This window comes from Prionailurus viverrinus, chromosome E3 (assembly GCF_022837055.1).
Source record: "Prionailurus viverrinus isolate Anna chromosome E3, UM_Priviv_1.0, whole genome shotgun sequence".
Classification (NCBI taxonomy): domain Eukaryota; kingdom Metazoa; phylum Chordata; class Mammalia; order Carnivora; family Felidae; genus Prionailurus; species Prionailurus viverrinus.
In genome coordinates, this window is record NC_062576.1 from 19,699,400 (window position 1) to 19,925,901 (window position 226,502).

The 226,502-nt window shown below is 53.7% G+C and overlaps 1 protein-coding gene across 2 annotated transcripts; it reads left to right on the forward strand.

Moving 5' to 3' along the window:
* The first annotated feature begins 18,934 nt into the window (after positions 1-18,934).
* On the forward strand, positions 18,935-226,228 carry GSG1L (GSG1 like). 2 transcript variants are annotated; one of them, XM_047839288.1, is made up of 7 exons: positions 18,935-19,286; positions 90,325-90,372; positions 149,245-149,397; positions 188,329-188,440; positions 199,346-199,513; positions 213,831-213,883; positions 225,793-225,976. In XM_047839288.1, exons 1-7 carry the CDS (start codon positions 18,935-18,937, stop codon positions 225,888-225,890), a joined length of 984 nt encoding a protein of 327 aa, XP_047695244.1. In that variant the 3' UTR covers positions 225,891-225,976. The 2 variants fall into 2 exon arrangements, with proteins under 2 accessions (XP_047695244.1, XP_047695243.1); XM_047839287.1 differs by lacking the exon at positions 213,831-213,883 and having other exon boundaries at positions 225,793-226,228.
* Positions 226,229-226,502: the final 274 nt, after the last annotated feature.

The following is a 226,502-nucleotide window of genomic DNA, read 5'->3' on the forward strand; positions in this document are numbered from 1 at the left end:
GTAGATTTGTCAAGACTCCCCGTCAAAACTGCCTTGTCTCAAAAGGTCTCCCCTTCATCCCTCCTCTTGCCAGGGTGACTTCAGAGGGGTGCAGCTTATGTGCCTGGGGGGTTGCGGGAAAGGCTTCCAGCCCTCGTGTTGGACTTTAGACCCTCGAACCAGAGGGCCACTAGTAGATGGGCATGGCCTGAAGATCTAAAGGGGACTCAGTCCCATATCCGAGGCTCAGTGCCTCTGTAGGCCACATTCCCAGCCTGTAACACCTGGCTTTCACCAGTCCCCAGAAGGACGTGGTAGGCGAAATACGAATGGAAGCTATCACTGGCACTTGAGGCCTCTGTGCTGTTTGGTGCCACGGGTCAAGGCAGGGGGCGGGGGGCGGGGGGAGCGGCTACCGGCTCACAGATGCCCGCGGCCCCTCCAGGTGGCCTGTCCCTCCAGCCCCTCCTTCCGTCTGTCTGCCCTCTCCCCCCTCCAGGCCTGAATTTCAGCCTCCCAGGGGGCCAAGTTCAGGGGCCAGTCTTGGACAGCTTTGTGGCCGTCCGCTCACGCTGGGGAGAGCCGAGGGAATCCACCTCCGTAAGGAAAGGTGCTCCTTGGCCATTGACAAATGGTCTCGCGCCTTTCGGTGCTAACCCGTGGGACTTGATCAGGACAGCCGGCTGCTCAGGGAATCCTTCTTCAGGCTTGGAGCTCTAGCACGAGGGGTCCTACCGCCTGCCCCTAACGTCTTGATGTCCTTTACCACCCACCCTCTGCTCTGGGAAGTGGCTTGACTTGCTCCCAAATTGGAATCCTACGTAGGCATATCTGGTGAAAGCAGTTGGGCTTGAGAATTGGGCTCCTAACAGGAGAATTTTCCCCGGACACAAAGCCTACTTGAAAGATGGTGGGTAGCTGCAAGGTGACCCACGCCCACTAGATGGCCACACAAGTATTTCTAGATCTTCTGCGGCCCTCAGGCCTCCCACAGCTAGACCCACCCCACAGACCTGCCCCTCGGTGAGGGCGGCCAGCGAGGCGGCAGGCCTGGGCCTCCTGGGGGACCCCACCCTCTGTCCTCTCTCTTCCAGGCATGACCCCTCAGGAGGCAACCAGAGAGGTGGGTGTCTGAGAGTTTGGTGGGTGTCAGGAACCTGTCTGTCCTTCTCGAGGAGGCGAGAGTCAGACTCGGGCAGAGCCGGGTTCAAGTTCAGATGCTACACCTTACTAACTGCAGGGTCAGACCCTAAAGGTTGGAAAACAGGGTAGTGCCAGCACCCCACCCCTAAGAAATTCAAAATGAAAAAAGTTCTAAGTCCAATTAGACCCCTCAGTAAAACTTGGGGGGGGGGGGGAGGAGAAAAACAAACAACAAGAACAATAGTAAGTCATAGGATTAGATTTACGATTTCAAAGCGACGCTACACTCGCAGGTAGGCTGACTTCTCTCTCTTGGGCTTCTGAGCACACATCAGTCAGTCCGGCTGTGTGACCTTGGCCGAATCACTTAGGCTCTCTGGTGCCCGGCCCGCGTCTATAAAGTAGAGTGGGTATGAGTTCCTCCCAGGGATGTTGAAGGACCACGGGAGATGATAGCTGTAGAGTATTCAGCTCCGAACCTGGGACGTAGTAGTTGCTCAATAAACAGCGGTCTTTGGTGCTGTTGGGATGTGCTCCCCATAGCGCTGAAGCCTGGTGTCGGCTGGTCAGCAGCAGTCCGGGATGGATGGGGGGGGGAGGGGGGCTGCTCAGCTGATGTCTCATCTGGAAAGGATGGAGACATGAGTCAGGGGTCAGGAGAGGAGACCGTCCCAAGCTGGAGATCGATGGTGGGCCCCGAGTCCTGCAATGGGCCTCCCACCTTCACGGCCCCTACTCCTACCCGCCTCCCCTCCTCCCCCAGAAGAGCGGCTACTGTGCTGGCGGCAGGTTTGTGGGTGAGCACTGGGCTCCACCGCCAGGGGCGGAGTAAGAAAGGAGGTGAACAGAAAGGCGGTGGCCGTTGCTTGACGAACAGTGAGAATCTGCCATGCCCCAGGCTCTGCTCTAGGCCCAGGGGCCTCCACGGTAAGTAAGACAGGCCTGGTCCTGCCCTTCCGTGGCTGGCATCCCAGTGAAGGAGACAGAAGACCCGAGAACAACTGGGGAACTACGTGTGGAGGGAGATGGTGTTGGTGATGGGGTAGATACACCCACAGGGGCTTGGGGGGGCCTCTCTGAGGAGGCGACAAAAGGAGAGTTCTTCAGGCAGGAGGAATGGCTGTGCAAAGGCCCTGAGGCAGGAATCCGCAAGGCCTGATAGGAAACAGAAGGAAGGCCGGTGTGGCTACAGTTTAGAGGGCGAGGGGGAGTATTAGGGGCTATTATTGATTTTATTATTTCGATTTGAATTCTCAACAGTAACAGAAAGTCAGCAAGACGGGGCTCCCCAGCCCCCCAGCGCTGCCCAGGCGGGAGCTGATGTCTTGCCACAGCTCCTTGCTTGCCAGGGGCCTCCGCCCTTCCTCTCTCAGCAGCCCTCGTTGAGACCCCCGGGCCCCCACGTCAAACCTGGGCAGCCTGAAAGCAGCTGAGACCCTCGGGCCCCAGACAGGGAGTAGGGAACAGGGAGGTGGCTCGGAGAGTGCCAGTGCTGGCTGGCCTGGTGGCTCAGCCTGGATCACACAGAAGAGGTCCGCCCACGGGAGGGCCCAGTGTGAACACTGTTTTCTATGATAAGGAACCTTGAAAGTCAAGGCAAGACACGATGGGCCCGGCCCGCTCCTGAACTCCTCCAAAGCCACCCACTGTTATTCTGTAATCTGGGCGAGGTTTCTTTCTGTTAAACCCAGTTCTGTTTTAAGACGCACCCCCCCCCCCCCCCCAGAAGGGCTGTGAGGACGTGGGGGCTCCCGGTCTGGAAGTAACTCTTGGGCTCACCGCCCTGCTGCCCATGAGCTAAGTGACCTCCTACAAGTCACTTAGGGGGAAAGGAAGTCAATCATAAGTTTCCCAGTTAGGGAACTGTGTGGCAATGCACTGACATCGTCCCCATGAGACACAGGTACGTGGAAAATATTACAGTAGAAATTAGTCCCGCTTGGCATGAGGGGAAGGACCTGGGGACACGGTAGCCGCTTCACTGCCGGTTCCCGAGATTATAATCCTCTCCCCGCCTTGCTCTGTCCCCTCCAGCCACACGGGGACCCCTGGCTGCTCCTCACGTGTGCCAACCTCCTTCCTCTTTGGGTCTCTGCACCTGCTGGCCCCTCCCCCCACATCTGTGCATCTCACTCCCCCGGGTCTCTGTTCAAGGGGGGTGTTAACACCAACCTCCTTCCTGCTGTCTGTTCTCCTCAGCCCTTACAGTTTCCTATTATTCTTCCTATTATTATTATTACTCCTATTATTATTCTACTTAAAAATTTTTTTTTATGTTCATATATTTTTGAGAAAGAGCGCACTAGGGGGGGAGCGACTGTGTGTGGGGTGGGGGGCAGGACACAGAATCTGAAGCAGGTCCAGGCTCTGAGCTGTCAGCATAGAGCCTGACGCGGGGCTCGAACCCACGGACCGGGAGGTCACGCCCTGAGGCCAAGTCATACACCTAACCGACTGAGCCACCCAGGTGCCCCCTCTCCTACTTATTCTTATTTTTGAGGGAGAAGCATTGTCATTAGCCTCCTTTCAAAGGAATAGAAGCTTCTAGAAAGCAAGCAACGGCTTGTAGTGGGTTGAATGGTGCCCCTCTACTCCACGCCAAAGGTATGTCCAACAGCCCAGAAACTGTGAATGCGACCTTATTTGGAAAGAAAAGGTCTCTGCTGATAGAATTTAACTAAGGATCTTGAGATGACACCGTCCTGGATTGTCCAGCGGGCCCTGATTCCAGTGACAAGTGTCCTTATAAGACACCCACAGAGGAGAAGGCGGAAGCAGAGATCGGAGGCACGTAGCCACCAGGAGCGTTGCAGCCCCCGGAAGCTGAAAGACGCAGGGAAGAATCCTCCCCCAGGGAGCCTCCGGAGGGAGCGCGGCCTCGCCAACCCCCGGATCTCAGACCTCCGGCCTCCGAAACCGTAAGAAAGCACCTATTGTTGCAAGGCGCCCAGTTGGTGGTAGTGGTTAGGGCAGTCCCAGGACACGGAACACCGCTGCGTGGCCAATATCCAGAGCAGGGCCCGGGATGCAGCCGAGCAGAGAACAGCGAGACCTCTCTGGAAAGGGCCAGAGAGCAAACATTTTGAGGCTCTGCGGGCCACACGTCTCTGTCGCGACAGCCCAACTCTGCCGACGGAGCAGGAAGGCAGCCACAGACAATACGAAAACCGAAGGGCCGTTTTCCAATGAAACTGTACTTCTGGACGCCGAAATCTGAATTTCAGATACTTTTCCTGTGTCACAAAACAGTCTTACTTTGATTTCTCCCCCCCCCCTCCCGCCCCCCCAACTATTTAAAAATGTAAAAACCGTTCTGAGCTGGTGGGCCGAACACAAACAGGTAGTGTGGGTGGGATTTGGTGTGTGGGCCACAGTTTGCTGCTTCCTGTGCAGATGCTCAATGAGTATTTGCTGAAGGACTAGAGAAACATCAGAGGAGGAGGCTGGGTGGTCCAGTCAAGCTGTAGCCCAGACGCCGTGATGCAGCCACGGGCGCCCTGAACTCCCTGAGAATTCAAACGGATTTGGATTCCCTGCAGACTGGCTGGGAAAGTCGTTCCCGGGCCCTCAGTGCTGGTCCGTGCCGTGCCCTGAGGGCCAAAGCAACGGAAGAGGCCGGTGGCCGCAGGCACTCCCTACACAGATCGGATGGGGAGCTGTGGATTTAGGAGAGCGGATCCTGGGGTGACCATCTGGGTCCAGTTCTGAGGACAGTGGAGGTGAAACTCTAACCCGGGGGTGGTGAGGTCCGGTCGGTCCGTGGCTGTTGGGATTAGGCCAGGAATGTAAATGAGCCAAGGAGGCCTGGCGTGAGACAACTGGGGGTGGCGGGGAGTGTGGCAAAGTGGAGAGACCATCTCCTGTCTTCCGGCAATGCCTCAGCTCCAGCTAATTCTGCCAGCCGGGAGTGCAGGCCCAGCACTGGCCGAGTTTTAGACTGCTCCCGAGAAGGCGGAGAACCCAGTTGTTTGCACGAAATCTCCTGATTTAACAACCTTGGCTCGAAACAAAAATCTTGGGGCACTTGGGTGGCTCAGTCGGTTGAGCGTCCAACTCTTGATGTTGGCTCAGGTCATGATCTCACGGTTCGTGGGATCGAGCCCCGCGTCAGGCTCTGAACTGAGTGCAGAGCCTGCTTGGGAGTCTCTCTCTCCCTCTCTCTCTGCCCCTCCCCTGCTTGCACTCTCTCTCTCTCTCTTAAATAAATAAACTTAAAAAAAAAGTATCTTGGCTCAAATGAAAAAAACACATGCCAGGAACTTTCCAGACGTTGAATGGATATTGTTACACCCATCTGACGATGGTGGGAGGGGCTTCGTTGCCTGACCAGCAGCACACGGCCGTGAGACGGCCAGTCTGCTTGTCGGTGCATTTCCAGTTTTCCCAGTGAGGGTTCCCTGGGCCCCACCCACTGGGTGGAAGGCGAGGGGCTCAGGGGGTGTCTCTCCAGCTGGGACAGCTGGGTCCCCGTCACCTCCAGAGGGGGCCAGAAGGTGAGGTTCAGCTTTCTGAAGGGACAAGGCCACATGTGAATCTCCTCGGTTGATGGACAAGTGGCTGGGCCCCGCCCCCCCCCCCCAATAGCCAATGGAAGCAGCTGTCCCTCACGTTTGCCAAGGAGGCAGCCCTCTGTCAAAGAAGTCTTGGGAAAATGGAATGCCCCCCTGTGCCTGTATCTTAGGGGCCCGGGAAAGCACGCCTGCGCTGTCTCATTTCACAATCCCATCAGACGCGCGGCACCTGCTCTGGTGGAGAAGGATTTGCTCTTAACGAGGCTGCCCAGAATTGCCTTGTTTTCTTGGCGGTGACAAACTACATCCTTTAATAAAAGTTTCATGACTCAATTTAGCGAGGGAGACACGTAATCCCAGCCCCGCCTGCCCTGATCTCGGAGATTATCCCCGGTGCTGGTCTCTGGAACATTCCCGTGTTGGACACCAACACTGTCCCCAGGGCTATGGCTCGCCGAGCTTGTCGCGGCATCTGTGGCAGAGGGAATTACCCACTTTTGCACCTGCCCTAATCACTGGGGGGCCGGAGTCTGCAGACCTACTGGCTCTTTGCAACGTGCCCCGCCCATCCGGGGGTGGGGTCTATTTGCCCTCCCCTGAGTTCTGGCCGGGGTGTTTTGACCAATAGAATGCAGGGAAATGCCTCACGTGAGTGCCTAGGCCAGAACCCCAGAAGTCTTGCCGCTTTCACTGTCCCCCACCTCGGGGGGCTCCCGAGGAGGAGAGCTGAGACCTCCCCACCTCCCCAGCCAGCACAGTGCCAACTGAAAACCGCAGCCCATGCATGATGCCGGGAGAGACAGACTCCAGCCCATAGAATCATGAGAAATAATCTCTGCTTTACACCACGGAGTTTTGCAAGTTTGTTAAATGGCATTGGACGACAGCTTGTAGCCACCTCTTAGCTTCAGCCGTGACGTTTGGGTGGGGACTGACCGGGATCAATGGACGCCGTAGATCCAGGGGGTGCATCTTGACCGGCTTAGGCCGATAGGCGCATCCCATTCTCCCCGTCTATGGTGAGGGGTGGGGAGCCATGTGCTGGGGCTTCCTAGAGAGAGAAATCTCCTCACTGCCTGAGCAAGAGCTGACGTGGTGGGAAAATGTGAGGTCGGGAATCAAGGCAGCCATTCTGGCACCGAGGGCAGAAGGATGAAGCTAATGCCGTGGGAGATAAACCAGAAGGCAGAAGAGGACCCAAGTCCTTGGCATCTTTGAGCTGCTCCCTCAAGCCACACCTGAAGCAAGACCTCCCTCTGGGCTTTTCAATTGTATGAGCCAATGGGTGCCTTTTTGAATCGTTTAAGTCAGCGCTAAATGACACACTTCCCTCCTATATGTGGTTCAAGAACACCCAGGGGGTACTTACAGATTTTCATTTCTTTTCTTTTTTTTTGAATTTTTTAAACGTTTATTTATTATTGAGAGACAGAGAGAGAGCATGAGCATGGGGCGAGGGTGGGGGGGTGGCGCAGAGAGAGGAGGAGACACAGAATCCGAAGCCGGCTCCAGGCTCCGAGTTGTCAGCACAGAGCCCGACGCGGGGCTCGAACCCACAGACCACGAGACCATGACCTGAGCCAAACTTGGACACTCAACCAACTGAGCCACCCAGGCGCCCCGATTTTATTTTCTTTTAAGACGTTGGGGCACGTAGAGACAAAGCATTATGTTAAGGGCTGTGCATTAGAGCATTGCTTCCATTGAAAAACTAGAAATAACCTAATTGTTGAACAACAGGAGGTTGTTGGAGTCAATGGCGGGACATCCACACAGTGAAACACTCTGCATCCAGCAGAGGACAGTCGGGGCCTCAGATCTGAATTGAAGTCTTGACGGTGTGTGTGTGTGACCTAGTGTGTGTGAGCCTAGTGTGACCCTAGGCTAGTTATGTAACTCTTCTGAGCCTCAATCCCTTCTTTTGTTAAAATTGGTACAGTAATAATGCCTACCGATAGGATTTTTGTGCAAATTAAACGAGCTATGCGAAGCGCTCAATATAGTGCCTGGAATACTCCGAAATGTGTAATTAATCGTTATTATTATTGACGACATCTAATGACATTGAGCAGTGGTTGTGATATGGTTCCAAATGCAAAAAGCTTGGTACAAAATTGAACACGCCGTGCCGTGTTAAGATTTTAGAAAATGTGCATAAAATTTTGCATGAAAACACCAAATTACCCACTCAAGCGAATATCAAATAATTGCAAAATTATAGGCAACGTAGACATTCTTTACGCTTTTTTTTTTTGTATCCTCTGAGGTTTCTGCAACACAGTGTCTTTATAATCAGAAGAAAAAGCTACTAAAAAGGAAGAAAGGAAGGAAAGGAGGGAGGGAGGGAGGGAAGAAGAAAGGAAGGAATGGATAACGAAAAAGAAAATAGCTCTCAAATGGGAAAAACGATTGCAAGAAGATAAAGGACATCGTCTGTAGACTGGTGTTGGATCCTGACCAGGTGGCCCACAGCCTCCAAGATGGCGCCTAACGATCCCCTCCTTCTGTTCACATCTCTGAGTAGTCTTCTCTATCTCGTGCTGGTTGGTATCAACCTCTGCAAGCGCCTTGAATATTATGGAAATTGACAGTGTGTGACATCCAAGGCTTTGTCCCAAAAGACATTGCAACTTTCACCTCACTTCTTCGAAGGTCACTCACTCTAAGGAAGCCAGCTGCCATCTTGGGGGCATTCAAGCTGCCCTATAGACAGGTCAGCATAGCGGGGGTCTGTGGCTTTCTGCCAACAGCCAGCACGAACTGGTGGGGCAGCCACCTTGGAAGTCGAGCCCTCAGAGACTCTAGCCCTGGCTGACATCTTGACAGCAACCCCCGAGGACCTCCCCACTAAGCCAATCCCAGATTCCCGACTCAGAGATACTGTGAGCTAATGAAAGCTTCTTGCTGTTTGGGGGTAATTTGTTACACAGCAACTGGTGACTGGTACACCAAGAGACAGGAGCCCATGTCTATTAGACCCTTGCGTTGTTCTGGGACAAATAGTCTTATGCTGAATCCTTATTCTTATGCACAAGCATTCTCATCCTGGGCCCCTCAACAAACTCTCATGTAGTGTCTGTGACGAGTCAGTGTGGTTGGACGCATTACCCGTGTTACTCAGGTGGTCCTCACCATAACTCTGTGACGCAGAAGCCATTATTATTCTCACTTCACAGATGAAGAAACGGAGACGCCGAAACACTACACGGCCAAGGTGGCATAGCGATTGGTGGCAGAACCGGGATTCAAACTCACATGGTCTGGCGCCGGGGTCTACACTTCTGCCCATCACGCCATGTTGGAGGAGACCCCGAGGCCCAGCAGTGAGCGCAGCCGCTGTCCTTGTGAGTGCCCATTCGTTCTTGCCCCTTGCCCATTGCAAAGGAACGTTTTTATGAAGACATGTTATATGAGCATCTCTGGGACGTGTGTTGGCCCTTTCTACTCTCCACATTCTTTTTCCCTTCTGTCGATTCCGTATACTTCGGTTGTGGAGAAGGTCGGTGAGTTCTAACAGGGAGATGTGTCCAGTGGACCTCTTCCCATATCCCTGGTGACCCAGACTTGCTGCGCCGGGTGCCTGGGGCCAGCGGTATTTCCCATCTGTGTCTTTCCTCGTGCACAGGTCATCGGGAGAGGGGTTGGGGCTGGAAATGTGAGAGAAATCACGAGAACACAAATTGCCACCGTATCGGTTAGCTTTTGCTCCCAAAATGCTACATAACAAATGACCCCCTAAGCCCATGCCTTAATAGTTGTGAGTACTGTGGGCCGGTTGGCTGACTGATCTAGGCCGGAGTCAGGGAGGGAGCTCCGTTGGTCTTGGCTGGGCTCGGGCACTCATCTGGAAGTCAGCTGGGGGGCCGTCAGTCAAGGTTCTCCTCCTGGGGCTGGCGGCCTAGCTCAGGTGTGTTTTTGTCATGGCAATGACAGAGGGCCAGTGGGAACATGAGAGGTACCTTGATGGCTCTCCTGGGAACCGGCCCGTCAATATTTATGCCTTCTAGAATCCGCAGAGCAAGTCACATGGCCGAATCCCAAGTCAAGGGGCAGGGAGGTAGGCCCGCAGTGGAGGGACACTCCAGAGTGACGAAAGGCATGGCCGATGGACAAATACCGGAGCCAGAGCAAGCAGCCCGGGAAGAAAGGCCACTAGAGTTTCCCAGCTCCACTGTACTTCTGCAAAGCGACCAAGAAGGCAGGCTCCGCCTTCTCCCAGGGCCAAGGACCCTCTTTCCCGCAGCCTGGCTACCAGGTACACGAAGTCACAACCGCTTAGTCGCCCCTCTCCTCCATTATGGCCCTTTTAGACCAGTGGTTCCAACATTCCTGTCTGTGAAGACCTATCCCGGTCCCCTTGATTTCCAGCCCCAATCCACCCTCTCGTGTGCCCGTCCTTGGTTCACTGTGCAAACCCCAGCCGAGCCCCTTTGCAGCCCAGCATGCCCTGGACGGCCGGTCAGGGCTACATTTTCTCTCACTAACATCCTTAACCCTAGTGGGGGGTTCCCTTGTTTCCTCCATGTGTCACTGACTTCACCCCTTTCAGTGAAACCCTCTTTTTAAAAAAAAAAATATATTTTTGAGACAGAGAGTATTCATGAGAGTATTCATGAGAGTATTCATGAGTGGGGAGAGGTAGAGGAAGAGGGAGAAAGAGAGAATCTTTTTTTTTTTTTTAATGTTTATTTGTTTTGGAGACAGAGCGTGTGCGGGGGAGGGGCAGAGAGCGAGGGAGACACAGAATCCGAAACAGGTTCCAGGCTCTCAGCTGTCAGCACAGAGCCCGACGCGGGGCTTGAACCCACGAACCGCGAGATCATGACCTGAGCCGAAGTCGGACGCCCAACCGACTGAGCCACCCAGGCGCCCCCAGTGAAACCCTCTTTTAATTCAATACATTTCTGGTCAAAATCTTCCAACCCACAGAATGGAGTTGACCCCTCACAGGTTCCCGGGGACTCCCTTTCCAGGGCAAGGCATCCTGGGCCACTGGAAGTTGGAGTCACACACTCGGGGTTGAACCTTAGCTCTGACGAAAAGATGTCTCTTGCTTATAAACCTGAGCAAGACAAGGCAGCACAGACAGCGTAGGCAAATGAGCTGTGCACACCCTTTTCCAGCAAGTTCTGTGCCCCTCACCTGCCATCAGAGTGTGGGGCTCGAGCATCCCTTACAGTCTGTGCCGAAACCACAGGCCTGGACTTCAGTTTTCTAGAAGCTCATATGGTCTCCTGCATGGTGGGGGAAAGAAGCCCTGGTCCCCAAGGTCAGCGGTCCCCATGTTCTCACACTGGGGGCTCCCTCTTATCCCCCCCCCCCACACCAACAGTCTCCCTTTTGACAGTTATCATCCATCACGGCCACAACAGCAAAGTCCTAAGAACGCTTTCGGGTTGACCTCTCCCAGTTCTGCCACTTCTGTGCCTCAGTTTCCTCATCTGTCAGAGGATGAGAACTGCCCCTACTTCAGAGAGTTGCTTGTGGGTGTAATGCGTTAGCACACAGGAGCCTGCTGTCATGCCTCCTGGCGCAGAATCAGTATTTTCTATTGTTATATTTATCACCTATATTATTACTGCTAACAGCGAGACCTTGACCCAGAAGACTTCTCTGTGATCCTTTGTTACGAGACGGGGGTGGGGGGGTGGGGGGGTGGGGGGGGGTGGCGGGGAGCGACCCCGACGATGGCATTCAGCAGCTGCTGAGCCTTGAATGTGAATCTCCTGTTTTTCCTTTGTGAAAAAGACAAGCGCCCAAGTTCGCTGACCTCTTCTGGGGTGACACATGACTGTCAGCTCTTTGTCTCCCCCCCCCCCAAAAACAATGTGCCTAATCTACTCCTTCAAGAGGAAGGTGAGTTTTAAACAATGCCTGAGACTGATTGCTTTTCTGAGAAGAACTCAGGTGTTGGGAAGAGAGCATTCTGAAAGCAGATGCTTGAAAATGGTTCCATTGTTCCGAGCTTTTGTTGCCCCAAAGCGATGAAAGTGGGTTTTCTTTAAGGACTCTTGGAGTCTGCACACTTTAGGGACAGGAAATTCCAACCGAGTCCAAAATCTTTCAAAAGAAAACTTTTAGGGGCGCCTGGGTGGCTCAGTCGGTTGAGCATCCAGCTCTTGATTGAATCAGGTCATGATCTCAGGGTCATGGAATCGAGCCCTGTGTCAGGCTCTGTGCTGACCGTGGAGCCTTAAGATTCTCTCCCTCTCTCTCTCTTCCTCTGCCCCTCTCCCCTGCTTGTGCTCTCTGTCTCTAAAATAAAGAAAAAAAAAAAAAAGGAAAGAAAAAAGAAAAAAAAAACTTCTAGGGAGACTTGAATCTATTTGCTAAAAACACACAAATACCAATCTGCCTGGAAAGCTTTGTATACCTCAAAATTCCAGCATTGCTCTCAGCTTTAGCAGCCACTCAAATCAAGTATGGAAAGAACCCTACATAAAACCGGACCCTTGGGGGAGTCTGGGGGGCTCAGTGGGTTAAGGGTCTGACTCTTGATTTCTGCTCAGGTCATGATCTCCGAGCCCTGAGTTGTGCTCTGCGCCGATCGCTCCGAGCCTCTTTGGGATCCTCTCTCTCCTTCTCTCTCTCTCTCTGCGTCTCCCCTGCTCGTGCTCTCTCTCTTAAAAGAAATAAACTTAAAAAAAAAAATCTGACCCTTGACTGACAGCAGTGTTAGCCCTCAAAAACAAACAGAACACAGGCAGTTGCATTGCAAGTAGCAAAAAAATAAATACATAAATACATAAATAAAAAATAAAAATAAACAAAAACGTTAAGAATGTTTAAATGAAAGCCAAAAGGCGTGTTAGGCTGTTCATTAATAAAATAGAGACATTTGAAAGTAGTGTTTCGTCTTTAGGCCCTTAAAATTTTTCTAGCTTTTATACATACGTGCGTTTACTGTTCACGATGTCTTTGTGCATCGCGATGGAGTTTACAAATGTTGATACTCAGTTCCAGGCTCCTGCTCCTAATCGCTTGTGGTGTCCCAGGTCCTCCTCCTCAGGACCCTCCCCTCCTCCCGTGTTTGCTTCTTTGGTGGGTGGGTGGGTGCGTGGGTGGCGAGGCTCCCTCCCCGGTGCGGGAAAGCAAGGTCAGCTGTCCTGCTCTCGGCCCCTAGGGGGCAGCAGAGGGAAGCAAACAACAGCTTCGAAAGGTCCAACTCAAACGGAAAGAAAACACACACACACACAAAACACGCAAGAAGGGACTGGTCCAGGAGACACCTTAAAAACGCCTGTTTTCTCCCCAGTCTTCCTGTTGTCCCTCCTCAGGACCGGCGTAAAACAAACCAGCTGCAGACTTTGGGGCTGGAGGAAAACTCCCACTGAGTGAGGAGCACCAGGAGGAGAGTCGGTGAGCCAACGAGGAAGGGCTCATCTGGGGCGGTGGGGCTGCTGCTTGACTCACCTGCGGACGACAGGGGGACAAGCCGCGGATTCCGACCCCTGCCCTGCTCCGTCCGGAGCTTCAGGTTCTCCCAGCCAATCTAGTAAGAATTCCAGAAGGGTTCACTGATACCCTTTTGGCCAAAGTGCCGGACGTGCAGTTGGTGCCCGATAAACGTTCACAGGCTCTGACTCGAGTGACTCCTTTATCACGATTCCTGAATGCTCCGGTCCGCTGAGACCTTCCCTGGCCTGGCCGAGCCGAGGCTGATTTGCTAGTCGCCACATCCCTGTGGTTTCTGAGAACACTTTTGAGCAGATGTGCTTTCTTTCGGCCGCGTTCTCTGCAAACGCAGCTGGGTACCAAGTTGAGGGTTCCTTCTCATGGCCCCGAGCAGGCTTCAGTGTGTGGCGTGAACCTGAGGCATCTCAAGACGCCTCACCTCCCACGACCCCCTCCCCCCACCCCCAATCCTTTGCCAGCCCCCCCGAGGAACCTTCAGACACACGGCGCTGGACACATCGTGCACCTGCTCCACAGCCATCGCTGGATCCCCAGTGCTCAGCACGTGCTGATGGTCCCTTCCCCCACCCCGTTTACAGAGGAGAAAACAGAGGCTCTGAGAGACAGGTGTGGCCCAGATTTGGCAGAGACAGAATTAAAATTCAGACCTTGCACCCTCAATCTGGAACATCGGACTCTCTCCGGCTCCAATTCCCCTCCTTAGCGAGGCCCCTGCTTGCTCCCTCTCCCTTCCGTCCTGTTTCCTTTTCTCTGCATTTACCACCTATCATCGTCTCTTTCTCAAGAACAGAAGCCCCATGAAGTCATGGACCTGGTCGGTCCTGTTCACCGAACGCCTGGCACAGAGCAGGGACCCAGCAAATTCTTCCTGAACAGTTGCTGGGAGAGCTAAGACGGTTTCCAAGACCATGTCGATCTGATAAGGAAGTGGGTTCCTTTCGCCTCTGGAGAACCCACCCCCGGGGACTTCTTTGCACGGAGCTCCGGGGTCCCTTCGTCCCCTCGGAACACTCGCCCTGAGCGGCAAGCAGCCACTAAGCACCCCAGCACCGAGGGTCAGGCGTTCCTGGAAACTCTGGAGTGGTGTCTTTCCCAGGGGAAGAAAGGGGGTATTATGCTTAGATACCTCGAGAATGAATGTTTAAAAAACCCCACCGATAATTGTTAATTGACTAATCCCTTGCTATAATTAGGAGGGCCCAGAGGCCAGGGATGCTCTGGTTTCCCAAGCTCTATTTTGAAGGTTTAGGAACCAGGAAGTGACTTAGGAGGCCCAGAAGCTGACACATGTCTTTGTATCAGCCGACCCCAAGGAAAAGTGGGGTGCAAAATGCAAGTAGGTCTTGTCCCTGCCATGCATATTTCTACTTCCTGAAAAGCAGTAAGTTCGTTACGAATAGCAACGTTTTTTTTTTGCGGTTCAGCGTATTGAACATAAAAAAGTACCAGCTGGACAAGTCGATGAGCTTTCATAAGCCAAACATAACCTGTGCGGGCAGCCCCGGAGGGTGACCCCAGCGTGGCTCCTCCCAGCCACCATGCCACCTCCCAAGGATAACCATCATCCTGACTTTTAGCACCATGGATCGGTTTTATCAAAAATGATTCGGGCCTTGATTCCGGGTTCTCGGATTCCAATGCCACCCCTCCCTCCCACCCCCGTCCCCCCGAGGCAAGACAGGTGTCCCTGAGGATGTAAGGGCCCCAGAGGGATTGTGCCCACCCCCCCCCCCCCGTGGCCCCCTCCCCCCCCCGTGGCCCCCTGTACAGGGACTTTTGCCAGTGGTTACCAGGCAAAGATGCAGACCCAGTGTCGTTCGATCTCGCAAGAGCAGCTGGAAGTCTATCTCGATTTGTATACGAAATCTCATGATTATTAAATGTTGGTAACTCATGAAAATTGAACACACCGTGGAGGCAAGTCCACGCAGGCCGAACAAAACAGACTTATGGGCCAGACTGGCCCGCAGGCCGTCAGTGGGGGGTCACCTTGAGGGGCCTCCAGGCCTGTCAGGGAGACAGGTGCAGACACAGGCCTCGCAGCTGGGAGGAAGGCTGGGCCGGGCCAGGGAAGGCTCTGCGGGGAGTGATGTTTCCACCGCACTTTGAAGGACACCCCAGAAGAGGAGAGCAAGGGCATCCAGCAGAGGGAGGAGGGCAGGCAGACGTCTAGAGTCTGGTCTGACTGGCCTGCTGGGAACTGCAAAGTGGTTTGGGGCAGTGGGAGGAGTGAGCGGGCAAAGGGGCTGGAGCCTGGAAGGCTCTGGGAGACCTGGGAGGACCTGGGACAGCCTTTAGACTTTGTCCTGGGGCAGGCAGTGGGGGGAGGGGGTTACTCAGAGGAGGATAAGCAGAGAGGCTGGGCTGGATGGCTGCGGCGGGGGCAGGCTGGGGGACAGCAGGGAAACAGGAGGCCTTGACCTACAGCGGTGGCCCAAGAGAGGGCCACCAGGGCCTTGGGCCCACATTTGCGGCCTCCTAAACAAATCCCACCTGCACTCGCCCCGACATAGACTCTCCTTGACCAAAGCAGAGTCAGGCCCCTCTGAGCCTGATTCCTAACCAGGCCCTGACCTTGGGCTCTGTCCTTGGCCTGGTTAGTCCCCTTTTAGCAAGGATCCCACCGGGTCTGCTGAGCAAGAATCCCTCCCCCTTGGAACCCAAATTCCTCATCCCCACCCTGGACACCTTCTCCCCTTGACCTCCACCTGCTCCTCGGGCCACACATCCCCTCTTTTCCTGACTGTGCTCAGAGCTGAACCCCCCCTGTCTCCCCTTAGGCCAGCCCCCCCTTGCTGTGGCCCCTTGAATAAAGAAAGCATGCCTTACCCTCTTTAACAAGGGTCAGGACTGAATTTTCTTTAACACCTGGCCACAGCCAAGGGGATTTCAACTGTCAATGGCTCTTTGAAAACACCCATCCTCTCCAAGGGGCGGCCTGATGACTTTCCATTTGTTTCTGGAAGGCTGTGCAGGCACACGAGGTGGCATTACCTCTACCTATTGTTGTTACCTGCACCTCAAACATAAGGCCCGGGGTGGAATCATCCAGAATTTCTAATCTTCCCCGTGTGGCCCCAGATCTGCCTGTCCCAAGCTGTCTCAGCAAATGGCAGCTTTGCCTTTCACGCCCTGTGGTTGATCCTTGAACACATCTTGCTGGGTCTGCGTTGAAAATTGACCCTGAACCTCCTTGCCACCACCCTGGGCTGAGCCACTGGCGTTACCTTGGCCTGGATTTACTCACTAGCCCCTAGGCGGTCTCTAGGTTTCCACCCTTCTTAACCTAGCAGCCAGAGAGGTCCTGTTATATCCTAAGTCAGATCACATCTCCCTTCTGCTCAGAGCGGCTTGAGGCTTCCGCCCTACTTGGGGTAAATGCCATCGTCCTCGTAAGGGTCTGTCTAGACCATGATCTCTCACCCTCTCCCCATCACCTCTGCAACCTTGTTTTCTGCTGTTCTCCACTCCCCCCTCCTCACCGCCCCCCCCCCAAATCGGCTCGGACCATACTGCTCTCTGAGTTATCACCCTACCTCAGGGCCTTTGCACTGGTGGCTCCCTCTTCCTATAACCTCCTTTCCTGGGATATCCCCATGGCTTGCTCCCACCCTCCTTCAAGTCTTTGCTCCAATGTCACCTTCCCTGTGGGGTCTCCTTGAAACCCCGATTTAAAAAATCACAACCTGCTACCCTCACTTCTAGCCCCCTCCCTGCTTTATTTGTCCCCTTGGCTTTTAACACTTTGCGTGCCCTACATCCATAGGTATTAATGTTCACGTTCTCTTCTCTCCCTGGTTCTGAACATCCAGTGGGTGCTCAAGGAGTGGACGAGTGTCTTAGATGGAGACTTCAAATCCCTCTGGGCTTCCTCTGGGTATTTCTGAAAACAGTGTGGTCCCTGAGACATATTTCAGTTGGCATCTGCCGGCTCTGAATGCCCGGGACAGAGTTTCCAGCCTGTAGGTCACCGAGTCCCGGCCACACGCACGCCAACCACTGTCACAAGCCTCTCTCGGAGGCACTGATTTTCAAATGCGTACAGATACTCCTGTGATGAATATTGCATGCCTATTTAAAAGGGACACTGAAGTCCTTGCAACTTTTTGGCCATGATGTATTTTCTCCGTCAACCAATACCCTCAACTCCATCAGTATTGCACGGGGATCCTCTTTGTCAAAAACAGTTGGAAATGCCTCGAAAAGGGATCTCATGAACAAGATCCCTGGAGACCCCTGGCCATCGTTCATAGGAGTTCCTCCTGCCGGGGACATCGCCCACACTTACTGTCACCGGCCCCCGGGGGCAGAGTAGCAGCGGCTGACAGGGAGCACAGGTTCACCTACCAGAGAAAGGCAATTCACAATCTGTTAACCTTGAATTCTGCAAGCCCTGCCACAACAGTTCTCAGCTTGGGCAGAATTCAAAGGAGCTCTTGCAATCAACATGCAATTAATTGATGTACACCCTGGGCATCTGGGCCCCATGCACTGCTGGTGTGAAGAAAGTTCAGGTCATCTTAGAGCAGAGGCGGGGACAGGTGTGCTCACTGTCGGGCAATCCCACTGCACAGGAGATCCCGAAAAGGTTTGTGCCAATGTGGCCCACAGGTCTTGGTTCAGATGTTAATCGCAGTGGCTAGCATTTACTGAGCACCTACTACGTGCCAAATGCTTTTTTTTTTTTTTTTTTTTGCATCATCTCATTACAAGAGCCCCAGAGAGGTGCGACGACTTGTTCAAAGCCCACGGCTGGTCGAGCCCGGGTGCTGCCCGGCCCCACGGTCGGTATTCTTGATCATTCTGCCCCGACCCCAACCGTCAAGTTTCTGGGTTGGCGGCCTCTGCAGGGCATCCTTACCTAGCAACTGCAACAACCTCGTGTCTAGACCACCTTGGGTCATGCTGCTCAGGATCTCAGGCGGGGATGGCCGGCAGGAGGAAGCCTCACTTGTCATTCACGACACTTCTTTGCCACCGTGCTTGTCCTTCCGTGCCATAATAGAGAGCCCAGGTGACTCTAGCTTCATCCTGCCAGAGAAGCGCTTCCTGTTGGCTTACACAGTCTAAGGCCCCCTGGGCGGCCCCCAGGGAAAGCACAAGCCCCAAAGACTCTCCCACCCAGCATTCCTGGTGGGACGCCCCTTCGGATGGGTCCTGGGACTCGAGGTCCGAGCCTGAAGCTCCCTGAAGCCTGAAGCTTTGGGAAGCGCAGAAAACTTGGCAGCTCTGACCCTTCGGGGCTCCTTCCTGGGGCTCCCTCCTGCCGGTCCTTGTCCCTCTTGCCGAACCCGGCACGCTCTACCCTTGCCTCCCCAGGGCAGGGCCTCTCCGGGTCTTGAAGAGGATGCCCCCTCCTGGCCGGTTTTGCTGCCCCACGTCCCTCGCGAGGAGCCTCCTTCTCCGAGAGCGCGTTGCCTGGCGTTCTCCTTGCTTCCCAGCCCCTCCAATCGGGTGCCGGGCTCCTTGGGGGCGTCCCTTCTCTCCGGGTCCCCCGCCCGCGCCCGGCTTGGGGCGCCCCCTCTCCCTGCTTAGGGCGGGCGCCGGAACAGTGTCGCCGGCCGCCTGCAGGTGTCTCCCCACGGAGGGGCGCGCGTCCCTGCGCCGTGGCCGCTGCCAGGCTCCAGCGGCTCCTCGCCGAGGTGCACTCGCGCTCCGGGCTCCGGGCGCGCCGGAGCCGCTCGGCCGCTGCCGCCCGCCCCCCGCGCCCCCCGCGCTCCCCGCGCCGCGCCCTCACCCCGGGGCGGGGGAGGGCATGGGCCCGCGCGGCGTCCTCCGCCGCCGATCCAAGGCGCCCGAGCCCCGGGGCGCGGCGGGCAGCGGCCGCTGACGCGGGGCGCCGGCTGCCAACTTCGCGCGCGGAGCTCCCCGGCGGCGCGGGCGGCATGAAGACGAGCCGCCGCGGCCGAGCGCTCCTGGCCGTGGCCCTGAACCTGCTGGCGCTGCTCTTCGCTACCACCGCCTTCCTCACCACGCACTGGTGCCAGGGCACGCAGCGGGTCCCCAAGCCCGGCTGCGGCCAGGGCGGGCGCGCCAACTGCCCCAACTCGGGCGCCAACGCCACGGCCAACGGCACCGCCGCCCCCGCCGCCGCCGCCGCCGCCGCCGCCGCCGCCGCGGGGAACGGCCCCCCTGGCGGCGCGCTCTACAGCTGGGAGACTGGCGACGACCGCTTCCTCTTCAGGAATTTCCACACCGGCATCTGGTACTCGTGCGAGGAGGAGCTCGGCGGGCTCGGTGAGTGAGCGGCGGCGCCGGCGGCTCGGCTCCCGGCCCCCCTCCCGGGGCTTGCGCGGCCCCCCGCGGCCCGAGCCCCAGCCCCGCGCGCTCCCTCCCCGCGGCCGGGCGAGGGGCCCCGCGCTCGGCAGGGCTCGGCTGCACGCCCGGGGGGCGGGGAGCGCGCGGGGGCGGGCCCGGGGGGCGGGTGGGGGGGGGCGTCCGGGACGCGCCGCCGACCCCGGGGCTCCCCGCGCGGCCGCTGCCCTTTCCGAGCGCGCCGGGCGCCTTTGGGGACGTCGCCGCGCCCTGGGGAGGCGCGTCTCCCGGGCACCTAGCGCGGTGGCCGGTCGGCGGGGCGCGCGTTCCCCTGACAGAAGTCGTCTCCGGGCGCGCCCCCTCCCCCGCCTTCGTTCGCGGGGCACCGGCCGCCCCCTCCCGGCCCGGCCCGCCGCGGGGAGGGCGCACCGACTGCTGCCGTGAGCCCCCCACTCCCCGCGGATGCCCGGAGCCGGGAGCCGACGGGGTCGTTCTCCCAGACGGGGCTCGGGAAGCACGAGAGTCGGGGGGTGGGGAGGGGGGACGGGAGGAGCCCGGTGGGTTCCCGGCGGGGAGCCCCCTTGGTGTTCTGGCCCCCCTGCCCCCGCCCGGGAGAGGATGCGACGGGAGGGGGGCGAGGCGGCGGGAAAGCGGGACGGCTCCGATCAGAACTGGGGGGGTGGAGGGGGTGACTTTTCAGAAGGCAGATCAAAGTGCTCCCTTTGCCCCGCACCGCACCTCTTCCCGGGTCCGCCCGGGGCAGCCAGGTCGGAGGGAGTGCCCCTGAGACCCGCCGTGCGGCTGTGTGTGTGTGTGTGTGTGGGGGGGGGGTGTTTGGCCACACCAGCGGGTACCTCCCAGACCATGTTGCTCTAAGTCCGGGCATGGGGACCGTCTGGAGTGACTTGACCTCTTTCCCCAAGGTGAAAAGTGTGTGCATGCACAGCCCTTCCGTGCGGACGGTGTATGTGTGCGCTCAGATGTAGATGGGGTGGGCGACGGCGGAGTTTGCCCCAATCAGCCATTGGCCTGACTGGTTGTCTTAAAGGACAGAGAGAAGGTGTCAAATCAGCCCGAAGAGGCTGCTCCCTCCGCCTGGAATCCCCTTCCCCAGTCTCCCCTGCTGGCTGTTTCCCAGTTCTGGGGGGGATTTCCTGCCCCTTCCCAGGCAGGGTCTTGTGGGCGGAGGCCTCCCCACCTGGAGGCAGGGTCTTCCTGACTGCCTCTCATCACCACCTTTATCTCCTTCGTCGCGCTTGGCACAACCTGAAAACGTCCAGAGCCTGCCTCTGGTCACTAGCTGCCCGTCCCCTGTCTCCACAGGATGTCACTGTGAGGGCAGGGCCTGGGCTGCCTGGTTCACCGTCATCCCCAGCTTCTGGGCGGTGTCCCGGTGCATAGTAGGCCATCAATATGTCTCTGTGGGGTTAACATTGGATGAGACCCTGGAAGGGTAAACCAGAGGTTTCCTGGGGGTGCCGCCTGCTCTGCCCTGCCTCCGGGGGTGCCCCGCTGAACTTTTCTGTGACCACCTGCGTGGACCTAGCCGTTCGCCAGACGCTCGCTGTTTGTTCTGCTTTCCGACAGTCCGACCCGGACCTCTTCCACGGAGGCCTCCTAATGCCTCGTCCTGGGGAACATCTGCGCCTTTTGGGGTGAACTCCGCTTGTCACCTCGGCCTGCCACCAAGTTTCTCCTTTGTGCAGAAACACAGCCTCCTTGTGCCTTCTCTGTGCACGTACTTAAAGATACCACACTGTGTCTCTGGAGTTGTCCGGCCCCCGCCTCCGCGGGGTGTCCTGGCCCTCGGTGGCCAGCTGAGCCTCTTCCTTGAGGTCTCCCCTGGCCTCTCCCTGAAGGTCACAGCCCCGCCGCTTGTAGTTACTTCCCTGTGTCTTTCATCCAGGGCTTGACACAGGATGGTTAAGCCCGAGCAGCTTTAAAAATTATTAGTTGAACAACATTTAAAGTCGTGTTAGCTTGCATTTATCGAGCCCCTCAAGTACACCGGGCACTGTGGAAGCTTCTCACCTGCCGGATCTTGTTGACTCCTTGCCAGCACCTTTTAGGGGGCCCACTTTTCAGATGAGGAATTGGGGGTTTGGAGAGGTTTTTTTTTTTTTTTGCCCAGGCGCCCCAGCTGGCTAGGGGGTCTGGATGGCCTTCTCTGAGGCAGAAAGAGATCAGGGCGAAGTGATAAGGGAAGAGAATGATACAGTTGGGGAGTCCGAGACAGGCATCATTTGAGGGGGGGGGGGCACTCAGCCTAAGACCTTCATCCCCAGTCCTCTGTTTATAAACACATGGGTGGTTCGTTTGTTGGGTCAACAAAACAAACCCACAGTTTTCTCTTTTCTCTTGATCGCTGTTGGCTAGAGATCTCCCCTCCCAGAAAATCACCATTTTCCTCCCCGAGAGCTCAGAAAATAGTTATCAGCCTGTCAGCGCCGCCGGTGAGAAATTTGGGAGGTCTGAGCCCGCTTGGATGGTTTCCCTGGCTGATCCCACCGTGCCCAAATCCCGCCTCTCCACCTCTGTGGTCTTGAAAGGATGTCAGGAAGTACCTGGCCTCGAACTTTTGTTGCTATGACAACCTTTCTTCTGCGTTCGGTGACCATTTTTTAATTTGCTTTTTGCTCGAAGAGGAAGAAAGCGTCCAAAAGCCCCCCCAACAAAATCCTGCCCCCCTCTCCCCCCCCCACCCCCGAGGCATCGCCTTGAGGACTGTCTTCCTTCCCTCCTGCCCCAAACTATGGGGAAGGCCTTCTTTCCTTCCCAGCATTTTTACGTTTCCCCCAGTGAAAACACCGACCACAAAACCCTGACCTCTCCATGAGAGGCAGCTGCGAACTGCTCCTTCGTCTCCAACGCCTGTTGGGTCATTTCTTTCTGTGCCCAGAAAAGCCTCTCCCCACTCTGGGCAGCCACAGGGAAATCTAATAAGCCCTTTTACCCACATGAAAAAAAAAAAAATCCACCGCGTTCACAAAGAAGACTGCAGCCTGTCCTAAACAGACACAATTTCACCAGACTGGGCACAAAGAAAGCTTTTCTCCGTCCAAGAAGGAGCATCGACCTCCTTCAACAAACAGAAAGGGAGCGTGGCCTTGACACAGAATTACCCCGAGCCCTTCACGCCAATTGGTTTTCTCCTCTGGAATCGATGCTCAGAAGGGCTGGGTGGTTGCCGTTGGAGGCGTTCTGGGGGGTGGGGGCAGCGGAGTAAAGGCCTGGAAAAGCAACAGTGACTAGGGGAAGGGAGATGGGCTGGCGGGGGTGTGGTTGTGCCAGCAGGGAGAGGACAGGTGAGGCTGGACTTCGTCAGGCCCGTGCTTGAACCTGAGGAAGTAGGTGACTCAGAAGACCAATGGGGCGGCTGGCCAGGATGCCTGGAGGGAGGTGGGCCTGAGGCAGCCGGACAGAGGGAGGGACAGGAGGAGGATGCTGTTGTTCGCCTCTAGACCCACTCTGTCCCCTGGGATGGGTGGACAAATGCCCATTCTCTTTTGTGAAAGATGGAAGTTTCTCGAGTTTCCCGTTGGCAGTGTGGTTTGGGCAAGAGCCTCAGTTTGCTGCCCTGCAGACTGGGGATCCGGGCAGGTAGCGCTTCTTGGAGGCGGGGGTGTTCGGTGAAATAGCGCGGAGGAGGTGCTGTGTGAGTGCCCCTTGCCACCTCCGAGTGCCGTCACCCCGTCTGAGCCCCCGCGTCTCTCCCGTGGACTTCTGCAGCCGTCGCCCTGCGTCCCCCGTTGACCCCCCTCGGCCCTCAGTCTGCTCTCCCCCCAGCCCCAGAGTAACCGCCAGATCCTCACCCACCTTCGTGCGGCCCCCTCCGGCGGTGCCACTCTCAGAGTCAAAGCCACGTCCTCCCGTGGCCCCTCCCCGGCCGTGCTACTTCTCTGGGTTCTTCCCCTGCTCCCCACCCCCAATCGTGGTCACACCCGCCCTCAAAACCAGGCACACTCAGACCCTTTGCGCTGGTCCTTCCCTCTGCCTGAAATGCTTGTCCCCTAGATGGCCGCAAGACTAGTTCTGGAAACTTCTTCAAGTCAGTGCTGAGCTCGCTCTGAGCCCCCGGTGCAAAATCGATCTCCCCCACCCGTTTCCTGCTTGAGTTTTCCTCTAGCCCTCGCCACCGACTCCTCCTCAGTGGTGCCCACCAGCTCCGAGAAGTTGGCGGTTGAGTTTCTCTGCATCGTTCACCGCGGGTCCCTTAGTGCTCAGAACACTGGCAGGTGCTCAGCAAACATTTGTGGGGTGAATGGTGGCGGTTGTTAACGGCTGCTGCTCTTTCTTCGGCTCTAGGTGTCTTCTTACCCTGCAGTGAGTCAGGGGACCAACCGGGGACCCCTTCCCTTTCACTGAGGTGCCCACGACACGCAGCGCCCCCCGCCCCAGTGCGTGTGGGGTGAGGCCATTCTTACTCAGGAGGAGAAAGCCCTTAGCTGACCTTCTATGCCTTTCTTGCTTCCCCTTGTCTACAGAAACCCCAGCCCTTCTGCCTGCTCCCTTCAATTATGTCGCTGCCTCCTTCACGAGCATGAGCACAGATATGATGCCCCCCAAGAGCGGGCTTCTAGTGCTGGGAGTGCGTTGGAGTAACAGGTGGGTGGGCTTTGTGTTAGGACCGTCTGGTGGGCGAAGATACGGACTTTGAAAGGTCCCATAGACCAGTGTCATTTCCTTGCATTTCCATAACAGCTTGATGACAGCCTAGTGCCAGGCTTACACCTATTTTCTGGGGCACACAGAGATGAGGTGACTTGCTCAAGGTCACGCAGCTACCAGGTGGCAGAGCTGGGATGTGCACCCAGCCAGAAGGTTCTAGAACCTGGCTCTCGCCCAGAAAGCATTGCCTGGGGAGTCATAAGCCCCAGGTTTGAGTCCAGACCCCGAGGTCACTCCAGTGCCTAGTGACCTTGGATAAGTCACACTCCCTCACTCTCTGGGCTTTTCTTCCCTCATGCGTGAGATGACGGGTTTTTTGTGTGTTTTTGTTTTCTTCTTGTTTGGTCTGGCTGGTAACGTCCATCAAGGGCAACAGAACACCTCTTGATGACAGGCTTCGGGGACAGACGGTCCGGGCTCCAGCCCCCCAACCATGACTCGCCTGCTACGTGGCCTTGGTTAGGGGTTCGCCTTCGTTGGGCCTCAGTTTCCTTGGCTGGGACACAGGGATTATAACAGCTGCCTCACTCTAGCCCTGCTGGAGTTGCAGCCGATAACGCGGGCCCAGCAAGCACTCCATAACCACGCTGGCTGTGATCGACCCCGTGGCAGAGGCTGCCGACCCATGGCCCGCGGGTCCCATCTGAACTGTCCATCTGTTTTGTTTGGCCCTGCAGTGTTTACAGTCTCTGAATGAGTTGCCAACGTTTGAAAATTGAGACGCTTCACAGAAACATCTGGATTTATGGCTTTCCTCAAAAGCCTGGCATGTCTGTGAACACCGGGCCCGAGGGTCCTACGGCAGTGGGAGCTGCCCCTTCTGGCAGGGGGGGCCGCGGGCCACCCCCCACCCCATCCACCTCCTCCCCGGGGACACGACTCGCCACCTTCCAGGGCTCAGGCCCCAGGCCTGGGGTTCCTCCTCGGAGCCTCGGTTCTCACATCCCCGTCTCGTCTGCTAGCGGGTCCTGCTGGCTCTTCATTCAGAATCCAGCCCTTGCTGACCAGGACCTGTGGCCCGTGCCCTGGCTCCCCTCCCCTGGACTAGGCCAGTAGCCCCTCCCCGGGCTCTCTGCTTCTGCTCCCTCGACCCCCTGCTTTCCACCCAGGAGTGAAGCCACAGGTCAGATCACCTCCCCACTCTGGGCAGGGCCCTCCTGTGCAGTGGGTCTCACTCAGATTCAGGGCCAACGACTTCCAGGGCCTGAGGCTGGCCGTGATGTACCCACATCGCCTCTCTGACTCCACCCTCTTTCTCCTCTGCCTCACCGCAACAGCCCCTTTGCTGGCCCTTGAACAGGCCAACACCCTCCTGCCCCAGGGCCTTTGTACTTGCTGTTCCTGCCACCTGCGGACTCTTTCTCCCAGATGTCCGCAGGGCTCCCTCCCTTCTCAGGTGGGTCTGCGCCCAAATGGCCTCTTTCCCACGAGGCCTTCCCTGACCACGCCCTCTCAATCTGCGACCTCCCCGCCCCCTGCTCTTTCCTCCCACCTGATTCCCCCTCATTGCTGTAATGCATTTACGCGCTACATAGCACACTCACTTATCTTCTTTCTTATCTCTCTCCCCTGTCACATGCCAGCGCCACGGAGGCAGGACTTGGTCCGTTTCACAGAACGCCACATTCTGGGACCAAGACGAACCGGTCCTTAGTAAGGGATCAATGACTATGTGCTGAATGCATTTGGGATTCTAGGAACTTCTCTGAGCTCCTGTGTGCAGCGAGGGGCCCAGTGCCCTGTACCTGTCGTTCCCACGGACTTGTCAGACACTCTTTCTTCGCCACCCCCTCTTCTGTTCTGCTCCTGGGAAACAGTGCTCCGTGGGGCCCCGTGAGGAGCCGGAGGGGCTCAGTGTGGTCATGGCCCCTGTTTGAATTCCAGGGCACCAGGTTCAGAACCATCTTTCGGGGATGCTACGACCTCGGGCCTCTGTGTTGCCCTCAGGACCCTGGCGGTTAAGCTCTTCTGGTATCAGGTGACCGAAACTGACGCAAGCCCGGTGTGAAAAAGGCGGGTTTCGTAGGGACTGCTGCCCCCTGCAGTGTCCGGGCGGAGATGCAACCACCAGGCCTGGCAGGTCAGGGCCAGGGCCACCAGGCTCCTGGAGGCTGGAGTTGATGGGTCCTCCCACGGGCAAAAATCCCGCAGGGGCCAGCCCAGAAACCCAAGAGTGCCATAGAGGAAGTGGCGGGGGGGGGAGGGGGGCTGTGGGGAGCTGGGGGCATCTCCCTCGGCTACAGGGGCAGCTGCTGAGCCCCAGACGACCATTCTCGTTGCAGGGTGGGGGCCCGCGTGGGGCCCCGTTGTCCATTTTGTCAAAACTCCCGGTTTTTATAGGAGATCTCTGGATTGTTAAAATTTGGGAACCGATTCAAGTAAAAAGAAGAGGCCTGCGCTGCGGGCCCCAAAGCAACCCCTTCTGAGGGGGCGAGTAAACTCTCCTCTCACCAGTCAGCGATTTCTAGATCAGAGCTCTGCCAGTGACATGATTCGATTCCATGCCTGTTCGTTCTCGGTCCTGAGGATCTGACCGGATGGCGTGGTGCAGGTGGCCGAGGCTGGTCCAGTCTGCTGTGTGCTGGGAGGGGAGTGTAGGAAACACAGCCAGTCCTGTGGGGCAGGGGAACCAGAACTTGGGGCCAGGGGAACGGATGGGGCTTGGGCAGACATTCCAAGGGGAGTGAACTCTGTTGGCCAGGAATCCTCGAGTCACTGCAAGCAAGAGAAACTCGTTTGAAATGGTCTTAAGCGAAACAAGGGAACTATGGTCTCTCTTTTTCTTAGATACTGAATTTTTTTTTTTTTAAATCTCTACACCAGACATGGGGCTCAAACTCACAACCCTGAGATCAAGAGTCACATGCTCTACCAACTGAACCAGCCAGGCGCCCCTGTGATCCCTCTTAATAGAAAGTCTCGTGGGGCGCCTGGGTGGCTCAGTCGGTTGAACGTCCGACTTCGGCTCAGGTCATGATCTCATGGTCCGTGAGTTCCAGCCCCGCGTCGGGCTCTGTGCTGATGACTCAGAGCCTGGAGCCTGTTTCAGATTCTGTGTCTCCCTCTCTCTCTGACCCTCCCTCGTTCATGCTCTGTCTCTCTCTGTCTCAAAAATAAATAAACGTTAAAAGAAAAAAAAATAAATAGAAAGTCTCGTAAGAAGAGCTCAGGTCTGTAGCGTGGCTGGGTCAAGCAGGGTTGTTGAGAATTTGTGTCTTTCCAGCACTCGGCTCCGCCCTCCTCTGGGTTAGCTTCATTCTCAGGCTGACTCTCCTGAAAGCTTTGAGTTTACTTAACCTCTTGTCCTTCCAGGAACTCCTGTGGAAAAGTCCCTCCCGAACAGAACTCCCAGAACTGGTTCTCAGAGGACCAACTGGGTTATGTCCCCACCCCAGAACCAATCAGAGTGGCCCAAGGGGTTGGACTGTGTGGGTTGGCCAGGCCTTGGTCCCTCCACTCTCACCCTTAGTCACGTGGTCACACCCCTGGGGCGGGAGAGGAGGACAGCTTTGCTTAAACCACGTGCTCTGAGAGTGAGAGAGGTGTGTAGCTGTTAGCTCTTGCTACGTAACGCTGCGTAACAACAACGGCCACACCTCAGCCACATACAGCTGCAGGCACTTGGCTCAGCTCGAGTCTGCAGCTCAGCGATTTCGGCTGGGCTGGGCTCACTGCTGCGCGGTGGTTTGGCTGTGGGCTCGGATGATGGGGGCCACTGGGCCTCTCATCCTTCACCAGGCTCGCTGGGGCGCGTTCTCGCGGTCACGTCCGAGACGTGAAAGCTGGAGCCAGCCACGCCGTGGGAGTGCCTTTCAAGCCTCTGCACACATCGCTTGTGCTTGCTTACGTCCCGTTGGCCAAAGCCGGTCACCAGGCTGAGCCCGGAGTCGGTGTGTGTGGGGCGCTGCTGAGTCGTGATGGCCAAGGGCACGGACACGCGGAAGGGTGATGCGTTGGGGCCATGAAAGCGATCAATGTTTCACAGACGTTCCTCAGACTCAGGGGGGCTGGCCCTAGGGAAAGGGACGGTGGATGCCAGTCAGGTGAGAACAGAGATGCCCCTCCTCACACGCTTATGCAGCAGGGGTACATCTGGGAACCCAGAGAGTCTGTGGCCGTGCCCTTCATGGCTGGCCTCATTCTTTTAGCCAAGACGCTGTAGCTGTGCTTGAGTTCAGAGGTCCTTCTCCTTCCTTTCTTTTAACGTTTATTTATTTTTGAGCAGGGGGAGGGGCAGAGAGAGCGAGACAGAAGATCCCAAACAGGCTCCGGGCTGACAGCACAGAGCCCGATGCGGGGCTCGAACTCACAAACTGTGAGATCGTGACCTGAGCTGAAATTGAGAGTCAGGTGCTCAACGGATTGAGCCACCCACGTGCCCTGAGTTCAGAGGTTCTTAAATGTTTGGGGCTCTGGGGCTCCAGAAACCACGTGACTGCATCCCAGAGAGAGGCATCCCCTAAACACACCCCTTGGTCCGTCCCCGGAGACCCGTCCCTCTGATTCACCTGGTGTCCCCCAACTTTGCTATGCCCCAGTTTCTTCTAGGGAACCTGTTAAAATGCAGGTGCCCAGGGTCTCGCCCTTGGACTTTTTGCTTCGTGGGTCCGGGAACCTGTACTTCTAACCAGCTCCCCAGGGGTTTTGGAAGCACGGCGGGCGTGGGCACCTGTGTTCCGAGTCAGTCCTGTCATTTAGCATCTGGGGCTGAGGCAGGCCTGGCGCTGGCTTCTGCAGAGTGTGGGGCGGGGCCGGCCCCCAGCTCTCTTATCTTCCGGGACCACCTTCCCCTCACCCTGCTCCGGCCGGCCGGCCCCCTGCATTTCTGGCCGCTCCAAGCTGATTTCCCACCTCAGGGCGTTCGCTCTTGCCAGTCCCTCACCTGGAAGTCTCTTCCTCTGTATCTCTAGGTCTCTGCTCTGCCCGCAGGCCTTCATCAAGCCCCGGCCCTGGCTGCTGTCTCGTCCCGAGGCTTCTCCTCTTCATCGCTGAGATGACCTTTTCGTTTATTTCTGTGCGTCTCTGCGATGTGTGTGTCTCATCCTAAAGTGAGCACCTTGGAGCAGACCAGAGACCGTGCTCAGCTCCCCACTGCGGTGTCCCAGGAGCAGATCGCAGTCGTCCTGAGGACGTGCCCAAATCCCTTTGGGTCGGAGAGCTGACACCCAGTGTCTCACCGCCCCGGGGAATGTGTGCGCTGCCTTGGAAGCGCTCAAACCAAAACGGATCACTGAGGGCTGCCGGGAGGGCCAGGCTGTGTGTGAGTCAGGGGGAGCGGAGGCGGCCAGACCGCCCTCTCCGCCCGTGGGGAGCGCCCATGGCTCCCCAGGCCTGTCCTGTGGTTTGGGTGGCGACGCTGGTGGAGACAGTGGTTTAGAACGCGGCAAGCAGGGGTTTTTCCTCTTCCGAGTTTTCAGAGGAAGCATGGTCCTCAGTTTCTGCTTCTGAAAAGTGGGGCTAATGATGGTACCAAGCTCTGGGATTGGTTCTTTCCAGGGATTCCTGGTTGATATTGACTCGGTATCTCTGACCCCAAACAGTCCCTCAGCTCCAAAAACAGGGGAGATGAACTGTAGAATTGGATGGCGATGCTGGCGACGTGTGGAAGGTGGCCTGGCCCCAAGCTGCCCAGACTGTTTGGATAAGTTGGTTATAGGATGTAGGGCCTGCCCCCTTCCCTGCTGGTGGGGTCCGGAGGGCCGCATCTGCGCTCCAGCCTCAGGGAGCAGAGCTGGGGGGGACGGCCCGTGGCTGTGGGGGCCTTGTCCTGTGTCCCAGCCTTCCAGGGAGTGGGTCCACGGTGACACTGGACCGGGATGGCGACAGGAAGGTAGAGTGGGGTGGAGAGAGGCAGAGCGAGGCAAAGGGACACAGAGGGAGAGAGACACGGACCCGGGGACATGCACAGATGCACACGCAGACACAGACACGCGTGCACAAACACGTGCACGTGACAAGGGGGGAGCGGGCCTGAGGAGCTGCAGGGGAGAGGCCGAGGGGAGCCTGAGACAGCCCGGGGAGGCAGGAAGGGGCCCATATGGCCTTTTCTCTGCTCTTTTCCCGGAGCCCCGGAATGTGCGGCTCTGCCTGGGGCGGCCCTTCCAGGCCTTCCGCCCTTGGCCCTGGGCGCGTGGGGAAGGCAAGGCAGCCGGCCAGACCCTCACCCACTCTCCCTCCTTCCCCCGCCCGTGTCCTATTGGTGGCAGTGGGCAGCTTGGTGTTGGGGGGCTTCAGCTCATCCCGGCTCCCCGGGCCTCTCCAAACTGTCCCGTTATTTTTATCAGTCGTTCACAGTCTAGGAAACTCAGGATGTGGGAGGCGGCTTCTCAGCAAGCCAGCTGGATCTGTGCCCTGTCGCCTGTGGGACACACTTGTGGATCCTGCACTCCCCTCTGTCCGTGTCCATTTGTCCTTCCTTCTCCCCGGGGCCTCTCTCCACCCTGCGCTCTCTGCCGGGGGGTCCAGTTCTGGAAAAGGGGAGGGAGAGGCTTAACTCCCTGCTCCTGTCTGTCCCCTGCCCCCCCCCCCCAGCTGCCAGACTTGTCCCCCCCCCCCCCCCGCACCCCCCTCCTTGCCTCATGAGAGCTCTTCTGGGTGGTTCTGGAAGAAGCACAGAGGTAGAGAGACCCTCCCCAGAGCACAGTTGGGAGGGGTGGACACAAGTCTCGCCGTCACCCCTCGGCAGATGCTTCCACTTGGAGGTTTGAAGGGAACGAACAAACCCCAAACCAACCACTTGCTTTCCTGCCCTCACCAGCAGGGGGCGGGCTGGGTCATGCTGCCATAACCACCTGCAAATCTGGGAAGGTTCAAACAACCTGGGGGGGCGGGGCGGGCTGTGTGTTTCTCGCTGTCCTCATCGGGGACCAGATAAAAGAGGCTCCACCTCCAGGCTGCCATGGCTGCTGAGGCCAGAGAGGGGGATGGGTTTCTGCCTCGAAATGGCACCTGCCATTTGGTCAAAGCAAATCCCATGGTCGCATCTAACATCCTCAGGGGGCTGGAGGACTGCAGTCTTATCATGGGCCTAGGAAGCGGGGAGCCAGGAAGATTGGTGGCCGCAGGAATGGCTACTGCACCCTCACCCTGCCCTTCTCAGCCCCATGTCAACAAATGACCGCACACACACACACACACACACACGTTCAATCGATCGGCAAATCCTATTGGCTTCTTTTAAAAACACATCCAGAGTCCAGCCATTTCTTGCCCTCTCTCTGCCACCATGACTGAGCCAACACCATCCCTCGCCTGGATGACTCCAGAACCCCCCTCACTGGTCTTCCGGCCTCTCCTTGTCCCCCATAGTCTGCCGAGGGGGCCTGTGCACCTTGGATGACGTCCTTCCAATGGCCTCATCTCACTTGGGTAAAGCCAAAGGGCTCCTAGCAGTTGCAGAACCTGACATGAGTTGTTCCTATTGTCCTGCTACATTCCCGCTCGCTTCCTCTTTCGGGCTTTGGCACAAACACTCCCCAGGCAAGCCTCTCTGCCTCAGGGCCTTTGCACTTACAGTTTTCTCAGTCTGAGCACTCTTTCCCAGATCCCCACTCCCTCGCTTTAATAAAATGCCCCCTTTTGTGTGATCACCCCCACTGTGACCCCCACTCCCAGAACCCCCTCTTCTACCACTCAGCTTAATTTGTTTTTCATAACACTTCTCCCGGCTGACACTCACTGACGTCAAATGCCCCGGTGACGTGCGGCCCCGGCTCTGAGAATCACGAGCTACCTCGCCTCTGTTTTATGGACAAGGACACTCAGTCTCTGCAGGGAAAGGACCTCCTTGACACCACGGCCCACCACTTGCAGAGCTGGCACCGGGACCCAGGCTTTTCCCCTTGGCCCTGGCTTCCAGGTGCTGGTCCTCGATTATCCCTTAAAGATCCGCAGACCTGGACCTTCCGTGTCATGACCTCTGCTCCATTTGTCAGAAGGACGGTTATTTAAAAATAGCCCTTCCCCAGCCCCCCAGAAGCCACATTTCCTGGGATGGGTAGGAAGTGAACAGTTGGCATTAGTCTGAAGGAAGCCTCATGCTTTCACTGACTTTTGTGAGCACCTAGTACATGCTACGTTTTGTCTATCATTGCAGGGGTGATAGCAGGTAACAAGATAGAGGCAGCTTTTAATCTCCTGGAGATCACATTCTAGGGCAGAAAGACCGACAAGAGGTTGTGTATACATTTGTGCATTGTACTGAGGATTACTGAGCCCCTACTAAGGCCACTGTCTTCGCAAAACAAAGGCCTTGTCTTCACAGAGCTGACATCCGAAGCGGGATAGACCATAAGAATGGGTTTATTGGTGATCCCGGCTCATGTGGCCCCAGATTGAGGCCAGAATGACCCTGGGACTCAGAAAACAACTGGATTCCCTGTGGGAGTGAAGGCTGATGGGAGCGAAGGCTGATGGGAGCAAAGGCTGATGGGTTTGAAGGTTGATGGGAGCGAAGGCTGATGGGAGCGAAGGCTGATGGGTGCAAAGGCTGATGGGTGCGAAGGCTGATGGGTGCAAAGGCTGATGGGAGCGAAGGCTGACTTGCTTTTTCCATTTGTGTTCTTGCTTGTGCAAGCCAGACACACCTCTGTGACTTTTCAAACCTGCTTTTAATTTTCCCTCTAAAGGTGGTGGAGTAGAATTTTGAGACCCATGGTCATCTTTCCATACGTGAACCCTCCACAGCCATGTTGTTCTGGACCTTGAAGTATTTTCTGGGATAGTTCTCCCCGTCTTCAAAGATTTATTCTCCTTTGTAAGATGAGATTATTTGGAAGGATTTTCTGGAAGGTTTCTTGTCTTCTTTGGTCTTCATTCATTTATTATTCATTCACTTGTTCATTCAACCCATTTACTGAGGTCTTCCTCTGCTAGGCACCAGGAATACTTGGCGAATGTGGTGAATAAGGTCCTTGCTCACAAGGAGCTCACATCCCAGTGGAGAGAGAGAAAATAGATCAGTTAATAAAATAATAATAGATAATCCAGTAATTCCGTATAGACATAAGTGCTATGAAATAGAATCGTGCGGTGGCACTTGAAGGTGGTGTTTTTTTCTTTTATTTTTTAAGTAGGCTCTACTTCCAATGCCCGTGACCGTGAGATCAAGACCTGAGCTGAGATCAAGAGTTGGACTCTCAACTGAATGAGCCACCCAGACACCCCAAGGGTGGAGTTTCTGATGGGGTGTCATGGAAGCTTCTATTTGAAGTGAGACCTGGATGACCAGAGGGAGGGAGCATTCTGGGGGCGAGTAGCATTCTGGGCAGAATTAGTCTGTCCTTAGTAATGGGTCACCTCAGTTTTCTTTTCTTTTTATTTATTTATTTAAAAAATTTTTAAGTTTTATTTATTTGAGAAAGAGAGAGAGAGCACACAAGAGAGCACACAAACGGGGGAGGGACAGAGACAAGGAGAGACAGAATCCTAAGCAGACTTCTTGCTGTCAACCCAGAGCCCAATTTGGAGCTTGAATTCATGAACCGTGAGATCATGATCTGAGCCGAGACCAAGAGTCTGATGCTTAACTCACTATGCCACTGATGCACCCCTCTTTTTAAAAAACGTTTACTTATTTTTGAGAGAGAGAGAGAGAGAGTGCGCACAAGTGAGTGGGGAGGGGCAGAGAGAGAGAGGGGGACAGAGGATCCAAAGCGGGCTGTGAGCTGACAGCAGAAAGTCTGATGTGGGGCTTGAACTCAGGAACCATGAGATCATGATCTGAGCTGAAGTCGGATGCTTAACTGACTAAACCACCCAGGCTCCCCTCACCTCAGTTTTCTACTTACCAAGTTAATTTTCTGTGAGTTGCATTTTCTTGGAAAATTATTTATCAAGAGTTTTGAACTTACTTGCATAACTTAGCACAGTATTTCTTTATGATTAAAAGGAAAAGCCTTCCTTTAATTAATTTTCTTTTTGTACTCCTAATCCTGTGTATTTGTGTTTCCTCCCCTTCTCTTAGTTTTCTTGCTGGAGTCTGCTGATTATGATAGGGGCCCTGGTGGAAACTGCTTTTCAGACCCTCCAGAAAATGCAGCCTGGCTTGAAATCTTTACAGGGGATCTGTGCTAAGATGTCACGCGGGAAGCCCTGATAATTTGTTCCCCCTTTTTTCAGCCCAGGTCTTGCTAGGCTGTTTCATGGTCCCTCCCTTCCTCCCCCCCTCCCTGCCCATGGTTAAGAATCCATTCTCCTATATTTATCAATACTGTTTAAGTTTTCAAATATGGTCTGTTTTCCTTTGGCTTAGGTTTTTGAGGTTTGTTAGCATTTTCAAGTATTTGAGTTGAAAACTTTGTCTCCATAGTTAAAACAAAAAATGGATGCCTTTAACGCTATGAGTTTGCCTCTGAGCCTCACTTTGGCCCTATCTTCTGAATTTTGAAATGCAGTGCTTTCTTTGAAATGATTTTCTAAAAATTCTGAAGTTACAATTTTGTCTCTAACAGTTCTGAAACTTCAGAATAATCCAAGTATAATCCAAGAATAGTTTAGTACAGCATTAAAAGGTTCCCAGTGCTTTGACTTACTTGCTTAAATTTTTGGCATCAATTTCTAGTTTTACTGAATGATAGAGGAAGTGGCCTGTGAAATTTCTGCTTCATATTTAAAAAATTCTTCTTTGGTAAATGTTTTGGTAAATATCCCTGAAAAAAAAACAGGGACGTTTCCTGTGTGTAGGATAAAGCAGCTTTATAGATAGTGTTATTCAAGGACTGTCTTGTTTATTTCTCTTGGCTCTCTTGCTCTGTCAAAAGTTGGATAAAGTAGGTCGAAGTCTTTCCCTTCCATAGAATTCTTTCCATTTTGACTTGTGTTTTGGATAGTTTTTGTTTTTATAAAGTTTGATTCTCTGTTATTCATCACAAAACAATTCGTGACAGTTATATTTTCATTGTGAGATTGTGGATTTTATCTTTTGTCAAGATAAAATGACTATTTTCCCCTAGTGAATGCTTTTTGCTTTGGATTCTAGGTTTTCATATTTTAATATTGCTATCTCAGCTTTGTTTTGTTTGTGTCCTCTTGATGTGTCTCTTTCCAGCCTTTTCATTTTAACCTCCCATGTCTTTCTGTTAGGTGCGTATCTGACAAGAGCAATATGGTTAGATTCTGTCTTCTGGACAACTGGAGCATCTTAACTGAATAACATTTATAAACACATTTGATCTCATTTCTCTTTTTTTGTTGAATGCTTCCAATTTTTTAGACCTTTTTCTTCATCTTTTCCTATATGGGTTAGGTTTTGTTTCTTTTTTCTTTACTAATGATTTAAAAATATATGCATGCTACTGTTAATTCCATTCTTAATACTTGGACTCCTATTTCTCTGATAATGATGCAGAGTGATATAACATATAGTGCCTTTTTTCGAAATCTGCTTTTCACTTGTATTTGTAACAACAATTGCAGTGTGGTCCTTTGCTGACCTGGTTTCAGTGCTAATTACAAGTCCCTTTAGTTTACTTTTCCCTCTGTTTTTGTTCATATGTTGGGTGGATTTGAATGCGAGGTATGACAGCCACCAATGGTGTGCTGGGTCCTATGGTAGATGCTGGGATATAATCTAGGTAGGTTCCCGCCCTCATGGAACTTCTAGTTGTGTATGTGTGTGCATGTCCATGTGCCCTCATATATGAGTGTGTGTGAATAATACACAAGTAAGCAAACCCAACCCCTCAGAGGAGGGACGTCTAGTTGAGACTTCAAGAATGAGAAGAAGTTAACCATGGGCAGATGGAGGACATGGCACGTGCAGAGCCTCTGTGTAGTGACAGAGCTTGGTGAGCGGGTAGAAGGAAGACAGATGTGGCTGGAGTATAGTGAGCCAGGAAAGTGATGTGGGAAAAGTGGGAGAGGCAGCAGAGACAAGGGCAGAGCTTTGTAGGTGTGGAGGGGTGGTCCTTAATGCACATGATCTACTTCTTAGCTCTTAAAGAAAACAAGAAAAAACAAACATTAAGAATAGCTTTCCAGGGGCGCCTGGGTGGCGCAGTCGGTTAAGTGTCCGACTTCAGCCAGGTCACGATCTCGCGGTCCGGGAGTTCGAGCCCCGCGTCGGGCTCTGGGCTGATGGCTCAGAGCCTGGAGCCTGTTTCCGGTTCTGTGTCTCCCTCTCTCTCTGCCCCTCCCCGTTCATGCTCTGTCTCTCTCTGTCCCAAAAATAAATAAAAACGTTTAAAAAAAAAAAAGAATAGCTTTCCTTGGCCTTTGGATATGGATGATACTATGGCTGGGTATAGAATCCACAGGTTTAAATCTTTTCCCTCAGCATCCTGTGGGCATCACTCTATGTTTTCTGGCATCTAGTGTTGAGGAAGAGATGCCTAAAGTCAGCCTAATTTTTCCTTTGTAGGCAACACTTTCCTCCCTGAATTCTTGTATGATTTTTTCTTCATTTATCCACAATATAGAGAATTTCATCACAGAATTTATAAATGTTGATTTTTTTTTAATTTGCTGGGTAGGTGTTGTGATCAGCTTAAGGAGGCTTGATTTGTATTATTTTTTTCAATTATTTCTACTATTCCATTTGTTCTAAGCTTTGTTTCAAGAAGGCCACTTTTTTATGAGATTGGTTTCTGTTCTCTGACCTCTATGTCTATTATTTTCTCTCTCTCGTAATTTTAATGTTCTCTTTGTCTCATTCTTTTGGAATTTACCCTGCTTGGTGTTCCCTGAGATGCCTGGACCCGTGGTTTGGTGTCTGACATTAATTTGGGAAATTCTCAGTCATTATTGTTTCAGACATTATTGTTTCCTCTCTCCCTTTTTCCCCTCTTTCCATCACACATATGTTATACCTTTTATAGTTGTCCCATTATCCTTGGATGTTCTGTACTATCTTTTTTCCTTTCTTCTTTTTCCTTTTTTTTTTCTTTTTTTTGCTTTTCAGTTTTGGAGGTTTCTGTTGAAATATCCTCAAGCTTAGAGATTCTCTCCTTAGCCATGTCCAGTCTGTTCATTAGCTTATCAAAGGCCTTCCTGGGTGCCTGGGTGGCTCAGTCAGTTAAAAGTCTCACTCTAGATTTCAGCTCAGGTCATGATCCCAGGGTCATGAGATTGAGCCCCATGTCAAGCTCTGTGCTGAGCATGGAGCCTGCTTGGGATTCTCTCTCTCTGTCCCTCTGTCTCCCAGCCTTGTGCTCTCTGTCTCTCTGTCCTTCTCTCTCTCTCTTTCTCTCTCTCTCTCTCCCTCTCTCTCTCTCAAAATAAAAAAAAAACAGGCATTTCTGGGGCATATGGGTGGTTCAGTACGTTAAGCATCCAACTTCAGTTTAGGTCATGATCTCACAGTTCATGGGTTTGAACCCCATGTTGAGCTCGGTGCTGACACTGTGGAGCCTGCTATAAATAACTTTAAAAAAGGGCATTCCTTATTTCTGTCACAGTGTTTTTGATCTCTGGTGTCTTTTTTTGCTTCTTTGTTAGTTTTTCCACTTATATTGCCATCTATTTTTACATGCTTTCTACTTTATCCATTAAAGCCCTTAACATGTTAATCATAGTTGTTTTCAGTTCTTGGTCTTATAGTCACAACAGCCTTGCCATTTCTGAGTCTGGTTCTGATGCTTGCTATGTCTCTTCAAATTATGGTGGGTTTTTTTTTTTTTTGTTTTTTGTTTTTTTTTTTTTTGCCTTGAAGTATGCCTTGTAATTGTTTTCTTAATAGTTGGACATGATGTATTGGGTCAAGGGAACTGCTGTAAACAGGCTTTTAGTGGTGGTGAGCTGGGGGCGGGAGGAAGACAAGTGTTCTATTGTCCTGTGATTAGGTGTCAGTCTTTTAGTCAGCCTGTGCTCTGGGTTGTGACTGCACATACACTTCTCAGTCCCCTTGTCTGTTAGGTGGAACAGGATAGCTAGAGCAGGCTGGGGTTGGGTATTTGTCTTCCTCCTGGTCAGTTAGGCTCCGATAATACCCCAGCATTAGGGATTGGGATTTGGTTAACTGGTTTTTCTGGAGGGCAAGCCTTGTTAGGAAGAACAGCATGCTCTGGTTTATTTCAAAATAGTTCCTTTCCCACTCCCCCTGCTGGAAGCACGAGAGGATTTTTATCTGATATTCATTGTGAGGACCCGGTAGAGCTTCTGGAGGTAAAACCCACAAAAGTATGGGGGCCCTGATGACCGGATTCCCCTGGAGTTGTCCTCTCTCAGACTTGTCCACACTGAACCTCCAGCAACTCATCAGTTACAGTCCCGGAGTCACTACCCTGGGGGGTTCCCATAGCGGTCTCTGTTCCGGTAGGCTGTAATTCTATCTGGCTGTCTCTCCAGTTTTGGAGGCAGTAGTTTGCCCTGTGACCTCATTTCTCTTAGGGAACAAGAAGAGTTGTTGGTTTCTCAGATTTTGACTTCTCGTTAGGACAGATCGGTGACTTCCAGGCTTCTTACATGCTGGGCCAGAGTCTGGAAGTCCTGTTCTGTATCATTCTTTTGCATTCCAAAATAGTTTAGAAAGTTTGTTGTCCAGGTTCTGGTATCTCTGAATGTTCATGAGAGAGGCCTCCACACCCCAAATCCTTCATACTTTTCTACTCTAGTGATCAAGGTGAGACTGTGCTAGACCAGCTCTGAGGGTGCCTTGCTTTCCGTCCCCTGTGCCCCAGCCTGATTCTGCTTGAAGGGTGCGAAATGTGCCTCCACCAAGGCAAGAGAAGGCTTGATGACCTAATTTCAGTTCCAGCTCAGAGGAGCAGAGACACAAAAGAAAGAAAAATTTCTGCCTCTCAAGTTGAATCTTGTTATGTCCCTGAGTCGTGTTGAAACGTCTTCTCTTTGGCAGAGGTTTAAGTGTCTTAAGCTTGGTGTTACTAACACTCTGCCCCTGCCAGTTCAGTTTTCTGCAGGGTTGGGTCTGCCCTTCACTGATTCTGATGGGTATTTCACCCCTGCCTTTGTATCTATGGTACCTTATAGTCCTTCCTGTCCTCATATGGCTCCCATTTCACACGGACTGCCCTCCTGGCAGCTCTCCTCAGTGAAATCTGTTGTCTTACCCTCCAGTTTCCTGAGCCTTGGCTATAGAGATTTCTTAGGGACACAAATGAGTGTTTTCATGAATTACCCGTGCTTCCTTTAATGAGTGCATTTCAAAGAGGTGCTTCTCTGTTCTATTTTGAGTGTATCATTCCTCTTTTCAGGTTGTAGAATTGTCCTCCAGTGCCCTATGTGTGATTATTTTCCACGTGTTTCCTCATTTTGGGGTATGGAACTGTCTCTCCAGGCCTAGTATTTTCTCATAAGTAGGGTGGGTTTTCTTTGATCTTTTTCGCTTACACCTGGCTGCTGTTAGGTTCCTCCTCACCTATCTTAAGGTCTTAATTGATCCTGATGGCTGGCATTTAGATCACTAAGCCAATATCTGTTTTTGGGGGATTTTTATTTTTATTTATTATTTTTTAAGTTTATTTATTTTTGAAGGAGAGAGAGTGCACATGAGCAGGGGAGGGTCAGAGAGAGACGGAGAGAGAGAATCCCAAGCAAGCTCCATGCTGTCAGTGCAGAGACCAATGTGGGGCTCGAACTCACAGACTGCAAGATTGTAACCCAAGTGGAAATCAAGAGCTCTAGATGCTTAACTGATTGAACCATTCAGGCGCCCCTGGGTTTTTTGGGGGGATTTTTAAAATATTTTGTGACTCTGCTAGCTAGAAGTCAGACTCCTTTGCTCACCTCCTGATGTTTTGAATATGGAGAAGAGGAATTACTTTTCTTAACAGAAACGGTTGATATAAAACTTCACTTCCCAAGGTGCCCCCTTCCTTCGTTTCTCTCCATCTTTGCCCAGTTTTCTTTGAAACTCAAGGTGTAGTGCACTGTTGCCCTTTCTACTCAGGCTCTCAGCCATGGGCCCTCACTGGGAATTACAGACGCTGGATGGATGGAAGCTGGAGGTGAAAGGTCCTGGTCTCCATGGAAAGTGGCTCATGTGCTACAGAGGGTAGGCCCTGCCTCTACCAGACCCAGCCACGTCACAGATTTAGGACAGTGGAATCCTTCAGTCTCCTTTCTTGGCTGCAAAGATACATTGATTCATGGACATTCCTTCTTGGTCCAGCAGAGATCATTGCCAATAGGCCCCATTTCTAGCTCCTCTTGTAACATTTCCCTGCTTTGTGTGTCTTTTTGAGGTTTTGACTGGAAGACGGATAAGAGGGGACAAATCACACATCCCCGGTCTGCCACCAGTCTTAACCTAGAAACCCCCCATTTTTTGATGGGTATAGGTCTTGATAGAGAGGAGGGGAAAGTGTGGTAGACATCTCCACTGGATTTAGAATCAAGAACATATAAGTTGGTACCATGACCCATTTATTCACTCATTCCCTCATTCATCACCTGACAATGTACTAAGCTCTGGATTTATGTTAATGTTTTATCAGGTCCTTTATCTTGATAGGTTCTAGAAATAAAAGATGGCTGCCTTTGGGTCCTTGTCCTGGGAGGAATTCCAGCACCAGCTCTGTGTGATCTTGACTAAATGACTCACCCTAGTAGTGCCTCATTTTGCCCATCAGTAAAACAACCACAACAGCCCAAATGTCTGAAGGGACGTTGTAAGCTTGAGAGGCTGCAACATACAGGTGAGGTCTCTTCCACGTGCTCGGCCCTGGGGTCCACAAGCACGTTTGCTATGTCTGGATGAAGCACTTGGAATGTAGAGAGAGGGTCTGGGGTGAGGACACTGGTGGGAAAAGAGAGTTTTGTTCGTTCTTCACGGGTTCCAGGAGATGCTGGGCGGGCCAGTCTGGGCAGGGGCCCTGAGTGCCCAGAGGGCCAGAGCTCAGCGGAGCGAAGGTTCTCGGTTCTGGGTGCTGGGAGACATCATCATCTCCTGGGTCCCACCCGACTGAAGGGATTCTCCTTTTTCTTTGCTGGAAAAGTATCCTTGAAATTTCACTCATTCACTCATCAGAAAGTTTTTTGAGTGCGTACTATATGCCAAGTGCTTTTTGTTTTGTTTTGGGGGCTATTTCTTGGTAATGAGGATTTAGTGATGAAAAAGACAAGGTCTCTACGCTTATCAACTTTTAATACTTTTTTAGGGGGGAGGGTAGTAAGGCAAAAAATAAATAAGATGGTTTCAGAGAGTGAGAAACTCAATGAAAGAAAGGTCAGGGGAGGGAGGCCTCTCTGGGCAGCTGATGTTTTCCCTGAGACTCATGTGTCAGAAAGGAGTCTCCCAGTGAAGATCTGGAAAGCTGTCAGGCAGAGGGAGCAAGTGCACAGTCCCTAAGTGGGCGCGGGGGTCGAGGAAGAGGTGAGTAGGTGATTGTGGAGTGATCGACACAAGATGGTAGGTTGAGCTGGAAGGGGTGGGCGTAGGGGAGGGTGATGCGCTTGGGACTTGTTTTGCAGGAATAAGCGACAGAACTTGATGAGGAGGCCAGCAAAGGAGGGAGAGGAGTCAGGGGTGACCCCTGAGGTTCTGACCCGAGAGACTGGTGGGTGGTGCCATTTGCTGAGAAACCGGGGAGGAGCAGGTTCAAAGGAGAAAATCAGGAATTTCGTTTTGGGGCATATTAAGGGATAGATACTTATGTTGACATCTGACCTGCTGAGGACCAAGGACAGAAGTCCAAGCTAGTGTGTGTGTGTGTGTGTGTGTGTGTGTGTGTGTTCTGCTGAGAGTTTCTCAAAGTTGGCACTGTTGACATTTTAGATTGGATCTTTCTTTGCTGGGGGGGGGGGGCTGTCCTGTGCCTTAAATGTAAGGCATTTAGAAGCCTCCCTGCCATTAGCACCCACCTGAGTGGGTCAAAATAACCATGAAAATGTTTCCAAGCATTGTCAAATGCCCTCTGGGGGACAAAATCGCTCCTGGCTGAGAACCAACATGAAATCTTCACAGGGATGCTTACGGTTGTCATAGGAAGAAATGGAACACACACAGCACCACCCCTTCCCTTCCTCACATCCTGGGGCCGACATCCTTAACGGATCATATTACTTTTTCCTACGAATCTGAGACACCACATCAGGATCCTTCTTAACGCAATTGACCAATAGTCATCCTCAGTGACTGAGATTGGTAATAAGAGGAAATCCACTTAATCTCCCTGTTCTAGGGTTAAAAAAAAAAAAAAAGAAACCAGAATGCTCTCTGTGGCCCACACACCGACTTACACTGAACCCTCGACAGCCGTCCTTTTCCATCTGTGCCTCAGTGTCCCTGCATGTCAGCTGAAAGCGAAGCTAACCGCTTTCTATGGATCTGACAGAGCCTTAAGTGGGAGGATCAATGAGATAATCTTGGTAACTCAATTTGAGTTTTTGGAGGCGGGCAGAATATTACAGAAATGCACAGCTGAATCATTATCTCATGGGGTGCTGTGAAGGTGAACCTGTAAATAATTAGAAAACATTTAGCTCTTCTAAAGTGCCAGGTTTAATAACGGGAAGAACGAAAAGGAAAGGCTCTCAGAGGTGGGCAGGCAGGTTGGAAGGCCTGGGAACAGGCTGTCAGGCTATATTGCTGGGAGGACGGAGTGGTGCTCAAGGCTACGGTAATCTGTGCGTGATGTTTTGTCCAGGTTCTGCGTAACCATGGACACAGACTCCCCCCCGCCCCTCCTCCTTCTTTCCGTGGAGCTGATGCCACACTCCTGCACTGTGTATACACCATCCATGCCTGGCCCCCTTCCCTCTACCGCGACTCCTTCTGGCTTGGGCAGAAGCGAGGAGTCAGAGGAGGATCTAGACGGGGACAGCGTCTTGGAATCTGAATGCCAGCATTGTGGCTTCAAACCCTGCCTCTGCCCCTTCTGGAGCGTGTGATCATGGATAAATCGCTCAGCTTCTAGGAGCCTCCGTCTCCTAATCTGTAAAATGAAGATAAAGTACTTGCCTCCCCTCCCCCAGGGTTATGGGGGAGGGGTGAGGGTCAGACTCCCATCTCAAGGGCAGAAGCGCTCTGTGGGCTCTAAAAGACTCTAGAATGTGGCCGCACTTGCTGTATTGCTAATACGGACCTCAGGAGCCCAGAATGACCGTAATCAAAATCCTTGATTAAAAGCCAACAAAGCCAAACCTGCGGCTCGCAGTGTCCTCTCACCCTGGGTCCATGTGTGGCCTCGCTGTATTTTATTTATGTGTTTAATAAGAGCCCTCGAGAAGTGAGACCATGACTCTAGCAGCCCTGCAGTGTGGGGCCGCGCTGAGTGCCAGATTGGGAAGCTTGCCCGGATGCTTCTCTCGGTTCTGGTCTTGCTGGTTGTGTAACCACAAGTTACTGACCTTCTCTGTGCCGCGGCTCCTCGTCTGTAAGCTGGGATAAAAATGGTACTCACCTCAGTTGTTGTTAGAAGATTAAATGCATTGGTATCAGTACAGCTTTGTAGGACCAGGTCTGGCAACTGAACCTTTGTTACGTCAGTCAAGTTTATCAAGCCTGACACTTGATATCCAGTTGCTGAAGAGCCGGTCCCAAAGCTGAGGGCAGGATGGGGGCAAGTGGACAGGTTGTAAGTGCGGGTGGCTGGGGGTCCAGGTCAGACGGCAGGGTTAGAGGTGGTGGTGAGGACCTGTCCTTGGTGCTGATGTGGAGACATTTAATCCATGACCTGCAAGACGGAAGGTGGGGGGGGGGGCGGCGGGAGGGACTCAGATCAAACGTGTGACTGTCAGGCAGTTGGGAGAGGTTTCAGGGTCCAGAGCGATGGAGAGAGGTTGGAGGTGGCTGCATCCCACCAGGGGAAACGTTAGATGGAGAAATGTAACGTGTGGCACTCGGGTCCAAAGAGCGGACAAACAGGGTGTAGCTGGTAAGACTGAATAAGGCTTTGGTTAACTGACTTTGATGTGAGAACGGGGCCTCGGCACGTAATAAGGATGTACATGAGTTTTTATATTATTATTGTTATTGATGCGGCTGCTACTGTTGTTTCTTTTATTTTGTGCCAACAGCGAAAAAGAGGTTCCCAAACCGGAATGTGGCCTTGGGTCCCATCAATAGAAACATTGTATACAGCACGAGGGAGGTGTGGCGCCTCTCTTCCTTGCCACCGTAGAGGCACATCCGAGGCATTTGGTTTCAGCTGTGGGTGGCCCCGGTGAAGAGGGACGTTAATGAACTGCTGTGGGTTTTCCGAAGAGGAAGCAGGCGGGTGACGCTCACGGGGAAAAGGAGGCTGTGTCTCATTCACCCGTTACTGGCTTGCAATTCTAGGAGTTAAGGAACAGAGGAATTCGGCCCTCATGGAGTGTATACTCTTCTAGAACGTATAAGCCAGGCGCATGGCTCTCCTACACGCTGGGAGATGCCGTTAACAATGTAGGGGTTTCCGCTGTTGGGGAGAAGCATTTTAAGCCAAGGGAAGAAGGGAAGGCGGAGTGGTCTGGGGCATCTGGGAGTTGTTCTGAAATGTTTCAAGGGCGTCTGTGGGGGGAAAAGGGTCTGACTTGTCTTATGAGACCCAGTGTCACCATCGGAAGAAGACAGTGCTGGGAGGTCTAACAGAAGGACTGGGCTGCTGGGCGACTGCCTTAGTGGGGTCCCCAGGAGCCAACTCTGAGATGAGGGCTCGAGGCTTTGTGCGTGGCAGTGTACTTGGGAGGGGATTCTGGAAGTTCTGGTGGAGAAGGGGGACCATGAGACAGGGTAGGGGGTGTGGGCGACGCTCACACCTGTTCTTGGCGGCTCACCTGCAGACTACGGGAGATGCCCCTGTGACGTGAGGAGTCAGGCAACTGCCCACCATCTGCCATGGGCCACGGCTCGTGCCACTAACTTGTCCCCACCCTGGGTGCCGGCTGAACCCGTGCTGGGGCCAAAGCGCTGGGAGGCCTCCAGAACCCTGGTGCGTTTTCCCCGAGGGAGTGTGGCCTGGCAGCGGTGAGGCGGCCCGGAGAACCAGAACGGCCCTCGTCCCAGCTTTCCGCTGTGAGACTTCAGACAGGTCACTTTCCCTCGGGTGGAGGGAGCTCAGATTTCCCATCTGTAAGATGAGGGTTGGATGAGGAAATCTCTAATTCTAGAGCTGACATTTTCTGTCTCGGGAAAAGCTTGAATAAGACATTAAAGCAATTTATTATTTGAGCTGCCATTAAAGTACAAAGGCCCTGGGTGGAAATTGGGGCTATTACCATGGTGTGGCAAAGTGCTTCCTAATATTTTATGAATGAATCGTGGCCCCATTAAAGCCCCTTGTGAGGGAACGCACGTGTGCTCTGAGACCAGCCCGCGAAGGGTGAGGGGGTGACAAGATGATAAGTCATTACTGTCACTGGGATGTGCCCCCGAAAAGCTAGCAGTTGGGGGGGGGGAGGGTCCCATGAGAAGGAGCCTCACCTATTTTATTTCATTTAAAAGGCACCATAAAACACCGTTTAATATACATATTCTTTAAAAACGATAGCTGTAATTCGCACGTACAGAGTTGGAGAGAGAATTCACCTGGGTTCTAGGCACTCCCACGTCAAGGTTGGGGAAACTGGTCGTTCAGAGCGGAGATGTTACCGATGTTTTTCAGTCGTGGTCTCCCTGGAGAGCAGGCGTGGAGAGCCCCGGACCTGCTGTCTTCGACAGTTTTCCTCTTCCCACTAGGCTGTTTCCCCTCCTTAATATACTCCGTTATCGGCTGCTTTTCCATTAATTATTGTCGTCAACATTTCTCCACATTCCTGCAGTCCTAATAATGATCATGATTAAGGGCGTCCTACGACTCCATCCTGTTCACAAAGCACTCTTTTCTGAGTCATTCCTGTGTTGCTGGGTATTTGATTTGATATCATTTAGATTTTTTGAATAATAGTATATGCACAGGATTTGAAATTCAAAAGCATAAAGCGATGCGCAGTATAAAGTCTCCCTGTTCCCAGCCACCCACTTCCTCTCCCAGGGGCAACCACTGGTAACATTTTTCCAGTATTCATCTCTAACCCTTTTTTATAAATGGTGTCACAGCCTGCCCACTGTTCTGCCTGTGGGTGTGTGGGGGAGCGGATCTCCTTTAGATGGGGGGGGGGGGTTATGGAGGCAAAGAGGACCTCTCTGAGGAGGTGACATTCAAGCGGAAACCTAGAGGATGCTACGAATGGAAGAGGCGAAACCAGAAGAGGCAGCAAGTGCAAAGGCCCTGGGGTCGGAGTTTTTGGCAAGTTTGAAGACATCTAGGGAAGATGATGGGGCTATTGCAGAATAAGAGAGGTCAAATTTCTTGGGAGGAACATGGTCATGCAGAGCCTTGTTGACCCTGGCGGAACATTTCGACTTCGTTCTAAATACACTGGGATGCCTTTGAGGGTGTTTATGCAGGATAGGGTTTATGCAGGATAGGATAGCATTTAACAAAAGAGCATTCTGACTCATGCACGGAGAATACTGAATACAGGCGGAAATAGGAGGGGTGACAGGTGGTGATCCAGGCGAGAGACCTTGGGGCTTGGCTTTTGGGGGGAGACGAGAGAACTGGACGGATTCAGGATGCAGTTTGAAGATAGAGCCAACAGAATCTGCTGGCCAGTTGGATGTGGAGTCAGGGAAGAGGGGCACTGCGGACCACGAGGTTTCCGTCCTGAACCAATGAATGTGTTTCTTACTGTCATGGGGGAGGCTGAAGTGGAAACAGGTGGGGGTTTTGTTGTTGTTGTTGTTGTGTTTTGTTTATTTTTGTGATTATTTAGTGGGGAGAGAGGGATCTGGAGTTCAGTCCTGGCCGGGTTAAGTTTGTGATGTCTGTGTGACAGCCCACAGGCAATGTCAAGTTCGGGGCCGGGGTGGCGGGGGGGGGGGGGGGCGGGAGATGTCGGGGAGGGGAGAGGGAAAACAGGCCCCAGGGATCAGAGTGTGATCTAGGCCAGAGACACCGACTGAGAAGCCATTCCCGGGGAGGGCTGAATCTCTGGGCATCATCACTCATTTTTGTAGTTTATTTTGTAATTTTCTAAATCTCCATGGCCTGTAGTGAACTTGAAGACATTGTGTGGCTGCTTGTGGTTGCATTCTGGGGGCTTGCTTACTTGTTTCAGTGGCTTTACCTCATCTGGGGTGAGAACCAAAGTCAGCCAGGGACCGAACCTAAGAGGAAAAAAAGCCTTTCTGGTTTTCCCGCATTTGTGCATCTCCAGCCATGTCTACCTTGAAAGCCAGGGGTGCTCGCTGGAGAGGAACCTTCCAGTAAAGAGCGGGAGCTGACGCTCCTCCCGTGTGTCTCCCGAATACTCAGGGGATGCGGCTCCCCACTGATCTTACTAGAATGAATTCTAGTTGCTTTTTCAACGTAAGTCCTGATTTTCTCTACTTCCAGATTATTTTCCTTTCTGATGGGGTTCTCATTCCCATCCGCGCCCCCGAAGCCCCAGGACGCATTTCCTGCCCCCACCCCCCGCTCCCCTCCTCGACATCGAGGCATTGGAATCGGGACATGCACCTCCTCAGAGTGGCTGCGTTTTGGAAATCGACACGGCGTTCACCTTCCGTCAGACTCGGTGCTCTGTACATCCAGAAAGTGAATCTCGTATTTCTGTTAACATTTACATAAGGTAGCATTAACTAATTCGTTGGGCAGCTATTTACGGAGCACCGTCCACACGCGAGAAGGTAGGTGGCTTCAGGCTCCGCTAGATCCAGGTGCTTGCAGGATGTCGACAGGATTCGGCGTCTCTCTTCCTCTCCGCCTCCCTCTGTCTCTCCTTCTGTTTCTGTGTTTCCCCCCCCCCCCCCAGACTTCTGCTTCCTTGGCTGGCTTCACGCTGTGGAAGCCCTCTTCCTGTAGTAGCCCTTAACAGCTTCACGTCTATACCCCCTGGTTGGGCATCGGTAAGCCTCCCAGGGAGGGGCTCGTTAGCCAGGCGTGGGTCGCACGCCCTCCCTAAGCCTGCCATTGTGAGGGGTGTGGCTCTAAGTGTCTTCCGCTCCCTTCTGGAACTGGGGGTGGGGTCAGCTCCACCAGAATCTCACGGACCCAGAGGGGCTGTTCCCGGAGGGAAGCCAGGATGCTGCTCCCACAGTTGGGGGGCACCGACACCAGGCAGGCAGAACAGGCGAGCACCTGGCCACCTCGTTCGTCAAAGAGCTCCTTCACGTCTCTGTGCCTTGTATGCGCACTTCCCTTCCGAAGCGGCCCCCACCTGGTCCTCCTGGAAAATTCCTTCCTCCTCCTTCCTTCAAGGTTGTATGAAGCTCCCTCTGTCTGTGACCCGGCATGCTTCGCCACACCCTGTTCTGTCTCCACAGCTCACAGAGAAGTGTGAAGTCATTGTTCCTCCCACACTGTGTCACCGGGGAAGGCACTGTGTGCACGGGGCCAAGTCCCCGGGATTTGGACTGTGTGCTTGGCAAGCCACCCTGAGACTTCTGGTGGTCTCCTCTGTGTCCTTCAAGCCCTAATGCACAGTTGATGCTGCTTCCTTGATAAAGTGTCCTTGGCCCCTGTAGACGCGGTTAGTCACAGCTCTGTGGCTCCCGCTAGCGAGGTGGAAAGAGGGGCTGCAGGTTACACCATGCGAGGTTACTCCCTCCTATGGGATGGAGAAATGACCACTCTGTCCCCACCTCTGGCTCAAGGAGGCCCCTAGAGGGGCACCTGGGTGGCTCAGTCAGTTGAGCATCCGACGTCGGCTCAGGTCATGATCTCGCGGTTCACGAGTTCGAGCCCCGCGTCGGGCTCTGTGCTGACGGCTCGGAGCCTGGAGCCTGCTTCGGATTCTGTGTGTGTGTGTCTCTCTCTCTGCCTCTCCCCTGCTCACATTCTGTCTCTCTCTCCCTTTCCAATAAAACATTAAAAAAAAAAATTAAAACCAGGAGTTCCCTAGAGACCCAGGCAAACTTTGAGACAACCCATCATAAGGAGGCGTGCCGGGGGGATGGAAACTGAAAATTCCTACGGCAGTGAGCCCGGGCGTTCTCATGCCCAACCATTCTTGAAAATCTATCTGAGATAAATCAGTGCCCCTTGGGGCTGTGCTGTGTTGAATGGCACGATGGATGCCTTCTCAGGATCTTTCACCGTGACTAGCCTCACCGGCAGCCTCCGAAGACAAGCCTTCCTCAGGTGGTTCTGGGCACGTGGCCAGTATAAGAGATCGGGGAGGACGCACAGAGGGCTCACGCCACAAGCTGTCTTAAAACTGTACTTGTGTTTGAACTTTGCCCCCCCGCAACCCACATTTTCTGTAGAATTCTCTCTGAGGATGGCACAACCAATTAGACACGTACACGCTATCCTGGTGGCTTGAGAGTTTTGGATAGTTGGGATCCGGTACCAGACTAAAGTTCTGGTCCAGTCAAGAATTGCATCCCAAAGTGCATTTGGATTTTATCGCCCGTCCATCCTCCTCCATTTATCCATCCCTCACCCATCAATCCTTTATCCTTCCATCCATCCACTCATCCATCCACACAGCCAGTTATCCACTTATGTGTCCTCCATAATCCACCCGTGTAACAAATATTTGTTGATGCCTCTGCTGTGCCAGGCACACTGCCTTTGGCAGGAGACTGCCCAGAGGGATAAGAAGATCCCTGCCCTGGAAGAGAAAAACACCGCGAAAGAGAGAGGTACAAAAGCAACGATAATTTAAAAAGAGACAGGTGACCCCCTCCCACCTCAGTGTCAGCCATTTGCTTTATGCTAATGATGCCCGTTTGCATATAATATACTTATACTCCGGTAATGAAAATGGCAACAGTTCACATTTTTCCACTTCCTTATGCAGTGTTTTCTCATGCGTGGCTTCATTTGTGACTTAGGGCCATCCTTTGAGGGGTAGGCATTGTTATCTCTATTTCTCAGCTGAGGAAACTGAGGCCCAGAGAGGGCAGGGAACTGCCAAAGACCCTCGCTGCCGTGGGCGTGGGGGAGAAAGTACTCGGATCTGGTCTTTGGCTCCTGATCGCAGGCTGTGTGGCAAGGCCTCCTGCGGCTTTGCTCACCTCGGGCTGAGAATCTGTCCATCAGCTGCTGCAGGCTATGTGACATCTGCTGGTGTCACAGAAGGCGGCTGCCCCCCCAGTGCCCTGCCATCCATCACCCTCTGTAATTTACCTGGGCCGGGAATGAGAGCCTGCCTGACCGCCGGTCACCTCGGCAGGCTCCAAGAGCTCCCGAAGCTGATGCCTCCCCTCCCTAACCACTGCCTTCCTGGCCACAGGGAGCCACAGCACCTCTAGAGAGAGGGAATTACTGCGTCTGCCTGGGTGGGTAAAATGGAGGTTAAGCGTAGGGCCTGTTAGGTCCCTTCTAGATAGTATGAGCCCGAGGCTGGCTCTCTCTTTGTGCATATTCTAGAGAGGCATTAAAGACATATCAGCACCGAGCTGAGACTTTCTTCTTGGTATTAATAGGACAGGAGAAGCATTAAAAAAGGGAATAATTTTCTTTCTCTGAGAGCTAAAAGCTTGGGCTTTGAAGCAAAACTACCCAGGATTTAAATTCTCGGGCATGCACTGAGGGCTAACTCTTATTAACGTTACTCTTATCAGCACCACAGACAGAGTTGAAAAGCCACAAACAGAATAATGTGGTGGTAAAGGGTTTACACTCCGGAATCATGGAGGCCCGTGTTCCAATCCCGGCTTTGTCACCTGTTACCTTTGCCACTTTGCCAGTGACTTACCCTCGGCGAGCCCCAGTTTGCTCACCTGCTGGATCAGGATGGAAATAAGAAAAAAACAAAAAAAAAACAAAAAAAAAAAACAAAACCAAAGTCAACACTAGGGGGCGTTTGCCGCGTGCCTGGCACCTCTGTACTGTAATGACTCACTTGGCCTTCATCGCCCTTTGAGATAGGGACTGCCACCGTCTCCGTTGGACAGATAAGGAAACCGAGGCAGCAAGCAGGGTAGCACCTTGCCCGAATCCCTACAACCAGTCGTTGGTGAAGGCGGGATTTGAGCCCAAGGCTGTCTGACTCCCCAGGTCCTCACGGGCTCAGCTGGAAAGATGAACAAAACGACACGCGTCCGTCAGCCGAGTGCCTGGCGCGCACTAGGACAGAAGCAGTAAAGGTGGAACTGCCGCTGACGGCATTAGTTGCGACACTTTCCGGTCCTGATGATGGAAATCCTACCAGCTTACGCCAAGAAAATGAATTGAGCTGCACTTACGAACAACAGAGCACAGATACAGGGGCCCGAGAATGTCACAAACGGCTCTTTCGTGTCGCACGTAGACGGTCCCTCTGTTAGTTCCGTCCAGCATGTTAGCCGCCGGCTGTATAGGCTAGTGGGTTGAAATGCACATGGATTAAAATCGAACAGAATTTAAATTAAACCTCACATAAAGCGTAACTCCCTCGGCCCAGGCACATTTCTCATGTGGGCAGCGCAGAGAGTTCCATCGTTGCTTCCGTGCTGGGCTGCGCTGTTCTCTGCGGAAATCAGCGAGCTGCCTGGAAGCCTTGCGCTGCGCCCTACCTGCTTGGCAAGTCTAGGCGTGAGAGAGCTTTTTCCCTGGTAGCGGTGGCCGAAGATTCTCAGGGAGGGTTCTCATTGGTCTGTTTATATCACATGGCGATTCCTGAACCAATCACCATGGCCCAGGGGGTTGTGAATGGAGCCCTCTGATTGGCTGGCCTAAACCATGGTGGGGACGATTAAACCAGCTCAAACCACCTGGGGCATGTGTCTGGAATGGAGGAGAGGGGAAGGCAGAGAGTGAAAACTAACGTCCTGTGGTAGATGGTATTATTCGTTCAGGGTTGTTCATTTCCTCCGCCGTTGCCACGTGTCTCTGAGGCTGTGTGTACTTCCCCACCGCCCCTGACGCTGGTTTTGGTCACGTGACTTGCTTCGACCATTGAAATCTGAGCGGATGTGAGGGATGCCGTATCCAGGCCCTTCGAGCCTCTTGTCTCCCTTCAGCTGCTGCCTCTGCCCCGAGAACCCAGGGCCCCCGAGAGTGGCTCTCTCTTCCGTCTGGTCCCAGAGAGAGAAGGCACATGGAACCCAGGGCAGCCAGACCAGCGGAGCCCAGCGGAGCCCGCTTGAGCCGGGGCCCATCTGCCGTCCTCGCGGAACGGGAACTAAGTGTTTGGTATTGGAAGCTGCTGAGATTTTAGGCCTGCCTGTCGCTGCAGCAAAAGCTGCCTCGTACATACCTGATCCACCTCCCCCCCCCCCCCCGTCCCATCCTGCTTCCTGCTTCCTGCTTCCTGCACTTGGGCTTCTGCCAAAGGCACACGGTGGTGTGTGTCAGATCCCAGGCAGAATCGAACTCCGGCGCAGAGCAAATGGGCCGGGGCAATCGGGGCTTCCCTTCTGATTTCTCCTCGGCTACCATTCATCAGCCGGAAACATTTCCCGAGCTCCTGCAACGTGCCAGGTGCCGGAACCGCGAGATCCCGCCGGACCCGTCCCTGCCGTCCGGGTGCTCCCAGCGGAAGAGGAGAGTGGCGGGCCGGCAGGACCAGGGCTCTGGCTGACCCGGGCCAAGACAACTGGGGGCTTGGTTTGTGCTGAACCGGGCTGGCCTTGGACCCCGAGCACCGTGTTTGTCTTATTCGTTTCTTTCAACATGCCCGTGGGATCGAAACGCGGTCCTACAGTGCAGGCCATCCAGCGAGACTGAGGGCCCTCGAGAGTCTTTTTTTGTGCCAGGAACATTCCCCCCTGAGCTCATTATCCTCCACGCAGCGCCTGCCATGGCATTTCTCTGCCTTGGCTGTGGGTCACATTTTATTCCTTTTGCAGTCCCCGGGGCCATCAGAGTGACAGGCGCGTCACGCCGACTGTCAGCCTTCTCCTGTCCTAACACACTGTTCTCTGACTTCAGACCTTGCTGGTCCTCATTATAAAAGCAAGGCTGGGGATGGGGGTCCCGGCTCTTTCATAGGTTCCTGTGTAAAGGCGCGGCTTTCTTCTCGCTCATTTATCCATGAATTTCTCAGGCCTTGAGAGCCAGTTATGTCCAGTTGCAAGGGGTGGGGGTGACAAGGGTGGTGAAGATACGGTTCAGCCTGGGATGGGGGGTATGGAGGCCTGGGGAGCCAGGGAGGGTTTCCTGGAGAAGGGGGCACTTGAGCCGGGCCCGGGAGGATGGGTGAGTTGAGCACGCGGAGAGCATTGGAGGCAGAAGGAACGTGGGGGTGACCCTCTGGAGGTGGGGCTCCTGCCTGTCTCATGCCCACCCTTCCTCAAGCGTTCTGTATGGGGAGTGTCAAACTCTGTCATCTCCTTCCCTGTTGATGTGGCTCTCCATGCCACCGGCACAAGGCAGCTCCTGGATGGGGACGGGACACAGAGCCACCTGGTTCATCTTGTTCTTACTAGAGCGCCTGCCTGTCCCCCGTGGGCTGCCGCGGGGCCGCAACTCGTTCTGCGCAGGCCTGCAAGGTTCGCTGTCAGGACCCCGTGCGGGGCCTTCTCCTGGTTCTGGAGAGGAGTTGTGTCACCGCCGCGGTCAGAACGGCGTGGGGCCCCCAGGTGGGAAATCAGGCTGCTATGATCATAACATTCCTGTTTATCAAGCACCTACTACGTGCCCAGCGCTTTCAGGGCTGCTGCAGCACCCAAAGGCTTTGTTAACTTTGGGAAAGCCTCCTACTCTGAGCATGGAGGATGGCTTCCACTGCAGTCCCACTTAGCCTCAGGTAAGTGTCCTTGTTTGTGCACAGCCTGAACAACTGTGCTTGGCAGCCCTGGGCCCCGTCTAGTCAATATCTCATTTAATCCTCGTAACAGTGCTAGGAGGCAAATACGTTCTGCTTTCACTGCTATTTGACGGTCAAGGAAACTGAGTCTTTGAGAGCCTCAGGAGCTTGCTTCAGGGCACCTAGCCGGCAAGTGTGGGAACCGCTTCAACTCCGGCATCTCTGACTACAGCCCCTGCCGTCTCTTTGCTACACGTCACCATCTCCTGCCGCCAGCCTCCCAGGCCTCTCTTCTGATGGGCTCTTAGATGATTTTCCAATAATTCTCTCCTGCTGTTCTGGGGCCTGTTATCATTCATTATTGCGTTTTGTAGCTTCATACATTGTTTTATTTTTCACTCCCAGTGGCTCATTGCTTGGGAGCAGCCGAGAACCTGGTGTGCCCTTGCTCTAAATGCATCGTGTCAGATGCAAGTTTATCTCATTTACTATCCGAGCCGGTGGCAGTACCTTGTCGATTCCATTTCGAGCTCATTTCCTCTCTGATGATTTCCATGCAGGTAGTGGTGTATCTTCCAGCCCCTGGGCCAGGCTCCACACGCAACTCCTCTGGCTGTGACCCTGGGGACATCAAGTTGCCCTCGGCCCTCAGCAGGAAGCACCTGTGGCATACCCAGGCGCACCTGTTGTGTTTTTGTTTTTGTTTGTTTGTTTGTTTGTTTGTTTAAGTCGAGGAGCCTGACTTGGGTCTTGAACTCACAACCCTGAGATCAAGACCTGAGCTGAGATCAAGGGTTGGACGCTCAACCGACTGAGCCACCCAGGCACCCAACACCTGTTCTTTAAGGAGGGAAACGCTATGTCTCGGGGAGGGCTTGGGTTTGGAGACAAAAGATCTGAATTCAAGTCCCCCCTCGCTGCGACTTCCTTGCTGTGTGGTCCCTGGCAAATCATTTAAGGTCCTGAACTTCTTTTTCTTCATCCATGAAACGGAGGCACCATTTTCCTTTCCCAAGGTGGCCACAACATTGAACGCTCCGATGATATCATGAGTTGGTAAGGACGTAGGAATGTGGGGACGTTCACGTAATGCTGGCGGGGTCGCCCCTCGATGCTGGCGCGACCACAACGGACAGCAATTTGGCGACGTTTGTCAAAACTCTAAATGTTCAGGGGCGCCTGGGCGGCTCAGTCAGTTGAGTGTCCAGCTCCTGATTTCAGCTCAGGTCTCGATCCAGGGTTGTGGGATCAAGCCCCAAGTCGGGCTCTGCGTTGAGTGTGGAGCCTGCTTAAGATTCCCTCTCTCTCTCTCTCTCTCTCTGTCTCTCTCTCCCTCTGCTGCTCTCCCCCACTCATGCTCTCTTTCTCTCTCTCTCTCTCTCTCTCAAAAATAATAAAAAAATTAAAATGGTGAATTATGCTTACAGAAAGGTTCACAAAAGGAAGACGCCCTGTTTAATGGCTGATACAAAGCCAACCTCAAGTGATCGCTTCTGAGGCCAAGATAGAAACTTGCCACCATCCAGAAACTCCCCTGATGCCTCTGCTGTGCCCCCCCCCCCCCAACTTTTACCCTGAGAAGCAGCCACTTCCTGGCACTTATAGTGGTCACTGCCTTGATTCGCTTAATACTTTGGCCACTGAGCCCCATCCCTGAACACTATGGTATGATTTTGCCTGTGTCTTGTATTTACATTCAAGAAGTCACACAGCGTATTCTGTTGTGACCGGTGTCCTGCTCAGCAGTATTTTGTGAGATTTACCCCTGTAGTTGCTCTGCTGTGGAGTGGTTTTTTTTTTGGGGGGGGGGGGCGGAGAGGATACAATCATGAATGTGAATGGCTGGGAAGAAAGGTCTAGAAAGGGACCCACCATATTGATGATAGCAGTTTGGGACAGGGGTCTGGATGTAGGGATAGAAGTGTTCTCAGGAGATTTAGGGATCTTATCTGTGATTTGGATTTTTTTTTTTAGAGAGAGAGCGTGGATGCGTAGGGGAGGGGGAGAGGAAGAAAGGGAGAGAATCCCAAGCAGGCTCTGCACTGTCGGCGTGGAGCCTGAGGTGGGCGTCGATCCCACACCCTGGAATCATGACCTGAGCGGAAATGAAGAGTCAGACGCTCAACCAACTGAGCCACCCAGGTGCCCCTACGACTTGGATTTTTCTGAAAGACGAACGTATGGATGCCATTGTGGGCGAATTACATGGGAAACAAAAGAAGAAAACAGAGGGCAAACACGTGTTTGTCGGAGTTGTGGGAGACAGGGAAATGAGTTCATGTAGGTAAAATCTGGAGCACGAAGTAGGCGTTCGGGGAAGGGGAAATGGATACAGGCAAACGCAAACTGAGTTTCTCCCAGGAGCGGCCAGAGGGACCGCATGGTGGTGTGGTTAGATGCATGGGCTCCAGAACAGGTACCCTGGGTCCAAGTCCTGGTTCTGCTACCTGCCAGATGTGACATCAGGCAAATGATGTAACTTCTGTCCCTCTCCCTGAGTTTTACCACCTTATTCGTTATCAGTTGCTACCTTCCAAATCACCCCAAACTTAGTGGCTTGACCAACAAAAATCATTGATCGCCTGTCACGGATTTCTATGGGTGGGGAATTCGGGGAGCAGTTTGGGGGGCGGTTCCGCGTTGGGGGTCTCTCGCGAGGCTGCAGTAGATGCGGGCGGGGACTGGAGAGGCAACCTCCGCGGTGGCTCAGTCGCACGACTGCCCAGTTGGAGCTGGCCAGAGGGTCCCTTGCCACAGGCACCCGCCGCGGGGCTGCTCCGGAGTCCTGAGCACACGGCGGCTGGCTTCCCCCAGAGCCGGGCGTCCAGACGACCAACCCAGAGGCCAGTGCCTTTTGTAATCTGGCCTTGGAAGTCCCACACTGTCACTGCTGTGGCATTGAATCGGTCACACAGATCGTCCCTGCCGCAGTGTGAGGGTTACGAGGGCATGAAGAGCAGAAAACGGGGCTCCCTGGGAGTCGCGTAGGGGCTGGCTCCCCCATCCCACCTGAAATAGGGATACAAGCACCCACCTGCTGGGGCTCCCGTGAGGTTGAGTCGCCCGACGCGTCACCTCCACGAATTGTCGTGGGTTTCATTTGACTTCCCAGTGTTGCAATTGTAAGTCAGTTCTCAGGGTTCCTGGAATGACACGCCGCGTAGCAGTTACAAATAGCTGCACTTTGGAGTAACCGCCAGAGCCGCTTCTGAGCCGCTGCGCGAAGACAGCACCCCACGTAGTGCGTTTGCATGTCGGCTCTGTTGCGAGGACCGGGTCACCAACGCCCAGCAGACGGCAGGGCTGATTTTCATCTCTTTGGGAACAGACACTGAGGCTTTGACTTCAATCACTCTCCACATCAGTGGCCCAGAACGAACGAAGCCGTTAATGTCACAGTAGACTCGTTACTGTCTCCAAAGAACGGGAAACCTGACCATCTTTGGGGTTTTACTTCAAGGATCCCAAACTCAAGCGCCTACAAGGCCAGACAGGTAACCCAGATCGGGGAAGCGGCCGAGGGGAAGAGGACCCAGGTGAGCGTGTTGCCAAAGGGCAGCCATCCTTGGCCTCAGTGTTGGAGACATGGTAGAGAGTGGTGGGGACTGCGGCGAACAAGCCGACAGATGCCCCGCCTCCAGGGCCGCTGCCGCCTGGGTTTCTGCCCCTTTCAGCGCGTAGCTGCCACCACAGCGAAACTTCGGGTCCTCTGTGCGCAAGTGTTCCAGTTGACGGGCAACCCGTGCGGAGAGCGGCCAGCGGCCCCCTCTGATGAACTTCTCTCTTTTCCGTAGGCCGCTAGCCCCGGCGCCCCCTCATCCACCAGCGTTCAGCCTGGCCGCGTCATAGCCGTGGGGAGGAGTTACTGACTTCCTCCGTCTGATGGCAGCCGTTGATCGACAAAGTGAGGCTGATCACTCTCTGCCAGGTCATGATCAAAGGCGACTGAGAGCATCCTCTAAGCCTCTCATGGAGGAAACAGACCCACGGCAGCAGTCCACTGGGGGGCCGGGGGCTGTGTGATGGTATGCGCTCCAGTTGCCATGTGAGGTGGGACCTGGGTTGTTTGACAGATCTGAGGGCGTCAATAGTGGGACAGATGTACTTAGCTTGCCCAGAGGTGGGGTGGGTTAGGATAGGCACCGTGGCTTCCTGCTCAACGGACGTTTCCTCTCCCTCCTTGTCATCCATCTTGTCCGTCTGACCAGGAGGCTGGAGAAGGCAGATGTTTTCCCAACCTTCCTCGTGGCCAGCAGTGGCTCTATGATCTAGTGTTGGCCAGTAAGATGTAAATGTGACTCTGCTGGGGGCTCTTTTGGGAAATAGTTTCCCTTTGATGAAAGGAGGCGGGTGTATGGGTAAAGTCTTTCTCACCATCCTGGATGCTTCCCTACTTCCTACGTGTGGGAGTGGTTGGGTGAAGATGTGATGTATGGAGCTGTAGCAGCCATTTTGTAGGAGACTTTCAGAGAATGGTATCAGTGAGCCATTAGTTTGACCCTTAGCCCCCTACTTCCGGCCTTCTTGTTAAGAGAGACAGTTGAAGGACTTTATTATTTAAGCCACTGCTAGTTGATTTGTGTCAGCCAAAAGCCGCATTTTCAATGTTACAGGGAGTGTTTGACCATGTCATCTGAGGGTATGAAGAATTGAGTGTCCCTCAAACATTCACAGGACTCGCATTTTCTCTGTCCTACTCCTAGGCCATTTTTAATTTTTTTTTAATGTTTATTTGTTTTTGAGAGAGAGAGAGAGAGAGACAGGGTGCGAGCGGGGGAGGGGCACAGAGAGAGGGAGACACAGACTCCGAAGCAGGCTCCAGGCCCCGAGCTGTCGGCACAGAGCCCGACGTGGGGCTCGAACCCACGAACTGCAAGACCACGACCTGAACCGAAGCTGGATGCTTGAGCGACTGAGCCACCCGGACGCCCCATTTTTTCTCTTTTTTTATGTCTCTAAATTAAAAAAGAAATCAAATTGCCAAATACATCACCTGTGCAAAAGAGCGTGTAAAAGATACACGCACCCCAAACAACACCATGTTAACTTTCGCCTGTCCTTGAATGGTATACAAACGGAAGCCGACTTGTATCTCTTGGCTCTCTTGTCCTACCTTGTTGTACGTCGATCTTGGGTTCCATGCGTGCTCAGCGTGCAGCGCGGGTCCCGTCATTCTCGTGGCCGTATGGGTTCAGCTCGCAGGGGGTGTGTTTATTCTGTGCTCGGTGACGTTCCGGAGGCTTGCCGTCTTTCGCCCTTGCCAGCCAGGCTGCATTTTTGTCCGTGTCTCAGGGTACACGTGTTCAAGAGTCGCTCAGGGGCATATGCCTTTGAGTGGGGATGCTGGCTCATAGGAATGCACCTGCTATCCCCGTTGGACGATGCCAAGCGGTTTTCCAAAGGGGCCGCGCCAGTTTATACTCCTGGCAGCAGGTGCTGGGCGCTCCCGTTGCTTGCGTCCCTCACCGACGCTTGGTCCTGGGCGCGTTCCGTTCTGAATGGCGCTGTGGCCAAGCAGAGCTGACCTCCGAGCTCTGAAGATGCCTGGCCCCGATTTGCCATTAAGTATCAGCATTTATACGTCCTTAAGCGATCACCCCCAAATTGTTTTGGGGGGGCGGTCCTGCAACGAGGCTTGACTAGTGGCCTTTCTCTCTGGGTGCTACTGATCTCGGAGTTTCCGATAAGGGGACAAACCGATTTGACTTTCTCGGTTATCAGAACCGCACCTGATTCGGTTTGCCCACATGTCAGCGGGAGTTCTTGTTCAAGATCAGCGTCTGATTTCTCTCCCTGGGTTCTCGCTCTCTGTGTTTTGAATAATCGACTGTAAAGGTGGAGGCAAGTTGCAGGATTCTTAGGCATGCCCGCTGCAGGGAGACGGGGACACTGGGGACACCACGGGGAGGCGGGAAGTTTTGACAGGAGGTGAGAGAGCCTCTCCTGGGTCTAATTACTGGCACGGACAGGTCCCCTAACCTCTGAGCCTCAATGTCCCCTTCTATGAAAACGGGGGTGATAACACTGGGTCGTCGTGGGAGAGAGGGTGCACACAGCACCATTTAGCACAAAGCCAGCATGCAGCAGGTGGTCAGTAAATGTCAGCAGCCACCGTCGGTAGAGTTCTCATCCGTGGAGCGGGCTGCGGTGGGGTTGAGAGACGTCCCAGGCGTCACTGCTGTCATGCCATAAGCGTGCCCCTATGACTCATGATTGTGTGTCACTTCTGCATTGGTCCCTGGCCCCAGAGCCCCTGAATCCACACTCTGAGGATGAGCAGGTGCACCGAGGCCTCCCCCCGAGGGTCTCGTCCTGGCGGGGCAGGGTCCAGGCAAGAACAGAGACTCACATTTCTAATTTGCTTTGCTTTAGAAACACAGAAACATCTAATCACAATGTAGTAGGTATTTGTTGTCAAAAGATAAAGTAGCCAATGAAGTAAGACAATAGGTGAGAATTAAGAAAATTCCTCCCCTTCCTTTGTTCTTTGGGTCCACTCTTCAGTTGAGTCGCATTTTCCCTGTTGTTTTCTCCCCCTATACAGCCACATACTTACGTAGGGCAGCGGAAGCCTGGGGGCATGACTCTGACCTTGCTGTCTTTCCCTGACGGCAGAACTCAGGCATTTCCCCAAGTCTGGAATACGGATTAGGTTCTCGTTCGTTTTCTGCCTCATTGTCTGGAATAGCTGTTTAGTAATCCCCCAGGGGGTACACGTTTATTTGTAAATATTTATAAATACAGACTTCTGTAAGGCTTAGTGCAAACGCTAGCCTCCTCCGAGAAGTCTTCCTTGATTCGTGGCGCACCTTCCTTCAGGCCCACGCGGCACCAGCATACTGGTAATGCGTGGTAAGGCAATCATTGAGTCAGAGGGCGGTGGACTTTGAACAGAATCCTTACTCCTTTGGCCGTGTTCACTGTGTGCCAAGCCCTGTGCGGGGCCCCGGAGACCTCAGACATTATTATCATTATCCTTTGGGGTTCCCGGAAAAGGAAATTCTCTCGCTGCCTCAGGGCCATTGCACATACCATCCTTCTCCCTGCGGCTCTCTCCTCCTCACTTGCCTACCCAGCCCCTACTTTGGGCTTCTTCACAAATGTCACCTGCTCGGGGAAACTTTCTCTGGCCCCTCTTCCAGACTGGGTTGGGATCCTTCCCATCATGCACACATGGTACTGTTCCCTGGTCCCCTGATCACAGCTGTGTTGAGGTAACTTATGGTGGGATGCGATTTTATTTCAAGCCAGCCCGTGCCACGAGTGAGTCAGCCTCGCGGCGATCAGTATATTTTTGTGTGCTCAGCACCCAGCGCCTGGCACCATAGCCATCCTGTCTCCACCTGTTAAATGTTTAGTCGGTATTATTGCCAGTCCACAGATGAGGAAATTGAGGCCCAGAGAGGTTGAGCGACTGGCGTAACATCACACAGCTGGCGAATTTGGGCACCCAGGTTTCTAGCCTCTCTAGAGCCCTCGCTTTCAGAGCGAACTACGATGAGAAGGCCACATGACGTGGGCTATAATAGGGTATTCATCTAAGGGGTGGTGGGAGGGCAGAGGAGGGCATGACTGACTCAGCCTGGGGGAGTGGATGGCTGCCTGGAGGGGGGCCATGACCTTGAAGACTTAGGAGCTGTGGGTAGTTTGGAGCAGCCCTAGTGACAGTCTAGGAGTGTGGGAGGTGGGACCAAATGCTGGGCTCGTTGCGAACGCCCCGCTTTGGGCTCTCAGGGTGTCTGGGCTCAGCTGAAGCTGTTGGGAACTCTGAGAATTTCCTAGGCAGGGGGGTGACATGATCCAGTAGGTTCCGTTTAGAACATCCCCTTAGGTCAGGGCTGCCCGCTGGAGCTTGCCGGCGTGGGTTGGCTCGGCTCCCCGAGTGACCTGCAGTGGAATTTGTGGCCAAGTCTATTCGTTAGGATTCTGGCCACGGAGCCAAACGCCCAAACTGACAGTGGGTTAAACAAGATGGAAGCTTTTTATTTTCTCTCCCCCATAAAAGTCCCAATTGGTTAGGTACCTCCGCTCCATGTCGGGGACCCAGGATTCTTCTAGATAGTTCCTCTGCCGGTTCCCCAAGACACTGCTCTTGTCCACATGGTCTGAAATGGGCCACGGCCATGGCCGGCTTCCAGCCACCAGGTGGGGTGGCTTTTGGGGGTCACGTAGGACCCTCTCCATTCAAACTGGAAAGATTAAGAGAGTTGGGGTTCGGGTTCTTGGATGATAGGAAGGCTTTGGCAGTCGTGCACGGCCCCACAGGTAGAGCTGAGTAGCACTTATCTTTACACCTCCACCCAGCCCCCCAGCTCCACCCCAACCCCGCAGGCCTGGGGGTTCACAGCCCCTGCTTCCGTAGGGTGCCCGCAGGTGCTGAACCAGGGGTCCCCGCTCAGGGGGGCGGCTGGGCAGGAGCCAGCGCTGGCTTTGCAAACACCCTCCCAGGTCTGTGCCTTCTTTCCTGATGAATGTGGTTCCAGCTGGTCCCTCCACCTTCCAAACCCTTAGATTCTCCAGGAGGCCCTCCTGGAAATGACCTTGAACCTCCTCCCCAAATGGCCCTTTGGGTCTGGGGGCTGGGCTGTCATTCGCCGTCCCGGGTGCCCCTCTCGCTGGAGGTCCCCACACGGGCAAGCGCCCGGCTCAGCAGAGCCCCCTCCTCGGCCCACGGAGGCCCCGGCACCTGCTTTGCTGGCCCCAAAAGGGCAGCGGGAGCCATTCTGCCTGCGAGGCTCTCGAGACTTCCTGTGGAGGGCGACTGTGGAGGGAATTTGTGGTCAGGGCCCTGTGGAAACTCTAGATGCATTCTAGAGTGCATTCTCCCCAGCCCTGCCGGGGATCGGCCGCCTAGGTGTGATTTCCTGGGTAGGCAGAATTGACGCTGTCCTTATCCGTTATTGCTGACACCGGGCCTCCAGAGCTGACGCTCCGTGGGGTGGGGGTGGGGGGGGTGAATGGCTCTCCTCTCGGGGCATATGTGGAAGAATGTGCTGGAGAGCAGGGAGGCTAGTTTCCCAGCGGGTGCGGGCTTCGGGGTACTGAGGTCCCCGTGGGCAGGAAACCGCATCGGAAGCTGGCACCTCAAAGTCAAACAGGACTTCACAGTGTGCTTAAAGGGCTCTCCCATACGAGTCCAAGTCTGGTCTAATTTGTTCTTCCTGAGCACCGGCTGGCAGGTGCGGCCTCCGTGCCTCCTGAGGAGCGGGCTCGTCTGGCACGGTTCCCCGCAGAGCGCGTGGTCTCCGGGGTACCGGCCCCCTTCTATCTGCAGGTTTCCGAGGCCTCCTGAGCTCTTTGGGGTTGGGGTGTCTCACAGCTGGCTGTCCTCCTGAAGGGGGTTCGCCCCCAGATGAGATGTTGCTCCGTCTTTGGTTTCCATGCTGACCGACCCTCTCAAAGAGGCTCAGGGCATGTGCTGATTTTCCTGAAGGTCTGTGGGAGGCTTTGTCACACAGTGAGGAACTTCTGGCATCCAGCTGGCCCGTCCTTTTCCACCTGGGTCTTCCAGGGAGCGCCCCATGCCACCCTTCTGTCGCCCAGAGGCCCCCCTTTTTCCCTGAGGCCTTCCGTGCTGGAGCCAAGGTGCAATCTCGTGTGTGCAAGCACTTGTCGAAATATTTGTCTCAGCGAAGTCATTTCTGTCCCCTCGGAGGAGTTCTGGTGCCAGCAGCTAGGACAAGATGGGTCCCTCACCTGGCTATGCAGCTCACAGCTGTGGAGTGGGCCCCAGGAAGTCATCACCCCCATTTTATGGATGAGAAAGGGACACAGAGAGGTGCAGTGACTCAACGCCCAGCTGGGTGAAGTGCATGCTGGGACTCAGTTCTGGGGCCACTGACTCCGAATCCAGGTCCTGAAATGACCATCAACGTTGGGGTTTGAAACAACATAATCCTCTTCCAGTTCTGGGGGTCAGAAGTCTAAAACCAAGGTATCTGGGGTGCCTGGGTGGCTCAGTCGGTTAAGCCTCCAACTTCGGCTCAGGTCATGATCTTGCGGTCCGTGGGTTCGAGCCCCACGTCGGGCTCTGTGCTGACAGCTCGGAGCCTGGAGCCTGCTTTGGATTCTGTGTCTCCCTCTCTCTCTCTGCCCTCCCCCCACTCGTTCTCTCTCTCTCTCTCTCTCTCTCTCTCTCAAAAATAAATATTAAACAAATTAAAAAGAAATTTAAAACCAAGGCACCTGTAGGACTGTGTTCCTTCCGTAGGCTTCAAGGGAGGATCGGTCTCCTTGCCTTTTCCAGCTTCTAGAGACTTCCCGAATTCCTCAGCCCATGGCCCTTCCTCCTTCTTCAGAACACATCATGCCAGCCTCTAGTTCTGTTGTCACATCTTTTTTCTGACTCTGAGGCCTCGGTCTCCCTTTTATAAGGACCTTTGTGATTACCTTGGACCGACCCAGATAATCCAGGATAATCTTCTCAAGATCCTTAGTGACGTCGGCAAAGTCCTTTTTGCCACGTAGGGCAACATATTCCTAGAGTCAGAGGATTAGGACATGAACACCCTTGGGTCCATTATACAGCTCGCCATAGGCAGGGGCCACTCTGGAGGGGTGGAGGGTCTGTGGTATGGGGGCCCAGAGACTCTCTTAGCTCCTTGGGGGCCCGCAGGTGTCTCCCAGTCTGGGCACAGATACACCTTTTGCTCTAGACCTTCAGGTGTTGTGTCAGCACCAAAGGCCAGTGTGCTGGGGGTCCTCCAGGTGGGCAGAGGTACTTTTCTGTGGTTGCCAGAATTGCTCCCTGGCCTAGGGGACACCCATGTCATTCTGGCTTCCAGCCAGAGGGCTTGGTCAACCAGATCACTTATTCCCATTTGATGGGTGTTTTCAGAAAGTGTTAGTTCCCTATTTGCTGCTGCAACAAAATTGCTATAGATGTCGTGACTTCATCGCACAGATTTATTAGCTCACAGTTCTGGGGGCTCAAAGTGCCATACACTCTCCCCCACCTACAATTCAAGGTGGTTGGCAGGCTGTGTTTGTTTCTGGATGCTCTAGGGGGAAAATCTGTTTCTGCTTCTTCTTGTCGTTGGCGGAATTCCATTCCTTGAGGTTGTAGGAGCGAGTCCCCGTTTTCTTGCTGGCTGGGAACCAATGGCTGCCCTCAGCTTCCGGAGGTCGCCATGGTCTGTGGCTCACGACCCCTTCCTCCGTCTTCAGGGCCAGCAAAGGCCGTTGAGTTCTATTCACATTGCACCTGCCTCTGACCAGAGCCAGGAAAGCTTCTCTGCTTTCCAGGACTCCTGTGATTACGTTGGGTCCACGTGGATAATCCCAGATAATCTCGCCATTGGAATTGCAACCTTAATTATCCCTTCTGTCGTGGAAAGGAACATATTTACACGTTCTGAGGATGAAGGTGTGGACATCTTTGGTGGCCCTTAGTCTGCCTACCACACCAGGTAATGATAATAAGGATTGGAATGTAACTAACAATTATTGCGTATTTACTACACGACACGCTTTATGTTCAGTAACTCACCGAATCCTCAGAATGATCCTTTATTGTTATGCCCATTTTATATCAGAGGAAACCGAGGCACGGACAGGTTAAGGAGTGGTAAGGGTTGAATTATGCCTCCCCGGAATTCATATGTTGACGTCTTGACCTCAGACTGTGACTTTGTTTGGGGACAGGGCCTTTAGAGAGGTAATTAAGTTAAATGAGGTCATTAGGGTGGCCCTCCCTCCAATATGACTGGTGTCCTTATGAAAAGGGGAACTTTGGTGACACGCATGCATACAGGGAGGACGCCGTGGGAACGTGGAGACAGCCATGTGAGAGCCTGGAGAAGGGCCTGGGACAGATTCTCCCTCACAGCCCTCAGAAGGGACCCAGCTTGCTGACACGTTGATCTTGGACCTCCAGCCTCCGGAACTGTGAGACCATCGATTGTTGTCCTTTAAGCCACCCACCCAGTGGTAGCAAACTGATACGAGTTGATTTATATTAGTTGTGGCGCCTGGCTTCGAATCCAGGCGGTTCTCCCTCTTGGACTGACTGCCCCTCGCGTTCATTGCTACCTCTCTCTCTCTCTCTCTCTTTGGTTCCTTTGCCTCTGCCTTACTCTGTCCTGATCTCGCTCTTGTCTTCTGTCTTTTTCTCATTCGTTGTCGCTGCCCCCCCCTCCCCCCCCCACCCGCCCCGGGTCTCCTCATTGCTTAATCCTGCTGAATCTGTTTCTCTCTGCCTCCCTCCTTCGCTTGTTGCCCTGCAGATGGAGAGGGGACCCCTCCCCGGCTCCAGCCCCCCAGCTCCCCCCAGCTCCGTCCAGCCACTGCTCCTCCCAGAGCACTCCTCTGTAATCGCACCGCTGATGGATGGAGGCCCGAGTCCCAACATGCCGGCCCCTGCTCTGCTGGGATGGCACTCCCCTGGCTGGGTGCAGAGCCTTCCCAGTCTGAGAGAGGAGGCCGGTGAGCCGCAAGAGGAACCAAGCCCGGCCCCCTCTTCTCTGCTCCCCCTGTGGGCTCTCTTCCTTCCTCTCCACCTTGCTGTGCACACAGGAGCCTCCGACTGAGTGGCCGTCAGCCCAGCAGCGCCGCCAGGCCCTGGCGTGGGACACCGGCCACGGGCACCAGCCACGGTTCCAGCAATCACCCTGACCTTGACGCACGGACTCTTGCTTGTCTGCTCCCGGCTCCTGGTTTTGGGGTCTGCAGAGCAGTCCTCCTGCCCGCCTCACCCCAGGCTCCCATGTTTAGGATCCGGCCTGTCCCCTCTGTTGCCCCGGCATCTGGGGTCCCCTGTTGCTCTGAATGGGAGGCTCCTCACTTCCCTAAGCTCCAGGAGCACTGGTGGCCTCCTGTGGAGTTGGGCTGGGGACTGAGATGGAGACGGGGACAGAGGAAGTCGAGGAAGGTGTCTGCCCAGCCCAGACCTCCTTCACTGAGTGTTTCCCCACCAACAGTGGTGGCATGGCGGCCATGATTTCCCGGGTGGCCTTGTCCTTCCCTGGCTGTGCTGATTGGCCTCTCGGGCTGGGCACCTGACCTGAGCTGGGCCAATCAGCTTCTGTGTCCTGGGAATTTGGAGAATTGAAAGACGGGTCAGGCTCCGTAGGGCTGGACGCAGGGCAAGGGCTGAAGTGACTGCCTCTATTCAGAAGAGCCGAGAGGGGCCCAGAAGAAAGACTTTGGAGCTGGGACAACCAGAGAGAGAGGCCATCCTGGCTGCGATGGCTCCCCAGTCCCAGCAGTACCTGCATCTGGGTTCAGTGAGACACCCTTATATCCTTCCACGTTAACAAGCTTCCACGCCTTGCCTTGTGAGTGGGTTCTGCCCTTTGCAACCACACAGCCTCCAGATAGAGCTTTTAAAAATGCAAATCAGGTCACAGCGCTCTTGTGCTTGGCTCCCTCCAGTGACTTCCCAGAGCCCCAGCCTAGCTCCTCGGGTCTGCCCCAGCCCAAGGCCTGCGTGACCCAGCCCTGCCCTCTCCTCCAGGGTCCCCTCCTTCTGTTCACCCAGCACCCACGTACCCCCGGGCCTTCCCGCCTCTTTGCTGCTCCCCCGGTGCTCCAAGTATATCCCTGCCCCGGGGCCTTTGCACTTGATACGCTTCTCCCTGGGATGCTCTCCCCCTGGATCCTTACATGGCTGGCTTGTCTTCATCAGGCCGTAGCTGGAATGTTCTCTCACTACAGAGAAGGCCTCGGTCACCTTGTCGGAGATGCCTCCCCGCCCCCGTCCCTCCACCCCAGCTCCCTGTTTTGTTTCATTCAGAGTGCATGTGGCCACCTGGTATTTACCTGTTTGTTTACTTGTTTACAGCCTGTCTCCTCTGCTGGAACTTCCTGTCTTGTTCGCACTGAATTTTCAGTGCTTCGAACCGTGCCCGACACACGCTTAATGAAGATTTGTTGATTGAATGCAACAAAAGCGGTCCGCGGGCTGAGAGACTCCGTGGGGCTTGGCCGGGGTTGCTGGGAGAGGGGTAAAGGACCCACCTCTTTCTCCTCGTGCAGGATCCTGGCTGCTCTGGCCCAGCAGGTGACAGCTCTAAAGGTCTCCCAGCTGTGGGTGGAGCGCGGGTGGCCGGGCTACCTGGAGGTGGTGAGTGCCGTGGGGGTGGCTCGGATCCTCCGGTCCCCTCCAGTCCCCTTCTGGACTGACATGCACTCCGCCCACTGGATCAGTGTTCTTCCTCTTGGGGACCCTGGGGATGATTTCTCTCTCTCTCTTTCTCTCCCTCTCTCTCTGCCCCTCCCCTGGTTTTGCTTGCTGTCTCTCTGTCTCTCTCTCTGTCAAAAATAAATAAACATAAAAAATGTTTACATTGTAATAAAAAAACAATTTCCCCTCACCCCCTAGAAAACAATCCCTGTTTTCCCTAGAGTCCTTTAGTAAAGTGACCATGGTTCAGATTCCCCAAGATCGGGGGCTTTGGCCTGGGGAAGGGTCTCATGTCTGGGAGCGAGCCCCTTCTGGGATAAGCTGGCACGTGAGGGTGAGTTGCCTTCTGCCTCTCTCTCTGCTTTGTTCTTAAAAATCCATTGTATGTATTAGATACGTCATCGCATGATGATCCTGTGACCTATTTCATGCTGTAAAGAGACCACCCTGCCATCAGGCAGCGCAGACATCACAGGCTGGTGGGAAAGCCCCAAGGATGAAGGTCTGGACTAGCATCATAGGCCCCCCTTCCTTCTGGAAAAGATGACTGCCAACTCCAAATTACCTGGGCGAATGGGGAAGAGGCGGGATGAGCAGCCGGGTCCAGAGCCCCCCCTCACCTCCCTGCCAGGTAGAAACAGCTAACCGGCAGCCGGTTTTGGTGGATGGGAGCTCAGCGAACTTTCTTTTCCTTCCTGGCCTGTGGCTGGAGGTACCGATGAGCAGTGCCACGGGGGCGGAGGGGGGAGCCAGAAGCCCGAGTAATCCACTCCTTGAAGAATCAGCCCTGAATAATTGAGAGTTGACAGAGCATTGCACTTGTCCAGCCTAGAGAAGCCGACTCTGGGAGACAAGGAACAGGCAGATGAGAACGAGAGGGTCTGGAGAGAGGACGCGAGATCGGAGATTGAGGCAAAGCAACTTGGGGGTGGGGGGAAATGGTTTTTTATTACAATGTAAACATTGTTTATGTTTATTTTTATGTTTATTTTTAACACAGAGAGAGAGAGAGAGAGAGCAAGCAAAACCAGGGGAGGGGCAGAGAGAGAGGAAGAGAGAGAGAGAGAGAGAGAGAGAGAGAAAATCCCAAGCAGGCTCCGTGCTGACAGCGCGGAGCCGGCACGGGACTCGATCTCACGAACCCATGAGATCATGACCTGAGCCGAAATCAAGAGTCAGATGCTTGACCAACTGAGCCCCCCAGGCGCCCCCTTTTATTACAATTTTAAACTGCAAGGGCAAAGGGCTAACGCTGTGGGGGCAGGTGGCAGGGAGGAGGAGAGGAGAAACATACACAGGAAGGAGCGATATTTCTTTCTAGACAGTAAACGACTGCCAAATAACCCCCAGAAACAATGCTCCAAAGGCGTCTGTGGGAAGCTGAGAGCTGCTCGTCCTCAAAGAGTTATTGGTTTTGTTCAAGCTTCATCTGAGTCTCGCTTAAAAAAAAAAAAAAGATTTTGTTCCCCTCTTGCGACGGTCTGCAGGGGAAAATCGAGCACATAACAGCTGCCTTGTGTCATTTAGACGCTTCTGAATAAACTGACGTTGGCCGGGGTGGGCGCCTAGATGGGGACACACGACCCAGGCGACTCCCAGTGATCTCTGCGTGGATTACCCACGGTGGGGGTTGTCCAGAAGGGATGTCCCCCCCCCCCCCCCCCCCCCCGGTCTGGTCCTTCCTGCCACTCAGCGACGTCCCAGGCCGCGCCCTCTGGGGTGGCCTGACTTTCGAGCACACAGGATGTGCTCATATGCACCAAGAGGGGTTGCACGCAGTCTGCGCAGGCAGACGGACCCGGGGGGGGGGGGGGGTTGTTGCACAGGCCTCACCGGTTTCCTATATACAGCGTGTAAGCCTGGCGCAACCTCTCCGTCCCTCCGGACCTCTGGTGCTTCCGCAATAAAACGAGGAAGGAAACAAACAGGGCAGCGATCAATTCGCTTATCAATACCCGGGAGTGCCCCGCATGTCCCAGCCTCCTTTGCTGTTGGATTGGCCACGTGACTTGTGTGGCCGATGGGTGTGAGCGGGGGTGGCGGATGTCCTCTGGCTGGCTGAGGTGGGTAAGCGTACGTCGTGCCCTCTCTGGAACTTTCCATCCCCTGTTTGTGGTGTGGCTGCACACGGAAGGAGCCTGGGTCCCTGAGTCGCTGCGTGGATGGGAGGCACGCCGGAGACACAGCTGCAAAATACAACTTTGGGATTTTGAGGCGTTTGCGCCGGTGGCCGGTGTTAACCACCCAAACGAAGACAGTAGTCGTTGAGAAAAATTAAACAGGGAGGCAGAGCCTGTAAGGAGCTTAGCAAAGTGCCTAGCACTTTTCGATAAATATTAAGCGTGCATACGAATTTATTTACAAAGCAAATCTTTATTGAGCTTTTGCCATGTGGACTCGTCGTAACAACCGCAGACACACAAAATTGTATTTCGGATTAGCACGGTGAAATCGCAAGGACTCGGTCGGTCACTCGTTCCTTCAGTGTGTGTGTGTGTGTGTGTGTGTGTGAGCCGAAGGGTGGGATGTGTGGTGAATGTCACTGAATCTCTTAGGTCGCGCGCAGGCTGCTGCATGATGCACATGAAGGCAAATAATTCGAACGCCAAGGGCCTCTTTCAGAGTGCCAGCCGCGTCCCCAGTTCTGCTTGGGGGAATCAGGGAGGGCTTCACGGAGGAGAGGACTTTGGCGTTCAGCCTTGAAGGTTGGCGCAAGAATCAGGTGAGAAGGCGCGTTTCAGGCAGAGGGACAGGTACATCATCACGAGGTCTTGTGTCTAATGAGAGTGTCCTGGGGGCTGCAGTCCAGCCGGAACGATGCCCCCTCCCCGCCAAAGGTCCACGTCATGATCCCTGTAACCTGTCAATATGCTACCTGAAATGCTGAAAGGGACTTTCGGCAGCTGTGATTCAATTAAGGATTTTGCGTTGGGGAGATTATCCTGGATTTTCCAGATGAGCCCACGCTGATCACGTGAACCCTTAAAAGCAGAGAAGCTTTCTCAGTTGTAGTTGGAGGAGGTATGTCTGTCAGAGAGGAGAGTTGCAATGGGGCCGACTTTGCAGATGCTGGAAGGGAAGGCAGGAGTCAAGGACTGCGCGCCTCCGGAGAAGCTCGAAAAGGCGAGGAAACAGAGCCTTCCCTACGGCCTCTGCAAAGGAACACAGCCCTCCCAGCGCTTGACTGTAGCCCGGTGGGACCCGTGTTGGAATTCTGACATACAGAATTGAAAGCAAGATTTTTGTATTGTTCAAGCCATTTCGTTTGTGGTAATTTGTTACAGCAGCAATGGGCAATGAATACTGTGATGGAGAAGGTCAAGTTGCCCACACCGGACAGAAGGCGGGGCGGGGGGAGTTGCTCCTATTTGTTCTGTATGCGCGCTGGGTCTCCAGCTTCTGTGGGGTTCCCCGCTTTCTCACGTAATATTGATGTTCTTTCGGGACTGCTGCTAGTTAATGTGAACTCTCTGTGCTAATTTTCTGAGAAAGAAAGAGCCGCCTTGTTTGTCTTCGTGAGTGTTGAGTTTTCCATAAACGGAATGTATGGTTCTTGTTTAATTAATGGACGCTTAGGTTATCGCTAGCCCTTTGTTCTTCAAAGAATGCTGCGGCAAGTTCTCTTGACCTTGTGTGATTTTGCACGCATGTGAGTAGGTCTGTAAGAGGAGTTCCAAGAAGTGAAATTGTTGGGTCACAGAGAATATGCGCCTTTGGGAGTTCTGCATTTTTAATAAATGTCTGAGGGCACGACGCTTGTGGCAAGAACTGAAATTAGCATGGAGGTTGCTGAACGGAATTCAGATCTGGGCTCCGTAAACATCCCCGTGGCTGACGGTGGGGAGGCAGGGAGGCCAGGGGAGAGACTGAGGCACTGGACCTCAAGAGAGATGTGCATGTGAGTGTGTGTGTGTGTGTGTGTGTGTGAGAGAGAGAGAGAGAGAGCGCGAGAAGGAGGGGGGAAAGGAGGAGAAAGGGAATGTTTAGGACTGGCCTGGCATGATGTAAGTTGATTTTATTATTCATTTATTTTTTATCTGCTTGGGAAGCTCCTAGGACCTGAGAGCCTCCTTCTCAATGACCCTGAGCCAGAGAGCCACGTGGGGCCGGGGTCCCTGGGACTAGTAAGGCCTGAATCCGAATCTCTCTTCCACCAGCTCACTTTGATCCTGGGCAGATAATGACCTTTGTGATGTGGGGGTGGGGTGGGTGGCAGGGAGGAATAAAGAGATGTGTCCCTGCAGCCTTTAAATGAGGTGTTTCCAGTGTTAGGCTGATTCTGAGAAAGGAAGAGAGAGCCTTCTGGCCTTTGTCGTGCCTCTGGCCTTCTGATTTCTTTTTTAATGTGTATCTACTTTTGAGAGAGACAGACAGAGCATGAGCAGGGCAGGGGCAGAGAGAGGGAGACACAGAATCCAAAGCAGGCTCCAGGCTCCGAGCCGTCAGCACAGGGCCCGACGCGGGGCTCGAACTCACGAACCGCGAGATCATGACCTGAGCTGAAGTCGGACGCTTAACCGACTGAGCCACCCAGGCGCCCCTGACGCTCGTCTGACTTGTACATTTATGTCAGGGTGTTACAGCCACTGTAACACCTCCGACTGTTTTCTTTTGGTTGTATGTTTCCACAGGTTTCTTACTCACTTTGATGTTTTTACTATGAATTCTCCATTCTTGAGTTAGTTTTGACTCTTCCCTGGGTGAGCTGGTTTCAATGTCATCCAGCTTGTTTGAGAACGGCTCACCGATACTCTACTCTCCAAGTATTTCATGGCTGAGAATGTCGGGCAGCTCCCTTGTCGTTTATCCTCCTGAAGCCTGAACGCTGCGCCTGTGTTTCTTCCATTCCTCCTGAGGATGGGTCGAGTGCCAGCTCTTCTTGGACGGCCTGGTGGCCCCTTGAGCGTGGGGACACTGTTGGAGGATGAGAGAGTGCCATCATTTGCAATGAGGAACTTTGGGCAGCTGAGCCGAAGGTTATCCCTCTTCCTTCCCGTGTTTGTGATATTTGTTACTCTAAAAATATCCATGGCTGCTGTGTACAGTTACGCAGGCTGTGCACTGTATGACTCCAGGGAGTGTTATGCGTATAAACCACGGTGTGAATGGTGCTCCCAGTGTTGTTCAGGGTGGTGGCCCTGCAGGCTCTTGGCGTGGAAGCGCAGGATTCTTTTATGCCAATGTTTCCCGCATTTTAGCTTTTCTCATATGACCTTTGTGAATTTGTTCTTAGCCACCTACCCTTGTTCCACTATGATTTTTTTTTTCTTTTCCTCTGTATTGGCTCACATCTTCCTTACATAAATGAATTCAAATGGGAAACTTTATATGACAATTGGAAATAGAAAACCAGCACAACTTGCCAAAAAAGGAAGAAATATATATACGTGCACGTGCATAAAACAACGCAATGCTATCAGATTTTAGCTGGATGCTTTTGCCTTCTCTCTCTCTCTTTTTTAAAGTTTATTTATTTATTTTTGAGAGAGACAGCATGAGTGTGAGGGAGGGAGGGGCAGAGAGAGAGGGAGAGAGAATCCCAAGCAGGATCCAAGCTGTCAGCACAGAGCCCGACCTGGGGCTTGAACCCACGAACTGTGAGCCCATGACCTGAACCAAAATCAGGAGTTGGATGCTTAACTGACTGAGCCACCCAGGAACCCTACCTTCTCTCTCTTTAAAATGGAAGATCGGTGTGGAGCCTGGTGGCTCCGTCGGTTAAGCGTCCGACTTTGGCTCGGGTCATGATCTCATGAATGTGAGTTCGAGCCCCGCGTCGGGCTCTGTGCCGACCGCTCGGAGCCTGGAGCCCGCTTCGGATTCTGTGTCTCCCTCTCGCTCTGCCCCTCCCCCTCTTGCGTTGTGTCTCTGTCCCAAAAATAAACAAATATCAAAACACTTTTTTTAATAAATAAAAACTAAAATGGAAGATGAGCAAGTATTAGAACAATGTTAAGGACAAGCCAGCAAAAAAAAAAAAAACAAAAAACAAAAAACAAAAAAAACCCCAAAAACTGAAACTTCCTCCTGGGAGCAACCAAAGGGTTGGAAGGGAATTGGGAAGGGAAATTGTTCTCCACGATGTGATTCAGTGGCGTTTAGCGCACATCCCCCCATCACGAGTCACTCATGGGACCTGTGAAGACACACCGGCCCCGTCTGATACACCACCCACTCCAAGCTGCTTAAAGATCGTGGCACCATCTCCACAGGGGGGGGGGGTCCAAGCGTTTCTTATATTCTTTTCACCACTGGGAAGTTTAGTGCTACCTTGGAGGGGCCTTTTCTTCCTTTCTTTTTTAATGTTTAATTATTATTGAGAGACAGAGAGGGACACAGCATGAGCAGGGGAGGGGCAGAGAGCGCGAGGGAGACACAGAATCGGAAGCAGGCTCCGGGCTCCGAGCTGTCGGCACAGAGCCCGCCGCGGGGCTCGAACTCCCGGACCGCGAGATCGTGACCCGAGCCGAAGTCGGACGCTTAACGGACTGAGCCACCCAGGCGCCCCACGGAGGGGCCTTTTCTATGGCTGGACTCTTCTTGGGTTGTATCGGACAGACGCCCGCTCCTTGGGCTCAAGTGGGTTTAGTGCCGCTCCCTGGAGTGGATCCTTCTTGTAAGTTCTATCTCTCCAACGTGATTAAAAGTGGGGCCTCTATAGGATCGTTACGGCCCCCTGGGTGGAATCCTGGATCCACCACCACGTATTATCTTTGTGCCTTGGAAGGGGTCAGGTACGTAACCTCGCTGGGCCTCAGTTTCTTCATCTGATAAATGGGAACAAAACCAGTAGCTCCTTTGTGTGGTTTCGCGAAGTAGGTAAGGAAGTGTGCCTCTGGAGACTGACGGCAGGGCGTGGCACAGAGGAAGTGCTCAGTGAGTGTTTGCTTTTGTTATTTTCTGTCACCGGGCGCTGTGGGCTTCTCTGTCCTCCCTTACCTTCTGGATGGGAAGGCGGAGGACTCGGGTTCCAGCTTCGGCTCAGTATCCGACTCGTGACAGAACTCAGGCAACGCGTGAGCCCTCCCCTGGGCCTCTGTTTCTGCATCTGGAAACCGGGGGGCAGTGGGCTCCACCTTCTTATGCCCCCTCCTCCATCTCTGGCTGAATTTGGGTAATTCTGTGCGGAGGGCAGAGAGGGAACCCCAGGTCGAGACGACCGTGGGCCGTGATCGCCGTGTCAGCCGCCGTGTGCTTTTATTTATTTATTTATTTATTTATTAAAAAAAATTTTTTTTTTCAACGTTTTTATTTATTTTTGGGACAGAGAGAGACAGAGCATGAACGGGGGAGGGGCAGAGAGAGAGGGAGACACAGAATCGGAAACAGGCTCCAGGCTCTGAGCCATCAGCCCAGAGCCTGACGTGGGGCTCGAACTCACGGACCGCGAGATCGTGACCTGGCTGAAGTCGGACGCTTAACCGACTGTGCCACCCAGGCGCCCCGCCGTGTGCTTTTAAATGTCTCTTTCAGAACGTGATTTTGTCCTGTCAAAACAGGACAGCTCATGGATTCCTGGTGGTAAAAAAAAAAAGGGGGGGGCGGTAATAACACCGAGGTATTAGGAAAGGCAGATTTGCTTTAACCAAATCCGACAGATGGGAAGCCATAAAAAAATCACGATCTCCTTAATTTATCAAGCTCCCTTGAAAGATGATGATGATAATTGTGAATTGTGAACACTTAACGGAGTGCTTGCCGTGCGCCAGTGTCTCACACGTGTGGTCCCGTCGGGTCCCCAACTATGTGGCAGGCAACCGGTAGCCGCTGTAACAAACGCGGAGGTGCCCGTGGGTCAGCATAGTAGCAATTTCGTGTGTGCTCATGTAACATTTCAGTACCAGGGGTTCCCGTGGATGGCGGCTCTCCTCCACCCAGTGATCGGGGGACCAGGAAATCTTCCTATTGTGGCTCCAAGCTCCCCAGGATCTTGGAGCCTTTCATATCGGGGTGGCAGAGGAGAGAGAAGACACATCCGCTTTTTTTATTTTGTATTCTCAGGTTAGTTCGCATCCCGTGTCGTCTTTGGCTCCGGGAGTAGAATTCAGTGCCCATCACCCACTTCCCCCACCCCCGTCAACCCTCAGTTTGTTCTCTGTGTTTAAGAAGTCTCTTGTGGTTTGCCTCCCTCTCTGTTTTTATCTCATTTTTTCCTTCCCTTCCTCTATGATCATCTGCTAGGTTTCTCAGATTCCACAGATGCGCGAAATCGTGTGACTATCTGTCTTTCTCTGGCGAATTTCGCTTAGCATAATACGCTCTAGCTCCCCCCGTGTTGTGGCAAAGGGCAAGATTTCATTCTTTTTGATTGCCGAGTAATACTCCATTGCATATACAAACCACATCTTCTTAACCCATTCATCAGTTGATGGACATTTGGGCTCTTTCCATACTTTGGCCGTTGTCGATAGTGCTGCTGTGAACATTGGGGTGCATGTGCCCCTTTGAATCAGCATTTCTGTATCCCTTGGATAAATTCCTAGCAGTGCTATTGCTGGGTCATAGGGTAGGTCTATTTTTAATTTTCTGAGGAACCTCCACACTGCTTTCCAGAGCGGCTGCACCAGTTTGCATTCCCACCAACAGTGCAGGAGGGTTCCCGTTTCTCCACATCCTCGCCAGCATCTGTTGTTCCCGGAGTTGTTAATTTTAGCCACTCTGACCGGTGTGAGGTGGTGTCTCAGTGTGGTTTTGATTTGTAATTTCCCTGATGATGAGCGAGGTTGAGCATCTTTTCGTGTGTCTGTTGGCCATCTGGATATCTTCTTTGGAGAAGTGTCTATTCATGTCTTCTGCCTATTTCTTCACTGGATTCTTTGTGTTTCGGGTGTGGGGCTTGGGAAGTTCTCTATAGATTTTGGATACTAACCCTTTATCCGATAGGCCATTTGCAACTATCTTCTCCCCTTCTGTCAGTTGCCTTTTAGTTTCATTGATTGTTTCCTTTGCTGAAGGCACACCCACTTTTTAAAAAAATTTTTTTAATGTTTATTCAGTTTTTTGAGAGACAGAGGCAGAGCGTGAGTGGGGGAGGGGCAGAGAGAGAAGGAGACACAGAATCCGCAGCAGGCTCTGGGCTCCGAGCCGTTGGCACACAGCCGGACGCGGGTTCTCGAACTCACGAGCCTCGAGATCATGACCTGAACTGAAGCCGGCAGCTTCACCGACCGAGCCACCCGGGCGCCCCAGGCACAGCCACTTGTTAAAGCCCTCTCCAGGAAGGGCCACAGGCCTCTCACACTTTACAGGCAGAACCAGTCACAAGGCCCCACCAGAATGCAGGGGGTGCTGGGAAGTATTGTGCCTGGCTGGGCGGCCGCTTCCCAGCAGTCACCCCACCTTACGGAAGGAGGAGCACAACTTTTAGTGGATAAGCTAGCTGCTGCTGTCACACCTTGTGTGGTCGCGGTGACAATCATACCCATTTTTCGGATGAGGAAACCAAGACCCAGGGAGTCTGGGTTGGGTCACGGATCCTTCATCTCAGGGTTCTGTGAACGCAGAGCTCTGACACGTAGCCACTGCCGTAGTCGTTGCAGATAAGCATTGAGGTTTTCTGGCCGTAGAACTCCATAGAACAATTTTTTTTCCCCCCTACGGTTTGCCCACGGTGCCTGAAATGCCCGAGCAAGGCTCACGTCTGGAGGCCGCGGTAAAGAGGTCATGGTGCCAGGCGGGATTTTAGCCTCCGGTATTTTATCCACTTGGAGGAGTGATTATCCCCAGAAAGTTGACCCACGGTTTGGACTCCCGCCAGAAATCAAGGCACGGTACCATCTGTAAGAGATAAATAAATCAAAATATCATCAGCAGATAAGTGCGCACCATCTGCTGCCCTGTCAGTTGAACTGGCAGAGGCCTCTGGAGAATTCCAAGGAAGCGCTTGCCAAGACTCCGCTGCCACAGCCCCGAGAGCGAGAGAGAAGCTTCGCGCAGGATCTGCCGGCATTTTTCTTTATCCTCTGATTCCGGAGCTGAATTCCTTGGATCCAGCCAGCGAAGGTGTGTGAACTTTTGCCCTTGCCCAACGGTGAAAATGATTTCTCATCGGCCGCGGTTGCCGGGACCAGCTCTTCTCAGCCCTCCTCGCCAGCGGAAGGCACCGACCGTAGAGGAAACTGCGCACGCGTCTCCAAGAGGCCGGGCTCCACGGAGTCTGGGTCTCAGAACCAAACTCAGCACCAGCCACGTTTGGGTCCTGTTGGCTGGGCACCCGGGGACGCGCTCACTTCCTGGTGGCCGCTGATTTCTCCTACCGCGCGTGGGGTCCTCTTTGGAGGGCCTCTGGGAACCTCCCGTGCGGAAGGGTGGAGTTTTCTAGAAGCTGCTTTTTCGGCTAAGAGGTGGTCAGGGCGCCTGGGTGGCGCAGTCGGTTGAGCGTCCGACTTCAGCCAGGTCACGAGCTCGCGGTCCGTGAGTTCGAGCCCCGCGTCGGGCTCTGGGCTGATGGCTCGGAGCCTGGAGCCTGTTTCCGATTCTGTGTCTCTCTCTCTCTCCCCCTCCCCCTCCCCCTCCCCCGTCCATGCTCTGTCTCTCTCTGTCCCCAAATAAATAAAAAACGTTGAAAAAAAAAAAAAAAGAGGTGGTCGTGGCCAAATGGGGAGGCTCTGCCGAGCCGCCTCAGTTTGAATCCTGGCTCCACCGCTGGCTGTGTGAACTTAGACGAGATACTCAGGCTTCCCGGGCCTCAGTTTCTTCATCAGCGAAACAGGGATGGTAGTTTGTACAGAACTCTGGGCCTGGCCCAGAGCCCGTGCACGGTTTATGTCAGCAGATACTTGCTGGCCGGCTTTGGGAGGCCAGTGTGACTGCCCCTCTCTCGCCGGTCCCTCACCATGTCACCCAGGCTGATGCCTCTCCCTACCCCGCGCTCCACAGAAACCTCAGCACACCATCTGGTGGGGTATGGAATTAAGTCACGATCCTCAGACCCAGGAACCGGGGACCCAGCCAAGGACGCTGGTCTCCCCAAACGCCCATCTCACTTGCTGCCCGTTTTCCGCTGCCTGCCGGACCTGGACTCCCGCGTGTTCGTGCCAAGGGCAGCTTGGCCGACCCTCAGTGCCCCACGTACCTTCTGCCAGCCTCGGGCACCTGCTTCTGGCCGCGTCCCTGGATTCCGCCTGTGCCCTGCCAGCTTTCCTCCACCTGCTCAGGGTGAGGTTGCACCATCACAGCCCCCCTGCTCCTGGCTCGGGAAGGCTTCCCGGGTCTCCTTGGGAAGAAGCGCAGTGTGTCTCCGACCGGCGATCCAGGGAGGGAATCAAAACTCAAAAATAGCTCTCATTTACAGAGCCAAGCACAGGCCAGGCGTTTCGTGCACTCTCCTGTTTGGTTTTGCTTTTTGTTTTTGCAAGCCCAGAAGGCAGCTGCCTGATGGCTTCCATCCGGCACGTGAGGAAGTTTAAGTCGCTCTCTGCGGTCACACGGCTAAGGAGAGGCAGAGGAGGGATTTGAACTCATGTCTCCCGAGCCCAGATACCTCCACTGGCCTGAAGAGCACCCCTTTGCAAGGAGGGAGGCCTGCAATCCGCGATGAATAACAGTGGGGGTGTGGATGGCCGCACACGAAGCTGGTCTTTCCCTGTTACCTCGTTTGGCCCTCAGACAACCCCGTGAGGTGGGAACGATCATCCTTTACCGGCAACCCCCCCCCCCAAAAAATAAATAAATAAAATCTATCATTCCCCCGCAGACCCACAGCAGGCAGATGGCAGGGCTGGGATTTGAACTCAGGTCTGTGTGAAGTCAGAGCCCAGGCTTTTTCGCCCTGCCGGCCTCCACCGTCACACGCCAGCTTCTCTCCCAAGTAGACGGGACCCGGAGGAGGGACCTCGGGTTGGATTCCTGGCAGCAGGTGCGAGTCGTGAGCCAGAGCGGAGGCAGCTGTGACCTGGCCGGTTGCGTCCGGGGTGGATTCCTGGAAGCATCGTTTCTGCTGGGGACGTGTGCCAGGTGCTCTGGTTGGTGTGAGAGCGACGTGCCCGCTGGCCTGTCTTTAGCTCAGCCGGGTCTCTGCAGGCACTGGGTCAGCGGCAGTCAGCAGTGAGGGCAGGTCAGGGCCTCTTGGGTTTTACGTCTCGTTCCCACGCTGCAGAAAGCCACCAGCCCCACAAGGTGATGTCACAGAGTCTAGGAAGGAACGACCTTTCCTGTGTCTTTTCTGAGCAAGGGAGCAAACCCTTCAAAAAGCCATTTAGACACAACTTCTGGGATTTGTTTCAAGATAACCCCGTGCGGGGGCCGGGGGGGGGGGCGGTGGGGCGCTGCCACAGGCATAGAGAGACAAGACTGGCCGTGGAGTGACAGTTTCCAAGCTGCCGGGGGGCCATGGAGCTCCTTGCGCTAATCTCTCTGCTTTTGTAAAAGTTGGGACTTTCCCCCATAACGAAATAGTTAAAAAGGACATTTCAGAGACACTGTTGATTTGCCTGAGCGCGAAAATCTCGTCTGGCTGTGGAATGTTCTGTTCTGGACAAGTCCGTCCCTTGCGTGGTGGAAAGAGCTTTGGAAAGACACACACCTGAGCCCCGATCTTGATTCTGACGCTTCCTGGCTGTGTAACCGTGGGTAGGTTGCTTTTCTTCATCTGTAAAGTGGGGGTGGGTACTGACCTCGTCCAGTTGTGATGCGTGGCAAGTTCTTAGCGTGGTGCTTACTCTGGGCTCTCCTGGATCTTGGGCAACATGACGCGCCCTAGCTTCCACCTGCTGGTGGGGAGATCTGCCATTTACAGCCCCAGAAGGGACCGAACCAGAGGGGGCCCCTGCTGTGCCCGGGGTAGAGTGAGACGATATAACGGGAGACACTGTGATCAAATGCTGGAAATTCAGAGCAGGGAGACATGTCCTTGGGATGGGGCAGGTGGTCGGTGGGCAAGGCAGGCTTCTTGGCTGGGGTGTAGGGTGGGCATTGAGCTGGATCCCCAAGGCTGGGGGATGGCTCAGACATGGAGAAATGGAAGGAGACAAGATGTTGAGACGGAGAGGTGGGAAAAGGGAAGGATGTAAATCGGAGCCCTAGGGCACAAAGCAGCAGAAGAGGAGGACAGGGGACAGGAAGTGTGACAAGGTCACGTCCAAGTGACCCTCAGGTGTCCACGCCTCCTGCATCATGGTGCGTGTGACGCTGGGTATGGCTGCGCAACGGGGCCTCTTCCCTCGATAGTGAAGACGCCTCCTTTCTGTTTGCCTCTTCCGTCTTCGCTTGGCCCCGAGACACTCCAGCGCTCAGTTTCCGGTCTCACCTTTGCCCACCTGTAGGATTCTGCGGACTGGAATCCCCCACTTGGGGTAATTCTTGCTAAAGGCAGCTTACGAAGTGCTTTTCATTTATTCGTGTATCCACAGTCGTATCTGGAGCACCTGTTACTGTCCCGGGCTTTGGGGACACAGCCCGTGAGTGAGACGTGGTCACAGGAGCTTCGGATTGTTGCAGAGCGTTGTCTGAGCGTTATTCAGAAGAGCTAGGGAATGCCCTTCTTTGGTGCAGGGATTTTGAATGGCTGATGTATACGCTTTAGTATGAGAACAGGAGACCCACAAGGGTGGGGGTTTATCTGTCGGTTCACTGCTGTGCCCCCAGTGCCTAGGACAGTGCCTGGCACGTAGGCGCCCAGTAATTGTTGGTTGAATACAATTGCGTGAATACAGAGCACTGCTATTGGGAATCCAAGAGAAGAATGTTTTTAGGGCTCAAAACTAATTCAGACACCTCCCTAAATCACTGCTTGATGTGATTTGGATTCCTAAGATTCAGAGAGAGAGAGAGAGAGAGAGAGAGAGAGAGAGAGTTAAGGAAGGGGGAGATGGAGAGAGTATTTTGCATTAATGCATTCTTTCAAGGCTTGGAGCCTCCAGCCTGGTCCAGAATATGGTCAAGCCCACCGTCCACATGTATCTGCACCTGAGGAGCACCCACAGCAGAAAAGTCCATCATACATCCCGTAGAGAACACAGACAGTAAACAAATGCATCCACAAGATCATTTCAGATAGTGATTGTGGTGATCGTAGACGTCTGTCCTCTGACTCCTCTGTGCCGGGGGAGACTGGCCTGTGCGGACGGAATGGCCGGGACCCCCGCGCCCTCTGGGTTCTCCGTGGTTCTGGCCAGTGGGAGGTGCCGGTAGGAAATCCGAGGGTAGAAGGAAAGAAAGGTTGGGGTATGTCCCCCTCTCTCCTGCCTCGCTCTCTCCCTGTTGAAGTTTTGACTGTGGCTTTGCTCCTCTAAAGCGTGGCTCTCAGAACGCAGCTCCCAGGGGGCACCTGGCTGGCTCAGATGGTTGGGCGTCCGACTTTGGCTCAGGTCATGATCTCACAGTTCGTGAGTTCGAGCCCCGCGTCGGGCTCTGTGCTGACAGCTCGGGGCCTGGAGCCTGCTTCCGATTCTGTGTCTCCCTCTCTCTCTGCCCCTCCCCTGCTCACGCTCTCTCTCCCTCTTAAAAATAAATAAACGTTAAAATACATTTTAACAAAAAAAAAAAAAAAAAAAAAAACAACCGCGGTTCCTAGACCAGCAGCATCAGCAGCGCCTGGGAACTTGTTAGAAATGCAGATTCTCGGGCCCCTGCCCAGATGTTTGCTTCAGGGTGGCTGGGCTCCTAGTGCCAACTCCTCCTGGGCGGCTTCCTCTTCCGCAAGCTCCTTTTCCTTGCCTGCCCCTCTGAGCGGGGAAGTGAGGGCTCTCCCCAGTTCTAGCCCCTCACCCCATCCGCATTTCTGCGAACAGTCCCTTCCCTCAGCTGTCTTCAGTGAGCCTTCCAGGGAGCCGTCTGTTTCCTGCCAGAGCCCCGACTTGGTCCAGATGGCCAGGAGGTCACTTCTGACGGGGCACACCTTCTCCAGGTTACCCACCGGCTTGCCTCAGTCACTGCCAGCCGTGGAGATCTCATGAGTTGGCCACCCCTGCGCTGGGGCTGGGTACCAAGTCTCACCTGTTGGCCACCTGCCTCAGGGCAAGGTGTAGCGATGAGGACACCACACAGGATGTTCCCTCTGGAGGCTGTGGTGGGTATGAACACACGTTCTTGCTTCGTACAAGCAGGGACTCTCCCATGACTGTCTTTCACTAGCCTAACGGGACTGAGCTTTTCCAGGGAGAGATTCAGACCCCACATAAACTGAGACTCCCCGCCAGCCCCTGGGGCATGGGAAGTTTTCAGAACTTTTGGGAGAAACTTCTAGTTTCTTCCTGCCCCTCTTCTCCCCACGGCCGATGGTTTCCTGGCCCCATGGGGGCTGTGGGATCCTCACTGGGGTGCAGATTTGGGTTAATCCTGTGACCCCGGACCTTGATTGATGTTCAGCTCTCCCAGATTGGTTTCCTGGAAGGTCCTGACATCTCCTTGGGGGGCCATGGACGTTCTTCAGCACGTGGGTGCCCCCAATACTTTCCCCCTGCACAAATTCCTCCTTTCTGTCCCCTCTGTGAACTGGGGCAGCATTACCCTCCAGGTGGGCCTGTGGGAGCACAGTGGGTCTTCAGGGAACTCTCCTTCCTGGGGAGGAGAAACTCTCTTTCACCTTCTCGATTCTTAGTAGCTCACCGTGCACCAAAGGGAATAGAATGGGAGGCAGTCGTTGGAGAAAGGGCTCTTCAAGGAGCCAGGATGAGGCAGTTACCAGACAATGCCCATGAACTTGGGGGAAACAACGGACAATGCAGGGCCACACCCCGGACACGGAGTCATAGGGGAACCTGTACAGCCCTGCGGCTGCCGCTTGGCAGTGTGGACTCCTGCCCACTGAACCACCTGGTGGGTGGCACCAACCCTTTCGGATCCACCCTGTTACAGGCACTATAGTCACAGTAGCTTTGGCGGTTTCCACTCTTTATTAGTCAGGAAACCGAGGCAGCAGAAGGTTGATGTTGAGTCACACAGTAAGCAAGTGATGGAGGCAGGCTGAACCCAGGCTGGTCTGGCTCTCGAGCCCCTGCTCTGAGCCCCACTCCTCGCCTCTGCCCGCCACAATGGTGTCTGTGCATCCGTCTGGTCTCCTCTCCGTTAGACTGCAGAGGCCATGCCCCATGTGAGCTACGTGATGATGAAGGTCATGATGACAGCCACCGTTTCCTAAGCACCCACTCTGTTCTAGGCATCATGTCTGACCTCTGTGCCCTTGTCAAGTCTTTACAACAGCCTTATAGGCGCTGCACCCATTAGACAGTCAAGGAAATCAAGGCCCAGAAAGACTGGGGACTCGTGTGGCGGGAAACCTCAGGGCCAGGATGTGAGCCCAGCTCTGCTGATTCCAGAACCCAGACTCTTGGCCATTCTGCTATCCTGCCCTATCCCAAGCTGTTGCTCGAAGGAGCATCCGTTGCGATAGCACGGGCCGTCACTAAGATGGCTGACTATGGTTCTTCTAATGTTGAGAATAGATTTTGTTTTAATTGGAGTGTAAGTTTCAGCCGAGCTACATGTTGGAATCACCCAGGGAACTTTTAAAACCCCACTGAAGTTTAGGTCGCACACTGGTCAATTAAACCAGGGTCTCCGTGAGTGGGACTTGGGCTTCCCAGGGCTGAGAACCACTTAAATTGGATTACCTCTAGGATCCTTCCCAGCTTTCTTGTTCCACAGTTCACAGAAGATACACTGCCATCAGGTGGCAGTAACATGCCACAGCTCCGTGATCTAATTGACAAGCCTCAGTCTGAAGAGATGAAGTGTACTTATCTTTAGTTTTATACCCCAATTAAATCCCTTAGTTAAACGTATCAACTTACTGATAATTGGCAAAGATGTGTTAAAAGCTACTTCTAACAGCTTTAAGGCGATATGGTACAGTTTGATATCTTTCTCACAAATGGTTGGCTAATTTTTATCATGGAGACCAAGGGTTTGGAGAAAAAACTTCCTTCCGTGTTTGGATTTCAGTTATTAGACTTGTTGACCATTGAAAGATCCAGTCTTCCTTATGTCATTACTATGATTTTTCCTTAACCTTCAGCATTGCCCTGCACAGGCAGTGTGGGCCAAGTTTGGCCATCTCTGCTCAAACATCTTCTGTTCAGTATTGTCCACGTAAGCAGAAATGGAAGTGTGAGAGCCATTGTATTTGGCCTCTGGTGGATTTTCCTGGTCTGCACTCGGGTATGTTCTCAGGGGATTCCTTTCAGGATCTGATGGCTCTGCACAGTGGGAATGGCTAGCGGCAGTAGGGAATTCTGACAGACTGAGTTGGACTAGAGAGCTAGAAAGACTTGAGGGCATGGAGTTTGGAGTCTACCTGGTCCTGAGCAAATCACTGGTGTGGTCCTGAGCAAATCACTGAAAACCCAGAGCCTTGGTTTGCTTGGGGCACTCTCAGGGTCACATCATTGCAGGTTATTCCAACAAGCTTTGTCTCAGCTTGACAAAGATTATGAAAAACCTACAGCAAACACCATGCTTACTGGGACAAGAGTGAATGCTTTCCCCCTAAGATCAGGAACAAGACAAGGACGTTTGCTTCTGCCACTTCTTTTCAACATTACGCTGGAGGTTTTAGCCAGAGCAGTTAGGCAAGAAAAAGAAATAAAAGACATTGAGATTGGAAAAGACGAAGTCAAACTATTTGTATTTGTGGATGGCATGATCTTGTATAGAGTAAATCCTAAGAATCCACTAAAAACCATTAGAATTTATAAACATATTCGGCAAGATTGCAAGGTACAAGGTCGATACACAGAAATTAATCTTATTTTTATATGCTAGAAGGGAACAATCTGAAAGTGAAATTAAGAAAACAATTCCGTGTACAATAGCACCAAAAAGAATAAAATTCTTAGGAATAAATCTAACAAAAGAAGTGCAAAACTTATGTGCAACAAACTACAGCACATTATGGAAAGAAATGAAAGGAGATCTAAATAAATGGAAAGGCATCCCATTTTCATGGACTGGAAGACTTAATATTATTACGGTGGCAATATTCCCCAAACTGATCTACAGATTCAGTGCAACCCATGTTAAAGTTTCAACTGGCTCTTTTCTCAGAAATTGACAAGGTGATTCTAAAATTCACATGGAAGTGCAAGAGGTTCAGAATAGCCAAAATCATCTTAAAAATGAAAAGCAAAGTTGGAGGGCTCACTCCATTTCAAAACTTACTAGAAAGCTACAGTAACCAAAAACAGTGCGGTACCGGGAAGAAGGGTAGGCATATAGATCGATGGAATAGAATTGAGAGAACAAAATAAACCCTTCCATTCATAGCCAGTTAATTTTTGACAAGAGTATCGAGACAGTCCAATGGGGAAAGAATAGCCTTTCAAACGGGGCCGGGACAATAGGACGTCCACATAGAAAAGAATGGAGTCAGACACCTTTGTATACCGTACGCATAAGTCAATGTCCAATAGATGACCTCAAGGTAATGGTTAAAGGGATACAACTCTTGGAAGAGAGAAGAAGAGTAAACCTTCATGGTGTTGGGCTAGGCAAAGCCTTCTGAGCTATGACACAAAAGCACAAGCAACAAAAGATATATTGGACTTCATCAACATCAAAAGGCACCGTCGAGAAAGTAGAAAGATTGTTTGCTGAGTGGGACCAAATGTTTGCAGTCAGATATCTGACGAGGTACTTGTATGTGGAATATATAAAGAACTCTTACAACTCAATAAAATGACAAAATAATCCAGTTGAAATGGGCAAAGGATCTGAATAAACATTTCTCCGAAGATGAAATGAAAATGGCCAATAGGCACGTGGAAAGATGCTCAACATCACTAGTTCTTAGGGACGTGCAAATCAAAACCACAAGGAGATACTACTTTCCACCTGCAAGGATGCCTATAATAATAATAATAATAATAATAAAAATGACACAATAACAAGTGTTGACGAAGATGTGGAGAAATTGGAACATTGCTCGTACATTGCTAGTAGGACTGTAAAATGTTGCTCCTCCTTTGGAAAACAGTCTAGTGGTTCCCCAAAAGGTTAAACATAGAGTTACCAGGATTTCCACCCCTACGTATATACCTAAGAGAAACGAAAACTTGCCCACACAAAATCTTGTCCATCAATGTTCATCCATAGCCAAAAAGCGGACACAAACCCAAAGCCCGATAACCAATGAGTGGATAAATACGATGTGTTGTAGCCACACCGTGGAATATTATTCAACCACAAAAAAGGAACAAAGTAGCGATACACGCTACAGCGTGGATGAACTTTGAAGACATCACGCGTTGAAAACAGTGAAGGAAGCCAGATACAAAAGGCCACATATTGTATGATTCCATTTATGTGAAATGTCCAGAAGAGGCAAATCTGTAGAGAAGGAAAATACATCAGTGGTTGCCCCGTGCCGGGAGGATTGGGGGAAAGAGGGATTGCTTGGTAATAGGTAATGGCGTTTTTGGGGGGGGTGATGAATATGTCCTAAAGTTGATTCCGTGGTGATGGTCACACAATCTTGCGAATATAGTAGGAATACACTAAAAACCTTTATTTTTTATTTATTAAATTTTTAAAAATGTTTATTTACTTTTGAGAGAGGGAGACAGAGGCATGAGCAGGGGAGGGGCAGAGAGAGAGGGAGACACAGAATCCGAAGCAGGCTTCAGGCTCCGAGCTTTCAGCATAGAGCCCGACATGGGGCTCGAACTCACGAGCCATGAGATCATGACCTGAGCTGAAGTCGGAGGTTTAACCGACTGAGCCACCCAGGCGCCCCTAAAAACCTTTAAACTGTTACTTTAAACTGGTGAACTGGGGTGCCTGGGTGGCTCAGTCGGTTAAGCAGCCAACTCTTGGTTTTGGCTCAGGTCACCATCTGGCGGCCCATGAGTTCGAGCCCCGCATCGGGCTCTGTGCTCACATTACAGAGCCTGCTTGGGATTCTCTCTCTCTCTCTCTCTCTTTCTCTCTCTCTCTCTCCCTACTCGCATGCCCTCACTCTCTCTCTCTCAAAAAAAAAAAAAAAATCAGAAGAGAAAGATAAACTTCTAGGTGACGAAAAATTTTAACATTTAATGTTAATGTATTTGTCTTTAACCGATGCAATTGCAAAAATACAATTTTTTAATTTCTTTATGTAGGAAGGAGCCCAACAGGCCAAAATGCCTAGGACCCACAAGGTCTGAACGTGGCCCTGGGTGGCATCAGTGTGCATTTGACCACTAAAGGCTTCTCTCTCCAGATTTTGAGAAAACCATAGAACATTAAAGAAAGCGTGAAACAATTCATTCAGATCTGTCCGTTCTGGCTTGCCACTGTTCTCTCTCTCTTTTTTTTTTTTTACCCTCACTTGCAGTTGTTGGCTGTCAACAAACATCTCTTTCCATGGGTTCTAATCTTGGTACCTCTGGCTCGCTATGTGGCCCCGGTTGTTCTCTCTGTGGCCCCGAGTCTTAGTGTCTTCATCTGTGAAGGGAAGCGGGGCCCCAGAGCCTGAGGGAGGAAACAGGCAGGACAGAACCACAAGAGTGCCGTCCAGCCACCTGTGGCCTCATGAATCTTTGGAAGGGGTGACGTCAATAAGACAGGAATCCACTCCTTAGCTTGGCACTCAAGACCCTTTGTGATCTGGCCCCCGCCTTCCTTCTCAGCCTCACGTGCCAGCACACCCTTTATTTATATGGAGCTGGGAGGACGTTCAGGATCCCACAGGGGCTTCCAGGGACCTTCTTAGAGAAGAATTCATAAGCATCAAGCAGACACATGAGTTGAGAACGCCGGAAGCTTCCAGATCTTTTTTGCCCTCCAACCCACGTTCGTTCCATTTGGACACAAAAATCTGTATCCTTAAAATCTGTATCCAGTAAAATCCTTAAACCAGGGGTTACAAGCAGACCCTAAAGGTCAGCCAATCCAGTGCCCCCGGGGCCGGCTGGGTGGCCTCAGTGAGGCAGGGACGGGCAGGGACTGTGGCCGACTCCAAGGCTCGTCTGCTGTCTGAAGGGGGCCGCATCCAGCCCGTGTGATTGTGGCTGTGTGCCCTGGGGGCCCAGCACGGCCAGGGTTTCTGAGTCTTCATCTGGGCTCGCAAGGCAACATTTTCCCTATGCTGGGATCCTGTGTGGGCCGCACAAAATGTGTCTGTGGGTGGGGGTCCAGCCTGCGCCACCTTTGTGACCAAGAAGCTGGAGGCTGGGCCGTGTGTCCTCAGTGGTCAGCACAGTGCCCTGCATCGAGGAGGCCCCGGAAGAGACTGAAAATTTGCGGTTTCTTATAGGCATAAGGTTTGGGTGTAAGGCTCTCGCTCATTTGTTCATCCGTTGGTTTGTTCATCCATTCATATATTCCTTCAGCAAATATTTAGTTTATAATGTGCTCACTATGTACCAGACGCTGTTTTAGGTGATAGGGGCCTATCAGGAAGAGAGATGGGCAGACGACAGGGGAGGGAACCTCTGGAATATTGAATAGATTAGCTAGGAAAGGCCTCCCTGAGCAGGTAACATGTGGGGAAAGTGGTAAAAAAGAGGAAAAGTAAACCATTCAGCTCTCTGAGGGAAAAATGCTCCACGTAGAAGTGGCAGCCTGTGCAAAGGCCCTGAGGTGGGGAGGGGGGGGTTCCCGGCACATTTCAAGATCAGCAAGGAGGCCGATGTGGCTGGAGTGGGGTGAGTGAGGGGGAAGCTCGTAGGAGACGAGGTCGGGGAGGTGATGGGGGGACAGATCGCACAGGGCCTGGTTGGCCGCACTGAGGACTTGGGTTCTGACCCTGAGTGAATTGGGAAACACGGGAGGCTTCTGAACGAAGGGACATGATCCGTCTGTGTGAATAAGGGCAGAAACAGAGAGACCCAAGCAAGGGCTGTTGCCACAGCCCAAAGGCTGTGGGCGATGGTGGCTGGAGCAGCGGAGGGGGTGAGAAGTGGTCGGATTCTAGATATACCTCCAAGCCAGAGCCACAGACCAGATGTGGAGATGTGAGAGCAAGAGAGAAGTCAAGGTTGACGCTGCGGTTTTGGCCCGAGCACGTGGGAGGCCGGGGTTGCCGTTTCCTGAGCGAGGGGCGGGGGTGCACGAGGATGTGGGGCGCACCCTCATGGCGCTGACGACTTGTGGGCCATCCGTCCAAGAGTCACATGCAAGAGGTAGAACTGTCGGGTGACCGGATGTCCCACAGGGGAAGGCCAAGGTGCCGTGAGAGCTTAGAACAGGGAAAGCGTGTCCCCGGCCGGGGGGACGGCACGTGTGGAGGCCTCGTGGTGGAGGGAGCCTGAGGAGTGTCGGGGGCCGAGTTCAGGGGTCCCCATGAAGGAACTTGGGCTTCATTCTTCAGGAAGTCATCAGAGGGTTTTGAGCGGGAGAGAGACGGGCGGGGGGGGAGAGTGTGTGGGTGTGGGTGTGTGTATGTGTGTGTGAGATGTGATCAGAACTGTGTGGCTCCAAAGCATCCCTCTGGCAACAGCAGTGTGGAGCCCCAGGGAGCCCCGTGAGGGGTTGCCCTCATCCTGGTGGGTCTGGATGGGGTTGAGGCCATGGAGGGGGACTGAGGGCTCGGAGCAGGTGCCAGCGACTGGGCTGGATGGGTTGGATCAGGAGGTGAGAGCGGAGGCGGCCTCCCCGGGGCTGTTCAGCTGAGTTGGCAGCAAACATTCCTTGGGGACACTGACTTTCCGGGAATAAAGGTTAGAGACGCTCGGGTGCCACGCCCACTTGGCGACAGGGCTCAGGGAAGGGGAGAGGCGAAAGCCTGAAGCCCTCGCTGCCTCTCACATTCTGAAAACCCTTCTTTTCTTTTCGAAGGTGAAACATGTCGCAGCTTCATTGACCTGGCCCCAGCATCGGAGAAAGGTAAGTGTGGCCCCCGCTCAGGTCTCAGGTGTGTGAGCCAAGCGCCCTGCAGAGACGCTTCCTGCCCAGGTGGCTTTCCAAAGCCCCATGAGAGCTTTTCTTGCCGCGCTCATGGGCGATGGCTCCCCAGGGGAGCCTGAATCCTGCAGCTCTGAGTTTCTTAAGCTGTTGGGACGGGGACAGAAGCAGGTGGGGGATCATCCTGTCCCCACCCCCCGCCACCGCCGCACCACTCCCCTCCGCAAGCGGGGTGGCCCTGAGAGTCATTACGCTTCCATCCTTCCAGGGCACAGCAGGACTTCGGGAGGTAGGAAGGGTGTGCAGAAGTTGGGGTCAGGCTAGACCAGTGTTGGGGGCACTGCCTTGAGGGCAGGATGTGACCTCGGGGGCAGGAAGCCAGATGCCCTGTGTCTGTCATCTCAACAGGCGTGGGGAGGCCCCAGTCACTGTGCAGAGATGACTCCCTGGTGTGTGGGGCCCACGAACAGAGATTCTGCCCCCCGGTGATGCTCCGGTAGGATGGTCAGGGGCCGGCCATCCTGTGGGGTGAGCACAGCAGTCAGGATTAAGTTTAGCCACAGGAACGGTGATCCACAGTAGCTGGCTTTAAAAGACAAATGTGCCTTGCTTTTATAAAAGTTTGGAAGTAGGCAATCCAGGGAGGCTCTGCCCCACGAAGCTCTCAGGATCCGGAACCTTGCTGCCCCTCTCCATCATCTCTGTGCCTTTGTCCTCATGGTCTCAGATGGCGGCTGGTGCTCCAGCGGTCACACCTGCCTTCTGGGAAGCCACTTAGAAGGGCGCAAAGGAGGAAGGGCAAAGCTTGCTGTCAATTCCAAGGTTTCTAGAAGCTGCCCGCAGCACCTGCTCATGTGTCCTTGGCCAGAACATGATCCCAGGGCCAGACTCAGCTGCAAAGGAAGCTGGGAAATGAGATCGCTATCCCGGCAACCATGTGCTCAGCGAAGTCAGGGGTTTCGTTATTATGGAAGAGCAGGAGAATGGATGCTGGAGGGTTCGCTGCCGAAGGGACGTAGGGGTGCGGCCGCCTCCCCGCCTGCCCACCCCTGCCCAAGGAGGTCGGCTGCCAGGAGAGGAGAGGTGTGCAGGTGTCTTCAGACAGCCTAGAGATGAGGAGAGGGCTCTGGTTCTGGGAGTCAGGGTGGGGAAACTGAGGCAGAAGTCCAGTGCTAGAAACTGTCCCAACAAGGGGGATCTCGGTGTGCCTGTCTGGGGCTTGTGGCCACTCGTGCCTCTGGCCACTTGTGGCCACGGTGTGCCTCGTGCCGGGGCTGGTGGCCCTGCAGCATCCGGAGGTTCGGGGACTGGAGGGTCCGTCTCTGACCCATCCCTGCTGATGGCAGAGAGGGAGTGGGTGAGGGGGACCTATGTCACGGAGGCTGCTAATGTTCCTGTCTCACAGACACTGTCCCCTTGAAGACCTTCAACCAAGTGGCAGCTCATGAGACAGGGACCCTCAGGCCCAGGAAGAGGCCCAGACGCCCCCGCCGAGCAGCCTTTTGGCAGGGGGCACTTCCTCCTCCGTTTCTTCCTTGGCTTTCCCAGCGACTGTGCCCTATGTGGCCGCTACTCGTGGCCACCCCTGAAGTTCTGAGCTGAGCAACCGGGCCCCAGCTTCTAAACCGAGTTCAGGAGGGGCACCTGGGTGGTTCAGCCGGTTAAGCCTCCAATTCTTGGTTTCGGCTCAGGTCATACTCTCTCGATTGGAGGGATCGAACCCCACGTCGGGCTCTGCGCTGACACCATGGACCCTGTCATGCTGTCTCTCTTTCTCCCTCTCTCTCTGCCCCCCTCCCCGCTTGTGCTCTCCCTCTCTTTCAAAGTAAGTAAACTTAACCAAGAAAAGTTGAAACTGAGGTCCAGAAGCGCCAGGAATACTACTGGGTAATACGGGGCGGACGTTCACCGAGCGGTTCCTCCGCACCAGGTGCTTCCCAGGCGTTAACCAAGAAGCCTCCCCCCAACCTTGGGGGGCGCTGACAGACTCGCCCCACTTGACGGGTGAGGAATCGGAGCCTTAGAGGCATGAAGCCGCCTACGTCTCGCATCTCGCGTGGGGCAGAGCCCACGCTTCGGGCCCCCCTGGGCTGTGGCATCTTGCGAGCCCGGCCCTGGGGGCGACCCTCGAGACCGCCCAGCCAGTGATCCCCCCGAGGCCTGGGAGCTCCTGGCTCAACTGTGCTCCGCATCTGGCTTCCGGGAAGCGCGGCCCGTGTGCGCGCACGTAAGCGTGCGTGTGCGTGTCGGGTTGAGGGCGAGTGTACACGTGTGCGATCAGGTGGTCCCGTGAGTATTGCACACGTGTGTCTCCTGTGTGGACACACACGCGCGCCGGTGGCTGAGCGTGTGAGTGTGAAAGGGCATGAGCTTGTGTGTCCAAGTGTGTGTGCACGCGTGGGCACGTGTGGAGTGCATATACGCTTGTGTCCATGTGAGCATGTGCATATGTGTGTCTAAGCGTGAGCATGCGTGAGTGTGCACGCATGAGCATGTGTGGAGCGCATACACATGTGTGTCCATGTGAGCATGTGCATATGCGTGTCCAAGTGTGAACATACACATGTGTGCACGTGTCAGCATGTGAGTATATACATGTGTGTGTGAACACATATACATATGTGTCCAAGTGGGAACATGCACGGATGTGTGTGTGCACGTGTGAGTGTCCATGTGAGCATGTGCATATGTGTCTAAGCGTGAGCATGCGTGTGTGCACGTGTGAACATGTGTGAAGTGTGTACACCTGCGTGTCCATATAAGCATGTGCATATGTGTGTGGAAGTGTGAACATGCATGTGTGTGCACGTGTGAACGTGTGTGGGAGCATGCACGGATGTGTGTGTGCACGTGTGAGTGTCCATGTGAGCATGTACATATGTGTGTCTAAGCGTGAGCATGCATGAGTGTGTGCCCGTGTAAGCATGTGTGGAGTGTGTACACATACGTGTCCATGGAAGCATGTGCATATGTGTGTCCAAGTGTGAACGTGCATGTGTGTGCATGTGTGAGCATGTGTGAGTACACACATGTGTGTGTAAACACACACATGTGTCCAGGTGGGAGCATGCACGGGTGTGTGTGTGTGCACGTGTGAGTGTCCATGTGAGCATGTGCATATGTGTGTCCAATTGTGAGCATGCATGGGTGTGTATGTATGTGCACGCGTGAGCATGTGTGGAGTGTGTACACATGTGTGTCCATGTGAGCATGTGCATGTGTGTCCAAGTGTGAACATGCACGGGTGTGTGTGCACGGGTGAGCGTGCGGAGTGTGTGTCCATGTGAGAATATGCATATATGTACTCGAGTGTGAGCATGCACAAGTGTGGGTGTGCACGTGTGAGCATGTGTGAGTACATACATATATGTGTGTCCATGTGAGCATGTGCATATACGTGTCCAAGTGGGAGCATGCACGGGTGTGTGTGTCCACGTGTGAGTGTGTGTGGAGTGCATACACATGTGTGTGTCCAGGTGAGCACGTGTGTCCAAGTGTGAACATGCGTGCGTGTGTGTGCGCATGCGTGAGCGGCCATGTGACCATGTGCATACGTGTGTCCCAAGTGTGAGCATGCACGTGTGTGCATGTGTGCATGTGTGTGGAGTGCGTACACGTGTGAGCGTCCATGTGAGCGTGTGCATACGTGTGACCCAAGTGCCAGCGCACACGGGGGTGTGTGCACGTGTGAGCACGTGTGGAGGGTGTGTGTCCACGTGTGAGCACGCACGTGCATGCGTGTGCCTGTGTGAGCATTGTGGAGCGGGTACGCGTGCGTGCGTGTCCGTGTCCAGCGGTGGGCGGGTCGTTCACGCCTCCTCCTGGAAGCAGTCGACCTTTGTTCCTGCTTCTTTTACGAGGACCGAGGGCCCCGGGGAGATTGTGTCTTTGTGTTTTCACGGCCTCGTGATTTTCCCTTCAGGGCTTGGCGGCCACGTCAAGGACCTTCTGGCGGCGCATATAAAAATGTTTATAAGGAGGCTGAGTGGGCTGGCTTTGCCGCCAAGCTGCAGAACGATTTTCGCGCCCTCCCGGCCTCTCAGGCGTGTCAGCTGTCCCCTCAGATCGGCGGGGTTTGTCGCGCAGCTGCTGTGGCCTCTCCCCGAGCCCCCCCCCCCCGCCCCCGGCCTGCCCCCCCCCCCCCCCCCCGAGGCCTGCGGGAACGTGACGCTCACGGGTCCGTCCCTGTGCCCGCCTCCCACGGTGACTGTCCGTGTCACGGATGAGATCCCCGAGCTGCGGAGACGGAGCGCTGGGTCGGGGCCACGCGGGGAGTCCGGGGCGGGTGTTGGAGCCCGGGTGTGTTCTCGCCCCAAAGCGCACGCGTCTCCTGGCTCCTCGTCCCCGCGCCGCCCCCTCTGGGACTTCCCTTCTGGTCTGCCGGATACGGTAATGACCGCGACGCTCACCCGGACTGGCTTTCACCGCCACGTGCCAGGCAGTGTTCTGAGAACGTTACACGCAGGGACTCGTTCTAGTCCTCATGGAGGCATAGAGAGAGAATCGACTCGCCCAAGGTCATACAGCTAGGACGCTGGGTTTGAACCTGAGCCCTTTGGCTCTTAAATACGCCAGGCCTTCCAAGACTCTGCGAGCGAGTGAGTGAATGTGTGTGTGTGTGTGTGTGTGTGTGGTCAAGGCTCGGTGTGTGTATGCGTGAGCAGGTACTGCTGTGAGAGCGTGTGCACGGGTGTCTCACGGGTGTGCTTTCATGCTGGTGGGTGAGCGCATGTGAGGATGGGGGTATGTAAATGTGTGCACAGGTGAGACTGTGCACGTGCGTAGAGCCATGGGGTGTGTTCGTGTGTGAGCATGCATGGATGTGTGTGCACGTGTGTGTGTGTGTGCGCAGATGTGTGTGCATGTGCACAGACGCATGGGTGTGTGTGCACGTGTGCATGTGCGTAGATGCACGGTGTGTGGGCATGTGTGAGCGTGCATGGATGTGCGTAGCTGCACAGCATGTGTTTATGTGTGAGCGTGCATGGATGTGTGTGCACACGTGTGTGCAGGTGCATAGATGCATGGTGTGTGAGCGTGCATGGATGCGTGTGCACATGTGCATCGATGCATGGATGTTGTGTGCACGTGTGCATAGATGCACAGTGTGTGTCCATGTGTGAATGTGCACGCATGCGTGAATATGTGTGTATATGCGCAGGGATGCATACATGTTTGCATGCATGTGTGAACGTGGGTGTGTACTGGGTAATACTCCTCGCTCCTCCTGCACCAAGACCTCTGAGCCAAGTTCAGGGTGTCCTCAGAGTAGGTCTCCCCTTCTTTTCTTGACCTCCTTCCGCCTGGCAAACCATAGTCACACTTTCCAGGCCCTTCACGAATGGCACCCCCTCTTTGCCATTTTCTCCAGTACCCTCTGGTCCCTTGCTTCCCGACCCTGTCCCCTGGAAAATTATTTGTCTGTCATCAGTATTTTTAGCATGACGTGCATTTTTCTCAGTTTGTGCCTGACCATTTTAGTTTTGTGCTTCACATGGGAAATATCTTTTTGTTTTATACTAGCCTAAGCCACATCCATTTTTCATCTGGATTCCTGCCACAGTCTCTTAACTGCTTACCTCCTTCCATGTTTGCCCCCTGATTCACTTGTGCCAGAATGATTTTTTTTTAAACTTTTTTTTTTTCAACGTTTATTTATTTTTGGGACAGAGAGAGACAGAGCATGAACGGGGGAGGGGCAGAGAGAGAGGGAGACACAGAATCGGAAACAGGCTCCAGGCTCCGAGCCATCAGCCCAGAGCCCGACGCGGGGCTCGAACTCACGGACCGCGAGATCGTGACCTGGCTGAAGTCAGACGCTTAACCGACTGCGCCACCCAGGCGCCCCCAGAATGATTTTTTTAACGCGTAAGTCAGCTCATGCAAATCCCTGTTTAAAACCCGCCCTTGGCTTCTGTCACACTCAGAGAAAAAGCACACGTTCTCATCACAGCCTGTAAGGTGTGTGGGGTCTGGCCCCGTACCTCTGGAGCTCGTCTCCTGCGCTCTCCCCTCCCCTGCCGTCACCACACTCCAGCACCCCCGGATCCTTACTGTTCCTTGAGTCAGTGTGTGCCTCAGGACCTTTGCACTTGTCATTCCCTGCTCCCAGAACCCTGTTCGCTCAGCTCTCTGCACAGCTGGTAACTCCTCGTCATTCAGGGTTCGGTTTGAATGTCCCAGCTTCAGGGAAGCCTTTGCATCACTTATTACTGCCTGCAGTGTATTCAGTGCTCACCTGATTAACACGGTCAGCCCTGCGAGGGCAGGGATTTTGTCTCCTTTGTGACTCATTGTGTCCCCACTGCCCAGGAGGGAAGCCTGGCGCTGACAGGTACTTCACAACACCTGTTGAATGAATGAAAAATCAGCATTGATTTTAACAGTATATACTCTTGGTATGAAAATTATAATAATTCTTTTTTTAAAAAGTTTCAAGGTTTATTTATTTTTATGTTTATCTTTGAGAAAGAGAGAGAGGAAGAGAGAGACAGAGAGAGAGGGAGAGAGAGCAGGGGAGGGACAGAGAGAGAGGGAGACACAGAATCCAAAGCAGGTTCCAGGCTCCAAGGTATCAGCACAGAGCTGGACGTGGGGCTCGAACTCAGAAACCATGAAATCATGCCACATCCACCATCGTGCTGGGTAGCAAGCCACCCTGGAGCGCAGGGGCATTCGGCATTTACTTTTTGCTCCCGTGGTTGGGGGTTATCTTGGTTCCGGGATGTGGTCTGGGCTCACGTCTGTTCCACGTGTGTTCCTTCTGGGGGCCGGGTAGAGGGGACAGAAACGCAAGGTGCCTAACCGCACAAAAACATTTCGAGTTTTGCTGGCATCGTATCTGCCAACATCCCATTGGCTAAAGCAAGTCACACGGCCACTGCCAACATCAGCGAGGCAAGAAATACACTACCCACGTGGGGACCTCCGGGCCTGACCCCAGCCTCGGGGATGGTTGTGTTGGAATTGGCTCAGCCGGATTTCTGGGCGTGTGTGTGTGTGTGTGTGTGTGTGAGACTCATTGATTTGCAGGTCAAAGCCTCCCCCGGTCGTTGTCACCCCAAAGCGACCTATGTATTTCTCCAAAAGGGACCCACATGTTCGGGTGGGTTTCCTTGCCGGGTGCCAACTGAACAGCCTCTGCCTGCCAGTCATTTGCACACATGCCCTTCCATGTGACAAACATTTCCTGAGCACCCACTATGTGGCAAGCTCTAGGCTAAGCTCTGGCGGTGTAGACACGAATGAGGCAAAAAAGTCTCTGCCCTATGGGTGGGGAGAGGGCTAAAAATGGTTAGCAGACTTCGGGGAGGGGCTTGGACAGAGGCTGAAGAATCCACCCTCCACTGGAAAAGGCAGGCGGAATGATGTTCTGAGAGTCCGGGAAGATGTTGGGGTTCTCCTCCCTTTAGCTTATTAACGGTATTCCCCGGTAAGGATTGGTCCCAAGTCACCTGTCACGGGGTCATGTGGGGAATGCCCCCGGTTCCTACACCCCAGTTGGCAGCTGTCCCTCACAGGTCGATGGGCTGTCACTGCAAATGAATGAAGGAACACACGGAGCCTCCCGTGACCCATAGTGGCCGTCAAGCCTGCACCCTTCAGCTCCTATCTGCTCTTCCTCGGTCCCCATCAGCACACACAGTGGAGCACAATTCGGCAAGGGGAGTGGACAGTCTACACCGTGGGTTTGCGCAGAAGAAGCCAGAGTCGAGAGAATACCTCCTACGACGATGCCACTTAGGTAAAACTGGAAAACGGGCACGATGAGTCTAGACTGTGGGAAGTCAGGACAGCGGTTGCCCTCGACGCCTGAATGGGGGACGTGCGGAGGGCCCCGGCGGCTGGCGATGTTCCGATTCTCGGTCTGAGTGCTAGTTACATGGATGTGTTTGGTTTACGAGAAGTCATCAAGCCGTGTCGTTGCGATAGATGCGCTTTTTCCGTCTGTATGTGATGCTTCAAGAAAACGTCAGTTTCCCACACTGAATTCTAAATTATCCTTCCGAAGTGAAAAATCCCACCGTATCAGGGTTCTGCTTGAACCCTTTCCCTGGCTCCCAAACTTAAATATCCCAGGATGTTTCAACATGGGGTCCATGGCCCTTTGTGGTCTGGTCTGCCTTTCTTACTCCACTTCCTACCGTCTCTGACATGGACCCTGGGCTCCAGCCCTGTCTTTCCACTTGCATCCATTGCCCTCAAGCTCTCCGCCATCTGTCAGGCCTCTGTGCCTTTGCATATGCTGTTCCCTCCGTTTGGTCTGTGGACCTCGGAAAACTTCTATTTATCCTTCAAAACCTAGCTTAGACATGACGTTTCCTGCCAAGCCACCTCTGAACCCAGAGATACCCACGGTGACTGGTCCCAAGAACACCCGTCATTCTGCATTGAGATCATCTCCATCAGACTGGACACTCCCAGAGGACAGGCACTGGGTCTTGTCCTTCTGATGGCCCCCATGCCCCAGCCAGAAGGGGTTGGCACACAGCGAGAGTTTAGCACATGTTTGTCGAACGAAGGAAGGTAGGGAGGTCCATGTTACAGACCCTGGGTGACCCGTTTGGGTTCGGAAACTTGGATCCTGACTCAAGAGTCTGTGGTCTCCCCTGACCCCCCTGGGCTGAGCTGCCCAGTCGTCCCTGCTCGCGTTTCCCAGCGAGCTGGGATTTCTGGCAGCCACCAGCCGGCAGTTTTTTGGTGAAACATTCTCCAAGGCTTGTAGGTTTCATTTGTTTCATATTTCAGGGACGTGTAACAATGTGGTGGCTCCACGGCCACAATCCTGAGTCTTGCCTGAGTCATTTCTCCCTTCAGTTTCTATAATAGTCTCTTGTTGGTTCCCCGAACCTCTCTGTTCTGCGTCTGAAATCGATTTACAATTCTGCTGCTCACTTAATTTATTTAGTGCATTTCATTGATTTATGTCATAGAACTGAAACGTGCATAGATCAGAACACGCTGGGCAGGGAAGGAAGGGGACAAACCAACAGTCACAGCTGCCCGGGATCTGACATCGGAGCTTCGCGCAGGTCAGCCTGCTGGCTGCAGCCCCAGCACGCCGGGTGGCCGGCGCATCCCGGGCCTGTGCGTTAATCCCGGGTGATCTTTTCGCTCTGTCTGCCTAGGGAGCTCTCTGTCAACCGTCACGAGCCAGCCCAAAGGTCCCGCCTCTGCAGAGTCCTCCCCTGCCCCCAGAGTGCCTCAATTACTTCTGCTCCCAGCTTCCAAATTCCCGGGTACCTATCTGTGGCCCCGGGGCCTGGCAAAAGGAGAGGTCGGATGCTTTCATCCCATGACGCGGAGACTTCGGGACACAAAGAGACAGGGGACCAGCCCCGATGGTTGACACGTCCATTGTTCCCTCTCACCTGCCATTCCCAGACAATATTGAGATCATTCTTGCAGCCCTTTGGCTGAGGTGGGGACTCATCAATCATCTGAATGGCCCTGGTCATCTGTGGAGCCAGCAGAGCCCTGGAATCCTAAAGGGAGAGATTCTCTCCTGGCCGTTCTCGATAAACTCGTAACACAGGCCGCCTCACTGGGTGCCGTTCTCGGAGGCAGGGCAGGCCGCAGCCTTGTGTTCGGGGACGGGCCACATTGACCTTGTCCCCCTTGCCGCAGGCCGGTGGTCGGTATCCTCCGGTGCCAGGCTGTGTGCCAGGATCCCGGGCAGTGGGGGGGGTCACCCGCAGCCCCTGCTGTTGCGGAGCCTTCTAGTGGGGGACCGACGAGGAGGAGACTCACATCTGCGGACCCGGGGGCCCAGAGGGCTGTGGAAGGGGCTCATGACAGTCTGGGTAGGCCGTGTGGGAGGGGTGCCAAGCAGGGAGGGTCCCGAAGGACGAACGACTGGTGCATAAGGGGCCCCAGGGGCTGTCATTCCTGGAACAAGAGTCCCATGAGGCAGATGCACAATGCACGGTTACTGGAGGGATGAAAGGAAGAAGGAAGGTGGAGCCCAGAGAGGTTAAATGCCTTGCTCGAGGTCACACAGCACATTTAGGTTAGAGTCAGGCTCACCCCCCACCCCCCCAGGCTTCTGAGGTCTTTTCAGCAGCAGCAGCCTGCCCACCCTGCCACCCCACCCACCCATTCTCATCCATCCCGTCCCTCCCACCACCCGCCGGTGTCATTTTCTCCAGCCCCACAAATGGTCCTCTCGCCTCCCTCGTTCTCAAGTGGCGGATCTGTCACTTTCTGTCCTGAAATTCTGGATTCCTCTAATTACGCGCTCTTATTAAAGGTGATTACATCCCGACGGCTGGTGGAGGACTGCTTCTGGAGATCACAACATCGAGTAATTGCTTTCTTGCTCTTATTCCAATTATTCAAGATTATCTTTCTAGGTAATTGGGTGTCTGGGTAGTCTTGCCTGCTCACTCTCTCGGAGAGCGTCGTATTAACCCCAAACGGTGACCAGCTTTCGTGTTTCGTAATTGGAAACAGTTTCTCCATGGTGAGAAGACCCTCTTAAGTGTAAACAGTGGTAATTTAAATTTCTAAATGGCTCCGTGTCTTATCATACTTTGGTGTGAGAAATTAGCCTGGACGCTTCAATCCAGCCTTTTGCCTGTCTGAGCAGAGGTTTTCAGCAGGGGGGCGGGGGGCGGGAAAGGGGATAGGGGATAGGGTTTGCTGAGCTGCACGGGACCTGCAGAATTTGAAGGATGCTGGCTCCTTTCCAGAACCCAGAAAAGTCTTTCCATGGGCTGGTTCTTCCTGGACCCCTCCTCGGAATGGAATTTGCAACAAGGCCCTTCGATTTAGCCCGGGTCTTGCGTCCGCAAAGCGTTTTTTCACTTTAGACCCACAATGATTCCTTCAAGTGAGGTTAGACATACAGCTACAAATCAGGTTCACCACGTTCAGTTGTGCAGGTTACTCACTGTGCGAGTCTAGGAGTCACGGTTCGTACCGGAGTCTACGCGAATGGCGTGGAGTTGGGCAGTACACATCCCGCACGGTTGTACGTAGGGGCCAGGGATACATAGGCCAGGTTAAAGGAAAACATTGAACATACAATTTATACCTACACCTCAACACTGACCCACTCTGCCTAGTATGAGCTGGGGATTTGTGACTCTGTTTTGTCGTGTTTCCTTATTTTCATCGGTATTACTTCATTGGTATAATTTAGGCACAGTGAATTGCATAGGTTTAAAAAAAATTTTTTTTTAACATTTATTTATTTTTGAGATAGAGACAGAGCATGAACGGGGGAGGGGCAGAGAGAGAGGGAGACACAGAATCTGAAACAGGCTCCAGGCTCTGAGCCGTCAGCACAGAGCCCGACGCGGGGCTCGAACTCACAGACCGCGAGATCATGACCTGAGCCGAAGTCGGACGCTTAACCGACCGAGCCACCCAGGCACCCCGAATTGCATAGGTTTTAAATGTACAGTTCAGTGAGTTTCAGGAAGTGCACACACGCATGTAGCTCATACCCCTGTCCAGATAAAGACCCATGGCCGTGGGGCGCCTGGATGGCTCAGTTGAGTGAGCGTCAGACTCCTGGTTTCAGCTCAGGTCATGATCTCACGGTTTGTGAGTTCGAGCCCAGCTTCGGGCTCCGTGCTAACAGCGTGGAGCCTGCTTGGGATTCTCTCTCCCTCTCTCTATGCCGTTCCCCTGTTTGCTCTCTACCTCTCTCTCTCAACAATAAATAAATAAATGAACATTAAAAAAAAAAAAAACATGGCCAGCTTCATGGGCATGCGACCCATATAGTCACATAAGGTCCCACGCATAGAAGGGCTTTACATTTGGTTTAATGCTCTACGGTCACTGTCTTGAAATTCTTAATAAGTTTTCTAACAACGGGTGCAGCATTTTCATTTTTCCCTGCCTTCCAATTTGGGCTGTGTACTTCCCCCCCCCCCAAAAAAAATTATTATTCACTATTTGTTTTTACACCGATTCATTTAGAAAGCCTACTTTTTAAAGCTTCGTCCCGAGTAATGGTATCTGTCAACTCACAGTTTAGTGTGAGTGTTTATTCTTTCCAAGATGCTTCAGAGTAAATAATAATAATACCCCCTCGCCCATTTTTTTCCGTTTGGCCAACATGCCAGACCCAGAGGCGCCCCCAGCAGCTTGATGTGGTGTGGGTTGCTGGTACACCGAGTCATGGGTGGGGAAACTGAGGCCCAGAGAGATTAAGTCATCTTACCCAAGACCATATGGGTCGGCAGGGCGGGGTGGGAGCCCGGGCCCGCGGGCCGCAGTCCTTGAATGGCACTGTTCCACTTACTGCCTCAAGATGAGGTATTAAGATAGAAAAGAGGAGCGCCTGGGTGTCTCAGCTGGTTGAGTCCAACTCTTGATTTCGGCTCGCGTCGTGAGCTCACGGTTTGTGAGTTCGAGCCCCACGCCTGGCTGTGCGCTGACTGCGTAGACCCTGCCTGGGATTCTCTCTCTCCCCCCTCTCTGCCCCTCCCTTGCTTGTGCTCTCCCCCTCCCCCCACAATAAATAAATAAACATTAACAAACAAAATAGAAAAGGATCTTAAAACGAGTCGGGACTGGGAAGGACTGAGGTCTTAATGAAAGAGAAGGACAAGTTACGTGTTGGCCAGACGGGGGCCGGGGAGGAAGAAAGAGCCATCACACCGCGTGGGAACGTCACTCGTGATTCCCCCAGGGCGCTCGCACCACATGCACCCTCCTCTGCGTCTTTGTTGTGGCACTTCCTGTCCCAAGAAGGGAGCCCAAGCCTCAACGCACACACCGTCCAGGTCGGAAGGGCCCCGGGAGTTGATCTCACCTGCTCCATTTTGCAGATGAGGAAACTGAGGCCCCAAGGGAAAAGCTCTCCGTGGCTGCCATGGACTGAGTACAGTGAGCGTACCAACTGAGTACTCTTGAGAAATGGGGCCAGCCCTGGCGACGCAGTGAGCACGTATTGAGCGCCTGCTGCATACCGGTCCCTTCCAGGCATGTCGTACCGTTTGATCCTCTCATCGGCCCGCAAAGTAGGTATTCTTACTATCCCCCCCCCCCCCCTTTCGGGATAGAAAGCTGAGGCTCCGACAGGTTAAGAAACTCGCTTCTGGTCCCGGTGCTGGCAGAGCTGGGATTTAAACACAGAGCTCCCGAGGGCAGTGCTCATGCAGAGCGTGGGCCCTGGATTCAAATCCTGACTCTGCCTCACTGGCTGGGGGCCTCGGGCATGCCACTCAGCCTCTTGGTGGCTCACTTTCTTCATCCCCAAAATGGGGATAATAGCATCTCCTTTGGGGGATCCTTCTGAGCATCAAATGGAATCATCTGTGCCAGGGGTTGGTTGGCTTGGGGTCTGGCCCGGTCAACGCAGCTTGAATGTTCTGTGGTGTTTTTCCCCAGCTCCCCAGCTCAGCTCAGTCAGCAAGAAAGCTAACTCGGAAAGTAACTCAATTTGCATGAATTTCTACTCGACTAACCTTTCTCGAAAAAAATCCCAGGATCCCATGACTGCTACACACTTCCCCACCCCTTGTTTCGTTTAATTCTTTCGACAGCTCTCTGGAGTAGGTGCTGTGATTTCTGGTTTTACACCCAAGGAAACAGACTCAGAGAAGTTGCGCTACTTGCCCGGGGTCACACAGCAAAGCGATGCATCCCTCAGTCCCGTGCTGCTGCTGCCACGCCTCACAGGTCTTTCTGCTCTGCCTGGGGCCTCCCGGCCCCTCTTCTGCCTCTGAGGCCCAGAAAAGTCTTTGGTTGGCTTTGCTGTGTGTTCTGAGCCGGCCAGGCGGCCCCACCGGCTCACAGCTGTCGGGGACTGTGTGGAGCGGAGGGAGGGAGCAGCCGAGGGGCCCCACGGCTGCGCCTGTTCCCGGCACCCTCTGCTCCTCACACATCCCATCTGCTGGCTTCTCCAGCCTCATCATTTGCAGCCATCTGCCGGGCTCCCCGGAGGCCCCGCAAAGGCCTGGGATGCAACGCAGAAACCCCCGAATGTGCTGCCTTTTGCCTGCCTGGGGAGCAGAGGGGTTCAAGCCCCCTGAAACCCTCCCCACGCCTCGAAGCCACTAGGAACTACAAACCCAAGAGAGAAGCCGTCTCAACAGGAAGGTTCTAGAAGGCTGAAGCCTCTGCCCCGATTAGCTGCCCGGGAACTGACTCCCACAGCCCTGGTGTGGATTCCCCGGGGCCAGCCCGACTCTTACAGGCTTTGTTTCCTTTAGGCTTTTGCCTGAAATCTCATGTTGCGTTTAAAAAGCCTGGCGTCTCTTGGCTGGGATGCCCTGGCCCCTGCTTGTCCGCAGTCTCTCCGGCCTCTTGGGCTTCGGATTTTCAGCACGCGTTTTGCCAGAAGCTGATGGAGGCGTGACGTGGGGGGCGGTGATGGGGTGCCTCTGCAGACGGGAGGACGCACAGGTGGCTTCTCCAAAGCCGGTGTCTGGTTGGACTCGGCACTTGTGCCCCTTTGCCTGGCCCATCTCCGGTGGCGAGGACACAGGGTGTCGATTGGATTCATTAACTTTCAATTTTTTTTTTTTTCCCGTAACAGCTTTGTTGAGATATGAGTACTTACCATGCAATTCGCCCACTTAAACGCGTACAGCTCAGTGGTTTTCAGTACATTCAGGAACGTGCAACCATTGCCACTGTCAATTTTAGAATATTTCCATCACCCCGAGGACAAACCTTGTTTCTTTAAGCCTTCTTCCCCGCCCCCCCCCCCCCCCCCCCCCGCTCAATCCTCCAGACCCCACAGACCTAGACAACCCGTGGGCTGCTTTCTGTAGATTTGCCAATTCTGGACACATATGAATGGAATTGTGTCACGTGAGGACTTTTGTGTCTGGCTTTTCTCACGTAATATGTTTTCAAGGTCGTACACATCGTGGCAGGTGTCGGTCCTTCATTTCTCTTCGTTGCCAAATAATATTTCATTGTATGGATATACTATCTTTTATCTTTTATTTATTTCTTGAGACTTAAAAAATGTTTTAAATGTTTATTTGTTTAGGGGCGCCTGGGTGGCGCAGTCGGTTAAACGTCCGACTTCAGCCAGGTCACGATCTCGCGGTCCGGGAGTTCGAGCCCCGCGTCGGGCTCTGGGCTGATGGCTCAGAGCCTGGAGCCTGTTTCCGATTCTGTGTCTCCCTCTCTCTCTGCCCCTCCCCCGTTCAAGCTCTGTCTCTCTCTGTCCCCAAAATAAATAAACGTTGAAAAAAAAAATTTAAAAAAAAAAAAAAAAAAAAAAAAAATGTTTATTTGTTTATTTCTGGGAGAGAGAGAGAGAGAGAGAGCGCACAGGGGTGAAGAAGAAAGAAAGGAGAGAGAGAATCCCAAGCAGGCTCCATGCTGAACGTGGAGCCTGAGAAGCGGGGCTCGATCTCATGACCGTGAGATCGTGACCCGAGCCAAAGTCAAGAGCTGGACGCTTGACTGACTGAGCCACCCAGGCGCCCCTATTTATTGGAACTTTTTAAAATTGAGAAAGATAGCACAGTTCAGAAACATACCTAAAATACAAACATGTAGCTTAGTAATCTATTGTCCAGCGAAAACTTTATTCCCACTGAGGTCGAGACAGAGATTGTCGCTGGCACCCTGCCCCCCTGGCAATGTGTTTCTTCACAAGTGGGGTCAACTCCTGAGCCCAGAGGAGAGTAATCACTGCCTGGCTTAAGGGCACCGCAGGGGGCAGCAAAGCATGGCTCACCACCTGTTTGTGTAAATAAAGTTTTATTGAAACGCAGCCACACCCATTGTCTTATGTGGGTAGAGCTTTTGCGCTGTAATGGCAGAATTAAGTGGTTGAGAGAGAGACCACATGGCCTCTGGTTCACAGTGCCCTCACGTGGTGGAAGGGGTTAGGGAGCTTTCTGGGGGATTATAAGGCATTAACTCCATTCATGAGGGCTCCACCCTCATGACCTAATCTCCTTCCAAAGGCCCCGCCTCTAGGTACCATCACGCCGGGAGGTAGGAAGCCAACATATTTCCGGGGACACGAACCTTTGGTCTATAGCAATCATATAGCGACCTGTGTTTTGTGCATTTTCATTGCTATGTAATGTTCCACGTTATGACTAAACCTTCTTCTGTTTGTTCATTCTCTCTCTTTTTTTTTTTTTTTTAATTTTTTTTTTTTTTTCAACGTTTATTTATTTTTGGGACAGAGAGAGACAGAGCATGAACGGGGGAGGGGCAGAGAGAGAGGGAGACACAGAATTGGAAACAGGCTCCAGGCTCTGAGCCATCAGCCCAGAGCCTGACGCGGGGCTCGAACTCACGGACCGCGAGATCGTGACCTGGCTGAAGTTGGACGCTTAACCGACTGCGCCACCCAGGCGCCCCTCTTTTTTTTTTTTTTTTTTACTTCTTTCCTTTTTTATTTTTTGTAGTATTTATTTATTTTTGAGAGAGAGACAGGGTGCAAGCAGGGGAGGGGCAGAGAGAGAGAGGGAGACCCAGAACCCGAAGCAGGCTCCAGGCTCGGAGCTGTAGGCACAGAGCCCGACGCGGGGCTCGAACCCATGAACTGTGAGATCATGACCTGAGCCCAAGTCAGGTGCTTAACCGACTGAGCCACCCACACGCCCCTGTTCATTCTACTCTTAGTGGATTCTCTTAGTGGGCTCTTTTCTGTTTTTATTATGAATAACGCTGCTGGTTCGTCACATGTGATCCTGAGACCAGGGGCTTGTTAGACATGGAAGCTCTCAGGCCCCATCCAGAACTCCTGAGCGAGAAACTCTGGGTCTGGGGCCAGCAGTCTCTGTCTGACAAGCCCTCTGACGAACCACTCCTGTTTGAGAATCACCGCTCTGGTGTTTACCTCGACGAGGGCTTGCTTGGTCAACTTGGCGTATCCACAGTTTTACAAGGCAAGGCCTTCCCCATGTCCAAAGTGGGTTGGGTGTACCAGTTTCCACGCCCACTAACGGGGTATGAGAATTCTCACTGCTCTCTCCTTGACAATATTTAGCTTTATCAGATATTAAACATTTTCCAACCTGATGGATGAGGAATGGTATCTGACTGTGGTTTTCAATTTGCACTTCCGTGATTACTAACGGGGTTGAGTATCTTCTCATGTTTATGGCTATTTGGATTTTCTCTTGTGGTGCCTGTTCACGTCTCCCGCCTATGTTTCCATTAGATTGTCTTTTTCTTATTGGTTTATATAAGTTTAAAATTTTTTTTACATGTTTTAATCTTTTGTGGCTTACAGGTATTTCAAACTCCTTTTCTCCTTTGGCGGCTTACCTTTTCACAGATGTCTTCTGAGGAACAGAAGCTCTGAATTTTTTTTTTTTTATTGCGGTAGAATATACGTAACGTGAAATTTACCATTTTAACCATTTTTAAGCGTGTAACTCAGTGGCATTAAGCACATTCATGTTGTTGTACGACCATCGCCACTGCCCATCTCTAGAGAGCTTTTACATCTTCCCCAACTGAAACTCTGTACCCGTTAACCACTAACCCCCTGATTCCCTCAACCCTCTGACCCCTGGCAACCACCGTCCCACCTTCTGTCTTTAAGAACTTGGCGACTCTAGGGGTGCCTGGGTGGTGCAGTTGGCTTGGTGTCCAACTCTGGATTTTGGCTCAGGTCGTGGTCTCGAGGTTGTGAGATTTTGCCCTGCGTTGGGCTCTGTGCTGGGCATGGAGATTCTCTCTCCCTCTCCCTCTGCCCCTCCCTTGTGCTCTCTCCCTCACGCACACACACATACACACAAAACAACAACGACAACATCAACAACAAGAATTTGGCTGCTTCAGGCACCTCATATAAGTGGGATCATGTGATATTTCTTGCTCTCTTGTGTCTGTCTGATTTCACTTTTCATGACGTCTTCGAGGTTCCTTCATACGGTAGCATGGGTCGGGGGCAAATGTTTTGCTGTGGACTGGCATATATATCACCACTTGTTTACCCATTTGTTGATGGACATTTGGGTTGTTTCTGCCTTTTGGCTCTGGTGAATAATACTGGTGTGAACACTGGGGTAGGAATATCAATCCAAGCCCCTGCTCGGCTCTGTTGGATGGATACTCGACAGTGGAGTTGTTGGGTCAGACGATAACTGTGTGTTTGCTCGTAGAGCCACCATTCTGTCCATAGCAACGGCACCATTTTACACGTACAGTGCACAAGGGCTCCAATTTCTCTGCATCTTCACCAGCGTTCGTCATTTTCTGTTTTGATAATAGCCATCCTAATGCGTGCGATAGGGTATCTCACTGTGGTTTTGATTTGCATGTCCCTGGTGACGGGTGATGCTGGGCGTCTGTTCCTGTGTTTTTGGCCATTCGGATATCTTTCTCTGGAGAAACGTCGAGTCCTTTGCCTGTTTTTGAGTTGTGTTGTTAGTTTTTCGGTTGTTGAGTTCTTGGAGTTCCTTATATTCTGGGTATCGTTCTTGATCAGATTTATAATATGCGAGTATTTTCTCCCATTTCGTGGGTTGCTTTTTTGCTCTGTTGATGGTGTGCAAAAGCTTTTAATTTTGAGGAAGTCCAATTTATTTGTTTTGTCTTTCCTCTCCTCTCCCCTCCCCTCCTCTCCTCTCCTCTCCTCTCCTCTCTCTCTTTTTCTTTCTTTCTTTCTTGAAAGAGAGAAAGAGAGAGTGCACACAGGGAGTGGCAGAGGGAGAGGGAGAGAGAGAATCTTAAGCAGGCTTCACGCCCAGCGTGGAGATTGACAGAGGGCTATATCTCATGATTGTGAAGTGTGTGCTAAGAGTCGGATGCTTAACTGATTGAGCCACCCAGGAGCCCTTATTTGTTGTTGTTGTTGTTGTTGTTGTTGTTGTTGTCTGTGCTTTTGGTGTCGTATCCATGCTAAGAGCATGAGCACACCCAGAACTTATTCATCCATTCATCCACTTACTTATATACCTATCCACCTGTCTATCCACTCATCCATCCCCCTATCCATCCATACATATATGCAACCATCTGTCTCTCTACCCATCCATTCACCTATCAATCCTTACATATGTCCATCCATCCATCATCCATCCATCCATCCATCCATCCATCCATCCATTCATCTATGACCTATCTCCCATCCAAGTACTAACCAGGCCCCACCCTGCTTAGCTTCTGAGATCAGACGAGATCAGGTGTGTTCAGGGTGATGGCTGTAGACTGTCTATGTACTTATCTATCCATTTACCTATCCATTCATCATCCATCCATCCATCCATCCATCCAGTAAATACTTGTTGATCTTCTACCTTGTATCAGATACTGGGGATATATATGTTGATCTGTGCAGATTCTACTCGGTCCTTGTTGACCTCAAAATTTCAGTAGCTCTGCTGATCTCTAGCTGCACACACACTAGTTCTGCCCTCATGAACAACACTCCAGTGCTGTTCTATATCCATTTGTCTGGAGACCTTTTGCATTCATTTGCCCCTGCACGGTGCTGGGCGTACCATAACTCAAGTCTTGTTACTGTCCTTGTCTCTCCTTGGAAGATCAAGTGGTTCTTCTTTCTGCTTTGAGGTTTCCTAAAGTCTGCTACTCTCTCCCTTATGGGATGGCTTGTGCGCGCGTATGTGTGTTGCGGGAGGGTGCAGGGGCCCGCTTCAGTGATCCACTCCAGCATCTTTGTTTAGTAACCCTAGCTCCCATAAGAAAGACACCCCCCAAATCTCAGGGGCTTTCCACCATAAAAGTGGATTTTCTGCTCACATGGATTCCAATGTGGGTGTTCTGGTGGCAGGCGCCCTTCCAAATGTTCACCCAGAGATCCAGGCTCCTTCCTTCGCAGGTCTCTGGAGTGTTCTCTGTTGAGCCAGTGGCTGGGGCGAGAGGGTGAAGGATGATGGGGGAGGTCCCTAAGGGCCAGACTTAGAAGCGGCTCACTTCATCCCCACCCACATTCCTTTGGCCCAAACTCAGTCTTAAGGCTGCAGGCAACTACAATGGATGTAGGGAAATGTAGTTTAACCGTAGGATGTGGGGGAGAGGGGAGGTGGCCCAGACTTTCCTCCATCCTCCTAAATACATCATTTACAGTACAAACTGCGACGTGTGAACTTAAAAGTGCAGACTTGTGCAGCTCGGCAGCCTTGTCCTTGAGGCCCGAGAGCCGGTCTTGCTTTTTCCCACAGCTCCCGCCTTCCCCTGCAGCAGTGAATACAGGTGGCCAAGGACAGGGGTTTCAGGAGGGCCGTGGGAAACCTCAGCGAAGGTCTCAACATGTTCTCCTGCCCCAGTTCACTCAAGAATCTGGCTGACTGGCTGCCGCCTTTTAGTTTGCAGATTCTAGTTTCTTGCTCTTTTTGAAATTGGAATGTCATCCTTGCTTTCAGGGACTTGATTCCTCTCTGGTCCCCCAGGCTTCCCCACTGCACATCCACAAAGGGCCCGCGGATCCCCCACGGAGGGTCCTAGCAGGGTTCCGGCTTGCAGATGCTTCCTTGCCAGAGAAGTCAGGAACAAAGCAGAATCGGGAGAGTTCTGCTCGCTTGCTGTCGGGATTTGACATCCGTACCTTGGGCTCCGAGCTGCCCATTCCTCCCTGCCTTGTTATTCTTGTACTGAACAGGACCGTGGAGCCCTCTGTGGCTCTGGCCAGCGGTTGTTGCGGAGGGCTCTGGCCCAGCCGGACAAGATCTCCCTTCCCCACTGGGGCGCCTGCGCCCATCCCTGCCAAGGCTCTCTGGAAGCCTTTGGGAGGCAGAGCGTTCTGGGAAGTCAATGGGTGTCCTGCGTGGCCCTCCGCCCCCTCGGGAGACCATCTCCCTTGTCAACCGTTTAGGCAATCATTTACATCTAGATCATTCTCCTAGTGGGACATACCAGGGCAGTGATGCAGACAGCACTTCCTAAATCCTTGGTACAACTTTTGGATTGGGGACTGGTGGGGGTTTTCGAGAAGAAGAAAGATTGGCTACAAGGACCGAAAGCCTGCTCAGACTAGCGGATCTAGCAAGGTTTTTTTTTTTTTAATGTTTATTCATTTTTGAGACAGAGAGAGACAGAGCATGAATGGGGGAAGGTCAGAGAGAGAGGGAGACACAGAATCCAAAGCAGGAGCTCCAGGCTCTGAGCTGTCAGCACAGAGCCCGACGCGGGGCTCGAACCCACGGACCGCGAGATCATGACCTGAGCCGAAGTCGGATGCCCAACCGACTGAGCCACCCGGGCGCCCCTAGCAAGGGGTTTTGAGAGGACCACCCCGCAGCATCCAGAGAGGAAGTATTAGAAGACCAGAACTTTGGGGCGTGAGAAGGGGGCTGGCCAGGGTCTGACTCTATCCCTTAGCACAACTGCTTCTCACTTTTCTTGTGGCGACCCCTACCCGATGTCCGTGGCCCCGTGGTAGTGTGCCAACCTTCCAGCACTTAATTAAGTCTCTGGGCCCCACTTCAAAAACTCAAGGAGAGAGAATCTGATTGGTCCAGTTTCCGAGCTGGAAACAGCTCACATCCCATGGGCTCAGGCAGGGGGCGGGTCACACAGGACAGTGGTCAGTTTCATCAGGAAGCTGTGCCCCGAGGGGGGGCAGTGATTGGCAGGGCTCCTGTGGCTGGGGGATGGGGTGTGATCCGATCTGAGCTCTGAAAGCTGATTCACAGCTGTCCCCAGACAGAGGGGGAAGCAGTGGTCACCGAAACTCAGGGAGCTCGTGGAGGGCCTGACGGGCATGCCCTCTGCATACCTGTGTCTGCAGGGTGGCTGGGAGCCCGGCGCCGCGTGAGTGCGCAGCGGAGAGTTTGACAACGTCCATGTTTCACAGCCTCCAGGGGGAAGGAGCCTGAAGTCAGAACCTGTTTTTTAGAAGCAATTTGGCACCCGGAATAAAAACCCAAGCAGAGCCCGGGTGCTGACTCTGAACCCTTCCTTCCCCCATCACGGGGTGAGGAGCCGGGGAAGTGGGGCTTTTCCCATCAGCCACCCTGGCTGCCCCTTCGTGGTCGGGGAGGGGGGTCGAAATTGGGAGTGGGGTCTCTTCCTGAGCCCCATTTCCATTAACCCTTTGCATGATGGGCTCCTTCTCAGCCCCAGGCCCCATCTCAGCGCCATCCCTGGACAAGCCTTCCCTTAACGGCACTAATACAGACCCCTCCTAGGGGCTCCTGGGGGGCTCAGTCGGTTAAACGTCGGACTCTTGGTTTCAGCCCAGGTCGTGATCTCGCAGTTCACGCGTTCGAGCCTCGCATCGGGAGCCTGCTGGGGATGCTCTCTTTCGCTGTCTCTCTGCCCCTCCCCTGCTGTCACTCTCTCTCTCAAAAAAGTAAACTTCCAAAAAAAAAAAAAAAAAACCCCGATAAAATCTTAAAAAAAAAAAAAAAAGACTCCTCTCTAGCCGTCCTGTCTTACCGCTTCCACAGATCCCTGGGACAACCTTGTTGTATGTGTGCACTTTTGTTTTTTTTGTCTTGTGTTCACAAGACACTGGGGTTCCGGGAGGGCACGGTCTCACCTGCCTCATTCAGCGCTCCCCCAGTGGGTGCTCTGAGCATAGACCATCTCCTCTGATTCTCCCAACAGCCCGCTGAAGTAGGGGCTCTTCTTGCCCTCTTTACACACACGGGAAAACCGAGGCTCAGAGAAGCTGAGTATCTTACTCAGCACTCGCCCGGCCACCAAGTGACGGAGTCGGGATTTGGCCCAGGGCTGACCGGACTGCACGCCGGGGTTCCGTGGTGGGGCCCCTGCTGTTCGCTCCGGGTTTGCTCCGCTTCGGGTTTCTTTGGAAATGAAACTCGTAGCTCACCTGTTGAGCCCTCCTTCCCTTCCCGCACCTCGGTGGCATCCCTCCCTGGAGGTTCATCCAGAATCCAGTGAGCTGGAGGGTAGCGGGAGAAGGTGGGGGGCTCTCACTTGGCCGCGGTGAGCCTTCCCCTCGGCTGTCTCATTATTTCCCGTGGAGTTCTCATCAGTGTCTCTCTCGGATTAAAGTTGACAAATAAACTGGCTGAGACGGTGAGGAGGATTTAATTTAGTTCACTCCACATCCTTTATTCTCTTGTACTCACGCCAGCGGAGGGAGCGGGGTGGGCCGGGTTCAAGATAGGGGCTCCTCGTCCAGCAGATCTGGCATTGAGTGCCGGGACCTCGGACCTGTTTCTGAGCCTGTGAGATAAAGGTGACGAAGACCGCCCCCCCCCCCCACGCCACCCCAGGCATTTGAGGTTTACATCCTGGCAGGATAATGTGAAACTGCCTTCCAGAAGGGGGTTCTGGTTCCTGAGAATTCACAGAAGCTTTCAGATTCTCCACCTTAAGTCATCGGTTTAGCAAGTATGTATGGAGCACGAACCGGGGACTCTTTCAGGTCTCTGTCCCCACGGACTTGTGTTAGGCGAGGCAGGAACTCAGGGGACAAGAGTGAGCTGGAATTCCTCTTAGTTCAAGTCGGTGATCACCAGGTGTCCGCGCAGGTGTGCAGGCGCCCGGCCGATCTATTCATTTCTCTTTATCCCCCTCCCCTTCCCCTCTCTTCCCTACTAGCAATTCTGCTTAACGTAGTTATGTTTGTAGGTGTTCTTACAAAGGTGTCGCTTTTGTCTATCTTAAATCGAGGTCACGATTATGTCCATTACTTTTAGCTATTTCTGCGGTAAGGCTCTGTAACAAATCACGCCAAAACTCAGTGGCTTTCAAAAACAGGGACTGTCCTTTCTTCAAATGTTTATTTATTTATTTTGTGTGTGTGAGAGAGAGCACGCAAGCATGAGTAGGGGAGAGGAAGCGCGAAAGGGAGAGAGAGAGAGAGAGAGAGAGAGAGAGAATCCCAAGCGGGCTCTGCACTGTGAGCACAGAGCCGGACACGGGGCTCAGTCCCACGAACCGTGAGATCGGGAGCTGAGCCAAAACCAAGACCCGGACGCTCAACCGACTGAGCCACCCCAGGCGTCCCAAGGACTATCGTTGCTTGCGGGTCTGTGAGTTGAGTGGGGTCACTGCTGTGGGCAGTGGGCTGACTGGGCTTGCTTCCAGACTTGGGTTCAGGTCCCGCCCCGTGTCTCCTGTCTTTCTGGAATCAGCATCTTCCCTGGGGGAAGCGCAAGAGATGGGAGGGAAATCTGTGATGCCCCGTAAGCCTCAGCTGAGGAACGTTGCACAGCCACGTCTGCCCGTCTCCCAGTGGACGAAGCAAGGCACGTGGCCAGGCCCCAGGTCGGTATGGTGGGGGAGCGCATTCTGCCCCGCGAGTCAGGGGGCTGAATATTTGCTGAGAACAGTGATGCGGTCGATCCCACTGTGTGCTATGGGTCTCTTTTCCGAAGTGCCCGTTAGGCACCTCGTGTTTCCATTTCCACGCGGCTGCGTGCGCCCCGAACCCAACACCTGCCCGACGCTCCGTGCCGAGCGTCTCCTCCCTGTGCTGCTTGATGTCCTGTCCCAGAGATGGACGCCCAGCTTGTTCTCTGCTCCCTGTCACCGCGGATGTGGCTGCAGGGAGCGTCCTCAGGCCCGCGCTCCTGAGGACGCGTGTGCGAACGTCCTTGGAGCGTGAGCCCGGGAGCAGGACTGCGGGGCTGTAGGGCAGGGTCTGTTTATTTGCAACATTAACGCCAGCCTGTTCCCCCCACAGCTCGTGCTTGCCTGTCTGGGGAGTAGAAAGCACAGAGGGACGCCTCCTTGCCTCCTTCCTTTGCAGTTCTCGGATCAGTGGTGCCTCTGAGTGTTTCTACCCGTGTGCCTCAGGCTCGGATTTCCGCTTCTGGAAACTGCTTCTTCCTGTCCTCTGCACTGTGTGCCTTCCACCAGGAGAGAGGCCAGGGGGGCTGGGAAGGGGGCTGGGCTGGAGGCGGCTAGAGACCCCCCACCTGGACACAGGGGGTTTGAGGTCAGAGCAGGGCATCCACGTGGCTGAGTCCTCAGGGGCCACAGGCGAGACGTGGTGCTGGAAAGAAGTCCAGGCTCGTCCGCTTTGTCCTGGCCTTGATTATTCAGCCTTCTGCCACAGCTCTGAGTGGGGAACTTGACCTTTGCTTGGCCCTGTGAAGAACCCAAATGAAGGAGCAGATGTCAGATTGTTTGCTGGATTACGAGTGACCCGGGAGACACTGACGAGACCCCCCCCCCCAAGCCCTCCTTCCTCAAACCGTTACGGAAATCGAGAAAAGGGCGGTTCTGAACCACCCCAGCTGAGGACCTACTATGTGCTAGCAGCCTCCTACACGTTGAATTCTCAGGGATAACGATATCACTCCGGGGATGAGAATTTGACCTACCTCGCAGGGGGCTTGTGGGAATCGAATCCATCCACCCTGTCGACAAACATTGACTGAGCACCTACTACGGGCCGGGCACGTGTTGCCTGAGTGGCTCATCCGTTAAGCGTCCAACTCTTGATTTCGGCTCAGGTCATTATCTCATGGTTTGTGAGATCGAGCCCCTAGTTGGGCTCTGCTTTGCGGAGCCTGCTTGGGATTATCTCTCTCCTCTCTCGCTCACTGTCTCTGCCCCTCCCTCTCCCTTCTTCTCTTTCTCTCTCTCTCTCTTAAAAGAAATAACAACAACAAAACACCCAAAGGAGGTAAGGCGGCCAACCATGTGGGGTCAGTGAGGTGTTCTAGAAAAGCTATCGGAGCAGCCTCAACAGTGGCTGGGCGGCGTGGAAAACCACTAGGGCTTATCCACGGGGATGTGGAGGCCCAGAGGGGTCACGCGACCCGCCCAAAGTCACAGGAGCAGGCTGGGACTAAGATGAGGGGTTGAGTGGACAAAGTTTAGGAGACCCTCGGTCTCAGAGGTGTGCAAGTCCTGGTCCTGGCTAAGAGGTGCAGCTGGGCTCAGACCCAGGTCTCTGACACACTCAGAGTGAGGCACACATAGGGTGCCAGCTATGCAGGGGCTTGGCTACCGCTTTCTCGCAGAGGGTCTTTTCTCGGGGGTAATCTGGACTGTAGGAAACCCATCAGAGCAGGAAAAGAGAGGGTGGTGGAAGAGAGAAGGAAGCTGGGACCCTGCCCACCCACTCTTCATTCAGTGCTGGGTCACCGCACCCAGCTTGTCAGGGGGCAGATGTACCAATAACCACGGCAATAGTCAAGACTTTTAAAAACCACACACAACAGAACTATAACTCAGTCAGGCTGAAAGGAAAAGGAGAAGGTATGGGTCCAAGTGACCGAAAATCCACCTTCAGGCACGGATGGATCCAGGATTCAGACTACATCGATTTCTTGTCAGCTGTCGGCTTTCATCCATTGTGGCTTCATTCTGGAGCTGATTCTTTCCAGAAGGTAGCAAAATGGCTGCTGGTGCATCCACGTGCAGCAATCCCAGAAGGAAGAGAGCTTTTTTCCCTCGGCAGCACCCACAAAAGCCTCAGGCTGATTCTCCCTGGGATGGTTTTGGCTACTTGTCCTTTCTGAATTGATCACAGTCATTGGGAAAATGCAAGCCTCTAATTGGCCAGGCCTGGCTCATGTGGCCATCCCTGGGGCTGGGGGCGAGATCTTTCCAACCACAAGACTGAGGCCGGCGGAGAAGGGTGGTTCTCTAAGGAAAACCCGGGCAGCTGTTACCAGAAGGGAGGATGGTCCGTGTCATTCCACCCCCCACGCTATGATTTCCACCCTCCAACACCAGCAAGGAGACATTTACCCACTAGCGAAGTGGCCCTTGAGTCTGGCTGTACCTCAGAAGCACCCTGGGGTAATTAAAAATGTTTTTTAGTGTTTATTTATTTTTGAGAGAGTCAGAGACAGAATGTAAGCGGGGGAGGGGCAGAGAGAGAGGGAGACACAATCTGAAGCAGGCTCCAGGCTCCGAGCTGTCAGCACAGAGCCCGACGCGGGGCTCGAACTCACAAACCGCGAGATCATGACCTGAGCCAAAGTCGGATGCTCAACAAACTGAGCCACCCAGGTGCCCCCACCCCGGGGCAATTTAAAGAAATACAGGTGCCTTGTGCCCTACCTTGACAGATGCAGGTGCAATAGGTCTGAGGTAAGGCCACCCCCCTCACTATTATGTTATGTTATATATATTATATTATATTATATTATATTATATTATATTATTTCATTCCATTCCATCTCATTATTTGAACGTAGGCTTCATGCCCAATGGGGGGCTTGAACTCACAACCCTGAGATCAAGAGTCACATGTTCCACTGACTGAGCCAACCAGGTGCCCCCACACCATTATTTTTTAAAGGCTCCTCCTGCAGTCAGGGCGGAGAAGCAAGGTTCCGGGTCCCCAGTCCTTAATTCGCTGCATGTATTACCATTTTCTTATAAGGAAAGATTAAGAGGGGGCAGACGAATCCATAACTGGACTCTAAGCCCTTAGCCGGTCTCTGGCTTATATTAAACTGAGGTTTGAACTGGCCTTCAGGTCTCCTGGGACGGGGACCAGGATGGCCTTCAGCAGACAGTGGCTTCTGATGGGCATCAAAGCCGCTGAGGTCAAACTCCCGCCACCTGGGCCGTGAACTGCTCCGAGGGCCCCCTGACCCAGCCCGCCCCTGAGCCTCGGCCACCAGCCCTGTGTCAGCAGGAAGCGTGTGGTCAGCTGAACGGAATCCAATTAGCTGCCTCTCCTTGGGGTGAGGTGGACCCTAAACAACCCGAGCCCTGGTCTTTGTTTAGTTTTCTCTCTACTCACAAGGATTTCGTTGTCCTTAGAACTGGGCCCGGGAGCGAAGAGCCGGGGAAGGACCAAGGGACACATAATGAGGGTCTCCTCAGGGGAAGCATCTTCACAGGTGTATTTGCTACCATATCTTGAGGACTTGGGCAGCATTGGGTCGGGAGAAAGTTCTAGAGTCACATGGACTGAGGGCGGCAATCCACGGTCTGGGACTCGCTTCTCTTTGTGATGTTGATCCTGACCTCTTGAGCCTCAGTTTCCCTGCCTGTCAAATGTGGCTAATAGGAATTCCTACCTGATAGGGCTTTTGTGGGTGAAACAGGGCAGCGTAGTGAAGGCTGTGGGCCTGGCGCGTGCGGGCTGTGACGATCATCGTCACCTGCTGAATAAGTACTCGCCGAGACCTGCGGGAGGTACTCGGGGACACTCTCTGCCCTCATGAGCTTATGGTCTAGTGAAAGAGACAAACATGAATAAAATGAAGCTAGGAATGATTTGTGCATCGAGGAAATTGTGATAAAGCACGGATTCTCCGGTGTGGCCGCACACTGGATTCACCTGGGGGACATCTAAGAGATACGGATGCCCCACCCTGCCACTTAGAGATTCTGATCCACCGGTCCTAGGCTGGGGTTGGGGCATCAGTGTTCTTAAACTCTCCCTAGGTGTGTGGCCAAGGTCGAGAATCACTGACCAAATAAAAGGATGTTTGACAAGCTGTTTACAACAAAGGAAACTTGCCTAAACTGACGTCGGGGAGGGTGTCCTGGGGGAGGTGAGAACTGAGGGACAGATATGAGCCTACTAAGATAGGGCTCGGTGGGGGCGATGCTGAAAAAGAGAGTTCCGGTTAGGGAACAGCAAGTGCAAAGGCCCTGTGGTTTGAAGGAGGATGGCACCGAGGAGGGGGCCTGAGGAAAAGCTAGTGTGGCTGGAGCACAGAGGGGATGAGTGTGGAGCCAGGGGAGGGGCCAGACTGCACAGGCCTTTGACATCTTTCCTCCATCCGATCAGTAAGGGAAGCCATTGAAGGACTCTGGCGGGAGGTGACGAGGTCAGGGGCGCACTTTCAAAAGCTCCCTCTAGTTGTTGTGTGGAGGGTGGATGGGAAGGGGATCCGTCTGGGCACGGGAGACCCCGGAGGAGGCTACGGCAGTCACGTGGGTGAGCAGAGACAGAGGGTTGGATGAGGGGGTAGCTCAGTGTAGAGATCAAGGGCTTGGGGTTGGCCTCAGTCTCTGACCATGTTCTCTTCACTCTTCGGAGCCTCGGTTTCCCCATCTGAAAAGCCAGGGTAGTAGCAATAGCCACCTCCCAGGGTCGTCGTGATCATTAAAGGGGAGATAATGAACTGCCTACATCCCAGTAGGCACCTGATTGATGTCAACCTTTCCGGCTACTTCTACTTAGGCAGCTCCCTCTTACTCTTCAGTCCCTGCCCCAGATGTCACGTCTTCCAGCTCATTCTTTCTCCGCTGGGATTCCTTGTCAAAGCATTTTATCAACTGTGTGGCACTCGTCTGTGTCCCCCGCTGGGCTAACCGGGAGCGCTGCGAAGGCGGAGACCGGAACCGCTTTGATCAGGGCTCCCTTTCTAGCCCAGTGCCTGGCACACAGCGGTACTTAATAAATGTGTTCACGAATGCACACATTTCTTGGGCTGAGTACAGACTGCTTGCGGTCAGGGGCTTTGGAGCACTTAGTGATGGCTTCCCACACTTACGATCTAATGTCTGATGCCTCTTCTAGGAGCAGGTGGAGCAGTTGCAACAGTAAGTCTTTGTCTTTCCTTTTCTCTGTTGCATAGTCGTGAAGGCTGTTTTGTTGAAATCCAACGAAGAGCCCCACTTCAATTAACGTACAAAAACTTTCACGGAGCGTGCCTCTCAAACGTACACAACGCGCACGGTTTATTCGGCAAGGTTTTCTCTCCCCCTCTGACGTTGGCATAAATACATTATGGCTTGGACCTCCCGGGCTGCCCTCTGCTGTCACCGTTCAAGGACTCATGCGTGCTGCAGGTGGGACCGTGTGTTTGGTTGATCCTTCGTCTTCGCTTCTTTGCCAGCTTGGTTAATGATGCCATCATTCATCTTGTCACCCCCTGCCCCCTGGCCCTAGCATAAAGGCACCGCTGGTTCCGTGGATTTCGCCTCCCTGGATGGGTGGATTCTCTCACTTCCTTCCCACGAACGCAGTCCTGGGTGAGCCTGTGGTATTCCCCTTGGGCAAAGGTGGCTGGCTCCTAACTGGTCTCTTTTTGCCCACCTCTCCCCTGCTATGCATCCTGTATCCACACCCAGTCTTCCCCAAATCTGAGCTTTTCTGTGTCTCTTTTCTCTGAAAGCTTTAGTGGCTTCCCATGGCTCCACATTTCTGAGCCCAGCCTCCTTCAGCCAGCATTTAAACATTTCCCCCCAGTTCTGCCTCAGCATAGCCATACATTCCACCCTCCTCCCATTCCCACCGCCCAACACCCCAACTTCCCAGGGGCACTCATTCTTCCTGGAAGATGCCCCTCAGCTGACCGCCCCTCCGACTCTCCTCAAACCGGAACTGCGGGCTGAAATGCTGGCCCCTCCCACTGTTGACATTTACACATCCTTCAACACCCAGATCAAATGCCATCTCCTTTACGAATTTCAGTCTCTTTACTCAGACTTAATTGCTCCTCCGAGTTGGAAGGAAGTGAAATGTCCAGACGAGGAATAAGAGAGACACGGTTGGCTGTTCCCCCGATGTCTGTGCACCCTGCCCAACTCCTTTCAAGAAGAATTTGCTTTGGCTCCGCTATCCACATGTATCCATTCTTGGGGAATGTGGCCCGTGTCCCCAGCCCAGGAGTGAATCTTGATCACTCAACGAGGTCTAAATCAACAAGGTTATCTTGTCCCCTTGACAGTGATTGGCTTAGAAGTAGGTGTGTGACCCAGTTTTGCTGGGAGACCGTGGAAAACTTTTCTCACTCTTAGAAGAGATAATTCAGTTTGGATTGCTGACAACATATTATGACTGTCAAGGTCAAAATTAGGACAACCCATCATCTGTCATTGTCAGGACGGCAGAACACAAATGTGGGAAGGACTTTGCGATGATATTGTTGAGCCGCTAAATTAACCAACCCCAGAGATGCTTTCCTTCCAAGGTTTCCTTCATGTGAGATAAGAAAATCTCTTATCGTTCAAGGCAGTCGAGTCAGGGTGTGTTGTTACTTGCAGCCTAAAGCACCCAGGCAGATACAAGGACAATAGCAAAGTCAATGCAGGCCTGTCTGCTCGCGAGGATGTTATACAGCCATTAAGAGAGAAACTCTAAGTTGTGTAGCTGCATGAAACAACGTTATGACATTATTTATGCAAATCACTCAAGACACAGAACGGTGGGTCCAGCATGATATAGAAATGTATGCAAATGAGAAAAGATCAGAGGAAAGTAGTTTTTAAAAATGGTGATGGCCGTGTTAGGGTAGTAAACCTGTTCCTTTCTTCCTTCACTTCTTGCAACCTTTCGTACTATGTACATACTCACCCATACATATACATAATAGTGAATTTACTGTACATAGTATGTGGTATGCTATGATGGTACGTAATATTTACCACATGGCTCAATAAATCTATATAGTATATGCTAAACATAGAGCACTATATACAATGACATATATTCATATAGTTATATATATACATTATGTATATTTATATACGCATTTATATATATCTGTGTATATGTAATTTTGCTCTTACTGATTTAAGCACTTTGTAAATATAAATATTACATTTATAAGTATTAAATATTAAGTACCTCCTACCTATGAAACTGAATTAACCCTCACAAACTCTCTGAGGACGATACTGTTGTCACTCCCCTTTTCCTTTGAGGAGACTGAGGCCCAAAGAGGCTGGGTAACTTGTGCAAGGGCACAGATCTGGTGTGTGGGGAGACAAGACTGGAACACGGGCAGCTGGGCTTTTAATCACCATGGCGCCCTACCTCTGAGTGTCCATAAAAACTGGTTCCCATAATACTAGGTAGTTTTGCTAGTAATCCCAGGGCATGGGCTTGACAGAGTGTGTCAGGGATATGGGAGTGGGAGGTGGTCCTCACCTTGGGAGGGGGTATGGAGCCTCTTGAGAGTGCAGAGACAGAGGCAGTCGTTGAGCAAGTGTGGCCCAGATGGCTGTGGTGTTCTGAGTGCCACACACAGGCTGGATCCTGGCCCCGGGCAGCAGAGCGAAGCTTTATGATCGTGTCCAGCCCGTATCCCAGCAGCAGGGTTTAACCAGCCAGTAAATACTGGTTCAATTTGTCAAATCTGTACATGCAAATGGTATGCTTAAATGGTGACGTGTTAAAGCAGTTGTGGAGGCTAAGGGGGGGGGGGTGAGGAGGTTCATGAACATTAGCATAGGATACCTCTATCTGTCTGTGACTGGGGAAATGGCTGGTGTGTGGGAGAGTACTACCGATCCTTGGATTCAAATCCTGGGGCAAATGGTACTGGGGAGCTGTCCATCAGGCAGCGCAGAAGGCTTGGGTCACGAGAGGAAGCAGAATGTGGAGTGAACACAGGGAAAGGAGTTGGGGAGGGAATCGCAGGGACTGGGAATCCGGGTCAGCGTCTGCATCAGTGAATCCCATCTTCCCCTGGGGGTGACTAGTCATATCGACCAGGGGCCAATCTATTGTAATCAAGTGGGGAAACTTACTAGGTTCAGTAATAAATATATAAGACGTATTTGGTTATAAGTATGCGAAGGAGAAAGCATAATTATATGGCCATGCATATTTGAAAATATATTGTAGTTATGGGTTTTTTTGAGAAAGATCAATGGAATCAGACAAATATCTTGTGCAGTAAGATGCTTGGAGACACAGGCATGATAAAGAGAGGGAAACTGCAGTTTTGACATTCTTGTGGCCACTAGAGAGATGGAGGAACCAGACTAGGGCAGAGGAGAGAGAAATAAGTCATTTTCAGGCAGGAGGGATGGGTGATGGATAAAGGAGATGTGTATGGGCATGGTCACAGCAAGGGTAAATAAATGAAATGTTGATGAATTTGTTTATTGTGTTCTGTTCCTCAGCACAGCTGCATAGCGGACACAGTGGACTGGGGGAAGGGTGGCAGGTACTCTCCTGGTGGTCTTGGGGGGGGGGGGTTGACTTGACTTATCAGAAATTGTGACATCTTGCTGCCTCGGTCTCCTTCCCTGTCTCTCACTGCTGCCGAAGAGGGTGGGCGACACAGACAATCAAGGCAGAATCTTCATCTCAGGAGGGTGCTACCGTCTAAGACACGTCACCAAAACAAGAATTTGGAAAAGAAACCAAGACAGAGATCTGGTTATACAGAGGCGGTTTCCCAGCTATCAATCCCGTACCCCAGCTGGACAGGAAGTCCATCTATATGAACTGGGGCACAATTGAGAAAGCCTTTGAAGGATGAGTAGGAGTTTTGGAGGAAAGATGTGGGGAAAGGAGACCCAGGCAGTGAGAATGTGCCTTGTTTGTCTTATTTGGGGGCGTGCTGGGGAATTCGTGTAGCTGGGGTTCATGGTGGTTGTGTTGTAGGAGATAAGGCTGGGAAAGTTAGTGGGGGCAAGAGTTGAAAAAGAATGTGCCAGATGAAAGGCTATGGTCTTCAAACAGTGCTAAGAGTGATGCTCAAATCCTTTAACAGCCAACAGGCCAATGGGAAGAATGGGCGCTGGCCATGGTGCTGGAGCAAGTCTTGGAAGGGGGACCTAAGGTCTCGGAGAGATGGGCAGGAGCCATGTGTGTATGTGCGGGGGGGCACCTGGGTGGGGAGAGGTGGGGCTCAAGATAGCAACTATTTACCGGCATGAACTGATATGAAAGCATTTCAATATCTGAACCATCAGAATGACTGTACTGGTGCATATTTGCTGCGTATCAGGCCTGAGTTGAGAGCAGGGGAGTGTTACAATTGGATTTATGCTTTGAAGAGTGGTTGTAGTCACAGCAAATGTTTGTTTACCAGGTGGATTGATGGGTCATAGAATTTTGGAATGGCTAGGGATCTGGGCTGATTTCTTTCCATCTGACAGAATGTAAAAGTCCTTTTCAGTCCTTCCTGGCCAGAAATCACCTGTTTCCATCTGGCTCTTCCTTTCCCTGTGACTGAACATATCCCCAGCTCCCCACATTGTCTGCTCTTGGCCACTGCAGCCCAAGCTGCCTCTGTCCCTGGCTGGTTGTCTCTACTCAGCCCTGTCTGGACACGCCTGCTGTGCTTTGCTCTTTCCTCCCCTCACCAGCAGGAGCATTGGCAGTCTTCTGGGATTTAATTACAGGTTCCCCGAGGGCCTTTCAGCCCATCACAGGGCTCCTGCAGGCTGCTGGGAGGGGGACAGTAGCGTGCGGTGATGAACAGCAGCTTCCCTGCATGGTGGCTGTACCCAGTGGCCGGCCCACGCTCCTTGGGCTGCTCTGCATTTTCCTGAGCAAAACATGTCTCATTCCCGTTTTGCAAGATCAGATAGCAAACGGGGAAAACACTTAGAGCAGGAGAGATGATAAAAGAGAGGGCCGTGCTGCCAGGGTGGAGGACAGAAAGCACAGCGGTTCCCCTGAAGGTGGTGCCTGCTTCCAACAACTCCCGGAGCCTCTTTACATTTGTTAAATAATGACTCAGTAATTCTGCTCACTTTAATTAAGCCGGCCTGGTGTGCTGACAGCTCAGGTCCAGGTGGGGATCTTTTTGGCCTTAGGCAGCCATGCTAAGAGTCCAAGAAAGTCCATAGACTAGGGTCAGCAAATACACAGCACGCATACCCCCTGTTCCCTTACTTCTCTGCCCAGGGCAGACATTGTTAATCGATCATGACACCACTAAGCCTGAATGTTATAGGAGCCTGGATATGAGGGTTGGCTATTCAGGGCTGAGCGGTAGCTTCAAATAAGACAATGAGAGATTTTTTTTTTTCCCTTGTCTTCTTGAAGGACCTCAAGTATGCCTCAGAGGAGGACATTATAACAGTGTTGTAGGAGGTTTCTTCCCCGCCCCACCCCCGCCCCGTCAAGATTCCTCAATATTTCCCCAATTCAGCTCCCTCTGAAATGTCATTTGGCACGGGGTAGGAGGGACCTTCATCAAGAGAGGCGGGAGAAACCCACTCACCTGTGTACCCTTTGTTCTTGTTCCTAGGGAATAAATAAGCATCCAAACATCCTGTCTCTCGTTTTCTTCCTTCAGGGTGAAAACCAAATGATATGAACTCTATATTATCGACTAGGGTGGAATGTGGAGCCTGCTCCTCCTTCCTTTACCACTCTGCTGTAATTTCTCCCTGGGCACCCACCTCTCCATCACTCTCAATCTGTGGTCAGGAAGAGGCTGACTCTCCTCTCCAGGGGATGGGCATGGGGTCCAGGCCTGGCCAGAGTTTTCCATCTTTTTGGCCATCATGACGGACCCTAGATTCTAGTAGGCTAATGAGACTCGGCTCTGGGGTTTTGCTGTACCTACTGAGAAAGTGGGGCTCTCCAACTGGGCTTGCAGGCTAAGCGGGAGGGGCATTAGCCTGGAGCTGCCAGTGAAAGTCTTTGTGGGCAGCTGGGGGAGATCTTGCCCCACCCTGAGGCGGGACTGAATTTGGCATGTTTTGAGGAACAGAAAGACCAAATGGCTAGGCAGGGAGGGTGAGGGGAGGGTGGCAGGAGATGAAGTGGGAGAAGAAGGCGGGGGACTATGGAAAAGTCCTGAAGACTATGGAAAGCCCTGAAGGCCATAGTAGGGAATTTACAGTCGATTCTAACAGCAGTGAGAAGCCATTACCACTTTGGGCATCCCCACGCCCTCGAACTTTCTTTGCTTCTGACATCTCTCTCCATACGAGGTATCTTGGATATTACCAGGTTTGATTAAGAGTTGGGAGATTCGGGACATCCTCCAGCTCTGCTCATAACTTGCTCAGTGAAAGGGGCCGGCCGCACCCCCTCTCTGGGCCTGTTCCCACTCTGGTTCATGATGGGATCGGACTAGTTCAAGGATAACAAGGCGATTTCATCCTTCGTCCCTTTTCTCTTCACCGGGCAGTGCCTGCCCGGACAGCTGTGAGGAGAAGGATTGTGTGCATCACCCACGGTCTGTGGGAGAGTGCCGTGATCGATTAGCAATGTCTGCCATGGGTAAAGAAAAGGAAGCGGTGATTCATTCACATCCAGACTGCCCGCTCCTGGAGATGTCTCCCCTAGCATTTTATGGGACTTTGTGTCAGATGTATCAGCCTGGAGCGCCAGCCGGGAACACAAATGTCTGGCAGTTAGGGAGCTTACGCTGGGCTTCCCACTTTACAAAGAGTTTTTATGGCCATTTTCTCATTGATCCTAACAATCCATTGTGTTTGCCTGCTACCCAGCTTCCCTTCTCCTGGTAACCATCTCCAGGTTTTTTCCTTGGGCGCCAATCCCTTCTATGCTCAAGCCATGTGTTTTGGAGCTGAGGACAGAGCATGAGACCTGGGCTTTTGCCACCAAAGCCCTCCAGCCATGGCAACAGGTCGAGAGATGCATCCATGACTGTACGTAGGTTAGGGGATATAACGAAATGTTTGCTGCAGCCCCTGGAAGGAGACTGTGCCCTGTGGATTTGAAGGTGGTGGGACACGGGCTGCTTCCTATGGCCTCGAGTGCTGATTCTGTACATGTCCTCTCAACTTGACATTCAGTGATGTCACGCTGGGAGCTCAAAATCAGCCACAGTGGGAGCATTTGCTACAAATCAAGGGCTCTCCCGTCCCCCAAGAAACAGGCTGCCAGCATGCCCCTGGCCTGGAGCTGCCAGCGGCTTTCCTGCCATTGCATGGAGCCTGAGACCTGAGCCACAGAGTGGAAGGTGGAACCAAAAGATAGAGGACCAAGCCCTGAGTCCAGCTGGACCTGAAGCTGGACCTGCCTTTACACCTTTCGGCCAATAAAATTATTCTTCTGTTTAAGCCTATTTGGGTTGTATTTTCTGTCCCTTACACCTAAAAGACGACTGATATAAATTTTACATTCAATATGCAACAAACAGATGGTTTTATACTCATTACTTCAAACTTGAATGGCTCTCCGCTGCCTTGGGAGGAACGTTCAAATTCTCACCTGGCACCCCAGATTTCCCGCAGACTGGCCCCACTTTCTTTCTCTGGCCTCAGATGAAGGCGTCCTGTGCTCTAGGTTAATTGGACTTTTAAATCGCTTTCGACAGACTCTTCTCCCAACCCTCCTCTGTGCCTTTGTCCATTCTGTTCCCTCAGCCGCTCTGCTATGCCTGTCACTATCTGAAAAGATCTTATTTACCTCCTCACGTGTTCATTTTCAATCTCCCCAAGGGAGCAGACTCTCCGTTTCGTTCATAGCTCTATCCCCGGTACCTCCAACACTGCCCGGCGTTGGTGCTCAATCACGTTCGTGGAATAAATGAGGGCTGCTTGGGTCCATGAGCCCGGGAAGCCACGTTGACTCTCCACTGTCATTTGTTTGCTCACTACCCTGTCCTGGATGCCCAGTCTTTATTTATGGCCCCACAAGGCCTCCCGCTGTTCATGGATTTCTTTGCCTTCAAATATTTCTTTCATATCTGAAACAGAAGGCTGGAAGGGCCCCCTAAATCACCAGACTTCCCAGGTAGCACGCCACATGTACAGACCCTGCCTTAACCCCCCTCCTTCCTACTTTTGAAACCAGTTGTGTGTGTGCGTGCATGCGCGTGCATGAGTGTGCATACCTCCTCTCGGATAGAAATGGCTTCTCCGTCCTCACCAGTGGTAGCTCCGTCACTCCAGCTTGGCCTTGCCTTATCTCCAATCAATACCTGTGTTGTAGCGGCTTAGTTCTGCCTGCAATCAGGAGCCATTTGCTTCTTGCTTGGTTGCAGGCAGGTTCTCCTCAAAGCCCATTTGAGATCACAGCCCTTTGATTATCACACCAATGATACGGGAGCAGCAATCACAGAGCTGCAAAGTCGAGCCGAAAGGGTGCCGCCTGCCACTTGGCTGGGCTCCTTCCAGATGCTTGGTTTGTTTTTTTTTTTTCTCTTAGATGTGGGTACAGGGCGATCTTCCAAATACCGAGCGGCTGGCAGGATGCAGGACTGACCAATCAGCCCGGTTGTATCCTTCCCCACCCCACCCCCATTTATATATTATTACTTTAAGTTTCTTCAATGTTTATGTAATTTTGAGAGAGTGACAGAGACAGAGAGCGAGCAGTGGAGGGGCAAAGAGAGAGGGGAGACACAGAATCCGAAGCGGGCTCCCGGTTCCCGGCCATCAGCACAGAGCCCGAGGCGGGGCTGGAACTCACAAACTGCGAGATCGTGACCTGAGCCAAAGTTGGACGCTTAACAGACTGAGCCACCCGGGCACCCCTACCTATTATTATTTGAAATAATAATAGAGGCGCCACCCATAGCCGGGCTCGTTTGTGTGAGATGCTTTAAAAACACCAGATAAGGAGACAGGCTCAGCAAGTTTGTCATTTTACCATTCTTTGTGAACATCGCACTTAAGAGCCACAGAAGATTGCATCCATTGATGTGCAAAGTTCACCTAATGATTCTCCTGCTTCCAGGCCGTTTATATTGTTTCCAGTCTCTTTGCTGGTATAAATAATGCAGCTGTGACAGTCTCTGTGTCATTAAAATGCCTTGAAGAACTCATTTTGGATGACTATATAATATTTCATATTGTCAACAAAAATGTGTGTACAAGGATACTAATCACATCATTACTTATAATAGCAAAAATTGAATGTAATTAAGCCACACAGGAAAATGTTCCTGAGATGATATTAAGTGAACGCAGCAGGGTACAAAATCGCATAATCAGTGTGCTTCTGATTATGGAGGGGGGGAAAGGTACGGACACATGGGGAAAAAAAAAGCTGGAGGGAAATAACCCTAAATTTTACCAGTGGTTATTGCTGGGTGATGACTTTATATGGAAAAATTCTATTTTTTTCATGTTTTTATATATATACATATATATGTGTGTGTGTGTGTGTGTGTGTGTGTGTGTGTGTGTATTTTAAATTTATTTACTTATTTGTTTTGAGAGAGGGAAAGTGAGAGTGGGGTAGGGGTAGTGGCAGAGGGAGAGAGAGAGAGAGAGAGAGAGAGAGAGAGAGAGAGAATCCCGAGCAGGCTCCATGCTATCGGTGCGGAGAGAGATGTGGGGCTCAATTTCATGAACCACAAGATCACGATCTGAGCCTAAATCAAGAGTCGGACGCTTAACCCGCTGAACCACCCAGGCGCCTCTGTAGTTTTTAAATTCTTCGCAATAAGCACGTTCACTTTAAATTTTTAAAAATCAGTTTAAAAGTTTGTTTTAAATAACTAAGTTCGGTCTGAGCCAAATGGCTCCTTGCTCTAACCGAAGGTGTGGCAAATTTTTAAGAAAGAGGGCCAGACAGCCAGTATCTGATAGTGTATATTGACTTTGCAGGCCATATGGTCTCGGTGCAATTACTCAACTCTGCCCCTGTAGCGCGAAAGCAGCCACAGACAATTCATAAGCAAATGGATGTGGCTGTGTTTCAATAAAACTTTATTTACAAAAACAAGCAGTGGGCCAGATTTGGCCTATGGGCCATAGTTTGCCGATCTCTGCTCTACCCAACCTTTATTATCGTTTTCCTTTTAGAAAATGACTTTATTAAATATTACAGTAGATGCATTCCAATATCTGACCCATTTCTTTGCCCTTCTGCATAATAGTCCGTGGTGTGAATCTACCCTAATTTATTTATCCGTTGTCCTGTGGATAGTCCTTTGGTTGTTTCCAGGTTGTTGTTTGTTTGTTTTTTCCGTTCTGTTCTGCCAGGGTGCAGAAACGTGCACGAATAACGTTGTCTTTAATGTGCACAAGTAACATTGGGATTGTTGGGTCATAGGACCTGAACAGCTTCAACTACACTAGGTAAAGCTAATTGTTCTCTAAGCTGGTTGTATCGGCCCGTATTCCCTCCACCATGGGATGAGAGTCGTTCCATATTGTCACCAACGCTTGCTACCTTCGTACCCTAATAATTTTTCATCTTAATATTGTTATTGAGTGTATTACCTTACACCCCAAAGCTTTGGGAAGTCAGAAGATATGACAACCAGACCTTTAGGCTTAATGCCAGCTGTCTTACCCTGAGTGGGCCTGGGCCACGGGCAAGCTGGGAGCTTGGGAGCGGGGATGGTGGCAGTCGGACCCTGGTAGGATTCGTGGGACCCGGCCAAGCCTCAGCCTGACCCCCCCACAGCAGGTAGTCGGTGGTCTTATAGCTTGAATTCAAAGCTGACAAGGTAATCATTTGTTTCTTTGATAAATATGGAATGTCTCCCGTGTTCTAGGCAGGGGTCAAGATGCTAGGGGACAGTGGTACATAAAAGGAACAGAAATCACTGTCTTCATGGAGCTTACACTCCTGCCGAGCGAAACAAACATCCAAAAAAACCAAAATGATAAAGCGTTATTAGGCAGTGGGAAGTGTGGAGAAAAGTAGGGAGGGGCGGGGGGGGGGGTGTAGGCGGGCGTTCGCACGTCAGATGGAGTGGCCAGAACGGGCCTCACTGGGAAGGTGACATTTGAGCAAAGATCTGAAGGTGGTGGGAACAAGCCGTGAGGGCGTCTGGGGGAAGAATGTTCTAAGCAGCAGGATCAGCAGGTGCAAAGGCTCTGAGGCAGGATGTTCAAAGAACAGCCAAGCAGCAAAGAGACCAGTGTGCCTGGAGCAAAGAGAATGGGGGGAGGAGTGAGAGGAGACGGGGCTAGACAGGAAGGGGGCCACACTGTGCCTGCCATGCAAACGGCACCCTTGATTCTTGCTTCGGGCTGCCAGGAAACTCAGAGGTGATGGGGGTGGCAGGGTCTGGCAGTTGTATGGAAAGAGAGCGTCAGGGCCCCAGCACTTGCCTGGGGCTCCAGGCAGAGAACCGGAGTATTTGGGGAGACAGAGGCAGGCTTCCGCTGTGTAAAGCAGGTCGACAGGGTGTGTGTGCCCATACCGTATGCGTCTGAGAATGAGCATGGAGAAGCCAAGCTCCTGGGGAGGGTGGCTAGGTGTCCTACTGATCCAGCTGGGTGGCTCAGGTGTCTAGGCAGGGGCTGAGAGTTGCTGACCTAGGCTGGCCTCTGCTGGGGTGATTGGGGCTCGGCCCTGCTCTGTGGGTCCTTCGTCCGCCAGCAGGCTAGCCCGGGCACGACCTCGTGGTGACGAAAGAAGCACAAGCCGGGGGAACCCCCAGCCGTGCGATGTGCTTGCTTAGCACTCTGCTGGCCGCAGCAGGTCACACGGCTGAGCCCAAAGTGCATGCAGAGGGCACGGGCGCAAGGAGGGGTGAGGAATCGGGTCCCCGTCTGCAGTCTGGCACCCAGGGAGTTTAGGGGGCGGGTGCTGAAGGGCTGCAGCGTGGCCATGCTGCGGATGAGGTCATGGGGGATGATCTGGGGAGGACACAGAGGCCATCGGGAAGAAGGGAGGAGGAAGGAAGCCGTTCCGAGCACAAACAAGGACACAGGCCTGGACCAAGGCAACAGGCGTGGGGACAGGAGAGATTGATTATGCCACATCTGTCCCCTAAAAACCCAGGAGTCAGGCCGAGGCCCTTGGTCTGTTACACAGATGTCGCACATGGCCCCCGGGATATAATTGGCCTTGGCCTCTGCAGAAAGGTTAATTGCCCGGATCACAGAGTCTGAGGCTCCCAGGACTGACAGAAAACCTCCCCAATGAAGGACCCGGAGCAGTGAGCTTCTGTCCCCTCTGGTCACTTGAGCAGGCTGTGGGCGGCAGTGATGGGGCAGAGAGGCCCGAGGCCCCGCCCAGGGAGCTCAGAGCCCCGGAGAGACACTAACTATCAGCAAACATTCCGGGGGAGCTGTGACAGACAGCCTTACGGGGACGGTGGAGGCTAAAGGCTGTTTTGGCTGCAGAAACAGAAAACTCATTCCGACGGGCCTGAGCCCGAGGAGGAATTTGCTGGCTCTGGTAACTCAGCGGTCAGGGGTGGATTCGGTCATCCACAGCTGGAGCCCGTGCTCTCAGCGCGCAGCTTCTGACTCTCAGCGGGGCCTTCCGGCGTCGGCCTCATTCTCAGGTGCCCTACGGCATTGCCACGAGATGCTCCCGACGGCTCCTGGGTCCATCCTCCCCTGTTTAGCAACCACCGCTGGCAAGGGGTCACCTCATTCCCAGGTGTTTAAGCAAAGTCCCGGGACTGGCTCCGATTGGCCCGGCTCGAGTCCCACGCCCATCCCTGAACCAATCACTGTGGCCTGGGTCACAGCCCAGCTGGAACAGGGAAGAGAGGGTCTGCCCTGCCCCACTAGGAAGGGCTGAGAAAGGGGCGCAGGGGTCCCTGGAAGGAAAGGCAGGTTCTATTCCCAGAAAGGATGCTGGGCCGGCTCAGGGCACAGGAGAAGGAGGGGTGGTGGAGGCCGGGTGTCTGTACCTACCACGGTCCCAGGAGTCATGTCGAGGAGGGAAGGGCCCTTAGGAACTGTTGTCTGACTGCCTATTTCACAGACAAGGAGACTGAGCCAAGGATACGGTCATTTCAAAGTGGGGAAGCCGCTGGGAAGAGAAACAAGATGGCAGGATGGGGAGGGTCTGGGGAGAAGCAGGTTGTATTGGTGGATAGATTGGGGCCTTTCTGGATCCCGTCTGGAGTTGACATTTGAGACCCGAATGGAAAAAGAGCGGCAGTCATGTGAAGGCAAGAAGAAAGAACCTTCCAGAGGGAGCAACTGAGTGCAGAGGGCCTGACGCGGAAGGACACTCGGTCTCTCGGGGACCCAGGCTGATGGACACACGGACGTCTCAACATAGGCGAGGGCTGAGAGCCGGAGAGCTCCCCTGCCAGGTGTTTCTATGCGTTTTCTCGAAAGTGATGCGTATTTCCGCCCAGAGCCGGGTGACCAGTCACCCTGTCCTTCCCATCTGCATGGGGCGGGGGGGGGGGGGGGGGGCTGGAAACAGGGGGAATGGCATGGCTATTGAGTGAGAGGTAAATGTTCCTACGGGGCAAACCCACCACCCTTCACCACCTTCTACCGTCTGAAAAATCCTTGCTCAATATCCCAGTTCGACGCGCCATCTCAAGGATGTTTCAATCTCAATATCATTGCTAATGAGGCTGAATCCAATGCCTCCATATGATTTTCACTGGGTCCGTTTCTTCTTTTGTGAATTATCTGGAAACCTAACCTCTTGGGCCTCCTTAGGAAAGTTTTTTTTTTTTTTTTTTCCTCCTTAACCTGAGACGGGAGGTATTTGGGAGCTCTGATCTCAAAGGCCCATCCAGCTTGCATATTCTCCTGGATTCTCTGATCTTTAAAAATATCAAAGGAAATGCCATTTATATTGGCAAAAGCTTTGTGGGCGCCTCCCGGATGAGAGCATAAACCCCTGAAGTTGGTGAGTCTAGATATTTTTAGACTCTTCTGCTGGCGTGATAAAACAAAGCTCCTTTCTGGCCAAGGTGGTGGGGGGGGGGAGGGGAGTGGCAAGAGAAAAGATGTTGTCTGGCTCCCGCGTAATAAAATAGGGATTCTGAGTGCAAGGGAGACTCAGGCAAAAATCATGCATTAGTTTCCTCCCCCCCCAGCAAGATGAATATCCTGCTCAGAAAGAAGTCTAGTCTCTGTGCTACAATAGCCCTGCGTGCACCCTCGGGGTTAAGCCCTAAAAGGTTGCTGCCCACAACGTTTTTTTTTTTTTTTCTCCTTATTCTGTCCATGCCTTGTAGATGCTGACGTGAACTTGTACAGCATTTTCCAATTTGTGGGTCCAGCCTGGTGCACAGTGGGAGTTACATGTCTGTCGCTAAGAAGTCCTGGGTGGGAGCCCCCCCGTGTCGCAGAAGCTGTGTGACCTCTTTCAGTTCTGGCGTCCTCCCTGGGATGAATTTTTACCATCTGAAAAACGAAGCGGGGTGAACTCAATTATGATTGGGTGTCTGGGTTCTGTGAAGGGCTGGGCACAGGTGTCCTAGGGCCCTGGCACTGCTCAGCTGTGTTTAGTTGACTCATATGATGCTTTTTCTAAATTAAAAAAAATATATTTTTTAAGTTTATTTTAGAGAGAGAGAGAGAGAGAGTGGGGGGGAGAGAAGGAGAGGGAGAGAGAGGGAGAGAGAGAGAGAGAGAGAGAGAGAGAGAGAATCCCAAGCAGCCTCCACACTCAGTGTGGAGCCCAATGCGGGGCTCGATCCCATGATCCCGGGATCATGACCTGAGAGTCATGATCGTGAGTCGGATGCTCAACTGACTAAGCCACCCAGGCGCCCCTGATGTTTGAAAGTGTCAGAATGCATCACTGATGATTCAAAATGTGGAGATTTCACACAAAAATCAGGATTTCTGGCCTCTCTTGAAAAGTTGCAAGATCTAGCAACCCTGGGCACATGCTTCCACCGGTTGGGAGCTGCCGTTTGGCTCCAGCCTCTTCCTTTATCCTGGGGATAAAGGGGTTGGTCCAGGTCGCTGCACTTGTCATCAGGTCTGGTCGTCTTCCTGACATGGAAGCAGAGTGTCAGTTCCCATTTATTATTGGGACTGTGCCTTTACTTAGGGGAGGAAAAATAAGAGATTTCTCATTCCCATGTTTCTCGCAAAGGTGGGAAAAGCATGTGCAAAGGCCCTGAGGTGGGAATGAGTTTTGTATGTTTGTGGAGGGAAAAGGCTGGACAGGTGGGTGGGGACTTGAGTGTGATGGGAAACCACTGGAGCACTGAAGGGCTTAAAGGAAGGAGATTTGATTTACATTCTAGAAAGATCATTTTGGCTGCCGAATGGTGATAAATGCCAGGGAAAAAATTAAAAGGGAAGGGAACTCGGGAGTACGGGGGAGAGGTGTTGGCAATTTGACATAGGGAGGTCAAGGAGGACATCATTAAGAAACAACATTTGAGGGGCGCCTGGGTGGCTCAGTCAGTTAAGCGTCCGACTTCAGCTCAGGTCATGATCTCATGGTTCGTGAGTTCAAGCCCTTCAGCGGGCTCTGTGCTAACAGCTCAGAGCCTGGAGCCCATTTTGGATTCTGTGTCTCCCTCTCTCTGTCTCTCAAAAATGAATAAAAGTAAAAAAAAAAATTAAAAAAAAAAAAAAAGAAACAACATTTGAGCAAAACTTAGAGGAGGGGAGGGAGATCTAGGGGAAGAGCGTTTTAGGCAGGGGGGAATGGCTGCTGCAAAGGCCCTGAGGCAAGAGTGTGCCTGGAGCATTTAAAAACACCAAGGAGGCCGATATGACTAGAAGGAAGTGAGCAAGGGGCAGGAGGGTAGGCGATGAGGCCGGGAGGTGTGGGGGACTTAAAGGCATTGCACGGGTGGCTGCTGACCCCAACAGGCGGGTGAAGGCTGAGCCAGCTGGCACGCCTACTCGGAATGGTTTCATGGAGGCCCCAGAGGGTCTCTGTCTTGGCTGGGGCCCTCCTGAGGGCTGGACGTCCAAACATGGGAGTGTGGGGAGGAGGGTGGGTGCAGCATTCTGTGTGCTGAGCCCCAGATCCCTGGCTTGCTCTGCAAGAATTGATCCCCCGGCCAATTCCAGCTTTGAGGCCACTGTCCCTCCACAGCCCCCGGGAGGGAGTCTCGGCAGCTGAAGCCCCCAGCCAGCCACTGAAGTCAGATTCCCCTTGGCATCGGCCTCTGAAGAATCTGTCTCCCTCTCCACACATGTCATAAGAAGGGCCCGAATCTCCAAAGCCTGTGGACTTTTCTCCTCCCCCTCCTCATTCCCCTTGACCTTTGGGTGGTATTCACAACAGCGACTCCTCCTTTTGGGATTACTTTCTCCCCTTAACTTTGCTGCTGAAGTAGTCTGGCCACTTCTTCGTCCTCTTTGCTTGTGTCATTTCTTCTCTTCTTCTTCTCTTTTTTAATGTTTCTTTATTTTTGAAACAGAGACAGAGCACACACGGGGGAGGGGCAGAGAGAGAGGGAGACACAGAGTCCGAAGCGGGCTCCGGGCCCCGAGCTGTCCGCACGGAGCCCCACGCGGGGCTTGAACTCAGGAACCGCGAGATCATGACCCGAGCCGAAGTCGGCCGCTTAACCAGCTGAGCCACCCAGGCACCACTGTCATTTCTTTATTCGTTGGCTTAACAAATACTTACTGGGTGCCTCCTGCTCTCAGAGACAGCACTGAACGTGCCAGACGAAATCTCTGCCCGCAGCGGGCTCTCATTACGGAGGGGGGAGCAGACCACACATAAGTAAACTGACAGATAACACCATTTCAAATAATGAAAAGTAAAAGAGGAAAGGGTAGAAAGTGGTGTGTGTGTTGGTGGTGGCTACTTTAGATGGAGCGGTCAGTGACATCTGAGCTGGGAAGCAGTCAGCCAAGCAATGCTGGGGGAATGAGCATTCTGGACAGAGGGCACAGCAAGTGCAAAGGCCCTGAGGTGGCTGGAGTCTGGTGGGTAAGGAGACCTCAAAGGGTGTGCAGTGGCTTGATAACCTGGTAGGGCCTTGAAAGCCAGGCAGGAAGTTGGCATTTATTTAAAGTGCAGTGGGGAATCTCCAGAAGGTTACAACAAGGGAGAGACTTATTCTGCACAGTACTGAAGTCCTAGCCACAGCAATCAGACAAGAAAAAGAAAGAAAATAAAAGGCATCCGAATTGGGAAGGGAGAAGTAAAACTTTCACCATCTGCGGACGGCGTGATACTCTATATAGAGAACCCTGAAGACTCCACCAAGAGACTACTAGAACTGATAAATAAATTCAGTACAGTTGCAGGACAGAAAATCAGCATACAGAAATCTGTTGCATTTCTATACATTAATAATAAAGTAGCAGAAAGAGACCTTAAGGAAACAATCCCATTTATAATTGCCCCGAAAAGGATAAAATACCTAGGAAAAAACTTAACCAAGGAGGTGAGAGAGCTGTACTCTGAAAACAATAAGATGAAAGAAATTGAAGATGGCCCAAACGAACGCGAAGATATTCCATGATCGTGATTGGAAGAACCAATACTGTTAAAATGTCCATACTGCCCGGAGCAATCTACAGATTTCACGCAATCCCTATCAAAATACCAACAGCATTTTTCACAGCACTAGAACAAAGAATCCCCAAATTTGGATGGAACCACAAAAGACCCCGAGTGGCCAAAGCAACCTTGAGGAAGAGGAACAAAGCCGGAGGTATCACGCGCCCAGATTTCAAGAAATATTAATGGCGTTTACATTTTTGAAAGATCCCTTTTTCTCCGAATATGGCTCAGGCAGCAGAGCGACCCGGAGCCCCTTGTTCAACGGGTGGATCCCAGCCTCTGCCCTCATCTGCGGCATCAGCTACTGGGGGGGTGGGGGGCAGGGGGGGCAGCCTGGGAATGTGCATTTTAACCAGCACGTAACAGATTTGAGAACCACTGCTTCGGGTTCAGGGTCTTCACGTGGAAATTAACCAAGGGGTCAGCAGACAGAACTCAAGGGGCCGCAAGAGTTCGGGTGGCAAAATACTACATCTCTCCTCTCCCAGCCTCTAACTGGCAGTCTGCGTTTCCCTCCTAGCCACACCTGGGGCTTTGTCGCCAGCTGGAGTCACAGAATTTTCACAGCACATTACAGGGCGTGTAGGGATCTTGAAAAGACCCCTTTCTCCTCGCTGCTTCGAAGTCGTGGGAGTTATTAGATCTTGTTATTTCATGCATTAATAAAGAGGCGTGTAGCTTAATATCCTACATCTGACTTTTTAAAAACTTGCCCTGATAACTCCGTCTCCAAATAATTAGCTTGCTTTGCAATTCTGTGTGTGTTTGTTTTATGCATTTAAAAATGTTATTCAGAGAAAGAGTCCTTGGGTTTTGTCAGATGCCACAGGGGTCCGCGGCCCAGAAAAGGTACAGAACGCCTGCAGAGAGCTGGGGGGGTGGGGTGGGGGCCCAGGCAGAGCCGGATGCCTCTCCTGACTCCCTTTGCCAATGCCGAGGGACCTTGGGCAAATTGCTTTCCTCCTCTGTGCCTCCGTGTCCTTACCTGGAAGATAGCACCTATCTCGAATGCTCATTGGAAGGAACCAGCCAGGCCACCCAGGGGCACCAGCCCGTGCCCTTTCTTCCACTGGCGCGTAGGACTTTGAGGCCAGCTGGGCTTGTTGAGCAGGGAGTGGGGAGCCAGGCTGGCTGAGCTCTGACTCCCAGCTCCATCACCTGGGCTGGGCAATTAACCTCTGTGTGCCTCGGTTTCCCCTCCATAACTTGGAGGTAATAATGGCACCTAGGTCATGAGGTGTTGCGGGGATGAGATGAGTTTCTATGTGCCACGGCGCTTGGCATTGTCTGGGGGATGTATAAGATGGTCATTATTGGCCGTGTCTCACCCCTCAGGTTACGTTTGGGGTTCCCGGAGGGCCGGATCCGAGTCCTGCTCTCCTCTGCATCCCCCATAGTACCTGACACAGAGTCTGGGTTTAGGAAATGTGTCTGCTGCAGTGAGTGCTACTTTTCACGTGAGTTAAGGGAGAAGGGACACTTATTCTAGAGGTCAGGATCATGGAGGGCAAGTCGGATGCCCCCACGGCCATAGTGGACCCCGGATTCAGTAAGGGGGCCGCAGGGAGGCAAGGACAAAGGGCTAGAGCACACGTCATCTTGGGGTCCTGGGCAAATAATGAATCCAGATAATCCAGTCGATAGTATCTCCCCACCACCCGCTCAGCCTGGCTTTGTCAGGCTTGAGCCAGATGAGTTTTTTCCGCTGCTTTCCAAGCCTCAGTGTTCTCATCTGTTGAATGGGGACAGCTAGCGTGCGTTGGGGCCCGCCATGAGCTAAGCCTTGGTTATGCCTCTTTCCATGCCCCGTTTGATTCTCACAACCGCTCTCTGAGGCCACTGGGGAGACTGCGGCTCAGAGAGGTGACGTAACTTGCCCAAGGTCACACAGCAAGTCAGCAGCACAGCTGGGGCTTGCCTGGGCGGTCTGGCTCCCAGGCCATGCCTTAAGCCCTGGGCACACCACCACCCCACAGCAGAGAAGTGTTTCTCTTCTTTCCTCCCCTCCGCAGGGACCAGCCCCACTTTATGTCCACAGAGGTGTTCTTTTTTTTTTTTTTTAATGTTTTTATTTATTTTTGAGACAGAGCACGAGCATGAGCAGGGGAGGGGCAGAGAGAGAGGGAGACACAGAATCCGAAGCAGGCTCCAGGCTCTGAGCTGTCAGCACAGAGCCCGACATGGGACTCGAACTCGCGAGCCATGAGATCATGACCTGAGCCGAAGTCGGACGCTTAACCGACTGAGCCACCCAGGCGCCCCGGTGTTCCCATTTTTAAATGGTGGCATCTAATTCAAAATTAAAAAAAATACCTCGTATACCAAGAGAGGAAGAGACACACAGAGGCAGACAGAGAGAGAGAAAACAACAACAACCCCCCCCCCCCAAAAAAACAACAAAATCTCAGAAACTTGTTTTTAGGCCAGTCTGCAACTTCTGACTTAACCTGTTCCACTTCCTTTGCCTGCACAGCAGCCCCGTTTGGGGAGAAGGGGAGGCCCAGAGAGTTGAGAGCGTTTGCCCAAGATGACGGGGGGCCAGCGGGGGGCTGGGGGCCAGACCCCAACCTCAGCCTTCCAAGCTTTACCCACGACATTCCCCCTACCAGCCTCCTCCCCAGGCCCCAGCCCATGTGGGTCGGACCTTATTTTCAAGGCCGGCTCCTGGACTCTAAAGAGAAAGAAAACTCATTGCAGTCTGATGCTGAAGGCCAAGGTCAGCATGACACATCTCAAATGCTCAGTGACCGTCCCTGGATTCCAACAGAGCAGTTTCTAAAGGGCATGTCTGCCAGAGTCATTTTTAAATTGACGGGGACTAGAGCCTTGCAGAACTCTGGGGGCAACAAGGCATTGTCAGAAACCCTTCCAGTGATAATTTGTCCACTTGTGAGCTCGGAGGAGAAGGGCTCATTTCTCTGGGCCCAGCTTGTCAGCCTGATACACCCACACTTACTGAGGACCTACGGGGTACCAGAAACCAGACCAGGAGGCTTTGCAGCCATGGTCTCATTTAACTTGTCCAGAAAACGTGTTACGATTGGTCGTAGCATTGATTCCATTTTTTAGCCAAAGAGACTGAAGCTCAGGGAGGTTAGATAAACGCCCAAGCTCAAATCCAGGCTTTTTGGACCCTCAAGTCCAGGCTCCTTCCCCCCCCCCCCCCCCCCCGCCCCCAGCAAGGCATCTACCTGGAAGTGGTGGAGAGATTGCCTTCTTTGCAGAGGTCTGTCTGGGGGCCACAGCAGAGGCTGGGGTGGTCAGGGAAGGCTTCTCGGAGGAGGTGACCTTATATGAAGAAAGAAGGTGTATTAGTTTCTCATCGCTGTTGTGTGACAAATTAGCACAAACCTAATGACTGGAGGTCAGAATTCCAAATGAACCTTAGGGAGGCCCAAATCAATCCAGGCTAATGTCCCCATCTCAAGATCATAATCACATCTGCAAAGTCCCTTCTGTCCGTGTAAGATAACATAGTCACAGGTTGGGGAAATTCGGATGGGGGTATCTTTGCAGGCCATTATTCAGCTGACCCCAGGAGAGGACAACACTTTGAGGGCCGGGCCCGTGCCTGAGGCACGGGAGGGCGTGGAATGTTCAGCAGGCAGCCGGGCTGAGGGGTTAGAGGTGGGAGGGGCTGATTAGGACCCACGCGTCAAGGGCACTGAATTCCGCGTTGGCGCATTTGAACTTCATCTTTTTTTTTTTTTTTTTGAACTTCGTCTTCTAGAGCAGTGCTTTCCTCACACGTGGACGGCTGCGGATCTGGTGAAAATGCACACGCCTTGAGTCAGTAGGTCTGGGTGGGGTCTGAGAATCCTCGTTTATCACAGGCTCCCAGGGGCTGCAGGGGCTGATGCAGAAAACAGTCCCCCCCCCCCCCCCAGGCTCCGTGTTTCCAGAGCATCACCCCGGTTGGCATTTGAATGGCATTCTCTTCCCAAACTCTGTGTTACCCAACATTTTTGCACATCTTCTGAGAGCGGCCGCTGAGGATGGTCACCCTGACCTCCGGTCCAAACCTGAAAGGTTCTGTCTGACTCATCGAAGGAAGATTCCCAGTGTCGTGACTTTGGCAACTCACTAGCCTTCTCAGGCCTTCGTGGAAAGGATGTGGGCTGGGGCGGACAAGATGACTCTCGGGAACAGCTCTCAGATCTGTGCTCTTGAGTCCCGTGTAACAATGTGGGCATATTTTTAGAGCTGGATTGTCTCTCCTTTTAATCTAACTCTTTGAAAATTGGCACCTTCATGTGTGGGGTGGCGTGGCATTTGCTGGAACTTCCCCTGTCCCTGAGCAAGGGGACAGCTGAGGCTTTGCTGGATAGTTCACTCCTACATGGAGATATATCAGCGAGGACCGTGCAGGGTCTTAAAATGTTGCTTCGCTGCAGAGCGTCAGGGACGGAAATGGCTTTAGACATCGTTGCACGGGGGGCTGTAAACTCAAAGGCTCAAGAGAGCTAGACGGGAGCCAAGGGTGATGGGCACTGCGGAGGGTCTGTGCTGACTCAGAAGTACGTGTCCTGTTTGAGGGGGAGCAGCCCCAGCTCAGCCCCGCAGCCCTTGTATGAGGATGCGGGTCCGGCACGGCTGTATGCACCCGTCTTGCAAGCGAATCCAGAAACCTGGATGAAATTTTATGTGAAGGCTCCTATTTTTAAATGTTGATAATGAATTCAGATATTTTTAAAATACTGTGTGGGCCAAACAAGACATTTTTGTGGGCTGGATTCGGCCTGTTGGCAGCTTGTTGGAGCATCCACTTGTTTCACCGGGAGGGAAACTGAGGCCCGCAGAGGCACCTTCGGAAGGCCCCACGGCGCCGGCTGGAACTCAGGGCTGCTGACACGCGGTGCAGTCACCTTCCTGTGGTCTTTTGCGGCCGCTCTTCTTCGGGGAAGCCCCTTTCCATGCCCCTCCCCCAAACCTCATTCCCTGCACCTCTCAGAGGGTCACCCTGCTTCCCAGTCTCACAGCAGCAAGCAGCCTGGCAGGTGGAAGCCCCCCACCGCCTGCCACCACCACCACCGCTGCCCCCAATCTGCCCTCAACCTGCTTTGTGACATGGGCATGTCCTAAGTCCTCACCGGGCTAACTTCTCATCTGCAGATGGAGGGCTCAGCGACCCCTGGAGTCTGTCCCGAGGCCTCTGGCCCTCTCCTCCCAGCCCCTGAGCATCCCCGAGCCTGAGCGTATTGACATTTCGCAAACAGCAGCTGTCATGAAGCCGTTTGCAGCCTCAGAGGTCCTGGCCTGCGTCATTTACACGATTTCACGTGCTGGGTCTCAGGGGGCGTGTCGCCAAGCCCAGAGCCAGCAGCCACTGCGCCATACCTTATTGATTTGACATATTAGACTGATGGATTTGGGCAGGGTGGGGGGTGGGGGGAATGTTTTCTCTTGAAATGCCGTGGTGCCTTGGGATTTCATCTGATTTTGCAACAATTCCCCTCTGCTCCCCAGAAGGGTTTTATTTGTCCAGTGACTGAAATGTGCCGGTTCTAGGCTGCCTACTCCTTGGTCACATCCTACGGGACTAACAATGACGATGACAATAATAGTAACAGCTCATGCTTATATAACACCTGCTGTGCGCCAGGCACTGCCCTAAGCACTTTGCTCATCAATTTACTCGCTTTGTCCTCACGTTGCCTGCAAACTGGGTGCTATATCTATCCCCGATTTTCCGACGAGAAAACCGGTTCAGTGGGAGCACGTCACTTGCCCCAGCGTCCCAGGCAGTGCCTGGCAGAGCCGGGGATCAACCCAGGGGGCCCAGCCCGGGGCCGTGATCTTCACACTTGTTGCCCCGCCCCCACTTATAATTATTCTAATCGCCCATAATTATACTTAGCGGGAAGCGACGGTAACACTCAGCTCTTTTGAATACTTCCCAAGTGTCAGGCTTGCGCGATTTATAGATAGTGTCTCACTTCATGCTCAGGACAAGCCTGTCATGCCCATTTCTCAAGTGAGGAAACCGAGGGACAGAGTCGGATGAGGCCTCTGGCCAAGGCTGTAGATGCAAGACACGGTTCCCACCCGTGATTTCCCACTCAGCCAGACGGGCCCTGGAAACTATCTTGGCAAGGGAGGGACTGGGGCGAAAGGGAATTTGTTCTTGCAAACCCATCAATTCCATCAATGGAGGGTCAGGGTTGATGTTATGAAGCTGTTTTTTAAAAAGGCAGAAAGTGCAGCTAACGGGATTAGCTGTCACCCCACAGGCCCTGTACCTGATGAGAAGCCATTTCATTTCTTCTGCCCCGGGAGGTCACCGGTTCTCAGCTGCAAATCGAGCCTTGCGTGCCAAGTTTCAGAGACCCGACACAATCATCTGTGTGATTACTGAGGCTTTCCGGGCGTCACCCAGGCAAGACCCCACCGTCCCGGCCAGAGGCTGCCCGCCCACTGTCCTTTCTGACTTCCTTTAGTCACACGCGTGTGCCTCCATAACACGAATCGTGACGAGCACCGATTGCCAGCCAGGCCCTGTGTGGCGGTCCCAATGTTTTGTCATTCGGGTTCTACCTTCTCTCTATCTCTGTGTGCCAGACGCCAACATCTGCCGGCTGGCACGGGCTCCGTCTTTTTCTGAAGTCGACTCGCTTTCTTGTACAAACATTCGGAAGGGAACTTTGGATCAGTGGTGCTTGTGCTTGAGGGTGCGTCAGCGTCACCTGGAGAGCTCGTTACAACATACATGGCTCTGGAGGCCCAAGGGTTAGCATCCCGTGTTCCTGTGTGCCTGCTACAGGTTGGGGGTCACACGGAGAATGCTGGCTTAGATCGCTGCTCTAATTGGACCCCTTGCCGTAAAACGCGATGTGTAAGGGAGGGCCCCTGCAGGAGTCAGAATCCCCCAGATAGTTCAAACGAAGGCGCTTTAATGAAAAAGTCCGCATAGAGGCACGGGAAGGGCTAAGAGCATCTGAGGCCCCCAAAAGCTGGCAACAGAGGGGAGCTGTTAGCACCAGCCTTGGCGGGGGGAGGAGAAAGGGTGGGAACAGTGTGAAAGCCGCAGATGCTTGGATCCCACAAACTTGGGAGCCTCTGCCAGAGAAGGGGCTCCAGACAGGGAGCAGGGCAGAGAGAAAACAATCAGACCTTCCTCCTCCCACCCTCTGATCTCTAGCTGGTCCTCCTCATTGCTCAGCCAGAGGGCTGGGGAGTCTGGGGGGTGCAGTCCCAAGGAGTCAGGCCCCTGAGGCCCAGAGCCGGGCACAGAAGGGCGGAGAGCAGTGGCTGGGGGAGGGCGGGAGAGGAGCGGGGCTGAAGGAAATTGTCAAAATGTCCTTCAAGTCTGCCTGGGACCTGCTGAAGATTCTGTGAGCCCTCTCCCAGTTTTAAATAATTAACAAGTGGTAGAAAGGTGTTAAGGACACATTAGCACCAAACAGAGGCTCTTTTGATCGTGGTGATAGGATTTATAAAAATAACAGAGAAGTGAGTAGCTTTTTCACTTTTTGACTCAGACAATTCAGTGTTGTGGTTAGTGTAACGCCACCTCTCCCTTGGGGGGGAAACACAGACGGGGAGATGGCACCCCCCAGGGTTAACTCACTTGGGGTACTTAGCAGCTCACATCAGGCGTCCGTTGGGGGGTTGCAGCTGGGGGAGGACGGAGATGTCAACCCCCTAGTCCAGCAGGCGGGTGACGGGTGGAGGGTGGGCAGGCACTGGAGCAGAGCGGTCCGCGTGCTGGCAGGTGGCAATGTGCACAGAAGTGTTGGGGCAGGGGCCGCTGGGCTCCCATGGTGTTTGTCGCCTTCACGGCTCTCTGCCCTGCCTCTCCCCTTGAGTATTCATGTTCCCGTGGATCAACCTCCCCCCCTTTTCTCTCTTGCTCCACATACTTTGCACGAGCATGTCAACCGCTCTCGGGCTACTGTCTCTTTGGCAATCAGAGTAGACATTTATTGCGTACCCGTGATTTGCCAAGGTCCGCACCCCTCCGCCTGAGCTCCAGCTACCCCCTGGGCATCCCGTTGGAGGTCCTGCAGTGGATGTGGAAGCTCATTGCCTGCCTGCCTTAGCGTTACCTCATTCTCCGTGAAAAGCATCACATCTGCTCAGCTGCCCAGGCGGGACACGTGGCCCCACCATGGTCAGAGCCCACAGAGCCCGTGCGTCAGGAGTTATCAGGTTTTCCACTTGTCCTCACCCCCAATGTTGCCATGGCAGACCCCCCCCCCCATCCTTCTAGAGAGGGCCTCCTGACAGGTGTCCTTTCCTTGCTAAGACCCGTAGGTCCCCACTTGCCTCAGCAGCATGGGCCAAGCCCACCTTCCACGGCCTGGCTTCTGGTATCCTCAAGACCTGTCTGCTCTTCCTTGAGACCTCCTTCCCCCGACATCTGGTGGCCAGCTGGCCTCCGGATCGCTGAGGACTGAAATCCACTCTCTCCCCCATCCCACTCAGTGGCCACCCCCTTGCAGGAACTCTGGCTCAGGAATTGTTTGGGATGCTGGAGAGCACGTAGATAAGAGCCATGGCCAGGGAACTCCGTGCCCTCAGACCCAGACGGGCCCCTCTGACCAGCCCAAGAGCGGGGAATGATATGATTTCAAGGTGGCTACTCTAGCCTGCCAGCTTACAGCCATGATGAATCCTGGAGTCAGAGAGGCCTGGGTTTGAACCCAGACTGTACCACTATCTGGCTGTGTAGACTAGTTGCTGAGTCCCTCCGAACCTAAGTTTACTCCTCTGTAAAAGATGAGAATTTTCCGAGAATTTTCTGTTTGTTTGCTTCATTCACTAAACAGTATATATTGGATGTCCCTAGGACATTCCCAGTGGAGGGAACAATCTTATAAAGGCTGAGATGTGGGAAGGACGTGTTTGACAGGTTTGGAGAACAGAAAAGGTGAAGATCAGGCCTCTTTGTTGTAAGTGGTAGAAATTCCACCTCAAACCAGCTTAGGCAAAGACAAGGAATTCATTGGTTCATGTGATTGAAAGAACACATGATGGGATGCTTCAGGCACGGCTGGATCCAGGGGCTCAAACAGTATCAGGCTCAAACTACCTCGCCAGGTTTTAGGAGGATGGGGGAAAGAACACATGTGAATGCTAGTGTCTGAGATCAGATTTCCTAGAAGCAGACACCGAGGTGAGGATTCACGTTCAAGGCATTTATAAAGGAAATGCCCCGGGGGAGAGTGGTAGGGAAACTGGGGTGAGGCAGGGCAGGGAAATCAATCTGGAGAGAGTAAGAAGCCTAAGTAACCCTAGCCAGGCATTGGGGATGCTAGTGCCTGGTTCTCCATGGTTAAACTTACTTATTTTCTAAGCATCTCAGCCCCTGACGCCAACCTTACCTCTCAGCCTATCTGACAGAGCAGAGCTGGGTACTGTTGGGAAGGGAGGCGGGGGTAGGGGGTGGAGTGGGGTGGAAGCCTGGCCTGGGGCCCACGAGGGCAAAGATGAGAGCAACCCCCCCCCACCCCCCCCCCCCGGGACAGTAGGGGTGCTTCGGGAGAGGCACTGAGTCAGTAAGCAGCACGGTGGTGAGGGGCGGCCTCCTCAAGCCACCAGGCCAACAGCAGCTGGAGGTGAAGGCTGCTGGGAGGGAGGCCAGGCCTCCGCGGGAGCTGCCGCCCTCCTGGCGAGGCTCAGCTCGCCCCACATCTCCTGCCTTCCTCCCTGCTGCCTCGGTGGGCCTCGGGCCAGAGAAGGGCCTCGGAGACTATGCGTGTGCCAAGCCAGGGGGTGTTTTAACAACATCCAGGCTGCCAGGAGCACATCATTCTCTTACAGAAATCCAAGGGATTGCCCAGGAGATGTGATATTTTTGTAGCCAAAGGAAAAAAGGGGGGGGGGGAGAAAAAAAGAATTTCTCCACAGCTCTCAAAGCCCGTTGTGCTAGGAATGATAGTGGGTGTTTCAGAATCTGGATTCTTTGTCAGGGAGCAGATAAGGACCGAGAATTTTCTGTTTGTTTGCTTCATTCACCAAATAGTACATATTGGATGTCCCTAGGACATTCCCAGTGGAAGGAACAATCTTATAAAGGCTGAGATGTAGGAAGGACATGTTTGACAGGTTTGGAGAACAGAAAAGGTGAAGATCAGGCCTCTCTGTTGTAAGTGATAGAAATTCCACCTCAAACTAGCTTAGGCAAAGACAAGGAATTCATTGGTTCATGTGATTGAAAGAACACATGATGGGACGCTTCAGGCACGGCTGGATCCAGGGGCTCAAACAACGTCATAGGACACAATCTTCCTCTATCTCAGCTTTGCCTTCCTTGGCATTGTCTCTGCTCTCAGGAAAGCCCTTGCCACTTGGTGACTCAGTCAGTTTCATCCTTCCACTCCCCCCAGGCTCAAACCCAGTAGAAAGGAATTTTCTCCACCAATAGGTCCGGCAAAAGTCCAGCGGCTGACTCTCATTGAACTGACTTGGGTCATATGTCCATCTCTGACTGGCCAGGCTTTGTCCATAGTCCCTTCTGTAAAGGGGGGGCCTCGCTCACTGATTAGTGCGGTTTGGAAGGTAAGTCATGTGAGGTGTTACATTTTCCACTGGCCACCCTTTTCCTCAGAAATGATATCTGCTCCCACAATTGTATTTCTCCCTCTTGACTCTGTCTCCTGCCTCGACCTCCCTCAGGCACTCCTGGGCTCCATTTCCAGGGGATCATGGCGGGGACATGTTCCGCCCATACAACAATGATACTATCGCACAGATTGAGCCTTCACTAGATGCTAACCACAAGGTCTTTTCATTGCTGTGCAAATGCATCCTCACGGCATGACAGTAGTATGAAGTAGGTGTTATTTTTATCTTTGTTGTATAGGTAAAGAAACTGAGGCATAGAGAGGTTCACTCCTGAACCAATGACTAGAGTCATAGGGGTTATGAAGCTCTGGCTGGCTACACAGGAGTCATGTGCCCAATCATGGAGCCAGCTGCAATTGAATTGCACAGACTGGGAGAAGAAAGGGACTCCCCAGGGAAAGGATTGTAGTCAGAAGGGAGGGATAAAGTGGGAAAAACAGAGAATGCCCCCTAAACTAGGGGGCAAATGATGGCAACCGAATTTTGGAAAAAACTGGGGGGGAGAGGGAGCTGTGGTGGCTCAGGGAATGTAAACATTTGAACAGCCAAACCACTGAAAGGATAGAGGGGCAGCCGGCGTTCAGGAAGAGCTGGAACCAGGCACTCACGCTGTCATCAGGCTCAGGTTCTCAGGGCGCCTGGCTGGCCCAATTGGAAGAGCTTGCAACCCCCCCCCCCCCCCCCCCCGATGAGTTCAAGCCCCACCTTGATCTTTTTTTTTTTTTAAACAAGTAAGATGACTGGGGCATCTGGGTGGCTCAGTCAATCGAGCCACCGATTTGGGCTCAGGTCAGGATCTCATGGTTCTTGGGTTTGAGCCCCACGCGGGGCTCTGTGCTGACAGCTCAGAGCCGGGAGCCTGCTTCACATTCTGTGTCTCCCCCTCTCTCTCTCTCTGCCCCTGCCCTGTTCGGCTTTGTCTCGCTCTCAAAAGTAAATAAACATTAAAAATAAATAAGATTACTTAAATAAATCAACTTAAAAAAAAAAGGCTCACACCCCGATTTGAACCCCTCGCTGTCTACTTCGGTGCTCCCGAGCGCGCGGATTGCTACAGAGCAGGACTTTGATTGGCCAAATCTAGGCCACGTGATCAAACCCGACCAATCGGCTCTGCCCAGGAAGACCGGGCCGCTTTAGGACACCGCGGGTTCCGGGGAGAGTCGCGAGGTTGAAGCTGTGACCACGGGAGTAGCAGTTTCTAGAAAAAAAAGTGGAGTAGGGTACAGGGCCGATAGAAATGTAGGGGTGCGCTCCTAGCTGCGGGTGACAGAGAACTTGGCCCCCGAAAGCTTCGACGGTGGGGAAGCCCTCGGGGCTGGTGATTGGCCCAGTGGTGTCACCACTGCTCAGCAACTACAGCGGCAGCTTCATCTTAAGGCGGGTACCCTCCTGGCCATCAGGTGGCTCCCTGGCGCAGCCATCTACCAGGTGCGAAGAGAAAGTGTGACCGGGACGCAGGTTCCTCCCTCCCGTCTGAACGGGCCCACAGAGGGGTCGCACGCCACTGCCCTCCAGTGAGCGTCACCGGGGTGGGGGAGGGGGCGGGCGCTGGCCTCCACCAACTTAGGTTTGGGCACCTGCGCCAGGCCTGGTGCGGAGGACGGGAGGCCGTGATCAGCTGTGTCACGGGGACCCACCCTGGAACCGCGGCCCTTGCTCCAACAGTTCGGACCCCCGCCGCGGGGCGTGGTGTGGAAGGTACACGGGGCAGGGTCACCCTGCGGCGTCCCTCATCTCACAGCCGGTCTGCCTCTGTCGTGCAGGGGTCCTGTGGCTGTCGGTGGTGTCCGAGGTGCTGTACATCCTCCTGCTGGTGGTCGGCTTCAGCCTCATGTGTCTCGAGCTCTTCCACTCCAGCAATGTCATCGACGGGCTCAAGCTCAACGCCTTCGCAGCTGTCTTCACGGTGCTGTCCGGTAAGGCGGAGGGCCTCTGGCGGTGGGGCCTAGCCCTGGACCTCCGGCAGAGCGGAACGTGGGTGCTGGAGCCGCCCCCGGGCCGAGTCCTGGCTGTTCCCACCGGGTGACCTTGCGCCCATCACTCCGCTGCTCTGAGCCTCCGCGTTCCGGTTTTAAAAGGGGATTTGCGCGCTCGCGTGCTCATTCAGTGGTTGTTGAATATCGTGTGCCAGGTACCGTGCTAACAATAAGGGCTGGGGCTTTCCTAACGGAGGGACCGTTCCAGAGCCCGTGGAGTTTAACAGGTGTGGGCGAGAGAGGTGGGTTAGCCTGACGTGTATTCAAGGGATGACCACCCCACGCCCTCGTGGCGGAGTGTATTTGGGGGACAGGGCACAGGGAGGTGGTGTATTGGCATCAGTGGATGATGGTGTCTTCCACAGAGACATAAAGGGGGGGCCCGTTTTGGGGTGGCCCGCACGTCACTCATCTGCTTTGGCTTATTTGCCTTTGAGACACACGTGTGGAAGCTGGAGGGGAGCAAACACATCTAGAAGCTCAGCTACTAGTGTGGGGTGGGCAGAGGCGGTGCGTAAAGGCCGCAGAGCCAGGGGTTTTGGGGGCTGTAGGGGGAACAGGACGGTCAGGACATTATGACTCAGGGAGCCAGAGACAGAAGACTCCAAGAAAAGGCCATTGGATTAGGTGGCCAGGAGCCCAGAGTTGGTTCAGCAGATCCAGGTCACGAGGGGTTAAGCAGGGAATATGCCAGAGAGGAGTCGAAGGAGCCTCCAAACCATAACTTCAGGCAGCCTGACAGATAGAGTGGTGGCTTGGCTGTGCGAGACATCTGTTCCTAAAAAGCCAAGTGTAAATTGAATTTCTATAAATCTAATCCTATTCTTCATGCGTTGGAAGAAGCCTCTATTTAATGAAACCGAAACGAGGCGCCTTTTGGTAAGGGACATAATCTCCCCCTAACTGAAGTATGTGTGTACAACAGAGGGGTCCCTCAAAGATCGAGAGCTGCATCCAAGAGATTACAGCACGCTCCGCAGATGAAAACACGCGTGACTTGGCGTTCTCAGGATGTGGAAATCTGACCATCATAGCAAAAGAAAGAAAAGAGAAATAGAGTGATCGTCATCGCCAAGGGTCGGTTTTGGTTCCCAGCTCTTGGGCCGCGGACGATTCTGGACCTGTGTGTCCTGTTTGGGGGTGGAGTGGGGATGGGCGGGGTGGGGCATGAGACTTGGAAAAAAACCGAAGAGTTTGCTTGACGGACAGCTTGGGGAAGACAGTGCAGATAGAGGGAACAGCATGGACAAGGGTGGCATATTCTGGAAACCTTGAGTAGTTCAGAATGACAGGAAGGCAGGGTAGGGAGAGCACAGTTGACAGATGAAATCGGACAGCTGGGTGAGGGTCTTGGTGCTTTGCAGTGATCCTTAGATGTTACCATGTAGCTGACCGCGCTGAGAATCCAGAGCAGAGGGGGATAACATTTGCATTATGTCAGGTTTGCATTTCGGGGGTGAGGGTTCGGGCTGCGGCGTGGACAGAGCAGAGCAAGGGTGGAGGTGAGGAGGCCGGCCCGGAGGTGAGAAAAGATGAGGCCCCACCCGGGTGCGGGGGCAGTGGGAACGCGGGACGCGGGCACACACACCCTCCATCTAGGAGGCGAAGTCAGGAGAGCCGGGTGGGCCCGGAAGACAGAGAACCCAGGTCAGCTGCCTGGTTTGGAATCCACACAGTCCGGGGGGTCCATGAGCCTGGTGGGGAAGAAGTTCCATCTGTAGTTGTCTAACTTGTAACGGACACTTAGGCTGTCCCTCAAATGTGAGTGGAGGCAACAGAACCCTGTAGGGGGCAGTAGCTATGACATAGTCACCAATAATCACCTATGTTTTTCCTATCGCGCTGTCGTTGGGGCAGATACCCTGAAATGCTTTCATTCAAAAGGGTGATAATGCCAGAGCTTCTGCTGCATCTCGTTAACCTCGCGCGCTAACGAAGAAGCACATATATTCCCATGCCACGAACTCGTTTGAACGTTTCGCTTAACTACGTTTCCATATAAGGGGTTTGCTTTATAATCCCGCGTATTTTATTTTGTGTATCCGGAGACGCTATTCTCAGGAGGGACCTAGAGGTCCAGATGGCCAGAGCCCCTGATCTTGTGTCCCGTGGCCGGCATCTGGGCAGGGACGGGATGGGCCCGGACCCCCAAGATGGGGAAGGTGGGAAAAGCAGGTGGTGGGGGCGGTGGCTCCGACCTGAGCAGGTGGAGTGTGATGTGCTGTGGGGTGTCCAGTCTCCTCTCTCTTGTTAGTGGCTTCACCTTTTCTTTCCTCTCCCCACTGCAAGCATCGAAGAGTCCCCTTATCCCGGGCACCCAGCCCTCCCCCTCAACCTGCTCATTCCGGTCACAGAACAAAAGCGGGTGGGCGGCCCAAGGCAACCATCCCCAAGTCTTCAAGCAGACCTCTCTTGGGGTAGGAGGTGGGGGCTCCTTCCCCTGCCTCAAAGGGCTCATCAAAGCTCTCACCCCTCAAAAAGCCTGCCCCCAGAGGCCCACTGCTGAAGAAAATAAGATTGTCTTCAGTAATTTCAGACACATAAACAATACAGGGCTCAGGGAGGTTAATTGACTTGCCCAGGGTCACACAGCTGGTCAGTTACGGAGCCAGGATTAAACCCAGCTCCTGCTGGCTTCAAAGCCCCGTGCTCTTTTCATAGGATCCGAGCTGCAGGGGTGACCGGGCTGGAGGGAGAAGACTTTTAAGTCTTCGGAAAACAGTAACTAAGAAGCATGTGTGAGCCAGCTGACGTCATGAGACAGAAGTAGCGAGTGGTGGAGAGAAAGGATTTTGTATTCACGCCTGGGAGAAGATAAGTTGGGGGGCGGGGGGCAACAGGACACCAAGAGAGGGCTGCGTGGCCCTGGAGCCCCTGGCCTTTCCGGAGCCCCCTGAGAACAGGGTAAGGGGTGGGGAGGGGCCCGGAGGAGGGGGGTGGCCTTCGGGTTGGCTCTGATGGGAGGGAAAGGAATGTGCAAGCCCCGTGACCAAGTCCTCTGATGCTGCCAGCCCAGCTTATGCCGAGGGGTCTTCAGCCCAAGGTCAACACCTTCTATGGTAGACCGGAAAGCAGAATTGGGGCAGCCCCTACTGTACCTAATTATTATGATCAGTTATTATAATGAACCAAGTGATTATGATTAAATGGTATTAGCCAGTGCTGGCGAGGTGCCACCGTGCACTGGCGCGGGGTTCAGCCTGTCCACACGTGTTAGCATCTTTACCCCTCACGGTGCCCTTGCAGGGGAGGGTCTGACCCTGCATGTGTTCCGCAGATGGGAATGCCGACTTGCCTGCAGTCACGTAGCTGCTAGGCTGTTGCCCCCCAGCCGAGCCTGCCCTATAAAGTGCTTTGAGTAGGGCTTAGCACCTGGGACTCTTGTCGTTATGATTAGCCCCCACTGTTTTCCAATAAGCTGAGGGGCAGATCATGGCCCCAGGGACCAGCCCCGCCACAGCCACAGGGAGGCCCAGGGGTTCATGCTCTTCAGCGAAGGGAGGAGCTGGTGACAGGTTCCGGCCAGCGGGGCTGTGTTCCTCGCACAAGGTGGTTGTACAGACAGGGACGGCCCCTGAGGCCTGGGTGTGGGGGCTGTGGTTGCTGGCCCACTGGCCCAGGGCCTAGGGCTCACAGTACTTTTAGGGCCCCACGAAATGTTTTAATTTTGACTACTTTTCAAATTGGGAGAAAAAACAATTAATGTAATAATAATGAAATTGTAGGGGCGCCTGGGTGGCGCCGTCGGTTGAGCGTCCGACTTCGGCCAGGTCACGATCTCGCGGTCCGGGAGTTCGAGCCCCGCGTCGGGCTCTGGGCTGATGGCTCGGAGCCTGGAGCCTGTTTCCGATGCTGTGTCTCCCTCTCTCTCTGCCCCTCCCCCGCTCATGCTCTGTCTCTCTCTGTCCCAAAAATAAATAAACGTTGCAAAAAAAAAATTAAAAAAAAAAAAAGAAATTGTAAGAGTGAATCCAGACCGGATCATAATTACCCTTCCACTGTTGCAGTCATAACATACAAGTTTTACCATTTCTTTAAAAAAAAAAAAATTTTTTTTTTAAATGTTTATTCTTGAGAGAGAAAGAGACACAGAATCCGAAGCAGGCTCCGGGCTGTCAGCACAGAGCCCAATGTGGGCCTCGAACCTGCGAACCGTGAGATCAGACCTGAGCTGAAGCCGGGTGCTCAACCGACTGAGCCACGCAGGTGCCCCTACCATTTCCTTTATGGAGGAGACAAAAGTGCTTGGGGCCCCTGCACGTCTTGATGTGACCCTGCAGTGGGTCACAGCTTTTCTCGGGCTCTCGGGACTGAGCAAGACCGATTCCAGCACAGGGGGGTGACTCCAGCTAGCAGCGTCCCCTTGCCCAGTCCTGCGACTTCAGCCAAGAGGTGCTGGGAAAGACAGAACTCCCTGTTTCTTTCCCCAGTGACCAGAGTCTTACACACCCGAAGGGGTGTGCGAGCAGGCTGGAAGATGTCCGTTTTTCCCCAGTCCCTCTGAAAAATGAGACAGATCCACTTGGGAAAAACACAAAGTCATTTGGAGAGTCCCTGCACAGTCGAGCTAACTGTGGGCTTTTAGTAAAAACTGCAGTGGCACAGAAAGAAACGTGGCCAATTCTGGGAAATAATCAGAGCTCGTGCAGAAGCCAGAAGGAGCGTTTTGTTAAGTAAGAAGGGAAGGAGATTTTGCAATAAAACAAACAAATGGCCAAGGTGAGGTTGCTGTTTGGAATTGGGTTTCAGGAGCCATTTTCAGAGCGAGGTATGCATTGAAGAGGGAGCAGCTCCATGGCCTGCGAGGTGGAAATTACAGACAGAGGCTTAGGGACCTTAGAGCTTCTCTTAGTGTGGTGATTTGTAACTTCTTACCATAAACCATCACTTATTATTTTAGGATGAGTTTCTTGATAATTCTTGGGTCTGTGCTAAAAAAGAATCCCACATTAATAACCCCCTTTCTTCAGTCTCCCTGCTCTGGTCAGACCGGGTCTTTTGTCCATAACCTAGAAGCAAGTACTTTTGTGTATTTTTGCATCTAACAATGCAGAGAGTCGAAGTCAGAGAAAAGAGTTTTTCCATATTATTAAGGATTCTTTTGCTTGCAAGTGACAAGAACCCAATTGTATTAGCTACCAGAGAAAAGAGGGTGATGATAGAACCCTATTGATTCATGTAATTGAAAAATACAAGGTACTCTCTCTGTCCCAAAAAATAAATAAATGTTGAAAAAAAAAATTAAAAAAAAAAAAAGGGGGCACCTGGGTGGCGCAGTCGGTTAAGCGTCCGACTTCAGCCAGGTCACGATCTCGCGGTCCATGAGTTCGAGCCCCGCGTCAGGCTCTGGGCTGATGGCTCAGAGCCTGGAGCCTGTTTCCGATTCTGTGTCTCCCTCTCTCTCTGCCCCTCCCCCGTTCATGCTCTGTCTCTCTCTGTCCCAAAAAATAAATAAATGTTGAAAAAAAAATTAAAAAAAAGAAAAATACAAGGTGGCTGAGCTTCAGGCATGGCTGCATCCAGGTGTTCATGTCATCAGGTATCTATCTATATCTCCAAACTCTGCTTTTTTCTGACTTTGTTCTCAGCTAGGCTTTGTCCACGTGGAGAGAAAATGGTCCCGAGCGGCTCCAGGCTCACATAAGATTCCAGAGGTAGAGAGAGGTCCTTTCCAACAGCTCCTACAAAACCTCAAGGAGGATCGTGACTGGACCACAGGCTCATAGACTCATTCCTGAACCAGTCTCCATGCGAGAGAATGCAATACTCCGATTAGCCAGGCCTGGGTCCCTAGCCATACCCATGGCATGGGCTTAGCCATGGGCCAAGCAGGATTATTACGCAGTGGTGGACAAGTGGCTGCCCAGACGAACAGGTTGACTGCAGATCCAAATGGCCTGTCAAGCCGGGAGGTCGTCAAGGAGGTCAGCGGTGGGGCTAAAGGACTCAGCCCCAGGAATGGCAGAGGTCTTAATCTGGATTCCTTCAAAGCAGATCCCAAGATGGAGATTTGGGTGCAGGTGGTTTATGTGGAAGGGGATCCCAGGAAGTTCGGCGGGAGAGTGGAGAAGAAGACAGGAAGGGAGGAAAGCCAGTAAAGGGAGAGTTGATGAGCAGGTGGCTGCTGTGGGCCCCTGGGGTTCTGTCCCGCTGGGCCCCTCTGAGTGTGCAGAACGGACCTCGGAACTGTTCACCCAACAAGTGAGAAAGCTAGTTTTACGTGCCGGCTAGCTCCTGTCCGTCACTAGTTAAGAGTCACTCCCAAGGCGGCCTTACCGCAGGCCAGCCTCATTTCTGACCAGCTGACGAATTCGGGGTTCCCACAGCCCCCTCGTGCTAGTCCACCGGCACTGCTCACAGAACTCAGGGCAGCGCTATATTTAGGATTACAGTATTGTTGTAAAGGGTGCAGTCGGGGCCGCCAAAGGAAGAGACTCTCAGGGTGGGGTCTGGGAGGGCCTCAGAGGCAGACCCTCCGTGCCCACCTGATTCGGCGGAATCAGTGCACCGTCCTTGTGGCCCAGCAGTGTTGTTCGTGAACCAGGAAGCTCACTGGAGCCTGGGGGCCTGAGTGTTTACTGGGGGCTCATTGCTCGGGCATGATTGATTGGTTGGTATTGAGCCAGCTGAAAGCCCTATGCTCTGATCACAGGTAGGATACCTCTCTCTCTCTCTCTCCCTCTCCCTCTCTCTCTCTCTCTCTCTCTCTCTCTCTCTCTCTCCCAGCCCCCATCTTCAGTCCTCTCCTTCATTAGCAAAACCTCAGGCGTGATCCAATGACTCGTGAATAACAAAGACCCTCCAATTACTCAGGAAATCCCAAGGATTTAGAGTTCCCCTCTCAGAACTGAGGAAGAAGGCCAGTCACATTCTTTATTAAACAGGGGTCTGGGTGGGCCAACTGGAAGCCGTACCAGTAGCTGAGTTGTCGCCTGCCTGCAGCCGGGTTTTGTTTGGGCCGACTGGCGGGTTTTGTTTGGGCCGACTGGCGGCACCGATCACATTTGAGGCGGGGAGGGGCCTGGACGGTCTCCTCCTATTTGGGACAAGTACCTTAAGCACTTACAGGAGGGCTGGGCCTGCTTGGCCCCAGGGCTTCCGTGGGGAGTCCCGGAGGGTCTGGGATGCCTCTCTCCAGCTCCCGGTTCCCACCCCTCCTGTGTCCACGAGGTGGTTGATCACAGTATCTGGTCTGAAACCTTTCCAGCCAGAAGTATCCCAGAATCCAGAACTTTCCAGATTTGGGAAGGTAACGTGACACCTAGACCATCTATTACCTAACACTGCAGGGGGCGCTGGGCAGCACCCTGTAAGCAAACACATTCATATTTCTGCATAAAGCCCATGAATATTCATGCTAGGGGGATAAATAAAGGTAGTAGCTTCACATCCATTCAGGTCAGGCCTTCCTGCTGAATGAGTTCAGGCCAAGTCAGATTTCTGTGTCTAAAATGAGTTACAAAGAAGCTTTTGGATTTCAGAATTTCAGAGAATTTGAAACTGCAGACAGGAAATTATAGGCTCGGTAGCTGCCGTTTATTGAGTGTCTACTGTGGGCGAGGCACCTTCTAAACACGTTCCCTCTGTGGAACCCTGTGATGATAGGTGCTATTACTACGCCCCATTTTACAGTTGAGAAAACTGAGGCACAGGGCTGGTAAGTGAAGTTCCATGTGCTTCACTACTGCACGGGTCCACGCAGGCTGCTGCTGCCGCCGCCCTGTGCACAGCGTCCCCTCTGGTCCCCGGGGTTCTTTGTCGCTAGGGCCAGATGGAAAACGGGAGAACGAGGCTGATACTTTCAGTACCTGTGGTCTTATCACTCCAGAACAGACGTCCCGAATCCAGGTCCCACAGGGACAGTGTGGGGGACAGCAACGGGTAAAGCCAGCTGGAAGCATTACAGCAGTGACCCTGAGGACCGTGGCAAACAGGGTCAGCAGCCCACGGTTGCCACGGAGAAATATGGCTGGCCTCCAGGGAAAGCCCAAATCTGGCTTTTTATGAGAAAATCAGATTTTTAACTCAGTTGTTTCTAAAATAGCTTTATTGAGGCACGGTTGGTATATCATGAAGCACACCCATGTGAAGAGTACAGTTGAACGGGTTCCCACAACCATCGCCATAATCCAGTCTTAAAACCTTTTTATCACCCACCCCCCTCAAAATCCTCTGTACCCACAAATCCTTCTTACTTGCCTCCAAGTCCCCCAGCCGTGGGCAACACTAGTCTACTTTCTGTCTCCATCGCTCTGCCTGTCCCGGACATTCTGGATCAGTGAAATTACATGACACGTGGTCTCTCATGACTGGCTTCTTTCACTCGGCGTGAGGTCCTCACGGTTCGTCCGTGTCGCAGCAGGGTGTGGGCACTCTGTTCCTTTTTGCCGCCGAACGACGTTCCGTGGTGCACAGACCCAGCACGTCGTGCCTCTCCACTTAGGAGTGGATGGCCCTGTGTGTTGTTTCCACCTTTTGGCTAGCTGGGAGCATTCCGCTGTGAGGCCACGACCCCCCACGTACCAAAGTTTGTGGGGACGTGTGTTTTCCTAGGGGAGGAAAGGTTGGGTCGTGTGGTGACCCTGAGCTTCAACTTTTTAACTCAAAACGTTTTTTGTTGTTTTTTTTTTTAATTTTTTTTTTAACGTTTATTCATTTTTGAGACAGAGAGAGAGAGAGAGACAGAGCATGAATGGGGGAGGGGCAGAAAGAGAGAGGGAGACACAGAATCTGAAACAGGCTCCAGGCCCTGAGCTGTCAGCACAGGGCCCGACGCGGGGCTCGAACTCACGGACCGCGAGATCATGACCTGAGCCGAAGTTGGATGCCCAACCGACTGAGCCACCCAGGCGCCCCTTAACTCAAAACGTTTTAAATGTGCCAGCCGACAGAACCTCACTGCAGACCCTCGTCTCCCTCCCTGGCCCCAGCCAAAAACAGAAACCAACTGGTTTTCGTCCTGAGGACTAGAGCGAAGACAGCTCCCTCTTTCTCTCCTCCCACCTCCCCACTCAGAGGCCCCTGACCTAATCTCAGTAAATTAAGGCTTCTGGAAATGAAAGCCAGGAACGGAAGGATTTGCAGATGGGTTTTTCCTGCCCCTTTCCTGCAAAACCTCTGGGATAAGGAAGTTCGGAGCCTCTGAATGATGGGAAAGCTAAGGGGGGGAGGGGGGGAGGGGGATTGGAATCAAGGGGAAAAAACACAAATTAACATCTTAAAATATTATCCAGCCACACCCCTTTGCTTAAGGATCAGTTGGCATACCGCGGTGTGCCCGAGGTTAATATTCAGCAAACGTACAGCTCTCCGTGTGATCAAGTTCCAGCCCCTCTAGAGATGTAAAAATATATAGAAGTCTTTTCTCACTTAGCCTAATTTGACCACTTTCAGGATTTTTTTTTTTTTTAAAACGAAGTCTGTTTTTGCCGTTTCTGGTTGGTATTTATCAAAGGTTACATTTGTAGAATCAGACCCAGAACCTTCCCCTGACTACAAAGCGTGGCCTTTGCCTCCCTTCCTCTCGAACTAACTCTTCTCCTGCATTTCAGTCCCTCCTGGCTGTTCCTCGCACTCTGAGCTGGTCCAGCCCAACCCCGGGGCTGCTGGCTAGCTCCCTCACTCCTTCAGGCCCGTCTCAAAGGTCATCTCCTTAGGGGGTCCTCCCCCCCCACCCTTGCTATCTATTCCCTCCTGTATTGTTTTTCTTCATGGTTCACAGCTTGCCTCACGCACTCAGCACTCAGTGGATGTCCGTTGAATGATACAAGAACTTATATACCCTTTTGGTTACTAATGGCACCCCTCCCTTCTCCCCAGACCAGGATTTCTCGACCTCGGCCCAACGTTTCATGCCAGATCATTCTTTGTTGTGGGACGAGAGGGGCTGTCCTGGACATGGTAGGATCAGCGGCATCCTTGGTCTCTGCCTGCCGGATGCCCCGGTAGCACCCCCGTCCCCAAGTCACGACAACCACGGTGTCTCCAGACACTGCCGAATGTTCCTTGGGAGGTGAAGTCCTGCCTGGCTGAGGACCATGCCCTACACGGTGGGCTCTGTGAGAGCAGGGGCCTTGTCTCTCTCCTTCACTGCTGCAACCCGAAAGCCTGGCCCTCTCAGCTCATCCTCGGTGAACGCGTGAGAGCGCAGAGGCGACTAGAGTCCCCGCAGTGGGGCTGCTGGTGCTTGAGCCTTTGGGTTTGCAGTTTGGGCTCACAGAGCAAGCGTGGGCCCTGGAACCGGACAGACGGGATCCGACCCCAGCGGAGCCACATCTCGCTGCGCAGCCTGGGGCAAGTTACCTGTATTCTCCGAGCCCCTGCGTCGCTGGTGAAAAAGCAGGGGCAGGACGATTCTGAGCAACGAGATGAAACCACCCACGGAAGAGCCAGTGGCGCTAGTGGACACGTGGAGCGTGCTCAGTACTTGCTTGTTAAACAGGGTTGGGCTCTCGGGTGAGAACAGGGGCCCGGATGCACTGGTGCGTGCCTAACCGAACCAAGATCGGTGACCATGCCTCCTGGCCGCTCTGGTTCGGATGATAAGCTATCTGCCTGCCCCGTTTATGGGGCACTTTGCACGGGCATTACTCCGTGTCTGTATCCTTCGTTCCTTAAAAGAGTGCATATCTTGCCCTCGTGTTTCCTGAGGCGGAAACCACCCAGCCACCTGCCCCAGCGCCAGCCCCTCCTTCGGATTTGCTCTTTCCTCCTGCCTCCGGGCTCCTTCCTTTCCCCTTGGCTTCTCTCTGCTTCCTGGGGCCACGGGACTTCAGTTTCAAATGTATTTTGACTCCGCGTTGCTGCCGGTCATCTGGGCTTCGTTTTCCGTGTGACTGCAGGTGGCGGGTGGTGCTGGGGGGGGCAGAGGGCAGGGCTGGTCAGTTGGGAGCTGGGGGAGGTGGGCCCTGACCGCCAGCCTCTCCCCTGGGCGCAGGTGGGTCTTCCACCCTGGGACAGACAGAAACTTGGAGACACGCTCCGCATCAAATTAAGCCTTAGAGGCTGGTTGGAAAGGTGGGAAAGCCCTCGCTGTCAGGTAACGGGTGACAGAGGCAGACAGACATTCTTCCTTCATTTTGCCTCCCTCCTTCCGTCTGTCCCTCCCTCCCTTTCTTCCTTCCACAGATAGTCCTTGAGCGTCTCCCCCCGGGGTCAGGTGCGGGGAGAACCCCACAGGCTCTCTGTCCTGGGGGCTTTTGTCTAGAGGGGGAGGCGGTGATTTAAGCAGTATTGGAGCCACTGATAGGAAGAAGCAGCCCCGAGGCTGTCACAGGGGACCTTGCCCAGAAGGGGGTGCGCCCTCTTGAGGCGCAAAGGATGGGGGTGGTTAGTCGGTGGCTGAGTTGGGGGAGGGGGGAGAGGGGGTTGGAGAGCGTGTTCCAGGGAGAAGGGCAGCAAGGAGGAGGGCCCCGGGCAGGCGCATGTTCTCAGGGCGGACAATCCCTGACCAGGTGGCCGTGGGAGGAGCCTGGAGAGCAAGGGCAGGCGGAAGTGAGATCAGAGGTGGAGGGGGCGGGGCCTCCATCTTCTCCCCAGGGCATCAGTGAAGGGTTTTCAGGGCAGGTTCGGGGAAGGTGCCACCTGGAGTGGCTGGTGGGGACTGTGCTGGTGGGGGTGGGGAAGTGGGGCGGGCTTGTGGCTGTCTGAGGATCCCGGGCCAGGAGACGTGGGGGCTTGCTACGGTGGGGTAGTGGGGAGCCCCTGAGGGTTTTAAGCAAGGAAGATGTGAGAAGGCTACTGGGATGGTCCAGGTGACAGATGCGGGTGGCTTAGACCAGGGCGGCAATGGTGGAGGTGTGACAGGTGGTTGGCTACTGGATATGTTTGCAAGGTGGAACCAACAGGAGGTGCTGATGGGTCGCACTTCGGAGGGATGGGGTGGGGGTGGGGGCGGAGAAGGGGCAAGGAGATGAAGGTGGGGGGGAAGGGGTGAAGGCTGGGGAGGAGGAAGGAGGGATGGGCATAGGGGCGGGAATCAGGAGCTCAGATTCGAGGCTAATTTGAGATGCCCGTGAGACGCTGCAGGTGAGTGAGATGCAGCCTCTGTCTCCAGGGAACCCAGAGCCGAGTTGGAGGAACCATCTATCTAGGACACGTAGGACACAGCTCAGTGGCAACCGGGTGCGTTAAAGGCTGCCACACAGGCACGGAGAACGTCGCAGTCATCTGCTGCACTTGGAGAGGTGAAGGGACCCCCGCAGAGGTGACAAGTGGGCCATTCCTCGAACAGAGGTTGGCAAAGAGTAGGGAAAGGCATTTCAGGCAGAAGGAACAGCAGGTGCAAAGGCAGGGAGGCCCAACAGGGTGAATCCGTGGTTCACCTGCGGCTTCGGCGTGAGCGGGAGCATGGGGGGTGCGGGGAGAGATGCTGCTGGAGAGACGGCATGCTTGGCGGTTCAGACCTCCCTCTGGAGGCAGTGGGAGCCAGTGGAGGTTCTAGATCAGGGGAGTGCGACAGGCAGGAGTGCCTTTTTGGAAGGTCCTGTTCTGCTCCTCGGCCTCCTCCGCAGGCGGAGAGGCGAGGATGTGCTTCCAGGGCAGTGTTTCTCAACCCTGTTTTCATCACTGCTCTCCTAGGAGCCTTGTTAGAAGCGTTTCTTCCTAATTCTCCCTTCCTCCGTGAAATTTTAACTCCACGGGCGTGCCGCATATCTGCTTATGTATTCTACGTACATCTGTGCTTTTTTATAAGAAGAGTTAGATTTTTTTTGCGTGTGCAGGTGACCCTTGAACAACGTGGGGGTTAGGAGTACTGACTCCCCATGCGGTCAAAAATCCAGGTATAGTTTTTAACCCTCGCAAAACTTAACTACTGATAGCCTACTGTTGACAGGAAGTCGTACTGACAACATGAAGAATCGATTAATACATATTGGTGTATGTATTAATACTGTATTCTTGGGGTGCCCGGGGGGGCTAAGTCAGTTGAGCATCTGACTTCGGCTCAGGTCGTGATCTCATGGTTCGTGAGTTCAAGCCCCGTGTTAGGCTCTGTGCTGACAGCTCAGATCCTGGAGCCTGCTTTGGATTCTGTGTCTCCCTTTCTCTGCCCCTCCCCTGCTCGTGCTGTGTCTCTCAAAAATGAATAAATGTTAAAAAAAATTTTTTTTAAATACTGTCTCTCAAAAATGAATAAACGTTAAAAATTTTTTTTTAATTCTTCCAATAAAATAACCAGGGAAAGAAAATACAATTAACAATACCCTAAGTGGGGTGCCTGGGTGGCTCAGTTGGTTGATCATCTGACTCTTGACTTTGGATCATGATTCCGGGGTTGTGGGATTGAGCCCCATGTTAAGGTTCTCTGGATCTCTCTCTCTCTCTCTCTCTGCCCCTCTTCCCTGCTCATTCTCTCTCTCTCTCTTTCTAAAATTAAAAAAAAAAAAAGAGAATGTCACAAGAAAGAGAAAATACATCTAAAGCACTGTACTTATTGAAAAAACAATCCATGTTGTAAGTGAACCCGTGCTGTTCAAACCCGTGTTGTTCAAGCTTGACTGCTGATGGGGGCCTTGCTGAGTTGAGCATGTTCCCGTTAGGCTGCCTCTGGCAGAGGGAGTTAAGCGATGCCCTGCGAACCCCGGGGCTGGCCTCTGCCCTCCTCTGATTGGCTGGCTGTGGGTCTTTGCTGCCTTCACTAGTTGTTGTGTGTGATTTAATTTGCTTCCACTGAGCAACTGCTAGGCACCATGCGTGTGCGAGATCCGGGGGGCAGATCTGAGCAGGGCCCGGCCCTGCTCTCTGCGGGCTTATCGCCAGGGGGTGGCCAGCCGACAGGACAGGCTGCCAAGGACGGGGGGTGGGGGAGGTCCTCGTCCTGGGGTTGCTCAGAGAGATCGAGACTGCAGCAAAGTTGAGCCCCCATGAGAACTGTAGTGTTTTGTTTTTAAATAAAATTCCAGTTACCAGGAAAGTCGATCGCCTGTACGTTGCTGGCAGGAATGTGAAACGCCGCAGCCACTCTGGAAAATACTTCGGCAGTTCCTTCTCAAAAGTAAAAACGGTCCCAGCAATTGCGTTCTTGGGCATTGATCCCAGAAAAAGGAAGACTTCTTTTCACGCAGGAAACTGTACATGAATGTTCATAGCAGCTTCATTTGTAAGAGCCCCAAGCTGGAAACTAACCAAATGTCCTTCAGTGGAGGAGTAAATAAATGAACCGTGGCATATCCACACCATGGAATAGTACTCAGCAACAAAAAGGAACCAACCGCTAGAAATAACACGCGTTGGTGAGGATGTGGAGACAAGGGAATGCACTGTGGGTGCGAATGAAGGCTGGTGCAGCTCCTCTGGAAAACCGCAGGGAGGTTCCTCAAAAAATTAAAAATAGAATTACCCTATAACCCAGAAATTCCACTCCTGGGATTCACACAAAGAAAAAAACCACTACTTTGAAAAGATATACGCACCCCTATGCTCACGGCAGCGTTATTTACGATAGCCAAGAAATGGAGGCAGCCCAAGTGTCCAGCCATAGATGAGTGGATAGAGATGTGGTGTATATACACAATGGAATATTACTCGGCCATAAAAAAGGAATGAGATCTTGCCGTTTGTAACGTGGATGGACCTAGAGGGAATAAGCGAATAAGTCAGAGAAAGTCAAATACCATGTGAGTTCACTGACATGCAGGATTTTGAAAAACAAAACAAATGAACGGACACAAAAACAAACAGACGCTTAAATACAGAGCACACACTGGCAGTTGCCAGAGGGGAGGTGGCTGGGCGGGGGGGGGGGGGGGGGGGGGTGAAACAGGTGACAGGGATTAAGAGGTACAAGCTTCTAGTGACAAAACAAGCCAGGGGGGTGGAAAGCACGGCACAGGGAATGCAGTCAGTAACGCTCTCCGGCGACAGACGCCGACAACACTCAGCATGGAGAGCACGAGTCACGTATAGAGTTGTCGAATCACTACGTTGTCCACCTGAAACAAATACAACGTTGTATGTCAACTATACTTCAATAAGATTCTTTTTCAGGGAACTGGTCACTGATAACACTCAACAACTTGGACGGACCTAAAGGGTGTCAAGTTGAGCGGGAAAGAGCCAATCTCTGAGGATACATACTGCACGATTCCATTCATGTAACATCTGTGCGATAACATAATTATAGACACAGAGAACAGACGAGGGGTTGCCAGGGAGTAGGAGTGGCAGAACGGTGGGTGGGGCTATAAAGGGGTGACATTAGGGGTCTTGTGATGGTGCAGTCGAGTCTCTTGACTGCAGTGGTGAGTAGGCAAGGCTACGGACGTGACAAAATTGTCACAGAGCTATGCACACGCACACACACTCAGAGGTGCATGCATAACTGGGGAAACCTGAATCAACTCCATGGATTGGGTCAAGGGCAACTCCTTGACTTGGCTGCTGTACCCTAGGACCATATGGGTTGTGTGTTAATAGTGGGGGAAGGGTGTGTGAAACATTCCTGCACAGTTCTTTGCAATCTCCTGCAGATCAGTAATTATTTCAGAGTAAGAAACTTAAAAAAAGGAAATTCCAGGGGTGCCTGGGTGGCTCAGTCGGTGAAGGGTCCAACTTCGGCTCAGGTCATGATCTCACGGCTCAGGAGTTCGAGCCCTGCATTGGACTCTGTGCTGACAGCTCAGAGCCTGGAGCCTGCCTTGGGTTTTGTGTCTCCCTCTCTCTCTGCTCCTCCCCCTCACGTGCCGTCTGTCTGTCTCTCTCAAAAATAAATAGACGTTAAAAAACAAATCCCAGTTACTGGCGTTAGAACGTGCCTTAGAGGCGATGCAGTTGGAAACCTGTCCTTTTTTAATTTTTATTTATTTTATTTTTTTTTAATTTTTTTTAACATTTTTTTTATTTATTTTTGGGACAGAGAGAGACAGAGCATGAACGGGGGAGGGGCAGAGAGAGAGGGAGACACAGAATCTGAAACAGGCTCCAGGCTCTGAGCCATCAGCCCAGAGCCCGACGCGGGGCTCGAACTCACGGACCGCGAGATCGTGACCTGGCTGAAGTCGGACGCTCAACCGACTGCGCCACCCAGGCGCCCCAACCTGCCCTTTTTTTAAAGTTTATGTATTTTGAGAGAGAGTTCCACACAAGTGGAAGAGGGACAGAGAGAGAGGGAGAGAGAATCCCAAGCAGGCTCCATGCTTACAGTGTGGAGCCCGATGTGGGGCTCGATCTCCCAAACCTTGGGATAACAACCTGAGCCGAAATGAAGAGTAGGACACTTAACCGACTGAACCATCCAAGCGCTCTGGAAACCCACCCTTTCTGTGTTCCCTAAGCCCCTGGGCCCACACTCTCCTGTAGCATTATTCTCACCTGTCTGTGGCAGGTCCCAGCAGATCAGAAGCAGAACTGGAACAGTCCTGAGTCCGGGGCCCCAGGAGAACAGGTGATGCCAAACTCAGCAGCCGTGGGAGGCCCAGAATGCACTGCTCTGCCCCTCCCACTTTGCTTGGGCCTCTCCCGCTGCCTGTCTCCTCCTTCCCTCCCTCCCGCCGCCCCTTGTCGGTGAACACGTGCTGACCTTGCCAGACCCAGCTCGAAGCTCACCTCCTTTTCCAGGCCTTTCCCCGCGCCCAGGTAAAGCGGGCCTTTCTCTCCCTCAGGTCCCTTTCGGGGGTCGAAAAGGGACCTGGGAGGGAAGATGGGTGAGAGGGTAGGAATACTGCAGGAATGGCACAGGGGACAGGAATGGCACAGGCAGGGGACAGGGACACATGGGCCCGGTGGGGCCTGCGAGGCTTGGTGGCCACAGGCTCCAACTAAACGGCACGGGTCCGATCAGACGGCTGAGGGTCGCCGAGGGAAACTGTGGACCCGTTGTCGCCAGAGTTTCCTACTTGTACAAGAGAAGCCGTAACTCCCAGATTTTAATGGAAATCCTCCAGATTTTTAAATGTTGGCAAAAAAAAAAAAAATATATCCATTTTTTACAGCTCTAGCCAACATCTGCAGGTTGGATTCAGCCCATGGGCTGCCAGTTTTAGATACAGCTTCTGTCTTTCTATTTTAGTATTTGTAATAATTGATTTTACTTCTCTATTTATGTCGTCCTCCTCATTAGCCTTGGGGGAATGGCCATGCCTTATCCACAGCTGTATTCTCAGTGGCTGGTCCAATGCTTTGCAGATAGAGGACGCTTAATAAATATTTGTTGAAGGAATGAGTTGGAATGTTAGAAGCAAGCCAGGGCCTGCAGAGCAGTCTGAAGATTCTAGGTGGGACCCGGGATCCGTTAGCTGGGAGTAGCCAGCGGGTCTTCAGGAGGTAGGGCTGAGGGGGCAGGCTGTGTCCTTGGCCTTGCCGAGGCTGGTCACGGTGATTGAAATTCTGCCACATCCTCTGCGTGCTCTTGGAAGCACGGGTTGGGGGAATATGCAGGCCACTGGGCCTTTCATACAAATGAGTCTGGCCCCAGGCACAGGGCCAGGCAGGAATTGGGCTTTGGGGGATAGGAGGAGGTGAGAATTTTAATAAGCTTAATAAAAACTGGAAGTAAAACCCGCAGTCCTGGAACTGCTCAGTTCTAGCGGTTTTAAATGACTTAGTGGAGTGGGTATAGCAAAGGAAGCTGGGCGCTCAGGGGCCTGGTGTCAGGGGAAACATGAGGAGGCCCAGGCACTGGCCCAAGGGAAGGCTGGAGTCTGAGGGGCATGGCCAGGAAGGTGTCCTGGGGGTGTGGCCGGGAAGGGGCAGGGCCTGGGGGTGTGGCCTTAGGTAGACACTAAGTGGGCAGGGCAGTTGGAGATCCTCAGGAGGAGCCTGGTCTGTCCTCTCCCCAGTGGTCAGGGACTTCAGCCGGCTGGGGACTATACAGGCATAGGGTGCAAACCCAGGCTAGTCGGTTGGGCAGGGAACTAAGCAGGGAAACTGAGACCAAAGCCCTGTTCTAGAAGAAAAGGCTGTGCTCTGGAGTCTCTTACACACGGTGGGGGGAGGGTGGGGAGCAGCCGGGTGAGGGTCGAGTGTAGGGACCGGAGTTCTCCATTAACGGGAGGGGAGGAGGCTCCGAGGGACTCCTGGGGCAACTCGTCGGGGCAGGGCTCACTAGTCTGCACCGGGCCTGACTGATCAGGGCAGGCGCCAGGCCCACCCTCAATTCCCAGGGACTCCCTTCACGGCACTAATGTCCCAGGCACTCTCCTTGCTGGAGCGTGAGCTTTCAGACAGGATCGGGTCTGTCTCGTCGTTCCTGTAGCCCTAGTACCTGGCACAAAGCTGGCCTTCGCCAATGCTCGTTCATGAGAGGAGTGTGACAGAGCCTGCCTCGCAGTGACCGAAGAGGGTGCCTGTGGGTGGAAGGGGCACGCGGAGGGGGGACAGCAAAACCTTCCTGCCCCTCACATCAGCAGCTGTCCCCTTGCCCCTGGGCCGGGGTGGGCCACCCATAGGGAACAGAGGGGGGCTGCACCTAAGCTGCATGTATCAGCCTGAGCTCATTCTTAGGGTGGAGGCTGGAGACTCCCTGAAAAGTGCTCCACCACAGGGGTATGGAGAGGTGAAGGTGAGGAGCCACGATGTGTGTGGATGAAGGGCAGGTGGCCTGGGTGCGGATTCTGGCCTCACCACCAGCTGTGTGTGTTTGGTCAAGTCCTCTGTTTTCCCTGAGCCTTAACGACCCCTTCCCCCAAATAGGGTGAGAGTCCCACCTACCGTATGGGGGTTTGTGAGGATTTTAAGCAGTCAGCATGTGCCGAGCACTTAGCATCGTGCCTGGTATGTGGTTGGCTCTCGGGGTGATGACTGTAACACAACTGGTAATATCACGGCAGTTTGGGGATTTTCATGGCAGCTGCGATTTAGCATTACAGTGGGGGATGCATATAGTTCACGTAAGGGGGGCGGGGGGTGGGGCACAGACCAGGCCAGACACAGAGAGGGAAGGATGAGTATGAGACACCCAGAAACAGACAATCATATAGTATAGATGGAGACACAGACAACCAGAGACAGAGACAGAGGCGAAGACAGAGAGACGTACAGAGAAAAACAGGGGGAAAGGAATAGAGACACAGGGAGGCAGAACTGGAGAGATACATAGAGGGAGAGTCTACGAAAGTACATTTACCGCCTGTGTCTAGGGCACGGGTGTGGGTGGGGGTGGGGGGTGCAGCCAAGCCGTGCTGTTCATGTTTATCCAGTGAGGCCGCTTGTACCTCCTCCGCTCCCCACCCTGTGGCAGTTTCTGAATCCCCCAGGGACTGAGAAGCCCAGTCAAGCAGACGGAATAGCCAGGGCTTGGATCCCAGGTGGTGCTGGGGCAGGCGACACTTCCCAGGGACATATCAAGCCAAAGGGGCCTGTGGATGATTCTTTTTAATTTTTTTTGAGAGAGAGGAGAGAGAGAGAGAGAGAGAGAGAGCACGAGTGGGGGAGACGGGCAGAGAGAGAGAGAAAGAGAGAGGGGGGGAATCCCAAGCAGGCTCCAAGCGCAGCGCGGAGCCTGACTTGGGGCTCGATCCCATGACCCTGGGACCATGACCTGAACCAAAACCAAGAGTCGGGCACTCAACCGACTGAGCCACCCAGGCACCCCACGAATCTTGATGAATCCTGTTCGGGAAAATATGTGCCAAGGTACAGGCCGGGAGCAGGAAGATAAAAGGTCAGGTGCCCGGTGGACCTGGAGTAGGAGCAGGATTGAGGTGGGGAGGAGGCAGGAGGGCGCAGCAGGTTGCTGGGCGGGCGCCGTGTGTGGCCAAGAGCCCCGTGGGTGGGAGCAGGCTGGGCCGCCTCAGAAGAGCACCTGGGCTGGCACCCTCACGGGGTCCTGAGGAGACCCAGGCCGCTCATTCTGCGAAAACCCTGTTCCTCCTTCTTCCTGCCTTCCCCTCCAGCCCCGGGTCAAGTAATGTCTCCTTGTGAAACCTTCAGCCGCGGCTACCAGCTTCTTGTCTATCCTTTTCTGTGCCTTGCTTTTTCCACTTAATATTCCTCGGGGGTCATTTTGGGTCAGCATATTTTAATCTACCCACTTCTTTTTCACTTGTGGATTATTAGCTTAGCATTTACTTAGCACCTTCTAGGTGCCAGGTGCCGTTCGGGGCATTAGAGACACAACAGTGAACAAAACGGACACCGTTTCGGGGCGCCTGGGCGGCTCGGTGGGTGGAGCGTCCGACTTGGGCTCAGGTCAGGATCTCGCGGTTCGTGAGTTCGGGCCCCACATCGGGCTCTGTGCCGACGGCTCGGAGCCCGGAGCCTGCTTCCGGTTCTGTGTCTCCCTCTCTGTGTGCCCCTCCCCCACACGTGCTCTGGCTCTCTCTGCCTCTCAAAAATAAAGAAAACTAATAAAAAAAAAAATGACACCGTTTCTGCTCCAAGGAGCTGCTGGGCTGGTAGGGAGAGATAACGGGTAAGTATGCAATGACGTGTCGGGTGTGGTGGGTGTGGTTAGGGGAGGCCATTATGGCCAAGAGACACTTGAGCAGAAACATCTGAGGAGGAAATGGAATTCGTTCTTGCTGTGCAGCAAATTACCCCCAAACTCAGCCGTTTTATGGGGTCAGGGATCTAGGCACAGATGCGTTGGAAGTTCTGGCCCCAAGTCTCTCATGGGTCGCAGCCCAGCTGGGGGCCGGGGCTGTGGTCACCCCAGGGCTTGCTTGGGGCCGAGGCACCCACATACAAGCCCACACTCATGGTTGTGGGAGCTTCTGGTTCACGGACTGGCCACTTGGGCCTCTCCCAAGGGCCGCTTGCAACAGGGCCACCTGCTTCCCCCAGCACAACTGATCCGAGACAGAGAGAGAGAGAGAATATGTGCCAAGAAGAGAGGGAGAGAGAGCCCAAGATGGAAGCCATGGTGTTTTTTCGCAGCTCGCATCAGAAGCGACATTCCATCACATCTGTATTCTGTCAGCAAGCCCAGCCCATACTCTGCGGGAGGGGATTCCATAATGGTTCCGCAATGAGGCAGAGATCATACCAGGCCACCTTTGAAGCTGCCTACCGCAGAAGTGGGGATCTGAGGGAAGAATGGCTCAGGTAGAGGGGTTGCAAGTGCAAAGGCCCTGAGGTAGGACCATGCCCGGCACATTGAAGGGAAGACAAGGAGGCCAGAGTGGCTGGAGAGGAGAGAATGGGAGAGGTGGAGGAGGTCTGATCAGAGATGGAGATGGAGATTTCTCTTGCCGTCACTTAGTCCCTGGCCGGTGGACGTTCAGGGTGTTTTTTAACCCTCTACGGCAATGAATATCCTTGTCCACAGATGCAAGTATGTCTGAGGGTGAATTCCCAGTGGTGAAACTGCTGGGTCAAAAGGAAGCTGCAGCCGTTGCCAAATTCCCTCCCCAAGAGCTGACCTTCCTGCCGGCCTCCTCTGAGGGTCCTTCGTGCCTTTGACTTCACTGGTCCCTGCCCTGGCCTGCTGTCCTCTCCTGGCTGTTCCACATTAAAGGGTTGTGCTGTCTTCCCAGGCTCCCGTCTTCCCCCCGTCGCCCCCTCCCTCCAGACGGCCTCTGCCGCTGCAGATGGCTGGGGAGTCTAAGAGCCCCTTGGAGGACACTTCCCCTTGATGGAAATTCTCCGCGCTTGGAAAACTCTTCTCACAAACGGTATCTGCTGTGTGCTTTTCCCAGGTGCTGGAAATTCCCTGATGGCTGTTTTGGGACAACGAGTTGAGTTTGTGTTTGCCCACCATTTATCTCTGAGAAGGTGGCCGGCTGGCAGAGTCTGCCAGAGGGCAGAGCACGGAGAACACCTGGCCTGGAAGGAGAGGCTGTGGCCGTCTTGTGCTCCCCCTCTGCGTAAAGCTGAGCCACACGCTATCCACATGACATTTGCAAGGCCTGGCGAGGCCTGGGGGCTCTGAGACCCACTGGGGTGGAGACCACATACGAGTCAACCAACATTCACCGAGCATGCCCTGTGTGCTCTGCTTTTGTGTATAATATGACTAAGTGGGGGAAGTGTCACTTGCATGCTTAAAAGCTTCTAGTGGCTTCCTGTTGTGTTCTGAATAAAACCCCAACCCCTCCCCCGACTGGTCCTTCCCCACCTCCCTGAACGCCCCCCACCCCAAACCTCTTCACAGGCTCCAGCCACACCGACCACTTCTCCCCACCCAAAGGCCTCGGCAATCTCTGTTCCATCTGTTTGGGACTGTTCCCAGGCTTTTTCATGACCAACTCCTTATCTTTCAGGTTGCCGTTTGAAGCCTCTTCTCAGGCCTTCCCCGATGACCTGATCTGAAGCAGCTTCCTCTAGTCACTCTGTCTCCTCACTCTGTTTCTTCCTTGAAATTACATCTTTATTATCTGTTTCCCCCGCTTGACTCTCAGCTCCATGAGGACAGCGACTCTATCTTGCTCTCCTCTGTGTCCCCAAGACTTAGTAAAATATCTGGGACACAGTAGGTGCTCAAGGGATAGTGGTTATATGAGTGGATGTGACTGGGTATTATCTTCACTCTCCAGGTGAGGAAATGGGGGGTTAGAGATGTGAAGTGACTCGTTCACGGACACACAGCTGGGGAGTTGCAGAATTGAGATTCAGTCGCAGGTGTGTCTGAGCCCAGCTCAGTGCCCTCTCCCTAGCCGGTTGGCCTTGGTAGACATCGCTGGCCGTCCAGAGCAGACTGGCAGTTGTCAGGCCAATACTGGGAACTTGAAGGTGAGTAGTATCTCGGCAGGTGTGCCGGGAGTCCGGGAAGCAAGCTGGAATGAGGGGCAGCCCTCCTCACCCTCCTGTCTTTGGATAGAACCACACCATACGCCGTTCATGTGACATTACGTGTCCTGGCAGGGCCTGCGGGCTCTGAGACCCTTGAGGGCGGAGACCACGTAAGAGTCAACCAGTGACAAGGCAGGCAAGGGCTGGATCGCCATCTGGGTCACTGATGGCTCTCAGTCCCTCCTCCTCCCCAGCCACATTCCCATCTTTCTTGTCATCATGCTTAGTCGTACCTCTTCTCCTGAGGTTCAGCTTGCATGGGAAGGCAGGGCTGGTATCCTTCATCTGGAGAACCTGGCCCTTCCAGGGGCAGCAGAGAAATATTCAGGGGTGCCCACTCTGGAGCCAGCCCAGTTGGCCCTCCGCACACATCCTGAATCTTTTTGAGCCTCCGTTTCCTTATCTGTTAGAGAGAGAGAGAGTAATAGTTTCTCCTTCGCAAAGTCCCCAAGCAGGATCAATGAGGCGGTACGTGTAGAATCCCTCCCTCAGGCACCTGTCAAGCACCGCATGGCAATAGCTTCATATTAGTCACCATGTATCCCAAGCATCGCCCTACAAGGCCTTCTTCCCTCCTCAAAGCCTGCCTGGGGTGCCCCATGCCTACATAATCTCTCGAATTGCCACCACACTTCCCAGTTACTTGCTCCCCTCCAAATTCTTCTCCCTGAGGACACACACATCAGTCCTGAACCCCCTTTGCAGGGACAAGTCATGGCCAAGCAGATATATCGGTAAAGGTATTCTACATTGACCTGGGACACAGAGGGCCCTCTGCCCCGTGGTCTGGTAGGGGAGTGGTTGGGGGAGGGGGGGCTGGGGAATGTGGGGGGAACTAGCAGGAGTGGGATCGCATGGTCCCCAGGATGAGAAGAACTCAGACTCTGCCCAGCATGTGTCAGCGTCCAAGGACGTCTGGCCCGGCAGGCGGAGCACTGCAACAGGTGTCCTGGGGTCAGGCGGGAGTGGGGCACGTCAGCGATCAGGGGAGCCCCCACACTTGTAGAGCAGTGACATTGCTGTAGGTGCCATTCTATGAACTCATGGCTCTTTCCTATACTAGGTGGGGAGACTGAGGCACGGAGCATTTAACAGAATTGCCCGGGTCGCACTGTCAGTAAGTGTTAGAGACAGGATTTGGATGCAGGCGGTCTAACTCCGGAGTCCACACTGTCCGGCCTACCGTGACGGTGTCTGAGCGGTCTGCTGGGTGGGGGAAGAGGCCCATGCCGTATATGGGGATGGGAGAGATGGTCTTGTCTGGGATACAGGAGTGGGCTGATGGGGAAGGTATATTCCCGAGAGCCCTAGGAGACAGTCAGCTATCCAGGAGGGAACTGGCGGTATGGTTGGGGGAGGTGTCTGTCAGCTTGGGGGGCAGGGTGGGGTCCACAGGGCCACTGCTGGGCCAGGCCTAGGGAAGGTGAGCAGACCCCACCCCCAGGAGCCCTGGGTCAGGAGCAGGGCAGCTGAGCCTGTGGCCAGGAGTCTCTGGCTGCATCGCCAAGTCTTGCTGGGGCAGGCAGGGCCGACTGGGAGGAGCCCCGGCTGTAGGCTGTGCCCGGAGTGTGCGTAGAGCGACCCCTCACTTGCCTCCGCCCCTTGCTTAGCAGCTCACAAACTCAGCTGAGCCTTGATCCCCGGCAGTCTGAGGTCTGAGGGCCTTGCGGTCTGGTCCCTGCCCTGCGCCCCAGGGAGCCCTGCTGGGAGCTTGGTTCCCGGGCCTTCCTCAGAGGAGAGACGGGCCCACCTACGCCCACCCGAGATGAGCGTGGAGGGGGCGAGCAGAAGGTCTCAGCCAGGGCCGACAGGAGCCAAGGCAGCCACGTACGGGCCTGGCACTGATGCCGTGACACAGCCCAGGCTCCCGGGGCCCCTCCTCACCGTCCTCTGTGAGCACCCCCTGCGCTCTGAGATTTGCTCAGACTCAGGCAATCGCAGACACCAACCCTGCGGGAGCTCTTAGCGCTGGCCAGAGGGTGACCCGGGGATAGCACCTGACCCCAAGCTCCTCTGCACCGTCACCCCAGCTTCGTCCTCTTGCCACCTGGCCGCATGTGGCTCCGTCTTGGCTCCTGTCCCAGGAGAGGGGTGGGCCGGGAGGCACCTGCAGGCCACTGGCATCTGTGCCCCTCTGTGAGCGCCCCCGAGCCAGGGGTCCGGAAAAGACAGGCACAGGCTGGGCTTCCAAGGAGGCAGGGCCGACAGCGCCCCCGGCCCCATGTCCTCGAGACCCCGCAGCGGCTCCTCCCGGCGCACTTCCGGCCTCCCTGCCCTGGGTCTGAGAACAGACCTGCGGCCCAGGTCTCGGCTTACCTGTCACCTTCCCAGAAGGGCCAGCCCCATCCTCCTGGGCCAAACTACCTACCACTTTCTCCTCAGGCCCTCATTTCCTTCAAAGCATTTATTAAACTCTGAATTCTCGGGGCGCCTGGGGGGCTCAGTCGGTTGAGCGTCCGACTTCAGCCAGGTCATGATCTCGCGGTCTGTGAGTTCGAGCCCCGCGTCGGGCTCTGGGCTGATGGCTCAGAGCCTGGAGCCTGTTTCCGATTCTGTGTCTCCCTCTCTCTCTGCCCCTCTCCTGTTCATGCTCTGTCTCTCTCTGTTCCAAAAATAAATAAATGTTGAAAAAAAAATTTTAACTCTGAATTCTCAATGTATATGCTTCTTTTCTGTCTTCCTTCGTAAGCATGTCAGCTCCGTGAGGGCAGGGACCTGGCATGTCTTAGGCACACCTTCATTTCCTGAACCGTGAGGGGAGCCTGGCAGACGGCAAGTGCTCACCGAACGTTGGCTGAATGAAGGCGTGAATGGGAGAGAGAGGCTGTGATGGAATGTGAACACATCTGGACTTGGAGTTGGGTGGGCCTGGACCCGCGTGTGCTGTGTTACCCTGGGTGGATTGCTTTCCCTCTCTGAGCTTCACTCACTCACTCGTCAGATCCGGTGCAGCCAAACCTAGCCTTCCTGGGATAAGGCAGGGAGAGCATGAGACGCGGGATGAATGGGACGGTCGGGTCCCATTCATTCGGTGTGCAAAATGCACACCGTGAAGCGCCCAGGGAAGGGAGGGCTGTCCGGAGGTTTTGCGGCAAAGCGTCCACTCAGCTCATTTTCCTGGTGCCCAGGCGGCTTCCTGGGCAGTGAAACTAATGGGATGGCATCACAGCGTCGCCGGAGGGAAGTGTGGAAGCTCAGAGCTTCCGGCCGGGAGAATAGGATTTGCATTTCAGCCAACTTGACGGGCAGACGGAAGAGGAGCTTCGGGAGGAATGTTTTCAAGGCTGGCCAGGCGTGAGGCGGGGGCCCCGGACCCATCACGGGTGACTCTGTGCAGGCCAGGGTCCCTCCTGGGCCGGATGGGGAGGTGAGGGGGAGGCCCACTGCGTGACACCCGAGGACAGTGAGTACTCCTGCCTATAACTTGGGCGCATGTACAGGTATTCCCGGGAGAGAGAGGGAGAGAGACCCAGACAGGGAGGAACAGTCCAAGGCAGAGGTAGAAGGAAACAGAAAAAGAGGCAGGAAGACAGAAAACAACCAAAGGGAGGGGCCTGCGCAGTGGCCCCCGCGAGCACATACCCCAGATGGATGGTGAGATGTCACTGTCCAGTGGGCGCCCCCCCCCCGCCGTGATTTCAGGGCCCCCAGTGCCTTCCCTAATGCCAGCCTCTTGCCTCAAAGAGCGTGCTTCCAGTGTTGAAGGATTCTTATCTTTCGTGCCACAGGGGCCCCAAAGTTAAGCCAGTTCCTTCCTCTGGTGCCCAACCCAAGAGAGACAATCTGTGGGCAGGCTGGAGGAAAGCTGGCCTTGAACTTCCATGGGAGAGTGTATGCCCTCTAGAATGCACCCCCCCCCCTCCCCACACACACCCAGATTCCTAAGCCTGTCCCCGGGTGTGCAGCTGATGGGCCACACCGCAGCCTGCAGCCGCCCTGGGCACCTCGCAGCCTGCTCTCACCCGACCCTGCACTCCTCACACTTTGTCCCCTGCCTCTGCCTCCACGACCGCCACATCCACATCCACAGGCCGCCATTCCACCGCCGTTTTTCTTCCTCAATCACTCACTTTTTTTGGTGTCAAACTTAAATGTATTCAAAAAGGAAGCTTCAGATCACGGCCGGAAATGAAAAGCCGGCACGCTTGCAATAAATGGAAGGGGACCGTAAAACCGCAGAAATAAAAACATTACCACTGTCAAAAGGTTTGCGCAGCATCTAAACCCGTGGTCTCCCCCTGGGGCGACTCTGCCCTCTCCCCATCCCCCGCCCCGCCACCAGGGACACTTGGTAAGGTCTGGGCATGTTTTTGGTTATCGGCACTTGGGGGAGGGGGCAGGCGAATGTTCCTGGCATCTGATGGAAGGGCAGAGGCCGGGGGATGCGGCTGGCCATCCCACCCCCACGGGAAAGCGTTGTCTGGCCCCGGATGTCAATAGTGCTGAGGTTTAGAACTTCTGGTCTAAAATAAGCTTGAGCGCCCGAGGGAGGTGTGCCCCACACTTGGGCAGCTCTGACCTCGTTAGCGCCTCATCCTTCAGACTCAGCTGCAGCACCCCCCACCCCAGGGATGTCTCCCCAGACCCCCAGAGCAGAGGACTCCAGGTGTCAGCTCCTGTGGACCCTGCACCTCCCGTCTCCTGACGCTCTGACCCTTGGCCTTTGTTTTCCTGCCCACGTCCACGTCCCTGATGAGAGCTGCAAGCGGGCAGGGCCACACCTGTCTCATCGTCCCCTAGCCCTCAGCACGGTGCCTGGCTCCTAGCAGGTGCTCCCGTGTGGAATGAATGAAAGCTGGGTGGGGGTCCCGGATCCCCTACCGTCTGGCTGGCTGTCAGGTACTTTGTTTCTCACCTGTGAACGGGACACACTCATAGGAATGCTGTCCCCAGTAGCACCCAGCATGTGTAAAAGTCCCTGGCGGAAGGAAAGCCCTGGGTAAAGGTTAGGGGCCACCTGCAAGTGGCAGGGGTCCCTGGAGAGATCACGGGCTCACTGCCTCATTCATGTCTTCTACTGCGGTTATCAGGGTGTCCCGGGGTGATTTATAACTGGACCCCCTTTCGTCTCCAGTGTCCCGGCCCGGGCAGTCCATGATCGGCCCCCCTCCCTCTCAGGCCCTTGTGTCTAGTGGGGCATGTGGAGAGCTGAGCAGTCACTGAGGCTTGAGAGAGCGGGCCTGTTCCCACCACTCAGGGACCCTACTCTTACAGGGTGCTCGGAGCATCTCTGTTTAGCAGCAGCGTCTAGAGGCTGGGGGTGGGGCTGGCTGGGAGCTGCTGAGAAGGCACCCCTCGGCAGACAAGGCTTTGATTATCATGCTGGAATCGGGGCTGTTCCCCACAGATGCAGCCCAAATCCCGGGCTTGGGTAGAATGTCAGGACCACATTCCTGGGGCATGGGAATTTCCAGGGCAGAGATGCAGAAGGCAGGGGGAGAGAGAGGGCCAGGACTGTGGCTTGGGGGCGTGGGCACGTCGAGGGGGCCTTCCAGCCCTCTGGTGGAGGGCTCCAACCTGCTTCCCTCATTCCTACCCAGGCACAGGCCAGGGCACCTGCTCCCCTTCCTCCCGCCATCGTCCTGCAGGTGAGGGCCCACCCTCTGTCGTGGGGGGCTTATGAACATCCGAGGCCATCAAAGTGGGGTTAGTGCGTGCGAAGGGTCACACGGGAGCCCCAGGAGGACATCACCCTGAACAACCTCGAGGGCGCACTGGCTGTGTCTATGAGCACGTGGCCCCACTGCCATAGGACGTCCACTGCTGTCTGCTGTCCACTCATATTGGGAGAGGACCCTTGGTGGGGGCTGATCTCAAGCCCATGTGCCCCCCCGGGGAAGTCCTGGAGGGGGCCCGAGGCGGAGGCTGGGGGCCCTGCGGGGGCTGCTCTGCTCCCGTCTATGAAGTTGAATTCGCTCTTTCCTGGGACCCACCATCCTCTCCTCCTCTGTTTCCTCCCTCTTCCCCCCCCCCCCCCCCCCCCCGCCCAGGCAGGGAAGCTTACCTGGTCTCCAGGTGGAGGGGAGAGAAGCTGGCTCTGCTTCATCAAATGTTCTCCTGAACCTTTTCAGTGAACACCTGCAGTGTGGGCTTTGGGACTCTGACTCTGGTTTTCCCGGTCTTCTATGATACCTGTGCCCCGAGGTCATTGAGATCTTCTCTCCAGTTACCCAAATGAAGAAATGCTGGGGGGGGGGGGGTGGGGAACAAATCTGTGATTTTTAATATCAAAAGCCATCCCACCACCAGATTGCCCTGGGCTACCCCAAGACTCACCAGGAACTGGGGTCAAGGCCTCAAGTACCCTTCTAGACCCCCACCCCCACCTGCGGGGGGGGGGGGTGGGGAGGGGGGTGTTGGGGAGGGTCTGAGCCCACTCATTGCCTCAGGGCTTGATGGAGGTGACTGGGGTAGACGAGGCCAGTGGTGGTTCAGTAAACCTAGTTTTTAAAATGGGAAGGCCCCCTATTAAATGCCACTTCTGATTTGGGCTACTTCACTTTAAAAGGCAGATAGAAGAGTGAGCAGAATCCAAACAAGCAGTGATGCTAATGACTCAAATGGTCTGGAAGGAGACCTTTGCAGGAAGGGCAGAGCAATGGCAATGATCTAGTACCGGGCAGACAAGGTTGAGGGGCGACTCGGTAATTGCCAAGCTCCCAAAGGTTCCCCTTGAGAAGAAGCCAACCGGTTCGGCCCCTTGTCCTCGAGGGCAGAGCGAGAAATTAGCTTAAATTGGAGCTGGAAAGATTTAGGTTATGTGTAAGGAGGAACTTTTTAAACCCTGAAATATGCTACCAAGAGAGGCTCCGGGTTCTCGGGAGAGTGTCTAAAAATAGCCTGTTCTTTAAAAATAGTTCTGGGCAAGCTTTAAACATAGCCTCAGCTCGGCTTCTTGGCCACGGTTTTCCGTGCACGAGGACGCGCTGTATGTGGTCCCTCCCAGGTCAAAGGGCACAAGGGACAGTCAGAATCAGCCTTTGGTCTCTGTCCAGACAAACAACTGGATATTTTAGAAATGTACAGATAAGAGATTTATTTTCCTGTCTGCCGCCCCACGGATGGTTGTCATGAAATCCCAGCCTTTAGAATGTCAAAGTTTTCTTTCCAGAGCTGTTGTTAATTGGGTCAGCCCCACCAGTTACCCCCAGTCTCTCCCCATTCCTGAGGCAGGGCTCCTCAGTGCCTGCGGGTTGACTGGGAATTCAACCATCTCAGCAAAGTTCCACCCACCCTGGTGACCTGCCCGCCCGCCTCCTGACCTCAGCAGCCTTGGCCGGGCCACGTCCTTGGTCCTTGTCGCTTGGGGCGCCGCTGCGGCCTCTCCCGACTCCCTGCCTCCCACCTTCTCGTTCTCTACACACCAGCCAGAGGGATCTTACAAAAGCACGTCTGATTCTTGTCTGATTCTTGCCTTCTTGCTTACAGTTATGTGATCCCTGCCCATTTGCCCTCAGGACCAAGCCCAAACTCCCTCCGATGGTTCTGGAACTTTTCAGTGTCTTGTGTATTCCTGTAGCAGCAGCTCCCCCACCCACGTGCCCTGCCTCAGGCCCTTACAGCCCACCAAGCCACTTTGCCTGGGGGCTCTGCCTGCCGCTGCCCGGCCCGCCTTCTTGCTCCCTCCGAGCTATTAACTCTCAGCTTGGAAATCACCTCCTCTGGGAGACATTCTGTTCTGACCTTCCTCGGGGAGCCCAGCCGGGCTTCCCAGGGGCCCCTGGCCCTCCCCCTTGGCTGCCCTGGCACATGCCCGTCCCCAGCTTGTCCGCTTCTCCCATCCCTCCAGAGCACTGGGAGGGATGGTGTTTCACTGGCTCCCAGTGTATCCCCCACAGCTGGAGGAGAGCCCGGCACACAGCAGGTACTCAATATGTGCTCAGTGACTAATCAACTGAAAGTCAGGCCACCCCAGCAGGGGTGTCCCCTTTGCCGCCATCCTGCCCTGTGTCATCAGGTTTCAGCTTCTTCCAGGTCCCCACCAGCCCCTCTGTGTCACGTCCCGACATGACATGCGTGGCATGTTGGCAAATCCAGATCAGCGCCCGGGGACACAAGAGTATTTATTCAGCCGCGAATGCTCTCTGAGCGTTCGGAGTAATAACTTAGCATCTTCAATAATAAACTCCATTATAAATGAGTCAATCGGCCGCTTCCCGCCAATAAACGGAGCATGCCGTTAGCGTCCCGTGTGCAAATCCCGCAAAAGGGAGCCAGGTCAAATGCAAGACGCGTCCTGGAGTCCAGTTGGGCATCAGTGCTCCGTGTGCTGATCCAGGCGGCATCTCCGGACCAGGGACGGTGTCCGCAGGAGGGGTCACCTGGGCCAGGGTCCACCACAGCCCCTGCTGCAGGGACGCGTCGTGGCTCTGTGCCCCCGCGTGTCCTGTGTCAGCGCCGGCGTCGGCTGCCCTGCGGCCTGGTCTCAGTTTAGGCTCCTGAGCGCAGGTCCTGCACGCACACGGCGCTGCCCCGCGCCACGTGCGCTCCCACCCCCACTCCCGGAAAAGACTGTTTCACCCTCTGGCTCGCTCTCAGCTGGTGGCCTTGCCCGGCTGGGTGGAAAGGAAGGAGGAGAGATGCCTCCAGCCCCTTTGTCCTGCGTAGTGGCTTGCTACCTTCCCTCTGCCCAGCTTCCGCAGTCGCCCTGGGGTTCCTCTGATTGCCAGTGTCCCCCTGTCTACCTGATCGCCCCTGGGGTGAGCGCGGGAGCACTCTCAATCTCCCCTCTTCAGCAGCCCTCCCTGAGCCCCACCATCACCCCTTTATCCCCCGCTTCTGCCTTCTCTGGGACTATTTCGCTGCTTTCTCTCCTCTTATCAGCCTGTTGTCGCCGATCACCTGTCCCCAGTGGCCTGTCTGGTGGTAAATACAACGGTCACTTGTCTGTCTTCGTCTTTGACCTCACCGGCTGCTCCCTCCTTCTTGACTTGGGTGCTTCACCCGGCCCTGGTGAAGCCACTCTGGTTTCCTCCCGCTGTTGGCTCCTCCTATCCCCTTCCGCCCCGGCATCGGCTCTGCCCGGGGCCTGCTTTGCCTACAACCTCTCTGCAGGTCATTTCTCTCTCTCCGCCAGTGCCTCATGCATTTAATCCCCAGCTCGGACTGTTCCCCGAACCCCAAACTTGCACACCCAGCTACTTGCTTGCTGTCTCTGTTTGCATATAAGATAGGCATTTCCAGCTAATATGGCCCACGTTGGAGCCTACCCAACCTAACGTCTTCCTTCCTTTATCTTCTTCGCCTTAGTGGGCGGCACCACCGTCTGCCCAGTTGCCCAAACCGAGACTCCGGAGGTCATCCTAGGCTCCAGGTCCCCTCGGCCCCATGTCCAGTCCCTCAGCACGTCCCGGTGGCTGCAGCTGCATACCGGCCCGGAGCTGCCAGCAACTCTGGGCCAAGCCTCAGGCCTCCCAGCCGGGGGACCCTCTTCCCCACCCCTCCCGCATGCTCTCTCCTTACCCAGTAACCGGAATGTGCTGTAAACATAAATTGGGCCCCTGCTTTGGCCTTCTGCTGGCTTCGGTCACGCTTAGAATAAAAGCCAGGCTCATCACCGTGGCCCGGCAGATCCTGGCCACCGCCCGCCCTCCTGGCCGGTCTCGAAACACCTTGTCCGTCCCCCTCTGCAGGAGCCTCTTCTCCCTTCCCCTCCACAGGTCAGGGTCCTGTCTTCAGCCTTTGCCAGGCCTCTCCCTCTGACTGGAGTGCTCTTCCCCAGACCTCCCTGTGGCTGCCTCCAGCTCCCATTCAAGCCTTTGCTTAAACGTCACCTCCCCAGAGAGGGCTTCCCTGACCACCCAGTCTGAGCAGCCCCTGGGATCTCTCCCGTCACATTGTCCTATTTTATAATGCATCGTGGCACTTTTCACTACCTGATGTGTTCTCGTTAACCTACGTGCTCGTTGTCTGGGCCTCAAGGGCAAGGCATCGGTCTGTCTATGTCAGTGGTCCCCACGCGCTAGAACAATGCCTGGCATATGAAAAGCATTCAATAAATATTCATTGACCGATTGAATTAATGAATAATAAATAAATGAATGATGACTCGCATCTTAGCTCCTGTAGACAACTCGCTCTCCAAAGTTGCCAAAATCTGGCCCTGCCCTCGTTCATTCCCACATCCCAGACCCAGGACTTCCCACCAGGCAGCCTAGTGCCCCTCCCCCACGCACCTTGACATCCGTGGTCATCTGTTCATTCAACACATATTACCGAGTGCTGGGGACCACAAACCGGGTTTCCTGGACGAGTGTAGAGTCTAGAGGGCCTATATAGTGAGCCTCAAGCATTCATTCATTCATTCATTCAAGAAACACCACTATAGGACCTCCTGCATGCAAGCACTGTTCTAGATGCTTTACAAATATAAGCCACTGGATACTCCTGCGTCCATGAGGTAGGTGCTATTGTTATCCCTGTGTTATGTTGAGGAAACTGAGGCGCAGAAACGGGAGGTCACCTACCCAAGGTCACATAGCTGGTGCTCATTTTGTTTCCCTGTGGCTTTACCCTGTGCCTAACGTCCTGACCCTCCCGACACTGTCTCTTCCCTCTGGGCCCACGCCAGCCCCTCTGGACTTAAAAGCAGACTTTTCCCTTCCTCAGTGTGAGCGGCGGGGGCCAGGGCGGGGGTCACGGCAGCCCTGCCCGCTCTGGGGTCAGCTCTGACCCCGCAGCCAGGCTCGCCCCCAGTGCCCTCCTGTGTTCCCCAGGGGCTGGAAGGAGCCACGCCTGCCTCACCATGTGGGTCGGGGCCCCCACTGACGGTGTCAGGAGTTGGAAAATGAGGTTTACAGCCCTGCGCTTCCTGGTGTGCGGCCGCCGGGAAGCAGCAGTCGCAGAGCAGGAAAGCCTCCTCCTTGCCAATTTCAGGAGGTGCGGTAACTGCAGAAAGTCACTTTCTAATTCGCAGGAGTTGGAAACAATTCCTTCTGCGCAGAGTTTGTGTGACAGACGCTACCACGGACTTCCCTGTGCAGAACAGACATGCTTCCAGAAACGCAGGCGAGGATCAGATGTTTAAAGGAGACGCTTCAAAATGCAGTCAGAGCAACTCACCAGCCTCTCTTTGAATTCTTTGAATGAAGAAATAATTTTCATTTATTGACTTTCCTTAAAGCACGGCCTTTCATATTTGGGAGTAAATGGAATCCGATTGAGAAAGCACTGCTTTTCCAAACTAACAGTTTAGAAAATTGTTCTGCCAACAGGCTGGGTCTGGCTTCTGGGTCTCGCTAGGTGTTTTCGTCATGTCCCCACTGCCCTAATAGAAGGAGTGGTTGTTCTCATGAACGCTTTCCTGCATTAGTAGATGCTCATTGGGATTACCTGTGTCTACTGATATCCCCATTTTATAGATGAGAACACAAGACACGCAGAGGCCACATAACTCGGAGAGCATCTGGACTGGCATAGTGCGGAAGAAACTCAAGACGTGGGGTTTGGAGAGTGAGCCCTCCCCCCCACCCCCCCACCCCACAAACCCAGAAAGGGACTGGTTGGGGCTAGGGAAGGGGTCAGGACCCCACTAAATGCGCAAGGTTCCTGGGTAAGGCAGCAATTCTAGGGGGAACGAACACTGGGAAGTGAGCGGGGGGGAGGCTCTCCTCCCATATAACAGACTCTACTGTGACTTACAACGGGTAAAAGAGTGTGGCATTGACACAAGAACAGAGGCAGACCAGTAGAACAGAGTGACATCAGGAAACACTCATGTACAGGTGGGGCTTGGAATGTAAGTGTCATTTAAAATCAGCGGGGAAGGGGCGCCTGGGTGGCTCAGTTGGATTTCGGCTCAGGTCATTATCTTACGGTTCATGAGATTGTCCCCCACATCGGGTTCTGTGCTGACAGTGTGGGGCCTGCTTGGGATTCTCTCTCTCTGTCTCTCTCTGCCCCTTCCCTGCTTGTGCTGTCTCTTTCTCTCAAGATAAATAAATAAAATAAAAATAAAATCAGGGGCACCTGGGCGGCTCAGTTGGTTAAGCATCTGACTTTGGCTCAGGTCGTGATCTCACAGTTCGTGGGTTCGAGCCCTGCGTCGAGCTCTGGGCTGACAGCTCAGAGCCTGGAGCCTGCCTCCGATTCTGTGTCTCCCTCTCTACCCCTCCCCCACTCATGCTCTGTCTCTCTCTGCCTCTCAAAAATAAAGAAACGTAATAATAAAAAAACATTAAAATAAATAAAATAAAAATGAAACCAGTGGGGGAAAGAACAGGTCATTCTATAAGGATTCAAGACAATCAGCTACTCATTAAAAACACTTAACTTAGATCCTTAACTCACACCATTCACCAAGATAAATTCTAGGTGAATTAATATAAAAATATAGGACAATGCATTTACGGGTGTCCCTTTTCCAAAAAGGTAGACACAGCATGTGAAAACTGCAAAGGAAAAGCCTGGTAAATTTGACTATATCAGATATCAAAGTGTTTGACAAAAGCAGCTTTTATTCATAATTGCCCAAACTTGGAAGCAACTGAGATGTCCTTCCGCAGGTAACGGGACCACAGGTAAATGGCCTGTGATGGGTCCAGACGATGGAACATTATTCAGCACTAAAAAGCCATGAAGAGACAGAGAGGGACCTTAAATGCATATTGCTAAGTGAGAGAAGCCAGCCTGAGAAGGCTATGTACTATGTGATTCCAACTTTATGACATTCTGGAAAAGGCAAGCCTGTGGAGACTATAAACAGATCAGTGTTTGCCAGGGGTTCAGGGAGGCAGAGAGGGAGGGAGGGATAGAAAGGTGGACCACAGGGGATTCTTAAGGCTATGAAACGATTCGGCACAGTAATGGTGGTTACCTGTCAGCATACATTTATCAAAGCCCATAGAATGTGCAACACGAAGAGTGAACCCTAATGTAAACTCAGGATTTAGTTAATAATAATGGATCAGTATTGGCTCATCAATTGTAACAAATGTACCACACGAATGCAAGATGTTAATCATACGGGAGATTGTGGTGGTGGTGACTGGGGACACATGGGAACTCTCCATAATTTCCCCTCACTTTTTCTGTGACCCTAAACCTGCTCTAAAAAGTAAAGTCTATTAATTTAAAAAAAACAAAAAGGTGTTTGGTACATGGGAAAAGACAAGAGCAGTAAACTCTTGGGTAGTCTACGTGACAGACAGGATTAGTATCTAGAATACATAAAGAATTCCTACCAACTGATAAGAGAAAATACTTTTTTTTTTAAAGAAAAAATTGACAAAGGATACAGACAGGCGCTATATAGACAGAGATAGGCATGGTCAATAAACATGTGAAACACGCCCAAGCTCACTAGCATGAGGGAAATATAAAATTGACAACAATGTTGAGGTGTCATTCTGCATCCTGCGATGGGCACAGGTTTTCATGTTTTGGAATCTCCAGTGTTGGTGAAGGTTTAGGTAAGTACCCCCAGACAGCTGGCAGAAACACATGATGGGGCTACCATGCAGGAGAGCAATTTTCTGACATTGACTCAAATTTAAAACGCATATACTTTATGACCCAGCAATTCTTATTATTCCATCCGGAGCAGTACTTGCTTGTATCCCCAAAAAGACTTGTAGAAAGGTGTTCATCGCAGCATTTCTTGTAGAGCCGAAAACAGGACAAGACCTAGTATCATCCATTGATTGGGTAGATAAAACATGCTACTTCATTATTAAGGAATCGTATGCGTTGGTTCCGAAGAATAAGCTATATCAGTTACGTACGTCTTGGCAAGTTCACCCAGAGTTGTGTCAAGTGACGAAAAAGAAGATATCCATATGGCTCACCGTTCGCCTCCTTTCAACAGACTGGGCCAAGGCAGAGAGGACCAGAGAGGGTGCTGTCGAATGGGTGGGATAGCCCAGGTCAGTTCTGCAACACCACCTGCCAGGGCACGACTAAGGATGTGGTCTAGGATGTAGTCGGGCCTGGCAGAGACAGCCTGGGGGAGGAGGGACTTTTAGGAGGCTCCTGAGGAGGCCTCAGCACCTGTCGTGGTGCCTGGATTTCCTCCCTGGGATTTCCTGACTCAAGGGCTCCCCACCAGCTCTAATCTGCAGTCAGAGAATAGCAAGAAGTGTCTATGAGGGGTTGTCTATGACAACCACAGAGTCCTTGGTCTCCTTTGGGCCTGGGGTCCAGTGACTGGCGTCAGGCACGAGGTGTGCTGGAGACTACGGGTGCCCACTGGGCACACCTCTCCTCTGCTCTGCCTTCCGTGACCTCACACTGGTCGCTTGACATTGGCCGTAGTGGCACCGTGGAACCTGATAGACACTACAAATCAGGGCTTTTCTTTTGCCTCTGGAGAACCAGTTGCTAACCATTTATCTTCACCCTGTGGGAACACAGGATGGCTTCCTCCCTCCATTCCCCACCCTGGGTCCCAGGACACAGAACCTCACTCCCTCTTTACTTCTGCCTTTGCTAAACCTCCATCTCTCCACTCCTTATCTCCATCTTTTCTCTTGCCTCCTCTTCAAGAAGACGGGAGAGGGTGGAGAGCCTTGGAGTTGAGGGCATTTGGATATGGGCACCAGTCACAACTATGCCATTGACTCCCTCTGTGACCTTGGACAGACTTTCCCACTCCGGGCTTCTATTTTCTCCCCTGTGGAATGGAATAATCGTATTCAGGGCTACCACATACAGCCTTGTAGGCATGGTTCTGCTTCAACTCTGCTTCAACATAGACTGTATTGTGAATGGGGCCCTATGGAGATGCCCAGTGGGCAACCTGAACAACGGTACATAGTCCTGATCAAGGTACTTCATGATACTTCAGAGGGTTGTTGTGAAAATTAAGAAGTAATCATACAGAGTGCTTGGCACATAGCGGGTGCACAAACATGATTGTTTTCCTTTATTCTTGTTATCTACCCCTCCCTTTCTCATCAATAGTGTATCACTCTATCTTAAGGTTAGGTTCTTGAGGGCTCCAGATGCCACAGTCCACACAGAGAAATGTCCCCAGATTTATAATAATCCTGGTGACTATAATGATTGCATGCCACTGAGCACAGACTTGAGGCTGCCTTGCCTCACTTCACTTACTCTTTGCCTTACGTGTCACAATCCTCGTCTTCGGATTCAAGGACTTGAAGCTCAGAGGGTGAGGCTTTGCCCAGTGCTACGTGATGAAAACGTGGTGGAAGAGGATTCCCACTCAGATCCCTTGGAATGCAAGTTCTCCCAGCCAGTGGGCTCAAAGATTTTTGACCATGAGCCACAGAAAAACATTGCATGTTTCAGTCACTGCGCCCATGTACACATGCATAGAACTGAAAAGTTCTCCAAAACAATATTCATTCCTGCTACATTTGATGTATCAGATATTTCTATTCCGTTCCGTTCCGTTCCATTCTGTTCCATTCTTCTTCTTCTTCTTTTTTTTTTTTAATGTGGCAATCAACAGTGGCAATCATTGAAGGTGACTTCATGACGCACTAGTCTAGCGAATCAACACCTGCAGTTTGAAAAATACCCTCTAGGCTGCTTCTCCCAAATGACCTCCTAACGCAGGAATCAGCAAACTATAGCCCATGGGTTAAAATCGGGCTCGGTGCCTGTTTTTGTAAAGTTTTATTGGTACACAGCCATACTCCTCCATTCATACGTTTATTGTCTCTGACTCTTTTGTGCTACGACAGTAGAGAAGTAGTTACAACAGGGACTTCGTGGACCACAGAGCCTGAAATATCTACTTACCTGGTACTTAACGGAAAAGTTCGGGGCTCCCGGGTGGCTCAGTCGGTTAAGCATCTGACTCTTAGTTTCAGCTCAGGTCACGATCTCACGGTTTCGTGAGTTCAAGCCCCGAGTCAGGCTCCCAGATGACAGCTTGGGATTCTCTCTCTCCCTCTCTCTCTCTCTCTCTCTCTCTCTGCCCGCCCCCCACTCATGATGTCTCTGTCTCTCACAATAAATAAGTAAACTTAAAAAAAAGACAAAGAAAAAGTCTGCCCGTCTGTGCAGATTTGACTCTGTGTCTCCCTTGTTTAATTTCTCCACGCCTTCCCTGTACCTTCTTGCTCAGACTCAAGCTCCTTGGCTGGCTTAGAAAACACCACCCTCTGGCTTCCCCGCTCTGGTCCTACCAACGGCCCTTCCCCTTCCATGCTGTCCCCCAGCACTGACAGGCCCACAGGACAAAGGTGGACAGAGCTCCACCTTGCTTCCTGACCTCTTGTTCTGCTCCCCCCACAGGCCTCCTGGGAATGGTCGCCCACATGATGTACACACAGGTGTTCCAGGTCACCGTGAGCCTCGGCCCCGAAGACTGGAGACCCCACTCCTGGGACTACGGATGGTCCTTCTGGTAAGTGGCCTTTGACCTTCAGACACCAGAGCCTCCACGCATGCTGGGCCTTCGGCAGCTCGGCCCAGGCGAGGGAGGAAGGGCAGAAGAAGGCAAGGGTAGCCCAGAGCGCACGGGGACTTTGAGACTCTAGACCTGGGGTTGGCAAACTATGGCCCATCCACTACCTGTTTTTATGCAGCCCTCAACTTAAGGATGGTTTTTACATATTCAGATGCTTGAAATCAATCAAAAGAAGACTAACACCCTGTGATGTGTGGAAATCATGTGCAATTTAAATTTCAGTGTCCATAAATAAAGTTTTATTGGGACAGAGCCACTCTCGTTATTCACGCGTTGTCCTGTGGCTGCTTTCACGCTACAGTGGCAGAGCTGGGCGGTTGCAGGCGACACTCAGTGGCCCACAAAGCCTAAAATGTTCACCGCCCGGCCCTTTACAGAGTAAAGCTTCTGACCCCTGCCACACAGGCCGTTCTGGAAGGTGGAGGTGGAAGCTGACGAGTTGGGGGCGGCGGGGGTGGGGGGGCCTGGGAGGTCTGATAAGTTTTGTGTGCAAGAGCAACACAGAATCAGTAGACTCCCGAGCCAAGTAAACAAGGGGTGTGTGTTAGTTCAGGTGACCAGAAGTCCAGTTGGGTCAGCTGGGGGGGCCTCGGGTCACGACGGAAAAATCCGTCGTGACCCTCTGCGAATTTAACCCTGTGTCTGGGTGGGCTTTCCTCCTGGTGGTGAGAAAGCTCCCTCCTGGTGCTTCTTCCTTCACATACGGGGGAAGGGAGGGTTCCTCTTTCCCCAACGTTGACCGAAGTCCCCGGTCTCCCCCTGATGGGCCCAACTCAGGTCATCTTCTCTCTCCCGAATCATCACCACAGCTGAGGGAGGGCCAGGAGCATATCGGTTCCGCTTGCCCACGCTTACCTCTCGGGCGAGGAGTGAGCCCAAAACTCTCCGGCGGTGAATGACCGGGATGGGTGCTGGGTGAGCATCTGCCCCAGGCACAGCTGGGTCCAGGTGCTCAGGTGATTTATCAGGAGCTCTCCCCGCCCCCTTGCGTGTCTCTGTTCCCTTTGTCCTTTGTCTTGTCTTCATTCACAGGCAGCTTTTCCCTAAGCAAAGATGGTCACCATGCCCAGCTTTAGGCTTCCATTTTACAAACGTAGCAATACCAGCAGAGAGATGGGGCTTCTTTCCCATATTTCCCGCCAAAATCCTGGTTATGGCTGTCATTGGATTAGCTTAAGTTGTGTGCCCATCCCATGACCAATGATTTCCACCCTGATTGGTCTGGCCTGAGTCACAAGGTCCAGGCGGCGGGATTGGCCCCACCCAATCCCTTGGACAGAGACAGGAGGAGGAGCTTCCCCAGTGGAAAATTAGGGGTGAGGCGGGGTTATCAGAAGGAGGAAAGACAACGACCTCAGTTGTCCATTACACGAGGTATGCAGGCCTGCTTCTGGTGGCCGGGAACCACTTATCCACTCAGTCACTTTACATGCGTTTACCGATTGCTTACTCGGGGACAGCCGCTCTCCTAAGTGCTGGGGGTACAGCGGTGGTGAAGACAGCGTGGTGACAGGTGAATGAGACAAGGAAACAAGCTGTAATGTGGATATGGGGGTGGCTCACAGACTGCTGTGGGAGCACGGAGGAGGGGTTGCTGACCCAGCTTCGGGCAGGGAGGGTCCTCTGGGGAGAATGCGATCGGGCAAAATGTGGAGAAGGGAATAAGACAATGTGCTGGGCAGAGGGGACAGGAGGTTACAGAGACTTCGGAGGATCGTCAGAGTGGAGTAGGAGTAGGGCTTCAAGTAAGAAGGACCCCCTTCCAGACCACTGGGGACTCTTGCTAATTTCACCCCTTCCCACCCTCTGTTTGGTTTCTGCTTTGCAAAGGCACGTGTCTTAAAGGGACCTTGACCCTCAGGCTCGCAGGGCAACCAGCTAAGGCTCTGGTGCCCCCTGATGCCCTACACTTCCCTCCTTCTAGCAGCTGTCGCCTGAGCTCTTGACCTTGGACGGTGGTCACCTGAGCTAGAGAAGGGGGCAAAGGAAAGGAATGAACGTTCTTGGGTGTGAGCACGTGTGTGACCGCCTGTGCCACGTATCGAGGCCTGGTATGTCACCATCGCCACGGCGCGGTGCGGTGGAAATTTTGTGGAGGGGAAACTGAGGCACAGGCAAACCTAAGTAACCCGTCCAAGCTCTCTCTGGCCACTGAGCGGCAGGGCTGGGATCTGAACCCGGGCAGTGTGGCCTCAGAGCCCACACTCTGTATTCTGCCTCTGCGAGAACGGGGTGATACGTAGACACTTCGTGGATGTGCGTGGCATGCTGTTTGACACGCGGCAAGTGCTCTCAAACACCAGCCCTTCTAAAATTTTTTTTTTAACGTTTATTCATTTTTGAGACAGAGAGAGACAGAGCATGAATGGGGGAGGGGCAGAGAGAGAGGGAGACACAGAATCGGAAGCAGGCTCCAGGCTCCGAGCCATCAGCCCAGAGCCTGACGCGGGGCTCGAACTCACGGACTGCGAGATCGTGACCTGAGCCGAAGTCGGACGCTTAACCGACCGAGCCACCCAGGCGCCCCAAACACCAGCCCTTCTAATGTTACCGATTTCCATATGAAATTTAACACACGCAAACCCCCCCGTGTTGCTCAGAAAGGTTGGGTCACTCACCCGGAGTCCCACAGCCTTAAGTAGCAATAGGATTCTAGAAGCCCCTGGCTCTCCACCCTGGCACTCAGTGTCTCGAACGGGGCCTGCCGGTTTCGGCCATGGGAAGCTTTCCTTCGCGGGCAGCCAGGCCTCCTGCCCTGCTCCTGTTCCCTTGGGGCTGGCCTCATTCTCATCTGACTTATTTAAGGCCGGGGCCCAACGTGCGGTCCCTATTAGGGCTGATCCATTTCTTCTTGTCACCAAGGCCTGCAAGATGGATCAGCCCCATTTTTCATCCCTTGCTTTTGGGGCCTCGCCAGGGCTGTGCAGCGTCATTGTGTCATTTCTCTTGTTTAATATGTGTGAGGCCGTTTGTCAAAATTCTGGCCCCAGCGCCTCCCCCATGCCCGCCCCAGGCACCAGGCAGGAGAGCAGCTTTGAGGCCAGACAGCGCCAGCCTCTGCCTCCCCGCCCAGCAGAGCGAGACAGGCCGCGGAGACTGGGGAGGTCGGGGATCAGAGATGCCCAGCTGATGTTGGGCACCGGCTTCTGGGAGGGACCCGTGCCCAGGAAGGGGAAGGGTCCACGGTTGAGAGTCAGACGGCCTCGTTCACACCTTGCCGACATGCACTGCTGGGCCGCTGGGGGCAGGCACTGCGGAGGGGTGGTTGAAGGGCGGCCCCTGGGCTCAGACAGCTTGGGAGCAGATCCCCACTTTGACCCTCACCAGCCGTGGACTCGCACCAGGTCCCTCCGCCTCCCCGTGCCTCAGTATCCTCAGCTGTAAACTGGGGAGATGGCCCGAGTCTGTTGGCAAGCAGTCTGTCAGTTTTCTGTGGATTTATAACACATCACCCTGAAATGTAGTGGCTTAAAATAAAAATGTGTTATTGTCTCTTATGGCTTAACGGGTTGACTGGGCTTAGCTGGGTATTCCTTGCTCGGCGTCTTCCATGACGCTTCGGTGGGATGCTGGCCAGGGCTGGAGTCATCTGGGGCTTGGCTGGGCGGAGGGTCCAAGCTGGCCCCTCCCAGCACTGGCTGTGGGTGCTGGCTGGGGGCTGGGGGCTCAGCTAGGCTGTCAGCAGGACCAGCTTCTCCAGGCCGGTGGCCGGGCCCCTGCGGCGAGCAAGCATTCCGAGAGATCCGAGCAGAAGCTACAAGTTTATTTTATGACCTTGCCTCAGAAGTCACACTGTCGTTTCTGCTGCTTCTGTTGGTCAAGAGCAAGTGATGGGCCAGATTCAAGGAGAAGGGGCCCACACAAAGCATGAGCCCTGGGAGGCGAGGCTCCCGGCGGGGGGCATCCTTAGGGAGGGGCTGCAATGAGGACTATGTGAAATAACACGTGTGAGGTGCTTAGCACAGAGGATGTGCTCACGCGTGTTATTATTAAAGGCAAGCAACCCAGCGTCTCAAGTGATTCATCTCTCGAGTCGATAATACTAATGCATGCCTCACAGGGTCTCCATCCGCCCTGGATGCACCGCTCACATTTGCTCCCAGGACTTTAGTGTTCTCTTAGTATCCAGCCCTGGCCGTGACTTCCTGTCACTGCCCAGCTCGCTGCTTTGGCCGTGACAAAGCTTCAGAACCCCATCCTCACCCTGAGCCCGGAGCCCCTCCAGCCCTCCCGCCTGTTTGGTTTTTTTTTTTTTCCAAAAAAACTCTCCCCTTAGCCCAGGGGCTGAACCCAGCCAGTAGACGTTTTGTGTGGCCTGCCACGATGTTCTATAAAAGTTGTATTTGCTTTTAACAGTCTAAAAAGGTAAGCATTTTAGGCAAAACTCCAAGTTTTGGGCTTCTCTTGACCATTAGGGGCTATGTCCTTGCCTAACTGGCATTGCCACATGGCAGCCGGCGGCTGAAGCTGAGGGGTGGCTGCCCCCGTAGATGGGGCCCATGCTGTCCGGTTCACCCCTGTCCCCACCACTCCTTCTCGCCTTGTACTTTCCTCACTTCACCATCCAGCGGAGTCTGCGGGAATGTGAGTTTGTGACCCCCACGTGGAATGTCAGCATGTCCATTTTCCTGGCGATGGCGGGGAAGGGGAAAGCTAGTCACTCTGTGCTTCTGATTTCAATTTGATCAAAGTGGAGAAAGATAGAAAAAAGGCCCTTCCTACCACAACACACACAGTGGAACCCCAGTCCTGAGCATTTAGTCTGCAGACTGAGGGTAGGAGAGCATCGTGGAGTTGTAGCCTTATAAGAGCTAGAAGCCCAGAGAGGTTAAGCGATTTGGCACAGGTCACACAGCAAGAGAGCAGCAAGTTGGGCCAGGACCGAGAGGGGTGGTGCCTCTCTGTTTGCTTTTGGGACCCCATCTGTGTGAAGTGTGATGGCCTCACTGCTACCCTCCTCTCTTCCTCCCCTTGTTCCCTTCCAGTCTCCACAACCCTGTGGAAACAGAAGGCTAGCCTCTTCCCTCTCTCACAGGACCCTTGGCTGCCCTGCCCTCTCTGCAGGCCTTAGCTGGCATTTCAGCAGATCGATCCCTTAGGGGTGGGGGATTCTGCTGCCATGACCGTAGAAGAACCTTGGCCCCAAAGAGCCACTGAGGAGGATGTGTTTGTTGGTGTCCCTGCTGAGAGGCTGTGTGGTCAGCAGGAAGCTCTCACTCTTTCTCATGTCCCCCAAGGCAGGTGGTTCTTGCCTCCTTTTGTTTAACACCAAGGAGGGGAAGGAGAGGTGTGGCCACCCAAGGACGCCTGCTGGCCATGGCTGGACTGCCTGGGGCCCCAGAACCTGCCGTCATCAGCTCCTGGTCCCATCAGTTCTGGGGCACTGAGCGTGGCCTGGACCGAGCATTTGGGCACAATGACTCTGTGCCCGTCTGGCCTGAAAGAGAACTAGGGCTGCCCCCCTCAGCGGCTAGTTAACAGTCTTCCCATGGAGGAGGGCCTGAGGGACACTGCAAGGTGGCATCTATGCATCTCTGAATCGGCCCCCAGTATTCCCCTGCCCCTGCCCCCCACAGCTCCCAGAGGACAGAGTGGTTGACAGTCACTCTGTCCACCCCATCACCCTCCCCTTTCCTCCCCACAGTGTCCACTCTGCTCTTGGCTCCAAAAACCAGGCCAACCACCCACGTACCTCAGGCAGCAGCCCAGGGGTGCACCAGCTCAGAATTGCAAGCTGCAAACAGCAGGAAGTGTTCCAGTCCCAAGGTTTTCAAACAGTGTCCTGCGTGTGGGCCCAGAGGGGTCTTGGGATGAGGCACGGCAGGGAGGATGAGGCCCTGAGCCCCTCACCCACATTAAAAGCAGGGCAGTATTTTTATAGCTGTTCAATCTCTATTTATTCATTCTGCAAATATTTATTGAGCACCTGCTATGTGCCAGGCACTGTCCTTGGTGCTGAGCATATAGCCGGGAACAAAACAAAGCTCCTGTTTTCATGAAGCTGATGTTCTGGGGCGGGAGTGGGGGAGCTACTACTTCTGGGATGATGGAATAGACATCCTTCTCCCTATTCCTCCTGCTAAGTCCCGGCTAGCACTCCTGGAACATTATACATAAAGCAGCATAAGAGGATGCTAAAAGGTAGACACGAGACAGCAGAGAGCATATTGGTGAGTACTTTTTGTCCAGCGCATCCTGATCTACAAATGAAGAAGTCAGCAAGCCAGCAATGCGAAAAGGCGTGCACGCGCGCATACACACACACACACACACACACACACACACACACACACACCACGGAGTCCGCTTTCTATAGCCAAAGACCAGGAAAGGGGCAGCCTACCAAGACAGAAAGTTTAGCAATAACCGTATAGTGATACATAACAGACAAAAAAACAACAACCCCAACAACTGTGGTTTGACCCCGACTCATGCCAAGCTTAGACTCCCCTCACCAGGCTATAAGGAGGCACCTAACTGCATGCCCCCTCACCTGCTGTGGTGGTGCCAGAGTAGGGAGCTGGGACTGTCACTTTGCTGGGAAAGTAACAAGCCCCACCCATCCCCAAGTGGCGGTGGAAATCCCACGGGGAGCCTGGACCTCACCTCCAGCAGGCAGTAACAGGACTGAACGTTTTCTCCCTAAGACTGGGAGCGCCACTCTTCCTCAACATAGTGCTGGAATTTCTTGCTAGTGCAATAAAGCACGAAAAGTAAATAAAAGGCATACAGATTGGAAAGGAAGAAATAAACCAGACTTGTTTGCAGATGACAGGATTGTCTATGTAGAAAAGTCCAAGACATCTACCAAAACATGCCTAGACCTAATGTATAGGTTCAGTAGAGTCTCAGGATATGAGACAAATAATGTAAAAACCTATTATGTTTCCATAAACCACCATTGAACAGTTGGACAACAAAACTAAAAATACAATACCATTTGCATTCAACACAGTGAACACTTCATCATCAATCTAACAAAACATTTGTAGGCCTTCCATGGTGAAAACCACAAAATGCCAACGAAAGGAATCAGAGAAGATCCAAATAAATGGAGAGAGACAGCATGTTTGTGGTGAAGACGTCAGTTCTCCTCGAGTTAGCATACAGTTTCATGCAATTCCTGTGAAAATCTCAGCAAGATTTCTTGTAGGTATAGGCAAGATTATTTTAAAATGTATTAGGAAAGGCAAAGGAGCTAGAATAGCTAAAATAAGTTCGAAAAAGAAGGCTAAAAGTGGAAGGCTAAAATTGGGAAGTCTACCCAACTTCAAGACTTAATACATAGTTACGGTAGTCTAGATTGTGTGGTATTGGTGGAGGGGTAGACACACAGATCAATGGTGTGGAATAAGGAACCCCAAAATATGCCTCATTGATATTTGACAAAGATGCATTTCCGTTCCGTGGAGGGGGGAGTAGCCTTTTCAACAAATATTGCAGGAGCTACTGGACAGTCATAGGTAAAAAAACAAAACAAAACAGAACAAAAAAGCACTCGATCTAAACTCCATGCCTTATCTAAAAATTAACTCAGAATGGATCATGGACCTACATATACATTGTGAAATGGTAAAGTTTTTAGAAGAAAAAAATAGAAAATCTTTGAATCTAGACCTAGGCAAAGAGGTCTTAGATTTAATATCGATTGGATCAAAAACATAAAAGGAACATTTGATAAATTGGATTTCAGCAAAATTAAACACTTTTGCTCTGTGACAGACCTTGTTAAGAGGTTGAAAAGACAAGTTGCTGAGGAAGAAAAGACTTGTTAGCCTCCGCTCTGACAAAGGACTCGTAGCTAGGATCAATGAAAACACTCAAAACTCAAAAGGAAACAATAACAGCAGCAAAACAGCTCGATTAAAAAGTGGGCAGGAAGACATGAACAGAGATTTTGCCAAAGAGGATAAACAGATGGCAAGTAAGCAACTGAAAAGATGTTCACCACCATTAGCCATTAGGAAAATGCAAATGGAAACCATGATGAGGTGTTACTACACATCTATCAGAATCGCTAAAATAAAAAAAAAGTGACAACATGAAATGCCGATGCAGATGTGGAGAAACTCAGCGATATCGGGGAACAAATGGTTGATACATGCATCAGGGACGACTCTCCAGAGAATCACACCGGGTAAAAAAGCCAATCCCCAAGATACATGCTGTGCAATTCCATTTATATAGCATTCTTAAAATGACAAGATTATAGAAATGAAGAACTGATTACTGGTTGCCAGAGTTTGGGAGGGGAGTGGGTGTGGCTGTAAAATGGCCACAGGAGAGATCATCGCGGTGATGGATGGAAATATTCTGTATCTCGATTGTATCCATGTCAATATGCTTGTACTATGTATGCAAGATGTTACCATGAGGGAAACTGGGAAAGCGTACATGGATGGATCTCTCTGCATGATTTCTTACAACTGCATGTGAATCTATAATTATCTCAAAATAGAAAGTTTCATTTAAAAACAAAGAATAATAAATAATAGGGGGGAAAAAAGCTACAGGGGAATTACAGGGTGTGGTGAGGGCTGAGAGGACACTGAACAGGGGTATGTGATAGAGAGAGACTCCTCCTCTCGCTGGGTCATCAGAGTTGGTAGTTGACCTGCTCCTGGACAAGACTAGAAGTTCACTTTAAAACTAAGCTATGTAGAAGAAGAGAATGTATAAAAAGTAATTGTATAAGAACTTGGGTTGCCAATGACAGAAACCCAATTCAAATTGGCTTAGGGGAAAAAAAATCTGATAAAGGAATTTGGGCACCCATAACTGAAAAATCCAGGGATAATGGCTTCAGCTCAAGGATCTAGCTCCTTTCCGTGGCTCTGCTTTGAGGCAGCCTCATTAGTAGGTTGCATAGTGGCAAGGCAGGCCCCAGCAGCTCCAGGCTCAAATCCCACCCGTGTGGTACCCCAGGAGAAAGATGAGCCCTGTTTTCCAACAGCTTGAGCGAGAGTCCTGGGATCGGGTGTCACATGCCCATCCTTGAACCAATATCTGTGGCCAGAGGGAAGTGATGCTCTCATTGGCCAGGTGTTGGCCATGTGATCACGCCTAAAGGTGGGGTGGTGGGGTGGTGAGGCCAGCTCCGTACAAACCACATGACCTGGGAAGAGGGGAGCACTGGTCCCTTAACAGAATGGATGCTGGTCAGGCAAAACTAACCTGTGTATCCTTGTGGAATCCCAGAAAAAGCCTGCTTTTTCATTTGCCATCGTCATGCTTTTAATTTCCACCTGTCTAAACAGTACCGCACATTGAACTAGTCTTGAGTTTCATTGCTCAGAGGAGAGAGTATCTGATTGGACCAACTTCCCAGATGTTCAGCGCTCATCCAGTCATCTATGAACAGGGGGCGGGGTCACCTACTGGACTCTTTGATGGACAAGAGGGGCCAAGTGGACCCCATGCCTGTCTATTACAGCTACTCAGAGTTTCTGGGAGATCGGAATTAGCTCATTATCATGAAGGAACAAGGAATCCATTAATGGTTTTGGTGATAAGGTCCAGGTGATGATAGGGGATCCCTGGGAGAAAGGCTGAATCCGCATACTTCCCCTTGCTTTTCTTCTGGATGGCCAGGGGCTGACAAAGAAGGGAGCAGTGAGTGTGGGAGATGGGCTGCACTGACCTTGAGGAATGCATGGTGGTCACGTTGAGAGACCTAATGGGTGGCGGGCAAAAGGGGAGACGGGATGCTCTGAGACAGGGCAGCAAAGCTGAACCCTTGATTTGGAGGAAACCAGTCATCAGGGCAGAGACTGGGGAGCAGGGACCGGGAGGCCTGACCGGTAGAACCAGGCTGGTACCCACTCCTGGTCAGAAGTAGGTGGGAGACCATTTCTAGAACGGACACTGGGTCAGAGATGCAGCAGCCTGGACAGCTGGTCTCCTACCCCGTGCCGCCCTTCCCTGCTTTCCAGTTGTCGGTAGGACAGATTCTCCAGCCCCGGCTGGCTCAGCATACACATCAGGTGCGTGTGGCCAAGAGTCCGCAGCTGTGCTTGGAGGAAGTGGACAACAGAAAGCCACACGGGTCGTTATAACTTAATCTCTCAGGGGGAGAGTTTGGAGATGAAGTCAGATAGAAGTGGGTGGGTAGTAAGAAGGTTGAAAATAGCAATGGTAGTAATGAACGCAAGCTGTTCTTGAGTGCCCGCTGTATGCGCCAGGCACTGTTCTAAGACGTTTTGAATGGCTCATTTCCTTTAACCCTTGCAACCATGCTGTGAAGTGGTGCTGTTGATGTGTCCATTAAAGTGATATGAGGAATAAGAGGCAGAGGGGTTAAGCATCTTGCCCAAAGCATGCATGAACAGAGGTAATTTAACCCCCATGGAACCCAGCTTTTTGGGTGTCTGCCCCCATCCCCTTTTCTATCATCAACTTCACCTAATCACGCTCTCCCTCACTCCAGCATCCCCAACCTCCTGCAGACCGGAGACTGTTCTCTACTGCCTCATGCCTCCACACCTTTGCACACTCCCTTCCCTCTTCCTGGGATGCCCTTCCCTCTGGCAAAGGCTCACTCATCCTCCAAGACCCTGTGCAACACAAGCATCACTGTGTTCTGGTGACCTTCCCGGAGGCTGGCTCCCTTGGATAGAAGGCCTCGCCCTTTTCTTGCCTCCCAGTGATGAACTCTGTCATGTCTGCATCTGTGCACAGACTGTGAGCGGGGCAGGGACCAAATCCTGTTCCGCTCTATGGCAGCACCTGCTCAGGTCTGGCCCAGAGGAGGCAGCTGTGCAGGAGGAGCACTTGTCTGGTGGGTGGGGTTTCCTGTCCCCGGCCCACCCTCACCGTGGCACCTCTCTCCTCGTCTGTTGGCAGCCTGGCGTGGGGGTCCTTTACCTGCTGCATGGCAGCCTCCGTCACCACACTCAACTCCTACACCAAGACGGTCATTGAGTTCCGGCACAAGCGCAAGGTCTTTGAGCAGGGCCACCGGGAGGAGCCAACCTTCATAGACCCTGAGGCCATCAAGTACTTCCGGGAGAGGTCAGTACACATGGGGTTGCCTCTGGCCACCATTGGGAAGCCAAAGCCTGGGGCTCAGCCTCAGTGGCCACAGGGCTCCAGTCAAAAACTGGAGTGAGTGATCTGACAGAAGCATCCCTGGGCGGTTGTGGGGTAGAAGGGACGGTCTGGGTGAGGCAGAGTTTGGACCCCATTGCGTTGGAATTTCTGGGACATTTTGATGTTTTTGTTGGACGTGAGGTTGCCTTGTGCTCAGAACCCAAGGCACTAAGAAGAAGAAAACTGAGTCTGAGAGTTTGCCATTTAGCCCATGCTTCTTAGAACCAAGATAAGGGTGCACAGAGAATGAACCCAGGTCCCCTTCTTGGGCTCTGTCACAGCATTGAGTGAAAAGAGGACCCAGCAGTGGGGTTGTTTGTTGATGGCTGCTAGAGGAGGAGTCTCCTCAAGGTCAGGGACTGACCACCAGGCATCTGATCACCTGAGTCCTCAGAGTCCAGTTGGGAATAGAGGAAGTAACAATAAATGGTGAGTGTATGAATGGATGGATGAATGGATGGATGGTTGGGTGTATGTATGGTGGGTGGGTGGATGGATGGATGGATGGATGGGGATGGGTAGGTGGATGGATGGATGGGTGGATGGGTGGATGGGTTGTTGGGTGTATGTATGTTTTGTTGGGTGGGTGGGTGGGTGGATGGATGGGTGGGTGGATGGGTGGGTGGGTGGATGGGTTGTTGGGTGTATGTATGTATGGTGGGTGGGTGGGTGGATGGATGGATGGGTGGGTGGATGGATGGATGGATGGATGGGTGGACGGGTGGACGGGTGGGTGGGTGGATGGGTAGTTGGGTGTATGTATGTTTTGTTGGGTGGGTGGGTGGGTGGGTGGATGGGTGGATGGGTGGGTGGGTGGGTGGATGGGTGGTTGGGTGTATGTATGTATGGTGGGTGGGTGGGTGGATGGATGGATGGGTGGATGGGTGGGTGGATGGGTGGGTGGATGGGTGGGTGGGTGGATGGGTGGTTGGGTGTATGTATGTATGGTGGGTGGGTGGGTGGATGGATGGATGGGTGGGTGGATGGATGGATGGATGGGTGGGTGGATGGATGGATGAATGGGTGGACGGGTGGATGGGTGGGTGGGTGGATGGGTAGTTGGGTGTATGTATGTTTTGTTGGGTGGGTGGGTGGGTGGGTGGGTGGATGGGCTGTTGGGTGTATGTATGTATGGTGGGTGGGTGGGTGGATGGATGGATGGATGGATGGATGGGTGGATGGGTGGATGGGTGGATGGGTGGTTGGGTGTATGTATGTTTTGTTGGGTGGGTGTGTGGGTGGATGGATGGATGGGTGGATGAGTGGATGGGTGGGGGGGTGGGTGGATGGGTGGTTGGGTGTATGTATGTTTTGTTGGGTGGGTGGATGAGTGGATGGGTGGGGGGGTGGGTGGATGGGTGGTTGGGTGTATGTATGTTTTGTTGGGTGGGTGGGTGGGTGGATGGGTGGTTGGGTGTATGTATGTTTTGTTGGGTGGGTGGGTGGGTGGATGGGTGGTTGGGTGTATGTATGTTTTATTGGGTGGGTGGGTGGGTGGGTGGATGGATGGATGGATGGACGGGTGGATGGGTAAGTGGGTGGGTGGATGGGTGGTTGGGTGTATGTATGCTTTGTTGGGTGGGTGTGTGGGTGGATGGATGGATGGATGGGTGGATGGGTGGATGGGTGGGTGGGTGGGTGGATGGATGCATGGATGCATGGATGCATGAATGGATGGGTGGATGGGTGGTTGGGTGTATGTATGTTTTGTTGGGTGGGTGGGTGGGTGGTTTGATGCATGGATGCATGGATGCATGAATGGATGGATGGATGGTGGATAATGAATGAGTGGAAGATAGGCTAACTTTCTAGTTAGCGTATTTCCTGGGACCACCTCCTTAATAAACTACCTGTCAAATCCTTATCACAGGGTCTGCTTTTAGGAGAGCTGACTGGATGTGTAATAATGCCTCTCAGTGGCAGGGAACTGAAGGGTTGTCCGGAGTGATGACAGAGCCTGGGGAGGAAAAGGGGGAAGGAGGCTGCGGGGCTGGGCAGCATCGAGGAGCTGGACTCTTTGCGGGGCATTAGAAGGGCTTCAAGCCTAGGAGTCGCATGTAGAGGCACACACGGACCTGTCTCTCCTGTGCCACGTGGGTGTCCCTTCTGTCCCTTGAGCACTGCAAGCTCACCCCCTTGGGGCCCTTCGCACTTGCTACGCCCTTGCTTAGAAGACTCAGCTGGCTGGGTCACTCAGGCCTCGGCTTGAATGCCGCCTGCTCAGAGAGGCCTTCCTTAATCACTCGATCTAAATTTGCCCCACACACTCTGTTCTAGTCGCTGTTGTTTTCAGAGCACCTACACAATCTGACCTTATTCTGTTTGTCTGTTGGATAGTTTGCAGGCTGTGAGCTCCACGGCAGAAGGCCTTCGCTGTCATATTCCCCACTGTATTCCGAGCACCTACAACTAGGCCAGGCCCCCTAGTAGGTGTTTATTAAATTGGTTTTTTCTTGGGGTCATAAACTGAATTCTTCTCTTGGGAGACCTCAGGCCTGGCTGTGCCTCACGCTCATTCAGCTCAAGCTTTATGATCATCAGGAGGATTTAGCTTCCCAGCACCCCCACGCCAAAGTCCCAGGTCAGGGGTCCAGTCCCGGGGCAGCTCAGCTGGGGCCAGGAGGGGGGGTCAGACTAACCAGGCATACAGGGCCGCCTTGCCCCCAGGCGTGGACAGAGCACACTCATTAGGAAGGTGGCAGTAACTGGCGTCTCACGGAACCCCCAGTAGGAGCTCAGGAAGCGTTTATAGCAGCCATACAGCCCGATGTCTGAAACCGCCCCATTAACACTGCACCAGCTGCCGCCTCGGCCGTGGAAGAGCCCGGGGCACCCACGGCCAGCCCTGTTTTGCTGAGACAGAAGACAGTACCCCATCAGCAAGAAGTTGCCGTTTGCCAGTGCCCTGCTTGGAACGGTCCCTAACAGCTCAGGCCCCAGCAATGTGGGGGCAGATGAATGGGACCCAGCATATGGGCAGAATATCACTTTACGCGTTCATAACTTGAACATTATGCAGAGGTTCATCAAATTTTATTTCCCTTCCTCTCTGAGGAGAGCATTTCAGCTTAGCTGGGCTGTTCTAATTTTTTTTCTTTTTTTTCTGGTGCCTTCCCCACTCAGAGCTCAGAGCACATGGATAGATCTCTGCACAGGTGGCTGCAAGTTGCCCAGCAGCAGCAGGGCTGACCTTCTGCAGTGGCCAGTGTCCTCAGAACTGCAGCCACGGACAGGAGGGGGGAAGTCCCGGGGGCCCACCGTGCCTTTGCTTCCTCCTCCTTGGGGCTGGGGGGTGCTGTGGAAGGAGCAAGGGGTGGAAGGAAGACTCGATCTGTGTGCAGGCATGTTCCAGTCCTGTGGCTTTGCTGCTGTGTGACTTCAGGTAAGGCACTGAGCCTGTCTGGGCCAGTGTCCTCCGACCCCAAGTGGGAGAGCCCTGAGCCGTCAGCAGCCTGGGAAGTCACACTATGATACCCCAGGTGATGTGCTGGGTACGTTTTGTGTTTAGGCATCCATTTCGTCTGCTACTCATGTGAAATGTAAAGCTTGGTAATGATGACTTTAGGATGATCGGCCTAGGAGACGGCATTTCAGATACTGGGAATCTAATAACCGTATGAATAACCACAGCAGACGTATGGTGCATGGCCTGTGCCAAACACTCTTCTGTCTGCTCTAGATTGTGGCCTCAGTGAATTCCACAGCCCTGTGTGAGGTGGTAGGTACTATTGTGTCCCCATTTTATAGATGCAGAATCAAGGCACAGAGAGGTAAAGTGACTTGTCTAAGGTTACACAGCTGGTAAGTGCTAGAGCTGGGATTTGAAGCAGGCCACGGTCAGTCTCGTGAGGTGTGGCCTCTCAGGACTGGTCAGAAGCCTCTGCCTGACACTGAGGTGGGAGCTGGGTTTGCAGGGGTGAGTGAGGGGAGTCTGCTGAGGGTCACAGGGTGAGAGTGGGGCTGGTGCCCTGGGAGAGGGTGCAGGGTCTCCCAGCCATCCCTGCCATTCCTGTCTGGGGGAGAGGCATTTGTGGATCCCCCTTCCTCCAGGCCTCTCCTGCTGTACCCTGGACTGAGGACAATTTTAGAGGTTTTGAAATGCAGTGGGATGTGGAAGAAAGGGGTGTGTGTGTGTGTGTGTGTGCGCGCGCGCACACACGTGTGCACATGTGCACACGCATGCGGAGCAGAGCAGAGACTGGGGAGCCTCCCCCTGAGTCTGAACAGCCTCTCCTGCTCAGAGAAATGTCTGGAATTAAGCTCTCCCAGTCACCCTGCCTCCCATCCCCGAGGAGGGCGTCTTAATGGGGCCTCCGGAGGGGAGGGTCGGAAGCTGTTGAACGAAAGGTAAATATTTGCAGGCCCGGCTTTCTTGAATGCTTAATGTTGAGATCTGCTTTAACGACGCGTGGAGGAGAGCCAGACCTGTTGGATTGGACTCCAGGAGGAATTCAGCTGCACTGAACAGACATCCCGCCTCCCTGGGGAAAGCCGCGGGGGTGGGAGAGAGAAAGTTCCGGGGCTTCCGGAGGGAGGACAGCTCCTGCCCCTCTGCTGGGGCCCTTCACCTTGCTCTGTGGCATGGCCCTCTCTGAGCGTGTGCATGCTGCTGCCTGAGAAAGCCGGGAATGGTCTCTCTGGTCTCCACTGGGTCCTGGCTCCTGGAACCTCAGGGGCCCAATAAGGTATCTGACCGACCCTCCCTAATAATTACGTTGCCGATCACAATGCAGGATTGTACTTCCTGTTGCGGGCGCTGTTCCTGGGCCTGGCCTGCACGTCCTCGTCGAACCCGGGCTGTACTCACTAAGAAATCCACCAGGGTGGAAATTGACGCCGCACGCAGTTTACTAGCTGTGGGTCCGTCCCCAGCTGTGGGTCACCTCGCCTCCTGGAGCCTCAGTTTTCCTGGCTGGAAGATGGGCTGACACCTTCTTCGCACTTTTGAAGATTACGTGAGATGATGCAGCGGAGCATCTGTAACTAAACCAGGGCCCCCCTTTCCCCAGCCACACCCCTGCCAGAAACCTCCCTATACAGGGCAAGTAAGACACGCTCCCTGCCCGAGAAAGGGGCACAGCACGTGCTGTGCTCTTGGCGGCCGCTGGAGAACTCAGCAGAAAGACGTGCTTTGTTTGGCCCCCCGGGGTGGTTTCCACATTTTTCGATTTTGGCTGAGTTGTAAAAATCAGGAGAGTTCACGTTAAAACATCCAGGCGTTTGCTTCTCACGAGAAAGCGGACGGTCTGGCCTCGCTGGGCCCCTGTTCTTGAGTGGTGTCTGTGGGCTGGAGGGAGGAGCAGGTGCCCCCGGGGAGTCCTCCGGGCTCTCCATCACCCGCCTTGCCCCTGCCTCGGCGTCTAGTGAGCACCCCAAGCATGGGGTCTCTTGGAGGTGACGGCAGGCCGAGGGCCTGGGCCCATCCCCGGGAGCTAGAAGATAGAAGGGCTTTCAGAGATGAGACCCTTGAGCCAAGTTTTGAAAGACACGTGCAGCGCTCAGTGGCCAGAGGGCGGTGGGTGAGGGAAGGCGTTCTCAGGCTCAGGCAGCAGCATGAGCAAAAGCTGGCGGTGGGGGGGGGGGGGGGGGACACACAAACGTATTTAGGAAAAGCTGAGCAGTTTGGTTGACTTAGGAGTGGGAGTTGGACCTGGATCCCCGATCTCTCTCCTCCCACAGTGCGGGGGCGACGGTGTGGGCTGGGAGCCCTCCCCAGGCCTGCTTCCCGGGGCCCAGCCCTCGCTGGTCCCTGGAGGCAGACACGGAGCAGCTGGATGCCAAGCGGGGGGTGGGGGGGGGTGGGGGGAGATGGGCCCGGGCATGAACGACTCCCACACCGTCGAGGGGCTGAGCCCCACTTTGCCCATCCCCCTGCCCAGTGCAGAGGGGGCCCTGACGCTCAGCACGCACCCTCCTCCCTCGGCCCCCCCCCCGCCCCCGTTCTGTTAAATGGCAATGCTCCCAGGGCTCCTTCTAGGCCCTCTTCTGTCCTCAGTTGACGTGAGCCTCAGTGGCCGCACATGTGCCAGGACTCCCACACTCTTAGTCAACCCCAGACCGCCTCACTCCACATCCATCTGCCTCTTTGTTGCTGCTACTTCGGATTCTCAAAAGCACCCAAAATCAGCAGGGCCAGGACCGACTCACGATGGTCTCCTCCAAACCCGGTCTTTTTGCCGCATCTCTCTGCCTCCTGGTCCGGCGTATTGGAGCCAGACCCCTGCGGGCCCTGCATGGTCTTCCTGCATCTGGCCTCACCCCTGCCGTCAGCCCACCCCCTCCCCTTCTCTGCACTCCTAGTCTCCGGGCACCTCTGCCCCCAGCTTTCTGCCTAAAACACCTCTCCTGTTTCCCGATAGCTTCTCGCCATCACCTATGCGGCCACTGCCTGGCTTCACTGAGGACCCCGGTCCCCTTCCCCTGCGTGCAGCACCCCCTGGGCCCTTGCGGTCCCCCAGCCACATGGTTCCCCTGCCTGCAGGTAGCTGCTGGACTGCCGTCCTCTCTGCCCGGAGTGCCCCCCACTCTGCTCTGTCGAGGTCCAGCCTTCAGGTGGTGCCTCCAGCCTTGACCCTGAGCTGCACAAACCCCCATCTGTCCTGTAACAGCCCCGTGAACCGTCCCCCGCTGCACTCCGTTCTAAGCCCGCAGGTACTCAGCAAGGTCCACGGGGCAGGGACGCCTGTCCGCTCACCTGTTTTACCCCCCACCAGTGTGATGGGTAGAGCGTGCGGTTTCCCACTGTTTCCCTGGCTGAGCTGAACAGCACCCCGCCTCAGGTGTGCCCACCGCCCTGTAGGCCAATGGAGGGGCTTAGAGGGCACCACAGGGCCCCCGGAGCCCCCAAGAGGCCGTTGAAGGTGAGGTGGGGGTTCCACTTGGTGCTAGTGATTATTCGTTTTTTTTTTTCCCTAAGTCGCAATTTCTCACCCATGTGGTTCTGAAAATAATCTCAAGGCGCTCTTCTCTAGAGGTCTCACTTAAAACCCTAGTATCGGAGAGACTGGAGAGAAAAAAAAATTGCCAACTGCACGTAACCATCAGGGAGGGCATTGGCTACGTGGATATTTATCTTTTCCGTTATTTTCCAAGTGTTTCTTTCGCATCATGATGATACCACTCACGAGATGGGAAGAGCAAAAAAAAGGCATCATTTGGAAAAACTCATTTATTTCCCCCTATTTTGGAATGGCACTTTTGATAAGACGTTGTGGAATCTTAATTTCCCATTTGTGGTCATCGGTTTGCCGACGTTTCTTGTAATTCCAGCCTTTTATTCCAGTGCACACGGATCATTTCAGAATCACGGTGTCCTTTGTCCTCTGCGACTGTCCCCCGATATTTAGCCTCTGAGACCTATTCAGGCACGGCATCCTCTCACCCGGCTGTTTCCGCGGCCAGCAGTGCGCCTTGCGCTTCCTCACTCTTTGTTGGGGTCCTTTGAAATCACCGTGTATTCTGGAGAGGAGCGTGACGCCCAGAAATGGAAGGTGGCCCCGTGGACACTGCGGGACCCCCGCCCGGCTCCACGATTAGGCCGCCGGCCGCCGGTGCGTGAAAAGAAAGCTAAGCGCACAGATGGGCCCTGGAAGTGGAAAGCGATCGAAGGGGAGGGGGGAGCACATCTGGAAGGAACGGCCGCTCCCTGAACTCCCACGTGTTCTGCTAAATAACAGCCAGCTGGAGGGGACATGAGAAGCGAGAGGGAGCTGGCTAGGCTCCCCCCTCAGCCCCCGGCGCCCTCCTGCCCCACCGGCACTGCTCCCAGCTCTTTGGTGATGCCCATGTGTAGCCAGGACTATGGGGGGGGACCCTGGAGGCCTGGTCCGCTGGGCCGCAGCCTAGGATGCAGAGGGCGACCAGAATGAAGCTTCGCGGAGCCCCACACGCGCCCAAAGCCAAGGGTCCGGCGACTGGCTCCTCAGATGTGATCCCAGGCCAACGGCGTCAGCCTCGCCTGGGAACCTGCTAGAATGCGGCATCTCAGGCCCCGCCCCAGACCTGCCGAACCCTAATGTGCGTTTTAACCAGCCACTCTGGTGACTGGTGGGCACTACTAAGTCCAGGAAACCTGGGGGCCGGAGCACAGAGCAGAGGTGGCCCGCGTGTGACTCAGGAGGCGGACGTGGCCAGCGGGTAAAGGAAGGCCCCGCACCCCAGCAGCACTCAGAGTGCAGCCCATTTGCAGACATCCACAGTGACGTGAGGACAGGAGTTGAGGTCCAAGTTTGGAGGCTCTCGCAGAAAGTGGAGGTTGCCGGGGGCCTGGGTGGCCCAGTCGGTTGAGCATCCGACTCTTGATTCCGGCTCAGGTCACGATCCCGGGGTCGTGGAATCAAGCCCCGAGTCCAGCTCCACGCTGACGGCACAAAGCGTGCTTGGGATTTTCTCTCTGTCTCCCTCTGCCCCTGCCCCCTGCTCGAGCATGCACAAGCTCTCTCAACAACAGGCAGGAAGGCAGGAAGGAAGGAAGGGGCTGCTGGGACACCCGAGCTTGCTCTTCGTATGTGGTTTTCCCATTTCATTTTCTAGTAACTCATTTTTACTGTATTTTATTTCAAAAAATTGGTCCAAGGTAGATTGAAGATTGAGGGGGGAAACGTACGTACCAGTTCATACCTGGGAGTGGCTGGTGGCTCGGAAAACAGAAGCCAACCCGGGCACGGCGAGAGAGGCCGACTTTGAGGATGGCACAACAAGGTCACAGGGGAGGGAGGATATTCTGGAAGGGCTGTGCTGGAGAGGCCCTGGGGCTCCTGCCACAGCAGAGGGAAGGCCTGGCAGAGTCCCTGGCTGTGGCGACTTGACCTGCTGTGGCCCTGCTGTGGACCTGCTGTTTGGCCCTGGAATTAGGCGGGCAGGTACTGGGGGCCTCCTGAGGAGGCGGGACATCGGCCTCACTTGCCTGTAGGACCTCGCAATGCAGGTGGGGCACGTACCACCCGGCGGGGCAGGGCGGGGTGGGGTGGGGCGGGAGGGGGGGGGGTGCGGCTGAGAATCCCTGCAGGACACGGAGAAACACTCAAGATACGAGGACTGATAAACCTGAGTTCACGCGCAGTCCTGCCACTAGCCAGCCGCGGGGCTGGAGCCGATGTGCTCCGTGGTCAGTGACGTCACACCGGTCCCTTCAGATCAGCCACGCCGGGAGTAGTCACCAATGCCGCAAAGCAGGGCTCTTGCCCTCAGGGTTAACCTGCGCCAGCACACTGCTAAACCTGGGGCAAGTCCCTAGCCTATCCTGCCTTTAGTGTTCACGTCTGTGAAATGGGCATGATGCTAATGGCGGTGGTGGCGGTGACTTTGGTAGGGATGCAGGTTTGCGTGGGTGCGCACAGACCCCAAATAGTGGGGATTTAGACAATTTACGAGTTTCTTCCTGTCGCGCTTGAAAGTCGGAGTGGGTACCGTGGTTCCTGTCACCCTTCCCCGGGGCTCATTCACTGGGCACCAGCCACAGCATCGACTCACTGTGAGTTTCTGCTCTGACTCTCCTTGTCCCCACTTTGGGAAGACTCTGTCTCTTCTGGGGCAGAAGGCTCCTCGCCTCCTCTTCCCCCTCCTCCCCTCCCGCTCCCCCTCCTCCTCCTCCTCTTCCTCCCCTTTCTAGTCCCCCTCCTGCTCCTCCCCCTCTTCCTCCTCCTCCTCCTCCTCCTCCTGTGGGTGCCCTCTACTCTGAATCCAGAGATACCTGATGCCTTGAAGCCTTTTCCCTGCTTTTTCCAAAACACCCCTTTCCTGTGGCAGCACGTGGCTCAGGTCTGACTGATGGCATGGAAGGAGGGAAGGGGTGTGTGGCTCCTTTTGAGGGGCGGGGATTGGTGAGCATGTTAAAATACCATCCTTCCACGTCAGGGGCTATGAGGTGAAGTCACAGAGGGACAGGCCATAAAGGCCCCGGGGGATGAGGGCGCTGGCGACCATCGTAATAACGGTATCGGGAAGAACTCTACATAGCGCTTTACATGGAATCCTTCAGCTAATCCCAAAGCCGCCTCGAGAGGTAACCTTCTTCTGCCCATTGACCAGAGGAGGAAATCAAGACTCACAGGCGATCGGGACATGTCCAGACTCAAGTAGCTCACAGAAGAGACGCCCAGCACCCGCAGAGGGAAGCGCATGGTTGGGGGGGGGGGGTTCGCTGCCCCTCCCCCCACCCGCCGCCCGCCCTTCTGAGCACTGCTTCGGTCCCAGCACCCCCCATTTCCCCATCAAGGCCCTTACTGGGATTTGTGGGTAATTTCTCACACCACCGTTTAAAAAAGAAAAAAAGCCTGTCTTCAGAAAGCACATCATATTTCCTCCAGGACATCACAGGTCAGGTCAAATGTAATTGTCACCTGGTGCCGTTAGCCATTGTTTCTCTCCTTTGCGCACGGTGGAAAGTTCTCTCCTTTCCACTCAGCACCTTGGATGCTCCCCACGTGGGCTGATCTCAGCCTCGGGCCGTCTGCGCGCCTCCTCTCTCCCTTCCTTCCCGGCTAACCAAACGCTCGGCTAGACCCTGAGGCCTCCGAGTGGGGAATGAGCGAGATGGCATCCTCTTCTCTCGGACTCCAAAGCGTACCGGGGAAGAACGATTAAGCAGGTTTGCGAGCAGTGGTGGTGCACCTGTCTGGCGTCCTCACTGCGTCAGGTGCCAGGCTCCGGGCTCCGCACTCGCCAGCGGGGCGGTGTGCTTGTCCTTCCTGTCATGCTTACCGCTGTGTGCCCGTTGCCACATAGAAACCGCTAGACCACGGGATCCAGGTGAGCCGCACAAGGCCATGCTGCCTGCTAATAGGGCTGCCGTCGGCCGCGATCCCTCCTCGCCGCAGGGCGCAGGGCTCAGTCGAGCCCCAAGCATCCCCTCGTCCTCACGTGTTTCCTGCTGGGAAGCACTGGGGGGCTATGGGAGGGCCTGATGCTGCCACGCCGTAGCCCCTCACGAGGGCCCGCAGGTCTGTTACTTTCATGGACGACTCGGGTAGAGAGGGCTGTGTGGGAGCAAGGAAACCAGCTCTTTCCAGAATGGCCACACGGCACAGCAGAGAGACAGACCTGTGTGAGTCCAGCTCCCCGTCTGAGAAGTGAGCAGGTCCCGTGGCCTCCAGCATGCGGCCCCAGTGGCAGGTGCGGGCGGGCTCCTTCGACGCAGCCTCTGCTGGTCCCAACAGGTGGTTCTCAGCCCTGGCTGTGCGTTAGTGTCGCCTGGTGATTGAAACCTCCCAGGGTGACTTCGGTGGAGAACCCTTGTTAAGACCAGGGGTTAACACACTGTCTCCTGAAAACCAAATCTCGCCCACCACCTGCTGTAAATAACCTACTAAACAACACTCTCATTGGTTTACACATGGTCTGCGGCTGCTTACAAACTACAGGGGCAGTTGAGTAGTCGGGACAGAGACCGTGTGGCCAGAAAGGCCTCACGTATTAACTATTTACTACCCAGAGCTTTACAGAAGAAGTTTGCCAACACCTGGTCTAGGCAGTTGTCCGCCCTGCCAACCTTCTGAATGAACATTCTCTAGCCTAGAACTTAGCATGTTAAGTCAGGATTAACGTGAGCTTAAGGGCAGAGGCCCCTCTGAGTGGTACCTGTGGCCCCTAAGCCCAGCACAAGGCCTGGCCCCAGCAAATGCTTACTAATTGGCAGGTGTTCTTTGATATGTTAACTATTGCACTTTGAGCTTCTTGGCCTGGAGGTTTGGGTGACCAGGGAGGGGAGGGACCATACCGGGTGGGGCCGGTTCTCTCCTTAGACACCAGCTCCTTGGCGCACTGACCCCTCTCCCCAGGGCTGAGGGTCCCGGCAGAGCCCAAGGAGAGGTGCACAGCATGAGGCCTGGTGAAGAATGATCTCAGAAGATAAGAAGCCATGAGAACTAGGAGCCTGGGGTAGATGAACAATCGGTTCAAGGTTAAGGCTGTGAAACGCAGGAGGATGTTCAAGGCCCATTACATGACGGGGCAGGCATCTGTTGACCCAGAGTCACTGGACAAGGCCAGAAAGATGGCCCTCTGGGACAGGGATGGGCTCAGCTACACGGTCCAGCCTCCATCCAGCGTTTGAGTTTCACAAATGGTGATAGTCTCTCCTTGATTACCTCTGGGGATGGGGGCTTAGCATCTTGCAGGTTAGAAGCGTGAGAAACTGGACAAACCCCTAAATATCTGTCAGTAGGGGATTGAATGTTAACTGTTCTTTCACATACAATATGAGGAAACGGATGAGTGAGGTTTACGCGTACTGACGTGGAAAGATGTTGGAGATTTTTGTGGGTAAGAAAACAGGTTATAAAAGCATGTTTAATTTGAGACTATTTATGTTAAAAAAAAAAGTTTGAGTTCTGAAAAGATATACACTAAACTCCTAACAGTGGTGATCCCATTACATGGAGGTGTCATTATAGGGGGACTTTTGCTCTATTGTGTGGGAGTTGTAGTTGTTGGAATAAGCCTGTGCTATCAGGAAAATAACAAAGATGCTTCTACTAGGGATGAAAAAAAAAGAAGCAAAGAAAGAAAAGAAAAGAAAAGAAAAGAAAGGGACATTTTTCCTTGTATGGAAACTTCTCATAGCATTGACGAGGCTATCTGCCGATGATATCTGCCTTCCTGTAGCATTAACACTTAGGGCTTTGTTCTGCTGTCTGGAACCATCCAGGCCCTACAAAATATTTGTTAAAAAAACCAAAACACGACAACAACAACAACGACAAAAACTGTGTTCAGAGTTTGCTCCCTGGGAAGCCTAGGCCTAGCCCCTCAGCACAGTGGGCAATCGTGGGTGCTGTTATACAACACTTGTCCTTTTCTGACTCGTGTGCGAGCTGCCTTCCTACCCGATCAGAAGCTCTCTGAGGGCAGAGACTGTGAAGGGACGTAGGCACTTCTGGGGCGCACCCAGCATCTGGTGTAGATTGCACAGAGCAGGTCCTTTGGAAGTTCTTGTTGAGTGAATGAATGAATGAATGAATGAGCAGTCCGAGGGAACCAAAATGATCAGTGCATGAGTGTTCCTGTCCCTTCTACTAGGCATCTGGCATGGCTTGCTGGTCATTCATCACCTTCCCATGTCTCCTTCTCTAGCCCCGCGCGTCTGGCCACACTGGGCAACTAGACGTAAGACGCGCTAGGAGGAATCCGAAAACAGGGGTGGGGCATTTGCCTGGGAGAGGACGGAGACGTCCCTGCATGAGAGAAACGAGGGTGTCAGTGCAAAGAGGAGGCGAGTGGAGGAGTGCAAAGCAAGTAAAAGGCAAAAAGGAATTGAGGAAAGATATCAAAACGTACGGCCACGGGCGGTGTTCTCCCGCAGACACGATAATGATTGGAATTGTGTCTACCTCTGGGGACCAGACTGTGCTCCTGGAAGGGTGATGCTCCTCTGGACTGGACCAGGTGGAGCTCTGCAATTTATCTGGGTTACAAAGAGGCGAGCGCAATGTGGGAACACGGCCCTGCCCGGTCTCGGGCCCAAGCAGTGCTGGGCCAGGGGTGAGGGTTTCCGTGTGCAGCTGCCCCCACCAGACCCTCGTCAGCCTCTGCTCCGTGCTTCACATCTCTGCCACACCAATGCCAGCCCCCTCTGGAGCTGCAGTGATCCTGAGACGCCAGAGGAGAAGGCAGCCACACACGTTGGTGGGAAGGAGCCACCTTCCAAACCTTCTGTGCCAGAAATCAGAGGGCCGGGGCTTTGTTTATGCGTAGACATGCCTCGAGGAAGTGCTTTGATTTAGTGAAGAAAAGAGACCCAGCTGATAGGAGTCCATTGGCCCCAAATCAGAAAATAGAGGGAAGCAAAAATAAGGCTACAGATTTAATCCCTATATTCTCATTATCTAGGGTTAGTTCCTGTTAGCCTTTTGGTATCGATTCTGCCAAATAATCTTTTGTGCGTCCCGGTGTATAATTTTTAAATCAAGCTGTGCGCAGTCTTTTGTCGTGTCCCGTTTGCGTCTTTTTGTGGGAACACGTGGGTTGGCGTCCCTGCTCCGCCTCTGACTTATTAGCTGGTGGCGCTTGACTGGTCTCATTAGCATCCAGTGCCTCCGTTTCCCCATCGGCAAAGTGGAGATAATGACGCCCATCTAAGGGGGTTGCGGGAAGGCTCCCACGGGGCGGGGGGGTGGTGGCACAGAGTTACTTTGCACAGTTGTTCTCGCGGGGAAAGGACTGTACCTTTGTTCAGGTCCTGGGTCTCTGCCAACTCAGCTCGCTCTTTCTTACGCAGGCTTTTGGGTCCTTTTCTTTCCAGGCTCGAGGAGGAGGACCTTCACTTAGATTGTCGCCACGAGAGACACCCTGCCCGTAAGTGGCCTCGTCTGCGGTAGCCCACGCTACAGATTCGTGGGCCATCTGCGGAGAGGGGACCCCGGAGATGAGCCAGGCCCGCCTCTCCCCGCACCCCCGCTCGCTCCCGCAGACACACACCGCAGATGGGGAAACCGAGGCCCGGCACCTTGGGCTGTAGCCAGTCTTCTGCACGCGGCGGCCGTGGCCCTCTCGCCATGGGGGTGGGCTGCTGGGAAAGCGAGAGGGACGCTGGGTGCCTAAGGGCAGGCAGGCGAACCACAGCTCAAGTCCAGGTTGGGTTGTCCGGAAGGGACGACAGCTCCGGGCTCGACGGGAGGTGACAGTGGGCAAGATTTGGGCCGTGGAGGCGTGTGGCAGCCAGAGTGCACTGTCTTCGTCTACCTGGCTGTGGGGGATGCCATCGGCAGAATCTAGGGCACCCATTAGGAAAACAAATGTCTGAACCAGAAAGCGAAGGGAGGCGAAAGGAGAGAGGGCCTTGTTCCAGACGGAAGAAGAGGGAGCCAACGTGAGATTAAAGTGAAAATGGCAGCATCTCAGCTAAGCCCGCCGGATGCCCACCTCACCCCCCTACCAAGGGCCTTTCATGCCTGATCTCATATGCTTGCTGACCCCGAGCATGTTGCAGTTGAGGAAATTAAGGCTCAGAGAGGTGGGGTAGCTTGCTCAAGGTCACACAGCTTGGCCACCTGTGGCAGAGCAGTTCAAGCAGACGCTGTCCGTGCCTGCTGTCTCAGGGCTTGTGGGAAGCGAAGTTTCGGTGCCCTCCGGCTGCCGGTATCTGCATCTCTGTGCCAGGGGGCTTCCCCTACCTGCGATCACAGAAGGAGGGAAGTGCCTGGGGAGCTCCCTGCGTGGGCTCACTCCAGGCCTGTGTTTGGCCTGGTCCCCTGCAGGGTGAACAGATCCGGGTAGTGGGTTTCGCAGCCCTCCCGGGGCTGGCCGCCTTCCTTCTGTGCACCCTGCACCTCCTTAACATCACGCACGCTCCCGTCCCTACCGCAAGGTCTGCTGGGGGAGACTCACACTAAGACAGTGGAGGCTTACACCCAGGTCTGTCTGACCTCAGGTCCCGGGAACTGAAGGAGAAATGGCTCAGCTTGAAGGGAGGGGCCGGGGAGGAGAAGAGGAGAGGTCTGGTCCTCACTCTGGGGGCTCCCGAAGGACGCGCTGGCCTGGTGAGGTGGCCAGAATGCCAGCGATCTGCCTGAGGAACGGGGCGGTGGCGGGGCGGGGGGGGGTGTTGCAGTGGACCCTGGGCTCCCACACTGAGATTGCAGGCCAGGTGTCTGTGCTGGAGTGGAGGGCTTCCTGGAGGAAGGGGTCAGGAACCAGGGCATGGAGGGCGCTGGGGAGGGCCCACCTCAGGGATAACAGGGGGTTGCAGAAATCCCTCCGAGGGGCTCAGAAGTCACGTAGTACGGACGAAGGCTGAGAACCCTGGCCGTGTGCAAGTGCCATCGGCTCCTGCTTGATCCTGGGCCTCCCCATGCTTCCTGTAGAATGAGTAGGAAACTCTGGGTGGAAAGAAGCCACGGGGCCTGTCTTGGGGGCAGGAAAGGCCAATCCCTGAAGCCCGAGGACGAAGAAAGAGTGGAGGAGACCCAGTCTGGCTCTAAGAGCAAGCCCCGGAATTAAGAATGAGGACACCCAGGGTGGGGGGAACTGCAGAAGCCCTCCCCCCCCAGCCCAGCCCCCACGGCCCTCACCCCTGCCCTGGCGCCCATGTCATCTCCCAAGCAGCGTTTCCTCCCCAAGACAAGCATCACATGCAATCCCCAGGTCCGCAGCCAGCAGAGAATCCATTATTTGTTCCCTCAAAGACACAGCCATGAGCGAGAGCAGACGGAGGCCCCCACCTTGCGGGGCTCACTGTCTAGGGGGAGAGAGAAAGTAAGAAATGACTCAGGAACCAACACGACAGTCTCAGGTACAGACCAGGCTTCAGAAGGAGCGGGGGAGCCTGATGAATGAGAAGGGGCCGGCCAGGGGAAGACCCTTCCGGCAGAAGGTCGCAAATTCAGAGTCCCCGACGGAGGAGGAGCCAGGACTAGAGGCCGGTGTGGCCGCAGCAGGGAAAGCAGTGATGCTGGCGACCGACCTTCGGCAATAAAGATACAAGTGGGTGGGTTCAGGAACTTTCTGCTGGCAGAACTGTCCGAATGGCTTCCTTTGGGTTCTCCCCGAAGCAGAGCCAGAGATCAGGATTCAGTAGCGAGCCCCTGTCTGGGTGAGCCCAGAAAACACAAGAAGGAGTGGGGAAGGCAGCCTAAGCAGGGAGAGGCGGGCGTCAGGGAAGGACACATTGTGGAGGGGACCACCCTGAGCCCCGCGGGGGGACGCGGGCAGCCAGTGCAGGACGCACGTGTCCGAGTTTTGGCTGCAGATTCAACAGCGGATCCCCTCGGGCGTTGAGGGCTGCTGGGGGTGGGGCACGGTGCCTGTGTTCCACTGGGGCAGGTGGGCGAGCCCTGGCGCACTTGGAGGTCAGCAGCCTGTTCCCCTGTGGGGGCACCCATAGCATCGGCTTGTCTGATTGGAGGTGAGGGGCGGGGCAGTCAGGTGCAGAAGTTTGCCCCAGCCATTGAGGGTCTGGCGTCCCCGACCGACGGGTATGGAGAGGACAGGTTGGGGCGGCCGTGGTGTGCGGTTTGCGTGGGGTTGAGGGGTCTTGCAGGGTGGGAAGGGAGGTAGTTGAAGCCGATGAGATCCTCTAAGGAGCACACCTGGGGTGGGGAGGGACTGTGAAGCAGCCAGATCCTAATGCCTTGGGGGTCACAGAGGAGCCATGGAAGGTGGTGGGGAAGGGGCTTGGGAGGGTTGCCTGCAGCCCCCCGGAGGTTCGGCAGATCCCCACTCCTTGGATCCCATAGCCCAGGGAGTGCCTTTTATCAGGTAGCCCAGCCAGGGTAGGGGGGAGGATGGCTGTCCACCCCAGGGGCCACAGGAGGCACTGGGGGCTCCAGTAAAGCCAGGAAGGGAAAGATCCCATCTGCTGTCCGAGGGGGACTTGGCTTCGGGCACTTTAATTACCCTCAGGTGGCTGCTGCTGTGGTCCCATGAAAGTCATTTGTTCCTCCACTTGTTCAACACATCTTTAGGAAAGATGCTTCTCTGGGCTGGGCCCATGCCGGGTTCTGGAACTTGGGGGGTGAAAAGGTGTGTTCCTGGACTGGGCAGCTCCCAAGCATGGCCGTGTGGTGTGGCCAGAACTGAAGCGGGCTCAGCGCGGGCGCGGTGTCAGCAGAGGCGCGGCGCCTCCTCTGGCTCGGGCTCGGGGCGGGCTGCCGGACAGGGAGGGGACACTTGGCCAACAGCGATCCAACTTGGTAGAATCCTACAGCTCCACCAGTTCCTGGGCTAGGTTACAAAAATAGCCGACAAGAGGAGCTCGGTGCCACCAGGTCTGCTGACACTATGTCACCCCGGTGTATGTTCCGAGAACTTGACATTTATCCACTAATTCGATCCTAAACACCGTTCCGTTTTACAGGCAGGGAAATTGAGGCCCAGCAAGTGGCAGAGCTGGGATTTGCACCCAGCCTGTCTGGCTCCAGGTGAGCCGCCCCACGTCGGTGGGTGGCTCCTGGGCTGGGCACAGCCATCCACAGACGCCCGGCAGGGTGCGGGGACCCAGGGCCCAGCCACACGAGGACTTGGTCCTCGCAGACCTCACGGGCGACAAAAGCAGCCTGATCGGGCCGTCTGGGGAGACAACGCCATCTCCAGAATATGCAGCCTCTTAGCTGCGAGTGGGGTTTGGGCCAAGAAAATATTTTGGAAATGCCTGGTCGAGTTTTGCAATATTTCTGCACCGAACAGCTGCTCCGGCTTTGTGGTGGGCTGACGCGGGCAGGAGGAACGGGGGAGGAAGGACGTCAGCGAGCCCACATTATTAAAGGCTTACTGTTTGCAGGTCTCTGCTCAGCACTTCGCAGCCCTGGGAAAGGAGGGGTGATGGCTCTCCCTGTGGGCGTGGAAAAAGTGAGGAGCTGAAAGGCACCCTGACTTGCTGGGATCTCTGGTCCCCTGGGGGATACAGCCCAGCCCAGGGGGCCATCTTCCCCCTTCCTCCGGGTATGGTGCTATCCCTGCTCCGGCCCCCAAACTCCCACCCTCACCTTTTCTCACTCCCCCCTCCCTCGTTCTGCCCCAGCCCCCCTGGCCTCTCTCTTTCTAGAACATGCAGAACATCCCCCTCACGGGGCCTTTGCACTTGCCACTCTCTCTGCCTGGCATGCTCTCCCTCTGAATCATCGCATGTCTCACTTTGTCTCACCTTGACTGCTCGGCCAGAAGACCACTTCCTTGGAGAAGCTTCCCCTGACCGCACCAGCTTCCTTGGCGGCCCTGGTAGCACCCTGTCTTCTGTTCTTCATAGCGCCTGTCCCTCTCTGAACTTACCTTTTATGTTTACGGGCTTGATTTTTGTTTGGTTGTGTCTCCCAACCAGGGTCCAGGGAACAGTGCCCCGTCTTGTTTTGCTCGCGTCTGCATTCTGAGAGTCTAGAACAGCGCGTTACATACAGCAGGTGCTCGATTGTTGGCTCCAGGTTTCTCCCACCACCTCCCGCCCAAGCGGCCACTTTTCCCTAAGCCACTCCATGAACCTTTGGTGATCTTAACTGCTCCGGGAGTCGCTATTTTTCTCTCCGGCTACTGTGATATGGATTCTGCCACAGTTTCTTTTTCCCGAGGAAGGCATTTGCTTTTGAAACTTGCCTTTGGGGCTTTGCAGTGCCACCAGCTAGCTCGGGAGCACATCGGATGTGACATTTGATGGAGGCGATGCTGCCATATGGTCCAGGTGCCTGCATCTTTCCTTCAGGGGCAACTGGGGTTTGCAGCTGATTGCAGCTGTCAGGTTCAATGCCCGAGACAAGCTTTTGACTTCGCCTGGTGTGTCTGTAAGGCCAGGCTAGGCTGGGCAAGAGGCTGTCACTTGCCGGGTGCAGAGGTGGCTTCTGGGAATTCCGTCTCGATGGGTCTCTGCCGCTGCCGCCCTCAAAATAGCAGAGGGAATTTGGGCGAAGACTTGCCTGGGTCCTGAGCTGCTTGGCATTTTTATTAGATCAAAATCAAATCCAATATCGTACTGCTCAAGTCTGCTTCCTTTATTAAAATGGAAACAGACAGTATTTCTGGAATAAATATGAACGCCAAGTCGCTGGGCACCAGACAGGTGTGCAGCCTGGAGACATCCGAGTCCCTGGCACTGGGGGCTCAGAGATCCAGGCCAGCGCTGACACCGGAATCACCTGGGTGGCTCCTTAAAATGCAGATTGCCGGACCCCGTCTCTGAGTTTCTGGCTCAAGAGGGCTGGGCGGGGCCTGGGAGTCTGCATTCCCAAGGGGCCCAAGTGATACTGTTTCTTGCTGCTCTGTGGACCAGATTCTGAGCAGTCCTCGGCCCGGAGCCAACACCTGTCCCTCTGAAGCTGCGGCCGGGAGCGCGTTTGCATCTTGTCGCTTGGTCAGGCTCTTCAGTGGCTTCTGGATGGAAACTGCTCTTTCTAGGGCCAATTCCTCCCCAATCCGTCCTCCTAAGACACAGTTTTGATTCTGTCTCCCCACCCCCCCATCCCTTCCTAGCTCCAAAACCTCCCGTGCTGGCTCCCATGGCAGGTGTCAGGCACCATGCCAACCCCTCCTGCACATTCCCAAAGAGGCCTTCTCGCCCCCCATCCCATCCCCGCTTTGTTTCTCCGCCATCCGTCCCTCTCGGAATCCTTCTTTGCTAAGTGTCTCCCCACTAGAATGGAGATACCAGGAGGACGGGGCCTCGTCACCGCATCTGTGTGCCTAGCCCACTGTCGGCCATCAGCACACTTCTGGTGAATGATTTAGCTTAGTCCATGACCGTTTCTGCCCAGGGCAGTGTTCCTCCAGGGGCGCCTGGTCCTAAGAAACCCTGGGGGCTCTTGTCAAAATACAGAAACCCCTGGAGATTCCACTTTCTTGGTTTGGGGCAGGGCCGAGGAATCCACATCAGGGAAGTCTGATGATAAGGTGCAAACCCCAGGGACAGATGAACGCTGAGGGGACCCCTGAGGGGGCATTGCTGGGCCTTTCACCCCCCAGCACCCAGCGACTCTGGCAACCACAGCCCTCCACGCCTCACCCCACCAGCCGCGTTCACCCCGCTTTCCAGCCACACAGACCTTCTTGCTCGCCACCAACATTGCTAGGCTTTTCACACCTCCTGAAAACCTCATTTACCTGCCAAGAACCTATTTCACACTCTGTTCCTTCTGCCTGAAAAGACCTGTTCCCTTCCTCTGCTTGGCGAAAAACAAACCCTACCCATGGAATTGCGCGCTTCACGTTGCTTTCCAAGTCTAGTTCAAAGGTCTGGGGATGGCAGCCAGGCCCCTCTTCACCCCCTGCCAGAGGTGGTCATGTTCACCTCTGCATTTTTCCTGCCCTGAGGCTCATGTCTATAAGGTGGGGTTTTATGGTGGTTACAAGCTCGGCCTTTGGAGGCTGCCTGGGTTGAAATCCAGCAGTGAGACTTTGGGCAAATGACTTAGCCTGTCTGGGCCTCACTTTCCTCATCCGTGAAATGGGCATAGTAATGGCACGTCACTCATATTTCAGGGGATTAAATGAGCCCGTGTACATGAGGCACAGTGAATGGGTCCTGCCACACTGGGAGAGCTGGGGACACGTGTGCCCTCGTCATTTCCTCCGGTGTGTGTCTGTCTCCCTCAGTAGCACTGGCAGATGTCTCACCCAGGTGTGCAGATCCAGCACCCAGCATGGAGGCTGACACACAGTAGGTGCCCAACAAAGGTTTGATAAGAGAATGAAGAAATCAGTGGTCCTGGGAGAGGTGGAAGGTTAAGTGGATTCAACCTGATCCCAAGTGTGGAAAACAGATGAGGAGCATGTTATGGCCCAAGAAACATGGGGTCCCCAGAAGTTGGACTCCAGGGGTAGGGTGGCTCAGTTGGCTAAGCATCCAACTCTTGATTGCAGCTCAGGTCATGATCTCACTGTTCGTGGGTTTGAGCCCTGCATCAGGCTCTGCACGGACAGCACAGAGCCTGCTTGGGATTGTCTCTATCCCTCTTTCTCCCTGCTCCTCTCCTGCTTGTGCACATGCTCTCTCTCTCTCTCTCTCAAAATAAATAAATACCCAAAGAAAAAAATACCTTTATATATAAAAAAAGAAGATGGACTCCAGCGAGGATAAGGATGAGGCCCCCATTTGGGCTCCTAAGACAAGCTTCCCCCAAGGGAGACAAAATCCAGCCTCCCCTCCACATGGATCTCACACACACCTGCTCTTCTCCCCAGATCTGCGTTATCAATCCCGTCCCTGGAGTTGAGCTAGGTGCTGGGGACACAGTAGTAAGAACAGCAGAGCTAGTCTGTGTCCTCATGTCACATAGAGCCTTGTAGGGGAAACTGGGAGGAATCAAGTAAATGGATATTACCAAATATGCCAGAGTCTCTGAAGTGCCCTCAGGATATAGATTTATGGAGCAGGGTTGGCTTGGAGAGGCAGTCATAGTGCCCTCGCCAAGGTGGTGACATTTTAAGAACGGCAAAGGGATGATAGCGTCACTAGCTGAAGGGCCCCCAAAGCCAGACACCTCAGTGCCAACCTTGATTCATTTCTTCATCACTCCCCTAATCCCATCTCTTTCTAGAGGAAAGAGTTCGAGGTTAGGCTGTGGGTGGGGCCATGAGTCTTGAAGAGAGGCTTTCAGCACCTTGGAGAGTGCATGTGGGGGGATTGATGGGACAGGGCGGGGGTGTTGGTGTTGGTCTGTTTCTTCTGGGCTGGGCTGCTGTGGGGTCAGAAACGCCAATCCCAGCCACGTGCCCACCGTCATCGATTCCTCTACCAGCTTCAGAGCACCTTGGACAAGTTACATCCCCTATAAGTGCCCCCCTTTCCCGTTTGACACCTGTGTGGTGGCATCGGCATTCTTGGCTTTAAAGGGCCCTTCCAACTCAATGAATCCGTTCCAGAACAGAGGATGTGACTGCACACAATTCAGCAGAGCTAAGAGCTGATCCCCTGGGATCTAGGTGCCTTGAGGGAGTTCGTGACAATGATTTTCCACTGAATGATGGAGAAGTTAGGACCGAAGAGACAGGACATTAAATATGTTCATGTTCATCTGGGCCAAATACTCTGCTAAGCCTGGGAGCTTCCAAGGGAATTTAAAACACAATACCTGCTATCAACCCTCTGAGTGGCACCTTGGACAGATCTCTTCCCCCCTCCCCCTGCCCCCCCCCACCCCCTGGAGCCTTGGCTCCCCCATCTGTGAAGAGAGGTGGTTGAATCCAGATCCTCTCTAGTGCTGGTATTTTGCTATTTCCACATCTGTCTGAAGTCAGATAATGAAGGACTTCTAGCAATGGGGCCCGCTGGGCCTGCTGACCCCTTTGTAACCCACATCCGTTGCGGGCTCAGAGAGAAGGCAGTTGTCAAAAGTCACACAGCTTGGAAAAAAAAAAAGCTGACACAGCTTGAAAGCAGTGGAGCCTGGATTTGAACAAAAAAAAAAATCTTTATTTAGAGAGAGAGAAAGCATACGCATGGGGGGCGGGGGACAGAGAGATGGAGAGAGAGAAAATCTTAAGCAGGCTCCACGCTCAGTGTGAGCCTGACGTGGAGCTCAATCTCACAGCCGTGAGATCGTGACCCGAGCTGAAATCAAGGGTCAGATGCTCAACCGACTGAGCCACCCAGGTGCCCCATTGATTTGAACCTTTGACTGCCAGACTGCAAGTATAGTCTTTCCCCTTCAGCCTGGGTCCAAAAAAGGAGAGACTGACCAAAGAGCCTCTCGTAATGCACAGCATCTCCGAATAGGAGCGGCAGGCAGAGCTCTTTCTCCAAGCTTAAGAATCACTCCATCCTCGTCCCGCATGGTTTCTTCGTTTGTTATAAAAAGTCAACTCAGGACTAGCTCTGTGCCTGGCCAGGTGCTGGCGGCCAAAGGCTCCAGGATGACAGCAGCCCCGGTCCCCGCCTGCACTGAGTCCCCACGTTAGCCGGGGAGACCCTCATTAACACGAAGTGACAAGCCCAGGGAGAAGAGATCTGCACCATGTTGTGGGAACACAGAGGAGGGAGCGAGGCTTGTGCCTATAAGGTCATGGAATTCTTCCGGGCGGGAGGGGGGGGGAGCCTTTGAAAGACAAATGGGGCACTCAATAGCCAGAGAACAGCAGGGAAGGGCACCGGGCCAAGGGACCAGAATGTGTAAAGCCACGGAACAGAGCCTGGAACGAAAATGCAGGCGGGGAAATAGTCAGAGGTCAGAAATGGCCTCCTGTGCGTGGGGACCGAGTCCAGCCTGAGAGATGCCACTTGGCCCAGAGATGGTTTTAAAAGCATCCATGGTCATTATTTAAAGCCAGGAGATTTTATTACGAAATTCTGATTTTCATTGTCTCTAAACTTTTTGGAAAATCTGAGGGCCCATTTTCCATGGCAACAGTTGGCCAGAGCTGAAGAATGGCCCCTCCTGGCTGCTTCACCCATTTATGTCATCTGATTGGGCCTCGTTGACATTTTGAGGTGGGATTGTGCAATCTACAGCATAAGGTGCTCTTTTGCCTACACTGGCTGATGACTAGCCAAAAAGTAAAGGGACTGAGAGAAGGGAAGAGAAGGTCATGGTGGCCTGGAGTGGCGGTGGGGGGACCTCCTCAGGCATGGGGAGGACAGAATCCCTGCTCTCCACTGTAAATGACTCTGGGCCCCAACCCCCTCCCGGGAGGCCGAAGAGGAAAGGAGGGGCCCAGTCCTCAGTGATTTGGCCTCTGGATCCAGGAGACAAGGAGCCTGATTTTAACTCAAGGAAGGGCAGGGATCATGGCCTTCCTTTTTCCTTCAGAATGCATGATCACTTCTCTGTTCCAACAAATTCTCCGGGGTTCTGCCTGTTGGCAACGGTAAGAGCAGCCACGATCACTTTTAAATATTCATTTAGAAAAACAATCAAATCTTTCTGCACATCAAATATTTGCCTCTAGATTTTTTAAAAAAATCCAAACACCTATAATCTTGGCAGCATTTACTTCCAAAGAATGCAACTATTTCGGTGACTGGGGCCAAAACAAATGTTTTTCCTGAGGCCAAACGGTTCCAGAATGTTTGCCAAATATTTCGTACCCTTTTTAAAATACGGTAAAATTAGCAAAGCACTAGCATTAAAAAATATTGAAAACAAAAAGTCAGGGGCGCCTGGGTGGCTCAGTCGGTTAAGCATCCAACTTCGGCTCAGGTCACGATCTCACGGTTTGTGAGTTCGAGCCCCGCATCGGGCTCTGTGCTGACGGTTCGGAGCCTGGAGCCCGTTTCGGATTCTGTGTCTCCCTCTCTCTCTGACCCTCTCCCGTTCATGCTCTGTCTCTCTCTGTCTCAAAAATAAACGTTAAAAAAAATTTTTTTTTTTAATTAAAAAAGAAAAAACCAAAAAGTCAAAGCAAAAACACAGAACAAAACCCACAACCGTCCCCCACCCCCTAATGGGCACAACCGTCCTCACCTTTGCTTGTTCCCTTCCGGCCTTTGTCATGAGGAAGACTGTCCCAATAGAGCTGCTTTGGGGGTGTAGGAGGAGTAATGAGCTGCCTGTCTTAAGAGGTGTGCAAGCAGGCGCTTGGCCTCAGCAGGAATTCCCACCTCCGGGGGGCTTGCTACAAAGGGCCCGTCTGACCCCGAAGGATGACAGGAATGTCTGAGCATCCACGAGCGCTCCGAGGGGAACAGAACACGGACCAAACATCTTTAATGCGGAAGTTTGATTGAGTCCGGCTCTACCATAGCTGTGAATCGCGAGACCGCTGCTTGTGCCCGCTGAGCCTCAGTTCCCTCATCTGTAAAATGGTTGGTTGCTACCTCACAGGCTTGTGAGGCTGGACTCAAGTAGGGTATAGACCGTGAACGCCGGGTCGCTGTTGGTTTTCTCTCCGGTCCTCCGACCCGTCTCTCCTCACTCTGTTTTCCCCTCTCTGGCTCCTCCGGCTCTGATCCGACACGGAACATCTGCCACGGGTCAAGCCACCGTTCTCCTTAGCTCAGGGCCTAACGGGGGGCGGAGCTGGGGACTGCCGCTTGGGGTGTGTGCTCCGAGATGAGCGAAACACCCAGGGGGGCAAAGAGATGGCAGGGCCCTCCTGTAGGAGGGGAGACGGGAGCCGGGCCTGGGGGGTTGGATGCACAGTAGGTATAGGGACGTTTTAGCAGGTGGGTCTGGTGTGTTAGAAGGCGGTGAGCGTCTGAGAACCCAGAGAAACCCAGGAGCGAGCATGTCGGGTTGGGGCGAGAGCAGCCAGCCTTCCGCTGGCCCGGGGCCCCTGGGAGCAGTAGGCGGTGGAAGGGGCGTGGTGGGGTCTCTGCCAGCTGCCTTGGCCCAGGAAGCTGCTCACAGTTACTTTGGGTGCCCCCGGGCCCTCCCCCTCGGTGCAGGAGTCACGGACACTGTTCTCCTTCTCGCCCTCCCACACAGTGTAGCTCAGGGACGCTTGACGGGGCGGTGGGCACACGGGTACGTGCCGAGGTGGTTGCGGGACGGCGGAGGGGGGGGGGGGGGCGGACAGGGCAGGCGGATGGGTGCACGGCGGTGAGTTAGCGGACGCGGCGGCAGGTTGGGAAGTGGACAAGCGAGCAGGCGGGGCGGAGGGTGCGGGTGTTGCGGGCTGCAGGTGGATGGGGATGAGGGCAGCGGGGCCGCCGGGCGCGTCGAGGGGGCAGGGGGGAGGAGGACGCTGTGATGGGCGGTGCGGGCGTGCTGACAGGTGGCAGGGGCACGAGCGGGTGGGTGTGGGACGGCGGGTGGGGAGAGTGTGAGAGGAGGGTGCCGGCGGCGGGCAGCGGGTGTGGGGGGGGGCGGGGGGCGGCCGACGGCACTGACCGCCCCGTCTCTTGGCAGGACACCACCCACACATGGGAGATTCCTGGCCGCGGAGCTCCGCTCACGAGATGCCAGAGCTGAACCGTCAGTGCTGGGTCCTGGGGCACTGGGTGTGACCGAGACCCAGCCTGGCCCCCGGACCTCAGGCGGTCGTCGGAACCGGCCCCCTGCCAGAAGGCCACCGGTCTGGCGCCCCTGGAGACCCGGCCCGTGTGCTGTGAACTGATCCAGCCTGTGTGGGAGACGCAGGCCTGCCCTTCCCACCGCTGTCTGGGGCTCAGGGCCCTGGCAATGGAGCCGGGGTGGCCCGAGGGAATGCGCAGGGCTGCGCACGGCGACTCTGGGACAGCAGCTCCTGACCCTTGCCGCCGTCACATGCGGCGCCCTGTTTGGTGCAGCTGGGACGCCAGGAGAGGCAAGGTCATCGGCCACTGAGGGCCGGCCAGGAAGTTCAGGGGGGGCCCTGCAGTCGCGAGGCAGGGAGTGGGTGGGGCCTCCCGGCGCTGGCTCCGCAGGGGGGGAGGGGGTCACACAGCAGGCACATGGCAGGGCCACAATAAATGCTTGTTGAACCTGTCGTCTTGCTGTGTGTGGAGGCCAGTTGCTCTCTGGGCTGTGGCTGCCCCCCGTGGCCCCACCCTGTCGGGTCCTCAAGGAACCTGAAGGTGAGACGGCCTGAGTGTGCTGGGGTCAGGGCCAGACACTGAGGTTCGGGAAGGAAGGAGAGC

Coding starts and splice junctions, on each gene's coding strand:
- GSG1L (XM_047839287.1), top strand. CDS start 18,935: ATGAAGACGAGCCGCCGCGGCCGAGCGCTCCTGGCCGTGGCCCTGAAC. Junction 19,287..90,324: donor GGAGGAGCTCGGCGGGCTCG/GTGAGTGAGCGG, acceptor TTCTTTTCGAAG/GTGAAACATGTCGCAGCTTC. Junction 188,441..199,345: donor GACTACGGATGGTCCTTCTG/GTAAGTGGCCTT, acceptor GTCTGTTGGCAG/CCTGGCGTGGGGGTCCTTTA.